Consider the following 243,793-nt stretch of genomic DNA (forward strand, 5'->3'; position numbering starts at 1 on the left):
AAAGAATCTACTCTGAAGTTATTCTAAGCACTATTCATATTGGTGTATTCAAGGTGGCCTGTCAATGTATTCAAAGCCTGGGTGTGTAAAGATAGGTCTTACTCAACCTAGGTCTTTCTCAACCTCAATAATAACAGCAACTAAAAAAAAAAAAGGTAAAGAATTTCTCTTGTGTCCCCCTGCTAGCTGCTCCGAGCCTACAAGTATGATGAACAGCAGTCACTGAACCTTGAGTGCCTTTGTAACAGATCAAAGAGGGCCTACTTTTAGCCCGCTCCTAAGAATTCCCGGTGATCCTGCCATTCACTACTCAGACTCCTGTTCTCCCACCCCGACCCTCCTAATGGAGAGATTTCAGGAATATGATGGCTAAAGAGACAAAATGAACAAACTAAGAAAGCACAGGAGGGAACTTCTCTTTCTTGAAAGGAAAGAAAATACACATCACCAGCAGAAATAAAAGATTAGATCACTCTCCTAAGAGTTGTGCGGGAAAGAACCAACTCGATTCCACTAGAATCTTGCCCTTTGCACCAAGTCTTGCTCTCCAAGTGAAGTATTTGCTTGAATCATGCTGGTAGAAAGGCAGTGTGACCAGTCTGTCTTAAGCCAGGCACAAGAAAGCATCTGGGTAGGCGTTTAGTGCCCATCAGTGTCACTGAGACAATGAGCAAGGTCATGATCATAGCCTGTCCTCACATCTTAAGAGCTACTCAAACTTCTACTTCCAGGACCCTTGGATGGCTCCCAGCGCTAACCCCACCTTCAATTACCCAGAAGCTTCAGAAGATGAACTTCTCACCCTGACCCACCCACCTTTTTCTAGGGAAATTCACTACATAAGAATCCGTATCTACAGTGCTCAAAGGTTGAATTTATCATATGAAACCCTGCTCGTTCTATAATTAGCCATGCTGTTTAAATGGAAACTCTCTCAAGGTTTTTAGAAGGATGAGCAGCCTTCTAAATACCAGTCACACTGCTCTGTTCCTATTCAAGCTCTTGTCTTCTGAACCACTAAGAAGTTGTCTTGAATTAATAGTTTGCTCTTAATACATTTATGGGGAATGCACTTTACTGCCCACACTTCATTCATACCCTGAAATCACACAATGGCTGCTACCTTTAGGAGTGGAAAAAAAGAAGTAACACTGTCAGAATACACACACACACACACACACACACACACACACACACACCACGTGTGTGTGCACACACATGCTGCAAATATACAAAAAAATTAAGTGAGCAAAAATGTAGTCTCTAAGGAACAAAGTGGCAAAGTCAATTGGCTCTAAGGTATCTGTGAACATTGCCTCTGCCTTCCATCTGCGTTTCTAGGGATGTCCTCCCAGCAAGACTCACATTCCCTACCCTCTGAGGCCTCAGTCTCACTAAGGGCTTCTAGGAAAAAGTAATCACTTAGTTCTTTCCTGAAAGTGTTGGCTGTCTTTATTTTCTTCTCGCGCTGTCTTTCTCTCTCTCTCTCCCTTTAATTTTGTTGAGTGCCATTAGGTGCCAGCAACTACAGATTTCCTGGAACTTATAAAGCAACAAATTTCGAAGCTGGAAGAATGAATGCCCAAAAGGTTAAGAGCAGAACTGAGGCATCACCTTAGGAAACACACTCAACCCTGTGCTAAGCAAATTTGGCTAGGGAAGAAAATGAACTGGCCCAAGAGTGGGGTGAAGAATTATGTCAGCAATTAAGTAAACTATGTAGTGCTCTTTGGCTTCTCCTGTCTGAAGCTCAGGGATCAGCAAATCATACCAAGGACTCAGCCCTCATTGTGAGAGAGACCACCTAGTTCATTGTGGTGCTTCTGGCTCTGGTACCAGTGGGGCTCAGCTTCTTCTTTTATAATGGGAGGCTACAAGTTCTTCCCACTCCATTGTCTTCCTTGAGTGTCAGGCAGATGTGGGTTCAAGTTCTTACTCTGTCACATTAACTTTGAACAAGTTCTTCTGTTCATTCACCCATTCACCAACTAATTACAGACCATCTACTATGTGGCAAAAATTCTTCAAGACACTAAGGACATAGCTACAGATAAATGCTCTTACCCTCATAGAGTTTATCAAATTCTTTGAGCCTTAGTTTCCTTTCTATGAAGCAAGAATAATATTTTAACACTACTGTACAGGTAGTATGATTGAGATACAGAAACACATAGTAAAGGTTCAATAATTGGTTCCCTTTCTAGGACAGAATGAAATTTTTCATGATACCCAACTAGAGAATAAGCTTTGAAAAGGAAGTATCGGGGCCAGAGAGATAGTACCGCGAGTGGGGCATCTGCTTTGCACACAGCTGACCTAGGTTTGATCGCCAGCACCCCATATAGTTCTCTGAGCACTGCCAGGATTAATTCCTGAGTGCAGATCCAGAAGTAACCCCTGAGCACTTCTGGGAGTGGCCCTAACACACAGGAAGAAAGAAAAAAAGAGAGAGAAAGAAAATAGGAAGGAAGGAAGGAAGGAAGGAAGGAAGGAAGGAAGGAAGGAAGGAAGGAAGGAAGGAAGGAAGGAAGGAAGGAAGGAAGGAAGGAAGGAAGGAAGGAAAGAAGGAAGGAGCTATGTGGGAGGGTTGGAGAGATAGTACAGCAGGGAGGGCACTTGCCTTGCGTGCACCCAGCCCAGGTTTGATCCCTGGCATCCTTTATGATTCCTGAGAACTGCTAGGAACGATTCCTGAGCATATAGCCAGGAATTATCCCTGAGTACAGGCAGGTAAGGCCTCAAAACAAACAAGCAAATAAACAAACCAACCAAAAAAGCAAGGAATATTACTCAGTATGTCTTCAATATTTTTTAAAACATGAAACAAATGCTATTTGGCATAAGTATTCTAATTTTAAGAATCTATTGGTACTGAGGGGCTGGAGCAATAGCACAGCGGTAGGGCGTTTGCCTTGCACTCGGCCAACCCGGGTTCGATTCCTCCGCTCCTCTCAGAGAGCCTGGCAAGCTACCGAGAGTATCTCACCCACACTGCAGAGCCTGGCAAGCTCCCCGTGGCGTTCGATATGCCAAAAACAGTAACAATGAGTCTCAAGATGGAGATGTTACTGGTACCCACTTGAGCAAATCGATGAGCAATGGAATGACAGTGACAGTGATTGGTCCTGAGACCTACACGAACAGTTAATGTAGATGCTTCCCTATGCTTTTACATAAGCATAAGGAAAGGCGGGGTTAGGCAGGCTTCATCCACGGTAATCTGGGAAACACTTTCAAAATAAATTAGGAGCAGGAGTGACAGAACAGCAGATAGGGTGCTTGCCTTGCATGTGGCTGACCTGGGTTTGATTCCCAGCATGCCATATGGTCTCCTAAGCCTAGCTATGAGTAATTCCTCAGTGCAGAGCCAGGGGCAGCCCCTGAGCATTGCCAGGTGTGGCCCCAAAATAACAACAAAAAGTTAAATTTAGGCATAAACTTTTTTAAATGATGTGTCAGTAAGGATAAGGTCTGGGGGATGGGGCGGTGCATAAACAATGTGTGTGTGTGGGGGGGGGGAAGCTGCATAAACAATCACAAAATCTCAATGGCTTAAAACAGCAAATACTATTTTCCCTGTCATATCTTACGTTCAAAGCCAATTGACTAGAAGTTCTACCATTTGGTGACTTAGGGACTCAGGCAGATGGAGGCTCCTTCTAAACATGTGTGTTGGAAACTTTCATCAGTAGAACGAAAGGAACACTCAACAGCCACCCCAGTGGAAATTAAATTTCTATCCTAGAAGTCACACAAGTCACTTCCAACATATGCGTGGAAAAAGAGAAAAAGTGTCTGTGGGGAGTAAGAACAGTTTCTGACACAGATGATACTAAGACACAATCATCTGTGGAATAATAAAGAGATCTGTTGAGAGGATGTTCCGATAAAACATCTGGACAGGTTCTTAACAGCCAGGACCTAAGAAGGTGTGTAAGGATCATTTTAGAGAGATGGCCTCAACATGAAAATATCTCAGACAACATAAACTATACCTTAAACCATCAAAGCAACTCTGCTTTCTTTTTCCCCTAGAACTACACTAGTCCAAAATAAGCTTTTATGCAGGAAACAAGTTTCTACAGCTGAAAAACATTTGAAAACCACTGATGTAAAACAAAGCTTTATTTTACAGACCTGAAAAATAAACAGGGGGTAAAAAGAGACTTAGGAAATTAAAGTTACTCCAACCCACCCCCCCCCAAGAAAGCACTAAAATGTTTAGCAGATGGAGAAATAGGTTCACTGACAGAATTTTTTGTACCACTGCACCACCCTGATCTTACCTGCCATCTCTGCCAGTTTTAACTGACACAATGGAGCTAGATCCAGATCAAAATCATCATACAAGGTCTTCCAGGGTCCCATAGATGATGGAGATGATAAGCAAAAGGCCCTACCCTATTGCACAAAGTAATGATTCACACCCCAGCAGCAATTCTCTACATTACTCATTCCTTACTTCCTGGTAAATGTGAAGCCATTAGTAGAACTTAATACTAACCTTCAGGAGACTTTCGTTTTGTTCTCAGAAGATTACAGGTTAACAGCCAGCTATGATTTGCATTCACTCAACCCCAGTCTCTTCTCACACTTCCAGTTCTGCTTTGTGCCCAGATTTTCCTCCACTTTCATTAACAGTAAAGCACTGGGTGTCAAGCACTTATGCCTCAAAAGTCTCTCAACTTCCAGCCTGTCTTCTTCAACTCATCTTATACTCACTAGCCCATGGAAAACCCTCAGACTTCTCAATCTGGAATACAGATGCCTCCTCAATCTCACCCCGACCAACATTTCCAACACTGTCTATGCTATGACACTTACCTGCTCAGCTCAAATTAGGGTGACAGACAGAAGAGTCAAAATGACATAGTATTAAGTCCCAACTCTTACTGCTTATATTTGTGTGATCTTATACAAATACTCTAATCGAAATTTCAATGTTCACATTTGCAAACATTAATGAAAGCATCTACTTTGAGAAACCCTTATATGTATCAATGAGAATTATATTTGCAGTAACAATTTTAACTATTTCTGACTGGCACAGTAACACAAAGCAGTCTATTGCTAAGGACATTCTGTTTTATGCAATCATAAAGGAGAGGGCAGTCTAGCCTGGTACTATGGCTTAACAATGTCATTAAGATTCTTTCAATATCCATTTGTGAGTATTGTTTGGTGCTGGTAGAGGGCAGAGGGGCCGTTGAGACGGGAGTCCTGCATGCACTCCAACTCTTTGAGTGACACCCAAATTTGCAATTGTTGATACATAATTTTTATCTTCATTGCTGTTGTTTGCTACTGTTCCCTCAGGTACTGTACCCAAGTTCCCAACAGCAAGAACTGCAAGAGAAGGGCCAAAAGGGTTGGCGTATAATAGCCAAGTGAGTCCTGATTATTGAGTTTCAAAAGTGTCCCTATCCAACAATGTCCACTTGTATCACACAAAACCTGCCTTTTGGCTGTCTAGGCTACAAGGAAATCTGGGAAAGTTAACTGGGAATATTCTTCTCTTAAACAAAATTGAGTTCTTTCAGTTATAAAGGAGAGAATAAATGTGGCATAGGCAATTAGGAATGTCTACTCCAATATTAAATGAGATGCTTTAGATAAAGTGCAAAACAGTATATCTAGCTCAAAAGTTAAATTGTATTTATAAGTATTATATGTTATTATGGGCTGGAGCAATTGCACAGTGGGTAGGGCATTTGCCTTGCATGCAACTGACCCAGGTTCGATTCCTCCATCCCTCTTGGAGAGCCCAGCAAGCTACCAGGAGTATCCCACCCGCCTGGCGAGCCTGGCAAGCTCCCTGTAGTATATTCTATATGCCAAAAAACAGTAACAACAAGTTTCACAATGGAGACATTACTAGTGCCCGCTCGAGCAAATCAATGAGCAACAGGATGACAGTGCTACAGTAACAGTGATACAGTGATATGTTATTATGTTATTATTGTTATTATTATTACCATTATTATTCACCTGGACAAATGGAATAACTCACTATGTTCACATGCGCTCCTCACATTTTTTTTTCTGTTGGAAGGTGATGTGGACTTAGATGACACATGGCTGTTCTCGGGGCTTATTTCAGGTTCTGTGCTTCAGGATGAGTCCTCGTAACGATAGGGAGATTATATGTACTGCAGGGACTGAAGCCCAGTCAGCTGCAAACAAGGCATACAAGGCGAGTGCCTGATTTCTTTGTGCGATTGCTCTGGCCTCTCTCCTTATATTTCTATTACAGCATCTGCTCAATCTGTATCTCCAGCAGCACCTAAGAAAAATACCATGTTATCTAAAAAGTCTCTCCTCTCACCAACTTTTAATACTAAGTTCCATGGTGGCAGGCACATCAGAGAAAACTCCTGGGTTCCACCGATCGTTGTGCCTTTGAACACTAGGTTCTATCAGACAGTGCCTTGATTATTTGAATAATTAATATGTATATACTCATACCTGTTTTTGGAATCAAATATATGCAAGAGTTAAATCCTAGATTTATGTCATAAAGCTGGGGGTAGAAATAGGAGATAAAGACTGCAATTTCTAAGATTAGAAGAGAAAGTAAAAAAAATGCTGAATCACTATATTTTTTATATTTTGTAGATGTCCATGTTATAGTTCATCAAATATTCCCTCCACTACCATGGGAAGAGTTTACTTTTACCCATGAACATTGGTCTTCACTATGGTACTTACTCTGTCCAAATTGTCTTCACTCTTAGCTCCAATAATTTTTCCATGAGAAGAGCATGTCCCAAACAACAAAAGGCCCAGAATACATGTGGAATAGTGGAATAGACCACAGTCGATCCTGCACTGAAAGCAAAAGAACACTCCAAGGAACACAGCTTAGATTAATCAAATCATAGTCTACCTGGAGGCCATGAATGTGAGGCTAAATTCTAGTTGTTCTAAGTCAAGGAGTTTTGTTATGCAGCAAAGTTGATTTCCTTATCTTTTACCATTTGAAATATTTTAGCATTTTGTACATACTTATTCATTTGTACAATTTACTTACATAAGAAAACAGGTAAAGGGCTAATATCCAAGATACATAAAGAACTCACAGAGCTTGAAACAAATGATAACCCCATCCAAAGCAAGGGGAAAGGAGATAAACAGATAATACCTTAAAGAGGGCATACAGCTAGTCAGTAGGCATATGAAAGAGCTCTCATCACCAATTGTCAGGAAATTGTAAATCAAAATGCAATGAGATGTCTTCACCCACCAGTAAGAATAGCATATATCAAAAGACTGCAAATGACCAATGTTAGCAGGGATGTGATAAAAAAGGAACTCTCATTCAATGTGGTTCAGCCTCTAGGAAAAACAGCATTTAGAGGTTTTTTTTTAAAAGTAAAACTAGAGCTTTAATATGTCTCATAATTCCACTTCTCGGCATCTACCACGAGAATAAAAAAAACACGAATTCAAAAAGATATATATACATCTATGTTTATTATAGAACTAAGTATCACTGTATCACTATCATCCTATTGCTCATTGATTTGCTCGACCAGCACCAGTAAAGTCTCCATCGTGAGACTTGTTACTGTTTCTTCTTTTTAATTTTTTATTAATGAATCACTGTGATGTACAATGACAAACTTATGAACTATCATTTACCCATCCCTCCGCCAGTGCCCATTCTCCTCCACCAATGATCCCAGTATCCCTCTCATCACCCCACCCCATGCCTCACCACCCCACCCTGCCTCTGCAGCAGGGCATTCCCTTTTGTTCTCAATCTTTTTCGGTGTTGTAGTTTGCAGTAGAGGTATTGAGTGGCCTTCATGATCGGTCTATAGTCTACTTTCAGCTCGCATCTTTCAACCCGAATGGGTCCTACCAACTGTTTTTGGCATATTGAATACACCACGGGTAGCTTGCCAGGCTCTGCCTGTGGTGAGATACTCTCGGTAGCTTGCCCGGCTCTCCAAGAGGGACGGAGGAATTGAACTCTGGTCTACCCACTATAGCTCCTGCCCAGAACTAAGTATAATAGCCAGGATATGGAAACCCAAATGTTCAATGACAGGTAAAAGAATAAAGAAGTTTTGGTGTGTGTATACATATATATAATATACATATATGAAATGTTGTATATATGAAATATTACACATCAATAAGAAAAAAATGAAATATTACTGTTTGGAGAGAAGTATAAGGGCATCATATCAAATGAAATAAGTTAAAAGGAGTACAAATGCTGGATGGTCTCACTCCTCTGTGATATACAGAGATATACAATGAAATAGATGCTATGAAATGATGACAAATCCTTGGCCTTTGACTACAAAATTGAGTTTTTCAAAGCTGTGGAGTGAATGGAGAAGAAAAAGAGGTGGACTAAATGTGACTTAAAGAGAGTAGCGGAGGGTGTCAGGTACTTTGATGATGGTAAAGGTACAGTAACTGTTTACATCAAAACCATAAACATGAACACTATTGTAATCATGTTACCTAAACTACCAAAAATTCTATTTTTTAAAAAATAAAGGGGCCAAAGAGATAAAACAGAGGGTAAGGTACTTGGCTTGCATGCACCAACCCTGGTTGGATCCCTGATATCTCATACCTGAGTCCTGCCAGGAGTGATTCCTGAGCAAAGAGCCAGGAATAAGTCCTGATTATAGCTGGGTATACAATCCCCCCAAATAAATACGTAAAACCCTCTAACAAAAATAAAATAAAGAAAGAATGGGCTAAAGAATCTCCACATTTGGTATGCCTGATTTTTATCTTTGAATGAACTATTTTACATTTTATAAGACTTAAATTATCATCAATGAGAGTGTTTTCTATTTTCAATTTGTTTTTCTAACTTTGTAAAGTAAGTAAATCACAACAAATATCAAAGAATAAATACTGCTGAAACCAAACTATCAGCTATCAAGTAGACCATACAAAATAGGCAAACTATCCGCTTCTTCGCTGATTTTTAAAAAGGGGGATTAAAAGATATGTCATAGCAAACTATGCACAAAGGTCAATCTACATTAAATCTTTGTAGCTAAAGCTAAAGACTAGAGTGAATTTGTAGACTAAACATTATCACCTAAAATATTAATGACATTTTTATGACTTATGTTTTGTGACTTTTCCAACATAATAAAACAAGAGAGTCATATTATTTTGTAGGATAATTCTAAATACAATTTATTCAATCACTGATGACAAAGAATCTTTTTGGTACGTAAAAAAGAATGTAAAATTCTAATCTTTTAGGAAATAAACTATACCCAATTGAGTGCTAAGAGCATAAAATTCCATCAGTGAGGCTCTAGAGTCAATTCCCAGAATGAAAGAAAAAAAACAAAAGAAAAATATGAATGTTAAGAGCACATATTCAACAATGACCTATTCAAACCTCCAACTGGAAATTTAAAGTATAAAGCAAAATTAAACAGTATGGATTGTCTTGGTCTAACAATTTTTTTAAAAGTAAATACTCTTGAAATGTAATTTAAATTTTAAAAATTAATTTAAAAATAAAATTTTTAAACTTTTTTATTTTTTATTTTATAAAGTAATTCACAATATTTGATTACATTTAATATTTGAACACCAATCCCACCACCATTAAACCTTCTCACCACTATATTTTGGATGTTTCCATCCTGAGCCCCAACCCCTGCCCCAAAGCAGAACTGAAATAATTTACTTTGTATTGTTTGTTATGAAAAACTGCTGAAAATGATCCAAAAAAGTTTCCTTAGAGGAGTGTGAAGATCATTGTAATTCACCCAGGGGCCATTAAGCCCTTCTATAAGAGATCACTAACATTTTGTTAAAGGTTGAGCTTTGTGTGCTTATATATATGTATGTATATAGGTATACATATATATAAACACACATGTACATATATATATACACACATATATATGTAGCTGTAAAAAATTTCTCTTTAAAATTGGTTGCCTACAACTTTAAACCTCATCTTTTTAAAAATTTAAAATAGTCAGGAGCTAACTTGATTCTTGGGGGTCATTTCTGGTATTATTTGGGGACCATTTGGTACTGGGGATCAAACCCAGGACTTGCATGTAAAGCATGTCTTCTGGCCTCTGTTAAGCTATTTTTCCAGTCTTGCTTTAATTTCTCTTAAGTCATCATAAGTTGTAACTGAGCCAAAATTAAGCTGCTAGAAATACATAATACATAAAGTTATTAAGTTTACATGTTGGTGGAAGCAACAGCCTTCAAGCAAGACAAACAGAACAGTGCAAAAACTACCAGCCTATGGGCACTATCAGCAGATGGGCCCTCCATGTGCTAGGAGAGCCCATACTTGAGTCTAGACACATGAAGACCACACAGCCAAAGTTTGAATTCAAAGCCATGGCCAAGTCATGAGGTCTGGATCAGATAAACTGAACTCAAGTTCTCACTTTCACACTAAACCATGGCAAGATACTTAATCCCTTTTAGTTCCCGCAACTATAATTTGAATAAACTATCCCCACCTACCTCATGTGGGTTCTGCAAGATTTAAGAAAAGAAAATGCAGGTATTCTAGCATAGGAGTACTGATAATAGCAATAGAAGTATTAATAATACTATCTCGACAGACCTGAAGACCATCCTAGTTACCATCCTCTAGCACACAGCTGTTCCTGAAGGGCTGAGTGCACAGTTTCATATTCAGGCCCTTCTCTGATTGAAGCAGTAAAATTTCACTGAATTCTGGGAGCACGATTTGGAAAATATGCCTTTTTACAAGCACAGAAATAAGAAGGATATGGTCCTTCTGCACACAATCCAGCAACCCATGGAAGTCTTGCTTTACCTTGCCAGGTTCCCGCACCCTACATTCCTCCCACCCAATGGTACAAGGTTCCCATTATAACCCAGAATCACACCAACAAGATGACTTGTCTTAGAAGCAATTTCACCTTTATGACAAATTCTTTTGCCGTCCTAAAGGGGTCAGGCTTGACCCCACAGCTACCTCCAAATTGATATCCAGCAAAAGTGAATAAGGCAATCCTCACTTCCGGAGTTGCCTTAAATTGTCAAAACTAAGAGTCCCTTCTATTAGTGGTATTAACAAAGTGTGCTTGCCTGCCTTCAATATATCTTACAAATTCATCCGAGAGCCAAAAACCAAATACTGAGAAGCAATGTGACTTTACAAGGACAAGAGTAGCCATTGGAGAGAAAATGCCACACCCTTTTCCAGATAGTTCAACAGTGCCAAACATCTGATAAGGGAGCCTGCAATTCTAGAGGAATCAGTGGGCACGTCTAAGCCCCAACACCCTCACCACCCTACAGCCTTTTCATTCTTTACACAAAACCATTTCAAATCCATTTCATGCTTATGTTTTAAGCCCATTGCTTCCAGTAGCCCCCAACTACTATAATAAAGGAGAAAAGGAGTGGGGGACAAACACATGTCAAGCATACTTGCTTCTAAGCCCATTTTCAAAGAGTTTTCTTTCTGCTTGTCTGACGCTCACAGCTGGAACCTCATACCTGGTGGAAATCTATGGTTCAGTAGAATCACTGATTTAAAAAGCCAACCAGGAAACTAACCATGACAAGTGGGAGCTGCCCTCCTCTCCTGAGCATTGATTGGCTCTTGGGGCTCCACCGGTCCCCGTTCTGCCCACATAAGTGGCAGGTGTAACTGTCAATCACACCAGGAACTGACAATTCACCGCTCCCGGAGTAAATTGCTTTTCTTACAGCAAAGGCAGGTAACCGCCTAAAATCGATCCGCTCGTAAGAGCGTGGACCCTCCCTCTCGGGCAAGAACAGAGACCCCCGTAAGTACAAAATTAACAAGGCCTATCCGAGAGTTTATGAACACTGCTTTATTATTTAGCACCAAAGCAGCCCTTAATCTTCACTGTCCTAAGATGATCTTACAAAGGCTCTGATAGTAATTTTTTTAAGATGAAAGAAAAAGAAATGGGGGTAACCCTCTAAGTACCCCTTTTCTCATATAATTCGCGGATAAGAAGGGGGAGGCAGGGACTGTCGTTCCGTTTAATTTCACATCGTCTTCGTTTTCATACACTACGACCCTCCACCCCCACCCCTCCCCAATAAATCCAGCTTCATTTTTCCCTGACAGGAATTAAAGAAAAATATATATATATAAAACACTCTCCCCTTGGAGCCCACGGAGGCGCCTGGCACCCCACCCCCTGGGCCAGGGCTCCACCTTTCTCCACTTTGTTCTGCATGGGGTTCCCCGCGTACCCCCTCCTCCAGCCCCCCCGAGGCAAGAGGCGGGAGGAAACAGGCGAAAGAAGGGGAGCCGGGGGTGCAGAGGCGCTGGACAGTGAGGGTGGCCGCCGGCGAGGGACTGCGGGAGGTGGCCGGGGCGGCCGGGGCGAGCGAGCGGCGCCCGCGCGCTGCTGGAAGCCGTGCACTTGTTCCAATCCGGGGGTTTCTCCACTAAGGCAAATCCGCCCTTAGGCCGCCCCATCCTTTCCCTTGCCCCAGAAAGCCCCGCCGGAGGCGGATGCTTCACCCCTCGGCTCTCCCCGATAACGCATTGCAGCTCCCCACGAGCGAGGAGCACCCGGCACGAGGGATGCCTGGGCACCGGCGCAGGGAGGGAGCGGGAGTGCCCGGCGGCCCGGGCCCGCCGTCGGCGTCTCACCTTTGCGATGCTCGCCCCGGGGCCGTCCCACATGGATTTTTACAACCTCACGTCGCCTTGGCCCCGGGCGGGCGGCCGGGAGGAGCCGGAGCCGGCGCCGGCGCCGGAGCCCGAGCGAGCCGGAGCGGGAGGAGGAGGAGGAGGCGGAGGAGGCGGAGGAGCCGGGCAGCTAGGGAGGAGGAGGAGGAGGAGGTGGAGGAGAGGAGGAGGAGGAGGAGGAGGAGGAGGCTCAGCTCCCAGCCGGGGCTGAGCGCGGGCCGGGCGGGGCTGACGGCCGAGGGGGCGGCGCCCGCCGCAGTCCCGAGACGCGCGCTCGCGCCGCGCCACCAGCAGCCCCGCGCTCCGCCGGCCCCCGCCCCGCGGCTCTGCGCGCTCGGCGCGGCCCTGACTCACATTCCCAGCATTCCCGAGGAGCCGCTGCGGGGGCCGGGGCTGCCCCCCACCGCCCGGGTGCCTCGGCGGGGGGCAGCAGAGAGCGACGGGCCCCGGCGAGGGGGCTAGGGTCTTCGAAGCGCCTACTCCCGGGAATCCCTACCTCCTGTCCCCTACGACCCTTCCTGGGACCCACCTTCCAGGCGGACAGGCAATCCTGGGACTTGCCCGGGGCTGGGGCGACAGTGACAGAGATGGTACTTAGTGGAGGGGGCACAACTGTCTTGCAAGTTGAGTGAGCATTATTTAGAGTGGAGGTGGCCTGGCAGTCACCCGTTGGCTTAATTTTTAGGGGGAGTGAAGGTCTTCATGAGTCTTGCTTTTTTTTGTTCCCCTGGGGGAAAGATGAATATGAAGAAGGAAGAAGGAAGCAAGGGGGGAAATGTCATCATCATCATCATCATCATCATCAACACCATCATCATCATCATCATCATCATCATCATCATCATCATCCCTTGTTCATGTACTGTCCTGCCTCTGCCCTGCAAGGTTTACATCTCATCCCATCTGAGGGAGAAAGATGGTGCGTGACGAATCCGTTCCCACGCATAGTTCAGGGTGCAAAAGGATTTGGACACGTTTCTCGTTGCCAAAAGCTTCTACTCAGTCAGTAGTCCCACCAGATCAGTTGGTGGGACTCACTTTTTTGCAAGCTAGAGGCCTCAGAAATGGCTGGAGGATGTCCGGATTTGCTTTCTCCCACCAAGGAAATCACATTTATGGTTCGTGATTTCCTTCCCATCACCAGGAGTTGGCTAGCTTCCTTGGGCTGGGAAGCCCACGAAATGAAGGACAGGTTGCTTGAGCAGAGCTCTGCCTGGGGGCTCCTCCCCGCACCTCGCCACGCCCTCCATCGAACTCAGAAAGTTCAGGGCTTCTCAAAAAGGAACAGCCTTCCAGTTTCAGCCCAAGGACGCCTGTTCTGTCTTCCTTGTACACCTCCGGTGCTAAAGATTTTCCACAAACACAGTCCCCTGCTGCCTCTTTGTCCTCATCCTTTTCTTTCCTTCTGTTGCCAAGAAATCAGCATCCTTTCTGTTGACCTGGATGCTCCAGAGATAAAGCCAAGCAATACCTGTTGTGTTGAGTTACCTGTGTACAATCTTGATGGCCAGCTGAAAAGACTGGTTTTCTATAAGAAATCCTTGTCAAGAATTCCTAAAACCCTGTATCTTTTGAAATGTGCCAGACATAGTAGTTTGTTATGTACAATCTATTTCTATTTCACAACACTTGGATTTTATCAGCTACTTGAACAAAAGTCCTACAAGATGTCTATCATCCAGGAAGGTCAGGTGAAGTGCCCAGATAAGAGAGTATTTAAATCTATACCTAAGGTTTACTATCCTTGACTTTTCCATTTAAACTTTATGGGGAGAATTTCTTGTTTATATTCATTTTGTTTGTTTTTAGGTCATACCCAGCGGTTCTCAGAGCTTTGTCCTGGCTCTGCACTCAGGGATCACTCCTGGCAGACTTGAGGGACTATATGAAGTGCCGGAATGGAACCTAGGTCTAGGTCGGCTACATGCAAGGCAAGTACCCTACCAACTATACTATCATTTACTATCATCTACTAACATGTACTATCACCTGCTTATAATACATTTTGTCCTAGAAAGATCTACGGCCTTGAACTGACAGTTAAGAATAATCACTTTGCTTTGGAGAAGCCCCCCTGCCCCCACCAGTGTCCAGGGGATCCAAAGGCTACTCCCTGGTATACTCAATCCCTTACCAACTAGACAATTCAACAAGACGCAGCACTGCTCCAGCCCAGTGGTACTGGGCCATATGCTTTCAGGGATGGAATTTAAGGCCTTTCATATGCCTGGCATGTGCCCCAACCCTTTGAATCATCTCCCTTAGCCAAGACTAAGCACTTTAAATAGAAAGCAACTTGGTAGAGGAAAAATAGGAAGTTTCAAGAGTCTTGGTTAAAAATCTCTACCTTTTCAAAAAAATATATCTCTACCTTTTCTTATCTGAAAAAATTTAAAACTGAACAGAAGAATTTGAAGCTTGCCTCCAGAGCCAGCATTTCAGGCCCTCGCCTACCCAGTATATAATGTATAATGCACATTTTTGAGATCAGAGAGATAATACAGTGGGCAGGAAACTTACCTACAGACAGCTGGCATTGCATATGGCCCCAGAGCACCACTAGGTGTCGCGTAAAAATAAATAAATGCACATCGTGTGTGTATGTGTGTGTACAGACACATATATAGTGTATGTAGCTATGTTTTTCTCACTCATTCAAATGCTATTCAACAATTACTGAACATCTACACTATATAATTTCTGTGAGTTTAGAGCCCTTGCTTTTAAGTACTGGACAATGTTCAAGGCAGATAGACAATAAAATGGGCAATTAAAGTACATCTTATGATGGACAAACCTGACACAGGAGAGGAGATATTTGATGAACACCTGCCTCTGGATAGATTATCATGAACCATTGCAGGCACTCACCCACTTAGAAGCTGGGCCATAAGAATGAGTCAGTCAGCTGGTATCAAGCAGTATCCCAAACCAGAATGAAGGCACCTAAAGCCATGATGCCAAAGTCTGTTAGATAAGACCAGAGAGATAGTACAGCAGGTAGGGCACTCTCACACCAAAGCCAACCAAGGATCTATTGCTGGCACTACGTATGCTTCTCCGTCACTGCCAAGAATGATTCCTGAGCACAGAGACAGGAGTAAGCCATGAGTACCTATGAGTGTGGGGGGGAAAAAATCTGCAAGAGAAGTTAGTCTTCAGTGAGGATAATAGATAGCCAGATGGATATAATCAAGATTCCCAATGACCTAGAAAACTCAGATGTCTAACAACTTGCTATCACCAATATGGGTACTTAACTAGTATCCAAAAATTGGCTTGTCCAAAACGGAATTCTAGATCTTATGTACCAAGCATTTTCTCCTCCAAAGTCATCCATAAAATTCCCAATATCACCATTTATTTAGGTGCTTAGCCCCAAACCTAGAAGCATCCTGTTCTTTCCTTAATTTATATCAAGGAAACATATACATTCCACCATCCAGTTCTGCCAACCTCAACTAGTGCCATATCAGAACCTAAATCAAAAGAAAAAGAATGCCCTTTCCTGTATATATTTCTCAACCAAGTAGAAAAAATTCAACAATAAAAAATCACGAATTTATATACATATATATGATAAATTTTTTTCTCCTCTCGGATTGCCCGGAAATCTACCAAGAGTATTCTGCCTGCACGGCAGAGCCTGGCAAGTTACCCAGGGTGCATTCAATATACCAAAAACAGTAACAACAAGTCTCACAATGGAGACATTACTGGTGCCTGCTCAAACAAATCGATGAACAATGGGATGACAGTGCAACAGTGTGATATATGACAAATATATAAATGATAAATTCAATTGGGGGAGGGTGTAAAATGAGGAAACTTGGGGGGAAGGAGGTGGGTACACTGATGAATGGATGTGGTGTTGGAATCATGTGCATGAAAAACCATCATTAATAGTATTGTAAACCATGAAAACTCAGCCAATTAAAAAGGATACAAAATTAAATAAATTGGGAGTATGGAGAAGAATGACGAATGCAGTCAGTAATCTGGTTTGGGCACCTGAATGGATAGTGTCACTCATTATGATTAGAAATGAATTCATGAGGGGCTGGAGAGATAGCACAGCGGGTAGGGCGTTTGCCTTGCACGCGGCCGACCCGGGTTCAAATCCCAGCATCCCATATGGTCCCCTGAGCACCGCCAGGGGTAATTCCTGAGTGCAGAGCCAGGAGCAACCCCTGTGCATCGCCAGGTGTGACCCAAAAAGAAAAAAAAAAAAAAAAAAAAAAAGAAATGAATTCATGATAAAAGCTCTCAACATAATGGGAGTTGAAGGAAATTTCCTCAATATAGTCAAAGTCATCTACCACAAATCCACAGAAAGCATTATCCTCAATGGGGAAAACAAAAAAACCTTTCCTCTAAGATCAGGTACAAGACATGGTCGCCCAATCTCACCACTTCTGTTCAATATAGTACTGGAGATGCTTGACATAGCAATTAGTCAAGAAAAAGATATCAAAGGTATCCAGATAGTAAAGAAAGAAGTCAAGGTCTCACTATTTGAAAATGACACTATACTAAGAGAATTCTAAAGACTCTACCAAAAAGCTCCTAGAAACAATAGATTTATATAGTAGAGTGGCAGGTTGTAAAATCAATATCCAGAAGTCCATGGCTTTCCTATATAGAAATAATGAAAGAGAAAAAAAAAGACACTAAAAAATAATCCCAATCAGAAAATCAAGTACCTCAGAATTAGCTTAAGTAAGGAGGTAAAGTACTTGTATAAAGAAAACTACAAAACACTACTTCAGAAATAAAAGAGGACATGAGGAAATGGAGACACATCCCCAGCTCGTAGATTGGGATAATTAGCATCGTCAAAATAGCAATACTCCCAAAACATATATAATCAATGCAATCTCTATAAGGATACCCATAACTGCTTTCAAAAATCAACCAAACACTCGTGAAATTTATATGGAACAATAAACCCCTACAAAGAGCCAAAGCAATCCTTGGGGAAAAGAAGATGGGAGGCATCACCTTCTCCATCTTCAAACTGTACTACAAAATTAAAACAGCATGGTAGAAAAACAAAAGCAGACCCGCAGACCAATGGAATGGAGTTGAATATGCAGACACAGACCCTCAAATATATGATCATTTAATCTTTGATAAGGGAGCAAAAAATATGAAGTGGAGCAAGGAAATCCTCTTCAACAAGGAAAGCTTCAGTTTTCAACAAGGAAAACTGAGCAGCTATATATAAAGGGGAAAAAATGAACTCATTCCTCTTTCTAACACCATGTGCAAAATTAAGAGAAAAATGGATTAAAGATCTCAACATCAAACCTGAATTCAGAAAGTACAAGAAAACATAGGCAAAACCCTCCACATCATTAAAGCTAAAGGCATTTTCAAAGACGAAACACCACTGACCAAGCAAGTGGAAGCAAAGATAAACAAATGAATGACATGAAACTAAGAAGCTTCTGTGCCTCAAGAGAAACAGTGTCTAAGATACAAAGACAGACCACAGAATGGGAAAAATTATTTACCCAATACCCATCTGATAAAGGGTTAATATCAAAGTTAAATAAAACACTGGTAGAACTTTACAAGAAAAAAATCCAACCTCATCAAAAAAATGGTGAGAGAAAATGACAGAAACTTCCTCAAAGAAGAAGTTCAGATGGACAAAAGGCGCCAGATAAAATGCTCTACAACACTAATCATTAGGGAGATCCAAATCAAAACAATGAGATATCATCTTACACCACAGAGACTGGCACACAACCAAAAGAACAAGAGCAACCAGTACTGGTGTGGATACGGGAAGAAAAGGAACTCTCCTTCATTGTTGGTGGGAATGCTAACTGTCCCAGCCCTTTTGGAAAATAATATGGACATCCAAAAAAAATAGAAATTGAGCTCCCATTTTACCCAGGAATACCACTTCTGGTAATAAACCCTGGGTACCCAAAACCATGCATCAGAAACATCATCTGCACTTTGATGTTCATTCCAGTACTATTCACAATAGCCAGAAACTGGAAACAACTTGAGTGCCCACGAAGAGATGACTGGATAAAGAATGGAATATCTTTATATTCCATTGGAATTCCAATTCCATTGAGTAGTAATTCCATTGAATACTATACAATGGAATACTATGAAGCCACTAGGAAGAATGAAGTCATTTTCAAAGATGCTTATAAATTTGCTTATAAATGGATGGACATGGAGAGTATTATGCTGAGTGAAATGAGTTAGAAGGAGAGAGACAGGTATAGATTATTGCATTCATTTGTGGGATATAAATATATATATAGCATGAGAATAATATCCAAGGATAGTTTAAATATAATATTATGTATGTTTTGTAATGCTATGTAATAAATTATTGTGAAGCTTATGAAAATAAACTAAAAATTGTTTTAATGTGGGGTTTAATACTGTATACATGAAACCTACATACTACTATAAACCATTGTTACAGCGTTTCAATTAAAAAAAATCTTAGGGCCCAACAAATTGACCTGCTAGTACCACTATCACCACATTGATTAAATTAGAAATAATTGTCTGGCCCTTAGAAAGTCACCCTACTGACTCAGTTGAATAACCCAAGCCAATTATCTTTGCCAGGAATGTTTTAAGATCTTTGAAGCCTTAAGCATAACAAACATATCAAAATTCAACACACTCAAAATAGAGACCCTTTTCTCCCCCTGTGGGAAATTTTTGATAGTTTATTTTTAACTGCTTTTAACATTATTTGACTGATTCATTTTATTCACTTCTGGCTATCATTTTTCCATAATCACATGAATAATCAGGAATTACTGGGAGACAAGAAGAAAATCTATCCTACAATTGATTTCAAGAGGAAAGAAATGTTTGTAATATGAAAAATAATTCTGTTTCATAGACATTTACAATTAAACATTTATCCACCATTTACACTTCTTTTGGTAAATTCATAAGCTCAAGGCAGGGCTTGCACAAATGTTGTTTAAATGTTCACATAATGTAAAATTGCATCTTTTTTCAGTTCCTTGGTTTCCAATCATTTTCCATCTCCATATTTCTGACCATTCATGAAGTCTGGCCACCTTCATGGTCTTTGGTTGTGTGAGAGGCCCTTGTGATCTTCCATCAGATACATATCTTTTCTCTTTTTGCCTCAGGTAGTTTGAGTTTTCTTTCCTTGTAGGCAAAAGTGCTGCCTGAATTGGAATATCTGACAAAAACCTTCACTCCAGTTCATGAAAACCCAGTGATTAAATCAGGTTCCCAGTGACCAAGTTGCCCAAAGAAAATGAACCTGGGAAAGTCTCAAAAGCGGATACTATTACAGTCATCAGGGATTCCTGTTTCTGGAAGGACATGGCAGAGAGCCATGCTGAGTCCTGAGCCTGGGGCTGTGTCTGTTGCTGCATGTTTTCCATGAGCTGCTGCACGGTGCTTAGGCATCCTCTTCCTCCCACATTCCCTGACTTGGCTATTTAAAGATAATTCATTAGCACATTTTAAATTAAGCTAGAAACTGTAAAGTTAAAAGGACATTTTAACATGCCCAGTTTTCAAGAACAATTTCGAGGTGGAAAAAGCCCTTTTGGAAACCACCAAGGAAAGCAATAAATCCAGTTGCAGACTTCCTAAGACTTAGGTTCACCTATTCTGATTGGCCTCATACAAATCTTGAACCCTAACTGGGACTTCTGCTTTTGCTACTAAATTAGTTGTATTCAAATATGACTGGTTTCCTTCTAAAAAGCTGAAGATGGCCCCGGGAAAGAGCAGAAAGGACTGGAGCAAATGCCTTACAAGGTTTCAAGTTCAATTCCTACATCACATGACTCTCTGGGCAACTCAGCAGTTGACCTTGGTGTTCCCCAGAATCACTGCCCCTAAGTAGACACGACCAAGCATTGAACAACCCTGTCCAGTTAGGGCCGAAGTGATAGTACTGTGGGTAAGACTGACCCAGGTCAATCATTAGCACTCCATGTGTTCCTCTGAAGACTGCCAGGAGTGATCCCTAAGCACAGAGCCAAATGTAAGTTTTGAGAACGTCCAATGTTGCTCCAAAACAAAGTGAAAAAAATATGGTACAGTTGGCAAAGTATCCATGGGAGTGTCCCCCAGGCCCTGTGGAAGGCATTGAGAGAACCCCCACACCCACCAAAATAGTCAAGGCATTATGGAATGTTGTTATTCTAAAAACTCATGAAAGGTTCAGTTCTTATCTTAAATCCTCTCTACAATTCCATACATGCAGATGCTAAAAGAACTCAGCAAAAAAATTTAGTTGGGGCCAGAGCAATAGTACAGTGGGTAGGGCATTTGCCTTGCACGTGGCTGACCCAGGTTCAATCCCTGGTACTCCATATGGTTCCCCATAGCAGCAAATGGCTTTTCTTTTCTTTCTTTCTTTTTTTTTTTTTTTGGAGGGTGGTCACAACCAGTGATGCTCACGGGTTACTCCTGGCTTTGCACTCATGATTTACTCCTGATGATGCTAGGGGGACCATATGGGATGCAGGGATCGAGCTTGGGTCTGCCTGTGCAAGGCAAACACCCTAACTGCTGTACTATCACTCAGGCACCACCAATGACATTTAATAGTTGTGTGTCTTCAGGGACTGGAAAAATACTGTCATGGGTAAAATGCTTGCCTAGTGGAGTCCAACCTGGGTTCCATGCCTGGCTTCCCCAATGTTGTCCTGAGTCCTTCCAGGAGTGATCCCTGAGAACAGAGCCAGGAGTAAATCCCGAACACCACCAGGTGTGATCCCAAAACAAAACAAAAAAGTTGCATGCAATTAGACATGTTACTGTGAAATCCCCTCTTGGAGAGCCGTGCAAGCTACTGAGAGTATCGAGCCCGCACGGCAGAGCCTGGCAAGCTACCCGGGCATATTGGATATGCCAAAAACAGTAACAACAAGCCTCTCAGTGAGAGAGGTTACTGGTGCCCGCTCAAACAAATCGATGAGCAATGGGATGACAGTGACTGTGAAATTAATTTTCCTTATCTGTAAAATGGGAGTACTTCACAATTCTTTCTTAATATGACTACGATGAGAATAAAATGAAATCATCCATCCATCCATTAAAGTTCTTAAATCACTCAAGAATTATGGTTTTGGTGTGCCCATATGCTGATCGAGTTATGGAAAAGAAAATAAAATTTACATATAACAGTCTCTGAAGATTTAAGTGATCTGTGAAATTCCATGAACAATGGGCAAGACTCTGGAGAGACAGTGTAGCAGGTAGGGCACTTGCCTTGTATGTGGCCAACCTAGGTTTGATCCCCCAATATCCCAAATTATTCTTCCAGCCCTGCCAAGAGTGAGCCCTGATCACAGTCAGGAGTAAATCCTGAACATCACATGGTATGAAACCACCCTTCCCCCACCCCCACCCCCCCAAAAAAAGCAATTACAAGGACTAGAAAGGGACAGGTCAATACTAGCATTGGAGAAAAAAATAATTAAGAAGGTTTCATAATTTCACTCACAGTCACTGTCATCTCGTTGCTCATCGATTTATTTGAGCGGGCACCAGTAACATCTCTCATTGAGAGACTTATTGTTGTTGGTTTTGGCATATCCAATACACACAGGTAGCTTGCCAGGCTCTGCCGTGCGGGGTCCATACTCTCAGTAGCTTGCCAGGCTCTCCAAGAGGGGCGGAGGAACCGAACTCGGGTCCGCCACGTGAAAGGCGAAAGCCCAACTGCTCTGCTATCACTCCAGCCCAGAATTTCACTAATCAAAGAAAATCATATGAGGTGTGTGTGTGTGTATGTATGTATGTGTGTGTGTGCGCACACGTGTGGGTGTATGGACTGGCTGCTTATTTTTGCAAATAAGTTATCTTGGAGCTTATGAGGAACAAAGGAATTAAACAAAAAAATGGAGAAAAATGAGCCGGAACCTCAATTATAGAGATTTTACACTCCAGAGTTCCAAACAAAAATTGCCCAGAATAGCGTTCTTCACAACCCAATGACCTGGTAATGCTGTTCCTATGTTGCTGAAAATTCCTGCCTTTATCTATTATTTTTTTTATAGTGCAGTCTTTCTGGACAGAAGGAAAAGCACTTTCCCACATTGTGGTTTCCTATAAGGAAAAGATACCAAGCATCCTAGATATGTTTCTTTGGGAACAAAATGTACTTATTTCAGGGCTGAAACAATAATAGTACAGTGGGTAGGGTGCTTTCCTCTCATGTGGCTGACCCACACCCCATATGGTACCCAGAGCTCTACCAGGAATTAAGTAAGTTCTAAGCACCAGTGGATTGAACCAAGAAACAAACCTAAAAAAATGGACTGGTTTCTCCAATTTTGTCAAGGACTTAAGGCCTACAAAATACCTCCCGTAGGCTACATTTTTGAAAAGTCACTGAGATAAATGTCTGGATAAACATCAATTCAGTGTCTCAACAAGTACGAATCCCTTTTAAAAAAAATTTTAGTAATTGGAGAATTGTTCGTGTAATTTGAAGAGTGGAATCTGCAGTTTTACTGCAGAGACAGAACTGATGGGTCCATTAATCAGTCTGACTCAGGTCAGGGCCAGTGCTCAGAGAAAGTCAACCAGGCCTACACCCAGGAAACAGAAGAGGATGATGATTTTTCTGCTAGGCATTAAGTATATATCCTGCCACCTACAAAAGTGACTCGGATTACTGAATGTTCCAGCACCAAGCAATTCTTATAGACTGCACAAAGCTCCTAACTTATGTTGCCAAAAATGCATCTATTTCTTGAAAGAGGCTTTGGATCAGCTCTTGAGAAACACAGTTCTTTTCCAAACAAAAGCTTAACCACACAATTAAATGAAAGGGAACTAATTTTCTTGAAGAAGAAGAATGAAAGAAATGTTAGTTTAAATGATTAAAATGTGTACCAAATTGGCAACAGCTTTAAAATATTGTTCTCAGGTTTGATTGGCCAGCTATATTATCAACTGACCAAAAATCTTGAAAATGAAAATAAGAGGGTTGTAAGATAAAGTAAAATTCAAATATTCCAAAAAGAGTGGAAAGATGCCCTCAGAGACAAGCAACTCCTTTACAATTACAATTTGTTGAATGTTTGTTGATAACAAAAAATGGGCCAAATATGGTTTTGGTAACCACAGCCAGGCCAATCAGAATCCTTTCCTTGGATTGTTCACCTGGCAATCTGTTCTTCATTAAAGAACTCCTAATAATGTCATAACAGACATTGCGGCACTCCTGGTTCCACTTTCATGGAAAAGATACTTGACGCTGAAAAACTATGATAAGAAGAGTCTGTAGCACTGTAGCACTGTTGTAGCACCGTCATCCCGTTGTCCATCAATTTACTTGAGCGGGCACCAGTAATATCTCCATTGTGAGACTTGGTGTTACTGTTTTTGGCATATCAAATATTCCATGGGTACCTTGCCAGGCTCTGCTGTGCAGGCGGTATACTCTCGGTAGCTTTCCAGGCTCTCTGAGAGGCATGGAAGAATTGAACTCATGTCAACTGCATGCAAAGCAAACACCCTACCCACTGTGCTATCACTCCAGCCAAGAAGAGCCTAGGGCTTGCAAACATTCCAATACCAAATTCCATTACTGAACTTGGAATTTCATGTTGAAGCTTTTTTGTGTGCAATGCTATCTTCAATATTTTGAGATACTCCAAGATCATTCTAGTTCTTCTTCAGTTCGTTCACTTTTGGTTTTGGTTGGGGGCCACACCTGCAATGCTTAGGGTTATGCCTGGCTCTTCACTCAGGAATTACTCCTGGATGTGCTTGTGATACCACAGGGGATGCTGGGAATTGAACCTGGATCAGCTGGATGCAAGGAAAGTGCCTTACCCACTGTACTATCTCTCTATTCCCTCTTCTAGTACTTTTGACTGTGCTAAACTCATACTAAGTTTTATTTTTCACTGAAGCCACCACCAGTGATGGTCTGCCACTTGCATCAAGAGAGTTCTAATACATTTTTTCTGATCCAGTTAGATTTCATTCAACTTAAGTTGTGTACACAATGGAGAATTTAAACTTCAGCATGTAGGTCCTTCATTCTTGTCAATGATTCAATAGTAGTCTGTCACATAGATGAATGTGTATGCCTTTTCCTAAAGCAAGCACCCTCAATAATTTTTGGAAATGATAAACACAAAATTATGTTCCTATTAAGGAGCTACAGTCACATCTGGAATGATGTTGAACTTTGTAAATGAGGCCAACCCTGATGACGTTCAAATAGTATCGTTCTCCAGCCCCTCAAGCAGTACTCATCATACCTGCCTTACAGAAAGCAACTTAGAGAGTTTAGTAGCACCTCTGCTAGATGACAAAAGACTACACCTTGTGTATCCCAACTTCCTCATCAACCTAGTAGAGCACTTGTACTGATCCATTCATTCAAAGAATCTCTGTTAGAAAAACATTTTGAGTGAAACAGAAGAGGCTATGTTGCCATTAGTTAAGGCTCAGATGAATTACTATCAAGTACAATTGCCATGAAGTTCAAATCTTTCTAAAAATCTGATATCCAGTGTTCCCACCACGCAATCTTCAGAATAAAAGTTAGATATGAGTTTTATGTCTGTGTCACCCAACAATGGAGTCTAAACCCAGCCCTTCCATTATGTTCTGGTCTTGGGCAATTTACTTACCCACTCAAAACCTGTTTCCTCAACATAAAATGAGGGGGAGGAGGGTGATTAATAGAACTCACTTCATAGATAATTTGAGGAGTTAAATAAGAAAGCATGTGGAAAGTTCCTGTAATTGTTCTCGGCTCACTAAATGGAAGCTGGCATAATCTTTTTTAAAATGATGCAATATGGTTTTCAACAGCATTAATGTTTATACTTTTGGCATGCAATATGACTGCTCGACCAAAGTGGCACTTTTCCTCTACCACTGTCCCTAGGTGCCTTCTGTACTCCCTCTGTCCCTCTGTCTCTATCTTTTTGCCCGCTTGGCATTATATTTGTGATAGAGAGTAAATTCAGTCATCATGATTCCATGCTGTTTCTAATTTCCAAGTTTCTCAACTACCAGTGTGACTTTCAAAAACTGTTCTTTCAAAAGTTTCCGAATATACATAAAAAGCTGGGTGCTAGCCAGAAAACATTTGGAAGTAAAACAGTCCTAAAAATAAGAAAGATGCATGACTTTTCAAATGTTGAGTTTCTCTTAAAAAGCAAAATTATGCTGTGTATGAAGACCAGAATTCATCCCTTCTGTGACCTTGTTCAAAAATGAAGTTTATTGGAGCATGATACATGTCAGATGTTGGTTAGAAGGACATTAGAACATGCATTGCTAAGACACATGTTCTAATGCATGTAGATATTTTTTCCATCAAGTATTTCAGGCATGAACATGGCAAAAGAGTCTTACAATTGACTATATGGTTCAAAGCTTTCAGGCTTGCTTTGGATTGTGGACTACAAAGAAAGTATAAGCAATACAAAGAGGACTGTTTCCTAGTCTTACAGCGAATAACATGTAAAAAAGAGTTCCGGAGCATTTTCCACAATGATTTTGAGTCTCCCAGAACTCAAATAAATATTCATAGAAAAATTACTATGGCTGATATTGCAACCTGATTTGGGTTTAATATTTTCTGATATTTCTCACTTTCCAAGAAATGTATTTTCTCTTGCCTTTGCTGCTCTTGATGACCCCATTTCCTACCACTCTACCACTCTATATAGTTAACGTCTAACCTTCTATCTTAATTCAGATGGCATGTCCTTCAGAAACTCACCCTGAGTTCTTTGCTTGGTGCCCTTAATATCAAATCTCATTGTCTGCCGGCATTTCTTTTTTCTTACGGCTTTTATCATGACTATCATGGAATCATTATTTGATTCATGGTCTTTTCTCTATCCCCTCCCTATATGCCTCAGGTCCATTAATAAAAGTAATTATCTTTACCTACTGGTGAAAACTTGAGAAAACATTTAACACATAGCTTTCAATTTTAAAGTTTAGGAACTCAACAAGTGACAATTTACTAAAAAAAGATTTCCTTATAGAGGTAGGAAAAGTCCATGTAACAAAAAACAATTATAGTTATTTGGTATCATAATATCTACAGTCTAAGAAATTAATTGGTTGTCAGTTTAGGAAAGAAAGTGATAATGATAACAATTAACACTAATTGGATGGGTAACTAGCTAGATCAAAAAGGAATTGAAAGAGCTTGAGATAAGAGGGTGCTCAAAAGTCAGACTTCAACTCCTTGCATATGCACACCTAAAAGTGAGAAAGGGCACCAGAAATATAGCCAAGTCACAAAGGGTCACTACTAATATTGCTCACCTTCTCGAAGCACATGCAATCTTAAGCTTTAGGACGGTATTGACTGAAGCAGAATTCTGAGATAGCATCCCAACCCTGCTAGCTTCTGTTTATATCCTATGTGTGAGAGAACTAACTTATACACCAACCAGTCCACCCCATTACTGAATGATTCAAAGGAATAGGGAGTTTCTTCCTATATTAAGATTAAAGTCTGTCATTCTATATACCAAAGATAAATGAGATCATCCTGTGTTTTAAAGAAAAAACAGGGTGATGTGGGGATACCTAGAGCACCCTTGGCCCTAAAGTATAAGAAGGAACACAGGAAAGGAAAGAAATTGAAAAAGGGAAAGAAGAATGGGAAGTAATAGGGCTAAGGACCAGGGTTCTCAGGCACATTGTGGCTGAAAGTAGACTATAGACCAAACATGATGGCCACTCAATACCCCTATTACAAACCACAACACCCAAAAGGAGAGAGAGAGAGCAAAAGGGAATGCTCTGCCACAGAGGTACGGTGGGGTTGGGTGGGGGGGTGTAGCAGGGGGGCTGGGGGTGGGAGGGATACTGGGATCATTGGTGGTGGAGAATGGGCACTGGCAGAGGGATGGGTACTTGATCATTGTATGACTGATACATAAGCATAAAAGTTGTAAGTCTGTCTAAGTCTGAATCATGGTGATTCATAAAAACAATAAATAAAATATAATAAAATAAAATGTGCCTTTATAAAGGCAGGTTTTGTGGTGGGAGGGAACCTGGGAATACTGGCTGAGGGATTTGACACAGGTTGTAGAATTGGTGCTAAAACATTGTAGATCAGAAACTCAATTATGAATAACTTTGTAAATAATGGTGCCTTAAGAAAAAAAGTTTTTATAAAAAGAAACAAAGATGGTCCGACGAATTCTAATCATAAAAGTTAAGTGAATGGATGAAATCTTGATAAATTAACATTTACTAACTCAATACAAAATGAAGCTTACATGTTTATTTTAAAATATAACCACCTGCTTTGTCTCTTTTCATTCTATGTATAATTTTGAGTAAGTTTGTGTGGTTGTGTGTTTGAATATGTGTATTTCTGGGTGTGTGAAAACACAATTGCTTTGCCATTTCAGAAAATGGTACTGGAATTCTATCAGGGGAACTCCAGCCTAGTTATATGTAACACCTTGCTTATTTTTGTTTGTTTCTTTAGGGGAGAGAGAGGATTTGGGAATACACCCCAACAGTTCCCAGGGATTATTCTTGGCTCTGAATTAGGGAGTGATTTCTGGAGGTACTCAAGGGTCATTCCTCGATGGTCAAGGCTACAAACCGGAATTTGAACCAAGGTAGTTGTGTGGCCACATACAGGGCAAGTGCCTTCTTACATCCTTTACTGTCTCTCTGGTCTCTGGCCCCTCTTGTTAATGATATTTTCTTGGTCCTCTTCTCTTCTTTTCTTTTCCTTTTTAAAAATTAACTAATTAAAAAAATTAGGCACCGTTATAACATAATACTCATGATATTTTTCAAGCATACAATGTTCCAACACCACGTCCTCCACCAGAGTGCCCCACTCAACCCTCCCTCATTAATAATTCTTAAAACCATATAAAAATCAAAATGGGGGCTGGAGCGATAGCACAGAAGGTAGGGCATTTGCCTTGTGTGCGGCTGACCCAAGTTTAATTCCCAGCATCCCATATGGTCCCCTGAACACTGCCAGGAGTAATTCCTGAGTGCAAAGCCAGGTGTGATCCAAAAAGTTAAAAAAAAAAAAAGGATATATATTAGGTGGGCTAGAGAGCATGCTTCACATTTAGGAGTCCCAGGTTCAACTTCTAGCACTCATGGTCACCCTCCATCAAGCATATTGGTGAGAATAGCCACCATTATCATTCCAGGAATAGCCCCTAAGCATGGCCAGGTGTGGTCCACCAGAAATCAACATGCTTACAGTAAGTTTAATTATAGACTAAGCACATATATCCACCTTTTTTTAAATATAAGAGATTGAAAAGAGACTAATGTTTAACTATTCTACCAAACGCCCAAACCTTTCTTCTTTGGGCAAGAAAATATTTATACCATAGGAGGAATTCTATGACTGTAATTAGAATAAACGTCCAGTGCCTCATGACTCACACTTGCCTCACCTCACAATGATTGCAGATGAAATGTGGGTGAAGGTGTGAAAATAGTGGGTATCATCAACACCACCTTCTCCTCACCTTATAGTTGCAATTAGACACCCACTAATGTGGGTGGGCCCAGAAGCCCAGAGCCTCTTTCCAACAAGTGTCTGAGAATATTAAGGAAGCTCAGATTTTGAGTCATTATTGAAACATATTTAGGGAGAAGTAACTTAATAACTAAGAGATTCAAGAATAGTAGACTGCTAGGTCTCTAAATTCCTCATTAGTCCCACCTCTAATTTGGCCAGATGACTCTGGGCAACCAACAGAACCATTACTCAATGGGATAAGGACAACATCTCCTGTATTACTTTAAGGATTCCATGAGCTCATTTATAGAAAGCTCTTGGCACAGTGCCTGGCATAAAGTAAACACTCAAAAGTATTAGCTACTTGGCTGGAGAAATAGTAAAGGTGTTAGGAAATAGTTAGGAAATAGAAATAGTAAATGGGGTCATGCATGCAGCTGACCCCAGTTCAACCTGATCTCCTGAGCATCATTGGGTGCAGCACTGGGGGTGCCCCAATACTGCTGAATGTGATCCTGGAGGCCTTCTAAGCACTGCCAGGGTGATCCTGGTGCTCCTCAGCACCACAGGGCCCAATCAACCCTATATCAGTCCAGGGTTGGTGATTGAACCACAAGCATGGTTGGCCAAGAATCTGCCTCCTGACTACTGCTTGGGAGATGCACAAACAAATACATACATATCACCTACACAGATTTCTAGAATCATCTCAAAAGAGTGATTTAATCATTGCTAGTGAGTACCTCCATGTTCTAAAAGCCCCCCCATCAAGTAAATATAATATGTAATTGGGAATGAGAGACCATAATTTAATGCCAATCCATGGACTGACTGAGATTAAGATCAGGACAGTGGTGACAGAGATCTGTCAGTGGTGACAGAGCTCTAAAATCAAATCAGTGTCAGACTCTGAAGGAAAAGGAATAACTTTATCAAATGATCTTCAGGATTTTCTGGAGGGTTCCGAGGCAATTGATGAGGCCCATTGAAATGAAGAGTGGAAGAGTGTGTAAAAACACAAAAAAGAAAAAGGAAGGGGCGAGGAGCACCTTACTGCACCGAGCCAGGCACAGGGCACAGGACGATGGTGCTGTCTCTCCCGCCACCTGCGTTCAGTAGTCTCCAGCCGCTTCTCCCACCCCGGGGAGGTTGATGGGGATGACGAGGCAGGATGAGACAGGCGAAGGAAGGAATGGAGGCAAGATGGTTGGTCTCAATCGCAGTTTATTCCGACCTCCTCTCTATACACTCCCGTCTCTCTCTCTCCTTCTTCCCCAACCCCCTCATACAGCCACCTTAAATCCCCCCCTTGCATCTGGCGCTGGATCCAGCAGTGCTTATACATAGGTGTGGTTACAATCAATAGGGGGTAAAGTTCTATCCCTTAGGGCATGCTTTCACTAGGACAGAATTTCTTTCAGCAGGACATCCGCCCAAGAGCGGAATCCCATGGATGTGTTTCTCCTCTCTTTGTTCAAATAACATATAAATATTCATATTATAAATCATTTTGTATGGACATAGCAAGAGATGCATTAAGCTTATAGAATTGCTCTCCTGGGGTCACCTCAATCTCAGACTACAGTGCTCAGGCCAGGTTAGTCTTTCCTAGCCCTAGCAGGGTCCTAGTCTCATCGTTGCTTTTGGATCATGACATGACATGTCCATGACCAAGCTCTTAACATATAGTTAAGCATTAGGCACTTTGGCCAGGCCCATCTCGATGCCAGGGTAGCACATAACTCACCGTTCGCCCTGGGTCCGTCCCGTCCCTCATCGGGACCCTGCTTTTGGGAGTGCTAGGAAGTAAGGGCAGCTGAGGCTTAAGTCCAGAAAGCAGATGCCCAGGAGTGAATAATATTTGAAGCCAATTAAATCCCATGTTACTAAAGCATATTAATAAATGTCTTTCTTTGTCAATACAAAAAGGATATTGTTTTAAAGTAAACTATTCAAAAGACATAAGAAAGGAGAAAGACAATATTAACTTACAATACAAGTTCACTGGGCACTCTCAGCCCGGGCCGGAGCTCGGGCTCCGGCCGAGTTTCGACCCGGGTGGCCATGCCTTTGCACAGCCGGTGGATGTGGAACGAGCAGGAACCAGAGACAGCTTTAGGATTTGGGGTTCCAGCAAGTGCTTGCAACCATGTATGGAGACTGTGAACTGAGCTTTTGCCCCATGCCGACTAACAGAGGAAATATCCTTCCTTCTTGGTCTCTCTCCCCTCCGGGAGAAGGCGTGGTGTCGAACATTTTGTGGGTCTTTTGAGCAGGTATGAACTTTGTGGCGTGGGAAAAAAAAAGTGCTTTGAACTTGAAACAGCCGCGGGATACCGGGGCAGTCTCAGCCTGGGCCAGAGCTCGGGCTCTGGCCAAGTTTCGACCCAGGTGGCCATGCCTTTGCACAGCCAGTGGATGTGGAACGAGCAGGAACCAGAGACAGCTTTAGGATTTGGGTTTCCAGCAAGTGCTTGCAACCATGTATGGAGACTGTGAACTAAGCTTTTGCTACATGCTGTTCCAGGAAGGGAAATTATTCATTTTCCAACTTAAATCTCCGTGGACTTAATTACTATAATACAGAAATTGTAAACCGCGCGGCCGCTACTGCGGCCGCGCAACTTTTTATCTCTTCATTCTCATCAGTGGAAAACTTATTATCAAATATTTCCTTGTCAATAGAGCTGTATTCTTGGGGGATAAATTCCAACAAAAATAGTGAGTCTGTTTTGAAACTCCAACAACAATAGTGAGTTGTGTGTTGAAATCTGGAATGTAATCAAGGTAAAGAGAAAAGAAAGTGAAATTATCAGTCACGCACGGGGCGGGGGGTTGGGGGGTGAGGGGTGGGATGTATACTGTTTTTGTTTGTTTTTGTTTTTGTTTTGTTTTTGTTTTTATTGGTGGTGGAATATGGGCACTGGTGAAGGGATGCGTGTTTGAGCATTGTATAACTGAGATATAAGCCTGAGAACTTTGTAACTTTCCACTTGGTGATTCAATAAAATAAATTAAAAAAAAATACAAGTTCACTGTTCTAGCAAGGTCTGACCTTACAAATTAACAGAGTTTGATTAGAGGAAGAGCAGATAAACTGGTAGAAGTGGTTACAGATAAACAAAGGAATGGAAGTGACTCGGGAGCACTTTGATGGGCGTGACTGATATACCTAAGCTCCTAGTGGCAAGGGGAGCAGGACAAACCAATGATATCCAACAGAAGAGTTGCACTTGTCTTAAGCAAAGACTGAGATGGGTGAGAACAACTTGAGCTGTGATTCAGATACCGGTGAGGGTCTCTACACTGTGCCCAGAAAATCATGTCTCACCTCAAAGTAATCTCAGGAGGGGTGTGGGTCATCTCCACCCTACTAAAGTCCTGGCAGCCACTCCCATACCCCAAAGCTGCCAGATTCCACAAGACTAAAACTCCACGAAGAACCTAGTCTGTCCATATTTTCAAAAATCCTGAAAATTTCAGGTACATGGGGTTTTTTGTGTGTCTAAAAATTTCAAGCCTTCTCTGAGTCTCAATAAGTGACCTACCTCCACCTCCCTGGACTTCCAGAAGCCCTGGCAGCCATGCTGTCCCATTGCTCCCATGTAAGGTCATCTACAGGTCTTGTTCCGGAGACTCATAAGAAAGAGATAAACTAGCCGCAAAAATTTCTCGGATACCCGTTCCAGCTGAGACCTCAGGAGCACTCTCAGTAGGCTGATAGGCCAGCTCCTACCACAACAAAAGCCTGGCAGTTTTTCCTATACCCCAAAACCACTGCCAAGCCTCCGGCCAGACTGCCTGGTTAGATATATTCTGGATTTTCTGGAGCAACATCTCCAAACGCTACAGTACTAACACCCCAGTAGGAGCACATTAGACTGGATAAAAATGCAATGTAGAAGCCAACTAATCTCAACTAACAAAACATTAACTCAGAAGGCTTAGGTTGCCAAAACAGCTTAATAAACCCTCAGACGAGGACTTGCTCCCTATGGTGAGATAGTGAGATGCAACAATTTTCACAAATTTTCTTCTATGTAAGTACTTTTTGATCATCCCATTAGCCATTAAGTGGCAACATGCAATATAAAATAGATTATTGTGGGCCTGCTATGAAGACAATGAGGAGGGAAGGTGACAATGGTGGTGGGATTGGAGTTGGAATATTAAATGCCTGTAACAAATCATCCTGAACAATTTTGTAAAGCACAGTGTTTAAATAAAGCATGGGGGGGGTGAAGTGGGGAGAAAATCAGGTCTCAGTCCTGCACAGAGGAAGCCTGTAAACTGCAAGGAATGGGGTCACTTCCATTCTGCAAGGGTATATAAGACTAGGGGACAGGTACAGATCTAATTAGAAGTCCAGATGACAAATAACAGTAATCACAATTTTAATGGTAACAGAAACTACCCCATATTGAGGTTAACATTTGTACAAAGTACTAAGCATGTGTTGATTTAAAAAAAAAGAAAAAGTGTTGATTCCCCCTGAGTGCTTGCTACCTTTCAGTCAGTAGTCTAAGTGCTTCCTCGATGTCATTTCACTAGACAACTGAGTCTCCCATCACCTGACATGTTTGAGCACCCAAAGTCTATCCCAGTTGCTTCTTCAAATAAGCATCAAATTCATAAGGGACTTCCCACACAGCCACAGGATATAAATTTGTACCAGCCTCCTCAGAGTGGGCTGTGGTTAGATGTTCTAATTTGAATTATCAAGAGCAGCATCCAAGTGATTCTGGCTATTCAATCCTCTTTGTCTGAGAAAAGGCAGCTGATAGTTTGTCAAAGCAAATTCTGCAACACATCAAAAGGCAAGGGGTGGGGAGCAGATGTGTTCTTTAGTGAGAATGAAGGTAGAAGAACCCATTTATTCTGTGAGATCAAATGACTAACAAACCTCAGCTTCCAGCAGGGAACTTATGCCAAGTTATCAGCCATAACTGTGATGGTCATTTTTATGTTTTTGAATCACTATATGATTTTTCTTTGTATCAACCCATTAATTTGAGAAAGCACCCCATTAAAAGTAGTCTATCCAGAGCCTTCTCACCTCCACAGTCTCGAGCACTTCATGGTATAAGATAAACATAAGACTCTGTGGTCTTTCAGGCAAGGCTCTATCTTTAAGACTTGACTTCTAACCTCATTTATGTGATGGTGCCCTAGGGAGTTTATTAAAGGAGATGGAAACAAAGTGACTGACCCTTTCACATTGGTCATCCACAGACCCTTTTACATTGCCACCCCCAAAGCAAGCATGATTGTATCATGAATTCATTTGGCTCTGAGACTGATCCTTGCTGCAGAACTTTTCTTTTGTGGCATTCACAAGGTCCCTGGAAGTTAACACAAATGACTGCTATAGTACATTTAAACTATCCATTGGTGCAATTTGTCATTCTCCAAACAATCCTTAGAAGATCTAGGTAGGTAAATAGAGGCATAAAGGTTGCCTAACTTACAGGGCTGGGCTGGAACTGTGACCTCTGAAGTCTCTAATAAGATTATAGCTAACCATGAGAAACCAACTTGCATGATCTTAACACTTTACATGCCAAAAAGAAAAATCAGGCAAATGTCTTTCAGAGACATGAAGGTATTTCTACAGTTCCCATAGCTGTCTAAAGCATGTCTGAGTGCTTAAGCAATCTGATGGCTTTGAAGAAGGAGAGCCCTTGGATTTCCTGTCAGTGACTGGGGATAATATTACATTATTTCATAGAGTTGTGAGTACTCAGTCATACAAACCCAGAAAGTATTCAGCAGTGTGTATTACATAGTAGATATTCAATGCATCGTGTCTGCTATCACATAATAATATAATAATGTTGCTAATAATACATCAGAGAAATGTAATGTGATAATCAAACTATTCTGACCTCAAATGAGTAACTTTTAATTTTTTTTTGCTAATAACTATTCCTAGTTGATGCTGGTTTTGTTGACACCTATCTCCCTCGAAGCTTACATCTGTGACTTTCTTTATTGGGGAAGGTTCTGCTTAGTAAATAGAAAGCCAGAAGGGCCTGAACACTGAGGGTGGGAAGACGTGATTGATTAGCTCTTTTCCTAATGCAAAAGCAGCAATGCAGAGGCACCAGATGAATGCCATGTGGGTAAGGCCAGACTTTCTTCTTAAGAAAATGACATTAAAATATCTACCAACTGGCATCCAAATGTGTAGGGGGGATGGTCTTTCTTGTCTAAGGTTAGGAATAGCAGGAACACAGTCCAGAAACTGCCCGAGTGTCTGAGGACCTTTGTGTGTGTAAATAAAAGGCAGCAGCTATAGCTGGCAGGTTCCCTGTTGAGGCTCAATGCCACTGAAAATGTTCTGGAGCTCCGGGATTCCCCCCCTCTTCAAGAAGCCAGACAGTAAAGTACTTGACTACATCTCAGTACACCATTATTTGTCGATGATTGTTTGTATGCAGCTATGCATATATGTATGTATGTGTGTATGAATATATTATATACTGATGTAAGGTGGTTTACTATAGTGTTTAAAATTATGCTTTATGAATACACTATACAATATTGTGTCACCAAATCTACTACCAAAGTGCAATATCCTTTCATCGCTGTCCCTATTTTCCTTCTCATCTGCCCCCTTCCTCCAACCTTTCCCACACTATTCAGCTTGTAAACTCAGTTCTGTTGTCTGGGTTTAAAGATTTCCTCTCCTTAACCATTGTCTATTCCCTGATTTTGCTTTTTATTTTGCCACATATGACTAGATCATTCTTCCACCGACTTACTGCTTAACATGTCCCTCTAGTTCTATCCATGTTGTGACAAAATGTAGGATTTCCTCTTTTAATGGGTGACTACTATTCCATTGTGTGTATATACTCAACTTCTTTATTCATCTGTCATTGTGCACTTGGGATGTATAACAAGAGTATAACTGGGCTGTATATCTGGTGCAGCAATGAACATTGATGTGCATATATCCTTTTGAATTAGTGATTTTGTCTTCTTGGGCTAGATACAAGGAGTGGAATTATTGAATCATAAGATAGTATGATTTTCAATTTTCTGAGGCATATCCTGCTTTCCATAGAGGCAGAATCATTTTACAATCCTACCAAATGTGAATAAAGTTCTGTCTTTGTAACATTCGTTATTTCTGACCTTTTAATATAGACAGCTACTTATCTTCCACAGGTTTGAAATATTGTTTTCATATCCATTATTTTCATGATCTCAAAAAAGTTCTTGACCTCCCTAAATTCTGTTTTTTTTTAATCTCTGAATTTTATTGTATTAACATAGAATCCAGAGTGATAGGACAGCTGTGGGGCATTTGCTTTGTGTGTAGCCAACCCAGGTTCAATCCCCAGAATCCCATATGGTTCCCCACGTTCTGCCAGGAGTAATTCCTGAGTACAGAGCCATGAGTAATCCCTTAGAATCACCAGGTGTGACCAAAAAAATCCCCCAAAGAAACCCATATTTATTTTAGAAACAACATAACGTTGGCAATAACACTACAAAGAGGTTTTACCAATAAATTAATTGAGATGCTATTATAAAACAGCCTAACTTAAACCTAATTGTTCCTTGGGGACAGGATGGACTATAAAATTCTTTTAATGATTAATTCTTAATTGTAATCTTTTGCAAGTTTATACATTTAATTTAGGGCACTTCCCCAAGAGTCAAAGTATACATTCCCTGGAGTGTTAATCTCATTAGAGGTGCCTGGAAGAGAAGTAGACATCAATACCTCTCTCTGAGGAGGCTGGAGAGATAGTGCAGTGGGAAGGGCACTTGTCTTGCACACAGTTGACCTGGGTTCGATCCCCAGGCACCCCATATGGTCCCCTGAGCACCATCAGGAGTAATTTCTGAGTAACCCCTGAGCATCACTGGGTGTGGGCCAGAAAACAAACAACAAAAAACCTCTCTCTGAGATTTTCAGTACACCAGGAGCAAAGTCAAGGTTCTGAGCAAATGAAGTCATGCAACATAGAAAATTCTCTCCATTGAACACTGTTTCCCACTTATTAGTCCATAAATGATTTTTTCTTTAGGTGCCATAAAGCAAATGTTCCCAAGAACTTTGGAGCAGCAGCTCTCCAACTTTCCTTTTCATCAGAATCTGCTGAGAACTTGATACGGCAGATTTTTTTTTTATCCAGGTCCCCAGGGTTTCTGACCCTATTGGTCTTCAGGGAGAGTCAAGAATTTTCTTTTGTTGGAGAGAGACCATTGCAAAAGGAAATGCCCTGCCACAGAGGCGGGGTGGGGTAGAGGGAACGGGGTGGGGGTGATGGGAGGAATACTGGTGGGAAGGAAGGAAGGAAGGAAGGAAGGAAGGAAGGAAGGAAGGAAGGAAGGAAGGAAGGAAGGAAGGAAGGAAGGAAGGAAGGAAGGAAGGAAGGAAGGAAGGAAGGAAGGAAGGAAGGAAGGGTGAAAAAAACTAGTAGTCTAATTCTACATATTTCAATGTAGTTGTTCTTAGAGTATGCTCCTCAGATCAACAATATCAGCATCACCTAGAAACTTGGTAAAATGCAAATTCCTGGGCCAGAGAGACGGCTGAAAGGTTGGAGTGCATGCTTTGCATGAGGGAAAGCTGGTTTGATCCTGACACTACAGGATCCCCCTCCACCTCCCCCCCACCCCCCAGCAGCACTGAATAGATGCTCTCACTCCCACACCCACCTCACTGTCACTGTCATCCCGTTGCTCATCGATTTGTTCGAGCGGGTACCAGTAACATCTCTCATTGTGAGACTTATTGTTACTGTTTTTGGCATATCCAATACGCACGAGTAGCTGGTCAGGCTCTGCCATGCGGGCACGATACTCTCGGTAGCTTGCCGGGCTCTCCAAGAGGGGTGGAGGAATCGAACATGGGTCGGCCACGTGAAAGGCAAACGTCCTACAGCTGTGCTATCACTCCAGCCCCAACACCCACCTAAAAAAAGAAAATTCTTTTTATTTTATTTTTTTATAATTTTTTTTTAGTGAATCACCATAGGTACAGTTACAGACTTATAACCTTTCGTGCTTGCATTTCAGTCATACAATGATCGAGTACCCATCCCTCCACCAGTGCCCATTTTCCACCACCAATGGTCCCAGTATTCCTCCCATCACCCCCACCCCTTCCTTTTAACCTCCTTCCACCCTCCCTGCCTCTCTCCATTCCTTCATTCCCTTTTTTTCCTTTCAACTAACTTTCAGGTGTTTCAGTAATAATTATAGATTATCAAAAGCCATATCTATCATAAAATGTTCAGTCTGAAGCCAACCTCACAAGTCATGTATTCAACCAATGTCGACTGAGCAGGTTACCTATACTCTCAGAAAGAAAAAGTAGCAGGTTACCTATACTCTCAGAGTTCACGAAACAGTGGAGGACAAATCAAATACAAATATGATGGTCAATTGAGATTAGAACTATAAAGAGAAGCAAAGCACGGGTGGGGAAGGCTCTGTGTGCTCAGATTTATTTAATAGATTAAATATGGCCACAAAGTCACTTTCCCAACAAACTACATCTATTTTTCTACCTTTGAGTGTGGGATGCTCTTAAAATCCTGCTTTGACCAACAGAACGTGGCAGGAGTGATGTTATATGTGACATTGAGTAGCCTTCACATTTGCTTCTTACCCTCTTAGAACTCTGAAACCATCGCACTATGAAGAAACCACCCGAATAAGCCCAGGAAAGGCCTGCAAAACTTTTCAGCCAATTTTCAGAGTAGTAAGAAGTAATAAACCCTGATTGTTCAATTCTACTACATTTTGTAGCATCCTGGAGCTTTGCTATGAAGCAAAGGAAGAAACCGGGACTCATATAAGACTGTGGGAAAGGTCTTTTAAGCAGAAGAGTGAGTTGGGAATGTAAAGAACAGAGGAAGGAGCATTCTGAGTGGATAGTGGCAGAGTCCTAAAAGCAGAATGGTGGTGGTGATGGTGAGTAATAGATTGCAGGGGTAGAAGATGCTGTGACCATTCTGATAGTCCCTACTCTGTTCTACTTCCCCAAGCCCACACCCATTTCCTGTCAAGACCAAAGTGCAGCTTCCTTCCACACACCTGCTCTGCATCGAAGACTTTCTCTTGCTGAATAGTGGGGGAAAGTTCCTTCCAACACACAAAGTCTACCCATGGATGAAGGAGAGGACCGAAAAAGGGAAAGCAGTTACAAGTATTACCCTAAGTCATTCCAGGACAAACTCCAGACCTCGTCAACAAGTTGCTGAAGTTTTTGAGTACTGGATTACAGTTCAATTTCTCTGTCTGCTTGATGCTACTCACCCTCTGTCCCTACATCAATCCCATGCAATCTTTCATGAATTTCCTGGGTGCAAATCTCCACCTCAGAACTAGCTTGTTGTGGCACCCCAGGTACACATAGAAAGGATATTTGGAAGGACTGTTTGGGGAACAAGAAACTATCTTGGGCTTGCACCATGCTTTGGGAATGGAAATAAGCAAATACATTTAGGATGAGTCTGTAGTGCCTATAGAATATAAAGAATTTAACAGATGGGGAAATCAAGGAGCAAGCCAGAATCATTAAAAGTTCCATGGCTAGACACACTGAGACAAAAGGAAACGAAATGAAGAACCAGTATTAATGGTCCCTTCTTTGTTTAAGATCTCAGTATTCTGTTTACCATGATTTTTGTTTTCAATTTTGTCTCTTATTTTTTTAATTTGTTCACCATGATTTACAAAGCTGTTGATGACAACATTTCAGGTATTCAATGTTCCAGTGCTAAACCCACCACCAATGTCATCCAGTGTTCACTGAGGAGTGGACAATCCCTTAACTTTGGGACCAAGAGCCTGTATTTCATTCACCTTATCCTTGACTCAACCCTGAAAATGTACATTGTTTCATGATGCCAGTTTTTTAAATGATTTGTTATACAGCAATGGATAACTAGAGAGTAGTTATCTGTCCTTTAGAAGTTTATTCAGTCTCCAAAGACCTCAGTTTCTTTGTCTGTGAAAAAAGGTATCAGAGTTCATTTGCTGGTTTTGAAAATTTAATAAAATCAGGGCCAGGGAGATAGTACAGTGAGCAGTATTCTTGCATCACAAGTGGTTGACCTGGGTTTGACTCCAGACACTACTTTTTGTCCAGAAAGTTCCGCTAGGACAGCGCAGAAGCAGGTGTGCTCCTGGCACCAAATATAAAATAAAATAATCAGGAAGTTAAATGAAATATATCTGGCAAAGTTTTTAATACAGTGACTGTCGCAGTGTTTCAAATTTTCCACAAACTTCAACAAAAGTATCCTAAGATCAAATGCTAATTTTTTTAGATTGCAAGGTAATATTGATTTCTTCAGAATATTAATGCGAACTTTCTATACTGTTTAATATATCAGTTTTCTAATTTTCTCTATTTACTCGTCTTTTGGACTGGAGTGATAGCACAGCGGGTAGGACATTTGCCTTGCACATGGCCAACCCGGGTTCGATTCCTCCGTTTCTCTCGGAGAGCCCAGCAAGCTACCCGTGACATATTGGATATGCCAAAAACAGTAACAATAAGTCTCACAATGGAGATGTTACTGGTACCGGCTCAAGCAAGTAGATGAACAACTAGACGACAGTGCTACAATGCAGTGCTACTCTTCTTTTGAGGCATAAATATGAAAGGTGATAGCTAGTAGCTTAAGTGCAGTTAATAACTCACAGTGCTCTAAAGGGAAGGAAGCAAGATACCATCTTTGTTTTTGTGAACAGTTACTGAATACTCAGAAAGTATTCATGCTCTGAGACAAGCACAGCACATAAATGATGTCACTGACTCCTCCAGGTTACCTACCAAGCAAGTATTCCCCCAAATTGTTTTCCCATTTTACAGAGAGGATAATTAAGGAAGGAAAAGAAGTCCTTTGCCCAGGGGACAACTGGAAGGCATCAAGACTTCCTTCCCTAGGCCCCACAGCTTGAGTACAATTTGCAGGGGATGTGTTTTTTTCAATTCTAGCTGTGCCCGCAATTGAGCAAATTGCCTTCCCATTGTCCATAGCAAAAGTCACATCTGCATGTGCTCACCTAAATGGAATCTGGGTGTTTGTCCCTTAGGAGCTAGTCCTTTCAAGGATTTGTCTATTCAGAATAGGAATTGTAGGCTGGTGGTGAGTCAGCATGTTGAGACTTGCTGGTCTCCCGTCTGTCCGCATGAATAACAGTATGTGCTGAGTAAGAGATTTGGAGTAACTTTAATTCCTTCCCTGCGGCTTTTGCCTCCAGAATTGGCTCACTCCACTGCTCTGGCCTGACATGCCAGCACAGCCCAGCAGCCTCCTTGGGTCGGAGGACTCTGATGTTTTCAGCAACATATGGTCTATTTTGACCTTGAACTATAGATATTGACTTTTTCTTTTTAATGCACATTACCTGGAGAAATTCAATGCCAAAAAAATTTTTTTACAAGGTAGAAAGAATTAGGATTGAATAGGAAATGAAAGGGATTATCTAAGCCATAATTGCCCCCAGAAGTAACACTGAACAACTCCTTTGCACAGCTGGAGGACTTAGCTTAGGGAAATTCAACTTGCCTGGAAACATCTGGAGTTTGTGGTTTTTTTTTTCTCTAAAGTGTTTGTATCTGGAGAGAAGTCAAAGGACTGGATGGCATACTTTGCACAGAGGAGCCCTGGTTTGATCCTAACACCAACACTGGATGTTCTCTGAACACAGCAGGGTGTGAGTCCCAGTCACCAAGCCAGAAGAAGCCCCCAACACTACTGGGTATAACCCCCCAAGCAAGATCAGTTGATATTTTAAATTAATTAAAGGGGGCAATAGAGAAAGAATTGTGGATAGAGTGCTTGCTTTGTATACAACCAAACTGGTTCTAGCCCTAGAACCCCATAGAGCCCCCTAAACCCTGCCAGAACTGATCACTGAGCTCTGGAGTCTGAGTCTGGTAGATGTGGCAAAAATAAAAAGTAATTAAAATTAAGATCTGATATTTAATATTCATAAGACAGAATAAATTATTTTACATTTTATATTTACCAAACCAAAAAATCTCTTGGGAGAAGAGATCACTATATTAGTACTGGATATCGTGTATTTGCTAAGCCTCTATTCACTCCTCAGCGCCTATCATTTCTCTTGTGTTCCAAGTTTCACGAAGTTTAAAATCAGATCCAACTGAAAATTGATGCCCCTCTAACCAAACTATAAATATTCCTAATTCAAGGAAACTAAAACCTTGACCTTCTGGGTCTAGAAATCCTAGAGAGTAAGAAAAGCTTATGTACTTTACTATCTGCACAGAAGGAGCAAAAGGAATTACTTATTTATGCACATTAAGGATTAATTCAGCTTCATCAGTTCATTCCACATTGCCAAGGGTGTTTATTGAGCACTCCTCCCAAAAGGTCTCTGCCAGCTGGAGGATTTGCTGGCCTAATATTCACAGAATCTTCTACTCGGATGGGCTTTTTGAGGTCATCTCATCAAACCCTTTCCTAGCATACAGCTTCCTCCCTGACATTCCTGACAGATGGGTTGCAGATGCAGGCACTAGGCTAGAACCCTCTTCCCTGGCAGGCCTCCTTGGACCTCAGTCAGAACTCACTGCCACCCCACCAAGAGCTTGTAATGCTTTATGTTTGACAAACACTATCATTGACATATATCTATCATCAGTATAGATCAGTGATCATATTAATCATTGCAATACTGAGCAACTGCTATATACTAAGCATAACAGTGTCGAATATTTTTATTATAACTGAATTATAGATAATGGTCATTAACATATTTGAGATAGGAAATGGAATAATCTCCAGTAACTGCTCCAACACGGTACAGCCAGAAAGAGGCAGGTATGTCCAATCTGAGAACTCTTGAGTCTATGTTCCTATTTCTCTCCACCTCACCTCTTTCATTCCCTCCTTCCTTCCCTCCCTTCCTCCCTCCCTTCTTCCTTCCTTCCTTCCTTCCTTCCTTCCTTCCTTCCTTCCTTCCTTCCTTCCTTCCTTCCTTCCTTCCTTCCTTCCTTCCTTCCATCCTTCCTTCCTTCCTTCCTTCCTCCTTCTCTCTGTCTGTCTCTTTCTCTCTCTCTTTCTTCCTCTCTCCCTCTCTTCCTCCTTTCCTCCATCTTTTCTTCTTCCTTGCCACACCTGCTGGTGTTGAGGACTTAATCCTAGATCTATGCTCAGGGATGACTCCTGGCAGGGCTCGGCAGACCATATGGATGCTGGAAATAGCCTTATCCACTGTACTGTCATTCCAGCCCAGGTCCTATCTCTATTATACAGTCTTTAACATATTAAGGAATTATTAAGAATTAATAAGACCAAGGAATTATTCCGTTTATAAATCGTCTTCTGTTTACTCTTATTTTATTTTTATTTAATAGGTTCTGTGCTCAGAGATTACTCCTGAATCTGTGCTATTAGGAATCACTCCTGGAGGGACTGGGGGCACTACATGGGGTGCCCTATCTGATTTTCTATCTCTCCAGCCCGTTTTCTCTTCTTTTAAAACAAATCTTGAAAACTAATGTGATGTCAGTGGTCCTTCTCCCTCCAGATCCTACATTCTACCCAGCAACTCTCAATAAGCTGGACCTGTTGAATAGTTCATTTCCCAGCCCCTCTGCTTCCCACAGCCTCAAATTCTGACTTCAGATCATTTCCTTTGTCCCTCTTGAATTACACTGATATGGAATAATAATTTAAAAGTAAAAAGCATCATATTAGTATGGATTAAAATTTTTTAAAACAAGAGTCTTTGGGGCTGGAGAGATAGTAGAGCAGATAAGGTGTTTACCTTGCACACAGGTGATGTTGGTTTGATTCCCAGCACCCACTATCAGCCCCTGAGCACTGCCAGGAGTGGCCCCTGAACACAAAGCCAGGATTGAGCTCTGAACAATCACTGAATGTGTCCCCAAAACCAAAAATAAAAAATAATTTTTTTAAAAAGATAGTGATGAGTGGGCTGGAGCGATAGCACAGCAGGTAAGGTGTTTGCCTTGCACGCGGCTGACCTGGGTTCGATTCCTCCACCCCTCTTGGAGAGCCTGGTAAGCTACCAACAGTATGCCGTCCACACAGCAGAGCCTGGCAAGCTACCCGTGACATATTCAATATGCCAAAAACAGTAACAACCAGTCTTGCAATGGAGATGTTACTGGTGCCCGCTCGAGCAAATCGATGAGAAACGGGATGACAGTGATACAGTGCTACAGTGATGAGTACTCAGACTTGGAGTGTGCAGGAAGAAAGACATTGTTATAGATGTATGTGTTTAGAACTGGTTTTGATTTTTTTATATTGGTATAAATGAAATGTATTTTTTTGGTGGGGGGCTCTGAATGGGACTGGGAACTATTAGGGTTGTACCCAGTGGTGCTCAGCAGGTCTTTTTGCGCTGGAAATTGAACCTTGCTCGGAATTTGTCCGTGCTAGACAGATTCTCCTGCTCTTTGAGCTACCTCTCCAGTCCTAAAAATAAAATGCAGTCAGTGGGTGAGAGGGGAGGAGGTTACAAAAGAGAACTCAACCCAACCTAGTCAAGGCAGAAACATGATGAAAGAGAAAAATCTACATAATTTTTTTGGTTTTTGGTACTGCAGGAAAGGGAAGGCACTGGCATTTGGAAGCAACATGAGCAGAGGATGTTCTCTGAGGCCATGTGGAAAAGATTGAAGGTTGGGAGTAAAAGGGAGGTGGGGAATGAGACAAACGGTTCAGGAAATCTCAGGCCAGGAACATCTCATGTAGCATTGGCATTAGCATTTCTGCAAAATAGGTCCCTTCACATGATTCGGAACCACAGAGCATTTTCTGAGCTGCTGGCTATGGAGGCACCCTGTTTCCTGATTGCAGTCCATCACCTTGCTTCTCTCAAAGGCATTAATTGAAGCAGACAAGTAGATAGGAGTGGAAGTTGGTGTGGGCGGGGAGGGAGAAAGGGGAGACTGGCCTGCAGCACCAAGGGGCACTTAACAACAAGTTCTCAGAAAGTATAAAACTAAGATGAGATTTGAAGAAATTACTCTGTCATTGGACCAGAGCGATAGCACAACAGGTAGGGCGTTTGCCTTGCATGTGGCTGACCCGGGTTTGATTCCTCTGTCCCTCTCAAAGAGCCCGGCAAGCTCCGAGAGTATCCCACCTGCATGGCAGAGCCTGGCAAGCTACCCATAGCATGTTCAATATGCCAAAAACAGTAACAAGTCTCACAATGGAGATGTTACTGGTGCCCGATCGAGCAAATCCACAAACAATGAACAACAGTGCTACAGTGCTACTCTATCATTATCTTTGAAGTTGCAAAAAGAATTATGGCCCACTTTGTGGACATAGGAACTGGGGTTTCATAATTCTTTAACTGGTGCTAACACAGGCCTAGAGAAGATTGGACCACCTGCCCCACCTTCAGGGAAAAGCTGTGGCAGGAACAAAGGGTTGTGATAAGACCATGAAGAAGGTGGACCACTAAAAATTTCAAACTCTTCCCCCTTAACAGCACCATAGCAATGACACTTATCTCTATTGAAAGCCCCAGGTATGAGGCAATTTTTGAGAAACCTAGAAAACCAAATTTGCAAAAGCAAGCTGGATACCTTCTAGAGGGTGGGCCCACACCTCCACCTGAAATGTATACTCTCAGCTCTCTCCTCTACAAAGAAGCCCATGTTCTCTATTAAAATAGTTATTTTCTCTTTACTTCCTCATAATCTCTAAATAAAACTGTTTTACCACTCTTTGTCTCCTCCTGAAACTTTTTTCTGTGAGGGAAGTCAGTGAACCTGGACAAGCCTGGATGAGGTTTAGGACTGACTTTTCTTTTCTGCTAAAGACAATTTCTTGGTCCAGCCTGTGACAGTTTATGTCTCTCTAGGAAATTGGGTGGCAAGGATCATCTCCCAGCTGTAGAGAATCAGGCGTGGTTTGAGGACCGTTTCATGGGACAGTGAGAGGCGAGGTCTGTACCTTGTATCAGTTATTCTCATCAGTTCTAGATTTCCCTGGGTGACCAAGGTGGGTAGAGAAGTGAAGCCAATGGGCCCCCACAGGTAGCTTATGTGCGACTGAGAGGAGAGAGATGGCCACTTTTCCCCAATCCACCTCTGCCACTCTGGGACAAGTTGGGAAGGCTAGGACTGACAAAGAATGTGACAAGCCACTCTCAGCACAGGCCAGAGCACTGTCAGATCCACCAGGTGACCCTGTCAGCCCCACAAGGTGATCCTCAAGCCACTTGGCACTCACTTGGCAGGAGATAATCTCCACCTCTCGATTTCTTGAGGGAGACATGGACTCAGCATGGAGCAAGAAATTGCTCTTTGCAGGAAAGGAAAGTCAGTCCTAGGTTTTACCTAGAGCTTCCAGGTCTTGGTCCTCACAGAAAATAATTTCAGGAGTAGATGAGCAGTAAAGTAAAAACAGATTTTATTTGAAGGCTTTTTTATTTTTTATTTTTTAATTAGTGAGTCACAGTGAGGGTACAGTTACAGATTTACACATTTTCGTGCTTGTGTTTCCTTCATACAATGTTCGAGAGCCCATCCCTCCACCAGTGTCCATTCTTCACCACCAATGAACCCAGTATCCCTCCCACCCCCCAATCCCATCCCCCCACCCCACCCCGCCTCTGTGGCAGGGCATTCCAATTTGTTGTCTCTCTCTCCTTTTGGGTGTTGTGGTTTGCAATAGGGGTATTGAGTGGCCATCGTGTTCAGTCTCTAGTCTACTTTCAGCATGGGATCTCTAACCACATTTTACTTGGTGTTCCCTTCTCTATCTGGGATGCCTTTCCTCCAACATGTGAGGCCAGCTTTCATGCTATGGAGCCAATCTCCTGGTATTATATACTACTATCCTTGGGTGTTATTCTCCTACTATGTTATTTTATATTTCACAGATGAGTGCAATCTTTCTATGTCTATCCCTCTCTTTCTGGCTCATTTTGCTTAGCATGATACTTTCCATGTTGATCCACTTATATGCAAAGTTCATGACTTCATCTTTTCTAAAAGTTGCATAGTATTACATTGTATAGGTGTACCAAAGTTTCTTTAACCAGTCATCTGTTCTCAGGCACTCGGGTTTTTTCCAGATTCTGACTATTATAAACAGTGCCACAATGAACATATAAGTGCAGGTGTCATTTCGACTATACTTTTTTGCTTCTCCGGGATATATTCCCAGAAGTGGTATTGCTTGATCAAATGGAAGCTCAATTTCTAATTTTTTGAGAAGCGTCCATATTTTTTTCCAAAGTGGCTGGACTAGTTGGCATTCCCACCAGCAGTGTAGAAGGGTCCCTTTCTCCCCACATCCTCTCCAACAGCAGTTGCTTTTGTTCTTTTGGATGTGTGCATTCTCTGTGGTGTGTGGTGGTATCTCATGGTTGTTTTGATCTGCATCTTTGAGGCTTTTTTAGGAAAGGGAATGAGGGAGAGAAAGGGAGAGAGATTAATGCACCCAAGAGAGAATGAAGGATTCTCCAAAGAACAAGAGAGCTCCAGTACACATCTCAAGAGGAGAGATGCGGGCAACACATGTGCTCGGGCACCACATATGCTTTGACATGTGGTCACAAGCAACACACAAGCTCAAGCAGCATATGCATGTGCTTCCTTTGTCCAAGTTGGCTTTTATACAGTTTCCCAAGCTTGCCCACATGGGGCTTCTAGTTAGGTAAGAGTCCATTGCTAGTGTGGTTGCCAAGAAGGTAGAGTTGGGAGTGGTTGGTCTTCTTTGAAATTCTTTTCCTTGGCCTTTGTTCCTGCTGGAGTTTCTCTCAAGGGGGTTCAAGCCTTCTCTGTGTCTGTTGGCATCAGGTAAAGTCTTTTAAGTCTCCTGAGCTCACAAGGTGAGCTCTTTGCAGCCTCAAGACCATTAGTTGTTTTACTTCCTAGGAATTCCATTGCCAAGGGGACCCTTCCCTGACTACCTGCCTATACCAGAGGGATGTGGTGGACTTTCTTCTCAAGGCTACCACCTCTCTTCACATCAGTCATTTGCAACAGTAGTAAGTCCAGTTCATCCAGGAGAGAAGGGGAACAGCATTCACCCACAAAGTAAGCTACTATTCCCCAATTTCAAATTGTTCTATGAAGCCATAGTAATTAAAACAGCATGGTATTGGAACAGAGACAGATCAATGGAATAGAGTTGAATATACTGATACAGACCCTCAAATATATGATCATTTAATCTTTGACAAAGGACCAAGAAAAATTAAGTCAAGCAAGAAAATTCTCTTCAATAAGTGGTGTTGGAGAAACTTGACAGCTACATGCAAAGAAGAATTCAACTCAGACCTCTATCTAACACCAGGCACAAAAGTCAGATCAAAATAGATTAAAGACCTCAATTTCAGACCCGAATCCATAAGATACATGAAGAAAAACATAGGTAGAACCCTCCATGATATTGAAGCCAAATACATTTTTCAGATGAAACACCATTGACCAAGCAAGTGGAAACAAAGAAAGATAAACAAATGGGACTACAATAAACTAAGAAACTTCTGCACCTCAAAATAAATGGTTTCTAAAATACAGATATAGCTTACAGGATGGGAAAAATTATTTATCCAATACCCATCATGTAAGGTGTTGATATCCAAGATATATAAGGCACTAGTTGAGCTTTGTAAGAAAGAAATTCTGGCCCCATCAAAAAATGGGGAGAAGAAATGAACAGAAATGTCCTCAAAAAAGAAATACAAATGGCCAAAAGGCACATGAAAAAAATGCTCTAGGTGGCTAATAATCATGGTGATGCATATCAAAACAACAAGAGATATCACCTTACACTACAGAGACTGGCACACATCAAAATGAATAAGAACAGCCAGTGCTTGTGTGGATGCTGTTAGAAAGGTACTCTCATTTATTGTTGGTGGGAAAGCTAACTGGTCCAGCCTTTTTAGAAAACATATGAGTATTCCTCAAGAAAAACTAGAAACTGAGCCTCCATATGACCCAGTAATACCACTTCTGGGAATATAGCCCACAGGGTGATAAAACACTGGGCAGAAATGGCATCTGCATTTGTATGTTCATTGCAGAACTATTCACACTAGCTTAGAATCTGGAAATAATTCAAGTGCCAAGAACAAACAACTGACCAAAGAAACTATGGTGCATCTACACAATGGAATACTATACAGCTGTTAGAAAAAATGAAGACATGAAATTTGCTTATAAATGAATGGACATGGAGAGTATCATGCTGAGTGAAATAAATCAGAAGGAGAGAGACAGACATAGAATGACTGCACTAATTTGTGGGATATAAAAAAAGAACCTTGTATGAGACTGACACCCAAGGACAGTAGGAACAAGGGCCAGGATTATTGGTCCATGGTTTGAAGCCTGTCTCAAGGACTGGGGGAGAGGGTAGTTGGGATAAACAAAGGCCATTATGACGGTGATGGTTGGAAGATATCATTCTGTATGGGAGATGTGTGCTGAGAGTGGGCAAAGGACCACATATAATTCCCAAAAGACGAGAGAGAAAGAGAGGAGAGAGATAAGACAGGCAGACGGAGACAGAGAGGAGGAGGGGGAGGAGAAGGAGAAGGAGAAGAAGAAGGAGAAGGAGAAGGAAGAAGAAGAAGAATGAGAAGGAAGAAGAAGAAGAAGAAGAAGAAGAAGAAGAAGAAGAAGAAGAAGAAGAAGAAGAAGAAGAAGAAGAAGAAGAAGAAGAAGAAGAAGAAGAAGAAGAAGAAGAAGAAGAAGAAGAAGGAGGAGGAGGAGGAGGAGGAGGAGGAGGAGGAGGAGGAGGAGGAGGAGGAGGAAGAAGTGAAGGAGGAGAAGGAGGTGGAGGAGGAGGAGGAGGAGGTGGAGGAGGAAAAGGAGGAGGAGGAGGAGGAGGGCTGGCTGGCAGGGCAGAGGTGGGGGCAGGAGGGTTATGGGGAATATTGGTGAAGGAAAATGTACACTGGTGGAGGGTTGGGTGTTGGAACATTGTATGACTGGAACTGGATCGTGAAAGTTTTGTGTAACTGTATCTCACAGTGATTCATTAACAAATAAATTAAAAGAAAAGAAAGAAAACTACTATTTCTATTTCATCAGGGAAATGTTCTTCCTCTCTTCTATTATGCAGCATCTAGAAAAAGTAGGACACTCCCTTCTACTATGCTTCAAACTAACTCTATTTCTGTTCTAGCCCCCTTTCCTTAAATGGCCTCCTGGGCATTTATAATCATTGTTATTTTCTGTTTGCCCATAGCCTATTTATTGATCATTCTCAGTTCTTCTCTTCTGCTTAGAATTTGCTGACTGTTCTAGTTCATACTGATCTGAGAGGACTAAGTTTCTTCTACTTCTTACATTAAAGCCCTAATGTGTAGTGTGGCTATATTTTAAGTCAGATTAAATGAGGTTAGAGGGTGGGGCCCTGACTCATCAGATGGTTATAATTTAGGAGGAAAATGCCTCAGAGGAGAGGGTGGGCAAGATGGCGCTGCCTGCAGACAAGAGGGAAGTCTCAGGAGTACCCGCCCCTGCTAGCACCTTGGTGCTGCCTCCAGCCTCCAGAGCTGGGAAGTAATGACTTCCTGTTGTCTTAGTCATCTAGTCTTTGAGTTTTATTATGGCAGCCTGAGTCAACCAAAACACTTCCCTGGAGAGTCTTTTGGACTTTCAACCTCGCCTTTTTGGTGGTTTATGGCTTATACTGTCCTGCTCTTCATCTTACATTAGATTTAAGTCCATTCTATCTCATGCTCTCTTGTTTACACATTGCTTCATCAGTTGGTGGTGTGGGACCTCCCAAATCATATCATTCACACAGGGGAGAAATCAGGCTATACAGTTTTTATTCTAAACCACCTAGCAATGAGGTATAGATTTGAGTCATTTAATTAATCTAAATTGCCTAAATATTTTAATCAAGACACTAATTTATAGCTATCATAATTGAGTTAGATGTACTGTGTTCCAGCAGTATGTTGACTGCCAGTGTCAGCTAACTTCCCCTCACTAGCGTTGCCTTCTTCCTCAGTTCCTGAGATAGCTTCCAACCATAGCTTCCAACCATGGACCAGTCCTTCTGGCCCATGTTTCTGATGCTTGGGTATTAGTCTCATATTTTTTATTTAAATTTATTTATGTTTAATTAGTGAATCACCGTGAGGGTACAGTTACAGATGTATACACTTTTGTGCTTATGCTTCCTTCATACAAAGTTCGGGAACCCATCCCTTCACCAGTGCCCATTCTCCACCACCAGTAAACCCAGCATCCCTCCCACCCTCCCCAACCCCATCACCCCCACCCCACCCTGCCACTGTGGCAGGGCATTCCCTTCTGTTCTCTCTCTCTAATTAGCTGTTGTGTTTTGCAATAAAGGTGTTGAGTGGCCACTGTGCTCAGTCTCTAACCCTCATTCAGCCCGCAATTCCCTTCCCCCACATGGCCTTCGACTGCATTAAAGTTGGTGATCCCTTCTCTGAGTTGCCCTTTCCCCAGAATGTGAGGCCAGCCTCCAAGCCATGGAGTCAACCTCCTGGTACTTATTTCTACAATTCTTTGGTGTTAGTCTCCCACTCTGTTATTCTATATACCATAGATGTGTGCAATCTTTTTATGTCTGTCTCTCTCTTTCTGACTCATTTCACTCAGCATGAAACTTTTTATGCCGATCCACTTAAATACAAAATTCATGACCTCCTATTTTCTAACAGCTGCATAGTATTCCATTGTATAGATGTACCAAAGTTTCCTCAACCAGTCATCCGTTCTAGGGCATTCGGGTTTTTTCCAGATTCTGGCTATTGTAAACAGTGCTGCGATGAACATACATGTGCAGATGTCGTTTTGATTATACTTTTTTGCCTCTCTGGGATATATTCCCAGCAGTGGTATGCTGGGTCAAATAGGAGCTCAATATCTAATCCACACTTCACAAGCTACTATCATAATATCTGGATGACTGCAACCCTCCTTGGAACTTGAACAAGCCAGGGGCACTTTCCCTGTCTTCTTCCTCCAGCTCATTCCAACAATAAAGCCAGGTTTCTCTGAAAGACTTCAACAGAAACTTCCTCAAAGAAGAGCTACAGATGATCTAAAGGCATATGAAAATAATGTTTGTCATCACTCATCATCAGTGAACTGAAAATTAAAATACAATGAGGCATCACCTCACATCAGTGAGACTGGCACACATTATTAAGATTAAAAACAAGGAGGGTTGGTGGAGACAGGAAGGAAAAGGAACCCGCTTCCACTGCTGGTGAGAATGTCAACTAATTCAGCATATTTGAAAAAAAAATACTGATAAACTGCAAAAAACAGGAAATTGAGCTCCCATATGAGCTAGTAATTCTACTTCTAGGCATCTACCCTAAGGGTCCATCCAAAAACTCTATTCAGAAAAGACATTCGTGTTCCTCTGTTGACTGCAGCACTATTCACAACAGCCAAAATTTGAAAACAACCCAAGTAACCAAGAACAGATCAATGAATAAAGAAACCATGGTACAGATGCACAATAAAATCCTATTGGGCTAAAGAAAAGATGAGATCATGCAATTTGCTGCTACATGGACAAATCTGAAAAGCAATGTGCTCAGTGAAGTTGGGTTGGATAGAGGGACACAGAATGAGCTCTCATTTTTGGGATATAAAGAAATATAGTAAGAAAAACAATGCCCAAAGGCAACAGGAAGTGAGAACTGGCATTTAGTGGGAGCAGATCACTGTCGGGAGCTGTGGGGAATCTCCTGAGGGGAGAGACACTGGTCACGGGGAGAGAAGATGGTCTGGAACATTTCAGTAAGCCTCCTGTCACTGGTCTCCGCATGCTGCCCTCTTGTATATGAAAACCTACCACTAAGAGTATTGTATTGTACAACACGGGCCTACAATTAAAAAAAAGTTATATCACTTCAAAAAAAATAAATAAATTGCCTAAATAAGTGACAATTAAGTCACTCTTCTAGTTACCAGGTATGTAACCTCAGATATTGTAATCCTCAGCTTTCACATCCATAAAGGGGACAACTCTAAGTTCTTTTTCAGAGTAGAATAGCAGCTGAGATTACAGTGAGAATTAGATGCAATGAAACTGCACCTGTGTGCCAAAATCATGTAAACTGCATTAAATGATACCTATTTACATGATTTGTTCTAAAACTACCTCTGGAAACAGAAAATTCCTGGAAGGTATAAAAGCATTGCAGTTAGTTCTCCAGAGGACAAATAAAGTGCTATTCTCTTCATTTTTTTCTTTTTCCTTTTTTTCATATTTTGATTGAGTCATACAGAATTTTACTAGTTGGAAGAGGTTTTTTTCAAAAACAACACAGGAAGCTGGAACAGTGGGTAGGGCACTTGCCTTGCATGCGACCAACCCAGGTTCGATCACCAGAATCCTATATGGTCCTCTGAGTGCCTCCAAGAGTAATTACTAACAGCAGAGTCAGGAGTAACTCTTGACCATCATTGGGTGTAGCCCCCAAAACAAACAACCTAATTAATTAATAAATCAAACATCACACAGAGCCTAGGTTCTTCTCCCCCGCCATGGGCACTTCAAAATGAAACGGGTTTGGGTCTCAGTCGTGTTTATTGAAGGTAACAAAACTGCTGTCCCCAACATCCCAAAATTATTCTCATGGCACCCAGCCTGACCAGCTAATTATTTTGAGCTTAGAGTACTAAAGATCATAGAGGCTAAGATGAAACTCTTGTCATTACCTTATCCTTTAGCTCTTCTCCAAATCAAAGAAAAAATCGCTACCTTCCCCCTTTTGAACAATGTTTTTGGGAACAGGGGTGTAAGTTTATAAATAAATGTGTCTTTACCAGCTGAGAAACTCACATTTTAATTCTTATGGGTCATTCCCTCCTTGTTATACGAAATCTTCCTTCCTCTCTCCTTGATGCCCAAGTGTAGGAAAACATTGGTTTGTCCTTTCTACCTTGCCACAGGAATCTCAGATTTATTGGGTAACACCCATCACAGTGCTCCTGAGGCACTCCCATTCCTCTGTGTTTATCTGTAACCTCTTTGTGCTCTGTTTCCCCAACCAGTTAATCACCTTTATCTCCTAGTCAGGCTCTGTTAACTTGTAAATATTGCGTTTCTCTTCTCCTTATGTCCTTTGCATAGTTACCTCAGAGCAATATCCTTTTTGTCTGGACACAGGAAGACAGTTAATGCTATGTTTTTGTAACATGGGAAGTTAATTGATTCCGAATAATATTCACTCCTGGGCAAATGTTTTCTTTTTTTTATTTATTTTCTTTATTATTATTTTTTTATTTTTAATTAGTGAATCACCGTGAGGGTACAGTTACAGATTTATACAATATTGTGCTCATGTTTCCCTCATACAAGATTCGAGAACCCATCCCTTCACCAGTGCCCATTCTCCACCACCAGTAAACCCATCATCCCTCCTAGCCTCCCCAAACCCATCTCTCCCCACCCCACCCTGCCACTGTGGCAGGGCATTCCCTTCTGCTTTCTCTCTCTAATTAGCTGTTGTGGTTTGCAATAAAGGTGTTGAGTGGCCACTGTGCTCAGTCTCTAGCCCTCATTCAGCCCGCAACTCCCTTCCCCCGCATGGCCTTCGACTACATTATAGTTGGTGATCCCTTCTCTGAGTTGTCCTTTCCCCAGAATGTGAGGCCAGCCTCCAAACCATGGAGTCAACCTTCTGGTACTTATTTCTACAATTCTTGGGTGTTAGTCTCCCACTCTGTTATTTTATATACCATAGATGAGTGCAATCTTTCTATGTCTGTCTCTCTCTTTCTGACTCATTTCACTCAGCATGAAACTTTCCATGCTGATCCACTTATATACAAAATTCATGATCTCCTTTTTTCTAACAGCTGCATAGTATTCCATTGTATAGATGTACCAAAGTTTCCTCAACCAGTCATCCGTTCTAGGGCATTCGGGTCTTTTCCAGATTCTGGCTATTGTAAACAGTGCTGCGATGAACATATAAGTGAAGATGTCGTTTCAACTATACTTTTTTGCCTCTCTGGGATATATTCCCAGCAGTGGTATTGCTGGGTCAAATGGGAGCTCAATATCTAATTTTTTGAGAATCGTCCATATTGTTTTCCAAAAGGGCTGAACGAGTCGACATTCCCGCCAGCAGTGTAGAAGGGTCCCTTTCTCCCCACATCCTCTCCAACAGCGGTTGCTTTTGTTCTTTTGGATGTGTGCTAGTCTCTGGGGTGTGAGGTGGCATCTCGTGGTTGTTTTGATCTGCATCTCTCTGATGATTAGTGATGTAGAGCACTTTTTCATGTACCTTTTGGCCATTCGTATTTCTTCCTTGTTAAAGTTTCTGTTCATTTCTTCACCCCATTTTTTGATGAGGTTGGATGTTTTCTTTTTTTTTTTTTATTTTTTTTTTTTTTTGCTTTTTGGGTCACACCTGGCAATGCACAGGGGTTACTCCTGGCTCTGCACTCAGGAATTACCCCTGGCCATGCTCAGGGGACCATATGGGATGCTGGGATTTGAACCCGGGTCGGCCGCGTGCAAGGCAAACGCCCTACCCGCTGTGCTATCTCTCCAGCCCAGAGGTTGGATGTTTTCTTCTTGTAGAGATCAACCAGTGCTTTATATACCATTGATATCAACCCCTTATCTGATGGGTATTGTGTAAATATCCTTTCCCAATCTGTGGATAGTCTTTGTATTCTGGTCAATGTATTTTTTACGGTGCAGAAGCTTTTTAGTTTAATGTAGTCCCATTTGTTGATCTCTGTTTTTACTAGATTGCTTAGTTCCGTGTCATCTTTGAAGATACCTTTATCTTCAATATTGTGGAGGGTTTTGCCGACCTTGTCTTCAATGTAGCTTATGGTTTGTGGTCTGATGTTGAGGTCTTTAAACCATTTTGATCTGACTTTTATGCATGGTGTCAGGTCAAGGTCTAAGCCCATTTTTTTGCACGTGGTTGTCCAGTTGTGCCAGCACCATTTGTTAAAGAGGCTTTCCTTGCTCCACTTCACATCTCTTGCTCCCTTATCAAAGATTAGATGATTATACATTTGGGGTTGTGTATAGGGATATTCCACCCTGTTCCATTGGTCTACGGCTCTGCCTTTGTTCCAGTACCATGCTGTTTTAATTGTTACTGCTTTGTAGTAAAGTTTGAGGTTGGGGAGGGTGATGCCTCTCATCATCTTTTTCCCAAGAATTGTTTTAGCTATCCTTGGACATTTGTTGTTCCATATGAATTTTAAGATTGCTTGATCCATTTCTTTGAAGAATGTCATGGGTATCCTTATAGGGATCACGTTGAATCTGTATAATGCTTTGGGGAGTATTGCCATTTTGACAACATTGATTCTCCCTATCCACGAGCAGGGTATATGTTTCCATTTCCTCATGTCCTCTTTTATTTCATGGAGTAGCGTTTTGTAGTTTTCTTTGTAGAGGTCTTTTACTTCCTTGGTTAAGCTGATTCCGAGGTACTTGATTTTCTGGGGCACAATTGTGAATGGGATTGCTTTTTTCATGTCCCTTTCCTCTGCCTCATTGTTTGCATATATGAAGGTCTATTAGGCCTCTCTCTTCAATCTCTTCTTTCAGAGTCAGTGTTTCCTTGTTGAGTTTTGTTCTTGTCGATCTATCTAGAGGCGATAAGGCCATATTGAAGTCTCCAACTACTATTGTGCTGTTAGTGATGTCCTCTTTGAAGTCTGTTAGGAGTTGTTTTAAATATTTAGCCGGTCGTTCATTAGGAACATATACGTTTAAGAGTGTGATTTCTTCCTGTTGTACATATCCCTTGATAAACAGAAAATGACCTTTGCTGTCCCTTTTAATCTTTTTCATCCTGAAATCTATGTTGTTGGATACCAGGATGACCACTCCAGCTTTTTTAAGGGGGTTGTTTGTTTGCAGGATTGTTTTCCATCCTTTGACTTTGAGTCTATGTTTACTCTGTTTGTTCAGGTGTGTTTCTTGCAGGCAACAGAATGTTGGGTTTAATTTCCGGATCCATTTTGCCACTCTTTGTCTCTTGATAGGTGCATTTAGGCCATTGACATTGAGAGAGATTATTGTGATGGGGTTTTGTGTCATCTTTCTGTGGGATTTGTTGTTCTTATGGGGCTCCTCCTTGTCTTACAGTAGCCCCTTTAGACCTTCTTTCAAGATTGGTTTTGAGTCTATGAAGTTCCTGAGCTGTTGTTTATCCGATTTTAGTGTATGGTTCCTTTGAGTTTGAGTGAGGTTTTAGCCGGATAAAGTATTCTTGGTGAGGCATTCATTTTGTTGAGTTTTTTCACTATGTCCCACCATTGTCTTCGGCTCGGAGGGTTTCCTCTGACAGGTCTGCTGTAAATCTGAGGGGTGCTCCTTTGTATGTGATTTCCTTCTTTGACCTTGCTGCTTGCAGAATTGTGTCGCTATCCATAGCATCCGTCATTCTGACTATGATATGCCTTGGAGTCTTTTTATTTGGGTCTCTTTTTGCTGGTACTCTTCGGACTCCTTGTATCTGGATGTCTGCCTTCTCCAGTTCTGGGAATTTTTTAGCAATGATGTCTTTGACTGTGTTTTTTTCATTGGGGTTACTTCCCTGTGGTTCTGGTACTCCAATGATTCTTATGTTGTTCCTCTTGAAGTCATCCCCCAGGGCTCTGATTCGCTCTATAGCCATTTTGAGGTCTTTGGCCATGATTTGTTGTTGTCTATAAGCTTTCTGCAGCTCATCTTCCAGGTCGCTGATTCTGTCTTCAGCTGTAGTCATTCTACTGTTGAGAGCATCTAGTGAGATTTTTAATTCATCTACCAATTCCTTTATTTGTGTGACTTCCATTCGTAGTTTTGAAATTCCTGCTCTCATTTCTTCCTGGATTTTCTTGGTAGACCATTCCAGTGCTTCATTCATCTCCTCCTTAATTTATTAAATGTCTGTTCCATGTTTGCTTGGAGTAGGTCGACTCTCCTCCAGATTTCCTCTCTGAATTGTTTATCTGAGAGGTCGTAGATGTGAGTAGCCCCTGTTGATGTTTCTGGTATCTTTTCTTCTCCCTCTCTTCGTGGAGGGGATTTTCGCTGCTTCTTCATATTTTTACGGAAATATAGAGTTGGAACTTTGTAGTTATTTATTCCTGTTCGCTCTTGTGGAAAGAAGGGGCTCTGATTGTGCTAAACTTCCCTTATTAACTGACAGCTTTTATAGTGTCAAACTAAGCTAATGGATATATTTGCGTAAGTGTTTGAGATGGCAAACGTGAATTTTCAAAGAAATACACAGTACCGATTGAGCTGAGGTAACAAAGAATAACTGCGGCCGCTAATGCGGCTGCCGCTCCGACAGGAGGCCATGCCCACTTTGAGACCACGCCCACTAAGACACAGGCCACGCCCCCAGTGTCTTCCTGTTAGAGAGCTTGGTACCTGATGGGCGGGCGCAGTTACAGAGCCAGATCAGAAGACAGGGTGCGCGGAGCGCCTGGTGTGCAGCTTCAGGTACTCGGGGAACGCAGACGGCGGCCGCAACTGTTTTCTTGACTTAAGCCTCAGTTGCCCTTAGTTCCTAGCACCCCAAAAGCAGAGTCACAATGAACGAGGGCCTGGATGGATCCATGGCAAGCTATGAGCTATGCTGGCATTGAAATGGGTCAGGCCAAAGCGACATAATACTTATCTATAAGTTAAGAGTTTTGTCATGGACAAATTCTGTCATGATACAAAAAGTAACAACTGGATTAGGACCCTGCTAGGGTTAGGAAAGATTAATATGGCCTGAATACTGAAATCTGAGATCTGTAGCGAGATGCCCCCAGGAGAGCCATTCTATAAACTTAATGTATCTCTTACTGTGTCCATACAAAATGACTAATATTATTAAGGAGTTGAATGAAGATGAATGTTTAAATGGCTATTGGACTAAGAAAGGGAGAAACATACCCTAGGTGGTATTTCAGCCTTGAGCAGATCTCCTGGCTGCAGATCAGGAAGGGCTTTCATATGTTGATTGTGCTACCAGACCTGAGTATGGTTGCTACCGCCAAGGTTTGAAGGGTGTGAGAGAAGAGAGAGACTGGGATGTCAAGTCAAGGCGTGGAGAGACTAGCAAGGAGAGCACGAGGAGAAGTATGTAGAGGAAAAGAATGGGAGGAGAAGAATGTAGAGGAGAAGAATGTAGGAGAAGGGTCCCAGGGAGAGGAATCAAGGAGAACCAGGGGATCAGGAAGGATCAAGGGTAATCCAGCAGAAGGAAAAGAGATTCGGGGAAGGAGAGTCAGAGGAGAATGGAGAGGAGATTGGAAAAAACTGCAATTGACACCAAGCAGCCTGGCCCTTGTTTCCTCCTTTGTCCGCCCATGGCATCAGCCATCCTGGGTGAGTAGCAGCCTGAGACCACAGAATGCAGGCGGAGAGGGAGAGCCGAGGGCTTCTTGTTTGCTATATGAATACACACCCCAGATTATCTACAATGAAATGAATATCCTAGATACTACATGGTTGTTTTTTGTTGTATTTTCTAAGGATTTACTGTCATAAAAGTTCTTGGTATGTAAGTTATTAATGTTTTTTATCTTTTGCTACCTTCTTCACTGCTATTTTGCTTACTCATCAGAGTAGGAAGGGAGAGGGATTGGAGATGTTCCTATGTGCACCAGCGTTTTCTAATCCTATTTGTTATGCTTTCATTCAAATGAAATGAATTAGCTACACTCTATTTTATTATCCCAACATTTTTTATACTTAAATGTAACAATGAAGAAATATTAAAAGATAGGCATACTGACTATAAAGACTGATTATAAAGACACTGTTGGCGGTGTTGTTTTTTTTTTTAATCCTCTCACTCCTCCTTCTCGCTCCCATTGTAGTTGTGGTTGCTGCCATGACCATACTGTTGTTATTTCAGAAAAATAAATGTTAAGCATATAGAGATCCTTAAACATTGGAAATTTGATACTTTGGGGTCACAGTAGATATCAGACCTAGTAGGAGCTAGATTTAGCATTAGAATTAGGACTACGTACGCTTAGAATTAGGGATGTGGGGGGATAGGTGGAAATTTATACGGTTTTCCAGCATAAAATGGGAAGTGAAGTGTTTTGCGACTGCTGCATTGGGGCTAGTCCCATACTAGGGCCCTATTGATTAAATATGTACATAGTTTCAGACCAGACTTGCCATTAGGTTCCTGGAGGTTTGGGGTGTTAACATCTTAGCTGTTATTTCAGAAAAATGAATGTTAAGTGTATAGAGATCATTAAAGTTTGGAAAATTGTTACTTTGGGCCTCACTAGATATCAGGTCTACTAGGAGTTAGGGTTACATTTAGCATCAGGGCAACAGTTAGGGTTAGGGATGTCAAGGATTTAGGTGAAAAATACTATGTTTTTCCAACATAGAATTATATAATTGTTATGTTGGGGGCTAGTTGCTAAGATTGTACCTATCTAGGGTTCTGTTGATTTGAAATGTCAGAATAGCCTCAGACAAGTTTTGCCATTAGATTCCTGGAAGTTTTTTCTGTAACCAATTAAAAAGGGGGAAGGGAGGGGGACACACACAGGTAAGGCAGTGGTGGTCTGACAGTTCACTGTGGTTCTTGCCAGGAGTTGCACATAAGGTTGAAATGCTCACACTCTTGGCCTCAGTGCTCATTGAAGTTTCACTCCATTAATGGTGTTAATTGCACATGCACTCACTGCAGTGAGCAGTCTTCCACAAAACACCTGACTTGTGATTGTGGTGCTCTCCAGGGTTCACTGAGATGCTCACACACATGATCACTAGAAGTCACACTTTCTGGTCATTGGCACTTGAACATCTTTCTAGTTGTAGAGCTTGCAGGACTTCACACATTTTTTTGCTTATGGCCCACATCCAGCAGTGCCAGGGCTTACAACTGGCTCTGCTCTCAGAGATTACTCCTGCAGGGCTCAAAGGACCATATGTGGTCCCAGGAATCAAACCCAAGTTGCTCTCATGCAAGACATGAGATTGATGTCTTATCTGATGTCCTATCACCCTAGCCCCCCACACTTCTTTTTACATGGCGTTCACACACTCTCAGCTGTGGTGCAGCTGGAATCACTTGCAGAACTGGAGGTTGCAGACAGCAGAGCTTTCAGAGTCATGCTCAGGGCATATGAGACATTAGAGTTTTGAATTCATGACCATGTGCTCAAAAAGCAGGTACTCTAAGGCCCTGCATATTCTTCTAGGTCGTGTTTTATTTTAACTTTTCGAAAATCCCACTGTACTGAACATAATTCTGAACAGATTGCATAGAAAGACAACCAAACCATATTGACATCTTATTAGAAAACTTTTCATTACTCACATGCAGATGGGGGTATAATCTGTTAGTGAATTTTATCCTTTCTGGTGAATCATCCCTTCCAGATGACTGACACAAGACAAGAAATGTACAATTCACAAATACTGATAGGATTAGGTGCCTGGGGTCATTGAGGTCAAGGGGTCGGGGTATTGTTCCAAATATGCTCAAAATGTTAGGTGCCCTACTGGCGGTTCTCAGCTAAGTGGCTCTTGGTTCATCACAAGGGTCAGAGGATGTGGTACTATTCAGGATCTTCAATGCCAGTGATACCTGACCACCCTGCAGTTATTCAAGCCTTTCAGGGTTGTACCCAGTGATGATCTGGGGACTGTGTGGTACCAAGAATCGAACAGAGTACAGCACTTGGTAGGCATGCACTCAAATCACTATAAAAATGATCACACTCCCCAATAATCTGTTCCAGTGTTCAACCTTTAAATTTAGCATCTTTGCACAGGATTCCTCCTTCTATAGCGCACTTAGATCTTTCCACCAATACTAAATAAGACCTTATTGCCTCTTCCAAAGTAAAGAATGCTGATTGAATACTAAAATGCTAAAAGAATACTAATTGAACATGGCATGAGACTTTTTAAAAAATGACTCACAATTCACCACAGACTCAAGTCATATTTCCTCAGGTCCTTGAATTCAGAGCAATACCTGAAACTGCATAGCTGAGAAGTCTTGGTGAGTGGTTTATATATTTCTTCAGCTGTTATTCCATGTCTTTGAGGAACAGACATGTGTGATAATCTATTGAGTTGCCAAGAGATTTTTTCATTAAGTAATTCCTGGTAAGGAATTTATAGGGTAATATCTACCTCACTTTTAAAAAGAGTTTTAATCAAGTTCTTTATGGGAAGCCAAAAGGCAGGGGAAATCTCTAAAGATCATTGAATTTTCTATTACTCAGAACTCTAGAGGCAGTACAGCAGGTAGGGTGCTTGCCTTGCACATTGCCTGGGTTTGATCATTGGCATCCCATATGGATCCCCCCAGACAATGCCAGGAGTGATTCCTGAATGCAAAGCCAGGAGTAACCTCTGTACATCACTGGGTGTGGTCTCAAAACAAAATAATGCAAAACTGAAAGAATGAATTTTCCAAAGGATACAAATACAAGAAATAATAATATGGCCTACCTTAATATTTTATTTAATGCAATTTCTATCATTTAAAAATATAAAAATGAAAAAAATACAAAAATGTTTTATATATGTTTAATACATATAAACATTAATTCATATGTATTAAGCATCAAAGAGTCCCTGATCTTTCCTTTAGCATCCCTATCTATATTCTTCCACTAAAACTTTTGTGTACAAACTTCTAAATTCTTCTACTCATGCTTTTAAATAAAAAGGTAAAGGGGCTGGAGTGATAGCACAGCAGGTAGGGCGTTTGCCTTGCACACGGCCGACCCAGGTTCAATTTCCAGCATCCCATATGGTCCCGTTAGCACTGCCAGGGGTAATTCCTGAGTGCAGATTCAGAAGTGACCCCTGTGCATCACCGGGTGTGACCCCAAAAGCAAAAATAAATAAATAAATCAAGGCAAGTTTCTTTATCTTAGTAGATATAGTACTATGCATACCTTTTTCTGTACCTTATACTTCTTATTTTTGTTTGCTTGTTTTTGAGCCACACCTAGTAATGCTTAAAGGGACTTTTTGAGGTACTGGTAAATCAAAAAAGGGTGGCAGAGTATAAGACAAGTGCCTTAAACTCAATATATTTCTCTGGCCACACTAAATTGTACAATTGGGGAGAAAAGTACAAAACAACTTTATTGACCTATTTCTTTAATTAATTGATACAAATTGATTTTCTTAATATCTGTATGTTTATTGTTTAATTATTATAAAACTTACTGCTGTGGATAATGTTTAGTTTGGTTCCAATTTTTCACAACAAACAATACTGATATAATATCTTCATGATAGTAATGCAAAGATGCAATGCGCTGATCAATATTTCTATTGGTTAAATTCCTAGGTGGAAATACTGGGCTGTATTTCCATTGATATTTCAGTACTCACTGAAAATTTGAAATGCTCCATCAAATTGCCTGTTATTATTGCAGTACTGTCAAAGATCACAATTGTTTATACTGAACAGTTCCAAGAATCATACCTAGGACCTCACTCATGGAGGGCATGAATTCACGGCACCACTTCCTTGGGCCCTCAATTTGACCTGAAAAGGGTGGCAACAATTTAAGCTTTCAGTACCCATATGCATCTATTCTTATTTTCTTGATCCTCCATCATTTTTTTTTGAAGTAAAACAGATTTTGTTTGGAGGGCTTTGATAGTGAGGAGGGAGGGAAATCAAGAGAAAGAGAAAGAGAGAGAGTAACCACACTCAAAAGAGAATCCTCCATCATCTTTGAGCATTGTAGAAAGGTTTTATTTTTAACAAAATTCTGTTTCTGTGTTTTTATTTGCAATCTATTGTGAACAGTGTATCAAAGAGTGTGTCTATTGTTTACAAACTCTATGACTATATGATAAAAATGCTTAAAGTTAGAGTCTTTAAGCACATTGAAGGAAATAAGGTTTTGGAAACCTTTTATTTTTTTCAAGACCTTTCATATCATCTTCCAATTATCTGAAGGCTAGGTAGGCATTCCTCGCCTTTTAATACCAGCTGAAGCTCTCATCCTTAGTTTCTGAGTTGCCAAACTTACCAGGATTTATAGTGGCATCACAGGGAAGACTAATTCTATGCAGTTCCGCCCTCCAGCTTAATACCCCGCAAACAATTGATTCCTGACCAGTGAGTTTGGCAGTGGTAACTCCAAGACGGTCTCCAGAACCACCAGCGTGGCGCCAGTGAGATACCCTTCCTGCACATTTCAGCACGTGGACAGCTCTCTGGGCACCACCTCTAGAGATCATAGTCAGTAGCTTGTTGAGCCCTCTAGTGGGAGATTTAGTCATTGCATATCTGGGTGTTTTTGTTTTTCTTAATTACTTGCGTAAAGCATGAAAACATTGTTATGAAGATTCGATCAACTTAAGAATATATATTCTTTTATTGTAACACCAAAATTATACTTATTTTTTAGTGTACACAGACATTGATTTATAAAAATGCACCATTATTTCAATTAAAATATCTCTAAATAAAATGAAATGGAGTAAACAGAAAATAATATTGATATGGTATGTATGTATTTTAATTAGCCTATCCAGTTCCATTCTTCTCTTCATAAAGAGTGAAGAGTATTATAAAGAGTATTATAAGCACTTATAATACACAAAACATACATATATTTATTTACCAACATTAAAATTTTATGAATATTCATTCTAGACCCATTTGCTTTTATTTCCAGGTAGTAGAGTTCCTAGGAGATTTTTTTAAAAATATAAGCACACATTTATATTCAATGTTTTGTGATGAAGATAGAATGCAAGAGTGGTTAAAACTGTGTGTATGCTAGCAACAGACTGGACATACATTTTGACTGCCATTTTCCAATTGTTTGACCTCGACCATATCACTCTGTGTGCTTACCTTCATTTGAATATAAATAAGAGATAAAAAATTTACATAAAACGTTCTGGAGACTTCTCAAAAATTCAAGAATAGAACTGCCATATGGCCTTATACTTTCCCTCTGGGACTTTACCCCAAGAACATGAAAACATTCATCAATAGGGCATATACACACCTATGTTCATTGCAGCACTGCTTATAATAATCAAGATCTGGAAATAACCCAAACTTCCGACAAAAGATAAGTGAATAAAGAGTTTTTAATAAATACACACAATGTAATACTGCTCAGCTGTAAGAAAAAATGAAATCTTTCATTTTGCTACAACTTGGATGGATCTGGAAGGTGTCATGCCTAATGAAATGAATCTGAAAGGAAAAGATAAATGTTGGTGATCTTGCTCATATGCTGAGTAGAGAGAACTACAACAAGGTATTAGACAATCCTGATGGAACCCTGAAATTTGATCAATAGAACCAAAACTGAAAATGCTAAAAAAGTGGGGGGACCTTGGGATAATGATGTGGGGATCTTGACACTCTGCTGGTAGACTGCAAGACAATATCAATTCCATTATAAACCATGATATTGCAATAAAAGCTGTTGCTTTTTTAAGTTCAGGACCAGAAAGATAATACACAGGTTTAAGTGCCTGCCTTACAATGCAGCTGGCCCTGGTTCAGTCCCGAGCACCACATTTAGTTCCTGAATACCTCCAGGAGTGACCTTTGAGCACAGGGGCAGGAGTAATCCTGATCTACTACAAGTAGTAGATTACTACCAATAATTTCCCCCAAAAGGTTCATCCCTCAGAAGGATTTTAGGAAAGTAAATTATAAAATACCATCTTAGACATTATTATTATCATTAAACTAGACATTTACTGGTGTCCTGAATCCCATTACACAGACATACAATGAATTATGTAATGGCTCCTTCCTGTGAAGGTCATTTTTGTTACTTCCAAGTTTTTCTCTATCTCCAACTATTTTATAATGAAAGCCTAGTATCCACATTTTTACACCCATGAAGAAGCAGTTCTTAAAGATCTATTCCCAGCAGGTAAGTGAAAACTTTTCCTTTGATTGCCAAAGCTTCCTAGCCTCCACATCACTGTTGATTTTCCAGTGTTGCTAAGAGAGACAGAGTCAGAGGTAAATAGAGAGGGGAAGGTCATGGGTGGGTATACAAAACAATGTCAAAAAAGAGAGAATTTCTCCTATAAAGATGTATGTCAGTGTAGTATTAGGTACAATGAAGGGAGACAGAGTGGAGTGAATGGAAGACACTGGGGAATGACAGGGTTGGGGGCATACTTGAGATGAAGTGGTCAACAAAGACTTCTCTGTGAGGATAAAATTATCCAAGGGGACTGGGTTTGGAGAGATGGTATAGTGGTAGGGCACTTGCCTTGCATGAGGACCACCCAGGTTCAATCCTAGCATCCTACATGGTCCCCTGAGCACTGACAGGAGTCATCTCTGAGCACAGAGCCAGGAGTTACCCCTGAACATTGCCAGGAATGACCCCAAAACAGAAGCAAAATAAAATTAAAAGCATAAAAATTGTTAATAAATGTGTAGAACATGAACACAGTCCTGACTTTCTGTTCTTCTCCTTTGTGTATGAAAGTAAACCCTATATTCAATTCTAATCTCTCCTATTTGTCCAGACAAAGATCTTCATTTACATTCTCTACTGTCAATCTTACCAAACCTCGAACATAATCATTTTATTAGTAAGACTTAATTCCTTGTGCTTCAAAAAGTTTCCTCAGCTTCCCAAAGGCTCATGGCACTCAAACATTAGCTGAATGGGATGTGGCTTTTGTTGCAATTAAAAATCACTGAGGTTGCCATGCAACATGATGCACTGGCATGGGAACATAAAAGGGGAGGCATTTAAATGGTATTCTATGGGTATCAGTACTCTGAGAAAAAAAAAGGGGTTCTTCACTAAAAAGACTAGGACTTTGGCCAAAGAAAAGCTATTTTGCTCAAACAATTTATTTGTTGTATTCATGTTACAGAAATAGGCCTAAAGGGATATAAGGGCTTATGGAATCTATTTTTCTCTAATATATCTTATTCTGGGTTTCAATTGCTCTACTTAGGATGCTTTAGGCTGCAAGTAAGGGAAAACCACAATTTGACAGGCTTGAAAGTAAACTATTTACCCTCATTAGGTAAGTCTCGAGGTAGTTGAATCCAGGGCTATTTATTGGGGGCCTTAAAAGGCATTTACAAAGATCCAAATTCTTTTTCCCTTTCTTATTCTCTGCAAAGTGGGTGTATGTCTCCTTACATTCTGAACACGAGTGCCATAGTTCTAGACATCATTGCAGATATGAGGATGTCCAGTAAAAATACCAATCAGGAGCCAGAGAGATAGTACAGCAGGTAAGGAGCTTGCATGCACGTGACCAACTTGGGCTCAATCCCCAGCACTGATGCAGGAGTGGGGAAGGAGTGCCTCCATGCTAAACTTACAGTTCCCAGGCTCTTCAATATTTTCAGGACTAAAAATATTGAATAATAAAAATGCTCAGATGCAGAGCTGTAAGGTAGAAAAGTTTATAGGAAAGTAGAAGAGAAAACAAAAGGAACTCCCAGGTGGAGAGGAATTTAGTATAGAATTTAGTATTAAGATTATGACTCTTTATAATGCCCAAAAGTAGAGAGAGTATGGGGAATATTGTCTGCCATGGAGGCAGGGGGAGGGTGGGAAAGGCGGGGGTACACCGGGAATATTGGTGGTGGGGAATGTGCACTGGTGGAGGGATGGGTGTTTGATCATTGTGTGATTGTAACCCAAACATGAAAGCTTGTAACTATCTCATGGTGATTCAATAAAATTTTTTTAGAAAAAGATTATGGCTCTTTGTGTGTGTGTGTGTGTGTGTGTGTGTGTGTGTGTGTGTGTGTGTGTGTGTGTAGGGAGGGAGGAAGGGAGAAGGTATAGGAAAACTAGGTCTTTGTGTTACAGAGAATGCAGGGAAGTTAAAGATAAGGGTTTTCCTATCCACTCTTTTAAATGAAAATTGGGTTCTTTGCATTTCTTGTCAATTGACAGAAGATGCAAGGATCTAACAGATCCAAGTCTGGCCTTTTGCCTTAGGTATTCCCCACTATCTTAGCCTCCTGTGAGCCCAAGCTCAGCAGAATTTTATGTTGGACAATTGTTAAATAAAGAACCCAGGAATCTGCAGGAATTCAAAAATGTAGGGACAGCCAAAAAATAGGACTGCTCACAACAGCTGGCCAGGATAAACTGAGGTTTCCTCTTACAGCACCACATGTGGTTCCTTGGGCATCAGGGGTCCCTAAGCAGAGAACTGGAGTAAGCCCGGAGTATAGTGTCCCAAGCTCACACTCTCAAAATAAAATATCAGTCAAGCTGAGGACTGAGCCCTGGGGTATGTCCAGCAGTTTCTAGGAAAACTCTGAAATCCTCCAAGTTTTTAACCTCTGTGTGGTCAGAGTCGCCTGTGCATGTCTAAGGCAGTAACTGAGAAGGAGGTACAAACTTAATTAATCTGGAATTCCATTAGAGTAAAGAAAGATTGTGAAGGGTTGATGGCATATGTGTTTGTTAGAGCTGCCTTAACAAAAGATCTTTGTTCTAGAAGATGGTTTAAGCTGCAGAGAGGTCAGCGGACGGTCACCAGCTCCCAGTTCTTCCACCCCCTTCTCTCTGCTCAGGTCTGTGTCCAAACTGTCTTCTTAGGATACCATCAGAGCCACCTTTTAGCATCATCACTCTTTCAAGGATCTTTTCACCCCAGTCCTGTTCTCCCCTACAGGATCCCTTGTAGCACCAAAACAAAACGCCCCAACTCTGGCAAGCCACACGCAATTGTGTGCAAGCAATAGTGTGTGAGGCCCGCAGCAATAAGCAGAAGGGAAGGGAGGGAAGTGCATTTTAAAAATAATAAAGTGAGTTACTTTATCACCCCTGCATTATCGTCATGCATTTTCTTATTGGTTTCTAAGTGTAAGAAGGAAAGGAAATAGATACCTGTTCTCAGGGCGGGTCTCCTATCCTGGGATATAATATAAGCAACAGAATGGAGTCTGCAATACATAGATCAGGGATGGCAGTCCCTAAGTCCCTGATTCTGGCTCAGGGGATTTATATATATATATATATATATATATATATATATATATATATATATATATATATATACACATATATATATTTGTATATATTTTTTATTTTTATATTTATATATATAAATCCCCTGAGCCAGAATCAGGGACTTAGGGACTGCCATCCCTGATAAATATATATATATTTATATATATAAATATATATGTATATGTATATATATATGTACTTTTTTTTTCTTCCGTGTATAACTGCTAATGCCAACAACTGTATTCGTTTGCCACAAAAATAAAAATAATATTTAATCTAATAGATTTTGGGAAAGTTAAGGGCCTTGCTGCAGGGGGAAGGAGTTAGTACAGTGGTTAGGGTTCAGGGATGGCATGTGCCACACCCTGGTGGGATTCCTGACAACTTATGGCCCTCAAGCACCACCGGATGTGGCTTCAGAGGCTTCCAGCATCACTGAGGTGTATCACGTATCCTCAGAATTGCAAGGCTCACCCAACCAGCATACTCAGTCTCTTGAGCTGAACCAGTCGCCCAAGTGACTGAGAATCAAATGTGAGGCCCTTCAGACCTTCTAAGTGCCACTTGGACAGTTTAAGAAAATGGGTAGGGTGCGCTTGTCGCTCAAGTGAATGGTATAGGCAGACGGAGCGAGGCACACTCAGCAAAGTTTAAGTCAGGAAATTTTTATTAGCTGCTCAGCAACTGTTCTGTGTCCAGACTTTGAACAGGGCAGAAGCTGCCGGAAATGTCTTCCAAGCTTTTTATGGACCAAGTTCACTTCCCATTCCCACACTAAGCAAGCAAGAAAACCAGAAGCCAAGGATAACCGATTAGCAAAGTAAACAGGACTATCAGTAGGACAATAGGTGAGCAATTCATTGATGAACATAGAAGCCCTCCAAAATAAGAAAACAAAGATGGGACATTTGAATAACAGTAAAACAGACATCAAAACAGAGTAGTTAGATAATAAACAGTTAAATACCTGATCGATTGATTGATGCAGGTGCTAAAAAAAAATAAGCAATTAGGTTATCTTTATAGATCCCCCACATGGTGGGGCTTGTTTTTCTGCAAAGTGAGCACACTTCCTGCTGATGTGCCAGACGAGCACACATCCTGCTTTTCTGCCATGTGAACATGCATCCATCTTATCTGTCAAAGGGGTTCACATTTTGGGCATCAAACTCAAAGACAGTCTGCCTCTTTCTCCAGGGCGTGGGGTCAGTTGGTCTTCCACAGTGAGCAACCAAATTTGGATCCCTCAAAGATTACAGGCCCACTCTGGCTCCATTTTGAAACTAGACTCCATTTTGTGCCTAGAGGTGGTAAGTTTTTTTTTTTTCTTTTTGGGTCACACCCAGCAATGCTCAGGGGTTACTCCTGGCTTTGCACTCTGGAATTGCTCCTGGCAGTGCTTGAGGGACCATATGGGATGCCGGGGATCGAACCCGGGTTGACCACCGTGCAAGGCAAACGCCCTACCCACTGTGCTATCGCTCTGGCCCCAAGGTGGTCAGTTTAAAAGCTAAGTGAGGAAAAACCCCAAGGGCAGTGATGTGCAGATTCCAATGATAAGGAGATAACTGGCTCAAGACAGATGGATGTTTCACTAATCTCTGCCCTATGATGTGGGTTGAAACAATGCTTAATTTGTAACTTGCAATGAATAGGCAGGATTAGCTGATTAACCACTTGGTTTGCTTCTGTACATCTGCTATGCCTAGATGCAAAAATTAGGGACGTGACATATGTTCCATTTGCCTTGGAAGTAAAATGTGTAAGAAGGGGGTCAGCCCAGTGTCTGGGGATCCAAGCTTAAGGAGCGGTCCCAGCTTGCAGACCCTCAGCTATGAGTCTCTTGTAGGTGTGTGACTTTGTGTGAATAAATCTTTGAATCTGCTATTCTGTTTCTGCGTGACTGTCGGCAGTTGAGACCTGCCGAGCGAGCAGTGACTTAACAATCCCCTGCACTTCGTATTCCACCACAAGCCCTGCCAGGAGTGATCTCTTGCTCAGCTCCAGGAGGAAGCCCTGAACACAGCTGGATGAAGTCTAAAACAAAACAAAACAAAAAAACTCTACCTCCTTTATAATGTAAAGGAATTGTTAGTTATGAGGGCATAATAGAGACATAATAGTAGTTATAGATATAGATCTAGATATATTTAAGTCACTGCCTTTTTGGGCCAGAGAGATAGTTCACTGGACTGAAGAACATGCAGCCCAAAATGTCCACAGCTCTGAAACTGAGGAACCCTTGTTTAGGAAAGTAATATAGTCATAGTTGTCAAGACGGAATGAATGGTAAATAGGGCAGAAACAAAGAGCCTGGGAAGAAGTTAATTGAGGGATTAAGGTCCAGACAGAGGGGTAGTAGAGATGGAGCATGAACTGGAAATGGCAAACTGAGCAAATAGTTGTAAGAGGCAAGAATAGGGTTGGAGAGAAGCTCAGAAAAGCTGGAACAAACTATTCAGGCAGAAGCATTTTTTGTGTGTTTGTTTGTTTATTGAATAACTGTGAGATACTGTTACAATCTTTTTTTTTTTTTTTTGCTTTTTGGGTCTCACCCGGCGATGCACAGGGGTTACTCCTGGCTTTGCACTCAGGAGTTACTCCTGGCAGTGCTCAGGGGACCATATGGGATGCTGGGGATCGAACCCGGGTCGGCCGCGTGCAAGGCAAACGCCCTACCCGCTGTGCTATCGCTCCAGCCCGATACTGTTACAATCTTTCATGTTTGAGTTACAATCATACAATGATCAAACACCCATTCCTCCATCAGTGCACATTCTCAACCACCAATGTCCCTCCCATCCAACCCTCCCCCTGCCTCCATGGCAGACAATTTCCCCCATATTCTCTCTCTACTTTTGGGCATTATGCTTTGCAATACAGATACTAAGAGGTTATCATGTTTAGTCCTTTATCATAATACTTTCAGCACACATCTCTCATCCCAACTGATCCCTCCAACCATCATTGACTTAGTGCCTTCTCCCCCAACTCATGAGGCAGGTTTCCAACTATGGAGCAATCTTCCTGGCCCTTGTGTCTACTGTCCTTGTGTGTCAGTCTCATGTTATGTTATTTTATACTCCACAAACGAGTGCAGTATTTCTGTCTGTCCCCATCTTTCTGACTTATTTCACTTAGCATGTCACTCTCCTTGTCTATCCACCTATAAGCAAATTTCATGACTTCATCTCTCCTAATAGCTGCATAGTATTCCATTGTGTAGAGTAGCAAAGTATCTTTAACCAGTTGTCTGTTCTTGGGCATTTGGGTTGTTTCCAGATTCTAGCTATTGTGAACAGTGCTGCAACGAACATATAGGTACAGATGTAATTTCTACTGTGATTTTTTGCACCCTCAGGATATATTCCCAGAATTACTATTGCAGGGTCATATAGAAGCTAAATTTCTAGTTTTTGAAGGAATATCCATATTGTTTTCCAGAAAGACTGGACCAGTCCACATTCCCACCAATAGTGAAAGAGTGCCCCCTTTTCCCCACATCCATGCCAGCACTGGTTGTTCTTTGAATGTGTGCCAGTCTCTGTGGTATGAAATGATATCTCATTGTTATTTTGATTTCCATTTCCCTGATGATTAGTGATGTGGAGCATTTTTTCATGTGCCTTTTGGCTATTTGTATTTCTTTTTTGAGGAAACTTCTGTTCATTTCTTCTCCCTCTTTTTTGATGGGGTTGAAAGTTTTTTTTTTTTACAATTCCAATAGTGTCATGTATATCCTGGATACCAGTCTTTTATCAGATGGGTATTGGATAACTATTCTTTCCCATTCTGTTGACTCTCTCTGTATTTTGGTCACTGTTTCTTTTGAGGTGCAGAAGCTTCTTAGTTTGATGTAGTCCCATTTGTTTATGTTTTTTTCCACTTGCTTGATCAGTGGTGTTTCATCCTTAAAGATGGTTTCAGGTTCAATATTATGGAGGTTTCTGTCTACATTTTCCTCTATCTACCTTATGGATTCATGTCTGATACTGAGGTCTTTAATCCACTTTGATCTGACTATTGTGCCTGGTGTTAGACAGAGGTCAGAATTCAGTTTTTTGAAGGTAGCTATCCAGTTTCTCCACATCACTTGCTGAAGAGGCTTTCCTTGTTCCATTTCATATTTCTTGCTCCTTTGTAAAAGATTAAGTGGTTTTATATTTGAAAGTCTGTGACAGAATATTCAACTTTGTTGCATTGATCTGCAGGTCTGTTTCTAGCCCAATACCATGTTGTTTTAATTACTACTGCTTTGTAGTAGAGTTTGAAGTTCGGGAAATGGATGCCACCCATCTTCTTTTTCCCACGGAATGCTTTTGCTATTTCTGGGGGTTTATTGTTCCAAATGAATTCCAGGAGTGTTTTGTCTATTTTTTAGAAAATGTCATGGGTATCCTGATAGGGACTGCATTAAATCTGTATAGTGCTTTGGGAAGTATTGCCATTTTGATTATGTTAATCCTTCCTATCTGTGAGCAGGGGATGTGTCTCCATTTCCTAGTGTCCTCTTTTATTTCTTGGAATAGTGTTTTGTAATTTTCCTTGTATAGGTCCTTTACCTCTTTAGTTAAGCTGAGTCCGAGGTACTTGATTTTCTGAGGCACTATTGTGAAGGGGATTGGTTTTTTTAATGTTTCTTTCTTCTCTTTTATTATTTAAATATAGGAAAGCCATGGACTTTTGGGTGTTGATTTTGTAGCCTGCCACTTTACTATACAAAACTATTGTTTCTAGGAGCTTTTCTGTAGAGTCTTTAGGATTTTCTTAGTATCATATCATCTGCAAATAATGATAGCTTGACCTCTTCCTTTCCTATCTGTATGTCCTTGATGTCTTTTTCTTGTCTAACTGCTATGGCCAGAACTTCCAGTACTATATTGAATAGAAGTGGCAAGAGCGGGCAACCTTGTCTTGTGCCCAATCTTAGGAGAAAGCCTTTCCGTTTCTCCCCATTGAGAATTATGAAGCATTGGGTTTAAATCCCATCACTACATGGACTCCTAAGCACCACTGGATGGGAAAGAGGAAGGAAGGAAGGCAGGAAGGAAGACAGGAAGGAAGACAGGAAGGAAGAAAGACAGGAAGGAAGAAAGGAAGGAAGGAAGGAAGGAAGGAAGGAAGGAAGGAAGGAAGGAAGGAAGGAAGGAAGGAAGGAAGGAAGGAAGGAAGGAAGGGAGGGAGGAAGAAAGGGAGGGAGGGAGGGAGGGAGGGAGGGAGGGAGAAAGGGAGGAAGGGAGGGAGGGAGGGAGGGAGGAAGGAAGGAAGGAAGGAAGGAAGGAAGGAAGGAAGGAAGGAAGGAAGGAAGGAAGGAAGGAAGGGAGGGAGGGAGGGAGGGAGGGAGGAAGGGAGGGAGGGAGGGAGGGAGGAAGGAAGGAAGGAAGGGAGGGAGGGAGGGAGGGAGGGAGGAAGGAAGGAAGGAAGGAAGGAAGGAAGGAAGGAAGGAAGGAAGGAAGGAAGGAAGGAAGGAAGGAAGGAAGGAAGGAAGGAAGGAAGGAAGGAAGGAAGGAAGGAAGGAAGGAAGAAGAAAAAGAGGACAAAAGAAATGAGACCAGAGGAACAGTTTAGTGATTTCAAGTGCCTGCCTTGCAAGGTTATGGCCATGAATTCAATCTTCTTATATTCGCCTGTGCCAAGCACAACCCCAGATTCTGTGCAGACATAAACCCTGATGCAGCAAGCGATTCCGCAACACACCATAGCCACATGTGTATAAACATCACAAGAGGGGGTGAAGTCACCATAAAGCACCAAAGCTGAAAACTGCAAGACCACAATCAAGAAATGTAATCCCTAGCAAGCAAGTGTGTGAGCACCACAAACCTCTTGGTGAGCAGAGTTTGTGCACTCCAACTAAGAGTGGGACCTCAGAGAGCATCTGTGCAGGCACAGCTAGCAGCAATGGGGAGTGTCTGAGCATCACACAATCTGTTGTGCACCCTCCAGTTGCAAAAACAATAACAACAATCACACAACAATAACAACAATGAAGAGAAGGAGTAAAGGGAAGTGGAAACAAAGGAAAAAGAAATGTGCAATTCACAATCCCTCTTAAGGAATTTTTCTAAAATATGTGGGGAGTATTAAGCTTAATTTTAAAATACATTTTCCTTTAGAATCATCTAAGGGCCCCTTATTTTATGAACTCCCCCAAATTGTACATGGTACACAATTTGAAGGAAATTACCACCTTGATGGTTTAACTTGAACTATAACTATAACTGTAACATTTTCCTTCTTTTTTTTTTGAAGAAATATCTGCAGCAAATTTGTCAAAATGTTAACATCTGTTAAATTTGGATGGTGGGTGTTTGAGTGTCTGTTAAGTTATTTTCTGTACTTTATGTATACTTGAAATTTTTCTTGATTTACAAAAAAACAGGGTGGAGGAAGAAAAAAAATCTTGTATTGCCAGTTGATACCTTTTATTAAAATTTTTATTGTGTGTTTTAGTTACAGATATCATTATTCCAATAAGATAAGTTATATGTAAATATGTGCTCATTGTAAAAGTTGTCTAATCATACAAAAAATGTATGAAGCTATATTCTTCTCTGCAGTCCTTTTTTTCTTTCTTAACTGCTGCTAAATGTCAAAGTATATACAGATATATCTTGTTCTATGTATTTTTAGGCGGCAGGGAAGGAGGAAGAAGGAAGGAAAAGGATGTGATATTTGGATACAGATAGAGTCTACTGATCTATCCTATCCATCTGTCTTATGTGGGACCACAGCACAAGTGAAACATACTTTTTTTATTAACACATCTTGGAGGCTGCCTTTCCATGTCAATTCATACAGATCTTCTGCTTTTTTTACTTTTTCATAATATTTGATAGTATGAATGTACTGTTAAGATATTTTGTGTTGAAATAATATTTGTTTATACTTGTTTTCTTTATAACATTAATGGAATTATCTAGCAATAATTTAGTCACCATGGTTTACAGCACTGCTGATGTTATCTACAATACTATTAGGGTGCCATACGTACAACATCCCAGCACCACACCCTTCACCAGACTGTCGACTTCCCTCCATCATTGCCCCAGACGCCCCTCCACCCCAGTTCTTCCCTACCCACACCAAACCCATCCCTCACCATGGTAAGCTTAGTTTGGAGACCAGTTCTTAGGTTCTATTACTTTTGAGCGTTTGTTATTTCCCTACTATGTTCCTTTATTTCCTATATAAGAGACAGAGCATTCTTTGTCTCTCCCTCTTGTTGTGACTACATTTATCATGAGAGTCTCCAGATCCATCCATGTGGCAGCAAATTGCATCATTTCATCTTATAGCTGAATAATATTCCATGTATATATTTACCATAGTTCCTTTTTCTTATTTTCTTTTTTATTGAATCACATTGAGACCCTACAAAGCTGTTCACAATTAGATTTCAGTCATATAATATCCCAACACCCATTCCTCCACCAGTGTACATTTCCCAGCACCAGCATCCCCAAGTTCCCTCCCATAACCCTCCCCCACAGTCTGCCTCTATGGAAGGGGCTTTTCTTGTCTCTCTGTCTCTATCTGTCTGTCTGTCTCTCTCTCTCTCTCTCTCTCTCTGTTTCCCCTTTGGGCATTGTGGTCTGCAGTATTGACACAGAAAGGTTATCAAGAATATCCTTTTAACACTCAGATCTTGTCCAGTGTGATCATTCCCAGCTATTATTATCATATTGGGCTCTTCTTTATCTTACCTACCCTCCAACCCACACAGACTTGCAGTTGACTCCAACCATTGACCAGTCCCCATTTTCCTCTGGCCATATCATAATTTCTTTATCCAGTCATTTGTTCTTGGACATAAGTTGTTTCTAGATTTGGATACTGTGAACTTTTGTTTATGAGGATTATATATAGTGTTTTATTCTGGGCCACACGCAGTGATACTCATGAGTAACTGCTGGCTCCATGGTCAGGAATTACTCCTACTGATGTTCAGGGGACCATATGGGAAGCCAGGCGTCGAATCAGGGTTGGTCACATACAAAGCAAATGTCCTACCAACTGTACTATCTCTCTAACTCCAGGATTATATATTTTTTACTATGCATTTAGACTGATTCCAGTATTTTACTTTTCTAAGTAATATTATAATGTATAACATTATACACATTTGTAAGGATTTCTACAGGAAGTATTCCTGGAAATAAAACATCTGGGTGAGGGGCTGGAGCAATAGCACAGCTGGTAGGGTGTTTGCCTTGCATGCGGCCCACCTGGGTTCGATTCCCAGCATCCCATATGGTCCCCTGAGCACCGCCAGGAGTAATTCCTGAGTGCAAAGCCAGGAGTGTTAGGGGTTGGCAGATCTCTGCCCGGGGGAGGCCCGGAGGAACAAAAGAACAATTTCTGCAAACACGGGGTTTATTCAAGCCAACATAGCCATATCGGGACCTTCAACCATGCCTGAAAAGTGGCAAAGCTGAAGGCCCCGAACTAAAAAAGCGAGCCGTTTTTGTACCCTTTTGGGGGAGAAAAGGGAATCACACATATTGGATCAAAGGGAATCACACATATTGGACCAAAGGGAATTACACATCTTGGACCAAAGGGAATTACACCTATTGGATCAAAGGGAATCACACATAAGTCACTTAATTTGCTAATCTCAACATTTGTTAACTGTTAACTGTTTCCTGAAAATGTTTGTTTACAATTCCTAGAGCAGTTCAGTTGGCCCATTTGTTGACTGTTTCCTGCCCAGCGAAAGATGTTTGAAAACATCTTTCAAAGCAGCCAAGCAGTTACAAAGGCAAATTTAACCCTTAACCTGCCCTCTTCTTCAGGAGTAACCCCTGAGCATGGCCGGGTGTGTCCCAAAAAGAAAAAAATCTGGGTGAAAGGATACATATACATATACATATACATATACATATACATATGCATATACATATACATATACATAATATCCTTTATATATCCTACATATGTATGTGTGCATTTCTAATTTTAGTACACTGAAAAATTACTTCTCTCTAATAGTATATGAACTACCCATTTTTCCAAGTCTTCATTGATGAAATGTGCTTTAATCTTTAAAAAAATATATTGGGGCTAAAGAGAGTACAGGGGTGAAGGTGCTTGTCTTGTACACTGCCATCCCCATTTGATCCCCCTGCACTTCACACATGTAAGGCAGGCACTATAACACTGATGGACCTTCTGCATAAGGTTTCCCTAGGCAAACCCAAAAGTAACATTTGAGCACTGCTAGGTGTGGTCATACTCACTTCACTCCCCCCATTCTCTCCCTGTACCCCACCAAATCAAGACTAGAAAGATAGCTTGATGAACTGCAGTTCAAGTTTTGCATGAAAGAGGCCCAAATTCTATCTTCTGTTCCAGAAAGACTCCCTAGCCTCTCTGGTAGTGACCTTTGAGCAATGAGCAGTGAGTGGCCCCTGAGCACTACGAGAGAGAGAGAGAGAGAGAGAGAGAGAGAGAGAGAGAGAGAGAGAGAGTGCTTTCATATTTTGCTACTGAGCTTGTGTTTTTCCTCAAGTATTTTGTAGTTCCTTATAATCAAGACTTTTCTACAGTTTCATAGAGGTATATTTTGAATGCCATAAAATTCACCCACCATCAGTATTTAATTCAATGATTTTTAACAAATTTATAAAATTATGCAATCATCACTATTTTTCAAGTTAATCATTAATCATTGGATAACTCTTGATTACATAATCCCCTGCAGTGTAAGCAGGGGAAATGTTTTCTCCCAATATGAAATATGCTTTTTAGTTTAGACTGATATGCATATTTTTAAAGGTATCTAGTTAAACTTGAACACAGAAAGACAGATGACAGGAGGATGGACCAGTCTCCTACTGGTTCCAAAAGAAAAACCCAAAAGAATTACTATCTAAACAAACCATGAAATATTATTAAATAAATGAATTTGTCATTAATTTAATTTATAAAAAATAAAAGCCATCAGTGGATATCTATGATTAACAATAAAAGTATATCCTGTAGGAAATGAACTATGAAAAAAGTACTTTGAAGAAATTATAAAATATACATACTAAATATAGTTTTTGCAATTTAGGAATAATTTGCTTAAAAACCCATGTTTTCTGGGCTGGGAAGATGGTAAAAAGAGGTGGATCACATGCTTTACTGATAGAAGCCCTGGGTTCAATATCCAACACTGAATGGGCCCCTGAGCACCATGACATGTGCCTTCTCTGTCACTCCCCCAAATTAAGATTCTTGGCTAGGGATGAAACAGCACCAGAGTATGTGTGAGGCCCTTGGTGCAATCCCTAGTACCACATTTAAAAATATAATAATATTCCTGATCTGTAGTCAGACCCGTTATCCCCTGAGCAATAGCACAGCAGGTAGGGAGTTTGCCTTGCATGCGGCTGATGCTGACCCAGGTCGGGTTCCTCCGTCCCTCTCAGAGATGCCGGCAAGCTACTGAGAGTATCTTGCCCACCTGGCAGAGCCTGGCAAGCTAACTGTGGCGTATTCCATATGCCAAAAACAGTAACAACAAGTCTCACTTGGAGACGTTACTGGTGCCCACTCCAGCAAATCGATGAGCAATGGGATGACAGAATAATATTCCTAAAACAATACCTGATCTCATTTTGACAAGGAGATTTTCCATCAGAAGGTGGCACCAGGCAGAAGTGGTCATCCAGGGAGCAAAGCATTTGCCTGGCATTCAACTGGCCCCAATTTGACACTGCTTATGGCCCCCAGCATAGAGCACAAAGCCAGGAATAAACACAGCCTAGTGTGACTGTAAAAAGGAAGTTAACACTCACCCCCATTCCCACTCCCACACACCTCCAAGGCAGGAACTACCTGGGAAGTGTTGATGCTTCTGCTCAATGATAGTTCCAGGTCTTCTGTCAATTGCACCAGCCTTAGATCCTTAAAGTTGCCAAAGCTAATGTTACCAACCTTGCTTTGGCTGGCTTCAAGCAGAGTACTGAGCTATCATAGTACCTCACTTAATTCTCCCAACAACTGTGGAGCTAGAACAGTATAACAATTTTAATTTAAAAATAAAATAATTTACAGATTGTTATTCTGAGGCCCAGGGAATGAGGTACCCTTTCTGAGGTCACCAGCTGGAAGGGGCTCAAATTTGTCCAACACACAGACATACTGTTAATCTATTAATCTCTTAATCCATGCAGTCACAATTGTTACCATTCAAAAATTGCCTCCCACATCTACAAAAGCTATTAAATGATTTCTTGAGATTTTAAAATTTCTCATTTCTAGGTAATTCTTTTTCCCAAAAAGTGAGTTTACACAATTTCTTTTTTTTTTATTGAATCACCATGTTGAAAGTTACAAAGCTTTCAGTCTTAAGTCTCAGTTACATAATGCTCAAACACCCATCCCTCCACCAGTGAATGTATTCCACCACCAAGAACTATAGTAAACCTCCCACCCACCCACCCCCGCCCCCCGGTCCCCCACCCTGCCTGTGTAGTTAGTAAATTTCACTTTACTTTCTCTTTACTTTGATTACATACAAATAAAAAACTCACTATTATTGTTTGGAGTTTCCCCACCAGAGTCGGACCTGCTGGAAAAGAAGCATTTGATAATTTGTTTTCCATTGCTGCAAATGAGGAGATATGAGGTTGTGTGGCCACAGTAGCAGCCGTGAGGTTCTATATTTCTGTATTTTAGTATTTTAGTGACTAAGTCCAGAGGGCTTTCTGCCAGAGGTTGCATCATTGCTAGCTCGTACCTCTCTGTTACTTTATATTCCACATATGAGTGCAATCTTTCTGTGTCTGTCTCTTTCTTTCCGACTCATTTCACTCAACATGATACTTTCCATGTTGATCCACTTATATGCAAATTTCATGACTTCATGCTTTCTAACAGCTGCATAGTATTCCATTGTGTAGATGTACCAAAGTTTTTTTAGCCAGTCATCTGCTCTCGGGCATTCGGTTTTTTTCCAGATTCTGGCTATTGTAAACTGTGCTGCGATAAACATACAGGCACAGATGTCATTTTGACTATATTTATTTTGCTTCTCTGGGGTATATACCCAGGAGTGGTATTGCTGGGTCAAATGGAAGCTCAATTTCTAATTTTTTGAGAATCGACCATATTGTTTTCCAAAAGGGCTGAACCAGTCGACATTCCCACCAGCAGTGTAAGAGGGTTCCTTTCTCCCCACATCCACGCCAACAGCGGTTGCTTTTGTTCTTTTGGATGTGAGCCAGTCTCTGTGGTGTGAGGTGGTATCTCATAGTTGTTTTGATCTGCATCTCCCTGATGATTAGTGATGAAGAGCATTTTTTCATGTGCCTTTTATCCATTCGTATTTCTTCCTTGAGAAAGTTTCTGTTAATTTCTTCGCCCCATTTTTTGATGGGGTTGGGTGTTTTCTTTTTGTAGAGGTCAACCATTGCTTTATATACCCTTGATCAATCCTTTATCGATGGGTATTGGGTGAATATCCTTTCCCATTCTGTAGATTGCCTTTGAGTTCTGGTCACTGTGTCTTTTGCAGTGCAGAAGCTTTTTAGTTTAATATAGTCCCATTTGTTTATCTCTGTTTCTACTTGATTACTTAGTTCCGTGTCATCTTTTTAGATACCTTTAGCTTCAATATCGTGAAGGCAATATAGACCTTGTCTTCGATGTACCTTATGGATTGTGGTCTGATGTTGAGGTCTTTAATCCATTTTGATCTGACTTTTGTGCATGGTGTTAGGTCGATGTCTAAGCCCATTTTTTTCCATGTGGCTGTCCAGTTATGCCAGCACCATTTGCTAAAGAGGCTTTCCTCTTTCCATTTCACATTTCTTGCCCTTTTATCAAGGATCAGGTGATCATATATTTTGGGTTGCATGTAGGGATATTCCACCCTGTTCCATTGATCAGCTGTTCTGCCTTTGTTGCAGTACCATGCTGTTTTAATTGTTACTGCTTTGTAGTAAAGTTTGAAGTTGGGGAGGGTGATGCTTCCCATCGTCTTTTTCCCAAGAATTGCTTTGGCTATTCGTGGGCGTTTATTGTTCCATATGAATTTCAGGAGTGTTTGATCAATTTCTCACTATTTGCAGATGACATGATTCTATACCTAGAGAATTCTAAAACCTCTACCAAGAAACTCCTAGAAACAATAGACTTGTACAGCAAAGGTGCAGGCTATAAAATCAATACCCAAAAATCCATGGCCTTCCTATACGCAAATAGCGAGTCAGAGGAAAGTGACATTAAAAAAAAAAATCCCATTCACAATTGTGCCCCAGAAGATCAAGTACCTAGGAATCAGCCTAAATAAGGAAGTAAAGGATCTCTACAAGGAAAACTACAAAACACTACTCAGTGAAATAAGAGGACACGAGGAAATGGAAACATATTTCCTGCTCATGGATAGGAAGACTTAACGTTGTCAAAATGGCAATACTCCCCAAAGCACTATACAGATTCAATGAGTTTACACAACTTCTAAACCAGCAGTTATGTGTGTATTTCTGCTTGCTTGCCTGCTTTATTTCTTTCCTTCTTTCCTTTTTTCCTTCTTTCTCTCTTTCCTTCTCTCTTTTCTTCTCTTTCTTTCTTCCTTTCTTTCTTAATTTTTTTAATTTAATATCCATGAGATAGACGATTGCAAAGCTGTTCATGATCGGTTTCAGTCATACAATGATCCAACAGCCGTCCCTCCATCAGTATATATTTCCCACCACCAATATCCCTTGTTTCCCTCCCACCATCTCCCATCATCCCTCCAGTCCCCGAACTTCTATGGTAGACACTTTTTTTGCTCCTCTCTCTCTTTTTGTGCAGTATGGTTTGCAATACAGGTACTAAGAGATCATCATGTTTGTTCAGAGAATTAAATATTTTTATCAGGAAACTAAGGCTGGAGTAGCTGTTTTAACTGGGTAGCAGCTTGAGGTGTGAACATGGCTGCTGAGGCTTCTGGAAGTATAGAGATCTGGGGGAAGGTAGTCCACCCCAACCCTGAGAAAACCTGGACATTTCAGTAACAAAAGCTGCATGCCCAAATTTTTAGCAGATTATATCTTGGTGAGGTCTAGCCACAGAGAATGGAGTCTGGCCTGGGTCATCATAGTGATTTGGGGTTGTGGAAGCAAGTGGCTGTTGGAGGCTTTGCTTGGGCAGACATCAGGCTGACCCACCCACCCTATGATTTATCCTGGTCTGTTCAGCCTTGCACAGGCCCAAGATTTGATCTCTTTTGAGATGTACTTATGGGTCTCTGAAGCAAGGTCAATAAATAAGCTTGTATAGCTGAGCCGGAGGTGGTTTGTGGGTATGACTCCCACAAACCGAACTTTTGGCTGTTTAAATCCTCAGACAATTTGGGACAAGTTGTTGGAGTCTAGCCAGAGGCATAGAGGAAATTTTGGGGTACCAGGCTGCTGATGCACTCGCCCCATGGGTACAGGTTGTCTTGCTGGTGGCACCGCACCCCCTTTCTTTTTTACTTTCTCCATAAGAAATCTTTTCATGATATTTAAATAACTCAAAGCACAGCTTGTTTTGTCTTTTAGATATTTCCATATCCAAATGGATGCTTTTTATTTTTTGCCACATCCAACAATGATCAGAGGTTACTCCTCACTCTGAGCTCAGGAATTACCCTGGCAATACTTTGGGGACCAAATGGGATTGAGTCCAGGTTGGCCGCATGCAAGGTGATTGGTTCTGAGCAGATAAAAATCAAAGAAATCACACACACACACATACACACACACCACACACACAAAGAACCACTATTTTTCCCTGAACCCAGAGTTTGTTTACTGAGTTATGTCTGTTCTGAATCTTTTTTTCTGATCTGTGTACTCACTTTTACAGCACCCAAGCTGGTTTGAACTGGGCAGTGAAACAACAAAAAAAAAGGCTTGCGTGGAATCTAAGAGAATAAGAATGAGTAGATTCCATTTCCCTGGTGATTTATCTTAACTCCAGATTTATGTCTTACACCAGTTGCCAGATACCATGCATGCCAAAGAATGTGTGGGCATCATGGTGCTTTATTTAAAAATTCACCGTCATCCATAGCTGGCATACTCATTGATCTTTTAGAATAGAAACTTTCCCCAAAGCAGGCTGAAACAAAAATGTTAAGAAACCAGTGTAACAGACAATGCCCAAGAAACTTACCTTCTGTGACCATAGTTATTGTTCCACTGCGCTCTATGCCAGCCCATTCTTATATATGTCTGCTTCACCTGCTGAATAAGGTGACAAAACCCAGGCCAAAACAAGTTTTTATTTAAAAGAAAAGTCCCAGACCAGAATGTTGCCCAAAGCCACACAGCTGGTGACTCACTGTTGAATGTATATATTTGGCACCAATTTTTGGCCTTTTTTCTGTTCCAACAGGTTCAGCCCACCAGGTTTACTAAACTGTTATTCCAGGGCAGCAGACTGCGATTTCTTGGACTTCACAATTTGTGTTGTTAGTTCCCTAGCTTTGCCCAAAAGGAGCCAAATTCCTTCCCCATTTTTTTTTCAGGTTAACACATGACATTCCTTTAGGAGGAAGCTATGTTGATGTTCCTACTAATTTTCCTTCTGTCTCTGGTTCCCACATCCTGTCTGCCTTGGATCTCCAGTCACAGAAGGGGGGGGTTCTGATCTTGCATGCTGGTTCAGATAATTAGTAGGGGAATCCTGCAGGACCTGGGCTCTCCGCGCCCTCATTCAGATACTTGAAGGAATTTCTTCCCAGTCAGTTTTCTCTACAGATGCAGTGTTGGTCTCGCCTCCAAAACCTCCATCTAACTCCTCCTTCGAACTGATCAGCCATGATTGGTGATGAGTTCATTTGCCATCATCAATATAGGAACCTTCTCTGCCTTTACTAAATGCAGAAAACCCTCTTAATGAGTAAAAGGTCTGAAATAGAAAATTACCCACAGAATAATAGCTTCCAAATATACATAGCTGAATTTGGATTATCTTATGTAAATCCAAATGTAAGCCATAATCAAGAAAAATCTTGAAATTAAATCAGAACACTGTCCAAATAAGCACGGATATTTGTCTCCAACACGATCATAGAAACACCTGACGGTAATTCCCAGAAAAACTGAGATGTCTGGATTTCTTGTTTGTTATGATTGGATCTTGGGTTTTTCAAATAAAATTCCAATAAATTCATCAAAGGTGCTGTGAAAATTATCTAATTAAAAAAACCAAAGGGAGGACCACAGAGAGAGTTCAATGGACTGAGTACATGTTTTGTATGCAGGAGACCTAGATTATTTCCAGCACTGCCTGGCCCCCTATCCCCTCTCTGCCTACCCCACAACCCTGCAGAGAGTGACACCTGAGCACAGAGCTAGAAGTAACCCCCAGTATGGCTGGGTGTGGCTCTGAAACAAAACAAAATGCAGGAAAATGAAAATTTTCTTCTTTTACTCACAGAACTTATTTCCATATTCATTTAGACATGCAACAATTATTGCTGCCAACTCTGAAGGGTGCCTAGAGCAGGCTGGAATGCCAACATTACTAGGGCAGAGGACATCTCTATCCCTCATACCCACCCCCTCATATCCCCCCAGACTTGTGCCCTGTTCAGCAGCGCCACTTGCTGGGAATTCAGACAGGCCCTGAGGAGACCTGCAAATCTCTGATCTTCCTTGTTATAGAGGCTGTTAGAGAAATAGTTTCAAAAACTTCCTGATATCTCACTTTCAACCACAAGAAACATGCGACAACTAGCATGTTATATATCAATAGAAAAAAATCCTTACATTCAATATGGACTTAAAAATATTAGGAGGAGGTGGGGATGTTTTGTGTTTCCTTTTTGATTTTGAAGCTATACAAGCCTCACAATGGAGACGTTACTGGTGCCCGCTTCAGCAAATTGATGAACAACAGGACGACAGTGCTACAGTGCTATAATACTTGGAGCTTACTCCTGGTTCTGTGTTCAGTAATCCTTTGGTGCTGGGGGAGCCATATGCTGGGGATTGAACCATGTTACGCCTTCCACATACTATCTCTGTGGCCTGGAATACTGTTTATTTATTTATTTATTTATTTATTTATTTATTTATTTATTTATTTTGTTTTTTGGACCACACTTAGCAGTTTTCAAGACTGACTCCTGGCTCTATGCTCAGGGCTGACTCCTGGTAGGTTCAAGGGACCATACGGGGTGCCAGGGATCTAAACTAGGTTTGTCACATGCTTACCCACTGTATTATCACTCTAGTCCCCAGACTGCTGAGTTTAATAAAAAAAAAAAAAAAACTCCTATTAATTATTGTAAGCAGACAGATATCCAAATGTTTAAAGAACATTTTCCTACCCTTACTCGGAGAGCCCAGCAAGCTACCAAGAGTATCTCACCTGCACGGCAGAGCTTGGCAAGCTACTTGTGGCATATTCTACATGCCAAAAGCAGTAACAAACAAGTCTCACAATGGAGATATTCCTGGTGCCCTTTCGAGCAAATTGATGAGCAATGGGATGACAGTGACAGTGGCTTATTTTAAAGAGAAAGAAGTACAATTAGGGGAAATGAATAGATATATTTAAAAAATAGAATACTTTTGATTTGTGCCCAAATGTGAGTAGGAATACTACTTTTGCACTTGTCAGAGGATTCTGGCATAGATTTGCAACTGTATATTGAAAATACTTAAATAATCAAGCTATAAATATTCTTCTGAATCAACAGAACACTGGAATATGATCCCCACCAAAAAATTCAAATGCTGCACAGGCCTAGACTGCCCCCTCTCCAGACGAGGCACTTCAAAATAATTAAAAATTAAACACAGTGAATAAACAGACCACTGGGGGAGGCTGGGGAACTATAAGAACTTGAATATACATTCTATATTTATTATTTCCATTTTACTCTTGCTTTTAGTGGGAGTAGAAACCTTTGCATCTGATTTAAAACTCCATTGCTCAAATGTGTTTTCTAATACATTGTGCCATTTCTTTGGTCATGACTTAGCCTAGGTGATTATTTTCTTTAACACATTGAGCAATTTCATTGGTCATTACTGAGCTTCAGTGATTTCCCTCCTAATATAGTCTAGTATTTCAAGCTGGATGGTGGTGGGCCAGGGGAGAACTGCAGCTTTGGAGGAAGCGATAACCCTGAAAAATAAATGCTAACATAAAGGCATTATGTTTTGAACTCATAATAAATAAAAGACTGACTTCACAAATGTAATCTAAACCTCAAGTATGTGATGAAATCAAATCATTCCCCATTCCCCTTGCTGTTGTGGTGATGAGGGCGGCACACAAGCCTGGCCTTGCTGTTCTCACACCAGTTGTGGCTCCTGTGAAGGCCCAGCATTTGCTTTCAGGGCTTGCCCAGGGCCACATGCTTTGAGTTGAGGCACTTTGCACACGTGCTTGCCAGGGGTCACTCTCTGGGTCATGGTGCCTCTGTGGTCAGCAGAGCTAGAGCGGGGGGGGGGGGGTTGGGGGGAGCAGTCAGTCATTAAAGACTTAGCACTTCAAACTCCAGAGAGCTTCTATCTGTGCCCCCTCTGCCAGTGCAGACTCCTTCAGTGTGTCTCAGAGGAAAGCACATCCCACCTTGACACTCCACGGACGCCTGGGTTCTAGCCTCCAGCGTGAGCTGCAGTGAAAGGAACTGGGACCAGCAGACCAGCTCAAACCAGTCTCTTCCAACTGCAGAAAGACGTGCTGTCACAGTGGGAGTGCCAGGGGAACTAGCTCACTTAGTTCCCCACTTTCACTCTGACCCATTAACAAGGCAGCCAAACCAAATAAGTAACCGGGTGACTGGGAGTGGGAAGAGGCAGCCCATGAAAGGAAGCTCCAGCCCTGCTCTCCCCAGACAACCCCTGAAGCATAGGCTGACTGTAGGCTCAGTAGGCCTCCCCCACCCCCGACAGATGACATATTCACACAGTGACAGGAACTGAGCCTAGAAGCCTCACCTGCAATGACATGGTGATTGCCAGACACTAGGAAAGCCAGGACAGCTGGAGTGTGAGCCCAAAACAAAAATAAAAGACAACATGTGAGAAAAAAAAAAACAACCACAAAACTGTCAAGCCCAGGACTTATCAACCTCAGAACAATTTATATTTAGGGCTTGGTAATTACTCTTTTGCAATAGACTATCCTGTTTGTTAATGATATTTCTTGGATTTTATTTGGTTTTGGTTTTGGCGCCACGTCTTGCAATACTCAGAGGTTACCCCTGGCTCAGCACTCAAGAATTGTTCCTGCCAGTGCTTGGGGGACCATATGGGATGCCAGGGAATCAAATTGCAGTCAGCTGTGTATAAGGCAATCGCCCTACCTACTGTACTATAGCTCCAGCCCTGTAAACATGTCTGGTCTCCCCATTAGAAGCCAGTAATACACTCTTCCCCTTACAACGACCTTAAATGTATTCAAACATACCCAAATGTCCCCTGCAAGAAAAGGCTGTGGTGATTGAAAATCACTGGTGAAAAATATAGAAGAAAATCTGAACACAGATTATGTTAAAGACACTGAAAATTGAAAAAAAAATAGTTAACAATGATAAATGCCTAAGAGATAATTGAGTAAAATGATGGCTGGGGGAACCAGTTCGGCCTCATTGGGAGAAGTTTCAATTTAGCCATTGAAGATTGACACCAGTCTAGTTAAATGAGTATTTAACAAATAATAAAGGAAATTCATAAGTTAAAGGAGTATATTTTGTTGAGCTGTGTGACTCTATAAAGGTTTCTTCCAAGAGAAGCTCTCTCAAACTCTGACTTGCTGTCACCCAGCAACTTCATTTACACGTAAAACCAACTATGCCTTTTCTGCCCTACTCATGTCACATAGAATAAAAATTCAAGACACTATGAATTGCTATGTGGTCTGGACCCAATGCAAGATGAAAACCAAACTAAGGTTTTCTTTATGTCATCATGTAACCAACAGTTAAGCAATAAAAATTTACCAGAATTTAAAGGCAGTTGTGGTTTCCAGAGAGGTTGATTCATAAGTTAATGTGAAGGCGTCAAGTTTAAGATTGATCTGAGCAGGAAAAAATGGAATTGAAGTCATCTAGGATCTGCTGGAACATTTGAGCATCATCGAACTATTCCAGGCTTTATCCCTGGGGCTGACTTAGGTGAGAAGTTTGTCAAACGCTGGTAGATCAATGCTTGGTGGCTGGTGGATCTTGGATGCGATAGGAGGCCCACATAGCAAATAGCCTACACAATGATAGTGATGTAGGCAGGTAGATAGGGAAGGCCCCTTTCATGCAATGGCAGTGAATTGCCTGGGAAATAATATCAATAGCCCTGAAGTTGCAAAAAGCTAACTTTGCAGAAAACAGGACCTAAGGCCTGATAAGACTTTCACCTGGCCAGCAACAGACCCAGAGAAAGCTGGACCCCTGTGAGAGAAGCTCCAGCAGAAAAAAAAAAGGCCAGGAAAGGAATTTCAAAGACCATCACCACTCCCAACCCTACTCCCCTTGGCACCCCCTTGGCAATGGATTTTTACCTAGGCAGAAGCCCCATGTGGAGGCAGATTGGAAAAATCCTATATAAACTATCTTGAACAAAGGAAGGATGCGCATGTGCTGCCTCAACCCATGTGCTGCTTGTGCCACGTGACTGAGCACATGTGGCACCTGAGTACATCTGTCCCCTGCATCTCCCCTCTTGAGACGTGTATTCTCATCCTTCAATATCTAATGCTGGGGTATTTGTAGGGGCTTCTCTGCCTTTGGGGAAGCTTGCACTTTCTCTTGAGTGCGTTACTCTCCTCTCTCTCACTTTCCTTCCTCCCCTTCAAAGACCTCCAAAATAAATCTGTTTTACTTCACTGCTCATGTACTCCTGAAATTCTATTTTTTCGAGGCAAGACAAGAACCCCGAACACCGGGGTCTCGGGTGGTAGAAGTGGATTGGGAGAAAGTGACCATCTCTCTCATTCCATTCTCACATAAACCACCCATGGGGCCCACCAACATCACCAGCACTTTTTTCTAGATTCTGCACAATCAAACACACTTCTATGTGAGTGAAAAAATAGTAAGAGGGGTGAGAGTGACAGTATAGTAGGTAGGGTGCTTGCCTGACATGTGGGCAACCCGAATTCAATCCCCAGCACCCCATATGGGCCCCAAGCCCACAAAGAGTAATTCATGAGTGCAGAGCCAAGAATAACCCCTGAACATCAATAGCTGGATGTGGGCACACCCCTTCACCCCAAAAAAAGAAAAAAATTTTAAAGAGCAAATTGAATGCCAAAGATAAGGTATTCCAGCTTAGTCAGAAAGAAAGCAAAGCAAAGATTTTGTTTTTCATGATAAATTGTAAAATAAAGCATAATGTTTTAGTGCTGGGTTAGTTTCTAACAAAGGGTGAGTCCTTCCCCTTTTTTCCCCTTCTATAAAAAAGGGACTCAAATGGGATGATGAGCAAGATGCATTGTTTATCTACTGGAATATGTGTGTTGCTTCCTATATTTACACAGTCAAGTACTTGTTGCACTTAAGAGTTATAAGGTGGGATTTTCTAAATCAGCTGTCTACCCAAACAGACTATATTTCCTCCAGAGCAGGCACCAAATTGCTCTGGCCCCCAAGAAAATCCCAGGATCCTACAGGACTTAAGAAGCATCTGTTGGAGGAGTGACTATCAAAGGCTGCCATCGCCAAAGACCCCAAACAGGCGGCTCAGAAAAAGTAAAAGTTGGTCCAGATATAAACCTGAAAACGAGTGAGTCCAGATCGGAGCTCGTTCTGATTCTACCTCACTTTGCTTCTTCACTTTTCTTTTCCTTTTAATAAAATGCCAGTGATGGCAATTGTTAAGTGGCGATATTCTAAAATATTTCCCAAACCTCTAATATGAATACTACTCCTATTCTGTCTTAATATTTCTGGATGAACCAAAATCAGAAACAGCATCACAATCAGCGATTTTGAAAGACAAAACAGTACTACATTGGGGCTGGAGCGATAGCACAGCGGGTAAGGCATTTGCTTTGCATGCGGCCGACCCGGGTTCAATCCCCAGCATCACATATGGTCCCCCAAGCACCGCCATGAGTAATTCCTGAGTGTAAAGTCAGGAGTAACCCCTGAGCATCGCTGGGTGTGACCCAAAAAGAAAAAAAAACAGTACTACATTACTAACTCTAAAATTTATGTTTCTTGCCTGCACGCAAAAATTTGGGTGGGGGGGTATGGACAATGAAGCCATGAACAAGTAGATTTCCTAGTCAGAAGGACAAAAGTAAGCGATCTTGAGTTAAAATGTTTTGTTAGTAAATTCCCGGTAGGAGGCATCACTAGGCTAGGTTTGGGATTTCTAATAGTGAGGCTCCCCATGAGTTCTCAGAATTACCCCCCAAAGACTGATGCTTAGCTTTCTTTAACAAAATTGCCCTCATTTGAATATTTAACTTAGCTCAAATAATAATCTTGTAAATAGGTGGAATAAAGAAAGGGGAAAGGGGAGCAGAAAGGGGAAAAAACAAGCAAATTTGGTATCAATGTTTTTTTTTTTAAAAAAAGAAAAGGAAATAAGTGTATCTTGAATGGCCCTCTGTTCTCTTTCATTTGACCCTTCCTTGACTTTGTACACCAGATGATAGAAATGAAACTTGGTGATAGAACAAGTATTTCATAGACTTTCGATGTAATTAAGAAGACGTGATTACCAAAGAATCACAGCTGTACAAGTGGGGAGGGACTTCTAAACTGAAAGACAGAGCAAAACCTTGTCACCAGAATTGGGTTTATTTTGTACTAAGAGTCTGCTCCTGGTTCTGTGCTTAGAATTGACCCCTTCTGGTGTGAAGGATCATAAGAGGTGCTGGTGATTTGAACCAGGATCAGTGGGGTGTAACTGTTAACCCCCATACTATCTCTCAGGCCCCAGAATTGGGTGTGAAGCCCTCATTTGCCCATGGCTGACTCTAAGAAAGCTTCCCAAACTTCCTGAACCTCAGTTTACTCACATATGGAATATATATTTTAATAGTGCATTTATGTTAGAATTACTGAGTTAAAATAGAATATGTCATATAAAACACTTAACCCAGGGTCTAGAACATACCAAATATTCAATTAAATGTATTGTTATAATCCCAAGACCAATTTAGGTACCTCAGAAATACTATGACAGACTCTGAAAAGGGGAGGAGAGTGGCCAGAGTGATAGTATAGTGGGTAGGGTTCTTGCCTTGTACCACATATGATCCCCTGAGCCCTGTTTGCTATTATCCCTGAGTGCAGAGCTAGGAGTAAGACCTGAATATTCCAGATGTGGTCCAAAAAATGATGATGAAGAAGAAGAAGAAGAAGAAGGAGGAGGAGGAGGAGGAGGAGGAGGAGGAGGAGGAGGAGGAGGAGGAGGAGGAGGAGGAGGAGGAGAAGGAGGAGAAGGAGAAGGAGGAGAAGGAGAAGAAGAAGAAGAAGGAGAAGAAGAAGAAGAAGAAGAAGAAGAAGAAGAAGAAGAAGAAGAAGAAGAAGAAGAAGAAGAAGAAGAAGAAGAAGAAGAAGAAGAAGAAGAAGAAGAAGAAGAAGAAGAAGAAGAAGAAGAAGAAGAAGAAGAAGAAGAAGAAGAAGAAGAAGAAGAAGAAGAAGAAGAAGAAGAAGAAGAAGAAGAAGAAGAAGAAGAAGAAGAAGAAGAAGAAGAAGAAGAAGAAGAAGAAGAAGAAGAAGAAGAAGAAGAAGAAGAAGAAGAAGAAGAAAATAATTGGGGGAATAGGTAAAAAAAATATGTAGTCCAAATATTTGGAGATTTACAGATTTTTGTCTTACATGGTGAGTATGTGGTCTTCTTGAAGGCTAATTTAATACATTTTCCAAGGAGCAATATCAGCAAAATGACAGAGTGGGCAACTCCAAATACCAATCACTCCACAGAATCATCCAAACATAAGCAGAGTGTCAGAATCAACTTTGCCTTAAGACTGAAAAGCAAGGAAGGTTTTACAGAAATCAGGCAAACACTTGATAAAGAATAAAGTCACTGGAAATCTAGGTCTAGTTTGGCAGTAGAGTGCCTGCCCTACAAAGCAGCACATGCCTCATATGCATGAGTATCTGGGTTCAGTTATCCCCAGTAAACCCACAAAAGTGCTAAAGAAGAATCTCACCAAGCAATTCCACATCTAGGCATGTACACAAAAGGACCGGAAGCAGCAATCCAAGCAAGTACATGTATATACACGTTTATAAAAAAACTATTCTCAATAGCCAAAGGTGAAAACAGTCCAAATGTCTATCAATAAGTGAATGTACTAAACAAAAGCAGTATATACACACATTTGGAATGCTATTCAACCATATAAAATGAATGAAGTTCAGACACATGCAGTAAGATGAACTCTGGAAACATTATGCTTCATTATGTATGATCCCATTTATATGAAATACATAATAGAGGAATCCTTAGAATTATTTGCCTCCAATTGGTTAATTTTGTGTTCAGTGGATTTTACCTCAATAAACTATTTTTTAAAATATATTTTTAAAAATATTTTTCCTGTAAACTTACTGTTTCCCCACCTCCCGCTAAAAAAGCACTTTATTAAGCATTTATTTGAATACAAAATGAATTCCAAATTAAATAATTTGTTTTGGAAAAAGGCCCAGAAAGAGAATAGAGAGCTGTTTGTTATATCTCTTTGTTAACTTGCAAAATTCTGCTGAATCCTTGCCATGATTTTTCATAATGGGGTTAAGTCAAGTGTTTGATAATGCATGGTTCATCTGGAATCATTTTTTCCAAAACAGAGGATGTTATTCATAAAATAATTCTTTTAGTAATTAGAGTTAAATGCAAGTTTCTGGGGAGTTTGTTTTGTTTTTTGGTTATAGGAAGAGGCCCAAATATGGTTTTTGTCTTTTTTTGGTTTATTGTTTTTGTTTTTGTGACCATAACTGCTTGTGCTCGGGGCTAATTCCTGGCTCCGTGCCCAGGAATCACTCCTGGTAGGCGCAGGCGACACTGAGATGCTGGGAATCAGAAGTCCCCTACCCACTGTACTATTGCGTTGGCCCATTGAAGACCTCACTTTGTGATCTGAGAAGCTGAAGGAACCTATGAAAATATTTCATCATTATCTCATTGCCAATACCTTTGGGACCACTGTACCAATGTCCTAGAGTTGTAGTAACTGTGTACCACAGCCTAGCTCGCTTCAAGAACAAAATTTATTTTCTTATGGTTCCATGGACTGGGAGTCTAAGACCAAGATGTCAGAAGTTTTCTTTTCTCCTGACTCCTCATTGCATTGAGCATGTTCTCAATGTGTTCCCAAGATGCCTTTTCCTTGTGCATGCATGTCCCTGGGGTCTCCTGGTGAGTCCACATGTCACTTTCTTATAAGGACTACAGTTCTATCAGTAAAAGTTCAACCAAACCACCTTGTTTTAACTTATTCTTTAAAGGTTCTATCTCCAAATACACTCATGTGTGGAGGTAATGAAAAGGCTCAAGGTTTCAACATATGAATTGGAGGGTGGGGAGGCAATGTCGATAAAAGGTAGTGTCTAAACTGCCCCAACAACGCAGGTATAAGGGTTCAGGTTCTAAGACTCCAGGCCACATGGTGGCAGACGGGCTGTCCCTTCCTGTCTGCTGCCCACTTGGGGTCCTGGCTGTTACACCCATGATCTGCCTCCTGGCGCCATCTCAGTGCATTAGTGGCCTTGATCCAGAGATTCCCAAATGAATCTCAAAATAGATTAGCTCCCTACAGAGATGTCTCTGGACCCCAACCATTTACAATTTTAGAATTCTACGAGCATGAAAGCAGTCGTGTGACCTTTCATGATATTCATAATAAGCAATAGAAAATAAATTATCTAGCATGTGCCCCTGCCAGGCAGGCTTGAATGGTGGTGAGGAAATTGGAAATAATGGTGGTGGGAAGGTGTAGTGGTGGTGGGATTGGTGTTGGAATATTAAGTGTAATCAATATGAAAAACCTTATGAAATTTAAACCTTATAAAATTTAAAAATAAATAAATCAACTGCCCCAACATATTACACAAATTCCATCTAGTCACGTGTTGACTAAAATGAGATATTTCTGCCTCATGGAAAAAAAAAATATATATATACATATATATATATATATTTAGAGTTAATATGGAGGACTAGCCAAGAAGAAAAGCAAGTCAATGCAGAAAGAATTCTGATTAGCTGCTTTCCTCCCTGAACTCCCTTGTACATTCCAGTTTATGTCATCATTGTGACAAACAACCTCTTCTCAATTGAAGAAAAATTTGCATCGTAACAACGTTTTAGTGTAATAAAACATTTGTGTGTGAGGGTAAATAAGTTCATTCCTAACATTCTGGTCAAATAAGAAAACACTGCTTTGAACTCAGAAGATTAGTATTTTTGAGTCACTAACCATTATACGTGTGAGAAAATGCACAGTTAAAAGCAAAAGGGCCAGAGCAAGGGTAGGGCATTTGCCTTGCACGCAGCCAACCCCAATTCAATCCCAGCACACCATATTGTTCCCCAAATATGACCAGGAGTAATCCCTAATCGCAAAACCAAGAATAAGCTCTGACCACTGCTAGATGTGACCCCAAAACCAAACAAAATAAAATAAAAATGGGAGTGCACATGCTGTTTGCACATCACAATCTTCCGTGCATATTTTCTCCTGCTGTGTATTCTTTATCCTCCTATGTGTACTTTCTCTCTTGATTTTGTTTGCTCACTCAATTGTTCTGACTCCCCTCACATTCTTCTAAATAAGCCATTTTACTGGGCTGGAGAGATAGTACTGTGGGTAAGGCTCTTACCTTGCATGTGGCCAACCTAGGTTCAATTCCAATACTACAGTGTCACTGTATCACTGTCATCCTGTTGCTCATTGATTTGCTCAAGCAAGCACCAGTAAGGTCACCATTGTGAGACTTGTTACTGTTTTTGGCATATCGAATATGCCGTAGCTTGCCAGGCTCTGCCGTGCGGGCTGGATACTCTCGGTAGCTTGCCGGGCTCTTCAGCCCCAGTACTCAGTACTACACATGGTTCCCCAAAATACTGTCAGGAGTGATCCCTAAGCACAGAGCCAGGAATAAGGTCTGCCACTGCTGGGTGTGGCCCCTAAACCAAAACTAAAAAACAAAACAAAACAAAAACCACATTTTACTTCACTATTTGGTTCCTCCTTAATTCCTTCCTGGACAGAAAGGCAACATTCCTGAAAAATGTTGAGTTAGAGCTGACTTTCCTTTTTCTGCAGAGAGCAATTCCTTGTTCCAGCTTGAGTCCATGGCTCCCTGAGAATTCAGGTGGCAGGGACCAGTTCCCATGTTGTGTATATCAAGTACATCTCAGGCACAGCCTGACAGTTTCATGGTGGAGCTGGTGGTCCCAAACAGGTACTCAGAGCTGATTTTAAATACAACACAGGCACTTCCCCTGGTGACCAATTTGGGTCTAGTAGAAAATGTAAGTCCTCTGCTTTCAAGACTGTTTCCCTTGCTCCCCACTTGACAAGATAACCGGGAGTCGCCACAGGATTCACGAGCCCAGTGAGGAACTTACTTTTAGGTGGGAATTACTTCTCCCACCTAATGCTAACAAATGCTCATAGCTGCTGTGCTTAAACAAAACTGACAGCACTGTGGTCACAAATCAAATGCATAACTCAGGTGTGTCCTTTAACCTTAAAATACTTTCACTTTTTATCTCCAATAAACAAGTCAACAAATATTGGTGGGCTGGATAGATAACATAGGAGTTTAAGAGCTTGTCTTGCATGTAGCCAACTTGGGTATGATCTTCACCTCCACTTATAGTTCCCAGGTGCCACTAAGAGTGATCCTTGACTATAGATCTTAGATCTTAAACTCTCTCCCCAAATAAAATAAAATAAAAATAGAAGTAACTTCACCATATTTTAAATTTGTTTCCCATTTATATATGCATGGGGGGGAGCATAGATTTGTTTGAACCCAATCAGCACTGTTTTTGTGAAAAAAATGTGTAAAATGAAGAGAATCTTAGAATTGGGCCAACGTTGATGGTAACCCTGAGAAATGGCAAAGCAATCAACCTGTACTATCTGCGGGTGTCAAGAAGAGCTAGTTGTGTGTCTGGAAAAAGGTGGCAATCAGCTTTGGTTTGTCTTCAGTAAATAAGAATTCTCTTTCTTTCAATGGAAGTTCAGAGATTTTCATTTTTGTCTTTCCAACTACATAAATGCTCACGAAGGAAGTGTTAGGCTTAGTGAAGGTTTTTGCAATTTATAATTGCTTTCTCTCTTTTCCCTTGTTAACTGCACATTGTGAAGACTGTAAGAAGGCTGGGTTGTTAACACGAATTATTTCAATCCTGACTTGTTATTTAGCTTTGCAAATGTCAGTCCCCATATGTCTCTATCTCAAAACCAACTTAAAGAAAACAGGTAAAATAATGATAATGTATAAAAAATTTTAATGAATAATAATTTCAATCATGTACACACTCTTATAGAGAACAAATAAAGGAATAAAAACTCCTGCATCACTTTATAAACATGATACAGTCTTTATATAAAAACTAAATATTGACATTATTAGAAAATTCCAGGCTAATTACACCCACGCAAATCAAAACAAGAATCTTAAATAGGGACCCTCTGCGCCTAAAGACTTTGATTCCAAAGATGTAACACATTTGGGCATCCAGCGCAGCATCCAATAGCGATGCACTGGGACACCGAGCTGGGCTACAACTCTGTGCTGTCGGGGGTGGATTTTTTTTTCCTCCCCACCCTGTCTTCCTGCACAGAAAGCGGCGGGCTGGCGGCACCCATGTGGCAGGCACCATCTTCTGTGACTCCAAACCCACAGGTATTCGGTTTTTACTTTTGGGGCTCCCAGGAACTCATGGGAAGGGGGCGTAACCGGCACGCCCTCGGCCTAGATAAATCCGGAGCCGCTGAGGGCGAATCGGACACTCTGCGCCTAAAGACTTTGAATTCAGAAGACTTCTTACAGCAATGCACTGGGACTGTGAGCTGGGCTATGTAATTTCTGGCAGAATTTTCCCTGGACTTTATACAGAAATCCAAAACCGCGCAGCAATGTGAAACGGTTCCATTTGAACAGGTCTGAGTTGGGGGGGAAACTCCAAATAATAACAGTAAGTTTTTGTTGAAATATTGAAGGTTTTTAATGTAGCAGCCACCTCTGGACTGTGAACTAAGCAAAAGCCCCACGCTGGCCGACGCGGCGTGGCGTACACCATACTATGAGGCGCAGGAAGGGTGATGAGGGGGGAAAAGAAAAAAAAAAGGAAAAGGAAAAAGGAAAAAAAAAGAGAGAGAGAGAGAGAGTTATGTACTTGTAGCAGTGGGGCTACATATCTCTTCATTTCCAGCAATGAAAAACTAATTATCAAATGTAGTAGGTCTGTCTCTCTTGGTTGGAAACTCCAACAACTATAGTGAGTTTTGTGTTGAATTATGGAATGTAATCAAGGTAAAGAAAAAATGAAGTGAAATTCATTAGTTATACAGTAGGGGGTAGGGGGTGGGGGCGGGGGATTTACTGGGGTTTCTGGTGGTGGAATGTGGGCACTGGTGAAGGGATGGGTGTTTGAATATTGTATAACTGACATATAAACCTGAGAACTTTGTAACTTTCCACATGGTGATTTAATAAAAATTAAAAAAAAATAATGAAGAATGAGACAGTTTTGCACAAAAAAAAAATCTTAAATAAAATATTGGTAAACAAACTCATGCATTGCATACTATGATGAAGTTTGCCTCCCCCCCAAAAAAAACCAGAGTTTTTTAACATTAAAATAAATTTTAGTATACCTAAAAGACATTTACGAGAAAAAGGCAAAGGGGGGTAAAAAGTGCTTATCTTACACACAACTGACCTTCGTTGGAATCCCAGCACTAGTTGTGGTCCCTTGAACACCACCAAGGCAGGGCTGACCCCGACCACAAGGACAGGAGAACAGCCTGAGCAAGACTGGGTGTGGCCAACGACCCCCCCCCCGCCCCCCAAAACACACGTGAGAGATAAAAGTCATACAATTAATACTATAGTTCAGAAAAAATATTTGGTAAAAGTTTAACATGCAGAACAAAGAGATTCTAATTAACCTCAGGATGAAAGCAAACTTTCTTAACCTGCAAAAGGGTAGCTATAAAATTTTTATAGCAAATATTTTTTATACTTTCTCTTGAGTGTTCTTATTAGAAACAAGAATAGGACACTTCCTCCTATTACCACTCCTATTTACTTTCTTATGGTTTTGACACCTCAAAACACTGCCTCACACAGTGGTGCTCAGGGTCTGCTCTGAGCTCAGGAGTAAACTTTGGTGATCTTCAGGGCATCAGATGGAGTTCCAGGGACCAAACCAAGGTCAGTTGCATGAAAAACAAGCATATTACCTCTGAGGTTACTATTCTAGCCCACCACTCCTATTTAGCATCACACCAGAGATCCAAGCCAGAAGAGTAAGAGATGAAAAAGAAGTAAAATTCATTGAGATGAGGATCCCAGGAACTATTTGGTGGTAGAGTATCTGTCTTGCAAACATGAGACTAGTGAGGACATGAGTTAAGTCTTCAGCACCACTACAAGTGTAATTTCAGGGTCTCTGCCATCTGGGATCCCTGGTATAAGCATTTCAGTCAACTGTGAGTGCCATCATCAGGTGTGTGTGACCATCTGACATTTCAGAAACAACAACATAAGGCAAAATAAATAAACAATTTTAAAAGTCATTGAGATTATATTAAAATTTTTGTTTGGGGAGTCAAAGAGAAAATATAGGAGTGAAAGTGATTGTTTTGCATGAAGCCAACTCCTGTCCAATCCCCAGCATGCCAGCAGTAATGCCTGAGCACAGAGCAGGAGTGATGCCTGAGCACAGAGCCAGGAATAAGCCCTGAGCATAGCCAGGGTGTGTCCCAAACCATCCTCTCCCCCATTTTTTTTTGTTTGTTTTGGGCTGGGAGGATATATCTGGCATTAGGGGCCATATATATTTCACACAAAGAGTCCAAGTTCAAAATCTAGTCCTGCATTGACCCCCATCACCACTGAATATTGCCTTGAAAGTCCTTGAGCATTGCTGGGATATCCCTGACTGGTCCTTAGCATTGCTGAGTTTGAACAGTTCTGATTGTGAGGTCCTAGCATTGAAACTTCTGGCATGATACATCAAATATTCCCATAAGAATGGCTTTTGGTTCTCCTGAGCACTGGTTAGGAGGACCCAAAATTAACTAATCCATTCAGAAATTCATTAATGTAGAAATAAAAATGTTCAAGAGTTCCATGAAGATAGAGAGGATTCTTCATGATTTTGAATTCAGAGCATCTTCTATGATTCCATGGCATTGGCTAAGAAAACAGAAGAAAATAAGGAGCAAATGGGACTACATTACACTAAAATGTTTATGTACTGAGAAAAAAATGACTAAAGAAAATGAGCCCCGACTAGTTGGGAGAAAATATTCACTCACTGTGAATCTCACAAAGGGCTAATGTCCAAGATTTGTAAAGCATTCACAAATGCAACAACATTATAGGAAATAGCCACATCAAAAAAAAAAATGAGGAGAAATTAACAAATGTTTCCCAGATGGGCAACAGGCATATAAAAAGTATTCAGAATCAATGACTTCTAGGGAAATGCAAATCAAAATGACAATGGCCTATCAATTCACACCAGAGAGGATGGCATATACCAAACAAGTTCAGGAACAAGCAGTGCTGGCAAGGACGTGGTAAAAAAGGAACCCTCATTCACTCTTCATAGGAATGTAGTCTGGATTAGCTACTATGAAAACCAGTATAGAGAATTCTTTAAAAACTAAAACTAGGGCCTAAGAGGTAGTACAGCAGCTGGGTCACTTGCCTTGCCTGCAGTTGACCTGGGTTTCATCTTCAGCACCCCATATGGTCCTCTAAGACCCACCTAAAGTGATCCCTGAGTGCAGAGCCAGAAGTCCTGAGTCACATCACCAGGGTGGCTGAATAAACAAAAACAAAGAAAAATTAAAAATAGAGTTTCCAAACTGTAGGATAACATTGGTTTTTCATTTCTCCCTGGCCGCAGAGAGCTTAGGTTTATTGGGTTACACCATTCACAGTGCTCGCAAAGCACTCCTATTTCCTCGGTATTCATCTTTAACTTCTCTGTGCTCTGCTTTCTCTACCTGTTATATATTCATTTCCCCTAGGCAGTACCTGTGACTTGTAAAGTTAAATTCCTCAGAAATCTCTGATTTTGTATTTATAAGTGAAATATTGCTTTTCTCCTTCTCATATGTTCTTTTGCATAGTTTACCTCAGAGCAATGTCCTTTTTGTACAGACACTGGAAGACAGTTCATGCTATGTTTTTGTAACTTGGGAGTTAATTGATTACAAATAATATTCACTCCTGGGCATCTGTTTCCTTGATTTAAGCCTCAGTTGCCTTAGTTCCTAGCATCCCAAAAGCAGGGTCCCGATGAGGGACTGAATGGATCCGGGGCAAACTGTGAGCTAACCTGGCATCAAAACGGGCCAGGCCAAGCACCATAATACTTAATTATAAGTTAAGAGCATGGTCATGGACAAATTCTGTCATGATCCAAAGAGTAACAACTGGATTAGGACCCTGCTAGGGTTAGGAAAAACTAATCTGGCCTGAGCACTTTAGTCTGGGATCTATGGCGAGATCTTAAGTCTGGGATCTATAGGAGAGCCACCCTACAAGCTTAGTGTATCTCTTAATGTGTCCATACAAACTGTCTAGAAAGATTATTTAGAAGTAAGTAAATCTAAGTTGATTGTTGGGCTAGGGAAAGGAGAAACAGACCCCTACGTGGTATTTTGCCCTTGAGCTGATCTCCTGGTTGGAGATCTTGGTCCTACCTTAGAAGAACTTCCCTTGGAAAGAAGGGCTTTCATATATTGATTGTGCTACCTGACCTGGGAGGGCTGGAGCGATAGCCAAGTGGGTAGGGTGTTCACCTTGCACTCGGCCGACCGGAGTTTGATTCCTCTGCCCCTCTTGGAGAGCCCAGCAAGCTACTGAGAGTATCTTGCCCGAATGGCAGAGCCTGGCAAGTTCCCTGTGGTGTATTTGATATGCCTAAAACAGTAACAACAAACCTCACAATGGAGACGTTACTGGTGCTCGCTCAAGCAAATCGATGAGCAACGGGATGACAGTGATACAGTGATACAGTGATACCTGACCTGGGTATAATTGCTACCTGGAATGCTTGGAGGTAGAGAGCTAGACCAAGGTGGCGAGGAGCACGGAATACAGAGAGACTAGCATGGGGGACAGGAGGAGATGGGAATGAGGGGCAGTGTGAGACTGAAATAGGGCTATCAGTGAGACTGGAACAATGCATGGGGAGAATGGAATAAATGGCAACTGATCACCAACCAGCCTGGCAGTCCTGTTCCCTCCTTCCTACGTCTTTTGGCGGTGGTTGTAGGCCAAGGCGGGGAAGCGGCACATAGCCACCAAACGCACCTGGTAAATTTCCACTATTTTCCCTCACACTGCTGCACTATCTCTCCAATCCCTCAAATAAGTTCTTAAACTTGCTTTGGATCGTGTTTTTTTGCTTTATTGTTATATGAAATGATCCTTATCATACCACAGAAAGTTATAGGTCAATACATTCTGATTTAATTATTACTGCAAAATTGATGTTCAAACCTTAGATATTTATCAGCTGATGTACAAAGAAAAATGTAATCATGTATACCCTCCTAAAAGGAGGCAAATTCTTTAGCCTACACTTAAAACTTTGCTTTTAATAATTGAGATAGTAAGTGCTTTGCATGATGAAACAGCAGGAATCTGTAAACCTGTGCTTATATTAAAATGTTTATGTCAAAATGCCAGATGCTAAGAAAAGTCCCATTTTTAGAATGAATCTCATGAGGGTATGGCCCAGGCTTCCTCCAACCATACACCCTTGACATCATGCTCTTTGAACTTTTTGCCAAACTCTTCTCTCATTCTTCAGGTTTCCATTTGGAAAGCCTCTCCAACTATAGGAAGTCTTACCCTGCCCCCAAATTAGGCCAGATCCCTTTGCTATTATACTTTCTGGAGGCATTAATTTCTCAGTAGCGCAGTGGGTAGGGTGTTCGCCTTGCATGTGGCCGACCTGGGTTCGATTTCCTCCGTCCCTCTCGGAGAGCCCCGCAAGCTACCGAGAGTATCCTGCCTGCACGGCAGAGCCTGGCAAGCTACCCCTGGCATATTCGGTATGCCAAAAACAGTAACAACAAGCCTCACAATGGAGACATTACTGGTGCCCGCTCAAGCTAATCGATGAGCAACAGGATGACAGTGATGATGACAGTGACAATGATGATGACTGCATTTCTGGAAATTTATAATCATCCAGCAGAATGGACTAATGGCAGGGAGGTGAGCAGTGTCCAGATCTGCTCTTGATCTTTATTGTCTGTATCTCTTTCTCCTAACGAGTACCTGACATAAAGCAGATGCTTGAAGTGTACATTAAAGAAAGAGAAGAATGTGACTTCCTTTGCAGGCAGCTCCCCTGAACATTACCAGGGGTCAATGCTCTGTCGCCAGGAATAGCACTTGAGCATTGCTGGGCAAGACCTAACCCCTCCCCTTTGGGGATGAGTGAACAGGGTGGTTAAAGTCACAATCTCAGAACATACTCTGATTGTGAAGTGTACCTCAAGGCAAATCGAAGGTTAGCCAGCAATTGTTTCCTTTGCTCACAGCACAAGAACCCCAAGTATTGTATTTTCTTACCTCTTTTATTTTAATCAGACTTAACACTAAGGATTAATGCTGCAATTAATGCTCAAGACTGGGAATTAATGCTGTAAACTTCAGAATTGAGGCTAAAGGAATATTCCATTTTTGATCAACACAAGTGCTCAAACCAAGTGGTGGATTCCACCTGTTTTGAATTGACTTAGTCAAGACCTTATCCAGCTACCCACAGTATTTCTCTTATATCTCCAAAAGCTCTTTCATGGTCCACAACCAAGCAGAAAATAGTAGTTTCTTTCACATCCGAAACTCAAAATTTGAAACCACATAAAAAATTTTTTTTTGAAATTTTTTTCAAAAAATGAAACTGTTTCCCTTCATCTTTATAAATGGTAATCTTTGATTAAAGATCACTATACATTTCACCTTAATTTTTAAGCTTCCTTCTGGGGTGAAGTTAACTTATAAACAGTCTGATCCCTTTCAGGTACAGCTTCTGTGATTTGTAAGGCAGGTTCAGAATACTGCTCGGTGTAGATAGGAATAATTTCCCAATACTGTTGATGCCGGTGGACCTCCCCCTCACCCCCCACCCCTGCCCTGTCACACACATACACACCCCACTGGGGTGACTTATGTGAAGCAGAAAGGAGAGAGACCCTGCTTTCTCCCTATCTACCTCTGCCACCCAGGGACTGGCTGGACATATAGGATCCATCAAGTCTGCAATGAGCCCCTGCATGGCATGAACCTCAGTAGTGCCACGCCTGACATCTACTTATTCCATGGCATTGGAGTTAATCCCCACCACCCGATTTCTCAGGGAGCCAAGAATTCAGGCCGGAATGAGAAATTGCTCTTTGTATGAAAGGACAGTCAGTCCCAGGCCTTATTCCGGCCTTTTGGATCCTTGCCTTCTCATAGAAAAGAATTTTAGGAGGAGATGAGCAGTGAAGTTAAAACAAATTTTATTTGGAGATTCTTTTGAAGAAGGGGAGGGATGGAGAGAAAGAGAGACAGTATTGTGCTCAAAGAGAATGTGGGTGTCTCCAAGAGCAGAGAGCCCCAGTACATCCCAGAATTATATATAAAAACATGAAAGCACATGTCTCAAGAGAGTTGATGCAGGCAACACATATATGTTGTTGACTCTGCAGTTTTTTGTTTGTTCTACTTTGGAATCACACCCAGTGGTGCTGGGTGATATATATGTTTGTGTGTGTGTGTCTTATGTGTTCATTTCCATTAATTTATAACATATTCCATAAAGGTAAGAATATACTTTCATAATTTTTATATGCCCAGCATTAAATTCATCCAACCAGTAAATATTTACTAGCACATTGCCATGTGCCAGGAACTTTCTATGTTTCAGAGATAAAGAGTTTAATAAAACAATCCTTATCCTCTTGGAATTTTCATGACAGCTAATGAAAATCTGGCATATTGCCACAACAGAAAAGACCCAGTTAGGAGGCAGTTACAGTGATCCAGGGAGCAGAGATGCCATTGACTTAGAAAGCATGAAGGAAGGAAAGGGGAAGATAATCAGATCCACTTGAGATATGTTTCTGCAATAAAGTCAATAAGATTTATAGACAGATTTCTTAAGGGAAGGAGCAAGGAAAATGAAAATGTTAAGGATGCATTTTATGTGACAGGTGTCTATTAAATTCATTTATGAAGTTCTTTAACAATTAAAACTAGTTTTGTTTTTAAAAATGTACTTCTGTGCTATAACTTTGTATATCAAAGTCATTAACTATTGTACCCATCTTACCTCCACTGTCCACTGTCCACTGTCATCCCGTTGCTCATGGATTTGTTCAAGCGGGAACCAGTAATGTCTCTCATTGTGAGACTTATTGTTACTGTTTTTGGCATATTCAATATGCCACGGGTAGCTTGCCAGGCTCTGCTGTGTGGGCGCGATACTCCCGGTAGCTTGCCTGGCTCCCTGAGAGGGTCGGAGGAACGGAACACGGAATGCCCTACCGCTGTGCTATTACTCCAGCCACTGTATTACCTAACTAACAATTTTAAAATATTCTAATTCTAATAAAAACTTCTGAATTTGATTCAGAATATAAATAGACAATTTCAATAACAGTTGCTTTGGGCTGACTAGTTGCCATAGAGTGCATTGATACTTTTACAAACCAAATTACCTCATAAAGTTAAGTTGCCTAGAGAGTTGATCTAAAAAATTCTCATCACAGGAAAAAATATAACTATGTGTGGTATTATATATTAATTAAATTTATTGTGGTAATCATTTTTAAAAATGTGCATATATCAGCGCATTACATTGTATGCATGAAACTATGTTATCTGATCATTATATCTAAATAAAAATATTTGTAAGAAGACTATTAACATTGAGATTGAATATCAGAGTTAGACTAATTTGGCTTTACCTCTACTTACATTCAAACTTTACACAAGTTGTGAAACTTATCACTGTCTCAGTTTTATTATCTCATAAATGGAAATGATATTAGTATTAAAGTTCAATTATTTTTCTAATAATAAATTAGAATAAAGACAACACTTTAAAATACAGAGCACTGAGACTAAAATAGAGTAAATTCATAAATGAGCATGCAAGTGGTGATCATCACCAGTTGATATATGGAAATTTATTCCATTACAAGTGAAACAATCAAATGTTTTTGTCCTTCTGTATTCAAGAAGATTGTTGTGATTAAAATTTTTAATCATGCAGTAATTATTTGAAGAAGTAAAAGCAGGTAATTCTTTTGTGATAGATTGTGAGGTTTGAAATAGTTGCACTGTAGCACTGTCCTTCCATTGTTCATCAATTTGCTTGAGCGGGCAACAGTAACATGTCCATTGTGAGACTTGTTGTTACTGTTGTTGTTACTGGCATACCAAATACCAGTAACATACCAGGGGTAGCTTGCCAGGTTCTGCCGTACAGGCGGGATACTCTCAGTAGCTTGCTGGGCTCTCTGAGAGGGACAAAGGAATTGAACCTGGGTCGACTGCGTGCAAGGCAAACGCCCTACCTGCTATGCTATCACTCCAGTCCTTGAAATAGTTCATGTAAATTAATGCAGCTTTCAAATATATATGTATACATTTTAAAGAGTATAAAATAAAATGTAATCTTTTTTTTTTTTTTTTTTTTTGCTTTTTGTATCACACCCAGCGATGCACAGGGGTTACTCCTGACTCTGCACTCAGGAATTACCCCTGGCGGTGCTCAGGAGACCATATGGGATGCTGGGAATCGAACCTGGGTCGGCCGCGTGCAAGGCAAACACCCTACCCGCTGTGCTATTGCTCCAGCCCCAAAACGTAATCTTAAACTGTCAAATTTCTCAAACAGAATAAAAATCTTACAGTGATTTTAAAATGTCAAATATTTTTCTAAAGTGGCCATTTGAAAATATTTCTCAGAGTAGGGGAAAACCCATCTGGTAAATCCTCTCACTGAAACAAGGAATTCTCAGTACTCTGGAGCATTTTTCAACAAAGGTGTGTGGATCCAAAGATAAGGCGACTGTGTCCCCACAGAGAAGGAGTAAACAAGATCTGTGCAGGCAAGAAGGAAGGCAGGGAGGGAGGGAGGGAGGACGGGAGGAAGGAAGGAAGGAAGGAAGGAAGGAAGGAAGGAAGGAAGGAAGGAAGGAAGGAAGGAAGGAAGGAAGGAAGGAAGGAAGGAAGGAAGGAAGGAAGGAAGGAAGGAAGGAAGGAAGGAAGGAAGGAAAGGCAGGCCAGGTGGGATGCAGGGCGGAGCTTGGACTGGCGTGGACAGGACCAGAATCGTCCACCCACATCCCGTCTGTGACCCCAGAAAAGAAGAAAAGCAAACATAAAATAAAAGTTAATCCAGACATGTGTCCCAGTTTGTCCTCTGTCAAGAATTTAGGGTCAAAGAAGTATGATTTTCAAGGGCAAGAAATCGTAGCCTTACCATTTCCCAACAGCCCTCTGGCCATCAGCTCCCTGCAGCGTCTCCACTCACAGCCACCTTGCTGGGGCTTTCTTCCTGGCCCTCCCCAAAAAATGCAATTGAGCTCATCTCCACTGTCTTGCATGAAAAGGAGAGAGAGAGAGAGAGAGAGAGAGAGACAGAGACAGAGACAGAGACAGAGACAGAGACAGAGACAGAGACAGAGAGGAGAGAGAAAGAGAGAAAGAGAGAGAGAGAGGAGAGAGAGAGAAGGAGAGAGAGAGAAGGAGGAAAAGTGTCTGCCATAGAGGCAGACTGGACATGGAGGGTGAAAGGAGAGAAACTGGGGACATTGGTGATGGTGGAAGGACAGCTTTTGGAACATTGTATAACTGAAACCCAGTGGTGAACAACAGCTGTAGCTGTGTATCTCACCGTGATTCAATTAAATATAAATAAATAAATAAATAAATAAATAAGTATATTTTTTAAAGTCATGGGTTTTAGCCTAAGTGGTCCCACTGACTTAGGGGGAGATAGAAGAATGTGTTTGTGGCGGGGTCGGGGGGTGGAGGCAGGGGACGTCCCCAGTGGCCTTGGCAAGCAGAGGGCTCTGAGCTGCCTGCCCGCAGGGTGACAGGGAGGAGGACCTTAGAAGAGTTATCCAGAGGAGGTGTGAGGTCCCTTCAACTTCTTTCATGGGCCACTTGTTGACAGAGAATTCAGCGGACTGGTGAGGATCACCACCTGCGTGCTCATTTCCCCTTGGGTCTCTAGCTGAGCCGCTATTTAAGTTCAGTCCCAAGCTCCAGGGGGAGGGCCTGCGAGAGTGTCCTCTGAAGGGGATCCAGAAGCGCAGGAAACTCTGGTCACGCATCCTTCCAGTGACCGCACTAGCCTCCTCCGCATCCGGCTAGCTCTGGGGAGGGGTGAGAACAGTCAGGTCTGTGCATAGGGTGTGTAGCGCGCTGGATACACAGTCACAGTCCCCAACGTGAACTTCGCGCTGCCCTCTCTCAGGGTGAGAGGTGGGGGGGGGGGGGGGGTGGAACAGAGCCCTCCCATGCAAAGCAGTGAAGCTGGGCTCCACCACGGAGAAGTGGGGCCAGGGTTGGGCGGGGGAGGGAGACCAAGAAGACAATCTGGACTCAGGCTGTGGATGTAAGGATGGAGACTGTTGTGAGCATTATTATGATGGTTGTTTTGGAGTCTTTATTCAGCAGTTTGGAGAGCCTTGACAGGTTTTCCCAGTCTACCGAATGTAAACTTTTGGTCAACTGGCATGTTGTAACGATCTGCACAATGACAAACACACACCTGCCTGCGTCTCTGGGCAGCACCTGGGACATCTGTGGCCTCGGGTTGATCTTCTTGAGGTTGATAGAGTGTGCCTGGAGGTTGTTGAGCAGCTGGCAGAGCAGGACCCTATCGCAGAGGGTCTGGATTATGTCATCACCTACCAATGCAGGTGAATTCCTCAGTTTCTTCCCTATATATTGTTATGTGGAGGTTTAGGAATAGCAGGGGGTGGCAGTGGGATAAGATGGGGTGAGGGGGTATAGCTGGCAATGTACTGTTGAGAAACAACAAAACCAAGATTTTCTAGTTCTGAAGACCACCCTCTCTGACATACATACCCCAAGCTCTTAAAGAGATTTTTAAAAGTTATTTTATATAAAGGGTTTTGTTTGCCAAAGTACGACCCCACTAGTCATTCTAATCTTGTAGGAATGAGAGTTGCTCTGTATTTCTTTGGAGGAGATAATCTCTATTCTGTTTAAGAAATAGCTTTTAGGGGCTGGAGCGATAGCACAGCGGGTAGGGCGTTTGCCTTGCACGCGGCCGACTCGGGTTCGAATCCCAGCGTCCCATATGGTCCCCTGAGCACCGCCAGGAGTAATTCCTGAGTGTAGAACCAGGAGTAACCCCTGTGCATCGCCGGGTGTGACCCAAAAAGCAAAAAAAAAAAAAAAAAAAAAAAAATAGCTTTTATTATATTAATGAAGTACTTTTAATGAACTAATATGATTAGAAAATGTCTCTAAGTCCCCAGGAAGAGTCATAACTTTCTACAGTTTTACATTTTCTTTGCTAACTGTTTAAGACAATGATTTTCAACTAAAATAACGTTACTCTGTGAACATGTCCTGTTATGTTATTTTTGTATAGGAAATGGACCTGCACTGCCATCTGCTGTGTCAAAATTTGTTTAAAAAAATGCACCTAAATTGGTTTCAGCAAGGCAAAGTTTACATATGCAAAGCCTGTGTCACATTACTTTATATTGAATGAGTTCTAGGGACAATATACACTTGCAGTTATACAGTTCAAACTATATTGGCAGAAAGGAAAGAATGGTGTGAGCATGTGTGTGTGTGTGTGTGTGTGTGTGTGTGTGTGTGCTTAACATGATATTAAAAATAAGAATATTTTAAAAACTTGTTCAATAAGAAACATTATGAAGTGTTTCTTATTTAAAACATTATAAAATAAGAACATTATAAAATTTTATTACCATTACTAATATTGATGATACTCCATATTAGTTTCCCTGATCTAATTTTCTGCACTCACCTTTAGGAAATCATTCTCCTAAATCAAATTTAGCCAGCAGAGAGATAGTACAGGGTTAGAGCATTTGCTTGTACGTGGCTAACCAGAGTTTAAACCTTGGCACCCCAGAACTTCACCAGTAGTGATCCCTGAGCCCAGAGCCATGAGTAAGCCCTGAGCACTGTCAGATGGGACCCCAGGTCACTGTCACTGTCACTGTCATCCTGTTGTTCATTGATTTGCTCGAGCTGGTGCCAGTAACATTTCCATTCGTCCCTGTCACGTGCTAGTGTAGCCCAATGGCATATTGGGGGCTTTTTCAGGACCAGGGAAATGAGTACCATTGTTGTTACTGTTTTTGGCGTATCGAGTACACCAAGAGTAGCTTGCCAGGCTCTGCCATGCAGGCGAAATACTCTCGGCAGCTTGCCAGCCTCTCGAAGAGGGATAGAGGCTTTTGGGGCAAGCCTCTAATCACCTTTACAGGTTTTCCCAGTCTACCGAATGTAAACTTTTGGTCAACTGGCATGTTGTAACGATCTGCACAATGACAAACACACACCTGCCTGCGTCTCTGGGCAGCACCTGGGACATCTGTGGCCTTGGGTTGATCTCCTTGAGGTTGATAGAGTGTGCCTGGAGGTTGTTGAGCAGCTGGCAGAGCAGGACCCTATCGCAGAGGGTCTGTGCCAGGTTGAACACCTGCGCTAAGTCCCAGGTCACCCGGTGGGTGGCTGACAGCACCCCACAGTGGATGAGGCACTGCGAGCACTGCTGCCAGGGCTCTATGTCTGATGGCGCTGCAACTCCGCCCGGCCAGGGCACCTTGGTGTCTTCGTGCCCCGTTGACGTCATTCTGTCCGAATCTTGCAGAATGACCAGCAATATCCATTGGGAATCACGTGTAGAGTTCCAGCAAGGATCCTGCGTAGAGTTCCATGCCTAGTGTGCTGAGTCGCACGTTGTCTAAGGCGAGATGGTGAGCCCGGTTCGGGAGAGTGAGATGAGTTCAGGCGCCATCGGTGCCATCTTGCCTCCAATCAATGTCTCACCTGTGGGTTTTTGTTTGGTTGTTTTGGTTTTGCTTTTTTTTTTTTTGTTGAGCCATATCTGGTGGTGCTCAGTGCTCAGGGGCTGCTCTTGGTTTTGTGCTCCCGGATGGTGCTCCCGAGATCAAGCAGTGCTAGAGATCAAACTTAGGCCTTACTCATGCAATGCATGTATGTATTCAGCAAAGAAAGAGGTATTGCTTTAGCCCAGGTGGTTTTATGTTTTTATGTTTGCATGTATGTGGTAGGATGGGGATGGTGGGATATGGGAACTAAGGAAAGTGTGGGATCCAAAGAAATTCATAGACCTAAAGCAATTTTTATGATTTAATCTATCATAACGTTAATCAAAATTTTAATACGATCTTGGGGTTCGACTTAATTTTCATGCTTTACTAGGAACATGATGTGCATTATGGAACAAATATGTGTACTAGTTTTATTACTGCTTTAACAAATTACCTTAGTTTCACTGTAAGGTCAGAAATCTGATACAGAACTCAGTGGCCTAAAGTCAGAGTATTGGCAGTCTGCCTCTCTTTTGGAGGCTCTAAGGGAGAACCTATTTCCTTGTGTGTGTGTGTGTTGTTTTTTTTTAACTTCTAGAGGCCACCTACATTCCTTGTTGAATAGGCCCCTCCTTCCATCTTTAAAGCCTACAGCATAATATCTCTTTGGCAAGTTTCCAGTGTCATATCTTTCTCTGACCCTCTTCTGCCTTCCTCTTTAAATTTTTTTGGAAGGGATGAGAGATTCCCCAACAACTCTAGGGACCTATGACCCACTCCCAGAGATACTTGATCCAGCCGTGCAGGCCCCCCTTTTTTGGTGCTCAAATCTGGCAACACAATGCTGTGGAGTAGCCAAGGCTATAAATCTGGTGGTGCTCAGGTTGTCACAGAGTGTCAGAAATTGAACTCAAGGTCTCTTTATTAGCTGAGTTATCTAACTGACATCCCCACCCTCCCTTTTACTTCTGAAGATTTTTCTTTTCTTTCTTTTATTTTTTTTTTGCTTTTTGGGTCACACCCTGAAATGCACAGGGGTTACTCCTGGCTTTACACTTTGGAATTGGTCCTGGAAGTGCTCAGGGAACCATATGGGATGCTGGGAATCGGACTCCGGTCGGCCGCATGCAAGGCAAACGCCCTACTTGCTGTACTATCACGCCAGCCCCACTGAAGATTTTTCTTAAGAATGATCATATAGCAGGAAGATTGGAGAAATCTCATGCTAGTGACTTCTGAGGTTAGTTAGTGGAGAGATCTCTGTTTGTATATACCTACTCCAAATGAGATTTTTCTTCAAAGGTAAACCAGAGATACCCAACTAACACTGCTTGGTTGTCCTTAAGTCTTTTTACTAATTGTGGCATACCCTTTTCTTCAGCACATTAAAAGTTGGTTTGTAAGTAAATACACAAATTGTTTAGTTTCTGTTGCCTCATCACAGATTCAGATGCAATATTTTTCCATTTCCCAAGGTTTATTTACTATTGAGCAGTCATTGGGTTAGGGTAATTTTATTAATTCATTTACTTCGGTTTGAGGCCACACCCAATGATGCTTAAGGCTTGCTCCTGGCTCTGCCCCCATGGGTCGCTTCTGGCAGTTTCAGGAGAGCATTTTGGGTGCTGGATCTAACTCTGGTCAGTCACATGCAAGGCAAGTGACTTACTCCTGTACTATCACTCTGGCCCCATGTTAATGGTCATTTTAATACTCTTTTCAATAGCTGCTTATGCAGAACTGAAATATGTTCAGGTTTGGGGGAAGACAATCAGTAAGGACAGCATGGTCACTTCTCATGGACATGACACATGAGTGGGATTCAGGGATGGCACACAGGATACTGAATGCTCTGATGGAGGTGTAGAGTGTGTACCCCAAAAAGAATAAGAAGAAGGAGAAAAGAGAGAAGGAGGTGGCTCCCTGGAGGCAGTGACATTTCAACCAGGACCTTACGGACAAATTACAGGGGAGAAGGAATTCTGGGAGGAAGAGCATTCAGGGGAGAAAAAATTATTCTGAGAGGCAAGGGTGTTGTCCATCTTGGTAATTGCTTTATTCCTTGCGTGAAATAATTTTTGGAGTAAATACGCCTTCAATAAAACCTGTTGGAAGAAACACTATATAAAAGTGGTAGATAGGCACTGTTGTGACTGTTTGAGAAATGGAAAGACCGCTAGTTTGGAATATGAAGGACAGTAGTGACATTGAAGAAATCAGTTGGATTGGTGAGCTGGTAAGTCCTTTGGGGAAAATTGTTTTAAATTATTGAAAGATTTAAGTAGCAGATGGGCTGAAGCCTACTTATATTTTAGAAATGATTTGGCTATAGAATAAAGATCAGTTAGAAGGGGATTGAAATACTCCTGGGAAGTCGTGAGTGGCCCTAATGAGGGTGGAGGCAGTGAGCATGGAGAAAGATTGAGGATAATTTAAAATCCTCCACTTATCAACTCAGACACCTTGTCTAATGTTTTAGATGAAGAGTCATCTGAGGTCAAAGAGAGTTAATTGACTTACCCCATAGTGGTTTTCTTTCCCTTCTTCCTTTGCTCTTCTGGCATGTCTTAAGACGTTTCTCAGAATTGCCCAATTAAGACTTTCATCCCTTCACACCTGAACGATTTACTTAATTTAATTGTGCTTTTGTCTCATATATCTGTCCTTTGCTTTATATTACCTACTGCTGGAGACAAAGGAGACTGCTAATTTACTGGCTCACAAGTAAATGACAAACCCAACTTGACAGTGATGGTAGATAAGGAGGAAACTAAATTATTAGATAAATGGAAGCTGCCGGGAAAACTCTCCCAGTTAGGAAAAACTGAAAATGTATTTGAGAAGTTTCAAGCAAAGTTACAACAACAAACTCTAGGCCTAAGATGCAACTTTTCAAGACTGGGTATTAATTTCTTTGTATATTATCAAAGTGAATCTACCCAAGTCCTTCTAGAAATAAAACTACAGATTAAAACAAGCAAGTCCAGGTTGAAGAGATAGTACAGGATTAGGTGCATGCCTTGCACATTGCTAATCCCAGTTTGACCTCCTTGAACTGCATAAGGTCCCCCAACCACAGTCAAAAGTGATCCCTGAGCGAACAGCCAGGAGTAAGCCCTGAGCACCACCAGCTGTCACCCCAAACTGGCCATATCAGCTGAGCTCTCAGTTACACAGTTCCAAACCCACTGGATTTTACTACTAAGAAAAAGGACCTAAAGAAAAGAAATATCTCAATAGTGGGAGCTCCGAGTGAAATCCCCATACTGACTGGGCAAATATGTTCAGAGTCATTTGTCGTAAGACTAATAAAAATTATACTCATAATGAGATACCATTTAATTTTCACTTAGAATAGCTAAAGTTAAAAGCTAACAAAATGTTGGTCAAGATGAGAAGCCAAAGGAAACTTCCCTTACATACTGTAGCACTGTAGCACTGTGTCCCATTGTTCATCGATTTGCTTGAGCGGGCATCGGTAACGTCTCCATTGTGAGACTTGTTGTTATGGTTTTTGGCATATCAAATATGCCACAGTTAGCTTGCCAGGCTCTGCCATGACTTGGTTGGTTAGGTTTTTCATTTTGTGGTATCAGGAATTTAATCCATCTCACACATTCATGCTATGTCTTTAATCATATCTCAATCTGAAGCAGAAATTTTTTTTCTGTTCTTGGTTTTTTTTTTTGGTGTGGGGGGTGCTCCCTGATGGTCTTAGGGGGCCAAGAGACCACTCCTAGCAAGACTCAGCCAAACAGAGCAGTGTTTCAATACAAGAACCAAGGATATGGTGCTGGAGATACCAGTGCCACCCGGGCAGTGTTCATGGGCCTCCAAATTTATACTCCAGGATGATTGATTAGCCTTGTAAAGCCGTAAATAAAACCAGTATTTGATTATGATGTTTCCCAGGTACCGTAACTCCTATACTAGCTCCATGATCCCCCAGAAATATGAATTGTTATTAAAATCATTCAGTTGCAGAACTGTTACCAACTCCAGCCTCACTGTGTGAGATAACAAGAAGATAAATTTCCTTATTGTTTAAATAATTAAGAGCTGAAGGTTTATAATTTATAGCCAACTGCAGTATAACAATAGAGCATTATTTATATTTTTAAATACAAATAAATGCTCTCTAATAGAAAGCTTCTAAATCAATCAATGTGCTAATAAATGGTAACGAGTACTGTCTTTTGCAAATCTGAGCCATCTTAGTTTCATTTTGCCTCTATTAATTCTATTTACTATGCTAGTTTTTCACTTGAGAAATTTAAGTTTAAAATAAAATATAAAAAAATTTTTTAGCAAAAAATTGTTTCAATATCAAAAGCCTTACATATTAGGAGTATGAAATTATACAATCTTCTTGGAAGTCAGTCTAGTAGTTTTTTTTTCTAGTTGTTCTTTATATAGAATTTTATTTTATTTTGGTGGCCAGAGAGATAGGTGGCCATTGAAAGACAAGCACCTTAATTGCTGTACTATTTCTCTGGGACCCATTTAATAAAATACCCTATGACTCAGAAACTCTGACATCCCAAAAGCAACTCATGACCTTATAATAGCTTCCCCCAATAATACATTATATACAATCTAAATATTCTAGAAATTGTCATAAGTTCACACAATAAAGCACTCCTTAGTAACAAAAAAAGAGTGAGCCCTTATACTTGTGCAACATGGTGAATACAAATATGCTAAGGAAAAGATGTAGAAAGCCTGGACTTGCTATGAGTCTATTTATATGGCATTTTAGAATAGGCTAATCTAATCTATGGTCACAGAACTAAAACTAATAATTGTTAATATAAAAAGATAGGGCTTGCCAGAGGGAGTAGGAGGGAACTTTCTGTGGCTGCAGAAATGTCCTGCACCATTATTGGAATAATGGCTAAATGGGTAAATACATTTACTACAATTATTTGATTTGTATGCTTAATTTGTGTGCACATTTTTACTGCAAATCTTTTATAAAGTCGGTTTTTAATAGGAATACAAATTGGTTTCACGAATAGATTATTAAAAGGAGAGCGTTATTTTGTTTATTTGTTTTTGGACCACACCCTGTAGTACTCAGGGATCACTCCTGGCAGGTTTGGGGGACCACATGGGGTACTGTATTGAAAAAAGAACCCAGCATCCCATATGCTAAGTTGGTAGCATACAAGGCAAGAGCCCTACTTGATGTCCTATCACTCTGGTCTTAAGATGTTATTAAACAAATCAATTTTAATATCGACAACAATATGCAGAGACATCTGACATAATTTTCTAAAGGAATATATACTGTATATATAAGCTCATTAGCATTCAGATCATGGAATAGGCCTTACCACTATCATGTGGCTCTTTGTCAAATGTCTGTTCTAGTGGAGTCAGAGAGATAGCTCAAAGGACTGAATGCATGCTCTGCATGCAAAAGTCCTTGGTTTGATGTCTGATACAGAAAGGTCTTCCACACTGGTAGGAGCTTCCCTGAACACTGAGTCAAAAATTCTCCCTGAGCAACACTGGCTGTGGTCCCAAAACCTGAAACGAAAGTCTATTCTACTAGTATTAAAATTTGTTTGATTAAGACAAATCTTGCTTACTATTGGAGACATAATTCTGTAGCCTTATTATTGGCTCTGCATAAAATGTATCCTTTAGTCCTAAGACAGAGCCACCAAGGCGGCCCGCAAGAGCGCGCAGCCACGGGGGTGTGAAGAAGCCGCACCTATACTGGCCCGACACCGTGGCGCTGTGCGAGATCCGCCGCTCCCAGAAGTCCACGGAGCTGCTTATCCGCAAGCTACCGGCCCAGCGGCTGGTGCTTGAGATCGTGCAGGACTTCAAAATTGACCTGCGCTCCCAGAGCTCGTCCGTCTTCGTGCTGCAGGAGGCGTGTGAGGCCTCCGTGGTGGGGTTCTTCGAGGACACCAGCTTTTGCATCATCCATGCCAAGCGCTGTCATCATTATGCCCAAGGACATCGAGCTTGTGTGCCGCATCCGTGGAGAGAGGGCATAAAGTTTATGATGCTAAAATCTCAGGGCTGGGTCAAATGGAGACGCTACTGGTGCCTGCTCAAGTAAATCGATGATTAACGGGATGACAGTGCTACAGTGCTATTTGAAGTGATATATTTTAACTTAATAAATAATATTGTGGTAATCATATTTTAGCATATTTAGTAATTATAAAATGATACCATAAAATGGTAATCATTTCTAATAAATACATTGTGATAATCATTTCAAATGGCAAATCATTATGCTGTATTCCATGAAATTGTATAGTGTTATGTCTCAATAAAACTGAAAAATTAAAGGATACAGATGTTTGTCTAGCATTTAATATTTATATCATATTTCCAGGGAGAAAGGGGAGTGAGGGGGAAGAGAAAGACAGACAGAGAGAGAGAGAAAGAGAGAGAGAGAGAGAAAGAGAGAGAGAGAGAGAGAGAAGAAGAAGGAAGAAATGATGTATGATGCTCAGAGGTCATTCCTGGCTCTGTGCTCAGGAGTGATCTCTGGTAGCACAGAGGGAACTATATATGGTGCCAGGGACCAAACCATGGTCAGCCACCTTACCCAGAGCTCTGGGTTCAATCCCTGAAGCCCTGAGGAAACCCAGGCGCTACAAAGAGCAATCCCTAAGCTCTATGTGGTGTAGGAAGTAGCACCTGCACTCCTCTGGGTATGGTTCAAAAAATAAATAAAGTTTGTAAACAAAAATGATTAGATGAGTGTACAAATAAAATATGAAATACTGATCAGCCATAAGAAAAACAAAAAAGGTCAGATAGGGTTCTAAGAAAATACAGAATATTACTCAGCCATAAGAAAAACAATTTTTTTTGCAAAAATAACTGCAACATAACTAAGGAGGTAAAGGACCTATACAAATAAAACTACAAAATGCTACTTTAAGAAATAAAAGAGGACATGAGGAAATGGAAACAAATCCCCTGCTCATTGATTGCGAGATTTAACATGGTCAAAATGGCAATACTCCCCAAAGCATTATACAGATTCAATGTGATCCCTATAAGGATATCCAAGAAATTTTTCAAAGAAATTGATAAAACACTCCTGAAACTCATATGGAACAACAAACCCTCACGAATAGCTAAAGCAATTTTTGGGGAAAAGAAGATGGGAGGCATCACCTTCCCCAACCTCAAACTCTACTACAAAGCCATAATAATTAAAACAGCATGGTACTGGAACAAAGGCAGATACACAGACCAATGGAACAGGATTGAATATCCTTACACATACCCTCAAGTATATGATCATCTAATCTTTAATGAGGGAGCAAGAAATGTGAAGTAGAGCAAGAAAAGCCTCTTTAACAATGGTGATGGCAAAACTGGACAGCTACATGAAAAAAAAAATGGGCTCAGACCTCTACCTAACACCATGCACAAAAGTCAGATCAAAATGGATTAAAGACCTCAATATCAAACCAGAATCCATAGGTACATTGAAGAAAAGATCGGCAAAATCCTCCATGACATTGAAGCTAAATCTATCTTCAAAGATGAAAAACCACTGAGCAAACAAGTGGAAACAGAGATAAACAAATGGGACCATCTTAAACTAAGAAGCTTCCGTACCTTAAAAGAAACAGTGACCAGAATACAAAAACAGTCCACAGAATGGGAAAGGATATTCACCCAATACCCATCTGATAAGGGGTTAATACCAAGGGTATACAAGGCACTGGTTGAACTCTACAAGAAGAAAACATCCAATCCCATCAGAAAATGGGACGATGAAATGAATAGAAACTTTCTCAAAGAAGAAATTCTTATGTTGCAATTATTCTTGAAAAAAAAAAAAGACAAAGACTTATGAACTTGAAACAGCGGGACGCGTGGGCAGTCTCAGGCCAGGGGCGATACAAGTGCGCGCTCCGCTGAGATTCGACCCGAGTGGCCACACTTTTGTGCAGCCGCTCTGCTGCTGATCAACCACGATCTGGAGGCCAGCTAGACTACTTTTGGTTCCAGCAACTGCTTGCAGCCATGTCTCTAGACTGTGAACTAAGCCATTGCCCCATGCTGCCACAGGAATGGAAATGATGCAATTTCTAACATAATCTCCCTGGACTTAATTACTAAAATACAGAAATCCTAAACCGCACGGCCACAATTTCATATTTTGTCATTCTCAGCAATGGAAAACTAATTATCAAATGCTCCCTTGTCAGTAGGGCTGTTTTTTGGGGGGGGGAAACTTCAACAACAATACTGAGTTTTGTGCTCTTCCTCCTTGCCACGGCGGCCAATCCAGACCAGCACCGCCCCATCTCCCGCATCTTGAACAGGTGAGGACCGACCAAGAAACGCTTCCCTGCGCTGCGCGGACCTGAGAAACTGTCTCCCAAGGCGGCTTCCTGCCAGAAACTGCGACCCCGCCAGGAAGATTCTGGGGGCGTGGCCTGTATTTCGGTGGGCGTGGTCTCAAAGTGGGCATGGCCTTCTGTCGGAGCAGCGGCCGCTAACGTGGCCGCAGATATTATCTCCACAAATATTATCTCTGACCTTACCACAATAGGTATTGTCTATTTCTTTGAAAATCACTTTAATCATCTCAATCACCTATGCAAAATACCCACTAGCTTAGTCTAACTTTATACAGCCTATCACTGAATAAGGGAAGCTTAGCACAAACAGAAAACCTTCTTCCCACAACAAGAGGGAACAGGAATAAAGAACCACAAAGCTCAGACTCTACACTTCCATATCAAGATGAAGAAGCAGCGAAAATCCCTTCCACCAAGAGAAGGAAATGAAAAGATTCCAGAAACATCATCAGGGGCTACTCACATCTACGACCTCTCAGATAAACAATTCAGAGAGGAAATCTGGAGGAGAGTCGACCTATTACAAGCAACCATGGGACAGACATCCAATAAGTTACGGGAGGAGATGAATGAAGCACTGCAACGGTCTACCAAGAAAATGCAGGAAGAAATGAGAGCAGAAATTTCAAACCTACGAACGAAAGTCACACAAATAAAGGAATCGGTAGGTGAACTAAAAATCTCATTAGATGGCCTCAACAGTAGAATGACTACAGCCGAAGACAGAATCAGCGACCTAGAAGATGAGCTACAGAAAGCTTATAGACAACAACAAATCATGGCCAAAGACCTCAAAATGGCTATAGAACGAATCAGAATCCTGGGGGATGACTTCAAGAGGAACAACATAAGAATCATTGGAGTACCAGAACCACAGGGAAGTAACCCCAATGAAAAAAACACAGTCAAAGACATCATTGCTAAGAAATTCCCAGAGCTGGAGAAGGCAGGCATCCAGATACAAGGAGTCCGAAGAGTACCAGCAAAAAGAGACCCAAATAAAAAGACTCCAAGGCATATCATAGTCAGAATGACAGATGCTATGATAGCGACACAATTCTGCAAGCAGCAAGGTCAAAGAAGGAAATCACATACAAAGGAGCACCCCTCAGATTTACAGCAGACCTGTCAGAGGAAACCCTCCGAGCCCGAAGACAATGGTGGGACATAGTGAAAAAACTCAACAAAATGAATGCCTCACCTAGAATACTTTATCCAGATAAACTCTCACTCAAACTCGAAGGAAACATACACTACTTCTCGGATAAACAACAGCTCAGGAACTTCATAGACTCAAAACCAATCTTGAAAGAAGGTCTAAAGGGGCTACTGTGAGACAAGTAGGAGCCCCATAAGATCAACAAATCCCACAGAAAGATGACACAAAACCCCATCACAATAATCTCTCTCAATGTCAACGGCCTAAAGGCACCTATCAAGAGACACAGAGTGGCAAAATGGATCCGGAAATTAAACCCAACATTCTGTTGCCTGCAAGAAACTCACCTGAACAAACAGAGTAAACATAGACTCAAAGTCAAAGGATGGGAAACAATCCTGCAAGCAAACAACCCCCTTAAAAAAGCTGGAGTGGCCATCCTGGTATCCAACAACATAGATTTCAGGTTGAAAAAGATTAAAAGGGATAGCGAAGGTCATTTTCTGTTTATCAAGGGATATGTACAACAGGAAGAAATCACACTCTTAAACGTATATGCACCTAATGAGCGACCAGCTAAATATTTAAAACAACCCCTAAAGACTTCAAAGAGGACATCACTAACAGCACAGTAGTAGTCGGAGACTTCAATACGGCCTTATCGCCTCTAGATAGATCGACAAGAACAAAACTCAACAAGGAAACACTGACTCTGAAAGAAGAAATTGAAGAGAGAGGCCTAATAGACCTATACAGGACCTTACACCCCAAAAAGAAAGAATGCACATTCTTTTCCAGTGCACACGGAACATTTTCTAAAATAGACCAAGTACTGGGCCCAAGAACATACCTCCATAGAATCGGAAAAATAGAAATTGTATCAACCATCTTTTCAGACCACGATGCGCTGAAGATAGAAGCTAACCACTCACCGACACGGAGAATCAAATCAAACACTTGGAAATTAAACAATTCAATGTTGAACAATGAGTGGGTCAGGAAGGAAATCAAGGAAGAAATCAAAAAATACTTAGAAACAAATGAGAATGAAGACACTAGCTGCCAAAACCTATGGGACGCAGCTAAAGCCGCGATAAGGGGAAAATTTATAGCTCTACAAGCATTCCTCAGGAAGGAAGAAAGGGCCCACATAGACAGCTTGACTTCACGACTCAAGACCTTAGAAAAGGACCAGAAAAAGGAACCCAAACCAGACCGAAGGAAAGAAATAATAAAAATTAGAGCAGAAATTAATGACATGGAAACCAAAAGGACAATCCGAAAGATCAATGAAACAAAGAGCTGGTTCTTCGAGAAAATAAATAAGATTGATAAACCGCTAGCAAGACTCACAAAGAAAGAAAGAGAGAAAACTCTAATAAATCGAATCAGAAATGAAAAGGGGGACATCATAACAGAAACCAGTGAGATTCAAAAGATCATTAGAGACTAGTTTGAAGTCTATATGCCACAAAACAGGAGAACCTAAGAGAAATGGATGGATTCCTCGATTCCTACAATCTCCCAAGACTGAACAAAGAAGACTTGGAATACCTGAATAGACCCATCAATGTTAAGGAAATTGAAACTGTAATCAAAAACCTGTCCCAAAACAAAAGCCCAGGCCCAGATGGTTTCACTGGCGAATTCTTCCAAACATTTAAAGAAGACCTGTTGCCTGTTTTCCTCAAACTTTTCCAGGAAATTGAAAAAACAGGAACTCTCCCAAACAGTTTCTATGAAGCACACATCTCCCTAATACCAAAAGCAAACAAAGACACCACTAAGAAAGAAAATTACAGACCAATATCCCTGATGAACATCGATGCGAAGATCCTCAACAAAATACTAGCAAATAGGATCCAACAACTCATCAAAAAGATCATACATCACGATCAAGTGGGATTCATCCCAGGGATGCAAGAATGGTTTAACATTCGGAAATCAATCAACATAATCCACCATATCAACAAAAGTAAAGATAAAAACCATGTGATCATATCAATAGATGCAGAGAAAGCATTTGACAAGATCCAACATCCTTTCATGATGAAAACCCTCGCCAAAATGGGGTTTGGAGGAACTTTCCTCAAGATAGTTGAAGCCATCTATCACAAGCCTACGGCAAGCATTATCCTCAAAGGGGAAAAACTAAAGGCCTTTCCTCTCAGATCGGGCACAAGACAAGGATGCCCACTCTCACCACTCCTCTTCAATATAGTACTGGAAGTACTTGCGATATCTATTAGACAAGAAAAATAGATTAAGGGCATCCAGATAGGAAAGGAAGAAATCAAACTCTCACTATTTGCAGACGATATGATACTATATCTAGAGAAGCCTAAAGCCTCTACTAAGAAACTCTTAGAAACAATAGATTTATACAGTAAAGTTGCAGGCTACAAAATCAATACCCAAAAATCCATGGCCTTCATATATGCAAACAATGAGGCAGAAGAAAGGGTCACGAAAAAAGCAATCCCATTCACAATCGTGCCCTAGAAAATCAAGTACCTCGGAATCAGCTTAACCAAGGAAGTAAAAGACCTATACAAAGAAAACTATAAAACGCTACTCCATGAAATCAAAGAAGACATGAGGAAATGGAAACATATACCCTGCTCGTGAATAGGGAGAACCAATGTTGTCAAAATGGCAATACTCCCCAAAGCATTATATAGATTCAACGCGATCCCTATAAGGATACCCATGACATTCTTCAAAGAAATGGATCAAGCAATCTTAAAATTCATATGGAACAACAAACGTCCAAGGATAGCTAAAACAATTCTTGGGAAAAAGACGATGGGAGGCATCACCCTCCCCAACCTCAAACTTTACTACAAAGCAGTAACAATTAAAACAGCATGGTACTGGAACAAAGTCAGAGCCGTAGACCAATGGAACAGGGTGGAATATCCCTACACACAACCCCAAATGTATGATCATCTAATCTTTGATTAGGGAGCAAGAGATGTGAAGTGGAGCAAGGAAAGCCTCTTTAACAAATGGTGCTGGCACAACTGGACAACCACGTGCAAAAAAATGGGCTTAGACCTTGACCTGACACCATGCACAAAAGTCAGATCAAGATGGATTAAAGACCTCAACATTAGACCACAAACCATAAGGTACATTGAAGACAAGGTCGGCAAAACCCTCCACGATATTGAAGATAAAGATATCTTCAAAGTTGACACAGAACTAAGCAATCTAGTAAAAACAGAGATCAACAAATGGGACTACATTAAACTAAAAAGCTTCTGCACCGCAAAAAATACAGTGACCAGAATACAAAGACTATCCACAGAATGGGAAAGGATATTTACACAATACACATCAGATAAGGGGTTGATATCAATGGTATATAAAGCACTGGTTGAACTCTACAAGAAGAAAACATCCAACCCCATCAAAAAATGGGGCGAAGAAATGAACAGAAACTTTACCAAGGAAGAAATACGAATGGCCAAAAGGCACATGAAAAAGTGTAGCCAAAAGTGCTCTATATCACTAATCATCAGAGAGATGCAGATCAAAACAACCATGAGATACCACCTCACACCACAGAGACTAGCACACATCCAAAAGAACAAAAGCAACCGCTGTTGGAGAGGATGTGGTGAAAAAGGGACCCTTCTACACTGCTGGTGGGAATACCAACTGGTTCGGCCCTTCTGGAAAACAATATGGACGACTCTCAAAAAATTAGATATTGAGCTCCCATTTGACCCAGCAATACCACTGCTGGGAATATATCCCAGAGAAGCAAAAAAGTATAATCAAAACGACATCTGCACATGTATGTTCATCACAGCACTGTTTACAATAGCCAGAATCTGGAAAAAACCCGAATGCCCTAGAACGGTGACTGGTTGAGGAATCTTTGGTACATCTATACAATGGAATACTATGCAGCTGTTAGAAAAAAGGAGGTCATGAATTTTGTATTTAAGTGGATCGGCATGAAAAGTTTCATGCTGAGTGAAATGAGTCAGAAACAGAGAGACAGACATAGAAAGATTGCACACATCTATGGTATATAGAATAACAGAGTGGGAGACTAACACCCAAGAACTGTAGAAATAAGTACCAGGAGGTTGACTCCATGGCTTGGAGGCTGGCCTCACATTCTGGGGAAAGGGCAACTCAGAGAAGGGATCACCAACTTTAATGCAGTCGAAGGCCATGTGGGGGAAGGGAATTGCGGGCTGAATGAGGGTTAGAGACTGAGCACAGTGGCCACTCAACACCTTTATTGCAAAACACAACAGCTAATTAGAGAGAGAGAACAGAAGGGAATGCCCTGCCACAGTGGCAGGGTGGGGTGGGGGGAGATGGGATTGGGGAGGGTGGGAGGGATGCTGGGTTTACTGGTGGTGGAGAATGGGCACTGGTGAAGGGATGGGTTCCCGAACTTTGTATGGGGGAAGCATAACCACAAAAGTGTATACATCTGTAAATGTACCCTCATGGTGATTCACTAATTAAAAATAAATAAATTTAAATAAAAAAAATACTGAGTTTTGTGTTGAAATATAGAATGTAATCAAGGTAAAGAGAAAATGAAGTGAAATTTATCAGCTACATTGGCGGGGGCGGGGGGCGGGGGGTGGGAGGTATACTGGAGTTTTTGGTGGTAGAATATGGGCACTGGTGAAGAGACGGGTGTTCGAGCCTGTATAACTGAGACATAAGCCTGAGAACTTTGTATCTTTCCACATGGTGATTCAATAAAATAAATAATTAAAAAAAGACAAGTGAAAAAGTGTTCTTCATCACTAATCGTCAGGGAGATGCATATCAAAACAACAGTGAAATATCATCTCACACCATAGAGACTGGCACACATTCAAAAGAACAAAAGCAACCGGTGTTGGTGTGGATGTATGGAGAAGGGGACTCTCCTTCACTACTGGTGGGAATGCTGACTGGTTCAGCCCTTTTGGAAAACAATATGGATGTTTTTCAAAAAATTAGAAATTGAGCTTCCATTTGACCCAGCAATACCACTTCTAGGAATATATCCCAGAGATGCAAAAAAATACAGTAGAAATGATATCTGCACTTGTATGTTTATTGCAGCACTATTTTTTTTTTTTTTGCTTTTTGGGTCACACCTGGCGATACACAGGGGTTACTCCTGGCTCTGCACTCAGGAATTACCCCTGGCAGTGCTCAGGGGACCATATGGGATGCTGGGATTCGAACCCGGGTTGGCCGCGTGCAAGGCAAACGCCCTACCCGCTGTGCTATCACTCCAGCCCCAATTGCAGCACTATTTACAGTAGCCAAAATCTGAAAAAAATCCGGGTGCCTGAGAGCAGATGACTGGTTAAAGGAACTTTGGTACATCTACACAATGGAATACTATGCAGCTTTTAGAAAAGATGAAGTCATAAAATTTGCATACTCTCCATGTCAATCCATGGTCACTGGTGGAGGGATGGGAACTCAATCATTGTATGACTGAAACGAAATCATTAACGTTTGTCAGTCTGTAACTGTTTATCACAGTGATTCATTAAAAAATAATAATAAAACATTTTTTAAAAGAAAAAATAACAGCAACAACATGGATGCTTCTGGATGGGTTTCTATTAAGTGAAATAAATCAGAAGGACAAAGACAAATATCAGCTGATTTCACTCCTTGTGGGTCATTGAGATACAAAGCATGGGAACAGAGAAAATCGACAAAAGGAAACAATTCTGTAGACAAATCATAGAGTTTTAGTTATCAGAGGGAGCAGCCAATGGACTGTAGAGGGATAGTGACATTTTGGTGTTATTGTTATGTGCTAACATGCCTTTGAAGAGGCATGAAATTACACCCCTAAAGCACACCATCATGTAAACTAATGGTATCTCATTAAAAATGAAAGTTAAACGAAGTAAAACAAAAAAATTTCTTCAGCCTTTTTCCCCCTTGCAGTTCCTATCTGCCTGAAGCAGAAATATGCTCCCCACTCCCAAAAAAAAAAAGAAAAAAGAAAAAAAAGAAAAGAAGAGGAACCACACAGGATCAAGTGTACGTTGGTATCTGTATCTATTTATTTATTTCTTTTATGACTCCAGAGATACAACTCAGGGCAACACAGAATTGGGTAAGTGCTCTACTGCTGATCCGCATTCCTCACCCAGTACCTGCGTGAGGAATTTATTTATTATTAAATCAAGCAAGTTATTTATTAAATAACTTTATTAAATCAAGTAAGTTAACAAATGATATAACTTCTATGGGCAAGGTATATAAATGAATATCAGAATATCTTTATGTTTTCACTGAAGGTACCAAAGGAATTCATTGTCCTTTACTACACTTTGTAATCACCAAGTGTAGATAAATGAAACAAACAAATAAACACTTTGGGGGGGTGGGGAGGTCACATCTGGCAATGCTCAGGGGTTACTCTTGGCTCTGCACTCAGGAAATAAGCTGGCAGTGCTTGGGGACTGTATGGGATGACAGCAACTCAACCCGGGTTGGCAGCATGCAAGGCAAACACCGTATTTGCTGTACTGTTGCTCCGGCCCCGGAAAAAAAATAAAAAAATTTTAGTAGCTGCATTATACCTAGATATCTTCATGAGATATCAGTCAAATTTAATGAAGGCGGCTGGAGGGATGGCAATAGGACAGAGTGAGGTACTTGCCTTGCACATGACTGAACCTGGTTTGGTCACCACATTAGTTCCCTGGAACCCCACCATGAGTGATCCCTGAGCTCATAGCTGGGATCACCGCCAGGTGTGGGCCCCCCAAAACTAACCAAAAAACAAGTTTAATGAAGTCGTTAGCATTTTACATTCTATTCACTCCACAAATATCTAGCCCACATTATTAAGTGCCAGGTACCATGGCTAGGGAAACTTATAAGCAGCACCTTGTGCCTGTCTGAAGCTCACTCTAATAGGATTTTTTTTTTAAAAAATTTTGGCTTTTTGGGTCATCTCTGGCGATGCACAGGGGTTACTCCTGGCTCATGCACTCAGGAATTACTCCTGGCGGTGCTGGGAGACCATATGGGATGCTAGGAATTGAACCCGGGTCGGCCACATGCAAGGCAAAAGCCCTACCCGCTGTGCTATTGCACCAGCCCCTAATTGGATCTTAAACGCAGGAACATTGAATGAAAAGAATAGATTCCTAATCTACCCACTAATTTCAGGAGGTTCCTCCGGTGACGGCTAAATTGAATTAGCTTTAACTAATACTGGATTGGAGACGCAGCTCTAGCATTAAGTTGTTGCTTAACCTCTCCGGGCCTAAGGGACGATGTTGTCAATTTTTTAAAAAATAAAAGACCCTGAAATCACTTACACCCAGGTCTTGCTTATAGGAGTCTGGTCTGATTTATTGAGCACTGCTGATCGTTGCTATTTACAAAGAGCACAAAGAGCTACTTTGTGCTAGGGCTTCATAGCTGCGGCCCAGCAACAAAAAAGACTTTCCCATGGAATGCTTTCTCAGTACCTAGGAACCTTTTCACTCCACTGTTTTTATTGTTGTTGCTATTACTAAAACAAATCTCTTCCAAATAAAAAGTGTGTTCCCCCAAACAGACATGCTGTTTGTTTCTCCCTATTTTTGCCATACCAACAGCCAACAGCTTTGGCTCTGGCACTTGGCCGGCTGAGCTCTGGGAGGAGGTACAATCCTGAATCCCGTTTTAAATCTCAACTCATCCCTGCAAGATCCTGGTCAAATCCGGTGCCCCGAGACCTAAGTTGTTGCCTCCGAAGCCCCGCCCTCTGCCGGGCACCCGTCAGCACGCCTTTATCCGATTGGCTTACTCGCCAGCTCGCCAGACTCACTGTATCCAATCAGCATGGCGTTTGTTGAGCCGCTTCGGCAACCGACGTACACAAGGGGCTGGAGCGTCCCGGGGACAGTGCGCGAGGTCAGGCCATGAACTTGGGGTAAGAAGGGACCGGGAAAGTGGTTGTCCGCGGAGAGGCTGGGTTGGTGCTTGGAGTCCTTCGTGCATAACCAGTGTGGCCCTCCCCGTCAGAGCTGCGTGCTTGCCTCTGGGCAGTGGACACGCGCCGAGGTCGGCCTTCGTCCCCGCAGCCCTGTCCCCAGCCGCAATCCGTTACTCGCTGTCGGGGAGCGCCTGTCCCGGCCGCTCGGGGTGGGGAGGGGCGGGAGGCCCGGAGGAGGGAGGCAGGCAACGCGGGCAAGCGGGAGCTGACGTTTTCGAGCTTCCCGGGCGGGAGCAGCGCTGTCCCAGGCCCGGGTCTTGGCCACTCGGCCTCTGGCGTCTCTGCAGGAGCGTCGGGAAGCCCCTCCGGTTTCCAGGACTCGGGTATTGTCAGTGCTTGGCACCGCCCTCATTCAGTAGTGGCGGCGTACAAAACGCTTTTTGGCCTGTTGTTGTTCGCTCGGAAATTTTATATATGTGGGGGAAGGGGGGGGCACATCTGATGGTGTCCAGGGTTGCTCCTGGGGCTCGGGGGACCGTATGTGGCACCGGGGTTACCTGCGTGCAAGGCGAGCCGCCTTTACCCTCCCTGTACTCTCTCTCCAGCTCTAGAAATTCAATATTTTAAAATGAAGTCACCAGCCTCAGATTGTTGCACGTCGTCGAGCAAGTCGCAGTTGTAGAATCTAGGGGCTTAGGGTAGACGTCACTGCCCCCGGGGGGAGTGGACAGTGCCGTGCTGCTGACGGGAGTTTTGTGGCCTCGTTTAAGAGCTGGGGACATTTTCCCCAGGTGGACGAACTGCTGCCAGTGCTGCCGCTGCGAATCCCTCAAAAGCTAATTTGTGCACAGGCTGCTCTTCAGTAAATGAGTTTGAGGGGCTTTGGTTTCTCCTGGCTCAGCAGCACTGGGACTTTGTATTCCCAGCGGGACGTTTCCCAGCCTTCCTCTTTGTTGAGTGCCCGGCTGGTTTTTGTTTTGTGTCCTGGCTTTCACTTTTGTCCCTCGTGATGGAGACGGCTACATGGATACATACTTGCGCATTCCCCTCGTGTGTAGAAAACTGGCTTACTGTGTGACTTGCCTTTTTGTTTTCAGGAGGGTTTTTATTTAGGCTTCCACCGTTTGGCCTGTTTCGTGGGCTCTGCCTGCTGTTAACTTTGTGGTCTTGCACTTGACGCGCAGGAATGAAGTATAGCAACCAGGCTACAGGTTTATTGCTTTGATTGCAAGTGTCTCTAGACGTGAATGTCTTATTAGCAATATTCAAAATCGTGGGTCACTGTGCTCAAGTGGATAATAACCCTTGTGATAAATTTTGAAGCTTTTTTAGATGATGCCCTAGCACTTAACAGATTATGTGTTTATCATGTCACATTTATGAAACTAGTAAATTACATTATTGAAAAGTTTCAGAGATTTTTTTTATCCCAGTAACTGTTAGATCTATCTTTGTTTGGGAGAAATGGTTTAAATTAAAATAATGGTTTAATTTTTCATACAGGTCTTGTATTCATTCAAAGGAACACATTTACTTTCAAACTAAAAATGATCATGTCTGGCTAGTTGCTATGAAAAATGACAGTCCTTTCTTTTATTTTTCAGAGATGGTTTAAAGCTTGAAACTGAATTGTTGGATGGAAAAACCAAGCTAATATTGTCTCCATCTGGTATGCTGTGCTATTGGAAAACTAAAATATTAATTTAAAAAGCTACATAAAATTTTTAAGTTTAACAAAGTTTTGCTTTTAATACTTATGTTTAAATAATATATTGAAAGAATTCTCTAACTTCCTCAGATTTATTTTAGCAGATTATATCGCTGTTTACCACTGTCAGTATTAACTTTTATTAATAAAATTATAGGGCTGGAGTGATAGCACAGCGATTGGGCATTCAGCTTTCACACGGCCGACCCGAGTTCGATTCCTCCGCCCCTTCAGAGAGCCCAGCAAGCTACCAAGAGTATCGACCCCAAGTGGCAGAGCCTGGCAAGCTACCCGTGCATATTGGATATGCCAAAAACAGTAACAATAAGTCTCTCAGTGAGAGACGTTACTGGTGCCCGCTCGAACAAATCGATGAGCAATGGGATGACAGTGACAGTGAATAACTTTATGAACATGTCCATAATTTTTAAATTTTTTGGGGGGTGGGCTACACCTGGTGATGCTCAGGAGTTACTCCTGGCTCTGCTCTCAGGAATTACTCCTGGCGGTGCTCCAGGGACCATATGGGATGCTAAGCATCAAGCCCCGGTTGGCTGCATGTAGGGCAAGTGCCTTATCCACTGCACTATCACTCCAGCCCCATGTTCATAATGTTTAATGTCTTTGCATATAACTTGTGAATGCTTTTATTTTCACATAGCAAATATATTTCTTGTTTGAAGAATGTAATTTCTATAATTTTTAAATCTAATGGTTGTATTATTAGAGGAAATTAAATGTATGCCTAGATCACAATTGCTGAGGTCATTCTTAGTATTAATTTTAAAATTAGTATACTTCAGTGGTATTCTTATTTTTCTTTTTTCCTTGTTTTGCATGTACTTATACCTTGGAAAAATAAAACAGAAAAGTTTGAACAGCATTCCAAATTAATTAAAACACTTAGGCATAACTTAAATTAAAGGCTTTAGGGATTGATATTTCGTACTAACATCTTGGTACTAATTAGAATTTTCTTTTATGACTGCCTTAGTTTGGTTTTGGTTGATAGTTTGGTAATTTTTTTTTCTTTTGTAGAACATAAATCAAAACTTTCTGTGAAGGTAAGCCAGATACCTTTGTCATGATGTGTTTCATATGTAAGCTGAAGTTTTCTTTATAATAGTTTGAAAATCATGCTGTCAAAAATAATGAGTTTGCAGTGATGATAATAAGTGATTGTTCATTTTCAGAATCATCCATCCATTCATGGACATGAAATAATTTTCAGCATAAAAGCCTTACTGAATCCTATCCTCACTGCTTTCCAATAAAATATTCTGTGGTGATGGAAATGTGGGTTGGAGAAATAGTACAGATGTTGATGTGCTTGCCTTGCATGTGGCTGCCTCAGGTTCAATTCGCTGCACCACCTATGGTCTGATAGCACCACCGGGAATGCTGCCTGAGCATAGAGCCAGGAGTAATCCCTGAGTGCCGGTGTGTCCCAAAACTAGGGGGAAAAAAGTTCTAAAGTTAATACCTTCCTTTATAATAGTCACTACTAGCCACATGTGAAGTTGTGCACTTAAAATATGAATACGGTGACTAAGGAAATATATTTAAAACTATTGGGTAGTCTAGTGCCAGAGAGCTCTCAAAACAGTCAGGGGGGCTGGAGAGATAGTACAATGGGTCAGGTACTTGTCAGTATATACCTGACCTGGGGTCATTCCCTGGCACCACATACGGTCCCCCGGGAATAGCCAGGAGTGATCCCTGAGCACAGAACCAGTAGTAAGCTCTGTGCACAGCTGGGTATGTTCCAAAAGCAAGAAAAAAAAAAAGTTGGATGGTAAACAAGGAAGCAAAATTAAACATTAAAACAAATACTTTATATACTTGTATTCTGTTTCCTAAGTCAAGTATGCATATCTGATTTAGAATTTTAAATTTTGGTCCTGGCATTGGAACAGAGCCTCACATGCAAGTGAGTGCTCTGCTGCTGAGCTACATTCTAGCACCTGATTTAGACATTCTGACATGCATTTAGCTTTCTTCTTCAAGAAATCATACTTTAATAATAACTTTTCTTTAAATTACTTGATCAGGAACCCACAGTGCCTTTTTTTCTACAAAATTTATCATTAATGTAAAAATTTTTGGTACCACTACTTTTATTGTTTCTTCTTTCTTTTTCTATTTTAGGTTAACATCAGCAGAATTTTCCCTTTTTCCTCTTTCATAACTGTAGCCCCCCTTTTTCTTAATCTTTGTGGCATCTTGTTTATATCTGTAATAAACACAGTTTGAATGACCTGAAAATTTTCCTTTCAATCTTGATCACTTGATCACTTTCCTATTTGCTTCAGGTTTAATCAAAATAAAGTTACTGATTAACCAGCATATCAATGACTTGATAAATGAATAATGATGATCAGAGTAATTTCACAGGCTACCTTTAAAATCTTTTATTTATGTGTGTGTATGTATAGTAGTACATTGTTATTGTATATTCTCTTTATTGCAGAATAAAGATAGCATATTTCTTCCCAACCCTATTAAAATCTGAACTGTTTGAGTCACATTAATAAATTCAGTGCCAACTTTAGACTTCTAGATAAACTGCTTATAGTAGTTGGTTTTTGTTTATCCCTGGGCCTGTACCTTATTTCACATGTTCATTCTTCAACTGCGCTCCTTCAGTGGATTTGCTATTTTCACATTTGGGAAGACATGTCTTTGTTTTGAGGGAGGAGTTATATTTGGTTATGTTCAAGGGCTACTCCTAACTGTTCTTGAAGTTTGCTCCCAGTAGCACCTGGGGTACCGTGCAGTGCCAGGCCCTCAGGGCCTTCTTGTATGTAAAGCATACACTCAGTGCATTGAGCTGACTCCCTGGCCCATGTCCGCTAACTCAGAATACCTGGAGGTCCCCTTATCCTCTTTTATTCCTAGGCTTAGGCTTTAGATAGAACCATTTCAAAATTCTAGGAATATTTCATCCTAGGATTCCTTTCCCCGCCAAGTACCTATGTGTCTGAGTTAATACTGATCTGTCTTAAAGCTAATTGTTGAATTTATCCCTCTTGTTTTGGGAACACCAAAATATTAATGCATGGTAACTGAAGTGATGGATAGATTAACTTGCTTGGTTGTGATTATTTCACAACGTATGAATAAATAAGTTTATATGTTATATGTTTGCATACACACAACTTAAAATGATCATTTATACTCATTAAAACTGGGGGTGGGGCTGGAGCGAGAGCACAAAGGGTAGGGCATTTGCCTTGCACACGGCTGACCTGGGTTCAATTCCCAGCATCCCATATGGTTGCCCGAGCACCACCAGGAGTGATTCCTGAGTGCATAAGCCAGGAGTAACCCCTGTGCATTGCAGGGTGTAACTCAAAAGCAAAAAAAATTTAAAAAGAAAAAAAGCTGGGAGAAATATAAAGGTAATAGTTACATGTTTTAATACAGATTTTGAGGGCTTTCTCTTATTTAGACATTGCCAGAATCTTCCTCATTCTTTTCTTTGCTCTTTAAATAAGAAAACAAACACTGATGAGTACTGCTTGCCTTTCTTTTTAATTTTAACCAGGTTTTAAATTTACCAAGTTTTAATTCCACAACTCAGGTTGAATTCACTTTTCTGTAAGTTATATATGAACTCAAGTAGCTTTTCTTTTTTTCCTTCCACTAAGGTAAGTTTCTGAATGATGATGCCACAACACCGAGGAGTTTTTTTTCCTTTCTCATAGTTGAATTACTATCACTTACACACTGTGTTTTCTCTTTAAACACAACTGAACTCTTTAATACCTGTGCAGTTGAAAAATTTCTTGGTTTTATCAAATTTTCTGCATTTTTCTATGGCGAAAATGAATATGAAGATGGTTACTAGCTTTATTTCTTAAGCTTATATGAAGAGAACTAAAGGAAATATTAATAATTTGTGTCATGGGCAATTTACAAATTACAAAATTATGTCTAAAATTGTCTCACAAATTATAGAAGCTTTTGTATTTTTTTCCATTAATATTCATGTGAGAATCAGTAACTTGCTAAAAGGTGTTTGTAATATTAGTATGAAGTCATACTTTTTTTTTAGTGTTTCTGATTTTTTTTTCTGGTCTTGGAATTCTGCCCCACATCCTGAAATTACGTTTCAAAGATGTAGTTATGAAAGTATTAAGCAAACATATTGTATACTGTCTTTGTTTTTTGAAAAATGTTGATAGAATTAAACTGGATAAAAAAAGATGCCCTATTAAAATGTTTATGATCTGAGGACCGTATTGATGTGTTAGACTATACTGAATCTAGTAAACACATATGAAATTGTTTTGTCTAGGTTGGTTTATCCTACTGAAAAGAATGTAATTATTTGGTTGGTCACAATTTTTTGCTGCTTGTATTCATTGTTTTTTCCTGGTGGTAAGCTCCTAAAGAAAAAGTTATGTAAAATCTAGACCATGTTTTCCTGAAGTAGGGTAGCATCAGATCAATACTTATAACAATATACATGTAGAATGAGGGATCAGAACAGTAGTACAGTGGTAGGACTTGGCATTGCCCTTGGCCAACTGGGTTTGATCCCCAGCATCCCATATAGTTCCCCAGGCCTACTAGGAATAATCCCAGAGAGCAGAGCCAGGAGTAAGCGCTGAGCACTGCTGGGTGTGGCTCAAAAACACCAATACCATATTTATTTATTTGTTTGTTTATTTATTTAGTATAAGTAACGAATAGGGGAAGTCACTTAGAGACCAGAGAGGGATGGTGAGTTTAGTTCTGGACATGCTAAGTTTGAAATGACAATTAGAAACCCAGTGGAAATATTGCAGAGACAGATGGAACCTGATGGGGAGTCATCTATCCTAGAAACATACGTTCGGGGGACATCAGTATAAGGATAATATTAGAACCACAAAATGACATTGTGAAGCTAGTGAAGAATTTAGAAGGGGGATCTGGCATTGAGTTCTGGACACACCAATTTTAAGAGATCTGAGAAAAGAGGAGAAGTCAGAAAAGACTGAGATGGAATAGTAACTGAAGTTGTTGCTCAAAGAGTGTGAGAGTTAATAAACGTTGGAAATGTGTGACTGCCAGGTAGCATAAAGGGTTAGTTTGTTATTCTTCAGGGTGAATTTAGGTGAAACCAGGTAGTGTGACTGTTTTTCTCTTTGAGTCAGACACTAAGTAGGTGTAGAGTTAGGTTTTTACCATGTTTGAGATTTTTTTCCTAAGCATAACTAAGAAAATTAAAAACAAAAGATTAACCATTTTAGTTGGTTGTAGAATTTGAAATTGATAAGGAGAGAAGTGTCAACGGTAGGTGTTTGACAAGATTATAGTATCAACAGATTATAAATCCCTGCATAACTAATGAACTATTGGAACTGGGATATATGTGGAACAATCTGAAAAAATACTAGGTAATGGTTATTGTAAAGACATTGAGCAATTGCAGTTTTGGGTGGATGCCACCATTGAGGAGCTAGAGAGATAGTACAGGGGATAAGATTCGAATTTCTTGTTCGAATCTGAAGGCACAACATATGGTCCCCTGAGCACTCTCCCTTGGACCCACTCCCAAAGAGAGGAAATTAGTAACTAAGGTAGCATGAAGGACAGAAATCTAGAAATGAATAGTTTAAGGAAATGGGAGACATTTAAGAAAATCCTTGTGGTTATGGAAGTACCTATAATTAATCAGGAGTTACGTTATAGAGAGGGATGGTGATTTATGAGCTAAATTATTAAGGGAATAAGGGCCATAGCCTATGATTGAATAAAGATGTATCTATGGCATAATGACATGAAATTCAAAAGAGTAGAATGGAGTTGTCTGTTCCTATAATAACTAGAATCAGAATTCTGTATCCTGAGGGTCTGGAGAGATAGTACAGCAGGTCTGATGTTCGCCTTCCACTTGGCCAACCTGTATTTGATCTCTGCCATCCCTTATGGTCCCCCAGCACCACCAGGACTAATTCCTGAGCAAAGCCAGGAGTATTTGGTATGGCCCAAAAACAAAAAAAATTTTGTATCCTGAAAATCTATTATTCAGAAATAAATTCCAGTTGATGAAGCTTTCAAGTAAAGATTTGCAAAGATTAATGTTAGTTTCTTATCAATATATTCTCTATGTAGCAAAAATGGCAGAAAAGTTCAGAGGCCTGACTTTTCACAGTATATATATAAATAAAAGTAATTGTTGTTTTCATGGGCTGTTAGTAAAGACTAAGTTTCTGATGTTTTAACAGATGGGAAATAAGGCCAAGATTGTGAAACGTCCTTTGAGACCTAAACAAAATGGACACGTTATAAAATCAACACAAAATACTTGTATCAGGAGTGAAAAACCTTTGCAAAAGAAGAGAATCGGTTCAGAAACCTCACTGGAAAAAGGTGAAAATAATATGACTTTTTCACCCACTAAGGATTTATGCAAGCAGTATGCAGATAAAGATTATCTTCATCTCCAGAAAGAGATTTCACCTGCAACCCCTAATACACAGAAGACTAGAAACACCATAAATGCAGCTGGACTAGCTAAACAGAAGCCTTACAAGGAACATGTTATAGATAAGAACATGAAGAGTGATTTGGTGTTTCTAACACAAGACCAGCTACAACAGATTCTGATGACTGTAAACCAAGGAAGTAGAGCTCCTTCCGTGATTGACAATGAAAAGGATGAAACAAGTGAGAGTTTTCTAAAGTTTCATTTGATGCTAATTATGATTTATATGTTTTAGAACTTTAGACTCATTTGAATTTTACAAATTGCTTCTTAAAATTTTCTTGGTAGTGGTGGTGGTGGGGGTGAGGGTGGTCTTTGGGGTCATCCCTGGTAGTGCAAAGAGCTCATTCATGGCTCTGCTTAAGAACCATACTGGTGCTGGGTATCAAATCCGGGTAGCTCTTTTATCCAAGGCAGGTAGGTGCCTTTCCTGCTGTACTGTCTCTCCAGCCCTGACTCTTAAATTGCACTATAACAACAAAAAAATATTTTGAAACAATTGCTCTTTTAGAGAATATACCTTTTTTAAACAAATGTTTTTTGAGTCACATCGGCTGTGCCTAGGACTTAATTCTGGTTCTGTGCTTAGGTATCATTCCTGGTGGGCTCAGGGAACCATATGGAATGCACGTGTCAAACCCAGGTCGGCTGCTTGCAAGGCGAGTGCCCTACCTGCTGTAAAACCCCTACAGCTAGACTTTTATAGTTATATTTTTAAGAAACAATTTATATTTTAAGATTAATATTTTTAGATTACTGGAGAGAATAGAATTTTCATGGGACCTTAAGACCCCCAATTTTTATGAATTCTAGAGAGTACAACAAAGTTGTACTAAAAAACAAAACAACAACAAAAAACCCAGTAAGACAATACCCTGAAAATAACTAGCTTTTCTAATGAAAATTCAGGGGATCTTACTATGAAGATTTTGACTTGAGTTGCTGGAAAAGATTACTTCCTGGGCCCCATGGTAAGGGCTGGCTGCACTATATATTTTTAAAAGTAAACTATTTAGAAAGTATGAGCGAGAAAAGAAGAAAGGAGGGAACCCTGTAAAGTAAAAGAAAGGAATTACACACCCTAAATTGAGAATGATTTCCATGTGGAATGCAGCTCTAATCTCTTTGATCAGTGTAAAACACTGATTTACAAGTAGTATCGTATGCACTCTCTTTAACCAGTCAGGTCATTGTATTATGCTTTTAAAGACTTCTAATTTCAGCTTTGATCTAAGGAATTGTAAATAAGAATAGAAACAGTATTAGCACTGTTAGGCAGTAGTGAAGTCAAACAGTTTAGGAGGAAGAGATCTTATAACTGATTTAGTAGTAGGTAAATCCATATACTCCTGAGGTGTTCTTGTTGGAGTGATTTATCTTCTAGATGATGATGATGATGATGATGATGGTGATGATAGTGATGGTGATGGTGATAGTGATTTTGTTTGTTTTGGGGTCTCACCCAGCAATTCTCAAGGGTTATTGCTGGCTCTGCACTCAGGAATTAGTCCTGGTGGTGCTCAAGGGACAAGATGGGATGCTGGGAATTGAACCTGGGTTGGCTGTGTGCAAGGCAAATACCTTAACCATTGTACAATTTCTCCCGCCCCTCTAGATTGTAAAGTAAGGAAGTTGAATTTTATCTTTAAAACTGGAGGATAGGGCCAGAAAGATAGTATACAATGCAATACGTTTGCCTTGCATTTGGCCGACCCTGATTTGAATCCCCAGTTTCACATACGGTCCATTGAGCACTATCAGGGATAAATCCTGAGTAAAGAACCAGGAGTAGCCCCTGAGCAGTGCTGTGTGTGGCCAAAAACCAAAAATTGTTGTGGAGAACAACAATAAGTTGTAATCAAAGATTGTTCCCACAAAATTTACAGTAGAACTTGCCTAATCTTATGTTCTGCATGTTAAATATACTTTATCTTCACTTGGCTCTCAGGATTTCATATGTGCACAGTATGTAATGTACCATTGATCTAATATTACTGGCTCCAGATTTAGGGAAAATTATAGCCAAAACTGAGTTCTATGTAAAGTATTAGAATGTATATGGCTTAGGACAGGAATAAAGTTTTGGTTCATGGTAACTCTTTCTAATGATTTTATAGCCAAATGAGAAAAATGAACCATGGAATGAGTTTTTCATCAAGCTATTTGTATTCTTTAAGTTTTGATTTATATTATCTATATTTGTAAAATTATTGTTGGCAAGAGGAAATGGAAGGAAGGTTTTGCTGCTTTCTTACATGACCAAAGGGATTGTATGGCTATGGCTGTATATCTGAACCAGAGTCGTTTCCTTTTTCAATAATAAAGAAATCATGCTACTTCAAGGATTGTTGCGAGAGGTAACTAATTAGGTAATATGTAAGACTATTTTAAAAACTATATAGTAGTGTATACCATGTACTGTAGTAGATGTGACTTAATTTTAACTGTACAATTTTACCTCCTAGGTCAGTACCATCTACATTTAAACAATATTCCTAACCAGCCAAAGGATGAGAACATTTTGGGACTACCACAAAAAACTGAGGCTGTTTCATCTGTCCAGGATGAAAATAAATACATTTTTAACAAAACTGAGATCATTAAGGAGAATGAACAGAATGTTGCCATGTATGTTATGTTATTGTAGGTTCATCTTAGAACTATGGTTTTCCTTAACTTGTAAAATATGTATACTGAAGACAAAAATTTATTTCAAGATTTGCCACTTAATATTTAGGATTAAATTGTCTAAAAATGTGTAAGGTTTCTGTCACTTTTTTTTTTTTTTTTTTTTTCAATCAAACCTGTTCTTTATTGAAAGGAATCCATAGTACCTTGGGAATTTGTCCCATTCCTAATGTTAGGCTGAGAGGCCAGCTGCTCTTTGACTCCATCTAGTCGCTGCTGTAGTTCTTCTGATGTTATTTCTCCAGGGGTACCTAGAAGATTATGATCTCTCATTAGCCGATAATCCTCATCATTCAGCTCATTAATAAATTGGTAGTAGGCTTCTTCTCTGTGGAGACGCTCTTGCTGCCATCTTCTCTCATTTTCATGGCGATTGTGGTCTTGAGATGAAGTCTGTTCACCACCGTCATCTGATCTAGATCTAGACTGGTTCATACTGAGATTCCTGGTCTTATTGTCCTTTCAACTTGTTTCTAACATGTGCGATGGTGTCCATCTTCCCACTCTTTGTGTCTCTGAGCGCTGCCCATCTCTTCCCCACCAAGCCTCGAGTAACGGTTTCTGTCACTTTTGTCTTAGAGAAACTGTCTGGAAACCAGCTGACATATTCAGTACTTTGGGGGAAAGAGAACGAGATAGAAGTTTGTTGGAAGCAAAAAAAGCCCAGTGGAGGAAAGAGCTTGGTAGGTAATTATGACACTTTTTATTATTTTGTTGGCTAAAGTAATATATGTTGGAAATGGATCTTATTTTTCAGTGTGATATTGAAACTCTTATACGCTTGCCATCAGTAATAGTTCTGTGAATGCATAAGAAACTGGTTTCAAATTGTCTTAGGTTGTGTGTTTGATACCTGACATTACATTAATGCTTGCAAACAGCAGTAAGTAAGCATTAATGTAATCAGTAGCCAACTGGAGTCTCGAAGAAGATTCTTAAACTTTTCTTGAGAATATTTTATTTTATCCCATGTTTTCTTATTACTATGGATTTAAAGATGGTTTTATTTAAAGAAAATTTATTAATTATTTAAGGCCAATACTGTTTAATCAGGAATAATCAGTATGATTTCAGTCAGTATATTTCATCTGAAAAACAAACTTTAAGATTTTTGTCAGGCTGTGGACCTTATATCAGGAAATTTAAAATTTTCTATAATGTCTTAAAATATTGACAATAACTGAGAGACTTCCATTCCTTTTTAGATTAAAACTAGGAGTTCAAACATTAGCTTGTAAAATACATGAAGTAACAGTTGAAACTTACTAGAAATAGCTGTACGGAAAGCAGCAAGATGGGTTTAATATTGTACTCTGTTGAGAAGTCCTGTGAGGCAATCAGGATCCCGCTGGAGTTAAGAAAAAAAAAAATAGCCAATTGACGTTGGAGTTAAAAGTAACAGAAGAATAAAAAAATGCATGAGATCTGGTATATGTTTTGTTTGGGTGCTCTGGGCTTGCTCCTGGCTGTGCACCAGGGATTACTCTTAGTGTTGCTGGGGGCGCGTACGGGGTGCCAGAGAACACGATCAAACCCAGGTTATCCATGTACAAGGGAAGCTCCCTGCCTGCTGTGCTATCTCTTTGGCCCCAAGATCTAGTGTATGTTTAAATCAGTTTTATTTTCTTTCATCAAAAAGATTAGCTTATTAAAATACAATACAAAATACAAAAATAAAACTAAAATACTATACAAAATTAAAATACAATGCAAAATACAAAAATAAAACTAAAATACTATACAAAATTAAAATACAATACAAAATACAAAAATAAAATTAAAATACAAAATTTCTAAATTAGAATTGCTTGTACATGATAAGTGTTTTATGCTTTTTTTTTCTTTTTTGAAGAGGCCTCTGAGTAATCCCTTGGGGGCCACTCCTACTGATACTTGGGCTGGATGGTCCAGTGTTTCGGTTCAGTGATGTGCTGGGGACCATCAAAGCTGCAGCCAGTGCTGGAGATTGAACTTGAGGTCTTTCACATGCAGGGGATGCACTCTAGCCCTTTGCCCTATCTCCCAGCCCTTGGAGGGTTTTATATATTTTTTAGTTATTAATTTTTTTCTTGATGCTATCAGAAGAGCACATTTTTGTGGTAGTAATTTTTCATTAATCTTTATGGTAGTAACTTTGTGTTGTTTTTGGGTTACTCCTAGTGGTTGTCAGGCATTGCCCGTTCAGTTCTCTGGAGACCAGGCAATGCTGGGAATTGAACCCAGGCCTCTTGCATGCAGTGCATGTGCACGAGCCCTGTCAGCCAGCCCCCTGGCCCGACACCTCTCAATTTCTTCTTAGACCATTTTTTTTTTTTTGAGGTACTGTGATTTACAATACTGTCAATCATACTTGCCTTGCATATCATTCCAAACCCAAACCCAATCCTGAGAGTGCTGGCTTCCCTCCATCAGGGACCCCTTTCAGTCCTCTCCCCTCACCATGTAAGCTCAGTTCTGTAGGTAAAAGCTTTGGTTCTGATTTCTTTGACAATTTATTGTTCCCTTACTGCATTTTATTTTAACCACATATGGTAAAGATCTTAAAAAAAAACTTTTTAAATTATGGAGTTGGTGACACCTACACACATAAATATATCTCTGAATTTTTTTCAGGAATGTTTATTGAGACATCGTGACTTGCAAAGTTGCTCATAATAGTTGTTTCAGGCATACAGCATTCCAATCCCATTCCCACCACCAATGTCCCCCTTCACCTTATCCCTAATTCCCTCCCATCCCCCCACCTACCCACTTGGCAGGCATATAACAAATTGCTTTGAAAGATTGGTTTCAAAGCTAGGGGTTCCCTAAGCTGTTGCCTGTCCTTGAAGCTCTGTAAAATTTCATCAAATCTGAATGATAATCTAGCAGGATAGAATATTCTTGGAGATTTTCATTTTGGTTGAGTTTTTGTACTATACCCTTCCATATTCTAGCTCATAGAGTTTCATTTGATACCTCAGCTATACATCTAATGGGCTTTCCTTTGTATATAAGTTCCTGTTTTGATCTTGCTGCGTTCAGTATTCTGTCTCTATCTTTGGACTTTTTCATTTTGGATATAATGTCTCTTGGAGTTTTCCAACTTGGATCTATTTTCACTGGACCCTTTGCACCTCTTGGATCTCAGTGATTGTAATCCTCAACTCTGAGAAGTTGTTATCAATGAGTTCTTTAATGTTTCTTCATCACATTTGCCTTCCTGTTCACCAGGGTCTTTGATGATTCTTATATTGTTCTTCTTGAACTTATCCTATAGTTCTCTGGTATGCTGTTCATTTCTTTTTCTTTTTTGAATTTTCTGTTGAGTCACTGTGAGATACACAGTTACAAAGCTGTACATGCTCCTATTTCAGTCAGACAATGTTCCAACACTCATCCTCCACCAATGTACATTTCCCACTACCAATGTCTCCAGTTTCCCTCCTGCCACCCCTTTCCACAGCAGGTCTCTATGGCAGGCACTTTTACTTCTTTCTTTCCCTCCTTTTGGGCATGATGAGGGGCGTGTGCACTCGCGGGCTCTCTGAGCGGCTCTGTCTCACCACCCGCGTTTGGTGCTCTGGAACCGCTGTGTGTGGACTGGATGGGGACAGCCGTTGGCCAAACACAGGCTAAGGAAGAACGAGGACCAAGCTGGTTGCTGATTAGTTACCGTTTATTCAAATCTTCCATCTTTCTCATCTCCTGCACTCCCACCTCCGTCCTCTATCTGCATCTGCTGCAGCCTCTCTCATCTCTCTCCTCCCTTTTCCTCTCACCCTTGCCCCTAGGCTACACACTGCCAGGTAGCAAAATCAACATAAGAAAGCCCTTCCTGTGGGCTGTCTGGTTCAAAGGGAAAACAACCTAGGGCATTCCAGAGCCCTTCCTCACTGCCAGTAGGCAAGATACCTCTTAAGGGTTTTTTCCTCTCCTTATTCCAAACACTCATTAACATCTTAATATTAGTTATTTTTGTATGGACATAGCAAGAGATACATTGAGGCTTGCAAGGCAGCTCTCCTGGCAACATCTTGCCACAGACTCAGACTGCAGCACTCAGGCCAGATTAATCATTCCTCACCCTAGCAGGGTCCAAATCTAGTTATCATTGTTTGGATCATGGCAACATTTGTCCAAGACCAAGCTCTTAACTTATAGTTAAGCATTAGGCACTTTGGCCAGGCCCATCTCGATGCCAGGGTAGCACACAACTCACCGCTTGCCCTGGGTCTGTCTCCTCCCTCGTCAGGACCCTGCTTTTGGGGGTGCTAGGAAGTAAGGGCAGTTGAGGCGTAGGTGGAGAGAACAGATGCCCAGGAAGAAAATATCATGTAAAGTCAAATGACTCCCAGGTTACAAAAGCATAGCATCTGCTAAGTCTTCCTGTGTCCATGCAAAAAGGACATTACTCTGAATAAACTATGCAAAGGACTCAAGGAGAAGAGAAAAACAACATTTACAAGTCAACAGAACACTAAGAAAGAAGTTACAAATAAAGAGGAACGGGAGCACTGTAGCAGGAGTAACCCAATAAACCTAAATTACCTGAGGCTATGTTATCCTACAGTTTGCAATACAGATACTAAGAGGTTATCATACTTTCTTGTGCTTTGCTGACTTTCCGTGCTGTCATTTCTTTGAACTCATTAAACATCCTCATCATAGTGTCACCAAAGACACTGAGCATTTACTGGTGTTTATATCTTTGGTTGAGACTGTTTTCATTTATTGAGCTTGATGGCATCTCATATTTTCCCCATTGGTTTTCTAGTATTCTTGCTGTACTGGGAGTGAGTCTTTGTAATTTTCGCCACTCAAAGATACTGAGGGATTAAGCTGGAAATTACTCTGTCTTCTCTGTCCATCCTCCCTGAATGACAGGAAGAATAACTGCAAACAGCACATAATCTGTTGAGTATATTTGTTCCATGGGCAACATGCTTCAGGAATTGTTTTATGGGCCCTTAATGTGGTGCACGTTGGGTATGGAGGCTGCTGGGACCCCCTAAAGGGAGGAGCTCTGCCTCCCATTCTGGGAATAGCTCAGTGATATCAGCCCAAGGCATTTTTTAAGAACTACTGATAATTTGTGACCTAAGATTTTTTTTCTTAAATTATAGATACATCTTTATTAATTTTTAACTCTTAAGTAATTGTGATTGATGATGGCTGACATTTAGTAAATTTCAATTCTTGCTCTTATATAGCCTCTGTTATTATAGCCTCATGTTTTGCTTTGTTTTTGGACCACGCTGGTTGTACTCAGTCACTACTCAGCTTAGTGCTTAGACTTTGCTTTTGGTGATGCTCAGTGGATCATGCAGTGTGGAATTGAACTCGGCTTGTACTCAGCACTCTGAGCTATCACTCTGCCGTGATAGTTCATTTCACAGAAGGAATTAGAAAGCAGAATAGTAGTTGATCCATGATCACAAAGGTAGGAAGTGGTTGAACTTGGGTTTAACTTCAGGGTTTTCTATTCTTCTTGGCCTGGTCAGGCAGGGCTATACTCTGTTGTTCAGGGCAGGTTAAAGGTTGAGGGCAGATTGAATCTACAACCTCAAACATGTAAGGCTCATGTTTTTCCTTTTGAGCCACATCCATAATCCTGAGAGTCCTAGCTTTTTTTTTTACTTAAACGGCAACAACTGTATATTTTATTTTGTTAATTTCAAATTTTATATCACTGTATCACTGTTATCCTGTTGTTCATCAATTTACTCAAGTGGGTGCCAGTAACGTCTCCATTCGTCCCAGCCCCGAGATTTTAGCAGCTTCTCCTTACTCATCTATCCCAATGATTGGAGACTTCTTTCAGGGTCAGGGGAATGGAGACCTGTTATTGTTACTGTTTTTGGCATATCAAATACGCCATGGGGAGCTTGCCAGGCTCTGCCGTCAAATTTTATATATTTATTTTAATAGAAATAATGGAGAATTACAATGTTATTAAATTTGTTATTCTAACCCCTTTTAACTTTTTCTGTCTTATGAATTAGTCTCTTTCCCTAAAAAACAATTTTGATTAGATGTATTGGACCCTGCACTCTTTAAGGTCATGATTTGTTTACATGGTTTTTTTTTACAGTTTTTGTACATTTTTTAAAAAAGGACATTATTTACAGATGAACAGGTTGCTTTAAAGAAGAAAGAAAAAGAAGCTTCTGAAAAATGGAACAACCCTTGGAAAAAAATCGAAAGTGACAAAATAGTATGGGATAAACTTCAAATTACTGACAATTACAAGGTATGAGTATCAAAATCAAACATTCATAGAATACAAGACCCCACAAGCTGCCTAGTCTGCTGGGTGTCATGGTGTGGGCCTGCTCTGGCGCAGGCTGGCGATGCTGTGCTACTTGTGTCAGCAGTATTGGGGGCCACTGGGGAAAGGCCAGCTGTGCTTGTGCAGAACTGGTGGACAGCAGAGCTATTTCCCTCAGCTCAGGGAGACTGGGTATTTTGTGCCTGAGATTAAATTTGGGGTCTCATATATGTAAGGCATGTATTCCACTTCTTTGAGCTCTGTCCAATTCAGAAAGTTTTTTAGAGGCTGGGGAGATATTACCGAGGTTAAGGCACCTGCCTTGCGTTTCATTGACCCTAGTTTGAATCCCTAGCACCGCATATGGTTTCCGGAACACTGCCAGGGGTTACTCCTGATCAACATTGAGTGTGGTCTGAAAACCAAAAGAAAAAGCTTATTTTTAAAGTATTTCTTTTTCTGGTTAGTATTTTTTTTTTTTTTTGAGCTACACCATGGGGTGCTCAGGGGCTACTCCTGACTTTTTGCTTACCGGTGTCTCTTCTGGGAGTACTTAGAAGACCCTGTGTGGTGCTGGGGGATTGAACCTGTGCCTTTGCACGCACTCTAGCCCAGGAGCTTTCTCTGGACCCAGTCTATTCTTTCTTTTATTTTTCTTTTTGAGTCACATCCAGCGATGCACACGGGTTATTCCTGGCTCTGCACTCAGTAATTACTCTTGGCGATGCTCGGGGGACCATATGGGATGCTGGGATTGAACCTGGGTCAGCCTCGTGCAAGGCAAACGCCCTACCCACTTTGCTGTCGCTCCAGTCCCCCAGTCTGTTTACTTTTTAAAAGCTTTTCAAGGCTGGGTTATTCACAGCGGGTAGGGTATTTGCCTTGCATGTGGCTGATCCTAGTTCGATTCCCAGCATTTCATATGGTCCCCCCGAGCACCACCAGGAGTAATTCCTGAGTGCATGAGCCAGGAGTAACCCCTGTGCAACACCAGGTGTGACCCAAAAAGAAAAAAAAAAAAAAGAAAGAAAAGCTTTTCATACATTGTTTTGAATTTCATTATAACACGAACTATTCTCTTTATTCTAGAAATTGTTTATATTCGACCAGAGAGATAACAGTATAGGAAGTAAGGCACTTACTTGCCCTGCAAATGGCTGTGGGTGTGGCCTTTGTTTGAATCCCTGTATGTCATGTGGCCCTCTGAGCACCAGGGGTCACTCTTGAGCACAGAGCCAAGATTAGCCCCTGAGCACTGCTAGGTCTGCCTCCCCCACACCACCCCTACCCTACCCCACCACACTGCATATATTAATACTTGAATATGGAAGCTTCAGACACTTCATTTCAATTCTTATTTTTAAAAAATAAAAAAAACTCTACAGAGGCCAGGGAGATAGTTCAAAGGGCCAGGGTGTTGGGACCAGTGGGTAGGTGCTTGCCTTGCTTGCAGCTGACTTGGGTTCGATTCCTGGCATCCCATAGTGGCCCCCTGAGCACCATCAGCAGTAATTCCTGAGCATTGCAGTGTGGCGCAAACTCAAAAACAAACCTGTAAAAGGGCCAACGTGCATGTGTCAGGAGTAGCCCTGGTGCTGTGTAGTGTTTCTAGTTACTGTGATGCCATACCTGGTACTGCTCAGGGACCATGTAGTGTTATGGAATCCATCACAGGGTCTCACACATGCAAAGCATGTGCGAATGTACTCTACCACTTGAGGTGGACACATCTCAGGTTTAGCTCTGCAGTTTTGAAAATGGGCATAAGGTTAACATTGACAATGTGGTATCCACAAATTCATGTCAAAAATCAAAGTAAGTATGTACCAGGTTTGTCTAAGGTAGTGCGTTAGTGATGTGTAAATTTTGCCGATGTTTAATATTAGAATGAATGTCATTGTTTTCTGTTTGTTTTCAGACTTCTGTTAGCTCGTCTGGCATTCTGACACCCTATCAAGTAACCATGGTCCAAGTCGATGGGCGCTCACTACCGAGAGGTAGTCAGATTTTAGAGGTAAGGCGTAAGTAATTAATAATTCAGTACTTTGAATATATGAACCCTTTTGTACTTGATCATTATAACCTATTACCCTTGGACCTCAATAATCTTAGATTTAATTCTGTTGAGGATATTATATTTTTTAAATCTCATGAAAGTTAATCTCTTTTTAAACATATGTAATCCCTATTTCCTAGTGAACATGTGACTATCTTACATTTTAACAAATGTAAGAATTATGCAATAACCTAAATAACACACAGTATTTGGTGGTGAAATTTTTAGTGCTAGTAAGTTTGTTAGGAGTTTGAAGTTAGACTGTTTGCATGACTGTTTATTCTGCTCCATATATGGCCAGTATGCCTCACATCAACCAGTTTTGCAATCTGTTGATAATGTTACATTAGCAAAAGGAATGACATCTAAATTGCTTTCTTTTCAATAATCCCAAAAACACTTTGTCTGACTGTTTTAAAGTAATAAATTAGACTTAATATAAGTCATACTGGGAAATTCTCTGCGTGAATTTTTTGACTTGTTTTTGTGGTGATGGAGATCTAATGTTGGGCTTCTCTACATAAAGGAAGTGCTCCAGTTCTTTGAGCCTTCTTCCTAACTCTCCTTTGTTAATTTTTTTTTTTTTTTTTTTTTTTTTTTTGGGTCACACCCGGCGATGCACAGAGGTTACTCCTGGCTCTTCACTCAGGAATTACCCCTGGCTGTGCTCAGGGGACCATATGGGATGCTGGGATTAGAACCTGGGTCGGCCGCGTGCAAGGCAAACGCCCTACCCGCTGTGCTATCGCTCCAGCCCCCAATCCTTTGTTAATTTTTTGAGTTGTTTCTTTTTAATTGTTGTTGAGTTGTAGGAATACTTTACATATTAGAGATATTAATCCCTTATCACTGTCACTGTAGCTATCATTCCGTTGCTCATCGATTTGCTCGAGCGGGCACCAGTAACATCTCCATTGTGAGACTTGTTGTTACTGTTTTTGGCATATCAAATACGCCACAGGTAGCTTGCCGGGCTCTGCCGTGTGGGTGAGATACTCTTGGTAGTTTGCCGGGCTCTCCGAGAGGGGCAGAGGAATCTAACCCCAGTCGGTGGCGTGCAACGCAAATGCCCTACTGCTGTGCTATCACTCCAGCCCACATCGGCTCTATGATTTTCAAATACTTTTTCTCATTGTGTGGGCTGCCCATTCATTCACTGTAATTTAAAACACACTGGCACCGAGTTTTAAAACTTTTTTTTTAACTTAGTGTAGACAAATGCAAGACAATTCTAGAGTTGAAATTGATTATATCATCACTGATTTTACATGCCACATGTTCTTTTTAAAAAAGGGTGCAACCATTTATGAAGTTTTTAAAAATCTTTTATCAGGCTAGTGTTACTTAAAAATTAGTTATTACTAAGCTGTCTTTGGTACAGATTAGGCTGCATAAAATACTCATGAATATACATTAAAATTGAATAGTCCAAATCAGTAAACATCGTATGGGGCGGGCAACACTTGGCAGTGCTCAGGGGTCCCTCATGGCAGTGCTCAGGGGATGGCTGCATGCAGGGCAATTATCTTGTCCCCTGTACTAGCTCTCCAACGCAAGTGCTTAGCATGTCTTTGTGACAGCTTAGCAAACATTTTTACTGTCTTAAAAACAAAGTTAATGCATTAGTTGTTAATGATTTGTATATTCTAATTGAATTATGGCACTGGAGAAAATATATGGCAGAAAAGTTTTGATGTACAGACTTAATCTGTGTCCCAAGGTTCTGCACCTTGATCCTGGATTTTGTCACCTGATGGGGCCACTCATATGTATTTAGTTCGTGTTCTATCCTATCTAGTACATTTTAAATCCCTGTCTTTTTGAATTCAACTGTTTTATGTGGTGTAAGGTCCTAATTCTTTATTATCCGTGTGCTTAACAGTTTCAAGGACTGGCATTTAGTATTTCCAGTGAGTGTCAGTTGGCAGTCACAGCCAAACATCCAGTCAGAAATACTGCATGTTCAAGAGGTTATTTTTACACGTAAATCCAGTGGCTGCAAGATAGATATTAGGTCAACGAGAATGACTTATTGCATCTGAGGCTAAAGTTGCTTCATCTTATAATATGACCTTAACACTGTTTAAAATGAATGGAACTGACAGTATATTGCTGGCAGATGAACTGTTCAGTTAACTAGTGAAAGATGTAAGTCTTAACATATCATGTGACTTATTCTTGGCTGCTTCGCCTGCTGTTGGCTCCCCTTGCACGTACAACTCCTGACTGGGTTGAACGCCAACACTGTAGTGCTCTAAACAAACATTGTAACTTGGCTTTCAGAAACATACTTGACCCTGTGAGTATTTAGAATTCTAGGCTTAGGGCTCACCCTGTGTGAAAAGACAAATGTAAATCCATATACTACTAGTGAATGATGAGCAGAATACTACCATATGATCATTACAATGAAAATGTTGTAATAAACCAATTTTTGTTTTTGGGTCCTATACATCAGTGCTCAGGGCTTAACTTTTGACTCTGGGCTTAGGGATCAGTCCTGACAGTGCTCAAGGGAAACCATATGTGATGCCAGGATTGAACCCAGGTAGGCCACATGCTAGGCAGGTTTCCTGCCCTCTGTATTATTGCTCCTGTCCCATAAGCCAATTTTTGGGCTGAAAAAATAGGTGAAATGATTATGCAGTGAAATGGAAAAGTAGTGTTTTTTTGAAATACAAAAATTGTTTTTAATTTTTTGGCCTCACTTAGCAGTGCTCAGGGCGTACTCCTGCTCTGTGCTTAGGGATCACTCTTGGCAGGGTTTGGGGGACATTATGGAGTGCCGAGGATTGAACCTGGGTAGGCTGTGTACAAGGCAAACATCCTCCGCCTGTACTGTCTGTCTGGCCCCAAGATATTATTTTTATCTCTTTGTGACTTGTGCTTTTGGCATTATATTCAAGGAATCATTGCCAAATCTGTTATCACAGAGGAATTTCCCTGTGTTTTCTTTTAATAGTTTCATAGATGTTAAAAAGTTTTAGAGATGTTTTAAAGCCTTGTCATCTTAAGGTACTTTTTTGTTTGGTTTTTGACAAGCTGGAGATCAAACTCAGAGCTTTACACAGACCAAGTGCTCTATTGCTAAGCCACATCTCCAGCACCCATGTATTTGCTTTGGTGGAGGTTCCCCAGCAGGCCACCTGGGTCCCCTTGGCAGTGTCCAGGACCATGTGATTGAGTGCCATGAATTCAGGGCCTCTGAATGCAAGGTTTGCAGTCTAGCTCCTTGAGCTATCTTCCTGACCCCTAAAATTTAAAGAAAAAACAAAGTTGATAATAGAGATATTTGGAACATTACTTATGGTTAAAGAACACTATTCGTATAGTGGTTTATTATTATAAAATGCTGTGAACAATAAAGATATAAAATGTGATTTCTGATTCATAAGCCAAAATGGGAAAACTTGGAGTGCAATTTTATCAGGTGTAGGATAACATTGCCATAGGAAGCTTAGGTTTATTTGGGTTACTCCCATCACAGTGCTCCCATTCCCCTGTGTTTATTTGTAACTTCTTTCTTTGTGCTCTTTTAACTTGCAGATATTGTTTTTCTCTTCTCAAGTCCTTTGCATAGTTAATTCAGAGCAGTATCCTTTTTGTTTGGGCACAAGAAAACAGTTAATGCTACGTTTTTGTAACATGAGAGTTAATTGATTCCAAATGATATTTTCTTCCTGGGCATTTGTTCTCTCAGCTTAAGCCTCAGTTGCCCTAACTTCCTTGTACCCCAAAAAGCAGGGTTCCGACGACAGACTGTATTGGCCCAGGGCAAGTGTTGAGCTATGTACTACCCTGGCATAAAAATGGGCCTGGCCAAAGTGCCATAATGCTTAAGTATAAGTTAAGAGCTTGGTCATGGACAGATGCTGATGATCCAAAAAGCAATAACTATATTCAGACCCTGCTAAGGTTAGGAAAGATTAATCTGGCCTGAGCACTGTAGTTTGAGTCTGTGACAAGATGTTCCCAGGCGAGCTGCCTTACAAGCCTCAATGTATCTCTTCCTGTGCCATACAAAAATAACTTATATTAAGATGTTAATTAAGTTATTAGACTAAGGAGAAGCGGAAAGACTGCCCCTAGTTGGTGTTTCTGCCCTTGAGCCTGAAGGGCAGTCAGGAAGGGCTTTCTTATGTTGATTTTGCTACCTGACTAGGTGTAGCCTCAACCCCCAGTGCGAGAGAGTTGGAGAAGTTGGAGAGAGAGCAGGGAGCAAGATGGAGCGCAGAGAGATGAGCAGAAGAGACAGGAGGAGACAGGAATGAGGGGCAGTGTGAGGCTAGAATGGGGGCTCAGACTAGAACAGGCGCATGGGGAGAATGGAATAAATGGCAACTGATCAACCAACCGGCTTGACCCTCATTTCCTCCTCTCTCTGCCCCATGGGCGTGAGCCGCTCCTACTGGGCTAGCAGCCCAACACCCACCCAACCTGGGTGGTGAGGGGGAGAGCCACTGGGGCTGCCCTGGCCTCCGGAGATTAAACAATCAGGGTATTGTGATCTGTAAAATCCTAAATCACCATCCACATCAGTATTTATTACATTAAATTCAACATTAAAAGTACCAATTCTACTCTCTAGGATTTACTCCTTTGACCCTTCTTACCTTCTTTTGGTAACCTCTAATTTGGTTTTATAGGTTAAATGTTTATTTATGGGGCTGGAGCGATAGCACAGCGGGTGGGATGTTTGCCTTGCACACAGCCAACCTGGATTCGATTCCCAGCATCCCATATGGTCTCCCAAGCACCACCAGGAGGAATTTCTGAGTGCAGAACCACAAGTAACCCCTGAGCATTGCTGGTGTGACCCAAAAAGCTAAAAAGAAAAAAGAAAAAAATGTTAATTTGTTTATTTTGTTTTTGGGGGCTTGCTGGAGTCACCGGGTAACAGCCAGCATTGCTCATTGCCTCGGAGGCCACAGGGTACCAGGGGTTGAACACTGTGAACTACACAACCTGCCCTTTGAGCTGTTTCCTCAGCCTTTTTGTTTGTTTTTGTTCTTTTGTTCTGGGGGCCATATCTGGCAGTACCCAGGGCTGACTCCTGGCTCTGCACTTTGGGGAAATATAGAAGGTGCCAGGTATCAAACTCTGCTTGGCTGCATGCAAAGCAGGCATTCTGCTTGCTGTACTATCTCTCTGCCTTGCCCCCCTCCTCAGTCTCTTTTTTTTTTTTTCCCACTTAAAAAAAACTTTGGCCATAGCCACTGTTGTCTGGACTTACTCCTGACTTTGTGCTCAGGGATCACTCCTGGCAATGCTCAGGGGACCTTAAGCTGTGCCAGGGGTCAGACTGGGGTTGGCTGTGTGCAAGACAAGCACATAAACCCCTATACTATGTCTTTTGGCCTATTTTTCTTTGCTCACTTGTTTCTTTGCCACATAAGAGTGAATTTACTTGTTTCTTTACCATATAAGAAAGATTCATGACTGTCTTTCTCATTCTGGTTTATTTCACTAAGCATAATGCCCATTAGGACTAGTTGTGTTATTGTAAATGGAAGAATTTCATTTCTTTGAGAAACAGCTGAGTATTATTCCATTGTGTAAACTATATCTGTCCAGTATACTATTGATGGCTCTTAGGTTTTCAACTCTCTGCTCTTGTAAATAATGCTTCAGTAAAAATTAGCTGCATCTGACTTTTTATTTGGGGGGTAGGAGTGAGATGGGGCCACACCTGTGAGTGCTCAGGGTTTACTCTTGACTCTGTACTCAGGGGTTATTCCTGGAAGTACATCTGCTACTATGCTAGGCATTGAACCAGGGCTAGCTGCATGCAAGGCAAGTTCTTTTAGCCCTGTACTCTCTCTCTAGTCCCTGCATATGTATTTATGGATTAGTGTTTTTGGTATTAAATATTCAGAAATTGGATAACTGGATAGTAAGGAATTTCTCTTTCACTTTTCTGAGGGATCCCATATTGATTGCACCAATTTACCTTCCCACTAGCATTCTACAGAAATTTCTTTCCATATATCTTTTTGGACAATGCATAGAATCTCCAAGAAGGGGCAGTGTCGTGATCCAAGTAGCAGTAGTAGCCTTGGTGCAGTTGGAGTGACTTCTGTTTGTTTGTTTAAAGAAAGTGGATTTCCAAGGGGGCAGCGAGTCTTCCCCCCCACCCGAAAAGGGGGCAGTAGACCAAGTAGTTTGGAAACCTCTGGTTTAGAGTCAGGGGGCCCTTGGGGGATCATTCACTAACACAGAGGTCCACTATGGACTGACAGAGTCATCACTGATCTTTCTCCTTTCCTAAGGCTGCATTTGGGGGATGGGGGAACACACCAGGTGGTACTCAGGGAGCTAGCAGTCCAACTAGCTCCATATCTCTTGAGCTATCTCCCTTGCTCCTCAGAGTTACTCTTTCCCCTGGTTTGGGGGCCACCCTGGCAGCAGTCGGGCTGCTCCCATCTGTATTTGTGGGATCATGTGCTGCTGGGGCTGCTACATGTAAATCAGGTACCCACAGCCTTTTCAGCCATCTCCCTGACTCAGAAGTACATATTTATTTATTATATTTTTTAGTGAAGCAAGATAATTTTTACTGAATAAAACTTATTTTTAAGATAATTTTTACTGAATAAAACTCCACTCAGAAATATGCGAGTGGAGTTGGGGGTGAAAGGAATACATGTTCAAGAGAGAACACTACTTGATCAAGCAAGCAAGCAAAGAGAGACATAGAAACAAAAAAGAAAGGTCAAAACTGCGTGCTTTAAGACTTGAAATATTTGGTAGGGAGAGGTGGGCACACCCCGGTTCTGGTCAGGGCCACACTTGGCAGTACTTAGGGGACCGGATGCAGTTTCAGGATTTGAGCCATGGTCAAGGTTGCAATTGCACGCAAGGGTAAGGCAAGAGACTTGAATTTTGTACTGCCTCTCTAGTCCCTAGTTTTCTTTATATTATTATTATTATTATTATAGTTTGTGTTTGATATTTACATTAGTGCTAAAGTGTATGGTGTTGATGTAAAAAGTTCCTGCATCCCACCACCACCAAAGTGCCTGGGATGAACTGCCAAAGACTGCTTTAAGGAATATGGAAAGGAAATAGATAAGGCATATGGCCATGCTCAGGGGCTGTTACTGGCATCTCTTGTCCAGGAACACCAGCCTCCTGCATGAAAAGCCAATTGGTCTAGCCAATTTGACTTTCCCACTCCCCAGATTTAGTGGACAGTTTGAAAAGTCCTTCAGTTTTAATTCTGACTTAATAGGTGACATTCATACTTCATTTGTCTTAGGAGTAAAACTAAATTTCATCAAACAAAATAACAAATTTAGATGAAGAATCACATTAGGATCCTGTGGTATCAGAAACTTTATGAGAAAGGGTTTGGTGAGTACCTTTGGAGATAAGCTTTCACTCGACACGTTTAGAAAAGGAGTCTTACTAGGGGGCTGGAGTGCAGGAAGGAAGGTAGGGTGTTTGTCTTGTATGTGGCCAGTCCGGATTTGATCTGCTAGATCCCATATGGTTCCCCAAGCACTGCTAGGAGTAATTCCTGAATGTAGAGGCAGGATAACCCTTGCTGGGTATGGCCCCAAAACAAACAAAGTCTTTTTATAGATAAGGTACTTTGTTGTATAGTCACTTTCAGAAACTTTTTAGTGACTTTATAGACAGTGGAGAAGTTTAAGTGAGCCTGAAGAAAAGGGTCCTTACCGAAATCCCATAATCCTCTAGAGGAATTAATAAAGGGAGGTGCTAGACTGGTCAAAACACTGTTGTTACACATAGTGTCTTACACATTTACATATATACCAGTTACTTCACCTCAACTGTCACATCACTCCATTCCCTAAATCCTTATACTTTCATTCCTCTAACAGTGGAGAAAATTTGTGAGTAAGGGTAAAGGATTTCCTAGTCAGTTATAGAAGTGAAATGAATTATTTAGGTTGCAAGTGAGTTATGGCTTTTTAAGACATCCTTAGCAAAGTGAAGGGATGATGAAGTAAACTAATTATTACTATTTTCACAGAACTATATAAATTGGAACACATGTAAAACATGAGTGAGTTTAGGAATCTCTCCTCCCCTCTCCTTTGTTCCCCTCCCTTCTCTGTTTCTTTTGTTTTGGAGTCTTAACTGGCTGTGCCTAGGGGTTACTTGTAAGTCTGCACTCAGGGATCACTTTTGACTGCCTTGGGGGACCATATAAGTGCTAGGGATTGAACCTGTGTCACCTGCGTACAAGACAGGCATCCTACCCACCGTTCCCACTGTACAGCCCCTCACTTAGGTACTCCTTTACTTTTATTTTTTAATTTATTCTTTTATTGAATCACCATTTGGAAAGTTACAAAGCTTTCAGGTTTAAGTCTCAGTTATACAATGCTCAAACACCCATCCCTTCACCAGTGCACATATTCCACCACCAAGAATCACAGTATACCTCCTCCCCAGTCCCCACCCCACCTGTGTAACTGATAAATTTCACTTTACTTTCACTTTACTTTGAATACATTCAATATTTCAACAAAAGTCTCACTATTATTGTTTGGAGTTTCTCCCCCCAAAGTCGGACCTGCTGAAAAGGAAGCATTTGATAATTTGTTTTCCATTGCTGAGAATGAAGAGATATGAGGTCGAGAGGCCACACTAGCAGCCGCACGGGAAATACTAAAATTTCTGTATTTTAGTAACTAAGTCCAGAGAAATATCTGCCAGAAATTGCATCATTGTAAGCTTATACCTCTCAGCTACTTTTTATTCCACATATGAGTGCAATCTTTCTATGTCTGTCTCTTTCTGACTCATTTCACTCAGCATGATACTTTCCATGTTGATCCACTTATATGCAAATTTCATGACTTCATGTTTTCTGACAGCTACATAGTATTCCATTGTATAGATATACCAGAGTTTCTTTAACCAGTCAGCTGTTTTCGGGCACTCTGGTTTTTTCCATATTGTGGCTATTGTAAACAGTGCGGCAATGAACATAGAAATGCAGATGTCATCTCTACTATACCTTAATTGCCTTTCTGGGATATATTCCAAGGAGTGGTATTGCTGGGTCAAATGGAAGCTCAGTTTCTAACTTTTTGAGAATCGTCCATATTGTTTTCCAAAAGGGCTGAACCACTCAGCATTCCCACCAGCAGTGAAGGAGAGTCCCATTCTCCCCACATCCACGCCAACACCGGTTGCTATTGTTTTTTGGGATGTGGGCCAGTCTCTGTGGTGTGAGATGATATCTCATTGTTGTTTTGATCTGCATCTCCCTGATGATTAGTGATGTTGAACATTTTCTCATGTGCCTCTCAGCCAATCGGATTTCTTCTTTGGGAAAGTTTCTGTTCATTTCATCACCCCATTTTTTGATCGGGTTGGCAGTTTTCTTCTTGTGGAGTTCAACCAGTGCATTGTATATCCTTGTTATCAACCCTTTATCAGATGGGCACTGCGTAAATATCCTTTCCCATTCTGTAGACTGTCTTTGTATTTTGGTCACTGTTTCTTCTGAGGTGCAGAAGCTTAGTTTAAGATAGTCCCATATATTTATCTCTGTTTTCACTTGCTTGGCCAGTGGCGTGTCAGCTTTGAAGATACCTTTGGCTTCAATGTCGGGGAGGGTTTTGCCAACCTTGTCTTCAATGTACCTTAGGGATTCTGGTCTGATGTTGAGGTCTTTAATCCATTTTGATCTGACTTTGTACATGGTGATAGGTGGAGATATAAGCCCTTTTTTTTGCATATAGCTGTCCAGTTTTGCCAGCACAATTTGTTAAACATGCTTTCCTTGCTCCACTTCACATTTCTTGGTCCCTTATGAAAGATTAGATGATCATATATTTGGGGGTATGTGTCAGAGTATTCAACCCTGTTCCATTGGTCTGCAGCTCTGCCTTTGTTCCAGTACCATGCTGTTTTAATTACTACTGCTTTGTAGTAGAGTTTGAAGTGGGGGAGGTTGATTCCTCCCATTTTCTTTTTCCCAAGAATTGCATTATCTATTTGTGGGGGCTTATTGTTCCATATGAATTTCTGGAGCGCTTGCTCCATTTCTTTGAAGAATGTCAAGGGTATCCTTATAGGGATCACATTGAATTTGTACAATGCTTTGGGCAGTATTGCCATTTTGACAATGTTAATTCTCCTTTGCTTTTTATATGCTACAAATTTGATTTTTGAGAATCAGTTGTTTCTTTCTTGTATAGTTGAATCTCGTTGTTTATTGCTTCTCTTAGATAACTTAAGTTTGTATTTTTTTTTTTTTTGCAAAATTTGTAAATGTGAGACATTTACAGCGTGAACTGTTGATCATGTCACTAACTTGTTTAGGAAGCACTGCCATTGGAGTACCCTTTCAGTGCAGTGAAACATGAACATCAGAGAAAGTGGCTAGAGGAGCTGAACAAGCAAATAGGAGTTCACCAGAAGAGAAAAATTGAGGAAAAAATGTCATCAAAAGTAAGTTACAAAGTTTCATTGATAAAGGAAAGAGGGGAATCAGTTTTCAGTTGTAAACTTGGAAGTATTCTGTAAGTATTGGGCATCTAAAATATTTTGATTCCACTTTTCCTCAAATGAACTTTTCATTGAGTACCTTTTAGTAATTGTGATTTTGCAGAGCTTCTTGTAACTTTTTACAGTGTTCTTAATTCCTTGAATTTCTCATATTTTCCAGGCCAGTTTTTTTTTAAAAGTTTGGCATGAGCATAGAATACAGTTAACGTTTTGTAAAATATCTCCCATTTCTTTACCTTTGTTGTTTCTGTGGATGGGGAAACACATTTGGTTGTTTGCAGTACTTGCACACTCTACGCTTTTTAGTTGTGCTTATATACACTTTGTCACAATGTGCTGGAGGTTGTTGTGGCACCAGGAATCCCAGAGAGAAGAGCTGCTGTGGTCACACAGAGCATGTGATACGATGCCAGGCATCAAACTTGCTGCCTTGACAGCTTCATGATTGCAGGGCAGGTGTTCTCCTGTTGAACTATCCCTGGACACATTTTGTTAACTTTTGTTTTGTTCTTGGGACACACCCAGTGTTGTTCAGGGCTTATTCCTGGCTCTGCACTCAAGGATCACTCCTTTTGGGGCTCATGGGACTTAATGTGGTACTGGGGATTGGACCCACGTCTGCTCTGTGCAAGGCAAACACCCTATCCCGCTATACTAATCATCTTTCTGGCCCAGTTTTGTTAATTTTTAAGGTACTTTATTGTAACTTTCAGAAATCATATGTATCATTTAGGACTTTATGGGTAAAAACAGTTGAAACGATTCTTGTTTGTCATGATTAGGGTGAGGAGCATGAAAGATGGGCGATGTATTTTGATTCATTGAAGAACTCTCCTGATTCTCGATCTCAGCTGTCCTCTCGGTCAACACACAAACAACCAGAGTATTTCTGTGTGTCTCCGGACACTCAGGAGCTGGCTGATATTAGCAGTGTTTGTACACCAGCAACTGGAAGCCAGGTTGAACCTTCAGAGGAGGCACATTTAACAAAACCTGCTAGGGACTTGGTTATGGCAAACAGTCAAAAAACAAAGTAAGTTCATTCCTCAGTATTTATTGATGTTTAAGAAAGTCTGTGTGCTTTAGTAGGATTGCTCTGTGTGTGTGTGTGTTTGCATGCGAGTGTGGGAACATATATATTAAAATTGTTTTCAGATTTGGTGGTTTTCTTTAAAATAGAAATGATCACTTGTTACATATTCCTACAAAATGAGTTAATTATATCTTTTGGGAGTTTTTAGAAGCTTATATATCTGTCTTGATAGCTTTCTTCGCTCTATGACTGCTCTCTTGGACCCAGCTCAGATTGAAGAACGGGATAGGCGACGACAGAAGCAGCTAGAACATCAGGTATTGTGTTGTTTTCATAAATAATGATGGCCAGTAGATAACTCAGTAAATGGAAATTAAAATTCAAATATAAGGGCTGGAGATAGTGTAGCGGGTAGAATGTTTGCCTTGCACACTGAAATCTTGTTTTGTTTTGGGGCCACACCCAGTGGTGCTCAGGGGTTATTGCTGGTTCTGTGCTCAGGAATTACTCCTGGCAGTGCTTGGGGAACATATGGGATGCCAGGTGTTGAGCCTGGGTTGGCTGTGTGCAAGCAAGTGCCTTACCTGCTGTACTATCTTTCTGGCCCCTAGATTAACTTATTTTAGAAACAACATTGATGCTTCATGGATTTTTCTGTTTGTGATAATGCCTTATGTGATTGTGATTAGAAAGCCATCACTGCTCAGGTAGAGGAGAAGCGCAGGAAGAAGCAGCTGGAAGAAGAGCAGAGAAGGAAGGAAGAACAAGAAGAAGAGCATCGCTTGGCACGAGAACGAGAAGAAATGCAGAAACAATATGAAGAAGACATACTGAAGCAGAAGCAAAAGGAAGTAGGTATTTATATTCTTTTGTTGTTGTTGTTATTTGGGCCACCCTTGGTGGTGCTTAAGAGGCTGTGCTTGGTTCAGTTCTCAGAGGACCATGCAGTACCAGGGGTCAAATCATGGCCTCCCACATGTAAAGCAGCCCTTTGAACTCTCTCCCTGGACCTTTATTTATATTTTAACTCTTAACATTCTAGAGTGAAAACGATCTTTGTATTTTGTAGGCGCCTACATTTGTGCTTATGGGACCAGGAGCTCGTCATGAAACCTGACCCAGCAGTGCAGGCAGCCTGATGGTTGGTCTTGGGGCTGATGGTGTAGTGCTGTTTGGACGCAGTGACCGGTGCTGGCCAGCTGTTTTCTGGCCCTGTATTTTTTTACCCCTTGGTTTCCGAGACAGGGATAGGGGCTGTGGGGTGTTGTTGTTTCAGTGCTCCAGTGTGGTGCTTGGAGGTCTATTTGTGGGTTCTAAACAACATTCATAGCATTGCAGGGTAAGCATCTCTGAACTATCTCTGTGCTCTTAGATGTTCTTTTAAAGGAAAAATAACCAGAAGTTGAACATTTGCACATAGTTTTTATTTGAGAAACTATACTTGAAAGTATTAAAGTAAAGCTTTGTGGCCTGAGGAGATAACTCAAAGATGACTTTGCATGTGGAAGTCCATGTTCAATCCCTGAAACTGTGTGATCCCCAAGCACCATAGGGAGTAGTCCCTGAGCACTGCTGGATATGGCCCTAAAGAGGACCCACTCCAAAATAAACCTTTACATAAATATTGTGAAAGCAAGGGAGAAACTGGAGGATGTTTTATTACTTAAAATGTTTAGTTTCCCGAAGCTATATTGCTTAGATTTTCTGCTGAGGAGGCCAAAGTTATTACAAAACCGTTATCCATATGATTGATTTTGAAATATTTTCTGAGCAATGATTATGTTAAAAAATATTTTAGATGTGTTGTTTTTGTTTCTGAATTCCTAGTGAACAGGAACATATATTTTTAGAATGATTGGTCGAGATTGATGATAGTTCTTTTGCTGTGTTGTCATTGTTTTGCTTTGTTGAGGTTACCTTTTTTTTTTTTTTTTTGGTAATATCAAAGGTTGTTTAGCCATGTACACTGGTGGAGGGATGGTTGTTGGAACACTGTATGACTAAAGGTTGTTCAGCTACTACCACTGGCATGGTGGTTGGGGGTTGTTTCCAGTGGAGTTTGAGGCCATTTGGTGCTGGGAACCAAACCCAGAGCTTCTGCATGCTTTGCATGTGCCCCGGTCTTTTGAGCTATCTCCTGGCTCAGTAATGACCTTTTGAAAAAGAGTAGCTAACCAGTTAGCGAGGCAAGCCCCCATATTAAGTCATTGTAGACTGCAAAGCTGTGAGGGTGTCAGGTTATCACCATGTTTGAGCTGAAATGACAAGGAATATGTTGTCCGGTGACATTCAGTTGCCAAAGTTGACAGAGTATACCAGAAAGCTCATGCCCTGGGGCCAAGGACTGTGTTTTTTTTCCTTTTTCCATTTGCAAACTCCAAAATTAACTCAGGAAAGAACATATGATCTGGATTCAAGCTTTTGTATGTGGAGTAGGCTAACTACTTCTGTGAAATGATTACTTACATGAAAAAAAAGTTGGGCCAGAGAGATAGTACAGCAGATAAGGTTCTTGGCTTACATGCTGCTGATCCAGTTTTGATCCCTGGCAATGCCTATGGCTGCTCAAGTATTACCAGGGTGAGCCCTGGGCACAGAGGTAGGAGTAAGCCCTGAGCACAGCACCGTGGCCCATTCCCTTCCTGCCCTCTCCCCTGAATCAGAGTTCTTGGCTTATATTTTAAGAACTTGTATTTCCGCCCCCCCCAATAATGTTTTTATGATGAAATTAGCCATTGATCTTAGAAACTTTGAAACTTAAATGGGTAAATGAGTTCCTGTGTTGTGATCTACCTATATGGTGAAGATTCTAAAAATAAGGTTCTCCTAGTGTCTTGTATAGTACCTGGCAGGTCATAGGAGTGTAGAAAATACGATGGCAAGTAGATGAATTCTGTACATATTTGCTAATTACGTTTTAACACCTTTGTGAACTTCAATATTGACAGGAAATCATGACTCTCAAAACAAATGAACTGTTCCAGACAATGCAGCGGGCACAGGAGCTGGCACAGAGACTAAAACAAGAACAGAGAATTCGAGAATTATCTCAGAAGGGACATGATACATCTGGATTGATTAAAAACCTTGGTGGTAAGCATGTAACTAGAATTTCAATTGTTTTCAGGTAATACCTGATGGTGCTCAGGATTTAATCTGTGCTCAGGGATCACTCCTGGCATTACTCAGGGCACCATATGTGGTGCCACATGCAAGGCACAAATACCCTACTCACTGTACCACCTCTCCTGCTTCTTTTTAAAATTAAAAAAAAAATATTGGATGCACCATGATTTACAAAATGTTAATAATAGGTTTCCATGCACCTAACATTCCAACTCCCACCCACTACCAGAGTGCCTCCTTCCCTAAAACATTATCTCAGTGTTGTCCCTCCCTTCGGCCCTCTCATTGCCTCCCCAGCCCCTTGCAGTGGTAAGCTCAGTCCTAGACTAGTTCTCATGTTGTCACCTGAATCTTATTTATGATTTCACATACAAGAGGCCAGGGAGATAGAATGAGGTTTGATCACTGACATTGTCTGGCCGACTAATCATCATAAAGTTTGCCCCCTGCCCTAACCCCCTAGTCCATCCTTTCAAAAGATGTGAGACCATGCCATGTTTGTCTTTCTTTTCTTTTTTTCTTTTTTAATTGAATCACCATAAGATAGACCATCACTAAACTATTCATGATTGGGTTTCAGTCATCCAGTGTTCCAACACCTATGTCTTTACCAGTGCACATTTCCCAGCACCAGTGTCCCGTTTCCCTCCTACAACTGTCCCCCTTGTTCCCCAGCCCCCACCTGCCTCTATGGCAAGCACCTTTCTTCTTTCTCCCTCTCTCCTTTCATGCATTATGGTTTGCAGTATAGGTACTAAGAGGTCATTGTGTTTGTTCAGGCATTCAGTATTTTTATAGGGAAGGTACAGCTGGAGTAGCTTTTTTAACTGAGTGATGGCTTTGGAGGTGTGGACGTGACTTCTAGGGCTTCTGGAAATACAGGGAGGTGGGGGGGGGGTGGTACCCCATTTCGACCTCCAAGAAAACCTGGAGATTTGAGTCACAAAACCCTGATACATGAATTTTCGGCAGTTCAGTATCTCAGGGAGGTCTGTCTTAGGATGGTGGAATGGAAGTGATTTTGGATTGTAGGAGCAAGCAGCTTCCAGGGCCTCCGTTTGGGTGTGCAACAGGCTAACCCGCCCTACATTGATCTACCTTGTTCTGGTCAGTTTTGCATGGGTCTGAGATTAACTGTGTTTTTGATCTCTTTCGAGATTTATTTGTGAGTCTCTGAAGCAAGGCCGATAAATGAGTTTGTATGACTGAGCTGGAGGTGGTTTGTGGGTGTGGCTCCTATATACCTAACTTTTGGCCATTTAATTTTTCTGGAAACTTGGTCCTGAGTTGTTGGGATCCACCAATGGCGCAATTTTGGAGTATCAGGGAGCCTGAAAGCACTGTCAGACTGCTGATACCCTTGCTCTCAGGGTCCAGGCTGACCTGCCGGCAGCATCGTGCCCCTTGGCCCCAGTGGCCATGGTAGCAGCAAACTCTGGCAGGACAAGACTGGGTCCAGGGTTGCTATAATCCATGGCCTGGGCACTCTGGGCGACTGCAGCTACCAGTCCAACAGAACCTGACTGGGGGCACATGCCCCCATCCTGGAGTCTCCAGATAGATGGTGTTCATGAAAACCTTAATAATATGCTGCAAGTAGCGCAGGCTGTTCTAGGGAAGAAATGGCAGCAGGGCTGCCCCTCTGGCAGCTAGTTGCTGGGGTCCCATAATGGAAACCAGGGCACCCCCTCAGCTCTGGGACCCACGCTTCTCAATGGTTGAACCCAAAGAGGCTGTAGCACTGTAGCACTGTCATCCCATTGTTCATTGATTTGTTCAAGCGGGCGCCAGTAAAGTCTCCATTGTGAGACTTGTTACTGTTTTTGGCTTTTGGCATATCGAATACACCATGGGTAGCTTGCCAGGCTAAGTTTTGCGGGCAGGATACTCTCAGTAGCTTGCTGGACTCTCTGAGAGCGGCGGAGGAATCGAACCCCGGTCGGCTACGTGCAAGGCAAACGCTGTGCTGTCACTCCAGTCCTATTCAGACACATTCAAACTACAGCCTATAGCTTGGAGAGCTGCAATAGCTCCGCTTGCTGGTTGCCGTGCCACCTCCGTCCTCAGGAGTCCCACTCTGGCTGGCGCTCTGCAGCAGGCAACCAGCTAGTTTCATTTAATGACACTCTCCCTGAGACAGATTATTGAAGGGGCACCCACATTCACTCACAGAAATTTTGTGACCCATCATCAGCACAGAGCGCTGAGAGCTACCGTCCCTCTGCCAGCTTTATTACTGTGCTGTCTCAACCAGAACTCCCATGTTTGTCTTTCGCCGACTTATTTTACTTAGCATAATACCCCCAGGCAAAAGTCAGTCTATTCCTCTTTATTATTGAATATTCATACATACATACATAAATATGTGTGTGTTTTACTACTGTGTATTTTAGTTGCTTACTGGTTTTGACTATTGGTAAATAATACTGTAATGGCGCTGGGGATGTGGTTCAGTGATAGAGCACTTGCCTTGCATGTGTGAGGTTCTGGGTCTGTATGGTCTCCCTAGCAACACTGGGAGTAACCACCAAGCACTGAGCTGGAAGATACCCCTAAGCACAGCCAGATATGGACTCAAAATAAAAACAAAAATGCTCTATGACCATGGGAATGCATTGTTTTAAAGTTTTTTTTAAATAACATTTTTGCAAAGCTGTTTATGATTGGGTTTCAGTCACACAGTATTCCAACACCCATTCCTCCACCAGTGGACATTTCCCAGCACCAGTGTCCCCAGGTTCCCTCCCATCAACTCTCACCCTCCACCCCATGCCTGAACGGATTCGTTCTTGTCTGGTTTTAAGTGGTTTTTAAGAAAAAAATTTTTTAAGACTTTTTATTGTTTAATTGAATCACAGTGAGATACACAGCTATGAAGTTGTTCATGATTGTTCATATAATATTCCAATGCCCATCCCTTCATAAGTGTACATTTCCCACCACCATTGTCCCCAGTTTCCCTCCTGCCCACTCTTTCCATTTCACACACACACACTCTCCCTCTCCCTCTCCCTCTCCCTCTCCCTCTCCCTCTCCCTCTCCCTCTCCCTCTCCCTCTCCCTCTCCCTCTCCCTCTCCCTCTCCCTCTCCCTCTCCCTCTCCCTCTCCCTCTCCCTCTCCCTCTCCCTCTCCCTCTCCCTCTCCCTCTCCCTCTCCCTCTCCCTCTCCCTCTCCCTCTCCCTCTCCCTCTCCCTCTCCCTCTCCCTCTCCCTCTCCCTCTCCCTCTCCCTCTCCCTCTCCCTCTCCCTCTCCCTCTCCCTCTCCCTCTCCCTCTCCCTCTCCCTCTCCCTCTCCCTCTCCCTCTCCCTCTCCCTCTCCCTCTCCCTCTCCCTCTCCCTCTCCCTCTCCCTCTCCCTCTCCCTCTCCCTCTCCCTCTCTCTCTCCCCCCTCTCCTCCTCCTCCCTTTCTCCCCTTTGGGCATTATGCTTTGCAATAGATACTGAAAGGTTATCTTATATATATCCTTTTACCTACTTCCAACACTCAAGTCTTAAATTGGTATTTTGCTTAGAGTTTATCCCTTTAACTGCTTTCAACACTCAGTTCTTAAGTTGGTGTTTTATTCTAAAAGTAGAAATGTTAGATCATATGTATAACATTGAGTTAAGTTTTTTCTTGCAGAACCTCCCTATCATTTTCCATGATGACTGGTCCCATTAACATCCCACCAACCTTGCACACACAAGGTTTCCCTTTCCTATCTATCCTTCATAACACTATCTCTTTGGTGCTTTAAAAATTATGATACAGATAATAGCCAGTTTTAAGAGGTGTGAGGTGATAGCTTGTTGTAGTTTTGATTTATATTTTCCTGATGATTAATAGTGTTCAGCACCTTTTTGTGTATTTTTTGACCATCTGAATGTCTTACTTGAATAATATGGAAGCATATTTTCTTTGGGAAAATGTCTATTATTTGCTCATTATATATATATATGTACATATATATAGCTGTTAAGTTATTTGAGTTCTTTATGTCTTGCTCCTTATGTCTTTATATCTTGCTCCTTATATCTTTATATCTTTACTCTTTAAAGAGATAGATGTTTCACAAAATATTACATTTAGTAGCTTTTTATTGATAGCTTTCTTTTCTATCAATAGTTTTTAGTTGAATAGTCTCACTTGTCGACTTTTTCCTTTTGTTATAGTATATAGTATTTTCCACATTTAAAAATGTCTTTTTACATTTTTGGGGCCGGAGCGATAGCACAGCAGGTAGGGCATTTGCCTTGCACGCGGCCGACCCGGGTTCGATCCCCGGCATCCCATATGGTCCTCCAAGCACCGCCAGGAGTAATTCCTGAGTGCAAAGCCAGGAGTAACCCCTGGGCATCGCTGGGTGTGACCCAAAAAGCAAAAAAAAAAAATGTCTTTTTACATTTTTATTTAACTTGTACCAGACCCAAAAGTAATTTTTGCATTACAATTATTATATTGGTGCAGTATATATTTGTCAAGTACTGCTTAGGTACTTGACAAATAGTACCTGAGTAGCTACACCCAGGGATACTTAGCCAACTAGCTATCAATGCTCAGGCCCAGTGCCACTTGAAGTATAGAAGTGCTGAGGGACTCTAGGGCTACTACTGGGAGATTATGTGGTGTTAGGGTTCAAATTCAAAACCCTGTGCCAGACATGGGAACATGACCACTGATCTCTTAGACCCAAACTAGATCTTTCTTTTCTGACTGGGGATGGAGTTTAGGCCACACCCAGCTCTGCTCAGCCTTATTCCTTGTGCTCAGAGATCACTCCTGGCAGTCCTCAGGGGACTGTATGTGGTGCTGAGTATCAAACTGGGGTGGGTTATGTGCAAGGCAAAGACTTTAGCCCTTTACTCTCTAGGACCCAAGAACCTACATCTTTGGTGTTTTGACAGCTTCCATTTGTTCCAAGTTGAATGTCTCATTGTTATTTCTTTAAAGCAGATCTAGTGGTGATAAACACTCAACTTATTTTGTTGGAAAGACTTCTTAATAGTTGAAGAATTGTTTTGCTGGATAAAATTTTATCTGGCAGCTTTTTCTCTCCTTTTGCTTGGGTGGGGAACAGAGGTGGTGAGATGTAAGTTGGGATTTGAGGATATTCCCAGCAGGGCCACTTCCTGTGGTGCTTGTGGAGTCAAACCAATGCCTTGAACATGTATGGTATTTGAGTCACATCCTTGGTCCTACATACATTTTCTGTTTTGCTCACAACAGGTAAAATGTATTATTTTTGCTTTGTTTTTGGTTTTGGACCGCACCCAGAGATGCAGTGGTTATTCCTGATGGTGCTTGGGATCCATATGGGCAGGGCTAGAACATGGGTCCACTGCGTACAATGCAAGTGCCCTACCCACTGTATTAACTCTCAGGCCCCTTTTCTAAAATATATTATTTTTGGGGATCACATCTGGAGGTGCTTGGGGATTTACTCTTGGTTATGTTCTCAGGGATCACTCCTGGGGGGACTCGGGACCATATGGGTGCTAGGGATCAAAGTTGGCCCGGCCACATGCAAGGTAAATGCCCTACCCACTTGTACTACCTCTCCAGCCCCTAAAATATTTAAGGCCCATTTTATAGATACCTATTAAATAGTAAACTCCCTTAATTAAGAGATAAGGAAGTACAAAATCCTTTCTAAAGTTTTAGGTTGACATAGGCCTCACTCTTAAATGTGGTTTATATAATACCAATTGCAGTGCCAGCATCAAGGTGTTAGTTTAAGCTAACCTTTTTAAAATTTAGCAACATTGAAAGTCTTGTGAATTTTAGCTATTAATAACTATATGTATATTACATATGTATATTTATTTGGGTGCAAGAAATTCTACCATTGAGCCACATTCCTAACAATAATTCTGTTTCTGAACTGTTACATAAATCAGACTGTTTTCTTCTGCCAGTTGATACAGTACAAATGGAATGGAATACATCCACTATCATTTCAAATTCAAGGCATGGCTTGGCTGAAATTAGTGATAAAATGAATACATGTATCAATTCCACAGCCTCTCCCAAGAAGGATACTGGTGTACAAACAGGTAAATATTTAGAAATTAAGTTTTTGGTGTAAAAAAGTTTTTGGGACTTGAGGTTTTCAGAAATAACTAAAAAAAAGGTTATCTCTTGGTTTTCATTTTCTTTGTAATAGCTTTACTGAGAAAATTTGCATAACATAAAACTGTTTTAAAACAATTTTAGAGGCCGTTCCCAGTAAAGATGTTCAGATCTAGCAATATAGTACTGCTCCAGCCAGTGGGTTTTGGGGTCTGTCAGAGTAACACCTGCAGTGCTTAGGGGACCATATGCTGGGAATGGAACTTGTGGCTAGTTTAATGCACATGCTCCTGCCCGTGAACTTTCCCTGGCCAACAATACACCACTTGCTTATTTGGTCCAGACCCATGCAGCCTGTGGTGTTGGGATTTCAATCCAGGTTGCCAACATGAAGAACATGTGTCCTATCCCTTTGAATTATCCCTCTTTTAAATCATCTGTTTAAAGGCACAATTCTGATCTTCCATTCAGAGATATATAATCATATGTGTGTGTGCATGCTCCACACCCAGCAATGCTCAGCGGTTACTTCTGGCTCTGCACTCAGGAATCACTTGAGGCTTTGCTTTGGGGACCATATGGGATACTGGGGACTGAACCCAGGTTGGCTGTGTGCAAGGCAGACACCCTGACTGCTATATATCTCTCTGGCAGTTTAGCATGTTTTTAGTCCTATCTATGTCCTAGTACGTATAAATACTTCAGTTCTTTTTTATTATTGGATATTTCATTTTATGGTTATCCTATAAAATAAACATTTCGTTTATTCCTTCATCAATTGATGGACATTAGGGTTGCTTCCAATTTTTGGACATTGCAGATATAGTGTTGTGAACATGAATGTACATTTTGGGGATGGGTGGGAGAGGTGGTGACACCAGGATTGAGCCTGGGTCAGTGGCATGCAAGAACAGGGCCACCAAAAATATGATATGACTCTACTTGAGTTAATTCATAGCAATAGCAAGTAAAATGGCAGGTTTCCAAAGGCTGTGGGGAAGGAATGTTTTTAACTGGTTTGTTTTAAAAGTTATAAAATGACAGCCTTTTAAAGGTAAACAATAAATGCCTCAGAAAAAATGGCAAATGCTTATACTATATATATATATGTGTGTGTGTGTATATATATATATATTTAACCAGTCTTTAAAATTACCTCTTTTTCCCCCAAAGAGGACTTAAATACAGGGATGTGTGCCAACGCAGAATCACATTGTGGATCAGTAATAGAGAGAGAAATCCTAAACTGTTCATCTCCTGAGATTCCTGCAGAATTTAACGAAGACTTTAACATTAAGGGGAATAAGGAAGAGATAGTAAGTCAAGATAAAGGAGCCAACTTAGAAAAAGAAAATAGCTGGAATAATAACCAGTGTCACCAAGTCACAAGAACGGAGAAACCAATAAAGCATATGAAGAAATGTCCTAAAAGACCTGACTGGAATATAAATAAACCACTCAAAAGGTACATTCCAGCATCTGAAAAGTACCCTAAACAGCTTCAAAAGCAAAGAGAAGAAAAGAAAGTAAGAAGGCAGATGGAACTGCTTCATTTGTTAGAAAGAAATTATCCAGGACACCTCTCTCAAAATAGAGACATCTCACCAGTAATTCTCCATTCACCTCATCAAGAAACTGAGTTCAGGTGGCAACTAGTCAAAAAGGTAAAAAGGTCATGTCTTAAAATTACTTTTAGGGGTGGGGATAAAGCTTACAGGGTTGTAAGCACATGCATATTAGGAATCCCAGAATTTGATACTTCAGCAACACCCAAGCACACAAAAAGAAGCCTTGAACACCATTAGGTGTGATGTCAAAATCAAAATAATACTGAAAAAACTGCTCACCTAAGGCATGTTTGACAAGGCATTCTAGAGGGCTGGAGAGAGCAGCCCAATTGGGCTACATGATGAGTTGCATATGGGAGGCCCAGCTTAATCCTTTGTATGATTCCCAGAGCACCAATAGGAGCGACCCCCAAGCTCTGAGGCCAAGATTTATACTCAAGCAGCACTCATAACCACTGTCACTATCATCCCATTGATCGTTGATTTGCTCAAGTAGGCCCGATAATGTCTCCATTCATCCTACCCCTGAGATTTTAGCAGCCTCTCTTTACTCGTCCTTTCCAACGGTGCTGCATTAGAGGCTCTTTCAGGGTCTGGGGAATGAGACCCATCATTGTTACTGTGTTTGGCATATGAATCTGCCACAGGGAGCTTGCCAGGTTCTCCAAGAGGGAGAACTAGGCTATAAGATGTTGTGCGGCTGTGACATTATTATATGAAATAAAAAACGAATGCATTTATATTCAAAATGATAATCTTTCTATTAGCTAGTTAAAATATTATAACCAAAGATATAAAAATAAATGTAAACCAAAAAACCTGTTTTTGGGGCCACGCCCAGTGATGCTCAGGGATCATTCCTGGTAGGGCTCAGAGGACTCTATGTGGTGCCAGAGTTTGAAACTGGGTTAGCTACATGCAAGACAAGTGATATATTTTCTCTCTGGTCCCGAAAGTAAAACTGTTCAATGAGTTCTAGAATTTGCTTTAGTTTACACTTAGGCGGGCTGGAGCAATAGCGCAGCGGGTAGGGCGTTCACCTTGCACACAGCCGACCCGGGTTCAATTCCTCCGCCCCTCTCAGAGAACCTGCCAAGCTACCAAGAGTATCTTGCCCCAACTGCAGAGCCTGGCAAGCTACCCGTGGCATATTTGATATGCCAAAAATAGTAACAAGTCTCAGTTGGAGACGTTACTGGTGCCCGCTCAAGCAAATCGATGAATAATGGGATGACAGTGATACACTTAGGTTAGAAACCTATGGTCCTTGGGAAAATCCATCTGCTGTCTACCTTTGTAGGTAAAATACATACTACTTTTATGTATTACGTAAAAATAATTTTGCATAAGAGCATACAGTTTAAGTGTATCTGCAACAGAAATCAATTTCTATGACCCCAAATAAACCCCAAATTGTTATTGTCTTACCTGGTCCCATATAGAAAAAGATGCGTGTTGTCAGACTTCAATGATAGAACCCGTTTATAATTCATACAGAGAAAGACTAATCTATAAAAATTAGAAATTAGACTTTCCAGATTCAGTAATGTCTGACAGTATTTAGTATGTTTCATTTAAATATATTATTTTGGGGGTTGGTGGAAGAGTTGAGGCTATACTCATCAGTGTTTAGGGGGGCTGTCCTCTGTTCTGGTGGTGCTGGGGATGGGGGGACATAGGGAGGGGGAGGACCATGTAGTGCCAGGGATCAACACTTTGGCTGCATACAAGGCAAGCAGCTTATCTCTCATACTCCTGAATATCTTTAGACTAACAAGTAAGAACTAAAAGTACTTATGGGGCATGTGGAAATATGGTAACTTTCTGCATTTTCCCATCTTTTAGGAAGAGTCTCTGAAAAGTAATTCTGTCAGCAAAGAAAGGTATGTTACATATCCCTATTCTATAGTTCCTTATTGATCGCTTTCTGTAATACAAAAATGCTTGCTCAAAATGCAGATAAGATCAGGTAAGATAAACAGTATCAGGAACATGTGTGACTGACTCCACCTGATGGTAAGGATGGTTGATATTTTGAAAGCTTAAAGGCCCGAGTGGGCTTAACATACAGGGAATGTGAATTATACTATTTCTCGAGCAATGCTAATTTAATCTGTGGGTGAAATAGACTTTATTGGGCATAAACAAGTTGTAATGTGGCCATACTAATAGGAAGAATACTCAAATGGCAGTAACATCTTATAGAATACTTTATGAGAGACAGATTGATCCTAATTTTTCTCCTTTCTATGCACACATTTCCCTCATCACTATCACTGAGAAAAAAAAAAAAATCCTGGGACCTATGAGATAGTCCTGCAGTTTAAGGTGCTTGCCTTGCTCATGGAAGACCTAGGTTTGAATCCCTGGCATCACACATATTCCCCAGGCACTGCCAGGAGTGGTCCCTGAACACAGAACACTGGATATGGTTCCCAAACAAGCAAAAAAATAGATTCCATTGAATAACTCAAGCTTCTCTTCTGTCCTAAACTGTGAACAAAGAGCAGGTATTTAAAATAAGCAATATTATATGAAAGCATAACCCCTAATTGTACTTTTCTTTAAAAATATAGGTCTCAGTCACCACCAGTTCCAGCTGTGAAAAATAAAACACAACAAACTCAAACACTGACAACTAATTATGAAAGAGAAAATGTGATTTCAGGAGGCAGTCAAACAGAATTGTCAGCTGAGATTTCTGAACTACCTCATTTTATTCCTTATGTCAGAACCAATGAGATTTATTACCTTGATCCAGATGAACCATTGTCTAGGCCTTCATCCCAGGAACCCCAGCACCAAAATCCACATGGTAAGTATGGGCAAGTATCCCCTCTCACCAACTCTAAATTTAAACTTCAAGTTACTATTCTTACATTAGTTCCAAGACATGTAAAGAATTTCTTTGAATATACTGTGATAATTTCTTCTTAGGTGAAAATTTATTTAGTGAATCCTTTGAATACTACAGCATAGGACTATGTTACGATAGTAGACATTTTTCTGACTTAGTCATTTTCATTTACTCTGACCAAGAAGAACAGCTGTTTGACCATGTCCGGGACCCACTTCTTAATCCCAACTTGGTGAAAAACAGGGATCGACAGCAAGCAATCCTTAAGGGACTTTCAGAACTGAGACAGGTATGACCTTTTTACACCAACCATGACAGTTCTGTGTTAAAGCATCGTATATGATTTGTGACGCTTTTAGTATGAAAATCATGAGACAGTTAAAATACTAAGAATGTTTTATTGAAAAGAAAATGCTTACATTTGAATGGCAAAAACATGATCCCTAAAATCACAGTAAGAAAACACAATTATGCAATGCAGTTATATGCTTTTCTAAAAGCAAATATGGTGGCAGTGTTTGAAACTATATAACCTGTAGCACTGTCATCCAGTTGTTCATCGATTTGCTCGAGCGGGCACCAGTAACGTCTCCATTGTGAGACTTGTTACTGTTTTGGGCATATTGAATACTGGAGCGATAGCACAGTGAGTAGAGCATTTGCCTTGCATGTGGCCGACCCGGGTTCAATTCTTCTGTCCCTCTTGGAGAGCCTGGCAAGCTACCCGTGGTATATTCGATATATAACCTAACAGGTAACAATTGGTTTTGCAGTTTTGCTCCATTTTATCTGGGAAAATTAACTGCCATTCTAGGAGAGCCTTTTAGTAAATTAGTTGTTTACTAATTAACCTTTTTTTAAAAAATGGTATTGGTGATTGGACCCAGGGCCTCATTCATGCATGCAAGGCAAGAGCTTTACCACTAAACAGCATCTCTGGTTTTCCCACCAACAACACAAAACTCAAATTCTTTGTTATAGATCCAGAAATATCAGCCCACTAACACATGACAAAGAAAGTTACTTCTCGCTTAATGGAGACAAATGTTAGGTCAAAATATAGTTTTTGACCTCTAACCAATTATGTCAGGGCCTTTCTGACATTAACTTGGTAAGGTTAGCTGGTGCAGTGAAGGAAAACAATAGGTATTTTAAGAGCATTTGGTGAGCAGGAGAATTTTGAATCCATAGTTATGGAGACTTGCTTTTAAGAATATACAAATATATAATAGCTACACAATGCCCACATGACAAGATAAAGTTTACATTATGGCATAAAGTTTACATTATGGCCTATTTGGTTATTAATGCCTTTTTAAGTAAAATATATAATTCTGGACTAAAGATAGAATGTTTGTGTATTCCTTATTTAACATATGTCATTTCAGGGCCTTCTCCAGAAGCAAAGGGAGCTGGAAACTAATCTCATGCCCTTGATTGCAAGTCAAGAAGAGAATTTTAGTTCTTCATTCTAAATATGGACAACTAAATCCTTTATGTCTTCTTGTGTCTTTAAAATCGTAAAATTTATGTGCCTGTTGCTTAACTTTATTTTTCAAATGCTTAATTTAAAATGCTTATTATGTAGTAAAATGTATTATCTTTTTATATACACACAATAAAACACTTTTGTAAAAATTTAGTAAAAAAATTTTTTTTACTCAGTCTAGGTAGTAAGTCCTATAAAAACTTGCTACTTACCTTACAATTTTCTTTCAATATTCTTGTGAATGTTATGAATTCAAATACCACTTAATAGACTGTTCTATAAAAAAGATTTTGCTCTTTATTATAAAACAATTTAGAAGTCCAGTTTAACATTCTACTTTATAATCCAGATTCAATTTAGATAAAGAATTTTCTATTTTCTAAATCCTGTTTTATTCACTTTTCAGGAACAAGTTTACATCTACATAGAGAGGCAGGTATCTTCAACATACACTTAATATAGCACTTTGGCACTTAAGTGCATCCTAAAAGTCACTCTCATTTTCTAAGGCTTCTTACCAATTAAAAAATGTACAGCGAAGTTGTTCCAATCCTACTTTTTAAAACATGAAATTGAATTTTGTTAAGAACCACATAAGTACTGAAAATCATAATTATCAAAAACTCTCCAAAAATTGACTAAATTTTTAGCAATAGGCAGTTTTTACATGGCTAAGCCTAATAATAAAAAATAATGCTGCTTGGTATTAAGTTTTATGTACATAGTTTATCTAATTTGCATTGTTAGCTAAATTTTAGGTACTAAGCAAAATTTCTATAAATATTAACATCACTGGCTTATACATGTATAAAAAAAACACCATACAAAAGCTTAAAACAAAATAAACACAATAGTTTGATACATCATTTTAGCAAAAGTACTTTATCACCTGACAGGAAGAAAAAGTAAAGCCATTGCTCTTTACAGTTCTAATATTATGTATATCAGGCTTCAATTTGAAGCCAAAGTACAGGTGACATACATATAAATAAATGTAACATTTAAAAGTGCCAACATGAGATAATTCAAGTACAATATATATGTTAAAAATATATATATATATTTATTTCAATTTTCAGAAGTGTCAACTGTTACAGGCCATCATGATTTAAATAAGGGTGAGGAGGGAAATGAGAAAGGACAAGAAACCTTTTGTTCACACTGAATATAAACTGTTAATTCACTTTTAGGAAATAAAGTCTATAACATATTTTTAAAATTACTATAATTATCTCACTTTTGAAATTGGCCTGAAGAATCACTTTTTCCCCCAACTTAACGGAGATGGAGATTTCTCTCTATCTGAGCTTTGAGTATAAGAAGATAAAAAGTTATTCTGACTTTCTTCAGACTGACTTGATGAAAGGGCATATGGTGTCCCCAGAAAGGTCTGATGGGTGAGAACATTTAAATGACTAAATTGATGGGACATGTTTAATTGACTGTAATAAACCTGGAAGTTGCTGAATGAATCTTGTTCAGCTGAATTGCTGTTTTCTCCTCCAGAGCATACTACATCAATAGAAGCTCTTTCTTCAGAATGGATTTGGTAAGTCTTATCTTCTAATAAACTTTTTTGCACATCAAGAGATGAATGCAACTCAGTTTGAGTATTCTCTTTTTGATCTGTTCCACTTGATCCTTTGGTCTCTTTCGCCAATATTTCTGAATGAAAATTGCTGCATACTTCTATCTGTGAGATTTCATCCCCTGAATCCAGAGACATATCCTCTTCATCCTTTTGATCATCGTTTTCTAAAAGAGCTACATTTAAAACACAAAAAGTCCTCCTCTATTGAAATACACAATTTGTTTAAGTTTTAAAATTATACACTACTCACACAATATAATGCGTCAGGGTCTGCAAGTCCACAATCCCTTAAAGCTTGGTCTTCTGCCACAAGTTCACTTAGTCACAACACTCACACTAGGTGTGAATGTCCGGATAATCCGATGCTAAAAGCTTCTGCGAAATGTGTTCACGTTTAATGTTGGGAAATCCCAACTCCCAGCTCCAAAGGGGTTAATGTCAAAACAGCATCTAAAGTTATACGGTAATTCAGTATTTGACAAGACAAATACAAAATAAAAATTTTGACATCTAGCTTCACTAAACTATGAAATGTTTGATCATCTCTGCTTTTCATCAAAGACCAAAGTACATCTTTCATTTTACATAGAACCTGGAACCAAAGCAGCAGAGGCCATCTCATAAAAGATTAAAGCTCTCGATAGCCGTACTACCTCTAATTAAATTGTTGTAGATATTTGGAGAATTTAGAGCCCAAAAGCTAAATCTTACATGCTATTCTAAAGACTATTAACCCCATTTGCTGACAGTAGTAGTCAACATAGTTTATGCAGACTCAAAAAGAAGATAAGCCTTTTCTATAGTATGTAGTCTACTATAACTCTTGCATTCAGAGTTTATTAAGTGAGCAGATTATGTGCATGTTAGGAATAAACAACATTCCCCTTGGGAGGTTTTACACTGAACCAGTGGTTTCAAAATGGGTATTTTACTCTCGGATAACAACAAAACCATTTCTCTTTTTCTGCCTGCCTTAAAGAAAATGAAAATGACTGAAGTTACCTGACTGTGACTCAAGATTCTCATTAACACCATGCACTGGAACAGTTTCTTCTGTGAGTAGGTTGTGATAGCCCACGAGATCTTTAAAGTTTTGCATCAAGTCTTCTGCAGCTGCAACCACTATTCCATTATCTGTATAACTGGAAAGCATCTTAATATTCTTTTCTAAAATAAAAAGAAAAGTAAAAGTACTTGGAAATTACATGGACACATGATGATGCCTATCCCTAGCATTCAAAACTTCTTTCCTTCATAATTTCAACAATAGCAAAATACCACTCATGACCCCGGAAAACTCTTTTATCCCATATTCTAAGTAAGAAAAGTTTTAAAGGGTTTCCTTTACCTGTTAAAAAGACAATGTGCCGTTGCTGGATGTTCTGAGCCTGAAGTCTGATAAGACAGTCCAATTCTGGAGCATTTCGGGTTTGTGAATCACAATTGTGGTATGATAAAATTTCAACCAAATGTTTCTTCTGATAGATATTCAGAAGAGTCAACAGACTTAAAGCTTTAGCATTCAATCTATGAAATAAAGTAGGTTAGTATGTAAATGTATTTATGATTAAAATTTATTTCCTAATTGAGACAACTAATGACAGATGAACTGCTTAGTAATCACTCCCTGATGATGTGGAATGCCACTTCGGAGAAAGGAAGAGTGGGAAATATATGACTAACAACTCAGGGACTTCCTCTTGGGAGCAGACTATTCAGTTTACATTGATATCTCAATCACTTTACTTTATTAAATAACAAAATATAATTCTTACTTTACTAATTTAAAACTAATGAAAAGTGGAAAAGATCAAAAGAAATAGAAATCCTTCCTTTAAAAAAATAAGCTTTTTGGGCTGCAGAGATAGAGGACAGCAGGTAGGGGGCTTGCCTTGCATATGGCTGAGCTGGGTTCAATCTCTAGCATCCCAGATGGTCCGTAAGCACTGAGTACAGAGCCAAGAGTAAGCCCTGAGCATTGCAGGGTATGCCCCCCCCAAAAAAAATAATTAAAAAAAAAAAAAAAGCTCTCTAAGTTACTTCCTTCCATACCCAGATGCACAAAACTCACGATTACCTGTTCAATAAAGATAAGACCTTAGAGAATTACTATAAGTTTTTTTTATTAAAATTTTAAAATAATGTAAACCTGAATTTCCTAAAGTGTGTATCATGCAATGTAAATAGATGCTACAAGAAAAAATGTCTTGCATTTACAAGATATTATAAGAAAAGCCTAATCAGAAGAGTTTGGGATATTCTGGAATCTCTCAAGTGACTGACTAGTACTCTACAGAGAAAAAAGGCTTTTAAATGTGACAAGCACTCAATATAAATGGGTGTCTTAATCACAAATCCACTTACCCTGAGTAGATAAATATTTGTCTCAGTATGTGAGAAAACCAATTTTACCTATATATACAAAACTAGAACAGTAAAAATCTACCTTCCTAAAAAAGAATGCCACTTCCAAACAGGATAGAATAATCCACTATATACATTCCATTATGGCTGGCTAAGGACATCTGTGAAACTGAGCAGTATCTATAAAACCAAAAAAACGTGAAGAAATTTTGTGACTTGACTTTACAAATTACCGGCTGGAGCAATAGCACAGCAGTACGGCATTCGCCGATCCGTGTTCGATTCCTCCACCCCTCTCGGAGAGCCCGGCAAGCTACCGAGAATATTGTGCCCGCACAGCAGAGCCTGGCAAGCTACCTGTGGCATATTGGATATGCCAAAAACAGTAACAAATAAATCTCACAATGAGAGACGTTACTGGTGCCCGCTCGAACAAATCGATGAGCAACGGGATGACAGTGACTTTACAATTAGGGGACGAATAGTACAGTGGATAGGGTACTTGGTTTGCACATGGCCAACCCAGGTTATTCAAATCCCTGGCATCCCTTATGACCCCTGAGCCCCAACAGGAGTGATCCCCAAGCTCAGAGCCAGGAGCAACCTTGAGCATAGGCAGGTGTGGACCCCTAAAACCCCAAAACAATAAAATCAACGATCATTATTTTTTTCAAATCTTACCTGCCTAGTTCCTTTAGTTTTTTCTGAAATTTACAATGGATTTTCCACTGCCATTTTCCTTCTGGAGTACTAAGTTCTTCAAGGAATATTAAAAATTTTTTAAGGCTCTCTGTTAAAAACAATATTTTAATTCAATAAGTAACAGTCACTATATAGCTGAACTTACAATATGTGTTCAAAGAACAAATGCTTACTATTTAAGATGTAAAAACACCGATTTTCCTATGTATTACTTTTTCTCTTCTGGTGGAGACAGGGGCTTAATTTTTGTTGTTTTCTTGAGCTATAATCAGCAGTGTTTAGGGGGTCTTCCTGGTAGGTGCTTGATGGACACGTGATACCCAGGACTGAACATGTAACTCCCACATGCAAAATTTGCTCCTATCCTTTGAGCTCTTTTCCATGCACCCCCACTACATATTTTCTTTTAGATTTAACAAGATAACATCTACACATAAATAATATATAACAAACCAGAAGTAATCCTATCTGAGTATAGAAAGTACAGATAGCCTTGTTTTATACCATATTTAGAAGACTATTTAAAAAGACTAAATAATGGGAAATAAATTTTAGGCAATAAAAGCTCAAGAAAATGACAGAAATTACTATAGTTATCTGTGATTAACAAGCATGAGTGAGAGATTAGGAAAAATTAGAAAAATATACACATCTTACCAATTGTGGTAACTTCTGGATTTAGGATGGTTTCATCAGACACAATAAAGCCTCCAGATACAAACAATTCATTGTATGTGTGGTTCTTAACATCATCCAGACTATCGACACCAGCAAAACTAACACAGGAAAGTTTCTTTAAAGTCACCAAGCCGGGTACCTATTTAAATACCACAACAAAAACAGAATTAAGGACAGATAATGTAATGATTTAAGTGTGACCCTATTAAAAAAAAAATTCTAGCAAAACCCTCTGGGCTTTGATGAGATAGCGCAAAGAAGTGACTGAGCTCATGTGTTATAAATAGATCTGGGTTGCATGGTCCCAAACACTACCTTAGTGGTCTCTGAGATATAGCTACTATGTACTGCCAGATGTGCCCCCAAATAAAAAAAGAAAAAAGTGAAAAAAATGCACTCTGGCTCTTAGTTTGAAGCCTGTGGAAAACTAAGCACAAAAAATACATTTCAGATCAGAGTGTGCACCTATTAATGAGACCAGAAAGATTTCTATGGCTAAGTTGACTTGAGAGACTCATACATAGGAAATGGGTACCTCTATTACTCAAAGGAAAGGGGGCATTTTTTTTAAAAAAAAAAAAAAAAAGAAAAGAAGCAGCACAATTAAGTTCTAGCAAGGACATACAAATACAGTGAGAACAATATAATCAGTAGATCCACTGGCATTCAAGGAATTAGTAGTAGACTTGATAGTTTGACTAGACAAATAGGAAAGGTCTGTGAAGTGAATGAAGCAATTGAAAATTTTGCAGCGGTAAAAGCAATCTTGTATAATCTTGTAGCGGTACAAGTAAGCTGAATCAAGGAATGATCATTTAGGTCTGAAATTCTAAAAACATCCCAACCTTGAAGCTTTTATCTCCTTTAAAATATTTTAAAGGATTAAAATATCCTTTAAAATATCATATTAAATTTTATAATATAATATTCTAAAAATAAATTGCTCTAATCTAAAAGAGGAAGGTTCTTAAAAGTTTCTATAATCAAGTATGTAGTGGTTTTGACTTAGTAATCTACCTTGTGAATGAAACCTGCAATGTCTTCATTTTGAATAATGATCAGTAGTTTATCTAATTTTGATCTTCTTTCCAAAAATAGTTCTGGATGACATTCTGTATTGCCTAATTTTATAAGATATTCCTGTTAAAGAAAAAAAAATACTAAATCAACATTAAAAAATTCTTTACAAATATCCATTTAACATCAGAAATATAAAGCTAAGAAGATGTAGTCAACTACTAGAAAATTATTGATACCTTATATTCTAGGAACCACAAAAAGCATTAAAATCTAGTCTTTCAGAATAAAAGAACTTAAATGGTTAGTCATAATGTTACAATGTTATGCAATTAATGTCAAGCAAAAATCAAAGGACTAACAGAAAAAACCATCAAGGAAAAAGGATTGTTTATATTTACAATGAAATGCTACTCAACTATAAAACAAAACAAAATCACGCAATTTGCTGTTATATGGATGGATCTGGAAAGTACCATGCTGAGTGAATTTTACGAGAGGAGAGGGACAGACATAGAATAATCCCTCTCCTATGTGGGATATAAAGAAATAAAGTTAAGGGAATAAAAAATGGCCAAAAGGAACAGAGCCTGAGAAGTGGTCTACATAACTGAGCTTACCATAGTGGGAGCCTGGGGTTAGGTTGAGGGAGGAGAAAACTGACGGTGGTGTGATGTTGGAATATTGTATGAACGACATCCTATCATTAACAGTATTAAAAATCAGTGACAAAAAAATAAGCCAAAAAAGAACAATAGATTAACCCCTCAATCAAATTCCATTACTTATTATGGGTAACTAAAAGCCCCAAGTTTTAACATTCCATCACTCCCATTTTCCTTTCCAGGTATGCCAGTGGCTATTACAGTAATAGTAGTTGTACACTCCTTCCAAGTTTAAAGCACTTTTCATATCACTACAGTTCATCTAGTGTAATAGTCCCTATATCATTCATAGAGAGCTTCAGCATGTAAAATCATATTTACAAACTACTTAGTCATGCTACGTTACAATTTACATTAAGAAAAACTGACTTCCATCCAATCACTCCCTCCATACTGGTAAGGTGGTACCTCTGGAAGGACACAAGTTAGTCCAGGCAAAGTTTCCTTGCATTTTAGCCTGTTGGCAGAATCTAAAGAAAACTACAGGATCCTGGTTATTATAATCCTCATTCCACAACAGAAACGTATTTCTCAAGACTGACACTGCTGTTAGCCATGAAACTAAATCTAGCTTGCCACACAATTAAGTTTATCGCTCTCACGAGAGCAGTCTAGAAGAATCACATCTAAAGAGGGTACTGTGTAGCCCTAAAGTAGCATCCTCTAGACGGTTTGATTTTACTCTTAACATCTTTCAGTATTTATTCTATTGGACCATGTTTACTGGAAATTGTCCAGTTGACATCAAGCTTTCAATCTGATTATTTAAGAGATCTGAAAAACAACTTTCTTTTCTTCAATACAAAGAGAATAAATATGATTTTACGCCAAAATGAATTGAAAGCAGCATTCATAAGATGCATTTCCTGTGTATTACAGTTTAAAAATGAAGTACAGGGGGGTCCCCAAAGACAGTAAAGGAGTTAAGCCATCTACCCTTGCATGCAGCCACCCCCAGTTTGATCCCCAGCACCAGATGGTCCTCAGATTTCTACTGGGAACAACCCCTAAGCACAGAGCCAGGAGTAGCTTCCAATGCTGGTTGGGAAGAAATGTTTACATCACTGGGTGATTTTATTGTTTCTTTTTCTATACGTTCCCAAACAATATCACCAGGTACAGTATGATCAGAAGTCACCATTAGCTCTGTGGCATGGTGTGTGGGAAATGTGGAACAATCTACTTCCCTCTGAATAAAATGTAATGGTCCAGAAAGATAGCTCAACAAACTAAGCATTCATGTTTTAATTTTAATTAGAATTTAAATTTAAAATTCAGAGGACTGATTTTAATCCCTGGCACTACGTCTCCTGAGTACCGCCAGGAGGATCCCTGAGCTGAGCCAGAAGTAGCCCTCCAAGTTGGGTGTGGTCCCCAAACCAAAAATAAAAACCAAAATGTGTAGTAATGCTGAGCACAGAGCATTACATGCTGTCATAGCCCAAGAATATTGTGCTTGGGAATATGCTATGTTGTGCTGAAAAAAATGTTGAAAAGCTCTACATTCAATTACACAGAGCAAACATGTAACCAGAAATTTCTATTAAGTCTGGCTTCATCTTTCAAAAACAAAACTGTAATTAATTTAATAAATCACACCGAGAACTTGCATCTTCCCCTATTTCCTTGTGCTCATGCACCTAATACATAAACATAAAGACAGCTAAGATCCTTAAACTGATGAAAGCTCAGGACATGTCAAGTAGTGAGACTGAGGTCTCTTTGTGCTATAAGCCACTTTTTATAATCTCTGCTTCCTCAAAACAAGCAGTAAGTTGGGAATAGATATTTTAGCAGAAATAGGAATAGATATTTTAAAATTCTGAAAACCATTCCCTTACAGAATTAAAATCCTGTAGTTCGTTGAATGGCTATTATTAAACTATTCATATCTATACTAAATGTGTCATAATACCTGTTCTACTGTGTCATGATTTACATTATTAAAAATTAGATATATTTATGGATGTATACCTACATATAAAAATCCACGTAGTATATTCAGGTGTGGGTGTGGGGCTGAAATGTTTGATATACAAAACTCTACAACAGTTTTGTAAACCTTGGTGACTAAAATTCAAAACAAACAAAAACATAGCATGTGTATATGTTTCAAAAATCAAGAAGGACCTAAACCACTGTTAACTTCAGTAGAAAAAAATGCCATGAGGCATTTTTAATAAATTCGTCATGATACATTATACTCATAAAGTGAAAATATGGAACCCAGAAATGAACAAAGTTTCACAAAACACCAAAAGATTATGGTCATCTCTGGACAGTTTAGGTTTCTATTTGATTAAGTCCTATGAGGAAAGCATCAACAATTTCCTTCACCTCTCAGTATCTTACCTCCATTCCCCAACTAGCTCTTGCCAGTAAGAGCCCAAGTAAGAAACATTTTAACTCTTTGATTCAATAGTGTAAAGGTATCTGTCCATGTATATATATGGTCTTTAAAATGACACTATAAATTTAAACATTTTTTAGATCACAGTTCCTGGATTTAAATTTACTAGCCTTTTATTCCATTCTGCATAAAATTACGGGAATCTTCATAAAAATTTTTAAACTATATTAAAACATTTAAAATAAAAAAAAATTCATGTTATAGAGGGTCAGATCCAGCAAGACAAATTTATATAGCATTACTATTTTCTCATTTAATTACCTTTATTTCTTTAGAGAGCACACTCTCTTCTTCTTCATGAATATAAAATTTCACAGTATTTTTCTGGACATCTTTCATGATTTTAACTAAACTGTTGAATACTTCAGGTTCTAACTGACTTATAAAATTTGAAAAAGCTGGTTGGGAAGAAATGTTTACATCACTGGGTGATTTTATTGTTTCTTTTTCCATAGGTTCCCGAACAATATCACCAGGTACAGTATGATCAGAAGTCACCATTAGCTCTGTGGCATGGTGTGATTGGTTCATTTCTATTTCAGTCAAACCAAAAGTTGAACAGGAATGCTGGTCACTTGAGTTGGTGTCTTTGAAAGTTTCACTATAAAGTGGATCGATGAACTGTTTGTTGTTGAAATTGTTTGAAGAAACTGGTAGGACATGCCTTCCAAAAGTATTCAGTGTTATCCTAGTACCAGAATCTTTAGGACTGACTGGTGGTAAATTCCCACCCTTGGCTGATTCTTCAATAATTATAGAATTTAGTTTCTCATGCAAGCCATCTACAAACTCCTGTACACCAGCTTTGGAAGTCTTGGAATATATGAATTCTGAAAGTGGTCTCATCTTCTGTGTTGAAAAGATAGGTGGGGAAATTCTACTAACGTAAGAAACATTCTTTTGTTTCAAAATCTCTTCTATCTTCTTAGAAAAGTTATCATATTCTCCTAACACAGTCCTCTCTGTGGTTTCACTTACTGCAGGAGACTCTGCTGCTGGCACACACTGTTCTTCCACTTTCACCACCTGAGCTGTTGACATGTCTTCCTCAGTGGTACCTTTCAGTGTGTCTGTAAATGGAGAGGATGGGAACTGGTAATCAGAACTTCTCTGTCTACTAATTACACGAGGGTCATTAGGAAAGGTCTCCTGTGGTGGCAGACACACCAGTTGCTCTTCTGGTGATTTCATACCTATATACAGGAAGAGTACATTATTGGAAGAGCAATACAAAAAGGCATTCATTATCTGAGAACAAAACTCAAAGAGTCAAGTATACTATAGTTAGAATTGTGCAGTGGATGGTAGGATAGCAACTCAAATACTATTATGAACTCTATTTTCTATTTTCCCTCCTTATGGATGATATTCGGATTTCAGCCACCTAAAATAAGAACTTTGAATGTTATTTGACTCTTTTTGTAAGTGCCCAATTAGCATAATAAGTTAAGTCATCTATTTCTGCTTCCTCTTTTTGTTGTAGATTTGACTTTAATATACATGTAATCTGAATGGTGAGTTGCAGCAGTTTCTTCAACCCATATGTTCTTTTCCAAGTGTTAAAAATATGGCAATAGGGGATGGTGGGAGGGGTGCTGGGACCACTGGTGGTGGAAAATGGGCACTGGTGGAGGAATGGGTACTTGACCATTGTATGACTAAAACACAAGCGTGAAAGTCTGTAAGTATGTAACTGCACCTCATGGTGATTCACTAATAAAATTTTTTTTTAAAAATGGCAATAGTCTCTTAATATGAAAAATTCTGAATATAAGGCAATTTAAAAGAATGTCACCCTGAAATACTATGGGAATAATTGCCAAGAGTTACATTCAGGATCCAGAAGAACTAATTTCATCTGCCTTTAAAATTTTATGTAATAACATGCTTAGTGGATTTCTCTACATTAGGGACTTCAATTTGTCAGGGAAAAAAGGTTCAAGAAAAAAGATTCAAGCTGCAACAGCAACTTTTGGCAGTGTTTTCAAAATTGTGTTTTGTTTAGAAATAATTACAAAAGAAATCATGATCACTTTTAACCCACTTGAGATGAAAAGGTTGTTTCAGGTAGCTGTTATGAATGAAACTGTACCAATGACTCTTTAACAACCAGATCAATCCATAAGATGTTTTCTCCCCTTCATAAATCCTGAATTCACATACAATGTTTCTGAAATTACAATTATAAAAGGTGCCCTAAAGTCACTTTTCAAAAAAGGGAGAGTATGTTTAATAGCTATTCATACTAGAAAAGAAATGAATCGTGTCATTTAATTTTTTAAGTCTTATCTATCATTCTTTAAACAAATTGCTACTTTAGTACACTAAACAGTATCTCTATATCAGAAGTCCTAGTTTTTCTAAACTATGATACTTTAAAGATGGAGTGATGTGGTGTGGCTCAAATGATAGAGCACATGCTCTATGTTTAATCCCCATTTTATATCACTACCTTAGTTTTACTGGGTATAACCCTGAATACTGCCAGGCTCAAGCAACAACAGAAACAGGACCCCCCCCCCCCGAGACATAATGAATAATTATTTAATGAAAATAATAAATAATAATGACTAATTACCTTTCAAATTTGTATGTAATAGATATAGCAGAATTTCTTTTTAACACAAAATTAAGTCTTGATTTATCCCCCTAACCTCTCACATACATTTTCAAAAAAATTTAAGCTACTGCAACAGAAGTTTAGAATGTATGACATTTCTCTATCACCCTGTTGGTTACAATGAATCACTGCCCTCATTAACTACTGCAAAGGCACTTATCAGCAGAGAAACAAGACCACAATAGATCTGAAGATGGCAGAATACAAAATATCCAATATAAGGGCTAGAGAGATGTACAATGGGTAGGATGCATGCCTTGCACACAGAAATAATCCAAAATACCCAGCCCCCTTCCTCAAATTCCAATGTACCAAGCTAAGAATTAAAATTCTGCATGAAATAAAACCAGCAATAGTACAGTGGGTTGATAGTTTGTCTTGCATATGACTCACCTGGGACTTAATACCCAGCATCCCAGATGATCTCCCATAGGAGTCCACCAGGAGTAATCACTAAGCTCAGAGCCAGGACTAAGCACTCCTTAAGTAATACTGAGTGTGCCCCCTCCCAAATAAACAAACAACAAAAAAATTAATAAAACCAGAAAGCAATTCACATGAAATAAACCAGGAAATTTAAATCCCATGTAGTGACTCAGGAATACAAAATATCCTTAAGTATACAATACAGGACTTACTACATATTAAAAAAAGATCTGGAAATATTCCTAAGAAATTCATAATAGAAGTCAACTCACTGAGAAGGAAAAAACTAAGTTTATGGACGTGAGTGTAAGATATGCTTTTTCAAGGAGTTTTTTACTTTTGGCCTCTCCAGTTTGTGCAGGAGGCCTGAGGGCCCTTCCTGGTGATTCTTAGTCAATTGAGCCAATGTGTCAGCACTGAGGATGCAGTGTGCTTGGAACCCTCACGGACTGCATCCTGAGGTGCTTGGGGTACCATGTGGTGCCAGGGATAGAACCAGAATCAGCTGCAAGCAAGGAATGTCCTAATCTCTATACTATCTCTCCAATCCTTTTTATAAGCTTTATAAACTTTTATAAGCTGAAATATAATTTAAACTGATGTGGATATTTTCCATATTCAAAACTCTAAACCAAATCCCTTTCTAAAATGTAAATAATCATCACCTGATTATGCTCAAAAGTTTACTGTTTAATTTTATTAAGAAGAACAACTTTATCATTTGATTTTATTTGGGAGTTATATGTGGCAGTGCTTGAAGACAACTTCTCCCTTCACTCCCCAGCAGTGCTCAGGAGATGGACCCTGTGGTGCTAGGGACTGACTGAACCAGTAGTACTCCCTCATGTAAAGCATGTGCTACAGTCTTTTGAGCAACCTCCCTGGCCCCAACTTTATTGTTTAAAATTTTTTTCATTAGGGCTGTAGTGATTGTACAGTTGGTAGGGTGCTTGTCTTGCACAGGCTGACCCTGGTTTGATCCTCAGAACACTTTATGGTCCCAAGTCCACATGAGCACAGAGCCAGGAGTTAGTCCTGAGCACCACTGGGTGTGGTCCAAAAACAAATGTTTCTATCAATGAATAATTGAATGCACAAATGACAATATCCATCATAATACCTATTTTCTAATGACCATCATTCAATATTCACTTTTTAGTGGTGAATAAAGTATTTTCAAAAATCCTAATCCTTTTAGTGACAAACTACATAGGTGGTATTTGAAATTAAGACAACTTCAAATACTTGGAAGCATAAACAAAACCTCTTCTGTTATTAGAAAGAATTACACACACACACACACACACACACTCAAACCAAAAAAACCAAATACTGATAACTTTCAGATAAAATATTCAATGACAGCCAAATACACTGTATTTGGAGGGCATAACTGGCCTCCAGACGCATACTTTCTGGTGTACCTCCTGGCCAGGCACTGCCAGGAATGGTCTCGGGAGCCCTGAGCACTTCTGGGAAGTCCTTAATAAAGTGAAAAAAATTTTAATTGTCTTAAGCAACCATTACAACTAGATAATCAGTAATATTTGTAAATATTTCTAGAATCCAAAATCCTAACCTTCTGTTTCAAATATGCAGAAATTAATATTACTTTTAGAAGACATGAGTCAAAAATATTCAAAATGAGAAAGACAAATTCCCTGACTTCATATATTTCAAATGAAAAAACAAATATACAGGAAGACTTTCTCAGGATATTATGCAGAAGTAGACTAATAAAATATTCTTTCCAAGCCTTTCCAAGTCATCATGCCACATAAAATCTGCTGTAGGTAAAGAAAACTAATTTTTAGGAATAGTTAAAGCTCTCTGAAGACATTCTTTGCCATGAATATTTGATACAAGCCAATTAATAATCAAAATACAAATGTTATCATCCTACTTATCTGTAATTAATAGAACTTTAAGTTAATGCCCTATTGATGGAGTACCAGAAATGCAAGTAGCGATTCAGAAGGCATACTGGGAGGAAAATCAAAAGCAAGCCTTCTCACCTGATGTTTGCTTTTCACCATATTTTCCCTGCTGGTCTTCTGGACTTCTTGTATTCCCTCCTAAGGGAAAGCATACATAGTTTTGTAGAATATTTTCAGATAGCAATGATACCTACTAAACTTTTACAAATGCTAACAAATTCAAGCAATTCCATTTTTGGCCTAAAGTAAGGTTCCCTTTCCATTCACCCAGAAGGGTTATCAAATGGTTCTGAGTATCTATTAGGAAGGTCTCTAGAGGAGACATGATTAGAATAATCATCTTGTACCAACTACTTCTTTATTTTAAATATTTCCTTTCTAAGTCAAAGTCTCTAGCACATAATCTAAAATCAGGTGCCTATCATCACTTCCAGACCTCTTGTTGTCCCTACTAAGATACTAAGTAAAGAATGGTGTTAAAACTCATGGAAGGGACTGGAGCAATAGTACAGTGGGTAGGGCGTTTGCCTTGCACGCCACCGACCCAGATTAGATCCCCAGCATCCCGTATGGTCCCCCAAGCATCACCAGGAGTAATTCCTGAGTGCAGAGCCAGGAGTAACCCCTGAGCATTGCTGGGCATGACCCAAAAAGCAGAAAAAAAAAACCCTCATGGAAACCCATCATATTTTCAAATTCTCCTCAGTGTCACTGGAAGGACTGTTAATTTTAGTTTATAACACCGTTTTCTTTTTTATGAAGAGCTGTTTGTTCAAGGGCCAGGAAGATAGCTCAAAGAGCTGAAGCACATATCTCACATGTATGAGGCCCCAAGTTCTAGCCCCAATACCATCTGGTCCCCTTAGCACTACTAGAGGGTTGCTATACTCACTAAGCTCTGACACTGCAGGAAACCAATACTGAGTAAAATAAAGCAATATATGCTCCAATACACTTCTTCTTACCTGTAATTGGAATAAGTTTCCAGTGTATTTCAGTCTCTTCAACATTATTTGACTTAGATTGTTTATGGATTCCATGTTCAATGGAAACAGTTGGACATACACTGCAATCTTCAAAATTATTCATATTAATTAAACTTGGATCCTAAAAATTAAGAGTACATATTCAAGTTTTATTTCCAATTAATTTTATGTTAAGAATAATTATTTTCCCAAAGCAAAGTCACAGACTCTGATCTAAACATTATAAATGAGTAAAACGAACAAGGTCAAGTTTAGAATACTCAAGCATCAGTTAAAAATGATACTTCTGGACTAGGGATGTAGCTCAACAGTAGAGAACCTGCCTTGTATATGTAAGACGTTGGGTTCAACCCCCAGTACTAGAAAAAAGGTTTTGAGCCAGCAATATAGTTCAACAAGCTGGAGTGCATGCTTTGCATGCAGAAGCCCTGGGTTCAATCAATGAGACCATATTGCCCTACCAAAAAAAACTGGGCTGGTTTAACTGAAAATAAATTCTTTTTCCCTGAAAACATAATTTGAATGTGATTTAGAGTAGAGGTAAATAGACTGTTTGGGCAAAGCACCAAATATTTTAGACTTTACACCACATGAACCATTCAAGCACTGAGTACTATTAGGTATGGCCCCCAAAATTTGAAAACAGCAGAACAAGATCAGTATTTTATCATTATAAATAAACCAAATGCCTGTCAGATTAAAATCACCATAAGAATTCTAAAGAGCACTCATTTCTCATTCCTATTTGTATGAGAAATATACAGCACCTAACTTTTAAAAACTGGTACATAGAATTCAATAGCATCATCTGATTGACCTTTGGGTTCTGTGGCTGCCATAATAAAGACAATGCTGGAAACAGATAACTCAACAGTATGTGGGCAGGCTTTGCATGCAGGAGACCTGGGTTCAATATATGGAACTGCATGCTCCCCTGAGCACCATCAAAAAGAACCTCCAAACACTAAACCAGAAGTAATCCCTAAGCTCCACCAGTATGGCTCAAAAACATAAGAGGTCAATATTTTGATGATTCAAATTTGTTATGAAATTGACATGGGATTAACTCCCCAAGAGCAATTTCTGATAACAGATAAATACTCAATTATATACAAAATCCTATACAGCAAAAAAGAAAACAACTTATTATTCATTTCTTTCTACATTATTATCCTAGAAAGACACTTCTTGAAATTCATGTCTCCCCTAACACCCAAGAGTAGTAGAGATAAGGAAAACGGGGTCTGTTCCACAGCTTAGAAACTGGCCTCACATGCTGGAGGAAAAGGCAGCTCAGATAGAGAAGGGAACACCAAGTAAAGGATTTGGGGAGGACCCATTCAGGTTGAAAGATGCATGCCGATAGTAGACTATAGACCAAATACGATGGCCACTCAATACCTCTATTGCAAACTACACTACAACACCCAAAAGAAGAGAGAACAAAAAGAAATGCTCTGCCGCAGAAGTGGGGTGGGGTGGTGGGAGATGGGGTGTGGGTGGTGGGAGGTTTATTGGGAACATTGGTGGAGGAGAATGGGAACTGGTGGAGAGATAGGTAAATGATCATTGTATGACTGAAATGCAAACATGGTGATTCACTATTAAAAAACTAAAAAAAAAATTCATGTCTCTTGGGGCTGGAGAGATAGCACAGCGGGTAGGGCGTTTGCCTTGCACCCGGCCGACCCGAGTTCGATTCCCAGCATCCCATATGGTCCCCTGAGCACCGCCAGGGGTAATTCCTGAGTGCAGAGCCAGGAGTGGCCCCTGTGCATTGCCAGGTGTGACCCCAAAAAAGCCGGAAAAGAAAAAAATTCATGTCTCCCTTTTTTTGGGAAGAAGTTAAATACTAATGCACATCCACATTCACAAGAGCATTTCACACATTCACATAAATGAATAATGATAATTAAGATCTACACTTACTTCATTCAAGTGTAGTGTAGAGTCACCTCCTACTTCACTGGTACAAACAGCAACAGGATACTTTAAAGATGATGTATCAACTTCTAGCAAGGGACTCTGAGTACCCTTAAAATGTACATTTTCAATTTTTCCGCAAGTAAGTGGCTCATATTCCTTCTTATCTTGAGTAGAGTTCAATTCATACTCATATTTTTGTCTCAGTTCTTCGTAGGAATCATCAGTGTTCAAGCCTAAGGCTTTGTTGACTGTGTCTGTCAGGGTTGCATCAGAATGGCGTGCATTTGCTAGTGTTTCGGACAACCAATTAAACAGCTTATGGATATCAGCAATGCCCGAGTTAGAGGCATCTTGCTGTTGCTGTCTCAAGTCACTCTCATGCTCAAGTAAGCCAAGAGGCTGAGGGGATTCTGAAAAGAAGAGAAAAAAGAAAATTATGTTTTAAGGTCTAAATGCTAGCATAAAAATAATATTCAAACAAGCCTGAATTATCCACAAGATATTTACAGGCAGGAACTTAAATCACTGGCTAAGATTTTACAAGTTCACCCATCCACTTACACATCCTATACACACATATATATAAATATATATACACATATATATAAATATAAACTTTGTACAAACACCAAAATTCCCTTTACACAAAATTTATTTTCATAATTTGAAAATTCTACTAATGGAATAATGATCTCCAACATGTTGGTCGTATGGACAAAATATATTAACAGTCATATGATAATTACCTTAAACTGTACCACCAATATTCTAGTGTCAACTAGAAGATTAAACGATGAACAGATAAAATACATGTACTAGTTCTTGTATAAAATATTAGGAGAGCAGGATACAATTAAATCTAAAAACAAAGAGAAAGAGAGAGGGAAAAAGAAGAAATAAAAGGGAGGAAGGAAGAAAGGAAAGAGAGAAGGGAGAGAGGGAAGAGGGGAAAGGAAGAGAAGGAAAGGGAGAAAAGAAGAGAAGGAAAGGGAAAGACTTTGATTTCTACTGTCTCTTACATTTTGTTAAAGCTTTGGTGAAATTCTGAAATTTCACAAACTTTATCTTTGTGACTAGATTACTTAAAATCATAGCAAACCTAGGACATTAGAGACATAAAATCAACCAAAAGAACTATATACTAAACTTTAAGAACAAAATGCAACCCATCAGAAAATAGGGCGATGCTCGGCCACGCCCTCCTGTCCCCCCCATCAACAGGAAGACACTGGGGGCATAGCCTGTGTCTTAGTGGGTGGGGTCTCAAAGTGGGCGTGGCCTACTTTCGGAGCGGCGGCCGCCTTAGCGGCCGCAGTTATTCTTTGCTACCTCAGCTTAATCGGTACTGTGTATTTCTTTGAAAATTCACTTTTGCGATCTCAAACACTTACGCAAAATAGCCATTAGCTTAGGCTGACACTATAAAAGCTATCAGTGAATAAGGGAAGCTTAGCACAATCGGAGCCCCTTCTTCCCACAAAAAGGAAGAGGAATAAATAACTACAAGGTTCCAACTCTATACTTCCGTGACAATATGAAGAAGCAGCGAAAATCCCCTCCGCGAAGAGAGGGGGAAGAAAAGATTCCAGAAACCTCAACAGGGGCTTCTCACATCTACGACCTCTCAGATAAACAATTCAGAGAGGAAATCTGGAGGAGAGTCGACCTACTCCAAGCAAATATGGAACAGACATCCAATAAATTAAGGGAGGAGATGAATGAAGCGCTGGAACGGTCTACCAAGAAAATCCAGGAAGAAATGAGAGCAGAAATTTCAAACCTTCGAACGGAAGTCTCACAAATAAAGGAATCGGTAGATGAAATAAAAATCTCACTAGATGCCCTCAACAGTAGAATGACTACAGCCAAAGACAGAATCAGTGATCTGGAAGATGAGCTGCAGAAAGCTTATAGACAACAACAAATCATGGCTAGAGAGCGAATCAGAGCCCTGGGGGATGACTTCAAGAGGAACAACATAAGAATCATTGGAGTACCAGAACCGCAGGGAAGCAACCCCAATGAAAAAAACACAGTCAAAGATATCATTGCTAAGAAATTCCCAGAGCTGGAGAAGGCAGGCATCCAGATACAAGGAGTCCGAAGAGTACCAGCAAAAAGAGACCCGAATAAAAAGACCCCAAGGCATATCATAGTCAGAATGACGGATACCATGGATAGAGACACAATTCTGCAAGCAGCAAGGTCAAGGAAGGAAATCACATACAAAGGAGCACCCCTCAGATTTACAGCAGACCTGTCAGAAGAAACCCTCCAAGCCCAAAGACAATGGTGGGACATAGTGAAAAAACTCAACGAAATGAATGCCTCACCAAGAATACTTTATCCGCCTAACTCTCACTCAAACTCGAAGGAACCATACACTATTTCTCGGATAAGCAACAGCTCAGGAACTTCATAGACTCAAAACCAATCTTGAAAGAAGGTCTAAAGGGGCTACTGTAAGACAAGGAGGAGCCCCATAAGAACAACAAATCCCACAGAAAGATGACACAAAACCACATCACAATAATCTCTCTCAATGTCAATGGCCTAAATGCACCTATCAAGAGACACAGAGTGGCTAAATGGATCCAGAAATTAAACCCAACATTCTGTTGCCTGCAAGAAACACACCTGAACAAACAGAGTAAACATAGACTCAAAGTCAAAGGATGGAAAACAATCCTGCAAGCAAACAACCCCTTAAAAAAGCTGGAGTGGCCATCCTGATATCCGACAACATAGATTTCAGGATGAAAAAGATCAAAAGGGACAGCAAAGGTCATTTTGTTTATCAAGGGATATGTACAACAGGAAGAAATCACACTCTTAAACGTATACGCTCCTAACGAACGACTGGTTAAATATTTAAAACAACTCCTAACAGACTTCAAAGAGGACATCGCTAACAGCACAATTGTAGTCGGAGATTTCAATACGGCCTTATCGCCTCTAGATAGATCCACAAGAACAAAACTCAACAAGGAAACACTGACTCTGAAAGAAGAAATTGAAGAGAGAGGCCTAATAGACCTATACAGGGCCTTACACCCCAAAAAGAAAGAATACACATTCTTTTCCAGTGCACACGGAACATTTTCTAAAATAGACCATGTACTGGGCCCCAGAACATACCTGAATAGAATCGGAAAAATAGAAATTGTATCAACCATCTTTTCAGACCACGATGCGCTGAAGATAGAAGCTAACCACTCAAAATACGGAAAATCAAATCAAACACCTGGAAATTAAACAATTCAATGTTGAACAATGAGTGGGTCAGGAAGGAACTCAAGGAAGAAATCAAAAGATACTTAGAAACAAATGAGAATGAAGACACGAGCTACCAAAACCTATGGGACGCAGCTAAAGCCGTGTTAAGGGGAAAATTTATAGCTCTCCAAGCATTCCTCAGGAAGGAAGAAAGGACCCACATAGATAGCTTGACTTCACGACTCAAGACCTTAGAAAAGGACCAGAAAAAGGAACCCAAACCAGACCGAAGAAAAGAAATAATAAAAATTAGAGCAGAAATTAATGACATCGAAACCAAAAAAACAATCCGAAAGATCAATGAAACAAAGAGTTGGTTCTTTGAGAAAATAAATAAGATTGATAAACCGCTAGCAAGACTGACAAAGAAAGAGAGAAAACTCTAATAAATCGAATCAGAAATGAAAAGGGGGACATCATAACAGAAACCAGTGAGATTCAAAAGATCATTAGAGACTACTTTGAAGGTCTTTACGCCACAAAAAAGGAGAACCTAAAAGAAATGGATGGATTCCTTGATTCCTACAATCTCCCAAGACTGAAGAAAGAAGACCTGGAATACCTGAATAGACCCATCAATGTTAAGGAGATTGAAACTGTAATCAAAAACCTCCCCAAAAACAAAAGCCCAGGCCCAGATGGTTTCACTGGCGAATTCTTCCAAACATTTAAAGAAGACCTATTGCCTGTTTTCCTCAAACTTTTCCAGGAAATTGAAAAAACAGGAACTCTCCCAAACAGTTTCTATGAAGCACATATCTCCCTAATACCAAAAGCAAACAAAGACACCACTAAGAAAGAAAATTACAGACCAATTTCCCTGATGAACACTGATGCGAAAATCCTCAACAAAATACTAGCAAATAGGATTCAACAACTCATCAAAAAGATCATACATCACGACCAAGTGGGATTCATCCCAGGGATGCAAGGGTGGTTTAACATTCGGAAATCAATCAACATAAACCACCATATCAACAAAAGTAAAGATAAAAACCATATGATCATATCAATAGATGCAGAGAAAGCATTTGACAAGATCCAACATCCTTTCATGATGAAAACCCTCGCCAAAATGGGGTTTGGAGGAACTTTCCTCAAGATAGTCGAAGCCATCTATCACAAGCCTACGGCAAGCATTATCCTCAACGGGGAAAAACTAAGGGTGTTTCCTCTGAGATCAGGCACAAGACAAGGATGCCCACTCTCACCACTCCTCTTCAATATAGTACTGGAAGTACTTGCGATAGCTATTAGACAAGAAAAAGAGATTAAGGGCATCCAGATAGGAAAGGAAGAAATCAAACTCTCACTATTTGCAGACGACATGATACTATATCTAGAGAAGCCTAAAGCCTCTACTAAGAAACTCTTAGAAACAATAGACTTATACAGTAAAGTTGCAGGCTACAAAATCAATACCCAAAAATCCATGGCCTTCATATATGCAAACAATGAGGCAGAGGAAAGGGACATGAAAAAAGCAATCCCATTCACAATCGTGCCCCAGAAAATCAAGTACCTCAGAATCAGCTTAACCAAGGAAGTAAAAGACCTTTACAAAGAAAACTACAAAACGCTACTCCATGAAATCAAAGAGGACATGAGGAAATGGACATATACCCTGCTCGTGGATAGGGAGAATCAATGTTGTCAAAATGGCAATACTCCCTAAAGCATTATACAGATTCAACGCGATCCCTATAAGTATACCCATGACATTCTTCAAAGAAATGGATCAAGCAATCCTAAAATTCATATGGAACAACAAACGTCCAAGGATAGCTAAAACAATTCTTGGGAAAAAGACGATGGGAGGCATCACCCTCCCCAACCTCAAACTTTACTACAAAGCAGTAACAATTAAAACAGCATGGTACTGGAACAAAGGCAGAGCTGCAGACCAATGGAACAGGGTGGAATATCCCTACACACAACCCCAAATGTATGATCATCTAATCTTTGATATGGGAGCAAGAGATGTGAAATGGAGCAAGGAAAGCCTCTTTAACAAATGGTGCTGGCACAACTGGACAACCACGTGCAAAAAAATGGGCTTAGACCTTGACCTGACACCATGCACAAAAGTCAGATCAAAATGGATTAAAGACCTCAACATTAGACCACAAACCATAAGGTACATTGAAGACAAGGTCGGCGAAACCCTCCACGATATTGAAGATAAAGGTATCTTCAAAGGTGACACGGAACTAAGCAATCTAGTAAAAACAGAGATCAACAAATGGGACTACATTAAACTAAAAAGCTTCGGCACCGCAAAAGATACAGTGACCAGAATACAAAGACTACCCACAGAATGGGAAAGGATATTTACACAATACCCATCAGATAAGGGGTTGATATCAATGGTATATAAAGCACTGGTTGAACTCTACAAGAAGAAAACATCCAACCCCATCAAAAAATGGGGCAAAGAAATGAACAGAAACTTTACCAAGGAAGAAATACGAATGGCCAAAAGGCACATGAAAAAGTGCTCTACATCACTAATCATCAGAGAGATGCAGATCAAAACAACCATGAGATACCACCTCACACCACAGAGACTAGCACACATCCAAAAGAACAAAAGCAACCGCTGCTGGAGAGGATGTAGGGAGAAAGGGACGCTTCTTCACTGCTGGTGGGAATGCCGACTGGTTCAGCCCTTCTGGAAAACAATTTGGACGATTCTCAAAAAATTAGATATTGAATTCCCATTTGACCCAGCAATACCACTGCTGAGAATATATCCCAGAGAGGCAAAAAAGTACAATCGAAACGACATCTGCACATGTATGTTCATCGCAGCACTGTTTACAATAGCCAGAATCTGGAAAAAACCCGAATGCCCCAGAACGGATGACTGGTTGAGGAAACTTTGGTACATCTATACAATGGAATACTATGCAGCTGTTAGAAAAAAGGAGGTCAAGAATTTTGTAGTTAAGTGGATGGGCATGAAAAGTTTCATGCTGAGTGAAATGAGTCAGAAAGAGAGAGACAGACATAGAAAGATTGCACTCATCTATGGTATATAGAATAACAGAGTGGGAGACTAACACCCAAGAACTGTAGAAATAAGTACCAGGAGGTTGACTCCATGGCTTCGAGGCTGGCCTCACGTTCTGAGGAAAGGGCAACTCAGAGAAGCGATCACCAACTATATTGTAGTCGAAGGCCATGTGGGGGAAGGGAGTTGCGGGCTGAATGAGGGCTAGAGACTGAGCACAGAGGCCACTCAACACCTTTATTGCGGGCCGTAGAAGCTAAATAGAGAGAGAGAACAGAAGGGAATGCCCTGCCACAGTGGCAGGCTGGGGTGGAGGGGGAGATGGGATTGGGGAGGGTGGGAGGGACGCTGGGTTTACGGGTGGTGGAGAATGGGCACTGGTGAAGGGATGGGTTCCCGAACTTTGTATGACGGAAGTATAAGCACAAAAGTGTATAAATCTGTAACTGTACCCTCACGGTGATTCTCTAATTAAAAATAAATAAATTTAAAAAAAAAGAAAATAGGGCGATGGAATGAACAGAAACTTTCTCAAAGAAGAATCCAAATAGCCAAAAGGCACATGAAAAAAAGCTCTTCATGACTAATCATCAGAGAGATGCAGATCAAAACAACAATGAGGTATCACCTCATATCACAGAGACTGGCCCACAATCAAAACAACAGAAACAACCGGTGTTGGAGTGGATGTGGGGAGAAAGGGACTCTTCTTTATTGCTGGTGGGAATGCCAACTGATTCACCCATTTTGGAAAACAGTATGGACGATTCTCAAATGATTAGAAAGTGAGCTCGAATTTGACCCAGCAATACCACTTCTGGGAATATATCCCGAAGATGCAAAAAAGTATAGTAGAAATGACATCTGCATTTGTATGTTCATTGCAGCACTGTTTAGAATAGCCAGAGTCTGGAAAAAACCTGAGTGCCTGAGAACAGATGACTGGCTAAAGAAATTCTGGTACATCTACACAATGGAATACTATGCAGCTGTTAGAAAAGATGAGGTCATGAAATTTGCATATAGATGGATCAACATGGAAAGTATCATGTTAAATGAATCAGAAAGAGGAACCAACATAGAAAAATTGCACTCATTTGTGGAATATAAAATAACAGAATGGAGACAAACACCCAAGATTATTAAAGGTAAGTACAGGGAGGATTACTCCACAGCTTAGAAGTTGGCCTCACATACTGGGGGAAAAGGCAGTTCAGTTAGAGAAGGGATCACCAAGTAAATGGTGCTAGGAGGATCCGCTTGGGATGGGAGACGCACCCTGAAAGCAGACTATAGACTAAACATGATGGTTACTTAATACCTTTATTGTAAACCACAGCACCCAAAAGGAGAGAGAGAGCAAAAGGGAATGTCCTGTCACTGAGGTGGGGTGGGGGGAGGGGGAACAGGTGGGGATGGTGGGAGGGATGCTGGTACCACTGGTGGTGGAAAATGGGCACTGCTGGAGGGATGGATACTTGACCATCATATGACTGAAACGCATGCATGGAAGTTTTTAAGTCTGTAACTGTACCTCAATAATAATAATAATAATAATAATAATAATAATAGAATAATAAAGAACAAAATGCACTATGAAAGAAAATACGTGGCTATAAACATGGCTATAAACTAGGCAAATCTGGGTAATTTGTACAGCTCATATCAGAAAAATCAGGCAAAAGCAGATAATTAGATTCATATACTTAAGAGAAGGAAGTTGTAAAGCCTAGGCAGATGTAAACAGTTTTAAGTAGGACAAACTGTACTATAGAAGAAAGGAAAAAAAATCAAAGCAACAGAAACCATATGACATGATTTTAATCATATGATATATGAAATAGGAAAAACTAATCTGTAGACAAAAAGCAGATCATTAGTAGGGTGGGTGGTGAAATTAACTACAGAGGAGCACAAGGCAACTTTTGAGAGTAATGAAATACTCATTCTTTTTGTCAGTTTTTGGCAAATGCTCTCCCCACTGTACTGTACTGTCTCTCTGACCCAAAATTCTATATATTGTAGTTTCTCTTTTTACCAAAACTCATCAACACTGTGTAGCACACAGTACTGCTAACCTATAGCTGTGCATCTGAAAATTACAGTGTTACCTCAATGAAAGCAAACACACAACTTTATACAAATCAGGGATCTGTGAATGAACCCAGGGTCTCATACATACAAGGTATGTGTGCTGAGCCATATCCTTGACCTTGGCCAAGTTTAAACTTTCCATGCCTTTTATCCTGCCCCAATTTCTCCTCTGGTTTATTATAATATTGGCTTTCCCATCATTTAAATGTTAATAAGTCTCATTTTCACTAAAAACTATATCCAAAATCAATTAACCACTAAAACTGATACAAAAAATTAAGTGCTTTGTCCTCTATGTGCACAATGTTAGGAAACATAGTAGTTTTAGAACTATAAAAATTGTTTGGAGTCAGATCTGAGTTTAAAGATTATTAAACAAACTTCATATAACTTATCTGAAGTGGTTTTCTCCTTTGTAACTAAGGATGACACACATTTAGTGCTTGTTTTATACTCAGTGCTGTTGTATCTCTTTGTAGCTCTGTGTCTACAAATAAGTACATATGTAGACATAGATCAATAGTTTCATACTATAAGACTGTAATTAAAATTTCCTTGAAAAGTCATATACTAGTGAGGCTGTCAAAATAAATGCACAAAATGAAATTTTAAACTTCATCTGAATTAACAAATAACAACATGGTGAATAATATAGGAAGTAAGGAAGAAGTGAAAAGTGACCGAGGAAGGTCAGAGATGTGGCTCGGTGATAGAGGATATACTTTGTATGAGTAAGGTCCCGGGTTCAATCCCTGGCACTACAAAAAAAAAAAACATGACTGAAGACACAAACATACATTACTAATGGAAGTGTAATAAGGGAACTGATCTGCCTACTATAGTATAAACTCTGCCACACTGTTCTTAAAAACCAAAAAAAAAATTTTTTTTACTTACTAAGTAAAATTCCTTAGTAAGAATCAGGAATGGAAAACTTACATCTACTATAAATAAAAATATAGCACAAAATCTAGATTGTTGTAGCAAAGATTCCTGAATCCAAAAGAATACAATTTGTGCTATGAAACAGCATTATAAATACTAGATAAAATGTTTTAAATTACTTGAAAATCTAAGGGCCTCTTACTTCTACTGTTCAACTAAAACAAAGCCAAACACAATTTTTTAAAAGGGGTAAACAGGGACCAGAGATAATACAGTGAGTAAGGGGTACTTGCTTACTCACTGTGGTGCCCTACCCAGAGCATGACCTTTGGCACTGCACATGACCCCTGAGCCAACTAGGAGTGATCCCTGAGAACAGAGCCAGACAAGGCCCAAAACTAAAAACAAACAGCAAATATTACTGAACTCCTAAAATAGTGTGTGTGTGTGTGTGTGTGTAAGTATAGTACAATGTGCATCTAAGAAACTTTAAAGCTCAAGGGCTAGGAAGATAGGACAAAGAGTTCAGGCACATTTTTTGCATGAAGGTTCGGATTTGATCCCTATCACCACATGGTTCCGGGAACACTACCAGGAACATCTCCCAAACAATGCTTAAGTCCATCTGCCTATGGCCCAAAAACCAAAAAAGAAATTTCAATGTTCAGACATTCCTTTCAATAAGTACTCTCTTGCACAAAGCCAATATTATATTTTACATTTCTAATTATAAATTAAAGAAATATAAAAGGAGTTCTGATTACTAAACTGAGCATACATACTTTACTCTCATACTGGTCTAAGCTACATAATTTCAAAAAATTATGTTTACACATTGCATATAGCTGGCAAGTATTTTCCAAAAAGAATCAAATACATTTATACCTTTCTGGATCATATAATCTATTCCAACTCTGTACCTGAGGCACAAAGAGAAAAGGGCATCACTGCAGTCCAATAAAATTTACTTTACAAAATCAGGGTACAGGATGGATTCGTTCAGAGGCTATAAATTTTAGACCCTTGTACTAGGAAAAGGATAGAACTAATTTGCTCTATTTTTGTTTATTATTTTAATACTACACATGAACAGACTACTATTTTACCTTCATATGAATGGCAGTTCTCAGATAAATTACTGGTTTTTGCGAGTTTTCTCATATTCTCTGGTAGATCCTCAAACTTCCTCTTCAAGACAGTTTTGCTTCTAGTATCTTCTGTGTCTGAGTCCCCACCCACATTTTTTTTCCTACACTGAATCAAATTAATCAATTCTTTGACTCTATCTTTATCATAATCTAAAGAATGAGATGATTTCTGTTTTCCAGGTATAATAGTTTTACCCCTTGAGTTGTTTCGTTTTCCAAATTTTGAACCATTAATTTCTTCTTCATGGCCTTCATAATCTGAAAGTGGACTGAACTCTTCAAGTTTTCTATTTTCTTCAAATAGTTCTTTTAACTTACATATAGATAACTGATACATTTCAGGTTGGAAAATATAGGTGTGCAAACAATTATCTAAATGAGATTTATTTTTTGGAGCTGAGTGTAAGAATTTTTTATCATCTAAACGTGAATCATATGGAAACATAATGAATTCTCGTTTACCTGAGCCAAAACCTCGCTTAAAAAATTCACTTACATACTTTTCAACAACAGAATGAAAATTTATGGTATTTATATTTTTAAATTCCTTTCGACACTGAATCAAAGCAAACTGTAAAAACTGTGTAATTTTTAATATATCTTGCATGCTCTCGTGTTTTTCCTGTGGTGGTGCACTGGTTGAACCTTTTGGTGCTATAAACAAGAAAGTAAAACATGTTAGCAATTAAGACACTAATATGGTTTACATATTATTATACATTGTTATACAGTAATGGTGAGCCACACTAAATTGTATCCTAATACAAGCTTGTAAAATAAAAATATATGAAGAGGATTCTTATAAAGACAGAAACATAAAGGCTGGAAGGATAGTGCAACAGGTAAGATGCTAGCCTTGCATACAACTGACCCAGAAAGTACTCTATCAGTTGTACTATCACTTTGGGCTCCCCCAAAACTTTTAACTTCATTTGAACTCTGTCTTATTACTGTATATATAGGCAGGCACTGAGTGGCAACAACTGAGAATATTTTTGGGGGGATGGAGAGTGGTAGCAGGTATTGAATAATTGAAGGTGGGGTCCTACAGAATCAAAGCATGTACACAAACACTGAGCTACCTCCCTGATTCTGGATCTCTTGTTATTAATTTAATAATGAAACCCATAATGGGAACATTAACTTGATGTAAAGTTATTTCTTAGAATGGTTAATAAAACATTTCCTAATTTGAAATTTATTATTTCCCAGTTTGAAAATGTCTTATTATTAACAGCCTCACATTTAACACACCTAAACTACCATAAAAGCACATGCATTTATAACTGCTAAAATTTGACACACAAAATTTAGAATGTAAGAGCCAGAGCAATAGTACAAAGGGTAGGGTGCTTGCCTTGCATGTGGCCAACCCGGATTCGATCCCCAGCATCCCACATGGTCCTCCGAGCCTGCCAGGAGTAATTCCTGAGCGCAGAGCCAGGAGTATCCCCTGAGCACCACCAGGTGTAGCCCCAAAACAAAAACAAACAAAAACAAAAAGAAAGAAAGAAAAAAAAAAGAATGTAAAAATAATGTAAATTATTTTATAACGACATGAAACCCTGAAAAACTGGATCAGAGAGATAGTACAGGGGGTTAAGTTGCTTTCCTTATAAGTGGCTTATCCCCGGGTTTGGTCCCCAGCACCACATTATGATTCCCTAAACACCACCAGGGGTCAATTCTGAGAATAGAACCAGGAGTAGTTTCTGAACACCACCAGGTATGGACCAAAACCAAAACAAACACAACTAAAATACCCCTGAAAAACCAAAGTACACCAACTTTAATAAATTTTTTTAGTGAAAGTACTGGCAAAACCAAGAGAACTTTTCACAGTTAAAAAATAATCATGGCAGGAGGAAGGTGGAGAAATACAACATCGAGTAAGGCACTTGCCTTGCATGCAGACCAAGGTTAGATCTCTGGCACCACAAATGTTGCCCTCCTCTGACCATTACCAGGAATGATCCCTGAGCACAGAGCCTTGTGTACACCCTGACCACAGTGGTATGGCCCCCAAACCAAAAAACATTTAAAAAGTCAATGGGGACCAAAGAATTAATATGGAGTTAAGGTGCATGTGGCCAGCCCCAGCTTGATTCTTGTACCATATGGTCCATCAGCAGAGATCAGGAAGTAGACACCAAGCACCATGTGGTATGTCCCAAACCTTCCCCATAACCCCCTCCCCGAAATGTTTTAAATTTTAAAAATCATGCAGGCTGGAGAGGTAGTACAGATATTAAAGTGCATGCCTGGTAGGTCCCACAAGCATTACAAGGCCCCAGGGTGGTCAGTGGTAGCATGGGTGATCCCTGATACCCTAAGACCTGAGAAGCACTGATCTTCAGGTACTCACTCTGAACTGGTAGCAAGGAAGGGCCCAGAGGCAAATCTAAACAATTCTTGGGACACTTTTCCAAAAATAAATCATGTAAATTACATTTCAATTTGCTCAATGCAGCTAGTTATTTCTCAAGATATGATGTAAAAAAGATAAAATGTTTACTGTTAGAAAATTTTAATGATATAGGTACCTAAAAGTAACTAGACTTAGTATCCAAAGAACTTACAAGTAATTATGCTTCTGGGTTCTTGAAACAGAAACAAAGCATGCAGTGCTCGAGACTTGACAGTTTGATGGTCTAGAAAAACAGAAGCCAAATTCATGAGTAAGTTTTAACTAAAAACTTGAAAAAAAAAATCTGATTAGAAAAGTATTATTACCTACCATATGGAGATACCATCTGGCATGAAGAGAGAAGAAAAAGATATCCTCGGTCTTCCAAAGGTTTAACAAGAACCTGCAATTTTTGAAGAGAAGTTGAATATGCTTTATTATTTCTCAGCATAAAGCAAAAATGCAGCATGTTCTATAAATTATAACATTAATTAACAAGACTCCAGTCAAATATAAATTACTTAATTTTCAAGTAAGGAACAGATTTATTTCAACTATCTAGCCTGCTTGGCAAAGTATTGCTGGGAGTGTTTCCTAGATTCCCTTAGAACTGGTTGTGAGCCTTCTACAGCCCTGCAAAAAAAAAAAGTTTTATTTGAAGTTAGAAGTTCAATATTTGGGCTAATTTGTGAATCAGAAACAGCAAAAATAGAATTTGTAAGCTGAAGAAACCTGTGATAAATTATTCAGAATGTAACATAGAGAAACAAGAAGATGAAAAATAAAAGTGAGAATAACAGAGAACATGTTTAAAAATGTCATGAAACTTCAAAGTCATAGACAATATAAGGATAATGAGAACAGATTGCCTCAGCAGCAAACGTTCCTGCCTTGCAAGTGTGAAGCTCGAAGTGAGAGTCTTTTGTGCAACCAGCATGCATCAGGCATGGTCCCCGTGGCTCTTCTGACTGTGATCCCCAGAACACAGCATAATGTAGAATCTCTAGAGCACCTTAGCTAAGTGTATTCGTATTTAGACACTGCAACTGACATTTTGCAGGCTCTGTGGCCAGGAGTGTGAATCCTAGCAAGCACATGAATGAGCACTAAAATGTTGCCACTCCCAGCAAGTAAGTACCAAATCTAAATATGCAAAGTACCTCAACTAAGCATGAATATGACTCTGAGTGTCAAAACTACAAAGGACAGGGAAGAAAGGGAAAAAAAAGAAGAAATCAGAAGTATAATTAGAGATGAATAACAACATCCCAAAACTCACAAACGTGATTTTGTTGTTTGTTTGGGGGCCACACCTGGTAGTATTCAGGGCTTACTCCTGGTTCTCAAATCAGGACTTACTCCTGACTCCCAGATCACTCCAGGTGGGCTTGGGGAACCCTATGGGGTACCAGAGATTGAATCCGGGTTGGCTGCATACAGAGCAAGTGCCCTACCCACTATACCTTGCTCTGGCTCCTAAATCCTCAAATATGAAAAGAGAATAAATATCAAGGTAGATAAATAGAAATCTATCAAAATCTTCATAAAAATAGAAGCCACACAATATAGTAGTATACTGAAATTCCTAAAACAGCTGGCAAACCAGAATTGTATACCCAAGATCCAATAAATAATATATATTTTCCCCAGAGGACCAAAACCCAGAATTTAAATCAATTCTCAACAAATTTTAGAAGTTCACTACCTGTTCTGAAAAAGATTTCTTTACAAAGGAATACAGTTTTAGAAATAAACAAACGTAATTTCAAAGCTAGATAGTACAGCAGATAGGGTGCTTGCCTTGCATGCAGCTGACCCAGGTTTTTGATTCCCCAGCACCATATATAGCATCCCAAGCACCCTGAGTACTGATAAAGGTGTGGTCCCAAAACAAAATAAAAACAAACAGAAAAAGAAATTTCACATAGGACTGGAGAGAAAGTATAGGATTAAGGTACTTGCCTTGCAGGCAGATGACCCCAGTTCAATTCCCGGCACCATATGGTCAACCAAACAATGCCAGGAGTGATCTCTGAGCACTACTGAGTATGTAGTGCTCTGTCCCATCTCTCCTACTCCCCAGCAAAACATATTCAGAGTTGGAAATTAAAAACCATACCTTACCACTATGGGCTAGAGAGACAGTACAGAGTATTAAGGTGCATACTAGCATGAGGCAGACTAGCCAGCAGCCCATGGGTCCCTGAGCATTAGCAGTACAGCCCTGGCAGTCTGAACACTGCCCGGGTGGCCTGGGTAATCCCTCTCAGCATAGGGACCAAGCAGTCCGGTGTCCTTGGAAGTTAGCACTGAATTACTGCCAAACTGCCAGAAAATTTAGAATTGCTGGGAGGGACCCCCAGGTTTCCCAAGCACTGCTAAGGAAGGCCCCCCAAAGAAACAAAAATACTTCTATACTATGTGTCTAAGTAGTAATCATAATGGATACCAAAATACTTGAATTGATAATAAAAGTGAAACATATTCCCTGTTGAATATAAATGCAATGATCCTCAACAAAATCTTAGCAAACCTACCTGAACAAGTATCGTAGCCATGATTAGCATCATCAAAATGAGAATTAGCATCATCAAAAATACCTATTCTTCACTGGAGACATACGTCAGTGTTGAAGGTGTTTGCGTTGCACGTAGCTGACCTAGGTACAGTCCTCTTTACCACATATGGTCCCCTGAGGAATGTAAGGGGTGATCCCTGAGCACAGACCCAGGTGTAAACCCTTAGCATTGCCAGGTCTGGCCCCAAAACTAAATCCAACAAAAACTGAACCCAAAGCACTATACATTTAACATAATGCCCACCAATCTTTAAGTGGTACAATATTGCTAAAATGCATGTGGACTAGGGCTAGACTGTACAGTGGACAGAGCATATGCCTTGCATGCAGCCCAGCATGATACTCAGCACCACCAGGAGTAAGCACTAAGGACCAGATATAAGCCAACTACAAAAAAATGTATAATAGTCAAAGCAATCCTGAGGGAAAATGACGGGAGGCTTCTCTGATTTTAAATTATACTAGAAAACCATGATAATCAAAACTGTGTGATACTGGAATGAAAGGAAGGCTCAGATTAATGGAACAGAACTGAAAGTTCTGTCTATTACAGAGATAAATCCTAGATCTATGGACACCTAATCTTCAACAAAGGAGCTAGGTGCATATGAAGTAGATAAGCAAAGTTTCTTTTTTCAAATGGTGCTGGAAAAACTGGCTAGCCACATGTAAAAATATAAATCTAGATCCCTGCCTCACATTACAAAAGTTAACTTTTAAATTAACTTTTTGATTAAAATCTTGCTCTCAAAGGTCAGAGAAATAGCACAAAGGCTAAAGAGCATGCCTAACATGCAGATGTGATGATCCTGGTTGAAATCCAGGCAGAAGAGGGCCTCTAAACACAAAGCCAGGCATGGCTTCTGAGCACTGTTGGGTATTCACCTCCCTTACCTTTCTACCCCAAAAATTGGAGGCCAAAGATAGTACAATACATAGGACACTTTGATTTGCGCATGGCTAATCTGAGTTTGAACCCCAACACCACATATAGTCTGCCAAGAACTACTAGGAGTGATGCTTGAGCACAGAACCAGAGGCAAAAGCCTTGTGCACTGCCAGGCAAGACAATAAACCCCCCGTTAAAAAAAAACACCAAAATCCCCCACTTGATAATAAACCCAAATATATCAAAGAAAACATAGGCAAAATTCTCCAGAACACTGACTTCAGAAATACCCTCAAGGATTCAATGTTACTGGCCAAAAAAAACAGAGGAGTAAAAGCAAGGAAGTGTTCTACATCAAACTGAAAAGTGACAACACTGGGATTGGAGAGATAATACAGAAGGAAGAGCACGGGCCAACCAAGGTTTGAGCCCCAGTGTCCAATATGGTCCCTCAAACCCCCCAGGAGTGATTCCTGAATGCAGGGCCAAAAGTAACCTCTGAGCACCTCTGGGTGTGGCCCCCAAACAAAAATAAGTAAATAATAACATTGAGAAACAATGACTATAATAAAAAGATAATCTTTTGAGAAGGAAAAAGTATTTACTTACCACACAACTGACAAAAGGCTAATATCAAAGGTTTATAATGCACTCACAAAACTTACCAAAAAGGGAAAAAAAAACTACTTAATAAAAAAGGGCCTGGTGCTGACCGGACTTGATCCCTGGCATCCCATATGGTTTCCCAAGCCACATCAGGAGTGATTCCTGAACTCAGAGCCAAGATAAAAGTAATCCTGAGCATTGCTGAGTATGCTGCTCCCCCAAACAAAAACTTGAAATCACCTTATCAAAATGTGGGGAGAGAAATGGACTGCATACTTCCTCAAAGACAAACAGATGGCCAATAAATACATGAAAAAGTATTCTTTATCACTAATCATCAGGGAAATGCAAATCAAAAGGATTCTGCATATTAAATACTGGAGATAAACAATGGGGAAAATACAGTGCTGGCAGAGATGTGGAGAAAAAGAAATCCTCATCTACAATTGGTGGGAATGCTGTCTGTTTCAGACTCCACTGGAAACTATAGAGAATTCTCAAAAATTTATGAACAGAGGTTCCTAATGATCTAGCAATTCTACTTGTTGGTATCTACCTCAAAAGCAAAAACATTAATTAAAAGAGGTACTTAAGGGGGCTGGAGCTATACAGCACAGCAGGTAAGGCATTTGCCTTGTATGCAGCTAACCCAGGTTCGATTCCCAGCATCCTATATGGTCCCTTCAGCACGGCCAGGAGTAATTTCTGAGTGCAGAGCCAGGAGTAACTCCTGTGCATCGCCAGATGTGACCCAAAAATAGGGGTGGGGGGTGAGGGGCATGGAGAGGGGAAGGTACTTAAACTCATGTTTATTGTACCACATGAAAGTCATGATATGGAAACAATCCAAGTGTCCTAGAACAGATGAGTGGATAAAGAAGATGTGGTATATATAAACAAATGAAGAAATTCTAACCTATAAGAAGAGATGAATTCCTGCAGCTTCAGCAACTTGAATGAGGCTCAACAGTATCATCCTGACCACAAAGTGACAAAGGGAGGGCAAATCCTGAATGGTCTTATTCATTTGTAAAGTTTAAAGGAATGCATGAAGTATAAAAAGTATAAAGAAACAGTATGAGAATAGACAATGGTCAATGATAACATACTTAAAGTTTGCTTACAGAACTGAGCTTCCTAAAATTGGTGGTGGGGACGTTGTGGGGAGTGGTTCCTTTTCATCCTTACCTAGAAGGTGAAAAGGAACTTAAAGACAGTGGTGGAAAGATGCTCTTCGTGGCAAGGGTAGTACAGCAACACTACATTCCTGAAACAATAATACTGTAAACCACAATGTCCAAATTAAAAAAAAAAATCAGAACAAGTATGTAATTAAAAGATAAAATGTAACTGGGGCCCGAGAGTATAGTGGGTAGGGTGCTTGCCTTGTAGGTGGCTGATATGGGTTCTCAGCAACAGATTTTTCTCCCAAGGCCCCACCAGTAATGATCCCGAGTGTAGAGCCAAAGATAAAAAACAAAAACAAAAGGTAGACTGCAAATAAAGCATACTAACAACTCAGAAGTAACTGAAATAAAGTAACTCCCCAAAAGAAGTATAAAACAATAATAAGAGTCAATGGACCAGAGAGATATCGGAGTGGGTAGGGACTTGCCTTGCATGTGGTCAACCTGGTGTGACCCCTGGTACTACATATGGTCCTCAAGCACAATGCAGTCCAAAACAAAAAGTCAAAACCAAAATACAGTTAAGACAAAGACCTCTGATATATAAAATTAATAAAAATATCACATGAAAATGCTTATAGAAATTTATAAAAAAAGGCTACACAAATAATTTTATCTCAGTAACTTAAAAAGCAGAAAAATTCTAAAAATATTATACTCAAATTGGCCTATTTGAATATAATAAAAAGAAAACAGCAAAATAGAAACTAGATAAACTTTTACCTTTTTTCTTTTTAATACCAGGGATCAACCTAGGGACTCATACATTGGAAACATGTGTTCTATCACTGATTGAGTCACATGCCTAGAACAAAGGAAGTAGGGCCAGAGAGATAGCTTAAGCAGTAGAGCACATGCTATGCATGTGCAAGAACCTGAGTTCAGGACACATGCTTCCCCTCCCCAACACTGCACCATGTGTCCCTGGAAGAAAAAAATTTATCCATAAGCTAAGAAAGATAGTTTGGAACTATGTTCTATACAGCATTCAAATAATAGATTTTTCAAATCATACATATATAAAACTCTTGTAAACAATGAGTAAATATTAAATTACAGGAAGGTAGTCTGATATTGCTACAAAAACTAGAAAAGAATATGAGGAGAAAATGTGCAGTGCAGAAGCTGGGAAGATGGCTCAAAGAACTGGAGTGCATGCTCTGTATATGAGAGGCTCAGGTTTGATCATCAGCACCACACAGTCATTAGAGCAACTGCAGAACACCAAATCCAGAGCAGTCCTAAAAAGGCAGTGTGGTGCAAAAAGCAAAAACCAAAGGGGGGGGCCGGGGGTGGGGGTGGGGGTGGAGGTGGTGGTGCTGGTGGTGGTGGTGGTGGTGGTGTGTGTGTGTGTTGAGGGTGGTGATAGGGGGATGACACACTGCAGTACAATCTCACTCACCATACATAAAATCCCTAAAAAAATCAGACAAAACAACTTTTTTTTTTAAGAGGGACAGCTTAATACCAGAAAATGTGTAAATAAAATTTATCTATTTTTTTGTAAGATACAGTATACAATTATTAACTTTATGTGTCTCCTTTAACAGGCAATGAACATATCTGATCAAATTTTATTCTGAGTGTTTATGAAAACATTTTTGGGTACATTTAGCCATCTAAAGGGAAAGAGGCAATAAAACAAGACTGTCCTCCCAGTGTGTGTGGGTTATTTTTTACAGTGTGAACAGAACAAAAGGCTGATCCTTCTTAAACATCACATAAAAGAAGAAATGCTTGCTTTCATTTCTCCCCAAAATATTTAATTCTTTACATAACTTAGTAGGCAACAGAACATAAAATATAGTTATATATATAAACATACATACATATATATGTGTGTATGTATGTGTGCATATATATATATATATATATACACACACACATACACACACACCTACCTCTCGGTAAGCTACCTAGCGTATCCCGTCTGCATGGACAGAGCCTGGCAAGCTACCCGTGGTGTATTCGATATGCCAAAACAGTAATGATAGGTCTCATTCCCCTGACCCTGAAAGAGCCTCCAATCATTGGGAAAGACGAGTAAGGAGAGGCTGCTAAAATCTCAGGGCTGGGAGGAATAGAGACGTTACTGGCACCTGCTCGAGTAAATCAACGAACAACGAGATGACAGTGATACAGTGATACATAACTCAAGAGTGAGACCTGGGCTGGAGAGATAGCACAGCGGGTAGGGCGTTTGCCTTGCACACGGCCGACCCGGGTTCAAATCCCAGCATCCCATATGGTCCCCTGAGCACGGCCAGGGGTAATTCCTGAGTGCAGAGCCAGGAGTAACCCCTGTGCATCGCCAGGTGTGACCCAAAAAAAGCCAAAAAAAAAAAAAGTGAGATCTGCAGCAAAGTACTAAATTAAGTGCCCTATTCCAAAAAAAAATTACCTTATTTTATCATGATGAAATAAAGAGTGTACAGAAGGTAAGACAAAGAGATTAGTAGCACTGAAACGACTCCTGTATTAAGCTCCACAGTGCCAAGCAGACTGGAGGTTTTACATTCCAAGAAGAAATCAAGAACTTAAGATGTTTCTGCAGTTTCAAGAAGGCTCACTAGCTTCTGAAGAGATTATTTATCTACCAAAGTTATTATTCATTTACATTCTCAAGGAAATCTTTTCAAGAGGGAGAAACATCTGGCTCTTTCCCTTTACCAGAAAAAGAAAAATCTTTTCTCCTCATCCCTTGCATCCTTTCCCTCACAGTGTGGACCTAAGGTTAAAGACAAAAAAGGGTCAATATAGTGCTAAATAACCATAAAGTACTGTAAAGTATATGGTATAACTATAAGATATAAGGTATTAGCTGTAAGGCATAAGGTATTAGATCTGTCTTTGATTACAGATATGTTTTAATGTGTATAAAAATATGATTAAAAACTCAAAAGTAATCAGTGCACTTCCCATTATCCCAAGAACTATGAAAAAAGTAACTACAGTTAGAATAATTCTCAATGATGTCACCGTCACTGTCACTGTCATCCCATTGCTCATCGATTTGCTCGAGCGGGCACCAGTAACATCTCCATTTTGAGACTTGTTACTGTTTTTGGCATATCAAATACGTCACGGGCAGCTTGCCAGGTTCTGCTGTGCGGGCGAGATATTCTTGGTAGTTTGCCGGGCTCTCCGAGAGGGGCCTTGAACCTGGGTCAGCCTCATGCAAGGCAAACGCCCTGCTGCTGTGCTATCGCTCCAGCCCAATTCTCAATGATATTGGCAGGAAAAGGGATAGCTATACAAAACACCTAAATCTATAAGCTGATTCAGGTACTTTATTTTTGTGGTATACGTATGACCTGAAACCATTGCTTGATTCTGAGAAGCCCAAAAAAATGCAGTACTTACTCAACGGAAGAAAAAAATGCCAGCATCCTTACTATTCTGATTCTCACCGCTAGAAATTAAATAGTTAATATTATTTTCTGATAAACTTCTCACTGTTCAGACTCTCAATACTTAATTCTCTAAAACACATAAACCAGACAGACTTGGATAACTTAATATCCAAACCTATCTAAACAATCACTGAATTCAGGAATTTAATAGATTTTTCTCATGAGGAATATTTGTACTACAAACACACTATAGAGGAAAACAAGACATAAATATAAATGTCCATCTGTAGTGAATGTGCATGTGTGTCTAAGTACATGCATGCTCTAAAAGACCAAGCCCAAAAGTTTTAAGAAATTAACTGAAAAGTTATTGCTAAGTATCTATCAGTTCATAAATGTATAAACTGTTTACAAGCTTTGTATAGAAATCTGATTGCCCATTTATAAACATTGGATTAGATAAGCATGCATACAATGAAATGAACTCAGGGCTTACTCCTGGCTCTGCGCTCAGGATCACTCCTGGTGGGCTCAGAGTCTTATGAGCCACAGAGATAGTATAGAAAGTAAAGCACTTGGCTTGCATGTGGTTGCATTAACCATGACCCTGGTTTGGAACCCCAGTATCACAATGGCCAGATCATTGGACAATGAATAGGGAGATTACCTTGCACACAGATGGCCACAAGTTTGATCCCTGGCATTCTATATGGTCCCCTGAGCCTGGCAGGAGTGATCCCTGGGCACAGAGCCAGAAGTAAGCCCTGAGCATCACTAGGTGGAGAGGGGGAGGGAGGGAGGGAGGGAGGGAGGGAGGGAGGGAGGGAGGAAGGAAGGAAGGAAGGAAGGAAGGAAGGAAGGAAGGAAGGAAGGAAGGAAGGAAGGAAGGAAGGAAGGAAGGAAGGAAGGAAGGAAGGAAGGAGACACCCCGTAATAGAAGAGCAGGGATGATAGGTCAAAGAGCTGGAGTGCACACTTTGTATGCTGGGGCCCCAGGTTCAATCCCTGTAATTTCCTGGTGATTACCCAGAACAACTGGGAATAGCTTCCTGAATACCACAGCATATGGGCCTAAAGCCAAAAACACCAAACAAAATAAAGCTCTGAAAAGTCACTAATATAAATTTGCATTTGAATACATGGAAGCTGAGGCTCAATGAAAAATAAAAAATGGGGCTAAACTGATTGTACAATGGGTAGGGCACTTCCTTTGCATGTGGCCTTTAGATCACCTGCATCCCTGATCCCTGGGCACAGGGAATGGTCCAAAACCAAAACACCAATAAAGAAAGGTCAAGTGCTAAGCAAATGATAAGGTCAGAATACTGGAAGGAATGTTTTGCATGCAGATATTCAGTGAACCCCTGCATGGTACAGACCCTTGAACTTTGTGCAGGGAGCAGCCCCAAGGTCCTGACTGGGTGAGGCCCAGAAACCAAAAACAACTGCTAAAAAATTTGTAATAAAAAGCATTATAGAGCAAAAAGCTTTGTCACTTTCTTCTATGATCACCTCCTTTCCGCTACACTGTACATATGAGCAACACTTACTCATTTTACACTAATTCCTCAACCTATCACACATTCTGATGCCTGAACCTAATCCATACGCAATATCTACTAAATCAGATAGTCTTATATCACTTGTCATCTCCTTGCTCATCAATTTGCTCGAGCAGGCGCCTATGTCTCCATTCATCTGTGTCATGTGTTAGTGTGGCCCAATGGCATCTGCTTGCTGTAGCATCAAACCGTTTGTTCAAGGTCTTGATGAAAAAGTCTGACCATCCCATAGGTAGGTGGCCAGGCGTTCTTTTGACATGCCGTGGAATCCAGTCGGTAATAGCATTAGTCCAGCAGTCGTCTCCAAGTTGCATTACTTGTTCGGCCCATCTGATTTTCGACGCCTTGGCAAACGAGGCAGTGTCCCTGATTCTCGATCCTCGACGGAGATCGGAACTCTGGATTCCTTCTCACTTGAGTGAAATGTGATACTCCAAGCATAGATCTTTCCTCTTTGGGATACCCAAATAGCATTCTCATCCTGTATTTGTATGGCCCAGGTCTCTAGGTGTATGTTCGTGCAGGAATAATGGTGGAGTCGAAAAAATGTGCCCAGAGCTGGAGGTTCTTTGTCTTCATAACAACTTTGCCAACGCTCTTGAAGACGGAAGGGAGAACACTGGGAATGACATATCCATCCTGCCGAATTTGGTATGTGGGCAGGTGGACGTGGATATCAAAGAGATCCGAGTAGAGGTCGTAGATAACCTTCTCCATTGCCCTTCTGGAAGATGTAATAGATCCATCAGGACGTTAGAGGGCAGTCATGTTGGTCTTGTAGTTGGCAAAAAACAGGTGCATGTTGGAATACTTTTTTCCAGTTTCTGCCAGCATCAGCCAACACTGTTGCTCTTCTCCCTTTGAGGTCTTCCTTTATCACTTCTCTGCACAGTTTTTCGAGCTCAGACATTAGCTCATGATTGCCTGAGGCTCGTGCCAAACCAGACTGGCAAATGAGCTTGAGAGTTTCCGAAGATAGGCGGTCTTTTGTGGCTTTCTTACTCTCGGCATTCCTAGCAGTCATGGAGGTGCTGAACCAGTCAATTGTATTCCTGGTCGATGTTGTCAACGGTGGCATCTTCCCATATTGCCGCAATAGTGCCAAAGAGCTCCCTGTTGTTACCTAGTAGATCTCTTAAACTAGTTTCTTCTTTCATCATCAATTTAAAATTCTTATATCCCATCCACCTCTAATGTGATAATTTTCTAACTCATCCTTCCCCACTCAACTTATTCTCCACAGAGAAATAAAGGTTAACTATCAAAACACAGATCAGATCATGTTGCATATACTTAAACTTCATCCCATTCTCTTAACCCATTAGCATCAAGTCCAAACTTTGAAACACTTAAATGCTATCTGAGTGACATGACAGAACAAGGCATAGCCCAGCCAGCTAACCTTTTTAATATTAATATTTTTGTTTTTATGCCATACCCAGCAATGCTTAGGGCTTACTCCTGGCTCTGTGCTTGGGGATCACTCCTGGTGGACTGAGAGGTCCAAATAATACAGGGAATTGAACACAAAGGCAAACCCCCTACCTGCTGTTGCCTTCTCTTCTTTTCAGGGGAAGGGGAGCATGGAGTGGGTGCACACAGTCAGTGATGCTCAGGGGTTACTTTTGGCTCTACACTCAAAAATTAATCCTGGCAGTACTCAGGGGACCAGATGGGATGCTGGGGATCAAATATCTGGGTCAGCTGCATACAAGGTAAGCATCTATCTGCTATACTATCTCTCCAGTCCCATGTGCCTTGTTCTTTCTGAATCTTGAAACACATCACTGTGTCTAATGGAACTAACAAACCTCTATTTTACTACACTCATCACTGTATATAATCTTGAAGTGTATCTTTGTTTTTCCCTTCACTGAACTATATATAGTTTGTATAAGATAGTAATATCTAATAAATGTTTTTGAATATGACAATTACAATCACATAATACACTAAAAGATACTTTATAGGAAAGACTGGTTTGTAGAAAGCTTAGTGATTGAGCTAAAAAAAAAAAAGAGAGAATAAAGGGCTGAGATAGTTCAAAGGCCTAGAGCAGAAGCTCTGCATGCAGGAGTCCTGGATACCACCCCCAGCACCACATTGTTTCCTGAATTCCCACAAGGAGTAACTCTAAGCATTGTGCTGAAAACAGCCCTTGAGCTATTGTTATGTGGCCCTCAAACAAATTAAAAAGCCAGAGGTCAGTAAAATAGTTTTCATTTATTCATTTATTATTTATTTTTGGTTTGGATCACACCCAGTAGTGCTTATGACTGACTCCTGGTATTGACTCCTGGTATTGTGGTACCAGGGACTGAATGGAAGTCAGCTACATGCAAGGCAAGGGCCTTAAGCCTTGTATTATATTTCTCTGGCTTCAGAGGAAAATACTTTTTAAGTGGTAACAACAAAGACAGAAAAACATATGGTACTTTTAGTGGCAAAAAGGAAACAACATTTACTAATCTGCATACTTCTAAGGAGGAACATTTAAAAATCCTTCACTCACAAGTTTTTCTTTCTCCAGATTTTGTAGTAAACTCTCCATGTTACTTCCAAACCTTGTCTTTTCTACAACTTCATAAAGGCTACAATACATTCCATTCTTCAAAACTAGTGAAAGAAAAAAATACATAGTAAATATTCAAATAGATTTCATATATACATTTCCCCCTGCTTATATTTTTTGTTTCTGCAGTACCAGGAATTAAACCTAAAGCCGCAAGCCTACAGTGAGATGCCGTATCACTGATTCATATCCTCCATCCTTCTTATGTATTTCAATAAAATTAAATTACCTTCATTTGGACGTAAGTATGTTTCCTTGTAAAATAGCGCAGGAGGAATTTTTTGTTTCAGATGATCAATACTCATAACTGCTTCAACATCAAGCTTCTCAGGACTGAAAAGAAAATCAAAAAATCATGTTTTCCAATCCTTATTTTTAACATTGCAATATTCATGGATATATGAAAAAGAATATTCATTTCATTCTTTAAAAAGGATTTGATATGGGATGTTCAGATATATACAAAGGTAGACAGAAGACATCGCCTGAAATATTAAGTTTTTATCTTTGCTTCAGAAGCTAATCTATATGCCAATTTTACCAATCACAAGAGATGGGTGTGGTGCATGGAAGCTCACCAATAAAGTATTGGTGGTTTCACAGAACTAAAATCAATAAAAATAAATGCAAAAAATTAAAAATGGACATGGAGAATATCATGCTAAGTGAAATAAATCAAAAGGAGAATAGACACAGAATGATTGCATTAATGTGTGGGATATGAAGGGGGAAAAAAAAAACATAGTATGAGACTAACACCCAAGGGCAGTAGAAACAAGGGTCAGGACAAATGGTCCATGGTTGGAAGCCTGCCTCAAGGGCCGGAGGAAAGGGAAGTTAGGATACAGAAGGCACTATTATGACAATGAAGTTGGAAGGGATCACTCTGGATGGGAAATGTCTATTGAAAGTGGGTAAAGGAGCAAATATGATGGCCTCTATCTGTTCTGCAAACCATGATGCCCAAAAGGGGTGGGGGGAGGGAGGGAGGAAATGCCTTACAGTGTGTAAGGCACTTGCCTTTTATTCATGTGACCTGGGTTTGATCCCTAGCACCCCTTATGGTCCCCTGAGCCCACCAGGAGTGATCAATGAGAGCTGAACCAGCAACAAGTCCTGAGCATAGCCAGATGTGGCCCCAAAACCAAAATAAATAAATCTTTTAAATGACAAACCAATGGTTATAGTAACTTCTTATACATCAGAACAAAAACTTCATGGATGTTCCAATCTCCAAGCTGAAAACTCTTAAATCTATCTCCTGTACTTGCCCTGTCTAAAGCCCCAGCAACTGCACCCATGCCCCACTGCTCTGCCATGCCAATGGCCCACTCCACAGCTCCATTAACAATCTGTGACTCATCGCAGTTCTATAGACCCTGAAGTCTCTGGACCATACAAATTCTACTGTACTGAAATTCTAGTAGGAGCACACTAAATTAGATGGAAAAATAACATAGAAGCCATCTAAACTCTGTAGCACTGTGTCACTGTCATCCTGTTGCTTATCGATTTGCTCGAGCGGGCACCAGTCACATCTCCATTGTGAGACTTGTTGTTACTGTTTTTGGCATACTGAATACGCCACGTGTAGCTTGCCAAGCTCTGCCGTGTGGGCAGGATACTCTCGGTAGCTTGTCGAGCTCTCTAATGGAGACCAAGGACTCGAACCTGGATCGGCTGCGTGCAAGGCAAACGCCCTACCCACTGTGCTATTGCTCCAGTCCTACAAACAGCTTAGTAAATCCTCAAAGACTTGATGGCCCTCTGGTGAGATATAATTTTCATAATTTTTTAACTGAAATATTGTTGATAATTCCTTTTGCCATTTGGTTGTAACAAGCAATATAAAACAAATCATGTGTGCCTGCTGAGGGGGGCAAGTTTGGGGGGGTGATTGGGAAAATGGGTACAATAGTCGGGGGGGAAGATCACTATGGTGGTGAGACTGGTAAAAGAACATTAAAAGCCTTTAACAATTGTATTATGAACAGCTTTGTAAATCACAGTGTTTAAATAACATACAAAAAATTAATTTAAAAAAAGCTAAAAACTAGGAAAAAAAGAAAAAGAAACAATTAAATGGTAACTACTAGCGGCAAATTTTTCAAAATATAACATACTTACAGTTTGATAGGCAAAGATGCCCGAGTAGCTGATCGCAGAAATACATAACATAAAAGCTTTCCTTTATTTAGAAGCTGTCCTTTCCACAAGGTATAATTAAATTTATCTAAATACAAATAATAATATAGTTCAATATCAAGTATATGTAGTCCAATATCAAGTATGTTTACAAAACATAACTGGGAAGATATCTACAATTTAAAGAGAATAACAATTTTAAAAACTTGGTATTTCTATTAAAATAACAAAAGTTAAAACTATAAAAATTTTGTTCCGTAGGTATTTTTTCCCAATAAAATTATTCAAGCTGCAGTGAATGATCAACTTGTCTAATTGTTTTCATATCAGAAAACTGATCTCTTATTTCCGCCAAAAGAAGTCAGTGAATCTTGCTAATTGCACAAACCCCCACAATAGCTCATATTTCCAGCTAGTTCTCTTTTCACTGTGACAAAACTTGAAGACAAAAAAAATACTAATATTGCTCTATCTTTTTAAAATCCAGAGTCTTTAACAACTTGGTATTTTTTTTTTATTATTATTATTTGCTTCTTGGGGTCACACCCAGCGATGCTCAGGGGTTACTCCTGGCTTTGCACTCAGGAATTGCTCCTGGTAGTGCTTGGGGGACCATATGGGATGCCAGGGATCAAAGATCAAACCCGGGTCGACCGCATGCAAGGCAAATGCCCTACCCGCTGTGCTATCGCTCCGGCCCCACAACTTGGGTTTTTTTTGTTTTTGTTTTTGTTTTTTTTTGCTTTCTGGGTCACACCCGGCGATGCACAGGGGTTGCTCCTGGCTCTGCACTCAGGAATTACCCCTGGCGGTGCTCAGGGGACCATGTGGGATGCTGGGAATCAAACCCGGGTCGGCCGTGTGCAAGGCAAACGCCCTACCCGCTGTGCTATCGCTCCAGCCCCCACAACTTGGTATTTTTAAAAGTTGAGTTATAAAACATGTTTTTATGTTTTTAATTAAGGTGCTTAAAAAAATAAACTATTCTATTCATAGCAGCAGCTTCTCAAATGAGACTGTATACTTAAATGATCAAAAACTGATCATCCATCATAAGGTCCTATCCTCTTTTTCTACTCTGTACATTCTTATTCATTTAAAAACCGAAAGCACCTAACTTATTAATCATTTTTTGTAATATAACTTTGGGTTTTTCCTTTCAGCCTTGCTGCAGGGAACTTAGTTTACCTTAAAGCAATGTCCTTTCTGTATGGACACAGGAAGATAGTTAATATGCTTTGTAACTTGGGAGTTGATTGACTTCAATAATATTTACTCCTGGGCATCTGCTTTCTCCACTCAGTTGCCTTAGTTCTTAGTAAACCAAAAGCAGGGTCCCAATGAGGGACGGAATGAACACAGGGCAAGCTGTGAGCTACCCTTGCATTGAAATGGGCCAGGCCAAAGTGCCACAATACTCAACTATAAGTTGAGAGTATGGTCATAGACAAATGCTGTCATGATCCAAAAGTAACGACGAGACTAGGACCATGCTGGGGTTAGGAAGACTAACCTGGCCTGAGGACTGTGGTCTGGAATATATAGTGAATGTCCTCAGAAAGAACCAACTTTTAAGTTTGATATATCTTACTGTGCTCATACAGAATGACATTGCTAGAAATATTATAAGTAAATTTACTATAACTATTTAAGTGGATTACTAGCTGAGGAAAGAAAGTGACAAACTCTGGCTGGGATCCCTCCCTTTAACGGATCTCCAAGTAATCTGGAGTAATCTCTTTAGATGAGATTTTGTTAATCTTCTGGAGAAGTGGTATTACCCCTCTTTGTTGATTTGTTAATGTTCAGCCCACCTTTGTGTCACCACCCCATGTGACTGCTATATAACTAAGACCGTAACAGAAGCGGGAGAGAAGACACAGAGCAGGGGAGAAGACATAGAAAAAGCAGAGAACACATAGAAGCAGAAGACACAGAAGTGGCGTGAAGACACAGAAGCAAGGGAGAAGACAGAGAAACGGGAGAGAAGACATAGAAGCAAGCAGGAGAGAAGACAAAGAAGCAGGAGAGAAGACACAGAAGCAGGGGAGAAGATACAGAGACAGAGAGAGGTCGGAAGAGACCAGAGGAGAGACTACAAAGACAGATAGAGAGACAGACAGAAGAGAGCACAACAGCATACAGAAGCAGAAGCAGAACACAAGGAGGAGCCATCCCAAATCTGGTCCATACACAGTGGCTCAAGAGCACCGAACTCGAACAGTGAGAAAGAGAGAGAGAGAGAGAGAGAGAGAGAGAGAGAGAGAGAGAGAGCCGCCTTGAGAGCCCTCGAACAACACATACACGTCGCCCCTTCTGCACGCGTTTATATTTTTTACAATTTTCTATATATCTGTATTATTTCTGTTATAAAACTTAAGGAAGCAAATACAAAAATCTTACCTGTGTTTCTATCTGCATTAAAGCTATTGGATCTACAAATAAGATTTTTAGAAAAAAAGAAAAATATTACTGAATGAAAATAACATGACAGTAAACATTCAAGACATTGATATAGTGTGCAACTTTTGCTTTGTTTTTGATGTTTGGGCACACTCAGCTGTACTCTGGGATTATTCCTGGTGGGCTAGGGGGACCATCTGGGCTGCTGGGAATCAAACCTGGGTCAGTCACCAGGCAAGCACCCCACCACTGTACTAACTCTCCCATCCCTTAACATGCTACTTTTAATGACATACTATATAATTAAATCCTTTCTTCAAGTAGAACAAAAGAATTACTTGTTGGGGCCAGAGTGATAGTACAGTTGGTTGGGCACTTTACTTGCCTTACACACAACTAACACAGATTCAATCCCCAGCACAATGTACGGTCCTATAAGTACTGCCAGGAGAGACCCCTGAACGTGGAGTCAGAAGTAAGCCCCACGCACAACTGGGTGTGGCCCAAAACAAACAAACAAAATTTAAATTTAAATTTAAATCACAATTGAAGGCAAAGTAACTCAATGGGATTGACACATCTTTGTATACCTCCTGCCCCGGGTTTTGTTTGTTTAGTTTTTGGGCCATACCTGCCTGTGCTCAGGGTTTACTCATAGCTCTGTGCTAAAAGATCACTCCTGGTGGTACGCAAAAAAAAGACCACATGCATCTAACTGGGTTAGCTGTGTGAAAGCTAAATACCTTACTCTGTACTATTTCCCTGGCAGCAGGAGGCCCTATTTTGATACCACACCCTACCTAGCACCATAGAGTAGCCCATAAGCACTAGTAGGTATAGTCCCAAAACAAAAACTCAGTGACTCTTTAGTAAATATGTCACGGGGGTCATAAATACAGGGGTATCCTAAAACAGAACTATTTTTAGGTTAGCCCTATGTATTATGTGAATTAAGTACTTGTGACTGTGAATGATTTTCAGCGATATTCACAGATATAAATAAAGAACTGGATCTCAGCTACTTAAATGAAAAGAAAAATTTCATCTCAAAAATCAACAAAGAGGTCAACCTCAAAAAATCAGTATTTTAAGAAATATGGCTTTTTAAAGCAATTATATTGCTAAATATGTATCACATTTAATTTTTAAATATTTACTGCAGAACTGTTCATCGATTTGCTCGAGCAGGCACCAGTAAAGTCTCCATTGTGAGATTTGTTGTTACTGTTTTTGGCATATTGAATACGCCACAGGTAATTTGCCAGGCTCTGCCTCGTGGGTGGGATACTCTTGGTAGCTTGCCAGGCTCTCCCAGAGGAAAGGAGGAATCGAACCTGGGTCTAACCTGGGTTGGCCACATGCAAGGCCAATGTCATACTCACTGTGCTAGAGAGATAGCACCGTGCTATTAGACTTCTTAGTATTTAACTGGTTTAATATAAAGATGAGGCAACTTTTGTGGAAGGTTCTCATTTACAAGAGAACTAATAAAATTTGTCTTTTAAAAACTGCATTTGGTCATCTATGCAAAACTTCTATTTCTACCTACTTTAAATATCTGTCAAAACAGTCATCATGAACACCCATGAATCTAATTAATTTCAAGGCAAGGAAAAGATGAGACAGAAATAAATGCCTCTCCTAACTCAGAAGTGCATGATATGTAATCTAATACCATAATTTTTGATGTAATGAGAATGTAATTCTCAATGTTTAAGACTCAAAAGTCTTACCTTGAAGATACAAACTTCAGAGACTGCATATCATCTTTGTAAGTAAAAGACACAACTGCATATGGACACACATGTCTTGGTCTTCTCTTTAACTCATCAAAGCCATACTCATAAAAATAATACTAAAAATAAGAAAATGCAAAATAAAATTCTGTAAGAAGTCATGATGTACAGAGAAGGGGCTTGATACCCAATTTGACCCTGGGGACTTGTCTTATTCTTGCTTCCTGTCTTTACATCTCCCAATGCCCCATATCACTCCCCCTACCCCCCCCCCCCACACACACACACACATCTAGGTGTAACAATGGTGGCTCCTAAATGCAGGAATGGCCCTGGTAGTGCTCCTCCAATTCCCCAGGCATCCACAGGGAGTGATTTCCAGGCTCAAAGCAGTGCCAGGGAAGCCCTTCCCCCTCCCCAATTATTTGAAAAAGTAGAGTAGAATCACATTTATCTGCTAATATTTTAGAAATGATACTATCTAAGTTCCCTAACCCCTAACAGAAAATAAGCAATACTTGTTAATTTAACTATAGTATTAGTACTTTAATTTGCTTTCCAACAAAATATTTTCTTTCTGAATTTAAATAAATGCTAAGGTACTAACAGGTATCATATTCCAAAGTGTATTTTTCAATAGTTAACCACTAAAAATGTTCACCAAATTTCCTCATTAAAAATGTTTTTTGGGGGGCTGGAGCGATAGCACAGCGGGTAGGGCGTTTGCCTTGCACGCGGCCGACCCGGGTTCGATCCCCGGCGTCCCATATGGTCCCCCAAGCACTGCCAGGAGTAATTCCTGAGTGCAAAACCAGGAGTAACCCCTGAGCATCGCTGGGTGTGACCCAAAAAGCAAAAAAAAAAGTTTTTTTTAAAGGAGGCTAAATTATGAGGGTCAGCTCAGAAAAGTCAATTTGATACCAAAAGTAAAATACTAGATACAAGGTCAGAGAGACAGTATAAAGGGTAAGGTATGGTTGGTTAATCCTTGGTTCAATCCCTAGACCACATGTGGTCCCCTGAGCAGCACCAGAAATAATCCTGAGCACAAAGCCAGGAGTAAGACCTGAGTACTGCTGGGTATGGCCCCAAAACTTAAATAAAATATGAAAATATTAGATACATTCTAATTCACAATCTCATACCCATTAAGTCAAACGAAAAATTCTTAACTCCAACTGTAGCAAAGCAGCAAAAAGGAGGTATTAAAGGATTAGAAACATAGGTGACAAGGGTAGCCAGCTCACTTCTTTTATAACATCCATATTGCTTCTCTCCTTTAGCTATTCATAACATTCATTAGATTAGGGTTTTACGACTTCTGGTAAGTGATATTCATTTTAAAAATCACTTGTATGTGGAGTTACTGAAGAGCATTGTCCTTCAAAATCCATTCCCTTGGAAAACTATTGATTTCAAAATGTTGTTTCTCTAAAAATGCCTGAAAATTTTGGGAAGCATCAAGTCAGTTTATAAGTTCTGTGAGAAAGATCCGTAACTATTAGTTACCAGTACTACTACTGTCGAAAAAGTAATCAATTATTCAGATGACACTGATAATATATAATTTTGCCTAAGCCCCCAACAGTAGGTGTTACCCACGAAGAAAAAAGAAATGAGCAGGCCTAGGAAACTGCTCAACGAGCTGGAGTATGTGCTTTGATGTGAAAAAATGAAATTAGATCCCTGAGACCATAAGTTCTCCCGAACCCAACAGGTATGAATCCCCTGTCAGTAATGAAAATTGCTGACATTAGCCTATGAGGAGTACTTCCCCACCTCAGAAATGTAAAGAAATAAGCAAAATTAGCAAGAGGCCAGGAAGAACAGTGCAAGGGCTTAATGACTGCCTTACAAGTCTATACTCATGAATTCAAATCCCTGGTTCCATATACGTGGAACCTGCAAATGGATACCCATGACCAATTTCCTACTAAATTGTAATCCTAGAAAGTTTGTGCCTGTATGTTGTAGTCAGTGCTACAAGTGACCTTTGTGGGTATCACAGTGGGATATAAGGAACATAAAGGGGTGTGATTCCTAAAGAGCACAACACCTAAAAATATAAGCGAGCTCCAAGGCCAGAAAGTGACTTTTTGAAAATATCTGTGAGCACTACAACCACAATGTGTGAGTACCACAACCATGTACAAGTGTCAAAGCCAAATATGTTTTTGAATTCCAGGCATCTGCAGCATCAACAATGAGAGGGAAAATTTAAGGAGAAAGATAGTAGAAGAGAAAAATATAGAAAAAAGAGCAAAAATGAATTGTTATGTTAAATAAACGTAAACATTAAAAAAAAAAAGAACTCTTTCAGAGGTTTGCACCATTACTCACATACACTCCATTGGGAGATATATGGTGTGTGTACACACACACACACACATATATATATATATATATATATATATGATCTACTTCTGAACAACAAGAGCTCTTGAACATAGGCTTGAACTCTAAAGGACCATGCAAATGCTTACCGGCATTTGTAGATTAAACCCACCTACATATTAGTTGAGTAAATCCATTTATGTGGAACCTTCAGATAGATACCCATGACCAATTTTCTACTGAAGGCAAGGGAGATCAATGAGCCCATGCTTTTCTAGGGCCAACTGTATGGTTTTCACATGTTAGAAAGAATAACAGTATTCTATTATAGTGAAACATCATATAAAGTTTGTGAATTAATATACTTCAAAGTATGTTTAATGTGTAATCAGTATCTGAATAAAGCTTAAATAATTAACTCAGAGCTAAGGGAATGGTTCAGTAGTAGAATGGCAGTCTTGTAAGGGTGAAGCTTCAAATTCTATCCCCAACACTGCTCCATATACCAACTGAGATCCCAGCAACACTGTTCTTTGGGATTCTTGGTGCATGCAACCAAGCCAGGTCATAAAAACAAAAGAAAAGGGGGCAGGTAAAGCAATAATAGCAAACTTAACTCTGAGTTTGCATCTTAGACAAATGTTAAGACAGAAAATATCAAGTTGTTCCGGTGTTGGCGTGGATGTGGAGAGAAAGGGATCCTCCTTCATTGCTGGTGGGAATGCTGACTGGTTCAGCCCTTTTGGAAAACAGTATGGACACTTCTCAAAAAATTAGAAATTGAGCTCCCATTTGACCCAGCAATACCACTTCTGGGAATATATCCCAGAGAGCCAAAAAAGTATAGTTGAAATGACATCTGCACTTGTATGTTCACTGCAGCACTGTTTACAATAGCCAGAATCTGGAAAAAAAACCTAGTGCCTGAGAACAGTGATTGGTTAAAAAGACTTTGGCACATCTATAAAATGGAATACTATGTAGCAGTTAAAAAAGATGAAGTCATGAAATTTGCATACAAGTGGATCAACATGGAAAGTATCATGCTAAGTGAAATGAGTCAGAAAGAGAGGGACAGACATAGAAAGACTGCACTCATCTTTGAAATATAGAGTAACAGAATGGGAGACTAATACCCAAGAATAGTCAAGATAAGTACCAGGAGGTTTGTTCCATGGCATGGAAGCCAGCCACACATGCTGGGGGAAAGGGCAGCCTAAATAGAGAAAGGAACACCAAGTAACGGGGGTCTGGAGGATCCGCTCAGGATGGGAGATGCGGGCTGAGTAGACTATAGACCGAACACGATGGCCACTCAATACCTCTACTGCAAATCACAACACCCAAAGGGAGAGAGAGAGAGAGAGAGCAAAAAGGAAAGCCCTGCCACAGAGGCAAGGTGGGGTGGAGGGGACTGGGTGGGGGTGGTAGGAGGGATGCTGGGATCATTGGTGGTGGAGAATGGGCACTGGTGGAGGGATAGGTACTCGATCATTGTATAACTGAAATGCAAGCACAAAAGTTTCTAAGTCTACAACTGTACCACATGGTGTTACGGTGTTTCACTAATAAAAAAATTGGAAATTGGGGGCTGGAGCAATAGTACAGCGGGTAGGGCGTTTGCCTGGCACACGGCTGACCCGATCTGATTCCCAGCATCTCATATGGTCCTCTGAGCACCGGAAGGGGTGATTTCTGAGTGCAGAGCCAGCAGTAACCCCTGTGCATTGCCAGATGTGACCCAAAAAGCAAAAAAAAAAAAAAAAAAAGGAAATTAAAATATCAAGTGGTTGATATACTACATAAACAAAAAAAATCTAGGGGTAAAAATCCGTTAAGTCACAGACCAGAGAGAGAATAATACAATGGGTAAGCTTTGCATGTGGCTGACCCAAATTCAATCCTCAGCACCATGTAATAACCTAGGCACTGCCAGGAGTGATCCTTAAACACAGAACCAGGAGTAAATCCTGAACACAGCCAGATGAGGACCAAGAGCAAAACACCAAAAGTTAATAGGAAAAAAGATGAATAAATTACTCCATATTTTATTTCATATGGGGGTTACAACTTTTTATTGAAGGATTAGTAGTAGTAGATCATCAGAGATCTTTCTAGGCCAGGGTCTTACCAAAACTTCAAAATGAGGTATGTTAGGGGCTGGAGCAATAATATAGCAGGTATGGTGCTTGCCTTGTGCATGGCTGACCCAAATTTGATCCCTGGCAGCAGATATGGTCCCCTGAACTGAATCTGCCTGGAGTGCCCCTGAGTGCAGAGACAGGAGTAAGCCCTGAGCATCACCAAGTATTGCCCCTCCTACCCCCACCTCACAAAAGAAGAGAACAGGCATATTAGGGTCAACAGTGAATAAAAAATATATAATAGAAGAGGCTAGAATTCACAGTCTACAGAGAGTGACTGGCAAAGGAATCTGATTATTTCTCTGTAAGTTTGAGGAGTCAACTATAAAACACTGGAAACAACGACCAAATAGAAAGGAGAGATTACTGTGAGAGTGGCAACGACAAGCAAAATCCAGAGTCAAGAGAGATATGGTGATAGCAAGAGTTGAAAGGGAGATACATTTTAAAGTATTTGGTTACCAACAGATATGTGCACACAATTCTAGAATAGACTCAGCAACATACCTGAGTAAGCTCATAGGCTCTATAAGCCAAAAGTGATGTTATTCTATTGGCATTTTTCGACATGTGGCATTCATGTTTTGGTGTTGGGTCCAAAGCACTTTTACTTAACATAGATTCCAAATTTTTTACACCCATGGGATCATAAATACTCTTTATTTTACCCTGTAATTACAAAAACCTTTTAAGTCAACCTAAATTTAACTACTGACTATATCAAAGTCTGATAGAGTATTTCTTCAAATAAAAAAAACACCATTAAGTTTTTCTTTATCAGTTAATTAAGTAACACCCCAAACTTCTTATCAGTAGTGAAATAGAAAGAAAAAATCTATGAGAAAATTTTTTATAATAAGCAAATAAAATTTTATTTACAATACTTTTATTCACAATACTTTTCACTAGCTTAAAGGACATTACCAAAATACTATCCTCTTTTCATAGAAAATTCTCTTTGGAAAGAAAAAGTCTTAGATCAAAGATTGCAAACCAATTTCAAAAGCATCTTTATTCTAAAACACTAGAAAAAATTAATCGTAATTTAATGAAAGCTTAGTGTCAACTAAAATTCAAACCAATTTTCATCTTTGATATAATATGAATGGTGATATTACCTTCATTATTTTAAAAATAACAACATCACCCATTGTCCCAGCTTCCAAAGGATTAGCTTGTAATAAATCAGCATATCTAGAAAGATAAACACCTAGCAAAGAAGAAAAAAATTTTAAGAATTTTAGTAAAGAGGACACAAGTACTAAAAAAATTCAAATGTTTAGCCTAATAAGAAAAATGTGTCATTAAAAATTTAAGGATGGGAAAACAGCTATTTTTAAAAATTGATAAAAACTGAAAAAAAACATGCACTAATCAAAAATTTCAAATTCTCTAGGAATACAGTAGACATTTTTAAGAAAAAGTATTTTTGATCAATTTGAAGAATGCAAAATCAGAATCAAATGCTAGAGAAACTTTTAAAATCTAGAAGCTGAAATTAGTCTCATTTTTGGCAACCTGAAAAAATATATGAACTCACTCATAAGAACTATACCGAAATCAGATTATATAGTTTTAAATGACAACTTAATGTAGAACGAGAAAAAGAAAAAAAAAAAAGATTACCCATGGAAGGATTGCCAAGAATTGTTATTTTGGACTGGCCCACTTGTAATCCTTTTTCACACACACTTTGAACCTAAATAAAGAAACACTGTATTTTACAATTATAATACATTAACAATAAAGAAAATATTTAATCTGTTTTTAAATAAAACCTAAGCTTCTAAACTATGCATTATCTCTATCACAGAAATCTTATTTCTATGCCAGATCATAACTAAATAGCAATATGAAAACTGACTTATACTTCCAGTGTAATCATACATGGAATTCATTTTTGTTTACGCTAGATCAAATATATATTTGGAATACTTGCCATTCACATTTACAGATGTTTCTTGTAGAAAAACATGGAACCAGGAAATTATTCACTTATTTATTTTGCTTTTTTGGGTAACAGCAGTGCTCAAATGACCATGCAGTATCAGAGACTGAACTAGAACTCTTAAAATGGCAAAGCATTTGCTCTCTTCCTCTAAGCTATTTTCCCAACCACACAAAAATATTTTGAGACAAAGTAATCCCATCTAAACATCTTTAAAGGACAAAAGAATATGATAAATATAGAGGGCAGGAGATAGTATAAGGTAGGTATGATATAAATATGCAGGGCATGAGATAGTACAAGGTAGGCACTTGCATTGCATGCAGCCAACCTCTGAAACCAAATATGACACCTGAAACACTAGGTAATTACTGATCAAGAGGCAGAAACAGTCCCTGAATATTGTTAGGTGTAGTCCCAACAGCACCCCACAACCCCCACAACAAAACCCAACTCAAGTATGCAAGATAATCCATGGAAAGAAAAATTATTCATTGTCAATATCAAGCACATTCTAAAAAAAGAAAATAAGCAATGAACAGATTTTTTTAAAAAACAAATCAAATAAGGGTAGAGAGGGAAACAGATGTCTGGTGGAAGGTGTAGTGTTGGAACATTATATGCATGAAACTACCATTAATAGTACTGCAAGTCATGGTGCCACAAATAAAATTAAAACAAAATTCTAATTAATAAATTATAAAAGATACCTTGCCCAAATAATTTCTTTCACTTTCAATAAAGGAAAGGTTATATTTATCTTACACTGTTAATTGAAAAATTTGTGACTTAGAATAAAAAATCGTCAAATTGCATGTTTTTTTAAGTCGGGAATCAGGTATGAGGCCTCACAGAAAGCTTTAAATGTCACTATAAAATGGATTTCACTCACCTGATATCGATCAACCATGAGAAATGCATAGGATTCTGAAAGTTCTTTATCTAAACGACCATCAAATTTCAGTTCTCTTCGCTTTTCTGTAAACTAAAAGAAATTAAATCTGTATCAACTCCTTAGCATGCAATTACAGTTTCTTAAAGTTTAAACTTAATTGCAGAGGGAGCTGAAGCGATAGTACAGTGGGTAGGGTATTTGCCTTGCACGAGGAAGACCAACATGACCCCTGCCATCCCATAGGGTCCCCTCAAGCACCAGCAGAAGTAATTCCTAAGCACAGAGCCAGGAGTAACCCTTGAGCATCACAGCATCAAAAAGTAAAAAAAAAATTTTTTTCCAGAAATTTTATTTCCAAAATATTCTAGACCAAAACAGTTTTTTCCTCTTCCTATAGACTCTGCTTCTATTTTCCCGTTAAAATTGGGTCATGCCCTTTAGCACCCAGTGTTTATCAATTTTAAGTACATTTTTATTAAAATTTTACCACCGCCAAATTCTCCCATATAATACATGCCTTAGTTTCTTTAGGGGGTGGAAGGGGAAAGGAGAGGGGAAAATAAATTGGCAATACTTGACAGTGCTCATTGATTACTCCTGGTTGTGCTGAAAGGACTATATGTAGTGCTGGAGATCTAACCAGAGTCAAATGCTTGCAAGGCAAAAGTCTTATCCCTGTATTAATTCTCCGGCTCTTAACTCTATTCTTAATGCCAAGTATACTTAGTAACAATACATGCTCAACCATACTTTCAGGATAGAAGAGCGACTTGGTCTTACATATCTGAACTGTGTATCACCCTAAACTAATGATTATCACTCTTAGATACAAATAAATATATTCAAAACATGGAGCCCGTAACTACTAGATTTACATGCAGAATTCGGGTCAGTACTGTGCTCTAATAATTAGATTCTCATATAAAATTAACTACTCAGGCTGGAGAGATAATACAAGAGTTGAGGCACTGGTCCTGCCAACCCCAGATCTGATCCCCGTTTCCTTGAGCACAGAACCAGAAGTAGCTCCTGAGCACCTGAGTTGTGATAAATGTGGCACAACTCCCTTCATCTCCCTCCAAAATTAACAACCTGCTATGAAACTATGAAATGACATGAAAATACATGAACTACTCTGTATGTCAGTAACATTCATCCACTTTAGAGATCCTTTCAAAGTTAAATTCTTATAGCACTAGAACAAATTACAAAAGTATAAAATCAATTGTATTCTATGTCCACTAGAATGCAACATAAATAGCCAACATTGCAAAGCGTTATTTACAAAAATAGGGGCATTCCCAATGGAGACCCAAGCCAAAAGTATGAGTAGAGGGTGGCACGCAGTGCCAGTAACTAAATTCAGACATACATAAGGCATTTGCTCTATCACTGAAACTAGTATCCTAGTCCAAAATATCAAATATTTTAAAGTATCTTATTTCTATTCCGTTTACACATGCTTTGCCTAAATCAGCACCCAAAGAGTTGTCTAATTTGTATATAAAATTTAAATTTACTATATAAAATACTCAGCCATTCCCCTTTATGTTTTCTGAGAACTTCTACTGGTCACATTAAGGTAATTCATCAACAAGGCAATAATTGGAAAAGAGCAATGCATATTATAAAGCATGCATTTGATTAATCTTCCAACTTAATTGCATTGTTTCCATTCAATTAGCATGTACTCAATAAACCAGAAAGTCTTGCTACGATTTTACAATTAAGTCATTATGCAATAAATCATTCCTATAGTAAGATTATTATTATCTTGAGGGCCATATTCAGCAGTGCTCAGGGCTTACATTTGGGGATCACTCCTGGCTATGTTTTTGGGACCATATGTGGTGCTGGGGATCCATCAAGTTGACCATGTGGAAGGCAATTTGCAAAGCAATAGGCAACTTGCAAGGCAATATTAAATCTTAGAACTACCTCTTCGGTTTAAAATTCAGTTTTAGTAAAAGAATTTACATAATTATGTATCAATTTAATAGAGCAACTAAATGTAGGGGTATATCAACAATGTTTGAGCTGGAGGAAGGGAAGATATTGTCATTCGAAAACTTGTTTTCCCTTCTATAATTTGGCTTCCCTAAAAACTAATGGCATTTTTTCAGAAAAGGAAAAAGCACATTCCATGCTAGAAACTGGATTCTGAAGAATCTCATTAATGGGTACAACTTAAAACATACCTCCTTTTCCAAAAGTTCATTGTGTACCAAGCAAGCATATTTGTAGTTAAAATTTGTTATAGAGGTTGGTTCAAGGTAAGATGAATGCAGAATATTTAAGACATCTTCAAATTCTCGAGAGCCAGGAGTTAATACCTGGAAAAGTGCTAAAATAAAAATACATTAATTTTAAGATTTCATTTAAAATAGCTTTTTAATATTTTTAAAGTCTATAAACTTTTAAATTTTTTTTAAAGAAACACCCAGGCTATCTTATGATATGCAAAAATGATACTTATTAATTCACTGACGAAATAGTAAAACCAGCTGTCTACATACTCAATTTCTTCACCAATAAGCATCTGGCAGTATACATGAAGACAAGGTGATTACTATTCTGCAATCTACATTAGAAAATCTATATTATTAAATAATTCTCCTAAAAGCCAGTGCATAAACTCAATTTATCTCAATTCCTACTAGTTTGTACTGAAGTAGTATGTCTAAGGACCCTTTAAGTTAAATGTTAAAATGCTCCTGGGTATAAACTATGATAGCATAAAAACATTTAAGATACTTAAAAGTTTATGAAATGATTCAATTTGGTTATCAATGTCTAAATGAGAATAGATACCTACTAGTTTCTTATATTATCAACATAATATAAAGGACATTTTTTTATAAAGACTTAATGAGATGTTAAGATACAGAGTTGTATTTTATTTTATCTGGAGTCAGAACTGGACTAAAATACCAGATATGACATTTACCAGTTTTGTGAAGGACCTTAGGTAAACCAATTACTTAAAACTCTATTCTCTATCTGTGAAAAGGAGAATCACCATATACTATATGTCACAAGTGAGAAAACACATGAATAAAGGTTTAATACTGCATCTGATACAAAAACAATAAAAAAAATTTATGGCTCAATCCTTCAACTACTCCAAAACCACATTTAATTTTTCTAGCACTAAAGTCAATTGTAACTCATTCTTGGACTACTGGATTACTCATTATTAACCCCAAATTTGCCTTTTCTACATGAAGTAATTTTACTATTTTACATATCAAATCTATACTTTAAGACCATAATCAGTGTTCTACTTATATACACTTTAAAGGTAACAGACAACTGTAAAGTAGTAAAAGATCTTTTTTCTATGTTTTTCTACACATCGGTATTGAAGGTCTTGAAGGGCATGATGTTAAATAATATATCCATTAACCCACCAAGCTATAAATGCATTCAAACATTTATTGATTGCGAGCTCTACAAAAGTAGGAACTATGTTTACCTTGTTCATTAGTCTAAAACCAATAGTAAAACTGAGAGCACATAACCCAAGTTGAATCACTAAGTGAAGAAAATGAGAACGAAATTTGCAAAGATCTTCCTTTATATTGAATTTAAATATTTTACAGTATATTGTTTTTTAAACCAATATATTGGTTTTTAAAGTTTGTCTTGCAAGTTCAGTAACTCAGTAACACAAAAATCAAAAACTAAAAAGAAGGAAACATTACAATCTCTTAAATCAGTTTTATAGGATATGGTAGGATAAAAACATTTTCTTTGTCACAACTGCCCACTTGGGTAAAACTTGGCAAGATCTGGAATAATCTTTGTATTATTGGGCCAATGAACCAAGCATGATTTTCAGTTGGGTTTTATGTATAATGGATTTTTATGTTTCTAGACTAACAAAGTGATTTCAAATAAAATGCATCTAAAGTATAACATACCCTCACATTCTTATGACAGACTTGAGTCTACAAAAAGTTTCAGTCACATTCAACTCTATTTCTGCCATCAAATAAGTGAAGTTAAAGCATACAAATTTCATACATTAATATTCAAATTATTCTCAAAAGTATAAACATTTCTGTTCCATTACAAGGCAATATCATATAGATGTACATCAAAGTAACTAAAGTAGACTATCATGGGGAAAAACTTGTGAAGATACAGTAAAAAAAGTGCAAGATTACTGATTTAGTTAGGTTGAGTCAGAATTATCTTTTTCCCAATCATTATTTATACAAAACCTAAATGATGATGCAACTCTTAAGAGGAACGAGTCACTGTTCTTGCATTGATAATTAAAAATTTAACACGTGTATGCTTTGATTATATATTCTAAGATGATCTACTTTGTCCCTAATTCTTTTATAGGAATATCCTTATCAATATATCCTATCACTTCTTATATATCACAATCTTATTCAGGGATAATTAACTGAGGAAATAATATGACTACCCAAATTGACGGGGCAGGGGGGTTAAATATTTTAATGTTTCACAAAAATATTTTAATGTTTTAATGTTTCATTATTCTCCAGAAATTCTAACAATTACTGAGTCTAATCATTAGATCATTAATCCTTTTCAGACTTTATACCAACAACTTTAAATGAAATGCATCACCGCATTTAAATTGTCAAAACTTCCAAAAATGTTTATTATATACACTTCACAAATGAAACCACTAACATCTGACTTGGGCCCAAGTTTCACAATGAACGAATTAGACAGAGAGGATTCAACCTCAGGTTTTCTGACTCCAAATCTTGAGAACTTTAAGTAAAAGGAAACTATATATCTGTATGTCTAACAGCTGAAAAATACCATTCTAAGTAATGGAAAAAATTATTCTTATTTAAAACCAGAAAATCATGAAGAACAGTTAGTCATTGAAGATTAGCTGAGAAAGAACAAAAAATTTAACATCTAATGCTGTGCTAGATGCATTCACATGTTTTCTCAATTCTTTTCTCTCAATTTATCAGGGTCATAAATTGAAGACTTTTGGATTTATTAGGGTTATAACAATCTTTCACATATTATATAAGTTTTATTTACAGAATTTTGAAAAATATTTCAGAAAGATGGTTGAGTTAGTTGCTGATTATAATTCCTAAGGTATTACTAATAAATAAAATTGGTTATAGACTTATAAAATTGAAGATTTAGATACAAGTTGGAAGATTTATAGTTCAGATGAGACCATTATTTCACAGATAGAACTAGAATTCAGGTTTGCTCATTAGTCTATTTCATCATGAAGTATTTTTTATTACTGGTAGCATATAATGTATACTTGAGAATTTAAGAAGTTGGAATACAAAATTTCTCTCATCAAAATAGGAATTTTGTTGCTTAATCAAAGAAACATTTCTTCATTTTCAACAATTTAGTGGGTAATGCCAATCTCTTTGTATTAAACTATATATATGCAAATAATCATATATATACATATAGGTAAAAATAAGTTAAATTTTTAAAAGACGGATCACTCATCAAGGCAATATAAAAATATATTCTAATTTAAAATAAATTATCAAAAAGAGGGAATAAGTAATGAGATTGAAAATCACATATGATTTGTGATACCAATTTCATCTCAGTACTAATGATTACAACAAATATCCATTGGTTCCTCACAGTAATTTACTTGAGCTGTTTTAAAAAATCAATTCTTTCACTCTAATAAAATTGCTATAGACATAATACTTTAGAAATGGGTATTCCATTTCTAAATTAAGGTTGAACATAGTGTAGAATTAGGAATGAATATGCTGCTGGCAGAGATCTAGAATTAAGAACAAATACTGAACTGTTGGTTTTTGTGGTACTGCATAAGTGGTCAAGGAAAATTTTACTTTCACTACGTAAAACTTAATTGCATCAATTAAATGTTTGATACGGATAAGTGGATTCTGCTTATACTTTCAAGATCTGTTTTTTCCTAATATATGAGTCTGTTACTTAGAAACACCATGCATATTTAAGGAGAATGCCCCCCTAAATTTTCAAAAAATTATGTCACACCTACTAAGATTATAGGGAAAGATGGATGTTGGAGAGCTCTTAATTCTCCTGGCCTGGAACAGTACATACAAAAGATTCATGAAAGTAGATAAGCTGTGAGACTCCCTTGTGTCCCACAGAAAACAATAGCCAATTTACAGAAAGTGAATCTCAATATTTCATTTCCCAAGAACTTTGAAGGGAAAAAAATTTTCATCAAATGCTATCACCTATTTTAATCTTTATGACTTAAGTTTTAGACCAAAAGTATAGTGAAACATCTGATGACAAAATGCAATTCCACTTTGGTTATATTTTAAGAATATCATTATTACTAAAAAAGTTGGTCCATTCAATTGCTAACACATACACATGAGAAGAATAAAATTTTACTGTCAATAAACACTGTCAGTATGGCCAGAGCAACAGTACAGGAGGTAGAGCGCTTGCCTTCCATATGGACCACCAGGGTTCGATCCCCAGCATCACATATGGTCCCCCGAGCACCACAAGGAGTAATTCCTGAGTGTAGAGCATGAAATTACCCTTGAGCATCAGCGGGTATGACCCAAAAAAGAAAAAAGAAAAAGAATTAAATTAAAAATAAAGGTTGTCAGTACTGCTGAATGTCCTAACTTTGTAATATTTGAATATCATTTTTGAAATTCAAATTCTACAAGGCTAGATATACTAAATGTTTCTAAATCCAACAAAGATTAAAAACAAACTCAGTTGGACTGTAGATACAGAGATTAGGCCACTTGCCTTGCAAGTGGCTGACCCCAGTTCGATTCCTGGCCCCACAGAGGGTCTTCAGAGCACAGTCAAATGCCCTGATCACTGTGGGTGTGGCCCAAGTCGCACCCCCAAAGTAAAATTAAACTTTCCTTTTAGGATATCAAATTAAAGCTAAAATTTTCGTATCCTTAAAAACAAAGTCTTGTTAACAGTGACTGGTGGTAAATACTCATCAACGAAGTTCACATTTGATGAACTCCATGATTTAGTAGTGTGACCTTGGGCAAGCTGTTTAACCTCTAGGTACTAGTTTCCCCATCTATAAAATGGAAATACCATCTACCATGTAAGATTTTCAAAATTCAGTTAGTATGTGTAAACTGACAACAATGTCTAGAACTTATCAAGCACTACAAAGTGCCATTATTGTCTAATCAGTACAGTAGTATCTGGAATGCCATGTTACTGTTAAGACCAAGAAAAACAAATTTGTATCAGTGTCTACTTTCAAAATACTTTCAAAACACCAATAAATCTCAAGCCCTAACCTTGAATTTGCCTGGAAAAGAATAGTCACAAGCAAAGAACTGCAATACTTTTAAAATAACTACAACAATCTCTGATACTAAGTTTTGAGGGATCTACTGAAAATGTTCAAAATTTATGATGTGACTCAAGACTAGAATTCCTAATCAGAACCTATACTGTGATCATTTTTTAACAAAAAATAATACTGCTATAAAACTAACAGTACCAAATGCACTGCTTCTGAGAAAGCATTTTTTAAAATAGTAGCTTCACTTTTTCACTAGATTTTGTCACCAAGAACTACCATAATTCAGCTTGGATATGGACAGAGCCCATAATGGCAAAGTAGCTGCCTTTTTAAAAAAACTCTATTAAAATTTTTAAAGCACTATTTAAATGTTACTGCTCAATGAATAAACAAATAGACAATGATTTATTTCGCTGAATATTAAAAAAAAATTCCAGACTGCTATATTTCCCTTTCTATAACCTCCATGACTGAAGAAAGCGAACAACCTTTTGTCTCAAGTAATAATGGGAAAAATAAATTTTCCCCAAGGAGTGTCAGACTCAGGAGGAAAACAACTAGGTTTTATATTTCCTAATCCCCTAATTAGACCCACTTTTAGTATGTTCAATTTCAGTCGATTTTACAGTAACGTCCGGATATACCTAATTAACACACATACAATGCCATTTGACATTTCCTAGTGCCATCCCTTTCAGACTGAACTATGAGGGTTTTGAGGTCAATTATAGGTGTTATTGCAAGTGAAAGGGTTTATGATATGCCATAAATTATACTACTGGGCACTTAAAACCTTCAAAAACATAAACTTAGGGCTGGAGAGATAGCTCAACCGGCTGAAGCATGTCTTGCATGCAGAAGGCCTAGATTTGATCCCTGGCACCGCATGGTCTGCCCAGCACAGAAATGGGTTATCCGTGAGTACGACTGGTGTGGCCCAAAGGAAAAGAAGGGGAAAGAAAATGAGAGAAAGGAGGAAAGAAGAGAGATTTCAATATTTTATTAGGCTTTAATAAAAGGTCAATTTCCTACCTCGTAACCAGTGCCCATCCGAAGGTAGGTCCAATATCCTATACGATACCAAATGAAAATATGGGCATCTAACTTTCCTCATAAAGATATCACATCTGAAGTAAACCAGCATTGCCAATTTTGACCTTTACAAGTATCCTCTTGATCCCGAAAATGACATCAACTCAAAACATACATCTAAAAACATTACTCATGCTTGTGCATAAAAGGTAATCTCATCTTTATATAGTTTCTCACATCAAGGCTGTCCTTGGCTGTGTCTGCCAAACATAAATTAAATTTGCCTTTATTTGTAGATTACTAAATCAAGGAAGTCTCAATCTATCTGTGATAAATAGAGCTCACTGGTTGAAAGGAAGCACAAGTGCTTCACTCAAGACTCACTAAGATTCTAGCTGCAAGCAAAAAATTTCAATTATTTAAGTAAACCGTGAAAAACTGAACAACGTGGAAAACAAAAAAAGGCTAGGTGGACTAAATCCAGAATACAAACAGATCACTGGATAGTCAAAAATGTGTAAAGCTATACTAATTTTGATCTTCCTTAGAATGGTTACTAACGGTAGGTTTAAAAAAAGGTAAGTGTATTTCATATATAACTATTCCCATACTGGTTCCCAGAACCAAACTGGGCTTTATTATTATTCTGGTTTTCAATCTAAAGTTCTCATCTATAAGATCAAGGGCGACTCTTGGGCATAAACTAACCTTTCCATCTTTTCCCATTGGGAGATTACTGCACCAAGAACCTACCTTCCCATCCTTGCCCAATACAAAACAAGACATACTGAGCTTGGCTTTAAAAAGAGCAAGACCTATTGAATCTGATGCTTCCAGATCAAGGAGGAAAAGAAGAGGAAAACAAAAACAAAAACAAAAAAACTCTGCATGGAAATGAAGTGTGATGGCAAAGAGCAGTGCATGGATCACATCTAAAGGCGATTGCTAAACAAGGGGAAGACGCTGACATCAAGCCAATTTCAAGTAGACACATAAAGCTGGAGGATTTCCATAGGGAGAAGCACTTGTGATCCTCAGAACGCAGTGGCTTTGGCGCAAGCCCCAGAATCCATGGCCACAGGCTATCTCCACCGCGAGACTTCTCAGAAGCATCCTTAAGATACATCCGCTCCTCGGCTTTCGGGGGGCTGGGAGGGAGGGGCGCCGCGCACCATCTTTCCTCTCGGGGAGCTGCAGCCTTATGGACAAGCTTCCGACCTGGGCGCCTTCCGACTTCCTCGGGGAGCGGGGGAGCAGGGAAGCGTGTTCTCCCGCTTTCCTGTCCTCTCGCGCCAAGCGCGGCAGCAGCAGCCGAGCGGGCCGTGGAGTGCGCGGAGAGGGGCGGCGCCGCATGCGTGTTTACGTGTCTCGGATGGGTGCGGGGAAGCGGAGACGAGAGAGGTTCTAATGAAAAGATGGAGGGGGGAGGGAGGAGGAGAGAGAGAGAGAGGAGAGAGAGAGAGAGAGAGAGGGGTTGGGGAGGAAGGGAAGCACCACCTTTCTTTTCTCTGCTCTTCCTGGGGATCTGAAAACTCCTCCTAACGGGCCTTTCGGGCTCTTCTGGGCCTTTGGGCGGAGGCGCCGCGCCCGCTTCTGGGGCGCCTTGAGGCGGCTCGTGGCCGAGGGCCGGGCTGGCCTCGGCCGCTGCCGCGGTCTCCTCAGGCCCCGCCGCTCCGCCGAGCTCCGCGATGCTGAGGCGGCCGCCGTCACCGCCGCCGCCGCCATTTTGTGGGGAGGACTCGAGCTCCGGAAGCGACTGCTTCATCTCGTCGTCGCCGCCGCCGCCACTCGACCAGCTCGCGTTCCTCCGCTGAGAGGCCTTGGTCTCCGCCGCAGTCGCCATCGCGCGGCGTGAGGAGCTCCGGGAAGATTCGGCTTCCAAGGTCGCTGGGGGGGTGGGGGGGAAGGGGCGGCGGGCCGGCCTCGCCGCCGAGCTGCTCTCAGCCCACCCACCCCCTTCCCCCCGCGGCGGTGGGCCGCGTACCCAACCCAGCAACCTCTAGGGGACCCCCGAAGCGGGTGCCCCGACTCTGCCACCCGACCCCTGGAGCCGCTCCTCGCTCTAGAGAGTTCTTCGGCTGGCCCCGCCACTCAACGTGCTCGCGTCGGGGCCGGGAGTGGGCGGGGTCAGCGCGGGTCGTTCCGCCAATGGGAGCGCTGCGCCCGCCTCTGCGGATGCCGTGAGGCAGCGCCGGAGGGCGGAGCCTCGGGACTCCCGAGCCCGCCAAAAGGGGAGATGGCAATGCCGGGTGATCACCTCGACGCCACGACCAGTTGTCGTGTGGATGGGCCTCGAGACGAGCCGTGCAGTTGACCCGTGCGACCGGCGAGCGCGACGAGCCTGGCAAGGCCCGCGGAACGTTGGCGACGCCTCTTTTCCGGGCAGGATTCCACCCACTTTCGGCACTTGAGTTACCGTGGCCAAAACCCGATGGACTGATCCCAGGTTTGAGAAATAATTGCATATAAAAGCCTGGAAAGGAGATAAAGAGAGGAGGCTGCTGTGATAAGGACCTGAAACCCTCAGGGCTGACTTTCCCTGAGGAAGGTCATTCTCACCGGGATTTAGATTCTGTTTACTGTCCACACCTCCTCTTTTGTCATAAATAACCCAGTGGGATCCATTCATCATGCAGTAAGTACTTGGAATGCTTTGATAGATCTACAGCTTAGTATTACAGTTTGATTCTGGGGCTGGAGCGGTAGTACGGGGGGATAAAGCGCCTGTCTTGCAGACCTCTGACCTTGGTTAGATCATTGGCTTGGCTGATCCCTTCCCTATTCTACCCAGCACCTCCGAGAGACCTCTGAGCACAAAGCTAGAAACAACACCTGGTGTGGATCCAAAACAAAAACCAAAAGGATTCTGCCAAGTCAAAGGGGCGCCAGTGGTAGCTTTTCAACTTTCCTTTCATATTTTCAGCTTTCCTATAAATTGTGTGTTAATTTATAAACGTTTGCAGTCACATTTAAAATGGAACGAGGAAATAGGGGTTAAGGGCTTCTGATAGTGCCTTGATCACATGTTGCCTGAAAGCAATCACATTCACACACAGTCTCCAAAAATTTAAAATATACAGCAAGATCTTGGATGTGGCTCGGCAGTAAACATGGGTTTAATCCCCTTTGATACACACACAGACCAGAGCGATAGCACAGCAGGTAGGGCATTTGCCTTGCACATGGCCGACCTGGGTTCAATTCCTTTGTCCCTCTCGGAGAGCCCGGCAAGCTACTAAGAGTATCCTGCCCGGCAAGCTACTTGTGGCGTATTCAATATGCCAGAACCAGTAACAGGTCTCATAATGAAGAGATTACTGATGCCTGCTCAAGCAAATCTATGAACAACTGAACGACAGTGCAACAGTGACAGTGCTACAATACACACACACAATATGTGTACAAGCACATTTGTGTATTCACACCAAGTGGTCATTCTGCCTTACAGCTACTTGACAGTTAAGTGGGAAACCTTTTAATTAGCATCAGTGTAGGTTGAATAAACGATCATAGGTTATTGTGAATATAGAAAATATCTACTGGGTCCTTTCTATATACCAGACAACCATACTATTTCCACTTAATCCCCAGAAAAAAACAGGTAACAACAGGGAGATACAGATTGTGCAAAACTTAAAGGGTTGTAAGACATTATTCAGATTAAGTTAAAATCAAACGTTGAAACTATATCTGTTTAACTTAAACTTTTAATTCTTGCACAACAGTCCCCCACAAAAAAAAATGATTGATAATGTCTAAAAGTATAATACAACTTAGTCTTTGCCTTATTGTTTCTACTTAAAGAACATTCCCAAGGACAGTGAGATTCTTTTATCCTGTGATAAACATCAAACCTTTTTAACAATTAATAAGGAATTAGGACTAGCCCAATCTTTTTTGAATCAGTGCAGTAAATTGTAAGAACATGAGTGTAAATTTCTTATAGCAAATAGGGTGAAAACACATTTTGGAAAAAACTGATTGAAAGAACTGTAGGCTGAAATACTGCATTCTTTTAAATTAAAAGTATCTTTTTATGTGGTACAAAAGATAGTGTAAACTTTAAGGTGCTTGCCTTGCATGTGGCCCAGTTTGATCCCTAATATTTCATACAGTCCCCCATATAGTAGCACATCCCTAATAGCACTGCTGAGTTTGGTCCTAATTGCCCATTTTTCTGTACAAAAGAGGCTACAGATGGTAAGAAACTCAAATATTATGGCTACAAGAATTTTGTAGTTCATTAAGGTATGCCCAAAAGTTCATTTTTATCACTTTAAAAGTAGGAATTCTCATCACTTAAAGGATAAGTAGACACTGGTGCAAAACGTTTTCCTCATTTGTGAGTTAAAAGCCAGTTTGGAAGGTAAGAGATAATTGGCAAGAAGATCTGATGATAATAAAGATTACCAGAACTAAGAATAGAAGAGAACCATCATTAGTTCTCCAT

General features: G+C 40.2%; 4 protein-coding genes and 1 pseudogene across 19 annotated transcripts in view; 2 read left to right on the forward strand and 3 right to left on the reverse strand.

The window, feature by feature from the left end:
- The window catches only part of ERC2 (ELKS/RAB6-interacting/CAST family member 2), a 1,118,394-nt gene extending 1,105,531 nt beyond the window's left edge, over positions 1–12,863 (reverse strand). For 2 of the 6 annotated variants that reach the window (XR_008629737.1, XM_055134481.1), the window contains exon 1: positions 12,632–12,863. The gene's annotated coding sequence lies outside the window, so the exon portion shown is untranslated. The remainder of the gene's footprint in view (positions 1–12,631) is intronic. The other 4 variants (XR_008629734.1, XR_008629735.1, XR_008629738.1 and 1 more) reach the window with 3 other exon arrangements.
- A 98,359-nt stretch (positions 12,864–111,222) lies between these two features.
- LOC101542199 (uncharacterized) lies at positions 111,223–117,314 on the forward strand (annotated as a pseudogene).
- Positions 117,315–128,673: 11,359 nt separating this feature from the next.
- CCDC66 (coiled-coil domain containing 66) lies at positions 128,674–174,567 on the forward strand. Of its 5 annotated transcripts, none has more exons than XM_055134525.1 (19): positions 128,674–128,737; positions 130,345–130,409; positions 131,487–131,512; positions 136,667–137,108; positions 139,392–139,554; positions 140,194–140,297; positions 145,725–145,846; positions 147,783–147,878; positions 158,226–158,354; positions 159,194–159,444; positions 159,677–159,761; positions 160,134–160,295; positions 162,393–162,537; positions 168,465–168,602; positions 169,792–170,282; positions 172,032–172,069; positions 172,763–173,001; positions 173,226–173,332; positions 174,432–174,567. In XM_055134525.1, exons 1-19 carry the CDS (start codon positions 128,727–128,729, stop codon positions 174,516–174,518), a joined length of 2,901 nt encoding a protein of 966 aa, XP_054990500.1. In that variant the 5' UTR covers positions 128,674–128,726; the 3' UTR covers positions 174,519–174,567. The 5 variants fall into 5 exon arrangements, with proteins under 5 accessions (XP_054990500.1, XP_054990501.1, XP_054990502.1 ...); XM_055134526.1 differs by having other exon boundaries at positions 173,229–173,332; XM_055134529.1 differs by having other exon boundaries at positions 128,698–128,718.
- Positions 139,726–140,168, reverse strand: LOC129404184 (E3 ubiquitin-protein ligase RNF6-like). The gene has a single exon (XM_055134530.1). The coding sequence runs from the start codon at positions 140,047–140,049 to the stop codon at positions 139,738–139,740; it is 312 nt and encodes a 103-aa protein (XP_054990505.1). The 5' UTR covers positions 140,050–140,168; the 3' UTR covers positions 139,726–139,737.
- TASOR (transcription activation suppressor) lies at positions 173,422–241,198 on the reverse strand. 7 transcript variants are annotated; one of them, XM_055134520.1, is made up of 25 exons: positions 240,841–241,198; positions 233,228–233,373; positions 231,027–231,119; positions 229,813–229,885; positions 229,305–229,396; positions 228,694–228,855; positions 223,706–223,827; positions 221,973–222,004; positions 219,552–219,657; positions 217,654–217,757; positions 217,365–217,468; positions 205,008–205,080; positions 204,850–204,921; positions 203,628–203,723; positions 202,229–202,924; positions 191,858–192,264; positions 189,908–190,049; positions 189,021–189,080; positions 184,221–185,029; positions 180,885–181,007; positions 179,847–180,006; positions 179,169–179,277; positions 177,472–177,650; positions 177,126–177,290; positions 173,422–176,296 (listed from the first exon to the last, which is right to left on the reverse strand). In XM_055134520.1, the coding sequence occupies exons 1-25, from the start codon at positions 241,184–241,186 to the stop codon at positions 175,791–175,793; spliced, it is 4,977 nt and encodes a 1,658-aa protein (XP_054990495.1). In that variant the 5' UTR covers positions 241,187–241,198; the 3' UTR covers positions 173,422–175,790. The 7 variants fall into 7 exon arrangements, with proteins under 7 accessions (XP_054990495.1, XP_054990493.1, XP_054990496.1 ...); XM_055134518.1 differs by having other exon boundaries at positions 184,221–185,152; XM_055134522.1 differs by having other exon boundaries at positions 176,155–176,573; positions 184,221–185,152.
- Positions 241,199–243,793: the final 2,595 nt, after the last annotated feature.

This window comes from Sorex araneus, chromosome 4 (assembly GCF_027595985.1).
Source record: "Sorex araneus isolate mSorAra2 chromosome 4, mSorAra2.pri, whole genome shotgun sequence".
Classification (NCBI taxonomy): Eukaryota; Metazoa; Chordata; class Mammalia; order Eulipotyphla; family Soricidae; genus Sorex; species Sorex araneus.

Bases quoted from the DNA above. Each gene is read 5' to 3' on its own strand.
- LOC129404184 (XM_055134530.1), bottom strand. From the start codon at position 140,049: ATGAACCAGTCTAGATCTAGATCAGATGACGGTGGTGAACAGACTTCA.
- TASOR (XM_055134518.1), bottom strand. From the start codon at position 241,186: ATGGCGACTGCGGCGGAGACCAAGGCCTCTCAGCGGAGGAACGCGAGC. The intron at 192,265-202,228 runs GTAAAATAGTAG...TCTTCTTTTCAG, and splicing joins GAACTGCCATTCATATGAAG to AATCCCCTCAGCCTCTTGGC. The intron at 179,278-179,846 runs GTAAGATGTGTA...TGTTTTTAACAG, and splicing joins TCCAGAAGTTACCACAATTG to AGAGCCTTAAAAAATTTTTA.
- CCDC66 (XM_055134525.1), top strand. The intron at 130,410-131,486 runs GTATGCTGTGCT...TTTCTTTTGTAG, and splicing joins GCTAATATTGTCTCCATCTG to AACATAAATCAAAACTTTCT. The intron at 131,513-136,666 runs GTAAGCCAGATA...ATGTTTTAACAG, and splicing joins AATCAAAACTTTCTGTGAAG to ATGGGAAATAAGGCCAAGAT.